Here is a 259,379-nt window from a genome sequence, read left to right on the forward strand (position 1 = left end):
GAGGAGCTGTCAGGCTGAGGCTGTCCGCTGCTGGGGCAATCGCAGAGGGCCAGGTGAAAGCTGGCAAAAACAGGCCTAGGAGGTCGCTCGGTACAATCACAGCCCAGAGAGAGCTCAGGGCAGCAGCACATTCGAAACTACACCCTCACCTGAGACACTCGTGATGGCCTGGCCAGGCTTACAGAGCCAGTTAGGAGTGCCCTGAGAGCCAAAGGCCAAGCCTCTCCCTTGTCAGGGGGAGCACTGGAGCAGGGCCAGAAAGGAAGCCCACTGTTGTTTTGTAATCCCCCTCACACAGTTCCCACACACCAAGGCAGCAGTGGAGGAACGAGAGCTAGAATGGGCTTCCACAAAAGCTGTCTGTCTTTCGTCTCTCGCTGGCAGGGCTGGACGCATGTTATCACGGCCACCACCCTTGTAGGCAGCGTGCAAATCTCCCACCCCCCACCCCCCAGCACTCTGTCGCAGACAGCTCAAAGCAACCTACTAAAAGGTGACCCCCACCCACAGAGGATGGCTCCACGCCATGACTTGTAGGGGTCTCCTGCTTTGCTTCCCCTCAGGTCCTTCATATATCTGAGGTCTCTGCTCCCACTAGGTGAGTCCCCTTGGCCTTGCCCGCGATGCAGAGTCTGAAGGTGTTGTGAACCCACAGCCGGCCTTAGTGGAGTCAGCTCTCCCTGGTCCCTCTGCACACCACCAAGCAAGGGGCCCCCAGCGGGGGCGGGAGCTGTTGCCAGTCCACGCCTCCTCCCCGCCCGCCCGCCCCGCCCCGCACCTCGGCCAGCTCTGGGGGTGCTCCGAGGCTGACTTCTCTGGCCAGCAATTCCAGAGCTGCTGGTAAGGCTGGGGGCCAGCCCACACATTCCCTGCGGGGGTGTCTGCATACGCCAGGTGCTCAAACCTGGGGCCGAGGAGGCAGGAGAACTTCTCAGGTCCAGGTCGGCTGCGGGAAGACTGTGAGGACCGCACTGGACGCTGGATCCAGCCTCAGCCTCGAGTGGGCTCACAGCCAGGACGGGCCCGCTGGAGTCCCCTGGGGGCTCCAGCCCCACCTCGATGGATCGTCTCCAGCTGCCAAGGCAACACTGCCTGTTGCTGCTGCTGCTGCTGCTGCTGCGGGCGGTGCCTGGTGCGGGAGGATCCTGGCAGTGCCCGCGCACCCCCTACGCCTCTACCCGCGACTTTGACGTGGAGTACAGGCTGCTCAGCTTCTCCGCCGGTGGTGTGGTACAGGCCGTGGCGGCCTTCGAGGACAAGGACTGGGGCGCCAGCGCCGTGTTCGTGGCCATTCGCAACCGCCTGCACATGCTTGGGCCTGACCTGCAGCTGGTGGAGAGCCTGGCCACCGGCCCGGCCGGGGACCCTGACTGCCAGACCTGTGCCGCCTGTGGCCAGGAACTCCAGGGCCCGCCGAGCAACACAGACGCACAGGTGCTGGTCCTGGAGCCCGGGCTGCCCGCGCTGGTCAGCTGTGGCTCCAGCCTGCACGGCCGCTGCTTCCTGCACGAGCTTCAGGTCAGTGGGTCGACCCTGCACCTAGCACCGCCAGCCTGCCTCTTCTCGGCAGATCGCAACCGTCCGGAGGACTGCCCTGACTGTGTGGTCAGCCCTCTGGGCACTGTCATCACGGTGGTGGAGCAGGGTCAGGCCTCCTACTTCTATGTGGCATCCTCCCTGGACCCCACGGTGGCCGCCAGTTTCAGCCCCCGCTCCGTGTCCATCAGACGCCTCAAGGCTGATGCCTCAGGGTTTGAAGGCGGCTTTGCAGGGCTGTCGGTGCTGCCTGCCTACCTCGCTTCCTACCGAATCCAGTACGTATACACATTCCAAGCCGGACCTTTTGTCTATTTCCTGACGGTGCAGCCCACCAGCGAGGCCGCGGCACCTGGCGCTGTGCACACGCGTGTGGCCCGGCTCGGCGCCACCGAGGCGGACCTGGGTGATTACCGGGAGATGGTCCTTTATTGTCAGTTTGCTCCTAAGCGCCGGCGACGGGGGGTTCCTGAGAGCGGGCAGACCTACCCGGTGCTGCGGGCGGCCCACACTGCACCCGTGGGCGCCGGACTGGCCAGTGAGCTGAGTGTCGCCGAGGGCCAGGAAGTGCTCTTCGGAGCCTTTGAGGCTTATACAGGCAGCCCGGGCGTGGGCCCCAGCTCTGTGGTCTGTGCCTTCCCCATCAAGATGATGAACGAACTCATCGAGACCGGCGTGGAGTACTGTTGTGGGCCTGCCGTCTCCCAGCGTTTTGAGCGAGGACTGAACTTCTTCCAGCCACCCAGTTTGTGTCCCAACCCGGTGAGCAAAAAGAAAAGACTCTTCAGTTGTGAATAGTGTGCGTAGGGTAGAGTCCAGGCGGCTTTCCTTCCACCTGCCGAGAATTTGGGAAGGGGAGGGTGGGTGTGGAGAACTTTTCCCTTCCTTCCAACCGTTTTTGTTTTGCTTTGTTTGGCCCCCAGGGTTTTCGCTGGGGCTCTGTGCCAGCACTAGGAATCCACTGCTACTGGAGGCCATTTTTCCCCCCATTTTTGTTGTCCTTATTGTGGTTATTATTGTTATTGTTGACATCATTTGTTGTTGGATAGAACAGAGAGAAATGGAGAGAGGAGGGGAAGACAGAGAGGGGGAGAGAAAGATAGACACCTGCAGACCTGCTTCACCGCCTACAGGTGGGGAGCCAGGGCATAAAGGTTCCTGTCCTTGTACTTTCCGCCACGTGTGTTTAACTCGCTGCCCGAGTTAAACACCGCCCGCCCACCCTTCCAAGTCCTTAGTGTTGGGGCTGGTGTTTGCAGTCAGCCAGACAAGTAAGTACCACCCGGGGAGCTCCTCTCCCAGCCAGAGGCTGCGCCACTCTGCTCTTTCACCTTCTCACCTAATATGGGCTCTGGTTACGTGAGAACTGAGGGCCGTCATCTCCCTCCTCTCTGCCGGAGGGAGGCCAAACTCTGAGCAAACTCTGAAGGCTGGGTGTTGCCTCCTCTCCCGCTTTCTCACCACACATTCTCCAGGACACACACAGAGGACCCCCCCCCCTTCCCCCCAGATGGATAGAGATTCACACAGACACACAGCTAGCTGCTCATAGTTTTGATTTCCCTATTGTAACACTTGTTTGCTTTGCTTTCCAAAGAGGGTGGAGGGAGAGTTATCAGAAGAGGAGCCCCATCCTCATTCCAGGGGACGTCCTGGGACTGGGAAGTTTAGGGGCTCCTTGGAGAGCCTACAGGACTTGGGCTTCCCTGACCCTTGTCCCCTTCCCCATTGTCTTCTATGAGGTGTTTTGGGAAGAGGACCTGGGGTAGGGCAGGAAAGTGACTTCAGGGCTGTAAATTCCCAGAGGCTCACCCAGTTTTGTGCAAGCAGCTATAAATATCTGGGAACGAGGAAAGGACTAGGAGGGGCTGGTAGGGATTGGGAGTCCGCACAGGAGTCCCAGACCTTCCTCCACCGTGCTTGAAGCCCTACCTTAGTTATATTTTTTCCTTTTTTATGCCTCCAGGGTTATCTCTGGGGCTTGGTGCCTGCACTACCGTGGAGGTCATTTTTTCCATTTAGTTGCCATTGTTGTTGTTATTGCTGTTGTTGTTGGATAGGACAGAGAGAAATGGAGAGAGGAGGGGAAGACAGAGAGGGGGAGAGAAAGACAGACACCTGCAGACCTGCTTCACCGCCTGTGAAGCGACTCCCCTGCAGGTGGGGAGCCGGGGGCTCGAACCGGGATCCTTACGCGGGTCCTTGTGTGTCTCACTATGTGCATTTAAACAGGTACACCACCACCCCGCCCCCAGATGGGAGAATTTACACACAGTGAGGACTAGGGAATCTTCAGCTCCCTCCCTCAACTGAGTCTGTCTAGAGTGAAGAGTGCTTAGGGATAAGGGCCTCTCAACAGTCTGTGAGCAGCCCCTTCTGCCTTTCCTTCCCTCTGGGGAGCCAGAACCCCTCTCGGACTTGGCCAGCGCTCACGTTCAGTAAATACCCAGCAGAGACTGGCAATGCCAACTTCTAGGAGAGCTAATCTCAAACTTTGCCCACAGGCTGGCCAAGCCTCTGGCAGGTTTGTAGCCAGCCTGTACAGGTTTGTCCAGTGACTGGGCCTGCAGTCTGCTGGCCCTGTCTTGCACCACAGCAAACCTTGTCCCTTCATTGGGCTTCGGTTTTTCACCCACATCTGATACTGAGCTCTGAGATTTATTGGCCACCTCTCAGTTGTTAACATGGTCCTTTTCTCTGAGACTCCAAAGGTCTTCCTGCTGCCCTCTGTCCTTCCTTCAGAGAACAAAAGGACAAACCAAGTCCTGAAGGCCCCATATGCCATTTGTGTGTTCACTGTGGCTGGCCTTAGGAAGCCTAGGAGACTCAGAACCAGAACCTGCCCTCTGTTTGAGTCTGGGGTAGTCACTGAGTCCTAGAGCCCTGTGGCAATAGGCAAGGGTGTGGCCTGATTGGGGCAGGGCCCTTTTCCTACCCCGTGCCCCACCTGTCCCTGAGTCATGCTGAGTACACCTGGCTGGCTTCCTGTGAGGACCAGGCCTCTGTCCTTCCTCAAGGGAAGTGTCCCAGTCTCTACCGACACAGATTGCAGATTGCAGACCCCGAGTGCATATGCTTTTTCTCAGCTCTGCACTTGCTCTTACTCTCAGGGCTCCTGGTAAACACTGAGGACTCAGGACTGGTCCAGGCACACTTGGTCTGACGGAGAACTTAGGGGCTCCAGCCTAGAAGAATGTGTCAGGGAGCTAGAGAGCTTTGGGCCCAGCTCTTCACGAGAATTGTGGTACCATGGGGAGAGCTCTGGTGCTGTAGTCTCTGTCTCTAGCTGAATGAAATAGTGACACAGAGCAGTGAAATCAAACATAAGTGAGACCCCCAACTCAGCCCCCTCCTGCCCCCAAAGAATGCCCTCAGAGCTGTGAGAAAGCCTCCTAAGCAACTGGAATTAATAAAATCTGCCTGCATGTCTCACCAATTCCAATACATCACATTCACTTTCGGGTTTAGTTGCTTCTGGTGTTTATTTATTTATTATTTTAATGAGAGAAATACAGAGAATGACAGAGAGAGAGGGGGAGGGAGAGCGAGAGCAAGAGAGGGAGGGGAAGGGAGGGAAAAAAGGGAGAGAGAGAGAGAGAGAGAGACCCCAGAGGCTCTGGCTTATGGTGGTGCTGGGGATTAAACCTGGGACCTTGGAGCCTCAGGCAAGAATGTCTTTTACAGAACCATTATGCTGTCTCCCTAGTCCTTCTAGAAGTTTCTGTACTCCCCCCCCCCAAAAAAAATCTTCCTATTAAGGGCAGAGGAAGGTTTACTGCCTCCTAGGGCTTAGTCTGGCACTCAGGCATTCAGGCCTGGTTACCCCTTTTGTGCCCTGAGGGAAGTACAGGTAGCAGCCACTGAAAAACATCTGGAGGGGGTTGGGCGGTAGCGCAGCAGGTTAAGCGCAAGGACCTTCGTAAGGATCCTGGTTTGAGCCCCCGGCTCCCCACCTGCAGGGGAGTCGCTTCACAGGTGGTGAAGCAGGTCTGCAGGTGTCTATCTTTCTCTCTCTCTCTCTGTCTTTCCCTCCTCTCTCCATTTCTCTCTTTCCTACCCAACAATGAACGACATCAACAATAACAATAATAACCACAACAAGGGTACAACAACAAGAGCAACAAAGGGGGGGGAGAAATGGCCTCCAGGAGCAGTGGATTCATGGTGCAGGCACTGAGCCCAGCAATAACCCTGGAGGCAAAAACAACAACAACAACAAAGATCTGGAGTCCCAGGGAGAAGGCTGAATGTTATCAAAGTAGTGCTGGCTAGTTGCACTTCAGAGTTTGGTACTGTGCGCAGGTAAAGAAACAAAAAGGACTTGTTAAGTGCAGGGAGGAACCGGTAGGGGGCAGGAGAGGATTTCAATCTCACTGTCCTCAGGGCCTGCAAGGCCTTATCATGTAACCAGATCAGAGCTCTGAGATGGAGGTGGTGAGAGTACACACTCTAAATGTTTGTTTGTTTATTATTGGATTGAGACAAAAATTGAGAGGGGTCGGGGAGATAGAGAAGGCAAGAGAGAGAGAGAGAGACCTGCAGACCTGCTTCACTGCTTGTGAAGCACCCCCTTCCCCCACGGCAGGTGGGGACAAGGGACTTGAACCTGAGTCCTTGCACACTCCCCTGGGAGCCCTATTGAGTCGAGTGGCTGGTAGGTCTGGGACCTTCTCCAGCCAGGCCAGTTGAGGGATGGGTGTTTGAGCTGCTGTGGTCACTCATACCCCAAGAGGGTCAATGTATGAGGATGAGGTTTTGGCTTTTTTGTTTCGTTTTACCAGAGCACAGCTCAGCTCTGGCAGGTGGGGCTACTGGGGATTGAGCCTGGGACCTTTGGAGCCTTAGGCATGAAAGCTTCTTTGCATAACCATTATGCTATCTCCCTAGCCTTGGGGATGAGACTTGACTCCTTCCTTGACCCTCCCCAGCCTGGCTTGACAGCTCCCAACCCAAACACCAGCTGCCACCACTTCCCTCTGTTGGTCAGCAGTGGCTTCACACGTGTGGACTTGTTCAACGGACTGTTAGGATCAGTGCAGGTCACTGCACTGCACGTGACACGTCTTGGCAACGTCACAGTGGCCCACATGGGCACGAATGACGGACGCATCCTGCAGGTAAGTCCTTCATGTCTACAGCCCCTTGTCCCTGAGTCCCCACTCCTGTTTTTTCCTCACAATTGACCTGTCCCAGGTGGAGCTGGCCAGGTCTCTCGACTACCTGCTGTATGTGTCTAACTTCTCACTGGGCAGCAATGGGCAGCCCGTGCACCGGGGTGTCACTCGCCTTGGAGACCACCTGCTCTTTGCTTCTGGGAACCAGGTAAGGTGGGCAGGGCAGTGGGCACATAACCCCACTGAACACAGGGAGGCAGTGGCGAACAGGTCCCACTCCTGTGATCTCCACTGGCACCCGGTGGTGGTGGTAGGTCTGTGAGGTCTATTCCCCCCTCTCCAGACAACCCTGAGTCATCTGTCTCCACACCAAGGTCTTCCAGGTGCCTATCCGGGGCCCTGGTTGTCGCCACTTCCTCACCTGTTGGCGTTGCCTGCGGGCACAGCGTTTCATGGGTTGTGGCTGGTGCGGGGGCACGTGCGGCTGGCAGGAGGAATGCCCTGACTCCTGGCAACAGGACTATTGCCCACCAGAGCTTACTGAGGTATGGATGGGGCAAGCTGAGCCTGGAGTGGGAGGTCATCAGAACTCGACCATGATCTTCCTCAGGCCTAGACTGTCCTGGCTAACTTCAAGGTGGGCATTCTTGGCACAGGGCATGGCACATACAAAGACTGGTGCAGAAACTTGTTGATGAGGAGTAGATCTAGAAAGACTGAAGTGTGGGACATCCAGAGAGTGTGGCAAAAAGTTTGGGGGGGGGGCAAAGAAAGGGCCAAGAGCCATGACTCACAAAGGAACTCGGGCTATCTACCCCCACCCTCAGTTCTATCCCCACAGCGGACCCCTGAGAGGCAGCACGAGGTTGACTCTGTGTGGCTCCAACTTCTACCTCGATGGTGCTGATGTGACAGCCGAGGGTACTCATCATGTCACAGTGGGCCAGAGTCCCTGCCGACTGTTACCCAAGGACAGCTCAAGCCTCAGGTACAACCAGGTCCCGTTGCGCCGTGTCCTTCAAGGGAGCAGCCTAGCATCCTTTCCTGTGAGACCCTGTCCTCTGCTTGGCAGGAATAAGGAAGCATGGGACAAGCTTCACTGTCTTAGCTGTTTTGTCTCTGGGGAGAGAGCTCAGTTTCCTTTAAAAAAATTCCTGGGACCCAGGTGGTGGCACACGTGGCTGAGTGCACATGTTACAATACACAAGGACCCAGGTTCAAGCCCCCTGTCCCCACCTGCAGGGGGAAAACTTTGCATGTGGTAAAGCAGGGCTGCAGGTGTCACTGTCTTTCCCTTTCCCTTTCTCTCTCTCTCTCTCCCTCTCCATCTCTCTCTCTCTCTCTCTCTCTCTCTCTCTCTCTCTCTCTATATATATATATATATATATATATATATATTCTATTTCCCTCTCAATTTCTGTGTGTCTCTCTTCAATAAATAAATGTAACAGCAACAACAATGACAAACAATTCCTGGGCTGACTTGACAGCATACTGCTGTGCCACGCATGAATGCGGTCTGAGCCTAGTCCCCTTACACCGAAGGGCGATTTGGTGCTCTGGCTTCCTGCTTTCTCTTTGCTTCTCGAAAAATAGAAAGGAAGGGGACAAACAAAACAAAAATATTTATTAAAAAAATACATTTTGGGGGCTGGGCGATAGCCAGTGGTTTAAGCACACATGGTGTGAAGCGCAAGGACTGGCATAAGGATGCTGGTTCGAGGGGGTCGGGTGGTGGCAACAAGGTTAAACACACAGCGCAAAGCACAAGGACCACTCAAGGATTTCGCTTCGAGTCCCCGGCTCCCTGCCTGCAGGGGGGGTCACTTCACAAGTGATGAAGCAGGTCTGCAGGTGTCTGTCTTTCTCTCCCTCTCTCTGTCGTCCCCTCCTCTCTCCATTTCTCTTTGTCCTATCCAACAATGACAATAATAATAGCTAGAACAATAAAAAAACAAGAACAACAAGAATAAATAAATAAATAAATAAATAAATAAATATTTTTTTAAAAGATGGGAGCAGTGGAATCATGCAGGCACATTTTATTTATTAATTTTGCCTCCAAGATTATATCTGGGGCTCGGTGCCTGCACTTTGAATCCACTGCTCCTGGTGGCCATCTTTTCCAGCCATCTTTTCCATTTTTATTGGATAGGACAGAGAGAAGTTGGGGGAGACAAAGAGGGGAGAGTAAAAGAAACTTGCAGACCTGCTTCACTGCTTGTGAGGCAACCCCACCACACACACACACACACACACACACACACACAGGTGGGGATCCTTGTGCTTTGTACTATGTGCACTTAACCAGGTGAGTCACTACCTGGCCCCCCCAAATACTTTTTAAAAATTTTGTTAAACTTTATTCGTTTAATTTTGTAGGACAGAGAGAAATTGAGAGGGATGAGTGTATAGAGAAGAGAGAGACAGAGAGATGCCTGCAGACCTGCTTCACCACTTGTGAAGCTTTCCCCCTGCAGGTGGGGGCCGGGGGCTCGAACCTTGCACACTGCAGTGTGTATGCTTAACCAGTTGTGCCACCACCCAGCCCCTCTAAAATAATTTTTTATGCCTCCAGGGTTATTGCTGGGGCTCGGTGACTGCACCACAAATCCACTGCTCCTGGAGGCTATTTTTTCCCCTTTTGTTGCCCTAGTTGTTTTATCATTGTGGTTATTATTATTGTTGTTGTTATTGATTTTGTTGTTGGATAGGACAGAGAGAAATGGAGAGAGGAGGGGAAGACAGTGAGGAGAAAGACACCTGTGGACCTGCTTTACCGCCTGTGAAGCGACCCCCCTGTAAGTGAGGAGCTGGGGACTTGAACCAGAATCCTTACACTGGTCCTTACGCTTTGCACCATGTGCGTTTAACCCACTGCCCTACCGCCGAACACCCCCAAAATAAAATTTCAGGTGGCTGTTTATCTGTTGGTGAGAAAGAGAGAACTGGGTGGGGGGCGGGTAAATGCATAAAGTACGAAGTATAAGAACTCATTCAAGGATCCCGGTTCAAACCCCACCGCTCCCCACCTGGTTACTTTATAAGCAAGTCTGCAGGTGTCTATCTTTCTCTCTCCTGGTTGCTCCCTCATCTCTCAGTTTCTTTCTTTCTTTATTATTTTTTGTATTTATTTATTTATTTTCCCTTTTTTTTGTTGCCCTTATTGTTTTTCATTGTTGTTGTAGTTATTATTGTTGTTGTTATTGATGTTGTCTATTGATGATAGGACAGAGAGAAATGGAGATATGAGGGGGAGACAGAGAGGGGGAGAGAAAGACAGACATCTGCAGACCTGCTTCACCACCTGTGAAGCGACTCCCTGCAGGTGGGGAGCCGGGGGCTCGAACCGGGATCCTTACGCCGGTCCCTGTGCTTTGCGCCACCTGCGCTTAACCCGCTGTGCTACAACCCGACTCCATTTTCCTTCCTTCCTTCCTTCCTTCCTTCCTTCCTTCCTTCCTTCCTTCCTTCCTTTCTTTCTTTCTTCCTCCCTCCCTCCCTCCCTTCATTCCTTCCTTTCTTGCTTTGATATTTTATTTATTTATTCATGAGAAAGATAGGAGGAGAGAAAGAGCCAGACATCACTCTGGTACATGTGCTGCTGGAGACTGAACTCAGGACCTCATGCTTGAGGGTCCAATGCTTTATCCTCTCACTATGCCACCTCCCGGACCACCTCTCTCAGTCTCTCCCTGTCCTAGCCAATAAAATGGAAAAAATGGCCGCCAGAAGCAGTGGATTCGTAATACCGGCACCGAGCCCCAGCGATTACCCTGGAGGAAAGAGAGAGAGAGAACGAGAACCCTAGCACATAGCATGCAAACTCAGGACCTCATCTTGAAAGTCCAACACTTTACCCAATGAATCCTCTTGGGCTGCAAAAAGTATTCTTTTAAGGTTTGTTTTTTATTTGATACATAGGAGTTTCACATGAGTCAGAGAGAAGGAGAGAGACAAGCCAGAGTCAGAGCACCTCTGTAGTGTGTGCAGCACTGAGGATTGAACCAGGAGCCTCAGGTATGTGCTGGTGCCAGCTGGGAAATTTCCCCAGCCACGATTTTTTAAAGATATTTATTATTGATGAAAAAGACAGGGATAGAGATTCAGAGCATCACTCTGGTACACATGAAGCCAGGGATTGAACTCAGGACCTCATACTTGAGAGTCTAACACTTTATCCACTGAGCCACCACGTTAAGCAAAACAAAAGCCGCTGGAGCACTGCTCAGCTCTGTGGCGGTGGAACAGGGGATTGAACCTTGGACCTTGGAGCCTCAGGCATGAAAATATTTTCGCATAACTACTGTGATATCTCTTCTGTCCCAGAACATCTCTTTTTTTTTTTAATTTTTAAATATATTTATTTATTTACTCCCTTTTGTTGCCATATTGTTTTTATTGTTGTAGTTATTATTGTTGTTGTGATTTGGATAGGACAGAGAGAAAATGGAGAGAGGAGGGGAGGTAGAGAGGGGGAGAGAAAGACAGACACCCCCTGAGAGCTTTCCTGTTCTTGAACCCTCTGGGAGTATGGACCCAAGGTTATTATGGGGAGCAGAAGGTGTAAGCTCTGGTTTCTTTAATTGCTTCCCCACTGAACATGGGCCCTGGCTGGTTAATCCATACCCTCTCTTTCCTTAGTGGGGTGGGGTTTGGGGGAATCAGAGCTCCAGGACACATTGGTGGGGTTGTCTGTAAAAAAAAAAAAAAAAAAGAAAGATAAACACCTGCAGACCTGCTTTACTGCTTGTGAAGCAACTCCCCTGCAGGTGGAGAGCCAGGGGCTTGAACCGAGACCCTTATACCGGTCCTTGAGCTTTGCGCCACATGCGCTTAACACACTGTGCTACTGCCCGACTCCCAGAACATTTCTTTGTAGGATTACTTTATTTATGTGAGTGAGAGAGACCAGACCCGGCATGTGGTGATGCTGGGGAGCAACTCCAGGACCTGTGGAGGCTCAGGCATACAAGTCCTAGGCTCTGACATTGAGCAGTGTCTCTAGCCCTCTGTCCCTTGCTGAGCCTGTCTGTACTTATCCTAGCAATCTGTTAAATCATAGACCTAGCAGGAAGGTTACTGCTCGCCCCATCACTTCTATCTACTCTGGGGAAAGACTTGGGTGGAGTGATCCCATTCTTGGGTTCAAAAGAGACCTGTGATTTGTGGCAGGTTTGCAACTAGGCTGACCTTGGCTTCCCCTTGAATCACAGTCCAGTGCCCCAAAAGGACTTTGGAGAGGAGCTTCAGTGCGATATCGAGCCCTTGGGTGCACAGGCAGTCGGATCCGCCAACATCAGCCTCACCATAGCCAACATGCCAGCAGGCCAGCACTTCCACGTAAATGGCACCTCTACCCTGCAGGGCTTCTCTTTCGTGGTGAGCACTCTCTGCTTTGTCTGTGCCTATGGCCAGGGGAGGGCTTGGGTGCAGGGCCTGCTCCTCCAAGCTAAGGCAGCTTCATGCCCTCTTAGGAGCCTATGCTAACGGCAATACAACCCCTCTATGGGCCACGAGCAGGGGGCACCTGCCTCACCCTTGAAGGCCAGGGTTTGTCTGTCGGTACCAGCCGGGCTGTGCTGATCAATGGAACTGAGTGCCCTCTGGAGTGGTAAGTGCCAGCAGGCAAGGGAATAGGCCACAGGTGAGTCTTGGGTCCCTCCCAGCACGGAGGAAGGAGAATTCAGTGCCTTGGTCAGTGTAAGGAACAGACTCAGTCTGTTGCCCCTTCCAGCCCAGAGGTGACTTGACAATTGGCAAGAGGCCCATCGCAGGGCCCACTGAGCACAGCCAAAGCTAAGGAAATGGGTTCCTTCTCTGCGCTCCTAGAGAACCCCGCCCCCTTCAGACAGACGCATGGAGTATGGGCAGGTGAGGGCGATGGCCTGCTGGGAGACATCGCAGACTTCCTCAGGAGTTGGGCCTGGACATGCAAGGGGGGTGTCCCTGAGCCCAGTCCCCCTATTCTTCAGGGTCAGCGGGGAGCAGCTTCTGTGTACCACACCCCCAGGGACTGCGACGGCCAGCGTTCCCATTCACCTGCAGGTGGGAGGTGCTAAGGTGCCTGGTTCTTGGACCTTCACCTACTCGGAAGACCCCATTGTGCTGAACATCAGCTCCACCTGTGGATACACGTAAGCGCTACCTCCTTGCCCACTTCTGAGGAATGGGGGTGCCAGCCTAGAAGAGTACACTAAGGCCACCACCTTGCTCTCGTTCACAGTGGCTCCCATATTACCATTTACGGCCAGAATTTGACTTCAGCTTCGTATCTAGTGCTGTCATTCCACGATGGGCTTCAGCAAGTGGAGAGCAGGGTAAGTGGGTGGCCAGGAGGGGGAAGGCTGGACCCGATCCCGAGTCCAAGCTCCACCCCATGCTGGATTGCGAAGACCTGCCCTGGACATTGCCTGTGACTCTTACCTGGACCCCACAGTGCGAGAGGCAGCTTCCAGAGCAGCAGCGGTGCCGTCTGCCTGAAGTCATGGTCCGAGGAGCCCAGGGGTGGGTGGCAGGGAACCTGAGTGTCCGGGCAGATGGAGCTGCTGGCTTCACAATGTCCAGCTTCCGCTTCCTGCCAGCACCTCACCCACCCAGCATTGAGCTGGTCCCACTGAAGCCTGAGGAGCATGCTGTTAAGTTTGAGGTAGGTGGGGGACAGAGGAAGGAAGATTGGGGCGGGGGTAGAGCTGGAAACCATTCAGAGGCCACGTGGACGTTGTGACTGTTTCTGCAGTATATAGGTCTGGGTGCCGTGGCTGACTGTGTGGATGTGAACGTGACCGTGGGTGGTAAGAGGTGCCGGCATGAACTCCGGGGGGATGTGGTCATCTGCCCCCTGCCCGCTTCCCTGCAGCTCGGCAAGGAAGGCACCCCACTGCAGGTAAGTAGCCCAGCTGGCCTTCTACAGGGAACATGAGTCAAGGGCCTGCAAACTGGACCTGAGCTGCCTGCCACCTGCCTCCCCAGGTCTGTGTGGATGGTGAATGTGACATCTTGGCCAAGGTGGTTCGGCCAAACCCAGCGGGGGCCCCACAAAGGTTGCTCCTTGGTCTCTTGCTGGCCCTGATTCTGCTTCTGGTTATTCTGGTCACCTTGCTAATCTTCAAGCACAGACGGAGGAAGCAGCGAGGTAAACTCTCCACTCCCACCTGAACTCAGCGCCTAACCCCCAAAGCAGTGTATCTCCAAGAATCTACACCCTCTCTTTGCTCAGACTTGGGTAGAGATTAGCCTCCTGGGGCCTGGAGAAGCTACCCTCCAGCTTCCATTTCCCCACAGTTCTTTCTCTGAACCTGGATGCTCAGTCATCTCTGGACCAGACCACTGGAGCCATATCTCTGTCTCTGGTCCGCTCAGGCTCTATCTGCGAAAATAGCCCTGGTGAGTGATGGGAAATGGGGCTCAGGAAATGGGGGTGGTAGGTACACACTGCTCCCCAGCCCACTTAATCCTTCTCCTCCAGTGTCCTCTGCCATGGATGGTCTGGATTCCACCACCCAGTTCCACAAAGCCTCCTTCTCAGACATCCAGGATAAGTCACATATCCCACTGCTGTGGACGGAGTCCAACCAACTTGGGAGCTTGGACTCTGCACTTTTGGCTGAGGTCAAAGATGTGCTGATTCCTTATGAAAGGGTGGTCACCCACAGTGACCAAATTATCGGCAAAGGTATGAAGCCAGATAAGATGGGACTGGGTCAGAGATGAGGGCCTGACTGAGGTGGCCTGGACTCAGGGGACAGCGGGATAGGACTTTGCTGCTGGTCTTCATTCACAGCAGTTCCTGTGCCCTTGGGCATCCCCCTTCACTTTCTGAGTCCCCATGTGCTCATCTGCGAAGCAGAAATCGATTCTGTGGGAGACGTGCGGTAGCACAGCAGGTTAAGCGCACATTGTGAAGCGCAAGGACCGGTGTAAGGATCTCAGTTTGAGCCCCCAGCTCCCCACCTGCAGGGGAGTCGCTTCACAGGTGGTGAAGCAGATCTGCAGGTGTCTGTCTTTCTCCCCCCCTCTGTCTTCCCCTCCTCTCTCCATTTCTCTCTGTTGTATCTAACAATGATGACATCATCATCAACAACAATAATAACTACAACAACAAGGGCAACAAAAGGGAAAAAAAATCGATTCTGTCTCCAGTGGGTTCTGGTGCAGAACAAGAGGACAAGGGAGGACTGCAGACTCTGCTATCATGTGGCTGTAATTCTTTCTTTCTTTCTTTCTTTCTTTCTTTCTTTCTTTCTTTCTTGCCAAGGTTATCACTGGGGCTTGGTGCCTACACAGTGGCTCCACTGCTCCCACTGGCTACTTTCCCTTTCTTTCTTTCTTTCTTTCTTTCTTTCTTTCTTTCTTTCTTTCTTTCTCTCTTTGTTTTTTTTTTTTTTTTCCCTTCCAGGGTTAGACTGGGGCCCAGTGCCTGCACTATGAATCCACTGCTTCTGGAGGCCATTTTTTCCCCTTTTGTTGCCCTTGTTGTTGTTGTTGTTATTGATGTCATCGTTGTTGGATAGGACAGAGAGAAATGGAGAGAGGAGGGAAGACAGAGAAGGGGAGAGAAAGACAGACACCTGCAGACCTGCTTCACCGCCCATGAAGCGACCCCCCTGCAGGTGGGGAGCCGGGGGCTTAAACCAGTTTCTTTCTTTTTTGATAGAGACAGAGAGAAACAGTGTGGAGGAGAGGGAAAGAGAAATAGAGACACCTGCAGCACTGCTCCGCCACTAGTGAAGCTCCCCACCCCCCTTACCCCCGCAGGTGGGGATGTGGGTCTGACCCTGGGTTCTCACGCATGGTGACGTGTTCTCTGCCAGGCACACCATCTCCCAGATCCAGCTGCTGCTCGTTTTTAATGTCTGATTGGCCAAGTGGTACTGGGAGGTCTGGTTGCCGATGAGAGGGTATGGTATGAGCCATAGGCACTGGAGTCTCTCTCCTCTTCTCACCTCCCCTTCACCAGGCCACTTTGGAATTGTCTACCATGGAGAATATACAGATGAGGCCCAGAATCACATTCACTGTGCTGTCAAGTCACTGAGTCGTAAGTCAGTAGAGACGGGAAGAACCCTCATCCCTGCTATACCTATACCTGGCTGAGTGACCCTGGGAGGGAGTCTCTGCTTCTCTCTGCCCCCACATGACCCTCCTAAAGGCCCCCTTCCTTGGACCTGACTCCTGTTCTCTACAGGCATCACAGAGATGCAGGAGGTGGAGGCCTTCTTGCGTGAGGGCCTGCTCATGCGAGGCCTGCACCACCCCCACGTGCTGACTCTCATTGGCATTGTGCTACCACCGGAAGGGCTGCCCCGCGTGCTGCTGCCCTACATGAAGCACGGGGACCTGCTCCAGTTCATCCGCTCACCCCAGCGGGTCAGTGCTGGGGCAGGAACAGCGACTGTGGATGGGGCTGCTCTGCCCTGGCTTACCGACCTCCCTGTGTCCCCAGAACCCGACAGTGAAGGACCTCATTAGCTTTGGCCTGCAGGTGGCCTATGGCATGGAGTACCTGGCAGAGCAGAAGTTTGTGCACAGGGACCTGGCTGCCCGGAACTGCATGTAAGAGGCTAGACTACAGCAGGGGTGAGAGGCAGGGCTGGAGGGTGTGCAGCTCCCTGAAGATGACTCTGGAACGAGCTCTGCTCTGCCCTAGCTGTGTGCCCCGGGGCGTGTCTCTGGACCTCAGTTTTCTTTGTCCAGCGCAGACTGCACACCAGCTGTGAGGCCTGGGTCAAGGGGCTCCGGGCCTAGTAAGGGCCAGTCTTGAGCGTGAGTCTTCCTCCAGGCTGGATGAGTCCTTCACGGTCAAGGTGGCTGACTTTGGTCTGGCCCGCTACATCCTGGACAAGGAGTACTACAGTGTGGAGCGGCACCGCCACGCTCGCCTGCCTGTCAAATGGATGGCACTGGAGAGCCTGCAGACCTACAGGTTCACCACCAAGTCTGACGTGGTGAGGCCCTCGCTGCCCTAGAGTCCCCATGGCTTCAGCGTCCCAGGAGCACACGGCCTTGTCTGCCAGCTCTGAACGATGCTCTGAATTCAGGGGGTGCCTAGTTGGCTGCCCCTTAGGGCTCCTTTGTCTTGGGCAGGAGCTTACTAACTCCTCACATGCAATCTAGGTCCTGCCCAGTCCCAGTTCTGGGCAGGTCCAGGTGGTGAGAGGTGTTGAGAAAAATGACTCCGCACAGGGGACCCCTGTCTCCCAGTGGGAGGGTGCTGGGAGGTAGAGGACTGGGGAGCTCACGTGACCCATTTGGGATGAGAATTGAGTCTTCTCTCTCTTTTTCCACAGTGGTCATTTGGTGTCTTGCTATGGGAGCTGCTGACACGGGGTGCCCCTCCGTACCCACACATTGACACTTTTGACCTCACTCACTTTCTGGCCTGTGGCCGGCGCCTACCCCAGCCTGAGTATTGCCCCAATTCTCTGTGAGTATGTGCAGGGGTGATGGGGAGCGGGGTGGACCCCACAGGCAAGGAGGAGGAGGAGGGGACAGAGCTCTTGTCCGACTCTCTGCGTTATTCTCTGGTGGCCTGGAAAGGAACCCTCTCTGGGACTCAGTCTCCTCATCTGTGCACGGGTTGCATCCCTGTTCTGAGCTGGATGCTGGAAGGATGTCACGGTTGCCATGGTAACAGCATTCCCCACTCAGAGTCTGGGTTGAGGCCAGTGATTTGGTTTCCTAGCACTCCTCTCCCCTCACCCCTATCCAGGGGAGATGTTTCCCGTCTCCTCTGCTCTCTGAACCCCAAGGGTGGGTTCTGTTAGTTCCAACAATGACCCCTTCCTGTCTCTAGATCAGCCCCCACCCACCATACACACTGGAAACAGTTTCAGATCCTGGTCTCTGGAGGCACAGCGTCAGCTGTGTTGTCATCAGTGCCGGTGGGGTGGGTTTGCTGCTGGGGCTCAGCTTCAGACGCTTCACGCATACCCCAGCTGTGCCAGGGTCTTTGTGGTTAGAACAGGAAGAACCAGGGCACAGGTAATGGTGGCTGCTGATTTTGTCTCTGACTGCGCCAGGAGGGTATGAGTAACACTTCCTTACAGCCTTGCCTGACTTGGCTTTAATCTTTCTTATTCACAAATGCTCTGGTATGAAGTAAAGAAAATGAACTTTGGGGAGTCAGGTGGTAGCGCAGCGGGTTAAGCGCAGGTGGCGCGAAGCACAAGGACCGGCGTAAAGATCCCAGTTCGAGCCCCCGGCTCCCCATCTGCAGGGGAGTCACTTCACAAGTGGTGAAGCAGGTCAGCAGGTGTCTGTCTTTCTCTCCCCCTCTCTGTCTTCCCCTCCTCTCTCCATTTCTCTCTGTCCTATCCAACAATGACATCAATAACAACAACAATAATAACTACAACAACAATGAAAAAACAAGGGCAACAAAAGGGAAAATAAATATAAAAAAAGAAAGAAAGAAAATGAACTTTGGGAAGTCGGGCGGTAGCTCAGTGGGTTAAGTGCAGGTGGCGCTAAGCGCAAGGACTGGCATAAAGATCCCAGTTCGAGCTCCCGGCTCCCCACCTGCAGGGGAGTCGCTTCACAGGCAGTGAAGCAGGTCTGCAGGTGTCTGTCTTTCTTTCTCCTTCTCTGTTTTCCCCTCCTCTCTCCATTTCTGTCTGTCCTATCCAACAATGACATCAATAACAACAACAATAATAACTACAACAATAAAACAACAAGAGCAACAAAAAGGAATAAATATTAAAAAAAAAAAAAAGAAAGAAAACAAATTTTACAGCCTATCAGCCCCCTGGTCAGGCTCCCTGAAGCAGACTGAGCTGGAGTTTTCTGTTGTGTTGGTCACTGTCATGCGGGGAGCAGTGGAGCAGGACCAGGAAGGAGAGAAGCTGGGCTCCAATCATGGATGCAGCGACCCTGCAGTGGGACTGGTTCCTTAAAGTTTTCCAGAATTAAGATCAAGAAGTCAAGGTTGTTTTGGCTTGTTTTTGTTGTTTTGGGTTTGGTTTGGTTTATGTGACTTCTTTTTACAATTTTTTTAAAATTTATTTTTGAGAGAGATTCAAATAGAAACACACAGAGAAACACCAGAACACTGCTCAGCTCTGGCTTATGCTGGTGTGGAGGACTGAACCTGGGATTTTGGAGCCTCAGGTCTGAGAGTCTGCTTGCATAACTATTATGCTATTCCCCCCACCTCTGGCCTCTTACATTCACTGCTCCAGGCTGCTTTAAGAATTTTTTTTTTTAATTCAGCTGGAGACAGTAAAAGAAAAACAGAGGGACAGCAAAGCACTGGCACTTGGCCCAATGCTGTCGCACTTCCTATGTGGAGCTGGGGCTCAGGCCGGGGCCACGTGTGCTCTATAGGGTGAATGCTCTCTCTAGCCCCAAGGACCAGGTCCTTGGATCAGACATTAACCAGCCACTGGTCATAGCCATTCCCGGACTGAGCGTGAGCTTGGAGGAGCAGAACAACTCCTAGAGAGGACCTGAATCAAACAGTCCCTGGGAAAAAGGAGAATCTGTGAGGCACTCCATAGTGCCCAGCTTCCCAGGGTAAGTCCCTCCTCCTCCCTGTATCTCTGTTTCCTTGTCTGTAAATTTGGGGCAACAATAGCCCTGCCCTCAGGAAGCCTGAGAATTACATGAGATTTAAAAAAATTTTTTTTTTTATTTTTTGAGACCAGAACACTGCTCAGTTCTGGCTTATGGTGGGGCTGGGGATTGAACCTGAGACCTCAGAGCCTCAGTCTTGAAAGGCTTTTGCATAACCATTATGCTGTCTCCCCAGCCCTACATGAGATTTTTAAAAAAAAATTTGGGGGGGATTAATGGTTTACAGTCGACAGTAAAATACAATAGCTTGTATATGCATAACATTTCTCATTTTTCCACATAACACAACCCCCACTAGGCCCTCCTCTGCCATCATGTTCCAGGACCTGAACCCTCCCCCCACCCCAGAGTCTTTTACTTTGGTGCAATACACCAACTCCAGTCCAAGTTCTGCTTAATGTTTTCCCTTCTGATCTTGATTTTCAGCTTCTATGAGTGAGATCACCCCATATTCATATTCATATTCATCTTTTTTTTTTTTTTGCTTCCAGGGTTGTAACTGGGTCTTGATGCCTGTGCTACAAATCCACTGCTCCTGGAGGCCACATTTCCCATTTTTGTTGCCCTTGTTGCTCTTGTTGTTATTGCTGTTGTTGTTGGATAAGACAGAGAAATCGAGAGGGGGGGCGACAAAGAGAGGGAGAGAAAGGACACCTGCAGGCCTGCTTCATTGCTTGTGAAACGAGCCCTCTGTAGGTGGGGAACCAAGGGCAAGAACCAGGATCCTTACACAGGTCCTTGTGCTTTGTGTCATGTACGCTTAACCCGCCGTGCTACCACCGGTCCCCATCCTTTTGTTTCTGACTTATCTCACTTAACATGGGTTTACTTTACATGATATCTTCAAGATCCATCCAAGGTGGGGTAAGGAAGGTGAACTAACCATTAAAAACATTTTAAAAAATATTTATTTATTTTTATTTATTTATTTTCCCTTTTGTTGCGCTGGTTTTTTTATTATTGTAGTTATTATTGTCGTTATTGTTGGATAGGACAGAGAGAAATGGAGAGAGGAGGGGAAGACAGAGGGGGAGAGAAAGATAGACACCTGCAGACCTGCTTCACCACCTGTTAAGTGACTCCCCTGCAGCTGGGGAGCCGGGGGCTCTAACAGGGATCCTTACACCGGTCCTTGTGCTTTGTGCCATTTGTGCTTAACCCGTTGTGCTACCACCTGACTCCCGAATTCACCATTTTTAATAGCTGAGTAGTATTCCACTGTGTATATGTACACCACGACTTACTCAGCTACTCATCTGTTGTTGGACACCTGGCTTGCTTCCAGGTTTTGGCTATTACAAATTGTGCTGCCAAGAACATATGTGTACACAGATCTTTTTGGATGGGTATGTTGGGTTCCTTAGGATATATCCCCAGGAGAGGAATAGCAGGGTCATAGGGTAGGTCCATTTCTAGCCTTCTGAGAGTTCTCCAGACCGTTCTCCAAAGGGGTTGGACCCATTGGCATTCCCACCAGCAGTGCAGGAGGGTTCCTTTGTCCCCACACCCTCTCTGGCATTTGTTCTGCTTGCAGGAGAGTATTGTGTGGAGCCCATTTAGAGTGTAGCTTATGGCAGGAATGACATTTCTGAGATAAAGGGGAATGTATCGGGACGCACTAAGGAAATGCAGAGAAATTGCCTCTGGGAGTCATGGCGCTGCTGGTGCTGCCCCCATATGTCCTTTTCTAAAAAGGAGATTTATTTATTTATGGGGAAGAGAGAGAAAGAGAGAAAAGGAGAGAGGATGAGAGCCAGGGATCAAACTCGGGCCTTCATACTTGAGGGCCTAATACTTTACACATGACACCACCTCCCAGGTCACCACTTACTGCCACCCAGGATTTGCTGCGACTTCATCTGTGCATGGCTCTACTTCTCTGGTGAATTATTTATTCCAGTTAGAGAGTGAAAGACAGAGGAGAGAGAGAGGCAGAGGCAGAGGCAGAGGCAGAGGGAGAGGGAGAGAGAGAGAGCTCCACAGCACTACTCTGCCACTTGTGAAGCTTGCCTTGTGACGATGCTCCCATGTGTGACGGGGCTCACGCCTAGGCGCTCGCTATGGCGAAGCCTGTGCTCCACCCAGTGAGCCATGTCCTCGGCCCTTGTCTCAGGACTTTCAATTCTCATTTCTCTGGATCTAGGTTTCTTTGTTTTCTTCCTTTTTTAAACAAATATTTATTTTTTAATTATCTTTATTTATTTATTTGATACAGCCAGAAATTGAGAGGGAAGAGGAGGATAGAGAGGGAGAGAGACAGAGCCACCTGCCACCCTGCTTCACCACTCGCAAAGCTTTCCCCCTTCAGGTGGGGACTGGGGGCTCAAACCTGCGTCCTTGAGCATTATAGCATGTGCGCTCAACCAGGTGGCCATTACCTGGCCCCAATCTAGATTTCTTTTTCTTTTTTTTTTTTTTCCCTGCAGGGTTATTGCTGGCCTCAGTGCCTGTACCATGAATCCACCACTCCTGGAGGCCATTTTTTCCCCCTTTTGTTGCCCTTGTTGTTGTAGCCTCGTTGTGGTTATTATTATAGCCATTGTTGATGTTGTTCGTTGTTGGATAGGACAGAGAGAAATGGAGAGAGTAGGGGAAGACAGAGAGGGGGAGAGAAAGATAGACACCTGCAGACCTGCTTCACCGCCTGTGAAGCGACTCCCCTGCAGGTGGGGAGCCAGGGGCTTGAACCGGGATCCTTATGCCGGTCCTTGCACTTTGCGCCACATGCGCTTAACCCACTGCGCCACCGCCCGACCCCCTCTAGGTTTCTTTTCTAGAAGACATGTGATAGCCATGAAAGACATGTGACCTGAGCACTAGAATAAGCATTTTTTAATATTTATTTATTCCCTTTTGTTGCCCTTGTTTTATTGTTGTAGTTATTATTGATGTTGTTGTTGGATAGGACAGAGAGAAATGGAGAGAGGAGGGGAAGACAGAGAGGGGGAGAGAAAGATAGACACCTGCAGACCTGCTTCACTGCTTGTAAAGCGACTCCCCTGCAAGTGGGGAGCCGGGGGCTCGAACTGGGATCCTTATCCTGGTCCTTGCGCTTTGTGCCACCTGCACTTAACCCCCTGTGCTACCGCCCGACTCCCTAGACTAAGCATTTTTACCTATGCTTCAACAACTGACTAGAGGATCCAGAGGCACAGAGAAATTAGTTTGTCCAAGATCACATAGCTCAGATGATAGGCACAGGAGTCCAAGCTCTTAACCCCCAAGGCAACTCAGCCTCTCCTAGGAGTTGAGAAGAGCCGCTCCTGGTTAGGCGGTGCTTGCCCCAGGGCCCTGCCACAGGGGGTCCTCATCCCTGCTGGAGGGGGCTAACCGGAGATGGGTGGCTGTGACTCTGGGTGGGGGCTGTGTGGCCTGCCCCTGACGTGGCCCTCTCTCTTCAGGTACACAGTGATGCAGCGCTGCTGGGCTGCGGACCCCACAGCACGACCCACCTTTCGGGAGCTCACGGGGGAAGTGGAATGGGTGGTGGCCGCACTGAGTGGAGACCACTATGTCCAGCTGCCTGCAACCTACGTGAACCTGGGCCCTGGTGCTTCAGATGAGGCAAATGTGCCCCCCAAACAGCTGCTGTCCTCTTCTGTGAACAGGACTGCAGGGCTGTCCCGGCCCCTCTCAGAGCCGCCTCTGCCCACGTGACCTCAGCCCTGATCAGACCCTGGAGGCCATACCTGTACCCCTAACAGTGTCTGGACCATGCCAGGTTAGGGAGGTGACTCAAGCTGCCTAACCTTCTGGGGCAACAGGAAGGGAGCAGGGCACATTGTACCCCACCTCCTTTCCATGGAACACCAACGAGTGTAATGATCCCCCCACCCCCAGAGCACTGATCAGCTCTGGCTTGTGGTGGTGTGGGGAATTGAGCCTGGGACTTTGGAGCATCAGGCATGAAGTCTCTTTGCATAACAATTATGCTATCTATCCCCAGTCTATTTTTTTACTATTTTGTTTTTTGACCAGAACACTGCTCAGCTCTGACATATGGTGGCACCGAGTATTGAATCTGGAACCTCTTGCATGCAAGCCCCCCACACTGCCTCTGTGTTGTTTTCCCAGCCCTGCAACGAGTATTTATGGAGCACCTGCTGTGTGCCTGGGCTGCTGGGCATAGGGAACTCGATGGATAGATACACCAGTTCAAACTAATACATGAAGAAATGAATTCAAATATAAATTGTGGTAAATGCTAGGAACGAAAGAGACAGGCTGCTCTGAGGGAATGGAGGACAGCTTTAGATAGATGCACAGAGAGGTAAGGGAAAATTCCCCAGAAGGTGACATTTTCCTGAGACCCAAACAGGTGGGAACTGTGCTAGAAGCAGTTTCAAGAATAGAGAGGGTTTTTTTTTTTTTTTTTTTTTTGGCAGATCAAGCAACATATGCCGAGACCCCAGGCGAGAAAGAGGTTGGATCAACATGAAGGCACCGGAGGGCAGAAGGGCTAGGCAGGGCTCAGATCCAGAGTAAAGGGGCTCAGAGACTTCAATGATTTATTTATTACATATGAGAGAATTCCCCCTGGGCTAGAGAGAAAGAGAGGCAAGTCTGAGCACCACTCTAGGACATGTGATGCCAGGATCAGATTGGGAATCTCAGGTGTGTGAGGCTGATGTTCTGGTCATTCAGCTATTTCCCCAGGAGCACCAGAGACTTTTATTCTTATTATTAGTTAATGAGAGAAAGATAGACGAGAGCATTCCTCAGTTCTAGTTTATGGTGGTGCTGGGGACTGAACTTTAGAGCCTCAGACATGAAAGTCTTTTGCATAACCATTATGCTGTCTTCCTAGTCTGAAACTTAAAAAAAAGAAATTAAGTGCTACTAGGGTTTTCTCTGGGGCTTAGTGCCAGACAATGAATTTACTGCTCCTAGTGGCCATCCCCCCCCATGCTTTTCCTTTTATTTGATAGGGCTGGAGAAACGAGGTGGGATAGGGAAAGAGGGAACGAGAAAGAGAGAGACACCTGCAGCACTGCTTCACTACTTGTGAAGCTGCCTTTTTTTTTTTTTAATTTATTTTTATTTTTTATTTATTTATTCCCTTTTGTTGCCCTTGTTGTTTTATTGTTGTAGTTATTATTGATGTCGTTGTTGTTGGATAGGACAGAGAGAAATGGAGATAGGAGGGGAAGACAGAGAGGGGGAGAGAAAGACAGACACCTGCAGACCTGCTTCACCGCCTGTGAAGGGACCTGCCTGCAGGTGGGGAGCCGGGGGCTCGAACCGGGATCCTGACGCCAGTCCTTGAGCTTAGCGCCACCTGCGCTTAACCCGCTGAGCTACAGCCCGACTCCCGTGAAGCTGCCTTTTGATGCAGCTGAGAACCAGGGGCTTAAGCCCTGGTTTCTGTGCATGGTTATGTTTGCACTCAGTGGGGTGATCACCCCCCAGTCCTCTGAAGACTTTTGTTTTTAATTATGTTTATTTGTGAGGGTGAAACAACACCACTTTGGCATATGCGGTGTTAGGGATTGAACTCAGGACCTTATGCTTGTCCTTAAAGTCAGGCATTCTACTCACTGTTCCCCCTCTCAGGGATCAGAGTTTTTTTTATTTAAAAATGTTTTTATATTTATTTATTTTCCCTTTTATTGCCCTTGTTGTTTAACATTGTTGTGGTTATTGATGTCGTTGTTGGATAGGACAGAGAGAAATGGAGAGAGGAGGGGAAGACAGAGAGGGGAAGAGAAAGAGAGACACCTGCAGACCTGCTTCACTGCTTGTGAAGCGACTCCCCTGCAGGTGGGAAGCCAGGGGTTCAAACCGGGATCCTTACACCAGTCCTTGTGCTTTGCGCCACTTGCACTTAACCCGCTGCACCACCACCCAACTCCCTTTTTTTTTAAAAAATGATTTGGGGGCGGGGAGGAAGCTATCAGCACCACTCCGGCATATGCAGTGCCAGGATCTCACAGTGCAAGCCCTATGCTCTACTACTTAAGTCACATTCTCAGCCACCTCAGATACTGCTGGGTAGAACCAGAGAGATGGGTTGAGTACCCAGGGAGGTAGCAGTCAGGACACTGTCCCACTGTCCTGTCATCTGTCCTTTTCTCCGAGGCCTAGCCCCAGCAGGTCTCCTTGCAGCCTGCAGCTTCCTCCCACACATACACACTTTGCCAGGAAGGGAGACACTCCCCCCCACTCACCACCCCCAACCCTGTCAGCATTGAGATGAGCCAGCAGCAAGGCCTTAGTTCTCTGTTTCAAGGCACTAACTTTAAGGCTCCGAGTGCCTGGGTTATTTATACTCATCAAGGCCAGTGTTCAATAGCCACTAGAAGGGCAGGCTCCACTGAAGAGGGAGAACAGCTTCTGGGAGAACAGTGTCTTCCTCCTACTACCCCTTTCCTGCTCCCTTCATGCTGAGGAGGGCAGGGGCGCCAGCTGTATGGACAGCTGGCTGTCAGGGAGACTGGGCCTGGGGCATGAGTCACCGCGGCTCCTCTCCTTTGCTTGAGACCCCTGGAGCCTTTATCCTGCTATTAGGAGACCCAAGCTCCTCTCCCTGTGAGTTTTGAGCTGTTTTCACTGGACCCCTTGGCTTGGGCAAGAGTCCCCTGGTAAACAGAGTGGTGGTGGTGGGGTCTCCTTGGAGCTGCTCAGTTATTCTCTCCACACCCTGCTGCTCACCCTGTCACCCAAGTCAGCACCCAGCCAGGGAGACGCTAAGGATCCTGAGGCTAGGTGGGTACCAGTTTCAAAGGGGCTCTTGTGCTCAAGTACAAGGGTGTGAATACCAAAGGTCTTGGAGCTGGTGGCAGAGCAGAGATAGACTACTGGTTTACCACACTACCACTGATGTCTATTCAGTGCAAGGTTCAGTGGATGTTGTGGTCTCTGCTAGATACTGCGTATGTGTGCATGTGTGTACAAGCAGTTGTTTCCACTCTTTCTAGTTGCAATCCTTGGGCCCTAACTTGATCCTGGAATCTAAGAGTTACCTGGATCTGAGAATCCACCAAGCTTCAGGGTGGGGCATGTGGAAAAGGCCCCTGTGCTTCTCTGAAGCTAAACTGAGCCTCTTTCGGTCACCACTGGTTCACATGTCCATAAGGAGTGAGTCTCTGTATGGGAGGGGGCTTAGTGAGGACCTCAGAGAATGGAGGTGGAAGAGAGTTCTGGGCCTATCAGGTTTTCTGTGCATACATTATGTAGGGGTTTAGGCCTATCTCTGAGCCAAGAGCCAGGATTCTCCACAAGGGACTCCTCACAGGCACAGCGGCGCCCCTCCCCCAATACTGCAGGCCCAATGCTCTGAGCTCCATTCTCAGTGCCACCTAATGGTCACGGGTCCATCGGAAGGGTCCGGAGCTGGAACTGTTGCTAACTTTTTCACTTTTCTAATTCCTGAGTGGGCCACTCAGATTAGTTCTAGCCCCTCCCCCCCCCCCCCCCCGCTTCCCCCAGAGGACTGGTGGGAAATCAGGAGGTTTCAGAGTGTCTTCAAGAGTGAATAAAGGTTGGCTGCCTTTTCCCGGGGGCTGCCTGCGTAGTATTTCAGGTGTGTGGGGTTGTTAGATGCAAAGGCAGAACCTCTGGGCCTGTCATGGGGGTGGCATGGGGCCAGCAGAGGCTTCGCCCAGGGCCCGGGTAGCCCAGCCTCCCCCACCTTGAGCTCTCCTCTGCCCCAGTGGGGCTGGGGGCAAGCAGGTGCCAGTACGGGCTGACGGGAGGCAGGGCGGGGGCTGGGGCCCAGGCAGCCGCAGATGACTCACACCCTCCTGACTGCCCACTGGTGTCACTGTTGTCTGGCACCTGAAGATTGACCTGTTTTGATAGAGGACCATGAGTCTCGTCTGCAATTCCCTTTATAACTCAGCCACAGCATTTCAGAGAATTTTTCTCAGGAATTCAAAGATTCTCTGGGGACCCGAGGGTTCCAAGATAACCCCCATTCCAAGCCCTGGGGATTTCCTGGGTCAGTGGCCTCAGTGCAGCCCTTAAGATCCCAGTCCTCCTCTGGTGCTATTTCCAAACCTAACTCCCTTCTGGAGGAAAGAGCAGGACCCCAAGTGAACACCAGCAGGTGGGGATGCAGCAGCTGTGGGGAGTGTCTGAGGCTCCTACTTTCCCCTCTGCCTGGGGAGCAGCAGCCTTGAGTATCCTGAGCATGGAGGTTCCCTCCAGCAAATGATGGTGGAAAAAATCCTTCCAGTCGTGCTAGGTTGGAGCAGTGAAGACCCCAGAAACAGAACCTCTCTTCACCCAGAACCTTGGTAGGGCCCATGTTAGGAGAAACCAACCAGCCCAGCGGTAGGACTGCACCAACCTGGGGGAGTGAAGCATCTGCTGTAGTCCCCATCCCACAGTGGGGCCAGCTGAGCCTCAGTCTCAGACTTTCATGCTTGAGGCTCTGAGGCCCCCGGTTCAATCCCCAGCACCACCATAAGCCAGAGCTGAACAGTGCTCTGGTCTCTCTGTGTATCTCTCATTAAAATATTTATTCATTTATTTTTAATATTTCATTTATTTATACCCTTTTGTTGCCCTTGTTTTATTGTTGTAGTTATTGTTGTTGTATTTATTGTTGTCGTTGTTGGATAGGACAGAGAGAAATGGAGAGAGGAGGGGAAGACGGGGAAGAGAAAGACAGACACCTGCAGACCTGCTTCACCGCCTGTGAAGCAGTTCTCCTGCAGGTGGGGAGCCAGGGACTCGAACCGGGATCCTTATGCTGGTCCTTGCGTTTTGCGCCACCTGCGCTTAACCTGCTGCACTACAGCCCGACTCCCAAAATAAAGTATTTTTAATAATATTAGTGATAGGAAAGACAGACAGAGAGAGAGAGAGAGAGGACATCACTCTATTATATGTGTTGCCAGGGATCAAACTCAGGACCTTTGGACATACAAGTCCTATACTCTACCCACTACACCACCCTCCTGGATCATTCTCCCTTACTCTTTTTGGGTTTGTCCCAGCCAGGAATTTTAATGCCGTGAGCAAGATGCCAGGAGACACTGAGCACCTCTTGTAGTGGCCTCTAGGCCAGAAGGTTTCAAGTCTAAGATGATGACCTGGAATTTGCCCTTCACCCTTGTTCCCCCTTTGATTGGCATCCTTGGTCCAAAGCTAATGTCTGGGGGTGGGAGGGAGTAGGCAGAACCTTCTTGACTCATCTCAGCCCAGAGGTGTGGCATCTAAATCCCAGCCACCTCACAGTGACACCCTAGAAACACTTGTTTTTCCTGAAATGATGATTGGAGACGTTTGGAGGCCTTAATAACACTATTCCCACCAGTCCAAGCAGACAGGAGCTGACAGCCCCAGCTTCTGTTGGGTGGTTCTGCTCCTGAACCTCCCCCCTGGTTTCTTTTTGTCTCTCCCTCCAGTGCCCCAAGCATCCTCTGTCCCTGGCCCCAGGGCATCTTGCCTGGCTTCATAGAGCCCTGCAGAAGGGAGGCAATGAGGCTAGCTCTCACCCCTCTCCGTAGATAAGGAGCCTGGGCTCAGCTTCTGCTCCTCCGTACCCATGCACCCTCCACCCTCCACCTAATCTGCTCACCTGGCAGCCCTGATCTTGGAAGGGAAATCAAGGTCTGGTCCTGACAACCTGCCTTATGCTGAGCAACAGGAGGGCACGCGTGTTGGACCCTCACCAGTTTCACCCCCTGTGCTTCCTGGTTTGAAATCAGGTGGTGGGAGCTGGAGAAGGTGCTGATTCCTCGGGGCCGAGCATGGGCGGAGGCAGGAGCTCCTGATGTCGGGGCCATCCTTACCATCTCTTCTGCTCTGAGTTGATTACCTGTGCACTTGAGGCCAGTCTGGGACTGGGTATTTGACTTCTGTGACTGTTTCAGAAAGGGCTGGGGACTTGGAGCAGCTGGTGGTCAAAAGTGTTCGATTCAGTCCGCTTTGAAGCCAGCACTCCCTCCCTCACACCCTGAATCCCACCTGGTAAGCTATAGCTTGAATCATGGAGACTTAGAGGCCCCGGAGGAGATAGCCCCACTCCTGGGCCCCACAGTAGCTGTAGCTTCAGCCAGGCAGCATCCTAATGGCATGTTCCTCCAAGCTGGGGCGCCCCTTGCCCAAAGGTGGGGGAGACTCCCGTCAGCCCTATCTCTCTGCCCACATGGCTTCCTGCCCTGCTTCCTCTGAATCTGCTGCCCCCTTGCTGCAGCCATACTACCTCCTACCCCCACCCCCCACACAGAACCTTCCTCAGTGACCCCAAGGGGATCTCTCCTCACATCCCTTCTGCAAATGTGGTCATGAATTCATCTGTGCTCCTCATGGCCCTTCCTCTGCCTTCACCCGTGCCAGCTCCCAGACCAGGGGCCAGTCCCGGGGAGACGAATTTACCCCAGCCTGTGAGCTGTGGCTGCAGCCAGGGAAGCTGTGCTGAGGCCCTCCCGCCAGGCTGATGCGATGCGGCTGGCTATCTTTCACGCAGAGTTACGTAAGCTTGAGTCAATTGGAGCTCAGAGCAGTTCATTGTGGGCTATTTTTAAGCTATAACATATCACAGCAGAGGGGTCACTGCACTGAGGCTTGCAGGGAAGGTTGTTTAAACATCCGTTATTTAAATTTCCCTGCGTCTTTAAGCTCAAAAGCTGCATCTTTGGCTGCTCCTGGATTGTGGTCTCCACACTGCACACCCCAGGTTATCTTCCCCACCCCACCCCCATGGGTCCTCCCAGGACTGAGTTCTCTGTACCTCAGGTGCTCTCCTTTGCAGCTAGGTATCCAGAGGTGTCCATTTCTTTAAAACACAGTGCTGCCTCCATAAAATAGGGGCACCTTGGCCAGGAGAGGGAGGCTTCAGAGAAGCAAGAGAGATGACTTCGCTAGGAAGGTCACCAGAGAAATACAGCTGCCTAGTACAGGGTGTAGTTGGACTGAGAATGCATCCTTCCTCCTCCACAAGGCCTGTTTCCCATTAATACCTAGGGGTTTGGGTCAGAAGACCCTTTGGGATTTTTTTTTTTTGCCTCCAGGGTTATTGCTGGGGCTCGGTGCCTGCACTACAAAGCCACTGCTCCTGGAGGCCATTTTTTCTTTTCTTTCTTTCTTTCTTTCTTTCCTTTCTCTCTTTCTTTCTTTTTTTTTATAATAGGATAGAGAGAAATCGAGAGGGGAGGGTAAGATAAGAGAGGGAGAGTAATACAGACACCTGCAGACCTGCTTCGCCACTTGTGAAGCAACTCCCCTGCAGGTGGGGAGCCGGGGGCTCGAACCGGGATCCTTAGCTGGTCCTTGAGCTTCATATTGTGCATGTTTAACCTAACGCACCACCACCTGGCCCCTGTGATTTTTTTCTTTTCTTTTAAAATATACTTATTTACTTTTTTAAAATTTATTTTGCCTCCAGGGTTATTGCTGGAGCCCGGTGCCTGCACTCCGAACCCACTGCTCCTGGAGGCCATTTCCCCCATTTTGTTGCCCTTGTTGTCTTTGTTGCTGTTGTTGTTGTTGGCTAGGACAAAGAGAAATCGAAAGAGGAAGGGAGGGCAAAGAGGGGGAGAGAAAGTTAAGACACCTGCAGACCTGCTTCGATGCTTGTGAAGCGACTCCCCTGCAGGTGGGGAGCCGGGGGCTCGAACTGGGATCCTTACACGAGTCTAAATTCTATCAGAGTGAAGCACAGAAAAATAAGTCTTGTTCTTTGTTTCATTAACAAGGTTGGCTTTCCTAGTGGGGGTTGTATTGTTGTGTGGAAAACTGAGAAATGTTATGCATGTACAAACTATTATATTCACTGTCAAGTGTAAAACATTAATCCCCAATAAAAGAAATAAATAAATACAAATAAAATAAAAACAAGTGGTTAGCTTTAAGGTTCCTCCTTCTCTTTTGTGTTTTTTTATATTATATTTTATTTTAATGAGAGAGAGCTTAGGGTGGTACTGGGGATTGAAACTGGGACCTCAGAGTCTAAAGCATGAATGTCTTCTGCTAAAAAAAAAAAAAAATCATGCTATCTCCCTAGCCCTCCTTTAAAAAATATTTATTAAAAGAGGGAAATGGTCTTTTATTTATTAAAGAGAGAGAAGCAGAACATCACTTGGTACATAGGATGCTGGGGGTGGAATTCAGTACTTCATGCTTAAGAGCCCAGTGCTATATCCACTGTGCCACCTCCCAGGCTGCTCTGAGGCTCCTTTTGACTCACAGTTGCTCAGATAGTTTCCAGAGCATAGTGAGGGCAAAGTATGAAGACTGAAGGTATGCAGGGCTAGGACAAGACAGAGCTGCCTCCTGAGAACACAATGAAATAGAAAATAGATCTGTGTTGGTGAATGGAGCCTTCTCCCTTGATGTCTTGTCTGCCATCACCACACTCCCCTCCTGTCTCGCCCCCATCCACCCCACCCTCAAGATTTTCTAAGTGGAAAATTCCAGGTTGACTCTCAGGGCAAAAGAGATTTTTTTTTTTTTTTGGTTGTTATTGTTTTTTTCCCCTTCTTTCTTTCAGTCTTTCTCTCTTACCTTTTATTTTATTTTAATGAGAGGGAAGTACAGGGGGAAAGATACAGACAAAGTACTGTCTAGCTCTAGCTTGTGGTGGGCTGAGGCCTGAACCTGGGATCTCAGAGTCTCAGGCATGATAGTCTTTGGTAAAACCATTATGCTATCTCTCCAGCCCTCTCTCTTCCTTTAAAAATATTTACTTATTGGGACCAGGCGGTGGTGCACTAGTTGAGTGCACAAATTAAAGTTACCTAAGGATCCAGCTTCAAGCCTCCTGGTCTCCGCCTGCAGGGAGGAAGCTTCACAAGTGGTGAAACAGTGCTGAAAGTGTCTTTCTCCCATTCTTTTAATTTTATTTTTACTTATTTAATGGATAGAGACAGAGAAAAATCAACAGGGGAGAGGGAGATAGAGAGATAGACACCTACAACACTGCTTCACAGCTCATGAAGCTTTCCTCCTGCAGATGGGAGCCAGGGGCTTGAACCCGACCTTTGTACATGATAATGTGTTCCCTCCACCAGTGCTCCACCACCTGGCCACTGGTATCTCTATTCCTCTCTGTCTCTCATCTTCCTTTTCAATTTCTTTGTCTCCATGAAAAATAAAAATAAAGTATATTTTTAGAAAGATTGTTTATTAACAGAGAGAGAAGAGAGGAGAGAGAAAAAGGAGGAGGAGGAGTAAAGAATCAGAATATCATTCTGACATATGTGATGTTGGAAGTCAAACTCACGACCTCATGCTTTTAAATCCAAAGCTCGAGCCACTGTGCTACTCTTTGGGTCTCAGAGTGGAAGGCTTAGAGTGGTGTTACACTTCCCGGCTTAGCTTCTCCAAGGGGGTTGGAGGCTTCCTCCCAGTGAAACATGAGGGGAGGCAGAGCCTGAGCCTGCACTGGAGAGGTGAGATGAATTTGCCCTCATAGAAGCTCCTTCAAGTTGCCTCTTGGCCTTACACAGCCCTCAGCCTGAGGAATGGGCTCAGCCAGGGGGAGGGGCTTTTCAGGTTGCCACAGCAACACGTTGGCCCTCCTCTCTTTTTAGAATCTGAAATAGAATTGGATGCCCTTCTCCCTTGGTGAGAGAATATTTAAAAACATGTGGGGGGGGGGGGTGGAGAGGGTACAGGGACAATATCCATGCTTGATCCCTGGGAGCTGGAAGAAAGGATCTGGGATCCCTCCCCTCAGCTAGATGAAGTGAAGTTGGCTTTAGCCAGCCAAGAATGCTGAGTACAAACGACTCAGCCTGCTCCCACAGGGTGTGAAGCTGGCCCATACTCAGTGCCACTAGGGATAGCATTGTCCATAGATTCCAACAAAGAAAATACCCTCACCCAAGCCACCTGCTAAGTTATTGGGAGGAGAAGCAGGTCTATGGGAGTGGGGGACTTAGACTCCAGTACTCCAAAGGGAGATGTGTTGGCTCCTGCCCAGCAAAGTCTATACCCACAAGGCCCTGGGCATGGTGCCCAGTGGTAGCACCACATGTTCCTGAAGCCCTTAGGCTGGTAACATGGCTTCAGATTCTGGCTGTTTTTCATAGATGAGACCTCTGTGAATTCTCTCTCCTCTCTGTATCTTGATTCCCTCAATTTGTAGAATAAATGTCTATCACTAAATGTGTGCTCAGTCTGGCATGGGAAAGTTCCAGTTAATACAAATCACTGCATTCACTCTTATTTTACCAGAGCACTGCTCGGCTCAGGCTTTTGGTGGTACAGGGGATTGAATTTAGGGCTTTTGGAGACATGGACATGAAAGTCTTTTTGCATAACCATCATGCTATCTCCCCTACCCTCCAGTCACTGTTTTTATTGCTGTACAGGCTGTTTGCTTTGCAGGTAGACAAAACAGCCTTTTTAGGAGTTGGGCAGCGGGTAGTGCAGCAGGTTAAGTGCACGTGGTGCAAAGCGCAAGGACCAACGTAAGGATCCCAGTTTGAGCCCCCGGCTCCCCACCTGCAGGGGAGTCTCTTCACAGGTGGTGAAGCAGGTCTGCAGGTGTCTATCTTTCTCTCCCCCTCTCTGTCTCCTCTCCTCTCTCTCTGTCCTATCCAACAATGACATCAATAACTACAACAACAACAAAAGCAACAAGGGCAACAAAAGAGAAAATAAATAAATAAATATAAAAATATTTTTTAAAAGGAGCCTTCTCTCTCTGGATTGCCTTCTTTGAGTCTTCCTCTTTTGGACCATATCCTCCGGCTGGCTCTCTTCCTTCCCCCAGGATACTGCAAAGATGCTATTCACAAAGGACCTCACACTGGAAAGGATTATTATTAAAGGAGGTGGGGAATGGCTCAGCAGTCAGACAGGCAGGGGGCTCTCAGGCCGTCCCCCCACACCTCCCCTCCCAGATCAGGCCAGAGCAAGTACTGCACAGGCATCAGAGGCTGCAACTAACAGCTCTGCTAAGTCTGTGTTGGTGAGAACAAAGCCCAGTTTGCTCAGGGCCGTGTGTGTGTGTGTGTGTGTGTGTGTGTGTGTGTGTGTGTGTGTAAGCAGACCTCATACCCTGGCTGTCCAGAGATATGTCCCCATTCTTAACTGAGGGCAGCATCTGGGGGACAGTCCCAGGGGGCCAGAGGCGTGGCTGAGTCAGGCTTTGCTCACTGCCAACTCAGGAAGGTGCAGATGCAGCATAGTGCCAGCCTTAGTCCCTGGTCACATCACTTCTCACCCTCCAGCCAGCTGTAAGCACTATTTTTAACCTCTGTGAAAACACTGCTTCCAAAGTCAAGCCCGCAGCTGTGTTCTCCACACACCTGTTACCTGGGTAGAAAGACTGAGGCCTGGAAGCACACAGTGTAGGAAGGCACAGGAAGGTGGAGGGAGGAGGTCCAGAGCTGAGAAGAGGAATCGGGGCTGATTCCACTCCAGGTCATACACCTGAGGCCGTGAGTACGTCCCCAGACTGCTGCTTCGGGCAGTCCCTGTGGCTGTGGTGCATGTCTGTGCTTGAGCTGACAGCCCAGGGAGGTCCTGCTCTTTGCTGCCCTCTATCCACCTGGGAAATGGAGGGAGAAACCAGCCACCTGGTCTACTAGGCTCCAATCCTGTGTTCCTACCACATTCAGCTCCTTATCCAGTTTGTCCTCATTGTAGACCCAGCTGCACCCACTGTGAATCCCATCTTGTACCCATCACACCACCAGTATATCCGGCTCTGTGTCCACACTGTGAGCACTGTGTCCCTACTGTGTGCCACTTGACTGACCCTGAGGCCCCTTGACTCAGATCTCTACCCCTCCCTTCTGGCCTAGGTGAAGGTGACACAATGTGACAAGGGCAGAACATTCTGACTTGTGGATTCTGAGGCCCCCACCCCCACCCTTGTTGCCCCCCAGCCCCCACCTCTGTAGAATACTGGTCCTGGGCTTCAGGGACATGTGGCTCTGAGGAGGGGGCTCTGTGAGGCGCAGGCAGAGAAGAACCATCTGGAGCAGCAAAGGCTGCCAAGAAGTTGCTGTCCCTAGAGTGGGAGCTGGGGAACTTGGGGGAGGGGAATTTGGGATTGAGCCTGGGTCCCTCACTCCCTTCTTCCTCCCAGAACTGAGTGACAAAGGGGCCTCCTGTCACATATTTGAAACCAGAACTCTGGGTCAGGGATTGAGTCTCGAGTTGCCACATGGGAAATGAGAAAGAGCCAAGTCTGGCATATGAGGTACACTGGGAGCCCAGGCATTTTCCACAGTGTCTCTCCAACCTACCTGTCTCCCTTGGCCTTCAACTGCCTCCCCTTCTGGGGCTTCTGCTTTTACTCCATGGGTAGCCTAGGCTAAGTGGCTGACTGGCAATTAAGGCAAGAGGAGGCTGGCTTAGAGGTGACAGATTTCACCCTGCACCCTGGGCCTTTCTGGCTCCCAAGGCTCCTAGGCAGGCCACTATTCCTCAGGGAGGGTGGGGAGGGGGGGGCCCCTGGCTGGGGGCTGTGATGTGTGGGGTTGCTATGGCAACAAAGTGGGGGCAGGGCACCTAGGGCATGGAGCAGGACTATGGAAGCCACCAAGAAGGTGGGGGGCCCTGATCCATCAGGCCCCCAGGGCCATTCCTCAGTCAGCAGCCAGGAGCTGGGGACTGACCCTAGAGGGCCCCAGGGATCATGGATAAACACAGGACCCATATACTTCAGGCAGGGGTTATCACTCTCCTCTGAGGCCATCATCAATGGGGCTTGTGGCCCAGTCTCCAAGGCCCATGCACCTGGCTCCATTCACCAGCTACTCCAGGACCCTGCCACGGTTAGCGCCCAGTATGGCAGTGAGAAAGCCTCCCAGGATGCCCTGAGACTCTCTTCTACCAACCTGTTTCCAAGCCCCATCCTGGGAGCCCATTCGCATCTTGTCATGGAGAGGGAGACCCTGGCCCTACCTGTGTGCACACACAGTGACAACACCAGCACCACAGCACAGTACGGACCCTACCGCTCCCAGCTCCAGGTGCTTATTGAGGGGCAGAGCAAAACTCCAGCGAAAGTCTTGGTAGGCTGGGGCAGAGGGCCCTGCAGCCCTGAACAGACATCCCCCTTGGCTATCCAGAAGAACCGATGGCTACCCTGTTTCCTTTCAGGGGCGGATGACTCAGCTGCAACCCAAGGCCCTTTGCTGGCTCCAGGTGAAGATAAAGGAGAGGGCAAATGCCCATGTCCAGTGGCGGCTCCTTCAGATTCAACTCAGGCCAATACTCCAGCACTGGACACAACCCCCAACTCGGGGGTAATTGAATCTTACACCTGTAACCTTAACCATGTGGCTAAGAACATTACCATCACCAAGACACCGGAGTCTCAAGATCTCCTGCTCAGAAGATGTGGCAACCACTGGTCCATCCTCATGGAGTCTCCCCACCTGGTCAGCTCCTGCCAGGACAAAGAACATTCCCATTCTCAAGAGGAGTCTCCTACCCAAGCACAAACTCCACAAGAGTGTTCCAACCCTTCCCAGGAGCTTAATACTATTAAAAGTAAGGAGCTGGAGAGCCCGGTGGAGAAGGTCTTGGCTTGTACCTCAGTGCCAGGTAGCCCAATGTCATGTGAAAAATCCCTGGACACCCCCAAGAAGAGTTGCCCAGTGACCTGCCGCTCTCAGCCAGACCAGCAGCCTCTAGAAGTCTGCAACAACACCAGCTCCAGTGAGCGGCCGTCTGCCTACCAAGCACCCTGCCAGAAGCAGCTTCCTGTCCCAGCTCCTGAGGAACCCACCCAAGTACCCTCCTCCTTTGCCCCTGCCTACCAGCTCCAGAATGCTGTGGAAGACCACGTGCTGGTGTTTGATATGGCCACGGGAAACACCAGAGTGGGGTTATTGTGCCATGACCCTATGGGCTCCCGGGCAGTGCTGGTGGGCCTCATGCCGTCTATTTATGTAGCTGAAAATGTGCTGTCCACCCAGCCAGTGACTATGCCCATCCTTTCTCCTGACAACAGTCATTCCAACTATTGGTCCACCTCACCCATGATTTCCAGCCCCGTGCCCTCCAGCATCTCATCTGGTAGCTACCGAGAAGTGACCCTGATGCCCAAAGCGGGCCGACTCCATCTGGAGCCGCAGAACTTCCCTGGCTCCGAGACACCCATCAGAGCTGGGATGCTCCCTGGGCCTGTCCCACTGGGGATGCCCCTCCAATTTGGTGAGAGGATACTGAGTCACGCCCATAATTCTGGATGGTCTGAACCTGATGCTGAAAAAAATGAATCTCCTCGCACCATCTGGACACAGCAAGGTTCCAGGATGCAGGACACCTCTGCAGTCCGGGAGAAGAAACTACAGTGGGCTAGCTCAGAGCTGACCCTGGATCCTGCTACGCTGGCCAAATCCCAGGAGGTGCCCAAAGCTCAGCTCCAAGAGGATTCAGGCAGCTGCAAGCAGAAAGAGGATGTTACTATTCACTCTGACAGCACTCGGGCCAGAGCTGAGCAGCCCTCGCCAGGTGAGAAGCTTGCCCCTGCCAGGGAGATGCCCCTTGCCAGCCTGACTCCTCCAAATGGCCAGTGTCCCTCTGCTGAGCAGCCCCCTCCTACCCAGCAGAGCCTGCTTCCTAACTGGCCCTGTCTCCCTGGGCCCCATCTTGCCAAGCAGCTCTCTTTCACTGCGGAGTCTCCCTGTCCTGAATCTCCCTTCATCAGAGAGTCCGTTCTCTCAAGCGGGGTCCCCACCACCACCGAGCCTGGCCAGCCCTCCACTCTGTGCCCGGAAGGGAAGCCTTTGGACCTGCCAACCCACGTGGGGATACTTCGGACGCCCCTTGTTCCTGAGGAGGCCTGTGTCTATGTGAGCAGAGACAAGGCCAGCCTCGGCGATGCTCGAAGTTCCAGCACACCTAGGGTGTCATGGCAGCCTGACATCTGCCCCAGCGTCCAGCAAGACCAGCTTTCCCTGATCACACTCACCACACCTGATGCTGGCTGCAAGGTCTTGCCCTTGGCTGTGGTGGGCCCCGAGACCCAGGGCCCCCAGTTCAAGCTGACAGCCAAGGACATTACACACTCTTCAGTGGTTGCACATCTTGGCCTGCTCCGTGGGGCCTGCTACGAGCTGGTGTCTCCCGTGGATGTCCTGCCGATGCAGTCCTCCGTGATCTGTCGCCGTCACACGCTGGGCCCCTACCAGGGCATGGCAGCTGTGGTGATTGACACAGGGACAGGCTTCACCAAATGTGGACTGGCTGGAGGGGAACACGTCCTCAGTGTTCTTCCCTCCCGAGTCCAGCTGCTGCAGCACCAGGGCCAAGGCCAGCCCCGGTATACGGTGCCTGCGAACCAGGAGGGCTCCTACTCAGTGCTGAATCGAGGCGTGGTCTCGGACTGGGATGCCCTGGAGGTACTGTGGCAGCACCTCTTCTACTGCAGGCTGGGCATGCAGCCCGAGAAACTGGCCGTGCTTGTGGCTGACTCGCCCATCTCCCCACGCACCAATAGGGAAAAAGTGGCTGAAATACTCTTTGAACGCTTCCACGTGCCAGCCATGCAGACGGTGCATCAGGCCCTGCTGGCACTCTATGCTTATGGGCGCACTAGTGGACTGGTGGTGGGCAGCGGCCAGGGCACCTCCTACGTGGCACCCATCCTCACCGGGCACCTGGCCCCACTTGACACTTACCGTCTGGATGTGGCTGGTTGTGACCTCACTGAGTCCCTGGCTCAGCTGTTGCTGGCAGGCGGCCACTCACCTCTCAAAACAGAGCTAGTCAACCAGATTAAAGAGACCTGCTGTTATGTGGCCATGGATATGGCAGCTGAGATGGCCCGCACCCAGTCCTGTGCCCGTGTGGATTTCGTGCTCCCCGACAAGCAGGTCATCACGCTTGGCTCTGAGCGCTTCTGTTGCCCGGAAGCCCTTTTCCAGCCCAGTTTGCTGGGTGTCAACCAGCCTGGCCTCCCACAACTGGCCCTTTTAAGCATTAGCCGGCTGGAGGCCAAACAGCAGGAGCAGCTGCTGGCCAACGTCGTGCTGGATGGTGGCAGCACTCTGGTGAATGGCTTTCCTGGGCGCCTGAGACGGGAGCTGGGCCCCCACGCTACTGTGCTGGGTGCTCCTCACCGAGCTGTTGCTGCTTGTCTTGGAGGCTCCATCATGGCGTCACGGGACTCTTTCCAGAGCCTGTGGCTCAGCCGCCGTGAGTATGAGGAGGAGGGCCCGTGGGCCATCTACAAGTACCGGCTCTGAGCACATAAAATTCTGGGTCTGCTTACCTGGTGCACTAGATGTTTTAGGCACAGTGCCACACAGCACAGGGGAGAGCAGGGGTGTGGGCACAGGTGAGGTCAGGGATGGGGACCCTGGCACTCCCGAGGCACACGGGGCCTCTGTGCGCACTGGAGCTCCACGGGTTCTGGCGGTCCCCTCCTTTCCAGGGACCCCCAAAGTCTCTTGGCTGGCATTGGCTCTGGTCTGGCTTGACCTTTACTGCACCCCAAGGGCAACCACAGAGCGTGGCTGCTGTGGGTTTTGCCCTGTTGCCCTGGTGACAAGCGCAATTACCCTTGATTGCCAGCTGGTTGCCATGGTGATTTCAAACATAATGTAATAACCCACACAGCCTGAAGTGAGTCATGAAGTGGGGAGCAGCCCCCTCCCCTAGCTCAAAGGGAAAAGCTTGCGAGCCCTCTGCAGGGGGGCTGAGGTCAAGAACAGAACAGAAGAGCCATTCTAAAGATGTATACAAATAGTTTGTATACAAACAGCTTTGTGTTGCCCCCGAAGGAGAGTCCCTACCAGAGTCCGGTTTTCTTGGGGCAGCTGACCTGATTAGGTGGTGCCACTTGAGTCTGCAGCAACTTTTGCTGTGCACTCTCAGAACGTCAGAACGTCAGGGTGTAGATGTGTCGGCCTTTGGTGCCTTGGGCCAAGGATCGGTGTGTGTGTGGGGGGGGTGAGAGGGAAGATAAGTTTGGGGTACTTGACGGGAGGTTTCTGAGTAGGGATATCAAATTTGTCCTGATTTGTAGGCTCTGTAGATATGGAGGCTTACACATTATCCTGCCTCAACAACCATCTCACTCTGGTAGGAGTCAGAAGGATTAACTCTGGACTCTCTCCTCCTCCTGAGCCTCGAAACCTAGACAATCTCTAGCCATAGGGTGCTCAGAGTCCAGGCCCCTCAGGGGGTCCTCACAGAGGCTACTGGGCAATGCTAATGCCACTTGCCCCTGCTTCCTGACCCCTAACCAACCCCCCATGACCAGTTGGGAGGTTAGAAGCCACGACACTTGACCCCATCTAGTTCTGAATAGTATGTGGACTCATATTGGAGCAACACATGACCTGGAAGAACTGATAGGTTGCATTCCACTGGTGGCCTGCTTTCTGCCCAGAGGCTTGCTGGAGGTTAGAATCAAAGCACTGTCATTGGCCCCACTCTGTGGTTCTCTGGCTGGGGTCTGAGAGTTAAACTATCCGCAGTCCAACCCTGGCTATTTCCCCTGCTCACCCCCCCCCCACACACACACACACGAGAGTGAGGTGCTGCCCTGGGTGGAGAGCCTAGACTATAGGTGATGTAGAGCCATCCAAGCCCTTGCCAGCCTCCTTGCACACCTGATCCCATGTCTTGCCCTTGTGCCCTGGTCCAGCCTCCACAGTTCTGAGGTCAGTGTTGGGCAGGAAGGGGAGCAGTAGCTCCAGGGAACCAGCTATAATGAGGGCACAAGCAAGCACGCCTGGGTGCACACAGAACGCAGGCACACGTGCCCTGGGCACCACTGCACAGACTGTGCTGCTGCCATCTCCTCTGGCATAAGCACACAGACACACACTCACACGTGTGCACACATACCCTGCCACGTGCTCTCACCCACAGGCACATGGCATGCATGCAAGACCAGGAAGAGGTGGGGCACTGCCAGCAGCAGGCAGGGCTTCTGGGGAGCCGCTCCTGTCCATATCTCTAAATCCTCGACTACAGCTTCTCCTGTAACCCAGACCTGAACAGGCATGATCTTCAGGAAAGACATAATATACATATGTGACCAGTGTGAGGTCTGTGTTTCACAACTGGGTGGCACCAAACAACTCAGAGAACTGCTGTTGCAGGGGCCACAGGCAGACAGCCGGAAGGACTGAGAGCCAGGCCATTTGTTCTCTCTGTGGCCATAGACTGAGGTGAGACTCGGATTCTGCCCTGCTGATGCCTAGGCTGCCAGGAGATTCCTACTCTGAGAGGGTTAGTGCCGTGACCAAGAGCCCATGGAGCCTGGAGCTGGCTCTAAAGTCAGGGCAGGAATGTGAAGAGTCCCTCAGCACCTCATTGGGAGGAGCATGTTGAGGGGTATTGTTTAAGAGGTCACTCCTAGCGCCAGCCCCAGATTCCTCATTTGGGCAGTTACCTCTGTCTGCAGCCACGGGGAGCCATGCAGGGAGTATCCACTCGGCACGATGCCACCCAGAATGTCAGGGTGGTGGGGGTGAGGGTGGTCAGAAGGTTTACTGGGAGGGCTGAAGTGAGGGAGTGCCCAGCTCTAGGAACTGAGAAGCTGAAGTCTGGTCTTCAGGGAGCCAAAGAGATAGCTCACCAGGTAAGGTGCCTGCATCGAAGCCTGGCACCACAGAGGAGGTGCTGTGCCAATGGAGGATGTATCGCTACCATGTCTCTCCCTACACCCTGTCTCTCTGAGTAAAATAAGTGGGTCAGTGTGGTGAGATTGTGCATATGAAAGACCCTGGTTGCAACAAGGAAAAAGAGGAAGAGAGGGAGAGGGAGAGGGAGAGGGTGGAAGAGAGGGAGAGGGAGAGGGGAAAAGGAGCTACCTTCAGGATGGTTCTCAGAATTTATGAGAGGTGAGGCAAGCACCGAGTCCATGGGCCTCTGCAGCAGAGGGGATCAGAATGGCTAAGAGTAAGTTCCAATGGGGGAATTTTCAGCCGCCTCCAGTGGGATGGGGAGTGGGGGGCTGCAGGGGTTCTGCTGCTCTAGTTCCCCTGCAGCTCCGTATCCCAGCCCAGGTCACCAAAGAGACGCTGCCCATGACACACGTGTGGGTGGTAGACTGGGAAGAAAGCAGAATCCACGCTGAACACACAGGCGGCTAGTGATGAGACACACAGAGAAGAGGAGCATCACTATGACATACGTGTCGGCAGAGACTGCACTCAGGAACCTGAGCTGAAGGGCGCCTTAGCCACTGGGCCACCTGTGGGGCTCACTGCTGGTGACTTTACAGCTTGGGAAATTCAGTGCCACACAGGAGAGCAGACTGAGTCAGCCATGGGGGCTGGGACTTGGGGATGGGCAGGACTTCAGCCTTGCAGGGTGGCTGAAGGGTGGGCTGGGCTGGGAGGCTGTGCTACCATGGGCCCTGGCTCCACCAGCTACACACACACACACACACACACACACACACACACACACCCCTTGTGTGCTTACTGCCCCTGCCTCGGCGCTGCCAGCTTGCCCTGGCATCTGCCCGCTGGACTCTTCTAAAGGGGTTCCTTCCACCCTTTGGGTCTAGTTGCCCAGGCCCCAGCGCTGCTCCCCGACTGCAGCTTCGCCCACCCCTGCAATGGACGTCCCAAGCCCCACGGTTGACCCGCGACCCTCGGGGAGGGTTTGCGAGCCTGGTAGGATCCAAGCACAACGACTCCTCGGTCAGCCCGCCTTCGAATAGGAATGGTGCCTCAGATTCCTCCAGGGTTGGGGCGGGCAGGTTGATGGAGGCCCCGCCCCCAGCCCGCCCCCGGCCCGGGGTGCGAATCCGGTGCGGGCGAGCGGCGGGAGATGCTGGAGGTTCGCGAGCCCAGGCGGCTGCAGCTGGCGCCGCGTCTGCCCCGCGTGCCCGGAGCGGATCCTGCCGGCCGCCCCCGGAGCCCTCGGCACCCCGCTCAACCCGCGGTCGCTTCCTCGCAGTAACAGGCCGACGCTGCAGGTGCGGGGCGGGCGGGGCGCGGGGTGACCCCAAAACGCACGTTGTGAGGGTTCTGAGGGACTGGGTCTCTGGCTCCTCGAGGGTTTGGGGATCCCCCACCCCCGCGGGGGCTGAGTACGAAGACTGCAGGTCCCCCTGTCGGCGTGCGGGGTTGGGCAAAGTTCCCGGGGTCCGGGGGTCCCGGGGGCAGCCTCCGAGCCTCCAGTGCAGACCCGTTTCCCTCCCTGCACGACCCCTGTATTTTCCTCTGGGCTTCTAATTGTGAAAATATCGACCCTCGAACATCCGTGGTACCTGCCAGGTGTGGGGGCCTGGGATCGAGGGTCCCTCTGGCTCCCCAGCCGCCTCCAGCCCCCCCCCCCCCACGGGCCCCGGGCCCCCTCCCTCCCCTAAGCAGTCACTCATTTCCATGACAACGAAGAGTTCTTCTGGGCGACAACCTGAAGGGGGCTGGGCGGGGCTGCTGCGTGGTGGGGGGAGGAGGTTCCTAGCCCCCCCACCCCCACCCCGGGGGACACCAGAAGCCCTCATCCGAGACCCAGGCTTCAACCTAAAACCGCGCGGTGGGGTGGGGGTGGGGGTGCACATGTCTGCAGGGAGGTGCAGGGCTGGGTGCTCACACGTGTGCCTTCCGCATGTGTGTCGCTGTGCCCGCGGGGGCGAGTCAGCAGCACTGGGGAAGGGGTCAGGGTGGCAGCACCGGGGGGGAAGAGGGTCTGTGGCTGGGGCAGTGGGTGGTCAGGAGGGAGTTTCCACTTCTTTAGTCCTTAGTGACCGACACAGACCCCACGCTCTACCCCTATCATACTGCCTAGCTGCTTTTGTGGGCTCCATCCCCTCCCCCACACACACCCCAGGCAGAGCCTTCTGCACAAGATTCTCCCAGAGAGCAGGGTTCTCTAGCCCTCACTGAAAGCTCAGTCCAGACAATTGAGCCTCTGCCTGCCCAGCCTCTGCCTGCCCCAGGCTCAGTCTGTGAGCCCCCAGGAGCACCTGCAGAGACTTCGTACACACACACACACACACACACACACACACACACACCTCCTAGATTCCTGCCAGCTTTAGCCACCTGCTGGGTCCTTTCCCCCCAAGTGGTAGATCGATGTCTGCCCTCAGTTCCAGACTGGGCCCTGGATAGGTGGGTAGGGGCACCATTTGGTATGGACCCTCAGGTACCACTGACTGATTCCCCATTCTTCTGCCACTTCTCTCCAGGCCATGTCTGGCGGCCACTCACTAGCAGGTGGGCAGTCCTTGTTCTGGGAGAAAACCATAGGGTCCACACTCTCTCTCTGGGGAAACTGAGGCATGGGGGACTATGCGCAGCTGTTTTCCTATGTCTGGGCTGCTTGAGGTGCTGTTCTGGCAGGATCTACTGTCAGGGAGGGGGACAGTGGTGATAGGTGACTGAGCCGTAAAAAAAGCGCTCTGGGGGCCCAGACATGGAAAAGACAGCAGGTGAGGTGGAAGTATAAGTGAGAGTCTCGGCAGAGTTAGGCTGGCTGAGAGCAGGGGCTGAAAGGGCCGCGTCTGGGTCTCCACGCTCCCTCTCTGTCCCCACACTTTTGCCTTATCTTCTTACTTCAGCTCCACAGTGACAGGGGTGGGGGAGGGGGGAAACTGTTTTGAGGGGACTGTACAGTTGGCCTCCCACCCAAGTCTAGTGCATGTGTGAGGGGCATAAGAGAGCTCAGTCTCGGGAGTCGGGCGGTAGCACAGCGGGTTAAGCGCAGGTGACGCGAAGCGCAGGGACCAGTGTAAGGATCCCGGTTCAAGCCCCTGGATCCCCACCTGCAGGGGAGTCGCTTCACAGGCAGTGAAGCAGGTCTGCAGGCGTCTATCTTTCTCTCCCCCTCTCTGTCTTCTCCTCCTCTTTCCATTTCTCCCTGTCCTATCCTACAACGACGACATTAACAATAACTACAACAACAAGACAACAAGGGCAAAAAGGGGAAAATAAATAATAAATTTAAAAAGTTAAGAGAGAGAGAGAGAGAGAGAGAGCTCAGTCTCTATGGTCCAGGCAGCAGGTATCCGGAAAACATGGCCTTGGAAGCCGAGGGCTCTCCTGGTGCCACATTAGAAGCCCATGTGCACCTTCAGTGACGGTGCGCCTGCAGCGTCTTTGCTCCCCTTCCATTCAGGCTCTCTTGTCTCCTTTCTCTGTCTCTCTCTCTCTTCCGTCTCTCTCTCTTTCATTTTTTAAATTTATGACATATGAGAGAAAGCAAGAAGGCTTCACATGAGGCAAATGGGAGAAAGACAAACCAGAATACTGTTCTGCTAGATGCAGTGCTGGGTGTCAGACAGGAATCTCCGGCATGCAAGTCTGATGCTCTGCCAGCTGAGCTATCTCCCCAGCCACATTCATCTTTTCTAAAGTTGCTCAGTTCTTTGATCATGGCCGGGATCCCCATATCCGAGCCAGAGGCTGAGAGATTCTTGGGTAAGGGGTTTGGCCTCTACCTGTCCCTTCCCCCTCCTGTTGTCTGCTATCTCCATAGCAACCCTTTACTCTAAAGCCTTTACCCTCCTCCATCCACAGGGGAGCAGTGGATTTTCCTTCAGGGGTCCAAACTTGGTACCCCAGGTGCCTGGGAAGAGCCATTTGGGTCTGCCTGCAAGTTCTGGAGACAGAACTGATCTGGACTCCCTTCCCTGTGCTGCAGACACACCTACCACCCCAGGCCCCAGTGTAGACCAGACCATCCACGGCAGGAGCAGTTAGTTCCTGCAGCTGTTGGGTTTATGGCTAGAACCTCTGCCTTCTGCTCAGACCCTTAGATTGAGGTTTCTGTCACTCTGCCTACCCTGCCACCCCCACTCATCCCTCCAGTGAGACTTTAGCTAAGGACCAGGCAGTCTGTGGTCTAAGCATGCCTGTTGTAGAAAGAAACCTAGCCCCAGTCCCTGAGTGAGAACCAGGGAAGGGGAGGAGTGCCACAGGCTGGTGTTCACAGCTGCCACTAAATTGGGAGGTGTTGCCCACAGTTGTTGGGAGGCAGCTGGAAGCCTCCTGGGCTCCTCCAGGCAGGCCTCCCTATATTCACTGCAAATTTGCAGAGGCCCAGGGCAGTAAAACTCCTGTATATGGGAGCTACAAAAGCTGTGGCCTAAAGCAGGCTGATGCCAGTGGAAGATACGTCAGGACTCTAATGTGGGGCCTCTGGACTGTGTCCCACTGTAGCTTGCCCTGAATCACATCTGGCCAAGGCTGCAGCAGAGCCCCCTGGGGGCCTTCTATTACCAGGTGCCAACGGGCAGAGCCTCCCTCGGGTTGTCTGCAGCTCCGTTGCCCAAGCCCAGGGGTTCAGACCTGAGAAATAGACAGTAACTGTGAAGCTTGACTGGCCTCAGGCTCCCTTCCAGTCTCCTGGAGGGCAGTGGGAATGGCAAGCTTAGCATTTCTCCCAGAGCCCTTCAGACAGCCCCCATGTGCATACCAGTTTCTTGCAGTGATTAGGAATTTTTTTTTCTTACCCAGAGCTCTGTTCAGCTGTGGTTTATGGTGGTGCAGGGGATTGAACCTGGGACTTTGGAGCTTCAGGGATGAGAGTCTGTTGCATAACCGTTATGCTACCTACCCTCCGCCCAGAGGGTTTGTTTCTCCAGAGATTAGGAATCCTGTCTCTGGAGAAACGAACCACGGTGGGGCACCTGTGTCCGCCCATGTCCCAGTGTGGACTGTAGGCCTGAGTGGACTTGTTTGGGGCTTGTTTGAGAATGAGAAGTGCCCACCCTTTCCTGCCTGGCCTCCCACATCCTTGAGTCTGCCCCTCAGCTATGGCGCTAGGGCCCCCTTGTTACGCAGCAGGCTCCAGGGACGTGGTGCACATACTGTACAGAATCCGAGGCAGCAGATGGTACAAGGGGTGAGGGTGGAGGAGCCAGAGGCACTACGGAAGCACAGCCTCCCTCCCCTCCTGTCTCTGCCCTGGGACCATGGCAGTGAGTGAGGGCGCTAGTTAGACTGGTGAGGAGAAGCAGTGCCTGGCTGAGATCATGGCAGCCAGGGTAGGGCAAGGATGACCCGCCTGTCCCAGCTGTCGCTCTGAGGGGTCAGGACGTGGCTCTAGGCTTGGTGGGACTATGAGCAGAGGCCCAGACCCCACCAGCAGCCTGCGTGCCTGGGGGCAGGGGCGCGAGTGCATGCGTGTGAGTGTGTGTGCATGGCTGTGGCTGGAAGCTGGGCTGATATCAGGGACAGGCATATACAAGGCCACCCACGCCACACAGCCAAGCAGAGAGCTGTCAGACGGGGTGGGGGAGGTGGAGAGCTGAGCTCGGGGAAGGGCCATTTTGAGTCTGGCCTTGGTGCATCGGTATTGTTTTAGTCAGTCCGTGACACAACCTTAAAATGTCAGAAATCACAATAAGAGAGGAGATGCAGCCTGGCACTGGGTGCCTGGCTCGTGTAGCCACTGCCCCACAGGGAGGCCAGGCTGGGCAGCTCCCTCACCAGTGCCCACACTTCCTGCCACTGAGTGGACAGAGTGGAGCTGGCGAGTCACCTGTTGTTGGGTGTTTAGGTAGTTGCGGATTTTTTTCTTTAATGTTATAAATAACTCTGCTGTGACAAATAGGATGCTGATGGCAGGCTTTCGGGGGAGGGTATTTCTGCCAGAGGGAACAATGCAGGAAAGCAACAGAGTGGGGGACACAGGATCCTCACAGCCCTCTTTGGGGACCTGAGGGCTGAGCTACCGCCCCCTCCACCCGGTCCACAGCCCTTAGATTGTGCCCTGGACAGGAAATCGCTGCACGTTAGTGCCAGGCTGGCGTCGCCCCCTCCCCCCTATTGTTAGGGGATAGAGATGGGTGACCAGCAGTGGTGGGTGGCTGTGCCTCTGCTGTCAGCTGTGAGAGTGGGATTCCAGCCACATGCTGCTCCCCGGCAGACGCCGGAACAGGGCTGTGACCATGGTGGCAAAAAAACAGCCAGTCAGGGAGGATCTTCAAAGCTTCTGTTTGCCTCTGCAGTGCCTTGAAACAAGATGGCTTAAGCCCTGGCTTAAATCATGCGGACAAAATGCATTTGCATTCCCTGAGCCCAAATAACCTAGATGACAGAATGATGGCAGTTGTTCCCTAATGCTGAGGGAGAATTCCAGGACTGTGGCCCCTGGGAAGTATGTGGCTTCTGCTGGGGTGGAATCCAGCTGGTCTTGGGAGTTGGTGGGCTCTGGCCCTGACCATGGCCTGGAAGAGTCCCTAGGACTCAGCTGCCTGCGCTGGAGCGCCTTCCTTCTCCTCTGCCCTGCCACTAGCAGAGACTCCAGGTACAGAGTGTCTAGGTAGCCAGGCTGCAGCATAGTGAGTCCTCAGCGCTAGCAGAGGCAGAGTAGCATGGCTGCAGTCTCAGGGCCGAAGTCCTAGCCACATGTCGGTGAGACGACTCACGAGGATGGTGCGTGACCCCGGCTGGAGTCCGGCCCCCGCCGCATTCATGGAAGGCAGCTTTGGCGCTCTCTCTCACTTATTTTCTCTGCCTCTCTGCCTTCTCTGTCTTTCTTTTAAAGAAGAACAAAGAAAGGAAAGAAAAGAACTGACCAGGCAGGACGGAGGCAGACTTCGGGTTAAGTCCACAGCGGTCCAGACACTATCAAACTCCTTTCCCACAGTTTACCCCTGGAGACGGGATGTGGGTGCCCTTTTCTTTGGGGATTAGATCCACTGCCACAGGTGAGAACTAGGCTTGCAGGGTTACAGACCAGTGGGACACTGTGCCCCGGGTGCCACCGTGACTGGGGGCACTGCAGTCAGCTGCGTGTGGTCACCGTTGTGCCTGGAATACTCCCTCCTGGCCAGGGTCCTTCCCCGGGACCTGAGTGCCCAGATCTCTTACAGTCCCCTGGCATGAGGCACTAGGCGGACTTGTCTGGCTTTTATTTCTGGACCATTATTCCTGCCTGTTTCTTGGCAAATCCTTCCCTTCTAAAACCAACCCTAATGCCAATTCTTTCTCAAAGATTTTCCTTGCTGATTAACCCCGTGAGTGGAGATTTCTCACTCTGAAAAGTTTCCCAAGCACTGTACCTAGCAGTAGCTTAGTGAAAATTCTACCAGAAAGTAAACAAAAACTAGAAGTCTGCCCTTCCAATACTGATTTCTTTGCCCCAGAGAGAACTCTTATTTTCTTTCCTTTAAAAAAAAATTTTATTATTGACATGGGGGGGTGGGGATTGAGAGAACCAGAGTATTACTCTGGCATATGTGTTGTCAAGGACCCATCTAGGGACCTTGTTCTTTGTTTTATTTTACTTTTTACTTTTTATTATTTGTCTTGTTTTGTTTTTTTCCAGAGCACTGCTTGGCTTTGGCTTATGATAGTACTGGGGGTTGAACCAGGCAACTCAGAGCCTCAGGAGTGAAAATCATTTGCATAACCATTATACTGCTGCCCCAGCCCTGGGTCCTCACTTTTGAGAGTCTAATGTTTTATCCACAGCATCACCTCCTGTGCAGTAAGAACTCTTTTCTTATTTCAGAAATGAGTTTGTGGACCAAATAAGGTAGCTCACCTGCTGAGGTGCCTGCTTTATCATGAATATGACCTGGGTTTGAGCCCAGCCCCTCTGCTCTGGGGGGACAGTCAGTGCTGTGGTCTTTCCTCTCTCCCTCCATCTCTTTCTGTCTGAAAAAGTCGGTTTAGAGTGTTGAAGCCTCAGGAGTGACAAAATGCAAACAGAAATAACAAAAACAAACAAACAAAACCAAACCAGAAATAGCAGTCTGCCTCAGGAGGTTGCATGGCTGGTGAGCATGATCTCAACTTTGGTCCCTGGCCACCACGTACGCCAGAGTGATGCTCTGGTTCTCTCATTAATTAAAAGCAAAAACAAACGCAGAGGGTTGGGAAATGGTTCACCCAGGGGGGCCGGGCAGTGTTCCATGTACATAGTACACATGAAGCACAAGAATCCGGGTTCGAGCCCCCGACTCCGCACCTGTAGGGGGAATGCTCCACCGCAGGGAAGCAGGTCTGCAGGTGTCCATCTTGCTCTCTCCCTCTCTATCTCCTCCTCCTCTCCTCTCTCAATTTCTCTCTGTCCTATCTAATAAAATGGAAAAAAATGTCCACCAGGAGCAGTGGATTCATACTGTAGGCACCAAGCCCCAGCAATAACAATAACCCTAGAGGCAAAAAAAAAAAATGAAATGGTTCACCCAGTAGAGGACACTCTTCACCTTGCCTGATAAAAGGAGACAGATGGTGTATTACACCAAAGCAAAGGACTCTAGGGAAGGGGCAGGTAGAGAGGGCTTTGACGTCCTAGTGCATAATGATGGAAAAGGACCGAGGCTGGGGTGAGAGTGTTCTGCAAACAGCTACCCTAGGGGGGTGAGAAACTGTGCCCATGTGCTGACAGCTGCTATAGACCATTAGCCCCCCACCATGAGATGATTTAAAAAATAGATAAAGGCAGTGGAAGGGTAAATAAAAGGCAGGGAAACAGAGCTAGAGCTAGAGCTAGCTAGAAAGATAGATAGATAGATAGATAGATAGATAGATAGATAGATAGATAGAAAGAGCCACCATGGTATCTCCATGTGGCATCTTTGGATTCAAACCTGGATCTCAAGCATGACAAAGCAGACATCCTTTGAAGTAAGTTATCTCGCCAGCTTTATTTATTTATTTATTGCCTCCAGGGTGATCGCTGGGGCCTGGTGCCTGCACTACAAATCCACTGCTCCTGGAAGCTATTTTTCCCATTTTGTTGTCCTTGTTGTTGGGCTTATTGTAGTTGTTATTGTTGTCATAGCTGTTGTTGTTGTTGGATAGGACAGAGAGAAATGGAGAGAGGAAGGGAAGACAGGGAAGAGAAAGACACCTGCAGACCTGCTTCGCTGCTTGCGAGGGCGCGCAGATAGGGAACTGGGGCTCGAATTGGGATCCTTAGGCCTATCCTTGCGCTTTCTGCCATGTGCGCTTAACCCGCTGGGCTACGGCCCAGCTCCCTATTTATTTTTATGAGAGACAGAGGATGAGAAAGAGACCAGAGCATTTCTCATTTCTGGCTTATGGAATGCCAGGAATTGAACCTGAGGCCTCAGGCACGTAAGTCTTGTGCTCTAATGTTGTTCTATTGCCCTGTCCTTTATTTTTTAAGATTTATTTATTTACAAGGAAGAGTAGGAGATAGAATCAGAACATTACTCTGGCATGTGTGGTGCTGGGATCTAACTTGGGACCTCATGCTTCAGAGTTCTGACACTTGATCCACCATGCCACCTCCCAGGCTGCACTATTGTGTATTATTTTTTTTCTATCATTTCTTTTTTTTTTTAATTTTTAAAAACATTTTTATATATTTTCCCTTTTGTTGCTTTTGTTGTTTTTTATTGTTGTTGTTATTGATGTCATCATTGTTAGGACAGAGAGAAATGGAGAGAGGAGGGGAAGACAGAGGGGGAGAGAAAGACAGACACCTGCAGACCTGCTTCACCACCTGTGAAGTGACCCCCCCCTGCATGTTCGAGCTGGGGGCTCGAACCGGGATCCTTACCCAGGTCGTTGTGCTTTGTGCCACCTGCGCTTAACCCACTGCGCTACCGCCCAATCCCCCATTTCTTTTTTAAGGTAATGCCTGAGATAACACCAGTCATGGGCCAACTTCTTTGCTGTTTTTATTCTGGATATAGAGAAAGAGAAAAGAGACTGGGGAGACACTGTAGTGCCACTCCGTCATTCATGGAGCCTCTGTCCTCTGTTTCACTGGTGCTCCAAGTATTGCTGGTTCTCAAACCCAGGGTCTCACACTCTTCTGGGTGAAATATCTCCTTGCTCTTAGTTATTTATTTTTACATTTCATTTGTTTATTTATTTACTCGTACTGTCACAAGGGTTATGGCTGGGGCTCGGTTCTGTACTACAAACCTATCCAGCAGTCATCTTTTCCCTTTAATATTTTGCTAAAGATAGAGGGAAATTGAGAGAGAAAAGAAGACAAGGAGAGAAAGAAAAAGACACACCTACAGTCCTGCACCATGCTCGTAAAGCTTCCTGCCTTGCTGGTGAGGACCAGGGGGTCCTTGTGCATGGTAATGTGTGTGTCTACCAAGTATGCCACTGCCCAGCCTATTCTTCTTTATTTATTTTTCCTTTTCTTTCTTTATCTCTCTCTTTCTTTCTTTCTTTCTTTTTAAATTTTTTTAAAACCAAAGCACTGTTCAACTCTGACTGATGGTGGTGTGGGGAATTGAGCCTGGAACTTTGGAGCCTCAGACATGAGAATCTCTTTGCATAACCATTATGCTGTCTACCCTCTTCCCACTCTTATTTATTTTAAAAAGAGTTTTCTTTATTGAGGAGGGGGCTGAGAGATAGCTTACCTGATAGAGTGCACACTTTACTGTGCACAAGGACCAGGAATCAAGCAACTGGTTACCTACCCCATGGGAACCCCTGAAGGGGGGAGCTTCACAAAGAGTGGAGCAGTGCCGGGGTAGTCTTATCTCTGCATGTTTCTTCTTCTCTAGCTCTATCTCCCTCTCTTTTTAAAAAAAGGGGGGGGGCAAGAGGAGGGGGATAAAGTGTTGAATCCTCAAATTTGAGGTCTTGAATTTGATCCCTGGCAATGCATGTGCCAGAGTGATGGTCTTCTGTTCCTTCTCTCTCTCTCTCTCTCAAGTGATGGTCTTTTGTTTTCTGTCTCTCTCTCTCATTAAATAGAAACGAGTCTGACAGGAATGGAGGAATTGTGCAGTTGTAATGAATATGAAAAAAAGGTTTATGAACTTAGGAAATAGCATAATGATTCTGCAAAAGACTTTCATGCCTAATGCTACAGGGTACCAGGTTCAATTCCCAGCACCACTATAAACCAAAAACTGAGTAGTGTTCTGGTTTCTTTTTGTATCTTTTTCTTTCTTTCTTTCTTTCTTTTTTTTCTTTCTTTCCTTCTTTCTTTCTTTCTTTCTTTTTTCCAGAGCACTGGCTCAGCTCTGGCTTATGGTGATGCAGGGGATTGAACCTGGGACTTTTTGAGCCTCAGGTATGGGAATCTGTCTGCATAACGATTATGCTATCTCCACTGACCAATCTCTCACTTTCTTTAAAAAATAAATAAATAGCCTATGTTCAGCGGGGAAGCAATTACAGAAGCCAGGCCTTCCACCTTCTGCACCCCACAATGACCCTGGGTCCATACTCCCAGAGGGATAAAGAATAGGAAAGCTATCAGGGGAGGGGATGAGATATGGAGTTCTGGTGGTGGGAATTGTGTGGAGTTGTACCCCCTTATCTTATGTTTTTTGTCAGTGTTTCCTTTATTTATTTATTTTTATTTTTATTTTTATTTTTTTGCCTCCAGGGTTATTGCTGGGGCTCAATGCCTGCACCATGAATCCACTGCTCCTGGAGGCCATTTTTTTCCACTTTTGTTGCCCTTGTTGTTGTAGCCTTGTTGTGGTTATTATTGTTGTTGTTAATGTCATTAGTTGTTGGATAGGACAGAGAGAAATGGAGAGAGGAGGGGAAGACAGAGAGGGGGAGAGAAAAAGACACCTACAGACCTGCTTCACCACCTGTGAAGCGACTCCCCTGCAGGTGGGGAGCCGGGGGCTCGAACCGGGATCCTTCCACTGGTCCTTGCACTTTGCACCACGTGCGCTTAACCTGCTGCGCTACCGCCTGATCCCCCAGTGTTTCCTTTTTATAAATAAAACTTAAAAAAGAAACATAATTGTTGTTTTCGACGGGTTATGTTGTTTTCGCCAGGTTAGCTTCACCGGCGGGTAACAGACGACCAGGGACTCATAGTTGAGCTGTAGGCAGTATCTCTTTATTCATGCAGGACGCAGCACAATCTAAGACGAGCTAAGCTAAACTCAAGGTAAAGTACAGTACTCTAAAACTCACAATGCTGTCTTTATATATACTTCCCAAGTAGGGTAGAAACAGGGTGTGACATAGAGAGGGTGGAGAGAAAAGTGACTGGTGACAATCAGAGTGTGACAAGGAGAGGATCAGGGTGTGACAAGGAGGGGGGTGGAGCAAAAACATATCATGAAACAGTGGGGATTGAACCAATGCCCTGGAGGGAGGTGCTTGTTAACAGCGGTTATATAAATAGAATGAAGTGGTTATGTAAATAGAATAGGGTTAAGCAGGGGGGATTTAAACCAAATGAAACAGAAGGGGTCTCATGCATACCAACACATAATCAGCATTTGCAAAAAAAATTACCTAAATCAAATAAATATTAAAAAATTATATTATAAAAAAGAAAAAAATAGGGAGTCAGGCTGTAGCGCAGCGGGTTAAGCGCAGGTGGCGCAAAGCACAAGGACAGGCATAAGGATCCTGGTTCAAACCCCGGCTCCCCACCTGCAGGGGAGTCGCTTCACAATCGGTGAAGCAGGTCTGCAGGTGTGTATCTTCTCTTCCCCTCCCTGTCTTCCCCTCCTCTCTCCATTTCTCTCTGTCCTATCCAACAACGATTCCAACAATAAAAAAACTAGGGCAACAAAAGGGAATGAATAAATAAATAAATAAAAATTAAAAAAAAAAAGAAGGGAGGTGGGCGGTAGCACAGCAGGTTAAGTGCACATGGTGTCAAGCGCAAGAACAGGGTAAGGATACTGGTTGGATCCCCCGGCTCCCCACCTGCAGGAGGGGTGTCGCTTCACAGGCGGTGAAGCAGGTCTGCAGGTGTCTTTCTCTCCCCCCTCTATCTTCCCCTCCTTTCCCCATTTCTCTCTGTCTTATCCAACAACAATCAACAACAGCAATAACAACAATAACAATAACTAGGGCAACAAAATGGAAAAAATGGCTTCCAGGAGCAGTGGATTCGCGGTGCAGGCACTGAGCTCCAGTGATAATCCTGAAGGCAAAGAAAAAGATTTAGTAGCCTAGGAAACGGTGCAGCAGATAAAGTATTGGACTCTTTTTTTTTTTTTCCTCCAGGGTTATCATTGGGGCTCAGTGCCTGCACTATGAATCCACTGCTCCTGGAGGCTATTTTTTTCTCTTTTGTTGCCCTTGTTGCTTATCGTTGTTGTTACCTTTATTGCTGACGTTGTTGTTGGATAGGACAGAGAGAAATCAAGAGAGGGTGGGAAGACAGAGAGGGGGAGAGAAAGATAGACACCTGCAGACCTGCTTCACCGCTTGTGAAGTGACTCCTCTGCAGGTGGGGAGCCAGGGTGCTCGAACAGGTATCCTTACACTGGTCCTTGTGCTTTGCACCACGTGCACTTAACCCGCTGCACTACCGCCCGGCCCCAAGTATTGGACTCTTAAGCATGAGGTCCTGAGTTCAATAACCAGCACTGCATGTGCCAGAGTGATGCTCTGGTTCTCTCTCTCTCTCTCCCTCTCATGTTAATAAAAAAAAATTGTTTATTTGATGAGATGATCATCTTTATTTTGATAACCATCAAAGATTCTTCGGTATGGATGGTCATAATTATTATTAGTACTTTTTAAATTCACCTTGTTCTTATTCTTTTTTTAAAATTTATTTATTTTCTATTTCGTTGCCCTTGTCATAGTTATTATTGTTGTTATTGATTTCATCATTGTTAGATAGGACAGAGAGAAATGGAGAGAAGATGGGAAGACAGAGAGGGAGAGAGAAAGATAGACACCTACAGACCTGCTTCACTGCCTGTGAAGGGACGCCAGGTGGGGAGCCAGGGCCTCTAACCGGGATCCTTACGCGGGTCCTTGCGATTAGCGCTACGTGCGCTTAACTCTGCGCTACCGCTGGACTCCTGGTTATAATTATTATTAACATTTTCATCATAAATTATAATAAAAATCTAACAATGTGTTCAAAACTTGTATGTTAAAAATTATGAGAAAATAAACACTTGTGAAACTACCTCATGAATTCAGAAACAGGATCCCCAGAGAGTCCCATTTGTCCTGACTCGATCACAACCCCTTTCTTTCTGTTGGAAGGACTCATGGTGCTTATTGCATTGCTATTCTTTATAGTTTTACCAGTGTTTGTAGCTTCAAACAGTACAGCTTAGTTCTGTCTGTTTTGAACTCTGTATCAATGGGCTCATAGTACATGTATTCTTTTGTGTCTCTGTCACTCGGCACTGTTTGGGAGAGTTGTCATGCGGTTGGGTATAGTCGTAGCTGCTTCATTCCCACTGCTGTGTCATGTTTCATTACATGACTACACTACAGTCAAGGCAATTGTTGTTAAGATATTTGGGGTGTTCTTAACTTTTGGTGATTATGAATATAGTCACTATAAGTATTCTTTTTTTTTTTTTTCCTCCTCCAGGGTTATTGCTGGGCTCGGTGCCTGCACCATGAATCCACTGCTCCTGGAGGCCATTTTCCCCCCCTTTTTGTTGCCCTTGTTGTAGCTTCGTTGTGGTTATTATTATTGCCCTTGTTGACGCAATTCGTTGTTGGATAGGACAGAGAGAAATGGAGAGAGGAGGGGAAGACAGAGAAGGGGAGAGAAAGACAGACACCTGCAGACCTGCTTCACCGCCAGTGAAGCGACTCCCCTGCAGGTGGGGAGCCGAGGGCTCGAACCGGGATCCTTAGGCCGGTCCCTGCGCTTTGCGCCACCTGCGCTTAACCCACTGCGCCACCACCCGACCCCCCACTATAAGTATTCTTATACGAATGTCCTGTTGCACAAATGTAACATATTTCTGGACTGGGGAGACCATGATGATTCTGCAAAAGACTTTGTGCCTGAGACTCCAACATCCCAGGTTCAATCCCTAGCACTGCCATAAACCAGAGGTGAGCAGCGGTCTAGTTGAAACAAAAACAAAATGTATGTACTTCTGTAGGGCGTATATTTGACAGTGCAATGACTGCTTCATAGGGGATGTTTGACTTTAGAAGTCTTAGCAATCTATTTCCAAAGAAGACACTCGTGGATTGGGGAGATAGCATTATAGTAGCTCTCCAGACTTACATGCCTGAGGCCCTAGAGGTTCAGGTTTCATCCCTGACATCACCATATGCCAGAGCTGAACAATGTTGTTCTCTCTCTCTCTCTCTCTCAAATAAGTAAATAAATCTTTAAAAATAAGAAGAGAATTGCTGGGGCCTGGGAGGTGTCGTAGTGGGTTAAGCGCACATGGTGTGAAGCACAAGGATCTGCATAAGAATCTCGGTTCAAGCCCCGGCTTCCCACCTGCAGGGGGGTCACTTCACAGGCGGTGAAGCAGGTCTGCAGGTGTCTATCTTTCTCTTCCCCTCTCTGTCTTCCCCTCCTCTCTCCATGTCTCTCTGTCCTATCCAACAATAACAACAGCAATAACAAAACAATGATAAACAAGGGCAACAAAAGGAAAAAAATAGCCTCTAGGAGCAGTGGATTTGTAGTGCAAGCACCAAGTCCCAGCGATAACCCTTGAGGCAAAAAAAAAAAAAAAGGGAGTCGGGCGGTAGCGCAAGGACCAGCATAAGGATCCCGGTTCAATCCCCCGGCTCCCCACCTGCAGGGGAGTCGCTTCACAGGTGGTGAAGCAGATCTGCAGGTGTCTGTCTTTCTCTCCCCCTCTCTGTCTTCCCCTCCTCTCTCCATTTCTCTCTGTCCTATCCAACGACAGCATCAATAACAACAACAAAATAACCACAACAATAAAAAACAACAGGGGCAACAAAAGGGAATGAATAAATAAATACTAAAAAGAAAAAAAAGAACAAAAAGAGAATTGCTGTCACCACTTCCTAAATCCTTCATGTTTTTCCCGTGCTTGGCATCCTCAGACTCTTAAGAGGTGTTGATCTGATGGATGGGTAGTTACAGCCCCTTTCATCTGTGAAGTAGTTGAAGTGTGAAGAAATCCTTTGATTTCTTCTTTCCTTCCAGTGCATATAGTGCAAGATTTTCCCCTGATATGTCAGCTGAATACATTTCTCATGAACAGGGACACTTCTAGTTCAGGCAGCTGAATCATTGACGGTCACACAGGGTGTGGTGCTGACCACTCGAGCTCTTCCAGTGCAGCCTCTGCACCTAGTTTGGCCTCTTTTGTGGAGAGAAGTATAGCTAAGTCTGACCCCATCCTGCTCACAGCTCAGACAGAGCCTGGCAATGCCGTTTGGGTGTGTGACGCTGGGTGACAAGAAGAACTATAACCAGCCATCGGAGGTGACTGACAGATATGATTTGGGACAGGTCATCAAGACGTGAGTAGCGGGTCTGCCAGGTCATGAGGGGCGGGCGAGGGCTGGGGGGGAGGAGAACTGTGCGGCCCCCGCCGAGGCTGAGGCTGAGCAGAGCGCCTGTTGGCTGCAGTGAGGAATTCTGTGAGATCTTCCGGGCCAAAGATAAGACAACCGGCAAGCTGCACACCTGTAAGAAGTTTCAGAAGCGGGACGGCCGCAAAGTGCGGAAGGCAGCCAAGAACGAGATAGGCATCCTCAAGATGTGAGTGTAAGGCCTGAGGGTGGAGTGGGGTTGGAGGCAGAGGGAAAGGGGCCTCGAGGGCAGGTGGTCTCAAGCTGGAGAGGCTACTGGTCATTTTGCTCTGGCCCACGATGGTAGCCAGAGCCTCTTCTAAGAGCCTTTGCTATTGGTTCTTCTCTCTGCTGCCAGGGTGAAGCATCCCAACATCCTGCAGCTGGTGGATGTGTTTGTGACCCGCAAGGAGTATTTCATCTTCCTGGAGCTGTGAGTGTGGGCCTGGGCTCCAGGACTCCCCAGGGCTTTTACCTGATGTGCCACCTGCAGTCAGGGAAGGCCTTCTTTCTGGGCCCTTAGGGTCCCAGGTCCCTGTGCCTTGCCCTACCAGCTGCCTGGTGCTCCTGCCCCACCCCCAATCCTGCCCACCCCGGGCTCAGGGGCTGGTGTCCCTCAGGGCCACGGGGAGGGAGGTGTTTGACTGGATCCTGGACCAGGGCTACTACTCGGAGCGCGACACGAGCAACGTGGTGCGGCAGGTCCTAGAGGCCGTGGCCTACCTGCACTCACTCAAGATTGTACACAGGAATCTCAAGGTGAGGTCAGGAATCAGCTCAAAGGGTCAGCCAGCAGCCAGCCTGGGCCTGGCATGGGCAGTACCATGGGGAGGGGCAGGAGGCTTAGTATATGAAGTCTTCATGTAGCTCTTTCTCTGCCATTCCTGGCTGGAGTAGCTGGAGAACCTGGTTTATTATAACCGGCTGAAGAACTCAAAGATTGTCATCAGTGACTTCCACCTGGCCAAGCTAGAGAATGGCCTCATTAAGGAGCCCTGTGGAACCCCAGAGTACCTAGGCAAGCATGGGGTGTGTCAGGGCTAGGGTGGGTGGGGGGGTCAAGCCTTAAGGAGTGGCTCTGGGTAGTGGGAAAGGAAGTTCCCATTCCAGGAGGTGGGTGTGAGTGGGACTAGGACTGGCCAGATCTGAACCTGATGAGCGGCGACACTGTCTGCAGCCCCAGAGGTGGTAGGCCGGCAGCGGTACGGACGTCCTGTGGACTGCTGGGCCATCGGAGTCATCATGTACATTCTGTGAGTGGCTGTGCAAACAAGCTTATGGTCAAGTGGGGTGGGGACCTGTGTCCTTGGCTGTCCTCGGTGACCCTGTCTTTTGACTCCTATGCAGGCTCTCAGGGAACCCTCCTTTCTATGAGGAAGTGGAAGAAGATGACTATGAGAACCATGATAAGAATCTCTTCCGTAAGATCCTAGCTGGCGACTATGAGTTTGACTCTCCATACTGGGATGACATTTCTCAGGCGGGTGAGGAGGTGCCCGGAATGTGGACAGAGCAAAGGGTTGGAGTGGGAGGTCTGCTCAGAACCTGCTTGATGGGACACTGCTCCCACCCCTCAGCATATTAACCCCCTAGACCCTGAGATGGGGGGCACCCATGTCTAGCCTCTCCCTGACATTGTCTCCAGCCAAAGATCTGGTCACCAGACTGATGGAGGTGGAGCAAGACCAGCGGATCACTGCAGAAGAGGCTATTTCCCATGAGTGGTGAGCAGGGCCTGGGGAAGAGGGATCCCATGGCCCCTATCTCCTTCATATCTACCAGCCCCCATCTTTGAGGTCTGGAGGAGATTAGGGGACATCCAGAGTGCATGCCATCCCAGAACAGCTACCTGTCAATCTCTGGATCTTACAAGGGAAGGGTTGGGCAGTCTCCACGAAGGCCCAGACCCCCTCAGGTCCAGACACACTTGCACCCTTTCCAGGATTTCTGGCAATGCTGCTTCTGATAAGAACATCAAGGATGGTGTCTGTGCCCAGATTGAAAAGAACTTTGCCAGGGCTAAGTGGAAGGTAAGCACCCACAGAGGCTGTCTTTCCTGGACCGATCCCGAGTCCTGATCCTTGTGGTGCCACCTTTTTTATTTTGTTTTGTTTTGTTTTGCTTTGCTTGTCTGTTTTTTTCCTGCATCACACCCCTGCTGCCACACAGAGACTTTTTCTCTGGCCTTTAAGTATGGCCATAGCCATGTTGCTATGTAAACAGGTGTGCTGTGCTGCTAGGTTCATGGGCCTGGGTTGGTCAGAGGTAGCCAGGGGCACCATGGAATGGATCCAGCTTCTGCAGATCTTACTCTGAGCCTCTCCTTACTATCCTCCTTTCAGAAAGCTGTCCGAGTGACCACTCTGATGAAACGGCTCCGGGCGCCGGAGCAGGCTAATGCAGCCGCGGCCCAGCCTGCCCCAGCCACAGACACTGCCACCCCTGGGGCTGCAGGTGGGGCCACAGCTGCGAGTGCCACCCCGTCCACGGCAGGTGATGCTGCAAAGAATGATAATGTAGCCCCCGCAGACCGTAGTGCCACCCCAGCCACAGATGGCAGTACCACTCCAGCCACAGATGGGAGCGTCACCCCTGCCACAGATGGGAGCATCACTCCGGCCACTGATGGGAGTGTCACTCCAGCCACTGATAGGAGTGCTACTCCAGCCACCGATGGGAGAGCCACACCAGCTACAGAAGAGGGCACCATACCGGCTGCCAAGGCAGTTGCCACTCCTGAGCCGGCTTTGGCCCAGCCGGACAGCACAGCCCCAGGGAGTGTGACAGGCCAGGCTCCACCCGCTAGTAAAGGGGAAGAGGCTGCTGGCTATGTCCAGGAGTCTCAGAGGGAGGAGGCCAGCTGAGTGGCCAGGCTGATGGGGGGATGGGGAACAGGCAGGAGGTGGAAGAGTGGATGAGGGGATTGATGCCCTCGCTCCACCCACCCTTGCCTCCCAGCTTGGGGCATGCCTGGGGGCCACAGGAGAATGGGCTCATCTCCTGTGTGTATGTACGTGAGTGGTGGGCAGGCCAGAGGCAGGGCCGGCCCCAGCCCCTGCATGGATTCCTCGTGGCTTTTCTGTCTTTTGCTAGCTTCATCAGTTACTGTTCCTTGTGGGATGCTGCTCTAGGGATACTCAGGAGGTCCCTGCTCCCCTTTCCTTTCCCCCTTTTGCCTCATAACCCCCACCCCAGGCAGGCCCTGCAGGTCTCATCCTCCCCCAGGCCCTAAATTTGGGTGGCCTTGCCCTGAGAGCTGGTCCTCCAGCGAGGCCCTGTCAGCGGTCTTAGGCTCCTGCACATGAGGGCATGTGCCTGTGGTGTACCGGTTGCTCTGGGAGGAGGCACAGGCTGCTGTAGACAGTGCAAACATCTGGAGCACTGTGCTTCAAGACAAGACTGGCTACATGACCAGGGGACCCTTCTTGGTAGCTGTGGGAGTCCTCAAAAGTGAAGGAAAAAAGTAGGAGGGTAGAAACTTTCATTTTTGTCCCTGGAAGCCCTTCCCCAGACCCTTGTACTATTTCTTGCCCTCCTGGGTCCTGCAGTGGGTTGTTCTGTGCCCTGAGCTTTATGAGCTCATAAGGGAAAGAAGGAGCGATTAGGTGGCCGTGAGAACTGGGAGAGTGTAGGCCCAGCATTCAGTGCACCAGCTTCGCCAGGTCCTTGCCATGGGCCAGACAGGAGGGCTGATAATCTCCTTGCTCTTCCCAGATGGCCCCCCTCAGGCTTAGTCCACAGGCCTCTCCATCCCAGGGACTCACCACATGGCACTGTCCTATAGTCTGAAACTACAGGGGCAGATTTTCTCCTCTCACGGTTCAACAACTAAAGAGAGAGGAACCCCTTCTATATCTGTGGTCCACTTTCCATTCTGTCAGGGCTTAGAGAGGCTCAGGTGCTTCTGAGCCAGGGCAAGTTGCGTTTGTTGGGATGAAGAAGTGGAATAAGGCTCCTGTTTCCTGATGGAGGTTCCTGGGAAGGTGCCCTTTGTCAGAGCCCACCACAGCCTGGGCAGGCAGCCACACTGGTCCCTTACTCGGCACTCTGGTGGCAATTACTGCCCTTCCTCCTGCATGCCTGTGGGTCTGCTCTGGTGTATGAAGGTCAGTGGGCTGTTTGCCTACTGAACCTGGCAAATAAATGTCACCCTGCCAAAGCCTCTGGCCACTCTCTCTCCTGTGCTTCCTCTTTCTTACTGGGGAGGGGGCCCTGGAAGGCAGTGGGGTGGGGAGTGACTGTGCGCGACGCTATGTGAGTTCCCTGGACTGAGGGTGCAGACCATGTGAAACATAGTGGTTCTCTGATGGTGGTGGAAGGGTCTTCGAGGCTCCAGACATCCATGTGGGTAGTGGGCCTTGTCCTGGGATTGTGCCAAGGAAAAACTTCTTGGCTGCTGTCTTGACATGGTCTGTTGAACAAGGAGCCCTTGTCTTGAGTTTGGCATCGAACTGGAATCCAGCCAGGGTCTTGCCCATGGCTAAAGTGGCCTTCCTTGGGCTAGGAAGAAGGTGCAGAGTGGGCTTCGATAGAGGTTCTAGGTTATCCTAGTGTTGAGCCCTTCCTATGAACAATACCTATGCTTTCCACGGTACCCCCAAAGACTTTCCTCTGATATACTTCAGCTCAAACAGACCTTTATATTATGGTGCTCTGCCTAAGCTTTCCTTTGGAGAGGCAGGAACAATGATAAAAAAAAAGGTAAGTTTGAAAACTGAGGAATATTTCTAGTCCTAATTACACAGGTGAATTCACAAGTGATGCTATTTCTCAGGGAAGACTCCCAAAGTAACTTCTCTGATGTGATTATATATATATATATATATATATATATATATATATATTTAAGGAACAAAGCTGAAAAGTTCCTTAATAATATTTTGTACCCATCTGATTAAGATCATTGGTGCTCAGTGGTGATCAATATCATCTTTTTTCCCTCATGGAATAAATCTAGAACTAGGAAAATGATATATTTTAAGTTTTTCAGAAAGAGGTTTTATTATACTAGGATCCATGTGTGCCTGTTTAGAAAGAAAGGCTTTGTTGGTGATAATCTATGAAACATTTAGGCTTCCCAAATTCTAACCCCACTCCAGTCATGAGACATTGCATTATCCTGGGGGTGGGTGGGGTGGGGGATGGTAAGGACCAAATGTTAAAAACAGGGTACTGGCCCAGTTATCTTCCAACTCAGGATGTGGCATGCCTCGCTCAGAAAAGTCAGGGTAAGCTTAGGGGGTGTCCTGGGTAGTGACCTGTCTCCATCTTTCGAACACTCTTGTTCTATGGGAACTAAGGGCGACCAGTGTGCAAGCGACTTGCTGCGTCCACTGGGACAGCAGTCCCATTCCCCTAAGGGCTTCTAGTGGCAGAGAAAGCTGCCCCCCGACAACCAGTTCGGCCTGCTTCAAGCCAGCTATGGTCCTGTGACTATAACACCTCGTCTGGCCCCAGACAGTGGCCTGGCAGCACAGAGGCTCCCGGCCCCAACTAGAGGCTGGACCGCGGCTCGGCTCGGGCAATGTCTTAAGTCCCGGGCGCGCTCGGCCCCAGAGCTCTCCCAGCCCCACTCCCGCCCAGAGCCCAGGGGTAGGCCCCGCCCCCGAGGCTGCGCCCAATCCAGACCCACCCAGAGGGCCACACCTCCTACTCCGTCACTTCCGGCTCGCTCCAGGAAGTCGCATATGGAGGCAAATTTGAAGGCAACTGTGACTCGGTGCTGCGGCCAGCAGGTTGGACGCGGCGCGGCTTTCCTGCTCACCTGAGCTCCTGGAGCCCGGGTCACCATGCCTATCCGTGCGCTGTGCACCATATGCTCCGACTTCTTCGACCACTCCCGCGACGTGGCCGCCATCCACTGCGGCCACACTTTCCACCTTCAGTGGTGAGTGATCGCCGTTCAGGGGCCGGGCCGTTGTGACTGGCGGCCCTCCCCGCGGCCGGTGCTCAGGGCCCAGGTGGGGGGCGAGGTTCCTGCCAGGCTTCCTGAAGGACGTGACAGCTGCACTGATTCCGCGCTGCTTGCTTAGCTCACTGACAGTGCGGTAGGAAGGGTTCACCTGGGGGAGTGCACGCATCAGCTTGTGCAAGGACCCGGGTTCAAGCCTCTGGTCCCCACCTGCAGTCGGGGCGGGGGCTTCAGGAGCGGTGGAGCAGTGCTGCAGGTATGTCTCCACTTCTCCTTGTCTCTCACCCTGTGTTGTGAAAAAGAAAGAGAGAAAAAAAAAATCAAGGCGTAAGTGTTGCGCCGCCCTCCTTGACTTAAAGTCCTTTTTCTCATCTTCCAAACCGATACAGTTTCATCTTCAGTTCTATCGCGACTCTGGCTCTCCAGCTTCATTTGTAAGGACCATTGTAATTACAAGGGGACACACCTGGATCTTTGTTTTTTTTGTTGTTTGTTTTTTGCCTCCAGGGTTATTGCTGGGCTTGGTGCCTGCCTGCACCATGAATCCACCGCTCCTGGAGGCCATTTTTCCCCCTTTTGTTGCCCTTGTTGTTGTAGCCTTGTTGTGGCTATTATTGTTGTTGATGTTGTTCGTTGTTGGATAGGACAGAGAGACATGGAGAGAGGAGGGAAGACAGAGAGAGGGAGAGAAAGACAGACACCTGCAGACCTGCTTCACCGCCTGTGAAGCGACGCCTCTGCAGGTGGGGAGCCGGGGACTCGAACCGGGGTCCTTAAGCCGGTCCTTGCGCTTTGCACCACGTGCGCTTAACCCGCTGCGCTACTGCCTGATCCCCGGATCTTTGCTTTTTCAAGTCCACATTTGGCAACCAGGGCGATGGTGGTGGTGTGATAGGGCACAGGCCTTGCAAGCATGGACCAGAGTGATGCTCTGGTTTTACTCTCTGTCTCCCGCATATATCGATTATCCATTTACGGAATAGCTGAGGGGCTTGTACATGTATAGTTTCACTACGGTGGGGCTGATCTTTTTCATTCCAATACAGAAAGACACCACAGTACCAAAGCTTTTCCCAGCGCCGTGGTATCTTGTATGGTTCCATGACGTGAACCTGGGCGGTATGCTCTACATAGTGAACTACCCAGCTGTATCCAGGCTGATGAATCGTTTAAAATATTTTCTTTCTGGGGATTGGGCGGTAGCGCAGCGAGTTAAGCCCAGGTGGCGCAAAGCATAAGGGCCAGCATAAGGATCTGGGTTCGAGCCCCAAGCTCCGCACCTGCAGGGGAGTCGCTTTACAAGCGGTGAAGCAGGTCTGCAGGTGTCTGTCTTTCTCTCCCTCTCTCTGTCTTTCCCTCCTCTCTCCATTTCTCTCTGTAATATCCAAGAACGACATCAATAACAGCAATAATAACTACAACAATAAAAAACAAGGCCAACAAAAGGGAAAAATAAATAAATATAAAAAATATTTTCTTTATTTTGGATAGAGACTGTGAAATTGAGAGGTAGGGGGAGATAGAGATAAGAGAAAGAGAGATATCTGCAGCACGGCTTCATTGCGCCTGAAACTCCCCCTCACTCCCACAGGTGGTAACTGGGGGCTTTAACCTGGATCCTTTGGACTGTAATGTGTGTGTTGAATCAGGTGCACCACCACTGGGCCCCCAGTGAATCTTTTTTTTTTTTTTTATTGGATAGAGACAGCCAAAAATCTAGAGGGAAGGGGGTGATAGGGATAGAGAGAGACACCTGCAGCCCTGCTTCACCACTTGCAAAGCTCTCCCCCTGCAGGTTGGTTCCGGGGGGCTCAGAACCCAGGTCCTTGTGCACTTTAACATGTGCGCTCAACCAGGTGTGCCAGCAACCCCCCCCACCCCACCCCCAGTGAATCTTTTAATATCCCCATTATGGGGCCTGGAGATGGCTCACCTGGTAGAGGGTACCTTTGGCCATGTGTGAGGAGGACTCAATTTGAGCACCATGCAAAGGGGAAGTTTCACAAGTGGGCGTTTCACAAGTGGGGTGTGTGTGTGTGGCACCCTCTGTCTAATGAAAATAATAATAAAATTAAAAATTCTTATTTAGTTAAATCAGCAAAATGGCTTTTTGATATGAAGTAACATTCAGAAGTTTCAGATATTGGGAAATGAGTTTCCTTTGGGAGAGGACATTAGTATTTATGTTTACTATTGTTTAATACTTTTCTTTTTTTAAGATTTTTAAAAAATAAATATATTTTTCCTTTTTTAATTTTATTTATTTATTTTCCCTTTTGTTGCCCTTGTTGTAGTTATTATTGTTGTTGTTATTGATGTCGTTATTGTTAGATAGGACAGAGAGAAATGGAGAGAGGAGGGGAAGACAGAGTGGGGGAGAGAAAGACAGACACCTGCAGACCTGCTTCACCGCCTGTGAAGCGACTCCCCTGCAGGTGGGGAGCCGGGGCCTCAAACCAGGATTCTTATATCAGTCCTTGCACTTCACTCCACGTGTGCTTAATGTTTAAGATCTTTTATTAAAATTTATAATTAATGCTAGAGGCTAGAGGAGGAAAGAGAATCAGAGCACCCCTCTGGCACACATGATACTGGTGACTGAACTCAGGGCCTCGTGCTTGATGGTCTAGTACTTTATCCACTATGCCACCAGCCAGGCTGCCTACTTACTGCTTTCTTTCTGCAATTCCTAACACCTAAGGATAACCACTCTCTTGACTTTCAGCAACATGAATGAGTTTTGCTTTTATTATTATTATTATTTTTTTAAATATTTATTATTTTATTTAGCCCCTTTTGTTGCCCTTGTTGTTTTATTGTTGTAGTTATTATTGTTGTTGTTCTTGATGTTGTCATTGTTGGATAGGACAGAGAGAAATGGTAAGAAGAAGGAAAGACAGAGAAGGGGAGAGAAAGACAGACACCTGCAGACCTGCTTCACCGCCTGTGAAGCGACTCCCCTGCATGTGGGGAGCCGGGGTTCGAACCGGGATCCTTATGCCGGTCCTTGTGCTTTGCACCACATGCGCTTAACCCGCTGTGCTACCGCCCGACTCCCGCTTTTATTATTTTTAATTTCATATAAAGGAGGTCACTGTTTTGCTTTGCCATGGGGGCTTTTTGCCCTCTAAAGAATTCCGCTACTCCTGTGCTTGTTTATATATTTTATAGTACAACAATAAAACAAGGGCAACAAAAGGGAATAAATAAATAAATAAATTATACTTAAAAAAAAGGAAATCTTTAAAAAAAAAAAAAAGAAGAGCATAAAAGTTTAGCCTGGGGCTGGGGAGATAGTATAATAGTTACACTTAAGACTTTCATACCTAGTCCCAGGCTCAATCCTCAGTACCACCATGAACCAGAGCTGAGCTCTGGTGTCTATCAGCTGTCTGTAGGTCTGTCTGTCTGTCAGTCTTTCTCTTTGTATCACTGTCATTAAAATAAATATTTTTTCAAAAAAGTTTAGTTGTTTGGGTGTTGTTGAGTTCTCATCTCAGAGTGTTGCTCCCCCATTCACAGTCTAAGAGGCTGGCAAAAGAGCAGCTTAGGGAGGGCCAGGCCAACAGGGTTGAAAAAAGGGCCAGCGGGTCAAAGTGCTGTCCTCAGGCAGGTCCTGTGGTGCAGGCAGGCACTGTCAGAGAGAAGCAGGAGAGTCCTGTTGTGGTCAGGGTAGCCCTCTGCTCTGTGTGTCCTCACTAAAACAGGCTCACTACTGTTTCTCTGCTTCTCCTTTGCAGCTTAATTCAGTGGTTCGAGACAGCACCAAGTCGGACTTGCCCACAATGCCGAATCCAGGTGAGGATGGCCTTAGGGGAGATTATCTCAGCGGAGATACCGTCTTGCGGGGAGGTAGTCATGAAGAAGGATTTCTGGACCTGACCTACATCTTTGACTTTTTTTTTGTTCATTTAGTCTCTTTCCAAATTTTCTAAGTCTGTTTATTTATACATACTTCATTTATTTTTAACCAGAGCACTGCTCAGCTCTGGCTTACGGTCTGGGGGCATTGAACCCAGGACCTCTGGTGCCTCAGGCATGAGACTATTTTGCATAACCATTATGCTGTCTCACTCATCCCTATCTTTGACTTTTTAAAATCCTTGTGGTTTGATGTTGGTTGAGCTTCCTGTGTATCTTTGGCTGATTCTGGAGGTCTACTTAGGCCCAAGTATAGCTAGCTGGGAAGCGGACTTGTTGCTTGGGTTACTCTAACCATTTTTCCTGTCTTCTCTCATCCCCTCAATGTCCAGAACCTAGAGTCGAAGTACAGTCACCATGTGGATATGCAGTGATAGGGCTTCAGTAACCACTAAATCTGTGCCCTAGCTTGGGGTCCTTGGAGCATGGCAGAGGCCGTCTCACTCCAGGACTCCAGGGGATGGTCTATGAAAGGTTAGGTCTAAAGGAGGGGGTACAGCACAATGGTGATACAAAGAGACTTTCATGCCTGAGGATCTCAAGTCCCAGGTTCAATCCCCCACACCACCATAAGCCAGAGCTGAGCAGTGCTCTGGTAAAAAAAGAAAGATTAGGCCTGAGGACAGAGGTGGCTGCATGCTAACCTGCACACACACGCACGCACGCACACGCACACACTTCTCTTGCCACGACCCACCTGTACAGGAGTCACGTTCTGTCTTGTTCTCCCATCCAGGTTGGCAGGAAAACCATCATCAATAAACTCTTCTTTGACCTTGCCCAGGAGGAGGAGACTGTCTTAGATGCAGAATACTTAAAGGTATGCGGAATTTATCTCACTCTGCCAAACCTTGTTGTTCTAGTTGGTTTTGCTCCCACCCAGGGAGGGTACCCAACGCATGCTGATAGGATTCTAGAGGGCCAGTAAAGATGTCTGTGTGGGCTAGGAGAGCAGAAGACAGGTGATGGTGAGACATAGTCATGGCAGGAAGTTCTTTTTGTTGTGTTTGCTTGCTTACCAGAGCACTGCTCAGCTCTGGCGTATGCTGGCTCTAGGCATTGAATTTGTGTCCTCTGAAGCCTTGGGCATGAAAGTCTGATTCTCTACTTTTGAACTCTCTTGGAGCGTTTATCTATCTTGTGGTGCTTAGTAGTGAACTTAGGAACTTGTGCATGCAATACCACTGAGCCATGTCCCACCCCTCCGCTGCTTTTTAATTCTCTTTTCTTTTCCTTCGTTTTTATGTGTTTATTTATTTATTTTATCAAGAATACTGCTCACCTCTGACGTATGGTAATGAAGGAGATTGAACCTGGACCCTCAGATTCTCAGGCATGAAAGTCTTTTGTATAACCATTATGCTATTCCAGCCCCCATCCTTTCCTTTCTTTTCTTTTCTTTTCTTTTCTTTTCTTTCTTTCTTTCTTTCTTTATTTATTTTAGAATATTTATTTATTTATTCCCTTTTGTTGCCCTTGTTGTTTTTGTTGTTGTAGTTATGATTGTTGTCATCGTTGCAGGATAGGACAGAGAGAAATGGAGAGAGGAGGGGAAGACAGAGAGGGGCAGAGAAAGACAGACACCTGCAGACCTGCTTCACTGCTTGTGAAGCGACTCCCCTGCAGGTGGGGAGCCAGGGGCTTGAACAGGGATCCTTACACTGAACCTTGTGCTTTGCACCACGTACGCTTAACCCGCTGTGCTACCGCCTGGCTCCCTCCCTATCCTTTCTTTAGAGGTAGACAGGAAAATATAAAGAGGTACTGAAGCAGTGTCCCCACATTCATGGAGTTGCTTTGGTACTGTCTTTGGGACTCCAGTGTAGTGCCAAAGACTCAAACTAGGCTCAAGGCATGACAAGACATGTACTATACCCGCTGAGTCGCCTCCCAGGCTGCTGCCACTTTAGAGAACCAGGAACTAACTCTCCTATCAGTTTTCTACTTAGGATCTCAAGGTGATTTAGAGCCAAGGGCAGAGTGCCTTGTGTGAGGTCCCCTCCTCTTACAAAAGTGCTACGACTATTCTTCCTGGCTCATTTTTCTGCTGGGACAGTTTGAGACAGGCTTGAAAACTTTTCTATGGTTGAGGAGGTGGCACTGAACTTGGATGAAATCCTAAGTTTGATCCATGGTCACATATGCCAGAGTTATGCTCTGATTTGCTCCCTCTCCCTCCTACACCCCCCACTCCGTGTTTCCTCCAAGGTTATTGCTGGGGCTCAGTGTTGCCACTACGAATCTACTGCTCCTGGAGGCCTTTTTATTTTTCCCTTTTTGTTGCCCTTGTTGTTTATCATTGTTATTATTGTTGTTGTTGTTGTCATTGCTGTCATTGTTGTTGGATAGGACAGAGAGAAATGGAGAGAGGAGGGGAAGACAGAGAGGGGGAGAGAAAGACAGACACCTGCAGACCTGCTTCACCACCTGTGAAGCAACCCCCCTGCAGGTGGAGAGCCGGGGGCTCGAACCAGAATACCGAACCAGGATCCCTACACGGGTCCTTGCGCTTTGCACCATGTGCGCTTAACCCGCTGTGCTACCACCTGGCCCCCCATGTTTCCCCTCTTATGTTAATATAAAACAAAGCTTAAAAAAAAAGAAAGAGAATTCTTTGACTCCTCAGTCGGGAAATGTAAGGGCCTGAATATACGTAAGAACTTTCTGGGAAACTTGAAATAGCCAGGAGCCTGGTTTTCCTAGACTAAGGATAGAGGGTAGAGCTTCCTGAAACCAAGATTTGCAGCTGGAGCAGCTGGGGAAGTGATTCGGTGCATGGAGCTCAGGACATTCATGACATTGAGTCTTAGGCACCACATATACTGAAGTGGTCTATCTCATTCTCTCATAAAATACGTATTTCAAGAAATTGTATGTGGGGGTGGAAACCCACACTGCAGGAAGGGATGGCTGGATTCCTTCCTGCACTTCTACTGCTTCCTTTCCCGGACTAAGGTTTGACTTTCTTTTGTACACAAGGGACCAGGTTGGCTGAGGCATTGAGGAAGGTGTCGGGGTGACAGTGAGCCTGGACTCTGAGGGATGACATGCTGGGCAACTGTCAGATCAGGGCTCATTCATCCATGACCCCAGGGCGTTATGATGTCCCTAAAACCACACTGCTTCAAGAATGCGAAGCTTTTGTCCTCGGCGCTAACGTGTACATTGTCATGGCAACTATTCCCAGTGTTAAGCTGTATCTTTTCTGTGATAAAGGCAACAAAGGCAGCTTCAGTTCTTTCATGATTTCAAAGCCAGTTCTGAGACAAGGAGGCAACATCTTGAGTGGTTTGGAACACAGACTTGGTATGCACCCTTCTTCAATCTAGGAGCCAGGGGACTTAGGGTCACCTTGGGCTGGTGTTCCCACTGGGCCCCTGGGTGCCTTTTTCCACTCCGTCCTTCCTCTTGGAAATGTTCTGTCTATTTGGACTAACCTAGTCACCAGAAGCTCCACCCCCCCCCCCCCATCTTGAGGTGACAGCAGGTTTATGTGCCCACTGGGGCAGTTGGGTTACAATTTGGTTTCTGAGTCTTGTGTTGACTTGGGAAGGTGATCTAGAGGGTGGTTGCCTGGATTCCATCCAGCTACCACAGTGGACCCAGGCCAAGCCCTTCAGGTTTGCGGAGCCTGGCTTTCCTGTGTATGAAGCAGGCACCTCTTGCCCACTGGAATACTGAAGACTCTGGGCTCAGTTCTGTCCATCCTCTTGACAGCTGTGCGGCAGTGCTCTAGAAAATCCACAGTGGCTTTAGGAAGCTTGTTTGCTCTGTACAACCGTGTGGTTAGAGCCTAGCACACATGAGGCTTCATCTAGGGTACAAAGTGGTGCTGGAAGGGCAGGAGTAGAGAGTATAATGATTATGCAGAGACTCTCATGCCTGAGACTCCAAAAGCCCAGGTTCAAACCACTGCACCACCATAAGCCAGTGCTGAGCAATGCTCTGGTGAAAACAATTTAAAAAAAAAAAAAACGTTGTCCATGGTTATGCAAACAGACTGTCATGTCTGAGGCTCCGAAGTCCTCTAGGTTTAATCCCTCGCACCACCATAAGCCAGAGCTAATCAGTGCTCTGGTAAAAAAAGGAAAAAAGGGAGTCGGGCGGTAGCGCAGCGGTTAAGTGCATAAGGATCCCGGTTCGAGCCCCCGGCTCCCCACCTACAGGGGATTTGCTTTACAAGCGGTGAAGCAGGTCTACAGGTGTCTATCTTTCTCTCCCCCTCTCTGTCTTCCTTTCCTCTTTCCATTTCTCTCTGTCCTGTCCAACAACAATGACATCAGTAACAACAACAATAAAACAACAAGGGCAACAAAAAGGGAAAATGAATAAATAAATATTAAAAATAAATAAATAAATAAATAAATAATAAAAAAGGTTGTCCTAGATCACCTATCTTATTAGATACTGAGGCTGTAGGACTAGAGGTATATAGAACTGGCGTAAAGCTCGGAGAGATAGGGCTGGGTGGTAGCACATGTGATTGGGTGTACACATTACAGTATGCAAGGTCTTGGGTTCAAGCCCCCATTCCCTACCTGTATAGGGAGGAAAGCTTCACAAGCAGTGAAACAGTGATGCAGGCTTCTCTCTCTTTCTTTCTCTCTCTCTTCCCATCTACTTTCCCCTTCTCAATTTCTCTGTATGTCTATCCAAAATAAACAAATAATATTTTTTAAAAATAGCGTGGGGGGAGCTGGGTGGTAGCACACCGGGTTAAGCACACAGTGCAAAGTGCAAGGACCAGCACAGGGATTCCGGTTTGAGCCCCCAGCTTCCCACCTGCAAGGGGGTCAACTTCACAAGTGATGAAGCAGATCTGCAGGTATCTATCTTTTTCTCCCCCCCATCTTCCCCTCCTCTCTCTATATCTTTTTACTATTATTTTTATTTTATTTATTGGATAGAGATAGCCAGAAATCTAGAGGGAAGGGGTGATAGAGAGGGAGAGACAGAGAGATACCTGCAGCATTGCTTCACCACTTGCAAAGCTTTCCCCCTGCAGATGGGGACTGGGGGCTCAAACCTGGGTTCCCCATCTCTCTCAATTTCTCTCTGTCCTATTCAGCAACGACAACAATGGAAAGAAAAAAAAAATGACTGCCAGGAACAGTGGGTTCATAGTGCAGGCACTGAGCCCCAGCAATAACACTGGCGGCAAAAAAAAAAAAAAAAAAGCGAGTAGAGAGGTGAACTGTGAAGCAAGCAGGATTCGGGACAGAGAGAATGAGTGGTGACTTGAGTACTGGACTATGCCAACACTGTCTCTAGTGAATGTGACGCCCAGGCAGGTTGAGAGAAAGCACAGGACCAAGGAAGCATGGAAGCCTGTTATGTGAAACTGACCACAGAAACCCAAATTTACCCCGATCTGCCTCTCTCCCCACCCTACAGTATTATTCCTGAGATTATTTTCTCCCATCTTAAAAATGGCATACAGAGGGAGTCGGGCGGTAGCACAGCGGGTTAAAGCACATGGCACGAAGCACAAGGACCGGCGTAAGGATCCTGGTTTGAGACCCCAGCTCCCCACCTGCAGGGGAGTCGCTTCACAGGCGGTGAAGCAGGTCTGCAGGTGTCTGTCTCTCCCCCTCTCTGTCTTCCCCTCCTCTCTCCATTTCTCTCTGTCCTATCTAACAACAACAAAAATAACTACAGCAACAATTTAAAAAAAAGGGGCAACAAAAGGGAAAATAAATAAATTTAAAAAATTAAAGATGGCATATAGAGGTAAAGCAGGACTTGTTTCTTCATTGACAATTAGTCTGCCCTTGAGTTATAGCAGGGTCCATGCCGCTCCAGACACACACACACACACACACACACACACACACACACACACACTTATTGTCCCCCATGGAGCTCTCCAGCAGCTCTGTGAAGTTGTGTAGAAGCCTGTTGATGGCTCACTGCTGCTTCTTGTAAATATTGCCTTACAGAATGAACTGGATAATATCAAAGCTCAACTTTCCCAAAAAGGTAAGTTAGCAATAGGTAAGGATCCCTGGGGAGCCCCTGGCCTGGGTGTTAGGGAGATTCCCTGGAAAAGAAGGGGTCCAACCTTTGGACCAAACTAAGGACTCTCCCTGCTTTGTGTGTCCAAGAGTCTTGCCAACTCTTGTGGTTGGCAGAAAAAAGAGAAGAAAAATAACTGAAAATGTTTCTCTCTACCTGATGAACCTTGAACCTTTTTTTTTTTTCTTTAGTCTGAGATGACTTTCCAGGACATAGATTAGAATTAGAAGGGAGCTAGCTGATGGGACAGAAAGGTGGCATGAAAGGGTTTAGCCTCTGAATTTGGCAGGAACTCCTTGAGTTCTGAGATGATGAACCAACTAGATCAGTGGATATAGAAAGCAACTAAGCCTTTACTTCTTCTTCTAGCGTTTGCCCTTCTTCCGTAGCCAGTCAACAGCGTCAGGTTGAAAGCTGTCAGGAGCTGCTTGTTGCTGGCTTTGAAAGTGACTGGGATCCATGTGGATCCTTTACTCAAGAGCTTCCAAGCAGCAGAAAGAGGGTTTCACTCCAGGAGTGAATGATGACTCTGCTTCCCTGGCTTGGTGCATCCCAGGGAGAAGGCAACCCAGTTTCTGGCCTAGAACTTGTTTCTCACCTGGCTTAGGGGTAGGGTGCTTTAGCCCAGGGATCCAGGTTCTTGTGCTGATTGACAGATAGACCTCTCCCTCCCTTCCACCTTCCATTTCTGCTCCAGAGAAGGAGAAAAAAGACAGCCAAGCCATCATTGACACTCTGCGGGACACGTTGGAAGAGCGCAATGCCACTGTGGAATCTCTGCAGAATGCCTTGGACAAAGCTGAAATGCTGTGCTCCACCCTCAAGGTGAGTCCCCAGGGCTTGTGGGTACAGTAGGTGGAGGAGGTGCAATGCTCTAGGCTTATCTTCTCCTTCTGTCTTGGTCGGCTCTTTGTCTTGCACAGTTAGTTGTCAATGAAGGTAGACCCCCCTCCTTCCCAACCCTCTGTACTGTTCTGTACTGCATTGGACCCACACAGCCCATAAGGAGATACACCTATGGATTGGACTAGGCCTTTTCGAGAGGGAAAACATTCCCAACACTCCGTGGAGGGGCTGCTCAGTCAAGACCTTAGTGAAGCAAGGCTGTGTTTCCAAAAGTGGTTTGTGCACCACTGATGAAATCAGCCTGAAGAAACTTCCATTAGCACTCTACTCCTTGTCTGGGCTGCTCTCTGGAGCCAGATCAAACAGCATCCTGGGGAGGAGCAAGGGGCCTTTGAAGTCGGCTGTACTGAGCTGACCAGGCAGATCAAAGCCTACAGAACAAGCAGCTTGAGACCCAGATGAATTTTGTATCAGTCTGAGTTGGTGAGCCTCCTGCTTTCCAAGGGGTATGAAGCCATTGATCTGAATCCACAACTGATTTCCTGTCCTCGTAGGAAGGAGCAGTCCTTGCTGGGTGGCATTTGTGAAGGAAGGGGTCATCCTTGACCTTGGGGTGTTGATCGTCTCTGTGTCTGCTTGGTGGCCTGCCGATTGGGCAGGTGGGAGTGAACTAGGAGCTGCTGCAGACCAGGAGTCTGTTGGCATTCACAGGCCGGAGACTGAGTGCTCCCCTGCTCAGAACAGCCTGGCCAGCTGCCTCAAGGCTTGTCCTTCCTGGCACCTGTCCATGGATAGTGAGACCTGGATTTGAGCTTCAGAATTCTGGAAGGTCCTGCGTAATGCACACAAGCCCAGGCTGCAGGACCATGGCAGCCCACGGTGGTCCTGTAGACCTGGACTGTATACACGGCAAGACACAGTTCAGGAAGAAGCAGGCAGAGAGGTAAGGGAGCAATTGGCTTAGGTCTTCCTAGCAGAAAATTACAACCCAGAGTGGAACCCAGCGGCCTTGCCTCCTAGGAAGCAGACACGTGGTTATCAACATTTTCAAAAGCCAAGTAGAGTTCTCCCAGCGACTTCGGCTGTGACACATGGGAGCCTGCAGACAAAAGGTAATGGGTGTGTTTGCTCTACAGAAGCAGATGAAGTATTTAGAGCGGCAGCAGGATGAGACCAAACAAGCAAGGGAGGAGGCCCGCCGACTCAGGGGCAAGATGAAGACTATGGAGCGGTGAGCGTGGAGCTGGAGCCTCGACCCATGTGCCCAGGGCTCCCAGATGGCAGACTCCTCTGGGCTGCAGCAGGAGCTGGCTTCCATCTGTGCCTGTGTCTCTGTGGGCCATGCTACTGGGCGTGGGCACAGGCCTTGCTCTTCTACTTTCCGTGAGGATCCTTGTCACACTCCTTCCTGCCCCTGTTGCCTCTGGCCAGGTCTTTTACTCCAAGGACCTCTCTCCTCTGGGACCCCTGACCTCTCTCCTCTGGGGCCCCCCATCAACACCCTTCCATCCCCAACAGCATCCCACCCCTGCAGCTGTGCACAGCTTTGCTATGAGCCTTTCCTGGGGCAGGCTTGCATCTTAGCATCTCAGGCTGTCACCATAGCAACAGCATCAAAGAGAAGCAGCACTGCACTGAGTACCTTACCCAACTGCCTCCAGATTTGAAATGCTGTGGGCTGGGTGTTTTTCAGGATTGAGTTCCTGCTCCAGAGCCAGCGGCCTGAAGTGGAGGAGATGATCCGAGACGTGGGTGTCGGGCAGTCTTCGGTGGAGCAGCTGGCTGTGTACTGCGTGTCCCTCAAGAAGTGTGTATTCTAGCCTCTCTCCATGCCTAGGAACTAAGTCATGGCACTCCAGCCAGGCTTCTCAGTCTGCTACCGGCTCCTCTTGAGCGGCACGGGGAGCCTAAAGGGGCAGGCTCGAGCTGTGCTGCTTCAGTGTGAACCTTGACCCCCACCTCTCACTCTGAGGCCAGAAGCCAGTTTCTTAGCTTCTCTGACTCTCAGCTTCCTAAATGGAAATGGTAATAACATGCCTAGTAGGGTTATTGAAAGACAGTGTGTGAGTTTACAGTGTTATTTCTTTTTTTTTTTTTTTTAAGAATTTATTTATTCATGAGAAAGATAGGAGGAGAGAAAGAACCAGCCATCACTCTGGTACATGTGCTGCCGGGGATCGAACTCAGGACCTCATGCTTGAGAGTCTAGTGCCTTAGCCACTGCGCCACCTCCTGGACCACTACAGTGTTATTTCTAAAGAGGTTGATCCAGTTCTTTGAGCTCTTAAGTCCTGACATGCTGTCTGGAGACTGCTTCCCATGAGGACTGCTCCCTCCACACCTCTCTGACTTGCATCAGAAACTTGCTCCGATTCTTCACTACCGTAGGGGTGTGGTCTGGGAAAGGGGCTATTGGCTGACAGATTGTGAGGATCCCAGAGGCTTCCTCGAGGGCCAGTGGGTGTAGAGCCTCTCTCTATACCAACTAGTGGGACCAGGGCTTCCTGTATTCCCCCTCACATACCGGTGCTCCCCAGTTCTCTTTGCACTGGGTACAGAGCCTGTCACTACTGGGCTCAGGTGTCAAAGTTGGAATGAGAATAGGCAGGAGGTTGTGCTGGGCTGTTGTCTTGGTGTTATGACTCAGTCTGACCAGCAGGGAGTCCCTGACTTCTCTTTCTGTTGCCACTTCACAGAGAGTACGAGAACCTTAAAGAGGCCCGAAAGACTTCTGGGGAGCTAGCTGATAAGCTAAGAAAGGACTTGTTTTCTTCCAGGAGCAAGGTAATGTGGGGCGCGAGTGGAAGGCAAAGGCAGAAGGGACTGTCTTGAGGTCGTGCGGGGCCTGATGGTGCAGCTGAGTCCATGGGGTCACGGTGCTGCATGTACCTCGTGAAGCGTGTGCTCTCGCCCCTCTCTCCACACCCGGGGGCTAAGTCATGGCGCGCCAGCCTTGCTTCGAGTGCTGCTGCCTTCTCTCATGAAGTGGTGCTGGGAGTCTGAAGGGACAAGAGAAACTAGTTGTCAGTCCTCACTGGGCATTTATTCTGACTCAGTGGCTTGTCCTCTTAGAGTGGTATATCGTGGTGACATACCATCTCACCTACCCCACCCCCACAAATGCAAGCTTATTCTCCCCTCTGCTTTTCCTGGCTTCTAGGCACCTCATTTCTCTAGAGAGTACGGGTCGCTAATGTGACAGCTTCAGAGGCTGCCACCTCCGGGGCTCTTGGTACCTGACTCATTCAGTACAACTTTTTTATTTCTCGGCATGTACATATACTTCTAGAGCTCCAGAAAGACATTACTAGACTAATGCCAGTTACAGAGAACTAGGATTTCTTCCTCATGTGCCCAGGCTTTTCTGGATCCTGTGCTGTCCTGGCCATGCAGTGAGCAGTAGTGGGTGGGACCAGGGCACATGGCAGCTCCATGGTTCGTCCATGACTCCCTACTCTTTCCTAAAGTTGCAGACAGTCTGCTCTGAACTGGACCAGACCAAGTTAGAGCTGAAATCCGCCCAGAAGGACTTACAGAGCGCTGACAAGGAAATCTCGGTAAAAAGTATCCCTGTTGGGGGTCAGGCGGTAGTGTAGCGGATTAAGCACATGTGGCACGAAGTGCAGAGACCGGAACAAGGATCCTGGTTTGAGCCCCTGGCTCCCCACCTGCAGAGGGGTCGCTTCTCAAGCGGTGAAACAGGTCTGCAGATGTCTTTCTCTCCCCTTCTCTTCCCCTCCTCTCTCCATTTCTCTCTGTCCTATCCAACAACAATGACAGCAATAACAACAACAGTAGTAGTAAACAACAAGGGCAACAAAAGGGGGGAATAGCCTCAGGAGCAGTGGATTTGTAGTGCGGGCACCGAGCCCCAGCGATAACCCGGGAGGCAAAAGAAGAAAAAGTATCTCTTATCTAGATGGGAAATGTAGCTGGTGAGCCTTTCGAGTGCAGGCCAGGTCAGCTTCTTCACAGGCACCTGTGACCCAGACAGCCGTGTAGTTCTGGGCTCCCTGCTTTTTCCTGCGTCAGAAAGGTCAGTATGTGCTCCCTGGCCTGGAGCACAAGCCTCCTGGGGGCAGGCGGGCAGCCGGCATCGTGGGTCTCCCTCACAGTCTGTCCTGTGCCTGAATCTCAGAAGAGGACTCCCCCAGAGAGAGGTTCTGAGACTGGTTAGTCCGTGTCCCCTTAATCTGATGGAGTTTCAGATCTTGCTTTGTTTCCAAAACCTTGCCTTTCATGTCATTCACATCCTTGGCTTACTCTCTAGACTTTAGGCACCAACTTTTTCTTTCTTTTAAAGATTATCTTTATTTAATGGATAGAGACAGCTCGTAATTGAGAGAGTAGATGGTGCTAGAGAGACACCTGCAGCCCTGCTTCACCACTTGCAAAGCTTTCCCCCCTGCAGGTGGGGACCGGGTGCTTGAACCCTGGTCCTTGCACATTATAGCAGGTGCGCCACCACCCTGCCCTGTGCCAACTGTTCTTTCACTCTCTTCTTCCTTCCCCAAGAGCCTGAAGAAAAAACTAGCAGTGCTGCAGGAAACCTTGAGCTTGCCACCAGTGGACAGCGAGACTGTCAACCGCCTGGTTTTAGAGAGGTTTGTTACTTTCTGGGACTGAACAGGGGTCCAGAGGGAGGGGCTCTGGTAAGGGAGCACGTGTCTGGGCCTGAGAGGGTGTGAGTGACCCATGTGGCTCTGAAGGCTGTGAACCTAGGGGATAGAAAATGTTTAACTGGCAACTCTGAGGCGAGTTCTGGCCTTTGACAAGGGGGCCTAGCACCTTAGCACGGTCTGAGAAGGGCTAGGAGTACCGACTGTCTCCAGCTGATGAAACAGCTCACCAAGTGCATCTGTCAGTCAGTCTCCAATTCTTTTTTTTTCTTTTTTTCACTTTTTTTTTAATTGGGGAATTAATGTTTTACATTTAACAGTAAGTACAATAGTTTGTACATGCATAATATTCCCCAGTTTCCCATATAACAATACAACCCCCACTAGGTCCTCTGAATCCTTCTTGGACCTGTATTCTCCCCACCCACCCAACCCAGAGTCTTTTACTTTGGTGCGATACGCCAATTCCAGTTCAGGTCAGTCTCCAATTCTGAGACCAACATGAAACCATAATAATTCATCTCTGGATGCATGCCTTAAAGCTGCCAGCAGAGGGAGTGTGTCCCTTCCAATGGTACCCACCTTTCCTCCTTAGTGCTTTACGGAACCCAGCTGGGTTGAGGACATCTTCAGGGCTGCCTCTTGCTCAGTTGCCCAACTGGTGGCCAAGGCACACAGCACACAGTGTGGTGACCCAGCCTTTTACATCAGCAACTTTTCAAAGTCCTTTGGAAATTCATGTTCTCCCTCTTCCCCGCGTTCAAACGGTTGCCGGAGCCTGCTCGCTCCACCTCTGTGGTGCCTCCTGACCCTTGCCCTTGCCCTTGCCCTTGCCCTCACCTCCGTGGTGAAGCTTGTGACCCTTTCCCCTGCTCCTCCTCCTATCTGCCTGGCATGTCAGTCCCTGGGCGTTATGATGGGGGTCCCAGTGCCAGCCCCATTCCCTGTAACACACCTGACAGACCCCTTAGCACTCTGCCTAGAGGCTCCTAGAACCATCTTTGTGACCTCCACTGGATCCTTAATTCACAGCCAGACAAAAAGAATGGAATTTTCTTTTTTTCCCTCCAGGGTTATTGCTGGGGCTTGGTTTCTGCACCACAAAATCACTGCTCCTGGAGGCTATTTTTTCCCTTTTGTTGCCCTTGTTGTTTTGATCGTTGTAGTTATTATTGTTGTTTTGATGTCGTTGCTGGATAGGACAGAGAGAAATGGAGAGAAGAGGGGGAGAGGGGTAGATACCTGCTCACCGCCTGTGAAGCGACCCCCTACAGGTGGGGAGCCGGGGCCTCCAACCGAGATCCTTCTGCTGGTCCTTGCACTTTGCACCATGTGCGCTTAACCCGCTGCGCTACCACCCGCCTCCCCCCTTTTTAAAAAAATTTTTAAAATTTATTTTTCCCTTTTGTTGCCCTTGTTTTTTTGTTTTTGTTTTGTTTTGCCTCTAGGGTTATTGCTGGGGCTCAGTGCCTGTACCATGAATCCCTGCTCCTGGAGACCATTTTTTCCCCTTGTTATTGTAGCCTTGTTGTGGTTATTATTGTTGTTGTTGATATCATTCTTTGTTGAATAGGACAGAGAGAAATGGAGAGAGGAGGGGAAGACGGGGGGGGGGAGAGAAAGACACCTGCAGACCTGCTTCACCATCTGTGAAGCGACTCCCCTGCAGGTGGGGAGCCGGGGACTTGAACTAGGGTCCTTACGCTTTGTCACGTGCACTTAACCTGTTGCGCTACCGCCTGACCCCCCACCCCACCCTTGTTATTTTATATTGTTGTTGTTATTGATGTCATTGTTGGGTAGGATAGAGAAAAATGGAGAGAGGAGGGGAAGACAGAGGGGGAGAGAAAGACACCTGCAGACCTGCTTCACCGCCTGTGAGGTGACTCCTGGGCAGGTGGGGAGCCGGGGGCTCGAACCAGGATCCTTATGCCGGTCCTTGCGCTTTGCGCCACGTGCGCTTAAGCCAGTGTGCTACCACCCAACTCCCCCCACCTTTTTTTTTTAACCAGAGCGTTATGGTGGTGCTGGAGATTGAGCCTGGGACCTTGGAGCCTCAGGCATGAAGATCATCTTGCATAATCGTGCTGTCTCCCTAGGCCCTAAAGATTTATTTACTGTTGGAGGTTAGAGCCAGAGCACCGCTCCATCACATGTAGTAGCAGGACTCAGACCCTCAGCACCATGAGCACCAGTCTTGTGCTTTACCCACTGAGCTGTCTCAGACCTGATAGCCTTTTGTTTGCTTGTCTTTTAATTAATTAATTTATTATTGGCTACAGAATTTAAGAAGGGATAAGGGATAGAGAGGGAGAGAGACAGAGAGACACCTGTAGCCCTGCTTTACCACTCACAAAGCTCTCCCCATACAGGTGGGAACCAGGGACTTGAACCTGGTCCTTGAGCACAGTGGTGTGTGCGCTTAACCAGGGCACCACCGCCTGGCTTCAGACCCGATACTTTTTTTTTCTTTTCTTTTTTCTTTTTTTTTTTTTTTTTGGTGTGTGTGTGTGTGTAATAGACCATCACACCTCCACAATACCACTTTCCCCAGCAGACATTTTCTTCCTTTTAATTTCAGATGGAGAAGGAGCAAAAGGGAGAAACAGCACAGCACTGCTCCGCCGCTGACGGGGCTTCTGTGCACGGTGCTCGCTCCATGCGGTGCTAGGGTTCGAACCTGAGATCTCTGCCAAGCAAAGAGGCTTTCTTTCCACTGAACTTTCTCCCTGTTTCTGAATTTTCTCTGCAAGTTTTTGCCTGCTTCCTTGCATGTCTTTCAGACTCCCACTGGCCATATAAATGTATGAAACCAAGTGATTTTTACCAGAGAGATTTGTGTATGCTTATGGGATGAGCTTAAGCCAGGCCTGGGCCCCAGTCTCCTGGAGCTGAGCCATCTCTAGTGTGTCAGGAGCTGTTGTCTGAGTACCCAGCCCCTCTCTGCCGACAGTCCCGCCCCTGTGGAGATGCAGAACCTGAAGCTTCGCCGACCAGCCTTCAGTGATGAAATTGACCTCAATGCTACCTTTGATGTGGACACCCCGCCAGCTCGACCATCCGGCACCCAGCATGACCACACCAAGAAGCTCTTACCAGAAAAGTCCTAGTAAGTGGAAGCCCCTGGTCCTGTCCACATCCTGGAAGGAAGCTAGCAGAGATCTCTGTAGGCCCTGTTCTAAGAGCTCTGGGTGGCTGACGCTGAGGGCCACCGGGGCTTGATGATGATGGGGCTAGAGAGTAGATATGCTCCTGATAGCTCTGAACTTCCGGTTGCATTGATACCTCTCAGGCTCATGCTTGAGAAGGACCATCTCCAACCTTGTAGCCCAGAGCCCCACTCCAGCCTGCAACCAGGGGGTTAGCCCACTGGTACAGGCATGAGAAGCTGTGTGGTGAGTTAGTGGGTGGGAAGAACCTGCCCTAGGGGGGCACAGGACTGAGAATGAGTAGGCTGTCTCCTTGGCCAAGCAGGCCCAGTGTGTTCATCATGGAAAGAACCCCTCCCATGTCCACGTGTGTGTGTGCTCAGGTGAGGGGGCTCAGTCACTGGGAAGGCCTCTTAACCACAGACTTCGGACATGAGAGACGGAAATGGAGGGTTAGGTCCAGGGATGGGTTGAGGTGGGCACCTAGGGTCCGTCAGACCTTTTAGAGACAGTTATAGCAACTTCAGAGGAAGTTGATAAGAGTGCTTGCTGTGCATGTAGGAGACCCTGAGTTCAAACACTAGTGTATATGCACAAGGAAGGGAGGGAGGGAGGGGAGAAGAATTGAGAGCTTGCCATCTTGTACAGTATAGTTGGAAGAGGCTCAGGAGGGCAAAAGGGAGAGTCCCCTGGGCTGGCCACTCCTGGTCCTGTGCAGCGTAAGGCCCGGGGGCAGTGACAACACCTGGAGCACACGGGCTGCCAGCAGGGACCTTTGACTCTCTGGGTCCACACAGAGCCTAGGAGGGGGTGACACGCTTGACGGCTTGGCACACCCTGGGAGTGGCCTGACCCTGAGTAGAAGTCACAAGATTGGAATTGGGTCCAACCTCTCCTGCCTTGACCACTTCGACAGCTGTTCACAGACCTGCCTTTGGGGTAGGGAGCCACGGAGGTACTGGCCAACACACGACAGATAGTCACGTCACTTGGTGGATCCCCAGTGGGTCAGTGTGGAGTCTGATTTGCCTCGCCTTGTTTCTCACCATTTCTTGCCGTCATGCCTCCCTCTTGCAGCTCTCCCATTCAGGGTGTTCCCAAGAAGATGCCCAAAGACTCCAAGCAGGTAAGGCTTCTTAGAAGAAACCCAGCAGTCACTATTCAGCCCCTGTCAGGACTGAGTGTGAAACTGGGCTCTGGAGAGGATCTGGCCAGTGTCCTCTCCTGGCACAGGCCTGAGGCACTTTGGAACTCCACTCATTAGCCCCCTTGCCGCCTGGTCCTGTTGCACCACCACTACCCACCCCACAGCAGCTCATCAAGTGTGGCTCTGGGGTGTCTCCTGCAGGAGTCTCAGCTCTCACTGGGTGGCCAGCGCTGTATGGGAGAGCCCGATGAGGAGCTGGCTGGTGCCTTCCCTGTCTTCATCCGGAATGCTATCTTGGGTCACAAGCAGCCCAAGAGGACCAGGGTCGAGCCGTGTCACAGCACAAATGCGGTGAGTGTGACTTGGCACAGATGGCAAAGGGTAGCGCTCTCTGTGGGGACTGGGGGACCAGTCCCTAAACCACTAGGCTAGGCCTCTCACCTCTCCCTTCTGCTTTAGGTGAGGACAGGCTTCGATGGACTTGGCGGCCGGACAAAATTCATCCAGCCTGTATCCTTGTTCTGTGCCAGTGTGCTGAGCTGAGCTGCAGAGTCCACACCCCCTTCTCCTGTGCCCCACACTCCAGTTTGCCAGCTGCTGCAGCTTCAGGTGCCAGAGCCAGACCTACCAGAACAACAGGGCTGCCTTCCCCCAGTCTCTTTCTTGCTCTGTTTCAGTACCATCTGTCAGCCTCTTCCTTGACACTTCCTGCAGAGTAACACAACTATAATCCGTCCACTGCCTGTTAAGACCAAGGCCAAGGCTAAGCAGAAAGCGAGACCCAAGACAGTGCCCCCCTCGTCCCAGGCCAAACTGGACACTTTCCTGTGGTAGTAACTGTGAGTCTGGTCAGTGACCAGATACATGCCTTCAAAGTGGATGATTAGGAGGGGCTCAGTGAGGAGTGTAGGGGCATGACCCCCCCCTTCAGGACCAGCCGCAAGGGCGAGGAAGATGAGGATGGAGGTGAAGATAGGCTTTTCTCGCACTTAATCGGCCCCAGCCTGTGGGAACTGATGTGACCAGCTCCCTGCTCCTGCCAGCAGGTCAGGTTCTTATTCTGGACTCTTATTTATAGCCACGATCGGGTGTGGTTGGGTGCCTTCTGGTCCTCCAGGCCAGGGTCTTTGTTGACTGTGTGAACCAAAATGTTAGACTTCTCAGTGACGTCCGCTTGCCCAAACAGCGGCCTCCTCCTGACTCCTTGCGGCCTGGACTGAGCAGGGGGGTGGAGGTCAGTGGGGGACAAGAGGATCTGTGGAAGGTTTCTCTGTAAAATAAAGATAAAAATCTCTTCTTTCTGACTCTGGGAGTTTAAATTTGTACTAACACTTTGGGAAAATGTTTGGCATATATACATATATTGTCTCCAAGGTTATTGCTGGGGCTCGGTGCCTGCACTACGAATCCATTACTCCTGGAGGCTATTTTTTCCCTTTTGTTGCCCTTGTTGTTTATTGTTGTTGTTGTTGTTGTTATTGCTGTCGTTGTTGTTGGATAGGACAGAGGAGGGGAAGACGGGGGAGAGATAGACACCTGCAGATCTGCTTCACTGCTTGTGAAGCAACCCCCCTGCAGGTGGAGAGCCGGGGGCTTGAACCAGGATCCTTATGCCATTCCTTGTGCTTTGTACCATGTGCGCTTAACTACCACCCGGCCCCCATCTTTTTTTTTATTTATTATTATTTTTTATTTTTTACCAGAGCACTTCTCAGCTCTGGCTAATGGTGGTGTGGGGGATTGATCCAGAGACCTTGGAGCCTCAGGCAGGAAAGTCTGTTTGTATAATCATCATGCTATCTCCCCTACCCTGGCATAACGTATCCTTTAAAGAAATTATTATTATCTTTAGTTATTGGATAGAGACAGCCGGAAATTTAGAGGGAAAGAGGTGATAGAGAGGAAGAGAGACCTACACCCCTGCTTCACCACTTGCAAGACTTTCCCCCTGCAGGTGGGGACCAGGGGCTCGAACACACGTCCCTGTGCATTGTAACAGGTGCGCTCAGCCGCCACCCGGCCCCTGGTGTAGTATCCTTTTAAACAAGAAAATTTTGGGGTCAGGCAGTGATGCACCTAGTTGAGCACACACATTACAGTCCACAAGGACCACAGGTCAGCCACCAGTTCTTATCTGCAGGACGGACACTTCACAAGCCGAGACACAGTACTGCAGGCGTGTCTCCCTTTCTCCCTATCTCTCCCCCCCCCCCATTTCTCTCTGTCTCTATCCAAAATAATAACTTTGAAATCACTGTCAGGGCTTCACTGTCAGGCCTACCTTTTCAGATAGAAAGGAGAGAAAGGAGGGAAAGACACCATTGCACTGAAGCTTCCCCCCAGTGTGTGGGTGGCTGGGCTTGAACCCCAGTCCCCCACATGGTAAACAGGCACCCTCCCTCCCATTGTGCTGGCCCTGCTTGGCATGTCCTTTTTTTTTGTTTTTAACATTTTCATTTATTGATTACTAGATAGAGACAGAGAAATTGAGACGGAAGGGGGAGATAGAGGAGAGAGACAAAGGCCAATAGGCCTGCTTCAACACTGATGAAGCTTTCCCCCTACAGTTGGGGATTAAAGGCTTGAACCTGCATCCTTTTACACAGTAGTGGATCTGCTTAACCAGGTGTGCCACTGCCTGGCCCCTTTTGGCATGTCTTTCTAAAGTGGAATCCATACCTGTACTCAACCTGTAGTTCAACTGTAGGCATGTGTGTTTTCATGGGGCAGAGAGAAATTAGGAAGGAGAGTATACTGACTGCGATCTTTACCTTGGGCTGACCCTAAAGGCCATAAGAAAAGTAAAAGGGGGCAGAGGGTAGATAGCATGATGTTTAAGCAAACAGACTCTCATGCCTGAGGCTCCAAAGTCCCAGGTTCAATCCCCCGTACCACCATAAGCCAGAGCTGAACAGTGCTCTGGTTAAAAAATTAAAAATAAAAAAAGAAAGAAAAGTAAAAAGGAGCGTCCGGATGGTGGCGCAACTAGTTGAGTGTACCCATCACAGTGCACAAGGACCCAGGTTCAAGCCCCCCGTCCCCACCTGCAGGGGTGAAGCTTCAGGATTGGTGAAGCAGGGCTGTGTCTCTCTGTCTCTCTCTCTATCTCCCCCTCTTCTCTCAATTTCTCTCTGTCTCTACCCAATAACCCTGGAGACAAAGAAAGAAAAGAAAAGAAAAGAAAAGAAAAGAAAAGAAAAGAAAAGAAAAGAAAAGAAAACAACAATGGCAACAAAAGGGAATAAAAAAATAATTAGGGAGTCGGGCGGTTGCGAAGCGGGTTAAGCGCATATGGCACAAAGCGCAAGGACAGAAGAATCTGCAGGGGAGTCGCTTCCCAGGCGGTGAAGCAGGTCTGCAGGTGTCTATCTTTCTCTCCCCCTCTCTGTCTTCCCCTCCTCTCTCCATTTCTCTCTGTGCTATCCAACAACAGCAACAACAATGATAACTACAATAGTAAAACAACAAGGGCAACTAAAGGGAATAAATAAATAAATAATAATAAATTTTTTTTTAAAACTTTCAAGCATGAGGCCTGACATCATGTACCAGAGTGATGCTTGTTCTCTGTGACTCATTAGTGAATATCTGTTTTTAATTGAATATGGAATTTTTTTTTTTTGCCTCCAGGCTTGTCGATGGGGCTCAGTGGCTGCACTGTGAATCCACTGCTCCTGGAGGCTTTTTTGTTTTTTCCCCTTTTGTTGCCCTTGTTTATCATGGTTGTTGTTATTGTTGTTATTGCGGTCTTTGTTGTTGGATAGGACAGAGAGAAGTCAAGATGAGGGAGACGGGGAGAGAAAGACAGACATCTGCAGACCTGCTTCACTGCTTGTGAAGCAACCCCCCTGAAGGTGGGGAGCCCAGGGCTTGAACTAGGATCCTTACACCAGTCCTTATACTTTGCGCCATGTGCACTTAACCCACTGTGCTATTGCCCAGCCCCCTGAATACGGAAGGAAAGGAGAGAGGGAGAGAGGGACTTGCTCAAGGATCCCAGTTCAAGCCCCCGGCTCCCGATCTGCTGGGGGGTCACTTCACAAGCAGTGAAGCAGGTCTGCAGGTGTCTCTCCCTCTCTATCTCCTCTCTCTCCTCTCCCCTCTCAATTTCTTTCTGTCCTATCCGATACAATGGGGAAAAAAATGGCTGCCTGGAGCAGTGAATTCCTAGTACCTGCACCAAGCCTCATCGATAACCCTGGAGGCAAGAAATAAATTTAAAAATAAAATAAAATAATAAAAGACTCTGAGGTTGGGTGGGGGGGGTGTTCAGGTCCTGGAACATGATGGCAGAGGACCTAGGTGGGGGGTTAGATTGTCATGTGGAAAACTGAGAAATATTACACATGTACCAACTTCTGTATTTTACTGTTGACTATATAAACCATTAATCCACCCATTAAAGAAAAAGAAAATAAAGATATCCAGAATAAGCAAATTCCTAAGACAAAGCATATAACAGTTTGTGTCCCGCCCCGTGGGACCTTCAACGTGGGTTAACCTAGGAGAGGGAGTGAGGACAAGGACAGGAGGGAGAGGGAAGGGGACAAGACACGCGAGAGAAATGAGACAAGTCAAGATTCTGACCAAAGGTGCTGTTTTTAAGGCCAGGGCAAGGGGGGAGTTAGCAGCTGGGGGCTGTTGATTGAAGTGGTGTGTTGTCATGGTGATCAGCTGTTATCTGGAAGGTCCTGGGTGATTCATAGGGAAGTGGAATTGGGAGACAGGAACTCATCTTGTCTGTGAACAAAGACTCTGTGGTCATGCCCATAGCAACCTTGAGGGTACATGTGGCTCCCCACAAGTTTGCCGAGGGAGTCGGGCGGTAGCATAGCGGGTTAAGCGCACATGGTGCAAAGCGCAAGGACCGGCGTAAGGATCCTGGTTCAAGCCCCCGGCTCCCCACCTGCAGGGGAGTCGCTTCACAGGTGTGAAACAGGTCTGCAGGTGTCTTATCTTTCCCCCTCTCTGTCTTTCCCTCCTCTCTCCATTTCTCTCTGTCCTATCCAACAATAACGACATCAATAACAACAACTACTACATCAATAAAACAAGGGCAACAAAAGGGAATAAGTAAATATAAGAAAAATAATAGTTTGCCGAGGGATTAGAGTAGAGGGTGCAATGACCATCCAGTGCGATCACCTTGTTCTTTAGTGCGTGACAGAAAAGCTTTGACAGAGAGAGAAATGGTGGCTGCACAATATTCTAAACACACGGAATTGCAGGGCGCCGGGTGGTGGTGCACCAATTAAGCACACATAGTATGAGGCAGAAGGATCCTGGTTCAAGCCCCCGGCTCCCCACCTGCAGGTGGCTCACTTCACAAGCAGTGAAGCAGGTCTGCAGATGTCTGTCTGCCTTTTACTCTCCCTCTCTATCTTTCCCACCTCTCTGAATTTCTCTCTGTCCTACCTAATAATATGGAAAAATTGCTACAGGAGTAGTGGATTCATAGTGCCGGCACTGAGCCCCAGAGTAACCCTAGAGGCAAACTAAATAAATAAACAAATGCTCTGAGTTGCATATTGGTAAAGAGTTATTTGGGGGCTGGGAGATAGCTAATAGAGTGACATACCTTCCCATGCCCAAGGCCCTGAGTTCAGACCCAAGGCAGAATATGGGAGCACCAAAGCACTAGGGGAAGCTCCACGCACGGTGAAGTGGTATTGTGGTTCCTCTTTCTTTCACTCTTTCATTGACTGTTTGTTTGTTTGTTTGTTTTTTACCAGAGCACTGCTCAGCTCTGGTTTATGATGGGGGGGACGGGTTTGAACCTAGGACTTTGGAGCCTCAGGCATGAGAATCTCTTTGCATAACCATTATGCTACCTACCCTTGCCCTATTTATTTTATTTTAATAAAAGAGAGAAAAAGAGACCAGAGCACTGCTCAGCTCTGGCTTAAATTAGTGCTGGGGATTGAACCTGGGACCTTTATCTCACTTTCTTCATCTCTATTTGAAAATTAAAGAGTGACAATGTCAGTCAGCAGTGGTGGAATCATATATGTACAAGGTCACCATGCTACATACAAAAATAAAAATAAAATTTGCAGGGGGAGGGTGGTGGTGCACCAGGTTAAGCGCACGTGTTACAATGCACAAGAACCCAGATTTAAGCCCCCAGTCCCCACCTGCAGGGGGAAAGCGTCACAAGTAGTGAAGCAGGGCTGCATGTGTCTCTCTACCTCCCCTTCCCCTCTTGATTTCTTGGTCTCTACTAAAAAGGCATCAAAGTTCAAATTTAAATGATTATTATATATAAACTATACCCTAGTTTAATGAAAATAACATCTGGCTGTACCTGGTTTTGCTGTTATGCAATTCTGTATGGGTTGTGGGCCATGGTTTGGAGAACAGACCTCAGTTTTCTTTTATATTTTATTTAATTATTCTTTTGCCAACAGGGTTATCTCTGGGGCTCGGTGCCTGCACTACGAATCCACTGCTCCTGGAGGCCATTTTTTTCCCTTTTGTTGCCCTTGTTGTTTATCGTTGTTATTATTATTATTACTGTTATTGCTATCATTGTTGTTGGATAGGACAGAGAGAAATGGAGAGAGGAGGGGAAGACAGAGGGGGAGAGAAAGACAGACGCCTGCAGACCTGCTTCACTGCCTGTGAAGCGACTCCCCTGCAGGTGGGGAGCCGGGGGCTCGAACCGGGATCCTTAAGCCGGTCCTTGTGCTTCACACCATGTGTACTTAACCCGCTGTGCTATTGCCCAGTCCCAGACCTCAGGCTTCTAAGAAGTCAAGAGGCCACTGTGAGAGAAGTACATAGGGTCTCTCTGTGTTATTCTTGCAACTTCTTTTGAATTTATCTTAAAATGAAAATTTCAATGAGAAATACAGATAGATGTAAGTGATCATGGGGGCCCCATACTTTCCATTCTCAGGCCTGACATTTAAAAACTGCCCACCAGGGAGCCGGGCGGGCGGTAGCACGGCAGGATAGGCGAACATGGCACCAAGCGCAAGGACCTGTGCAAGAATCCTGTTTTGAGCCCTGGCTCCTCACCTGGGGGGCTGGGTGGTGAAGCAGGTCTGCAGGTGTCTGTCTTTCTCTCCCCCTCTCTGCCCCTCTTTCCATTTCTCTCTGTCCATCCAACAACGACGACATCAATAACAACAACAGTAACTACAACAACGACAGCAATAAAAACTATAACAATAACAAGGACAACAAAATGGAAAAAAATAGCCTCCAGGAGCAGTAGATTCATAGTGCAGGCAGTGGGCCCCAGCAATAACACAGGAGGAAAAAAATAATAAATTGCCACCATCTTTGAGTCCAGGAACACACCCCAACCAGGTGAGAGGCCCTAGTGCCGCCATCTGTCCCTGTCTCACATTCACAGCTGGAGGCAAAGGTGCATCCTTGTCCTCTTGAGAATATGGCTCAGTGGCAGGCAGACACTCCCAGCAGTGTCTGTCTCCACCCCACACCTGTGACTTGGACCTTGGAGGTGAGATAGGAGAACCCCATCAGCTCTCATAGCCCCTGGGGCGGGGCTGGTGCCACCCTCTTGCCTGTAAGTAGATGCCTGAGTGGTGGAGAGATGATCAGACCAGTAGCCCAGGTACAGTGGCTACAGCATGAATGTACATTACTGAATTTTCTCCAGGGATTTATGGGAAGGTTTTCATTTTTCACTTTCTTTTTATTAGTATCTTTATTTATTGGCTAGAGACAGTCAGAAATCAAGAGGGAAGGGGGTGGTAGGGAGGGAGAGACACCTGCAGCCCTGCTTCCCCACTTGTGAAGCTTTCCCCCTACAGGTGGGGACTGGGGGCTTGAACCCGGGTCCTTGCGCACTGTAAGATATGTGTTCAACCAGGTGCGCCACCACCCGGCCCTGGGTAAGGTTTTCTATTATCTTTATTTTTATTGGGTAGAGACAACCATAAATTGAAAGGAATGGGGAGATAGAGAGGGAGCCAGACACCCGCAGCCCTGCCTCAGCACTAGTGAAGCTTTCCCTCTACAGATGGGGGCTCGAACCCAGGTCCTTGTGCGCTGTAACGTGTGCTCAACCAGGTGCGCCACCACCCGGCCCAGCACTGAATCTACAATAATGAGCTGCTGTGTTCAATCTGGCATCTCATAAGCTAAAGTGGTGGTGCACTGGTTCTCTCTCACTCTCTTCTCTTAAAAAAAAAAGGGGCTGGAGGGAGTCGGGCGGTAGAAGAGGGTTAAATGCAGGTGGCGCAAAATGCAAGGACCGGCATAAGGATCCCGGTTCGAGCCCCCGGCTCCCCACCTGCAGGAGAGTCGCCTCACAGGCGGTGAAGCAGGTCTGCAGGTGTCTGTCTTTCTCTCCCCCTCTCTGTCTTCCCCTCCTCTCTCCGTTTCTCTCTGTCCTATCCAACAATGACATCAATAACAACAATAATAACTACAATAAAAAACAAGAGCAACAAAAGGGGATAAATAAATATTATTAAAAGAAAAAAGGGCTGGAGTAGATAGCATAATGGTTATGCAAAGAGACTCTCATGCCTGAGGTGCCAGAGTCCCAGGTTCAATCCCCTGCACCAACCATAAGCCAGAGCTGAGCAGTGCTCTGGTAAAAAAAAAAAGAGAGAGGAAATGAAATGAAAAGAAAAGAGAGGAAAGAGAAAGGAAAAAGAGAAGAAAAGGAAAAGAAAAAGGCAGCCTGGGAAAAGGAGTAGTGGGAGGGATGTTGGACTTGCATGTATGAGGCCCCAAATTTGATCCCCACCATCACATGCCAGAATGATGCTCTGGTTCTCTTACACACACACACACACACACACCTTTTGGGGGGAGGGCGGGTGGTGGCACACCTGGTTGAGCGCACATGTCACAATGCACGAGGACCCAGGTTCAAGCCCCCAGTCCCCAACTGCAAGGGGGAAAGCTTCACAAGTGGGGAAGCAAGGCTGCAAGTGTCTCTCTGTCTCTCTATCATCTTCTTCCCTCTTGATTTCTGGCTGTCTCTATCAAATAAATCAATATAACTTTAAAAAAATTTAAAAAATAAAAAGCTTTACTTTTTTGCCACCAGAGTTATTGCTAGGGCTCAGTGTGTACACGATGAATCCACAACCCACTGTAACCTTTTTTTCCTTTTTTTTTTTACATTTTTTAATATTTATTTATTCCCTTTTGTTGCTTGTTTTATTGTTGTAGTTATTGTTGTTGTCGTCGTTGTTGGATAGGACAGAGAGAAATGGAGAGAAGAGGGGAGGCTAGAGAGGGGGAGAGAAAGACAGACACCTGCAGACCTGTTTCAACCGCCTGTGAAGCGACTCCCCTGCAGGTGGGGAGCCGGGGGCTCAACTTGGATCCTTACGCCAGTCCTTGCGCTTTGCGCCATGTGCGCTTAACCCGCTGTGCTACCGCCCGACTCCCTTTTTTTCCTTTTATTTTTTTTTCTTTTCCTTTTACTTGATAGGACAGAGAGGAAGAAAAAGACACCAGGGGTCTGGGTGGTAGCGCACCTGGTTGAGTGCACAGGTTACAATGCTGAAAGCCTGAGGTTCGTGCCCCTGGTCCCCACCAGCAGAAAGCTGGGAAAGCTCTGTGACTGGTAAAGCAGTGTTGCAGGTGTGTCTCTGTCTCTCTCCCTCTCTATCACCCCCTTCCCTCTGGAGTTTTGGCTGTCTCTATCTAATAATTAAAGATAATTAAAAAGAAAGAGAAAAAAGAGACAGCTGCAGTACTGCTTCACCACTTGTGAAACTCCCCCCCTGCAGGCGGGGACCAGGGGTTTGAACACAGGTCCTTGCACATGATAACATGTTTCCTCAACCAGCTGTACCACTGCCGGGTCGCTACATACCTTTTAGAAATAAAGAAGATGGAACTAGTTCTTAAGGCAATAAAGTTGCTAGCAACAGCACTCTGTAGCCAGCAAGCCCATCAGACCCGACAGGATTGCTCGGAAAGCTGCCTGAGGTTTGAGAGCTCGGGAAGGCAGCCCACATGGGCTCTGCCCCCTTCTTCACGGGGCTGTCCCGCCTTGCCTGTCCTCTAAGTTTGCCAGAACAGATCTTTGTGCAGGAGGGTGGGGGCAGGACCGGAGCCGGCTGGTCTAGTTTTGCTTTCACTTTTGTTTTCCCCAAAGAGGCAGGAACCGGGGAAAGAATCCTGACCAATAGGGCTCTCCGTTCCCGGAGCCCCAGTGGGCCAGCTGGGCACAGACCTCTGCCGGCCCCACCTCTACGGTTAGAACACTGCTGCCCAGACTTCAGCATGGACGCCCCCGAGACCTCCAAGCCGCTGAATGAGGAGCGATACTCCCGGCAGCTGTGAGGCTCCTAGGGGGAAGGGCCGGCGGCCTCCTGCCCCTCCTGCCCGGTTCCTCTCCCATTGCCCCGCTCTCTTATTTCCTGTTCTGTTCACAGGTATGTGCTGGACTTGCAGGCTATGAAGAGGATTCGGAGAGCCAAGGTCCTTCTCTCAGGCCTTCGGGGTCTGGGGGCTGAGGTGGCCAAGAACCTGGTCCTGATGGGGGTGGGCAGCCTCACCCTGCATGACTCCCAGCCTGCCTGCTGGTCTGACCTGGCGGCCCAGGTGAGCGTCCTGGGTGGGTGGGTGGGCAGTTCTGGATTCCTTGGCCAATGGGAAGGGGGCCCAGAGGAATCTTACCCAAATCAGCTTGGGTCTCTCCCTAGTTCTTCCTCTCAGAGAAGGACTTGGGGAGAAGCAGGGCTGAAGCATCTCGAGAAGCCGTGGCTGAGCTCAGCGAAGACACCCAAGTCTGCGTCCACCAGGGTGACCTCACCGAGGACCTGCTGCTGCGAGAAGGCTTCCAGGTGCCTCCCTGCCCCCCACCCGCCCTCAGCAGCCGGGGACCTGGCAGTGGTCTTGGCCTGCTGACCCCTGTGCACCCAGGTGGTGGTGCTCACAGCTTCCAGGCTGGAGGAGCAGCTGAAGGTGGGCAGGTTCTGTCACAAGCACGGGATCTACTTTCTGGTGGCTGACACCTGGGGCCTTGTGGGGTAAGTGATACCGTCTGCCTACCCACCACGTCACCGACCGCAAGTCGCCCTGGGGTGCCACCGGCTTCAGGTTTTTTCCAGACCCCGTCGTGTGGACCGGGCTCATCCCAACAGCCAGTCCTGACGCCACTCTCAGCCCCACCCCGCTGCTGCCCCAATCATCCCTCCAGCTCCACTGCCAAGCCCCCGTCGGCGCCCCTTTTTCTACCCTGCCCCTCCCCTTTGCTGCAAGTGTGTAGGCTAACTGCTGAGCTGTCTTGATGACCCCTGATGCCCTCACCCCAGGCAGCTGTTCTGTGACTTTGGGGACCACTTCACTGTCCAGGACCCCACAGAGACAGAGCCCTCTTCAGCTGTTGTCCACCACATCTCCCAGGTGGGTGCTCAGGTGTGGACACTCGCCTGTCGACCAAGGAGGGACTCCCCCCACCTGTGGAGGGCACCACCGAGTCAAACTCCCCCCTACCCAGGGTTCCCCTGGCATTCTCACTCTGAGGGCTGACACCCATGACTTCCGCGACGGGGACCTGGTGACTTTCTCTGGTGTTGAGGGCATGGTTGAGCTCAATGGCTGTGATCCTCGGACTGTCCGGATCCGAAGTAAGGCAGCCCCACTGTGACGGCAGACCCAGCATTCCTCTTCTGCAAGGTAGAGGGAGGAGGACACAGTGATGAGGAAAGCAGCTTAGCGAGCTTGGCCCTGAACTTGGAAGCCCGAGGTCCTGAGTTCAATCCCCGGCTTCCCGTGTACTAGCGTGATGCTGTTGCTCTCTCTCCCCCTCTTTCCTGCATTAATAAACAAATAAAAAGTGTCAGTAGTGCTGTACCTGGTTAAGCGCACACATTACCATGTGCAGAGGCCCAGGTTCAAGCCTCTGATCTCCATCTACAGGGAGGAAGTTTCCCAAGGAGTGAAGCGGGTCTGACTCTCGCCCCTCTATCTCCCTTTTCCCCTCTCGATTTCTCTGTCTCTATCCAATAAAATAAAAATAAGTAAAATATTTTTAAAATAAAATCTAAAGTGGTCCAGGAGGTGGCACATGGATAGAACGTTGGATTCTCAAGCATGAGGTCCCGAGTTCAATTCCCAGCAGCACACATACCAGAGTGCTGTCTGGTTCTTTCTCTCTCTCTCTCTCTCTCTCTCTCTTATCATTTCTCACGAATAAATAAATAAAATCTTTTTTAAAAATATTTATTTTTCCTTTTGTTTCCCTCGTTGTTTTATTGTTGTAGTTATTATTGTTATTGATGTCATCGTTGTTGGATGGGACAGAGAGAAATGGAGAGAGGAGGGGAAGACAGAGGCGGAGAGAAAGACAGACACCTGCAGACCTGCTTCACCGCCTGTGAAGCGACTCCCCTGCAGGTGGGGAGTCGGGGGCTTAAACTGGGATCCTTGAGCCAGTCCTTGCCACTTTGCGCCATGTGCGCTTAACCCACTGTGCTAACGCCCGACTCCCAGTAAATAAAATATTTTTTAAAAATAAAATCTGAAAAAAAAATCTTTTTTTTTTTTTGAGAACACAGATACCAGCAAGACAGGATGGAGTATAGGTAGGGACCTGCTGAACTTTAGAGGCCAAACTAACTAAGCTGACTCTCTCCCAGAGGACAGAACCTTGGAGATTGGGAACACAACAGCCTTCTCCTGTTACTTGCGTGGTGGCCTTGTCACTGAAGTCAAGAAACCCGAGACTGTGAGCCATGTGAGGAAGAGTGTATCTGACATGGGGAGCTGGAGCACCTGGAGGTACCCACGGTGTTCTTGACCTCACCCTGAAATTCATGCCCCCTGCAGAAGCCCCTAGACGCAGCCCTGCTCCAGCCTCGCATGGTGGCCCACCCACAGGACGTTGGCCGTGCCCTCTGCCTGCACCAGGCCGTGCGAGCACTGCATGAGTTCCAGCACCAGAAAGGCCGCCTGCCTCAGCCCTGGGATCCTGTGAGTGGTCCCTTACCTCTCCTAGTCTGTCACCTGCTCTGGGAGGCAACCATGACCATCTAGCTCACAGAGGTTCAAGTTTAATCTCAAAGGTAGTTTCCCCACTCATAAATGCTATCTCCAGGCCAGAGGCTGGGCCTAAGAGAGGGCTAGGCACAAAACCCCTGCTTCCTCCCAACTGTCAGACACTCAGATCTTGCTAGAAGCAGCATCCAAGTCGGAGCCGGAGCTATTTCTGGTGCCAGGCGCCCTCCAGTGGCGCTGCCCAGCATAGCAGCAGTGCCAGGCCTTGCCACTCCCTTGGTGGGTCAGTGTGGGTGACTTCCTGAAGGGTGAGATTCAGGGGTGACGCTCAGGCTGGGGCTGCTGTGCTCACAGCATTCTACCCCCGACAGTCTGATGCAGAGGTGGTGGTGAACCTAGCCCAGACTCTGGAACCACTGAAGGGGACAAAAGGAGAGTCACTGGCAGAACCGCTGGACGAGGGCCTCGTGCGGATGGTTGCCCTGAGCAGTGCCGGAAGCTTGAGCCCCCTGGCAGCCATTTTGGGTGCATTGGCTGCCCAGGAAGTGCTGAAGGTGGGCACAGACACAGGCAGGGGGAGGCTGGAAAAGGTCTGAGGCCAGTGGGTACCAAAGAGTGCCCAGTTCCAGGCAGCAGAGGCTTCGCCAACATGGGTGCAGCCCCCAACAAGGTCTGAAGGGGCTTGGGAGGTGGCAGGAGTCCCCATACTAGCATGCTGACTTCTAGGCAATCTCCAAGAAGTTCATGCCCCTGGATCAGTGGCTGTACTTTGATGCCCTGGAATGCCTTCCAGCAGACCAGAAGCTATTTCCCCGTCCAGAGGACTGCGCACCGGTGAGAACCTACAGTAGGAAGGCTACCCCTAGCCAAGGTCAGGGCTAGAGGACGACTGGCAAAATGGTCCCCAAAGCCCAAGCTGGAAAGCTCAGTGATCTAAGAGCGACATGCAGCACCAGCCAGTGGCCATCCCTGACCCCTGTCCATGTCCCCCAGAGAGGCTGCCGCTATGATGGGCAGATCGCGGTGTTCGGGGCTGGTCTGCAGGAGGAGTTGGGCCACAAGCACTACCTCCTGGTGAGCTGCGGTGGGAGGCGGTGGGAGGCGGGGAGCGCGGTGGGAGGGCCAGGCTGGGCCTTGCGGCTGAGGCTGCTCTGCTGGCAGGTGGGCGCAGGAGCGATTGGCTGTGAGCTGCTCAAGGGCTTCGCCCTCATGGGCCTGGGAGCCGGGGGCCGTGGCGGCGTGACTGTTGCCGACATGGACCTCGTGGAACACTCCAACCTCAGCCGCCAGTTCCTCTTCAGGCCCCAGGACATTCATGTGAGTGCCCGTCCCTCCTTACCTTCATCCCTGGACGGCCCTCCCGTGGCCGCCTCCCCCACCTGCATCTTTCTACTTTCTCCCCAGAGGAACAAGGCAGAGGCAGCTGCCGAGGCCACTCACCGCCTGAACCCTGACTTGAAGGTGACCCCTTCCACCCAGCCACTGGGTCCCACGACAGAGCGCACCTATGGGGATGACTTCTTCTCAAGTGTGGATGGGGTGGCTGCTGCCCTGGACAGCTTCGAGGCCCGTGAGTGTCCGGCCTGGGGGGGTTGGCCCCTGGTCCCACACCGAGCCCATCTCGCAGCTGCCGCTCTGCCCCTTCATCAGGGCACTATGTGGCAGCTCGCTGTGCCTACTATCTGAAGCCTCTGCTGCAGGCGGGCACACAGGGCATGTTGGGCAGCGCTTCAGTGTTTGTGCCTGAAGTGACTGCGGGCTACGAAGGGCCCTCCTCAGACGCACCTGAAGATGCCCCGTACCCTGCCTGCACCATTCGACACTTCCCCAGCAGAGTCGAGCACACCTTGCAGGTGGGAAGCACCCCAAGAACCCCTCTCCCGCCTGGAATAGCCTTCAGCCACAACCCCCCACACACATCTCACTGTTCCTCCCCTACAGTGGGCACGGAATGAGTTTGAGGGGCTTTTCTGCCTGTCGGCCAAGACCATCAACCACATCCAACAGTAAGGCCCCAAAAAGAATGGACGAGTGTCCACAGCCCCAAGCGCCAGCACCTTCAGGCCTCAGACTTCCTTCTCTCTCATCAGGACACTCACTTCTCCGGTGGACGTGGCGGGGGCACGGGCACCGAGCCTGCAGCAGGTGGTTCTCGGTGAACTGTCAGAGCGTCCGCAGACCTGGCGAGACTGCGTGGTGTGGGCTTACGGCCACTGGCAACTCTGTTTTCATCACGGCGTCAAGCAGCTGCTGAGGCACTTCCCTCCCGACAAAGTGGGTGGCTAGGGGACGGGAGGCAGAGGGCTCGGGTGGGCAGGGGGAGCCAGATGAACCCAACAGCCTCCATCTCCCTAGGTGCTTGAGGATGGAACTCCCTTCTGGTCAGGTGCCAGGTGGTGCCCGAGGCCCTTGGACTTTGATGTCAGTCAAGTGAGTGGGGTCCCCCGGGAGTCCCTCCCTGGATGGTAAAGTGGCCCCTCTGTATGCTGCAGAGATGCACGGATCAGAGAGCCACGTTTGTACACGTGTGGACGTCCACATGTGAGGGGAAGGCTGGCGGTCACACAGATTCAGAGGGCAGTGACTCCCAACCCAGGCACCCACATGCTCGTTTGCACCCCTGAGTCTGCCCTCACTTCGGTCCAACCGCAGGACTCCCACGTCCTCTATGTGCTTGCGGCCGCGAACCTGTATGCGCAGATGCACGGGCTGTGCGGCTCACAGGACCAGGATGCACTGAGGGGACTGCTGGAGTCACCGCTGCGGCCGGCTCCCCAGCGCCAGGCCTCCGGTGAGTTTGGTGAGGTTCCTGGCCTCCACCCTCACCCCAAAGGTCGGTGCTGTCTGACCTCTGCTGTAGGAGGGAAGTGGTGCTCGGAGGCTCTGCGGCTGGCTTGCTGCCTCTCCGGTAGCCTTGCTTCTCTCTGGCCCCTCAGCAGATCCGCTCCCTGCCTCCTTGCTTGTCCCCTTACCCTCTTTCCCTTGGCAGGTTGGGCCCGGGGGGAGAAGAAAGGCAAAAAAAAGAAGTGGCATAGTGGATGAAGCACACTGAATTCTTTTTTAAAAAAATTTTTAAATCTATTTATTTATTCCCTTTTGTTGCCCTTGTTGTCTTGTTGTAGTTATTATTGTTGTTATTGATGTCGTCATTGTTGGATAGGACAGAGAGAAATGGAGAGAGGAGGGGAAGACAGAGAGGAGAGAGAAAGACAGACACCTGCAGACCTGCTTCACCGCCTGTGAAGTGACTCCCCTGCAGGTGGGGAGCCGGGGGCTCGAACCCGGATCCTTACGCCGGTCCTTGCGCTTCACGCCACCTGCATTTAACCCGCTGCGCCACCGCCTGACTCCCGTACATTGAATTCTCAAGTTCAGTCCTTGGTATTATATGTGTCGGAGTGGTGCTCTGGCTCACTATTAAATAAATCAATCAATCAATCTTTTAACACACACTAGCACCAGCACTTCAACCACCCCTCTTTGGTGCTGGGAGCACCTCCCCATGGCCCCAGGCGTGGACAGTCACAACCGCACCCACATACACACAGACACTTAAGCATGCAAGGCTGAGGGCGAGGCTGCTGGGGAGGAGTCTGCAGCCTCACAGTCTCCCTAGAAATGGGAGGTGGTGATCTTGGCAGAGACCTAAGCACCTGACAGCACCAGGCTCCAGGAAGAGTCTAGGAGACGGGGACTAAAGGCTGTGCAAAAGACTTTTTATTAAAGACTTTTAAAATATTATCACTATTAAGACTAAGGCTATCTAACACCATTAGTTTTTCCTTAGTTTTTTTAAATTTGATTTATTTTATTTTCCCTTTCGTTGCCCTTGTTGTTTTTCACGGTTGTTGTAGTTATTATTGTTGTTGTTATTGATGTCGTCGTTGTTAGATAGGACAGAGAGAAATGGAGAGAGGAGGGGAAGACAGAGAGAGGGAGAGAAAGACAGACACCTGCAGACCTGCTTCACCACCTGTGAAGCGACTCCCCTGCAGGTGGGGAGCCGGGGCCTCGAACCCGGATCCTTACGCCGGTCCTTGCGCTTTGCGCCACCTGCACTTAACCTGCTACACTACCGCCCGACTCTCCCCTTAGTTACTTTTTAAAATATACAAGCACATATATATAATTTAATCTTAATGAGAAAGAGACATACAGAGAGAGAGATCAGAGTACTGCTCAGCTCAGGCTTATGGTAGTGCTGGGAAGTGAACCTGAGACTTCAGAGCCCCAGGCACAGGAGTCTTTTTTTACGACCACTATACTGTCTCCTAAACCCTTCCTTAGTTACTTTCCTTAATTAATTAATTATTTGCTTCCAAGGTTATTGTTGGGACTCAGTGCCAACACTATGAATCCTGATGGCTTTTTTTTTTTTTTTTTAACCAGAGCTCTGTTCAGCTCTGGCTTATGGTGGTGCAGGGGGCTGAACCTGGGACTCTGGAGCCTCATGCATGGGAGTCTATTTGTATAACCATTATGCTATATACTTTCTGCCCTTTTTTTTTTTCATTTTATTGGATAGGACAGAGAGAAACTGATAGGGGAGGGAAAGATAGAGAGGGAAAAAGAAAGATACACACCTGCAGACCTGCTTCACTGCTTCTGAAGCAACCTCGCTGCAGGAGGGGAGCCAGGGGGGCTGGAACCGGGATCCTTGCACGAGTCCTTCTGCTTCATACCATGTGTGCCTCACCTGGTGCACTACTGCCCGGGTCCTTCTGCTTCATACCATGTGTGCCTCACCTGGTGCACTACTGCCCGGGTCCTTCTGCTTCATACCATGTGTGCCTCACCTGGTGCACTACTGCCCGGGTCCTTCTGCTTCATACCATGTGTGCCTCACCTGGTGCACTACTGCCCGGGTCCTTCTGCTTCATACCATGTGTGCCTCACCTGGTGCACTACTGCCCGGGTCCTTCTGCTTCATACCATGTGTGCTTAACCTGGTGCACTACTGCCCGGGTCCTTCTGCTTCATACCATGTGTGCCTAACCTGGTGCACTACTGCCCGGGTCCTTCTGCTTCATACCATGTGTGCCTAACCTGGTGCACTACTGCCCGGGTCCTTCTGCTTCATACCATGTGTGCCTCACCTGGTGCACTACTGCCCGGGTCCTTCTGCTTCATACCATGTGTGCCTCACCTGGTGCACTACTGCCCGGGTCCTTCTGCTTCATACCATGTGTGCCTAACCTGGTGCACTACTGCCCGGGTCCTTCTGCTTCATACCATGTGTGCCTAACCTGGTGCACTACTGCCCGGGTCCTTCTGCTTCATACCATGTGTGCCTAACCTGGTGCACTACTGCCCGGGTCCTTCTGCTTCATACCATGTGTGCCTAACCTGGTGCACTACTGCCCGGGTCCTTCTGCTTCATACCATGTGTGCTTAACCTGGTGCACTACTGCCTGGGTCCTTCTGCTTCATACCATGTGTGCCTCACCTGGTGCACTACTGCCCGGGTCCTTCTGCTTCATACCATGTGTGCCTCACCTGGTGCACTACTGCCCGGGTCCTTCTGCTTCATACCATGTGTGCCTAACCTGGTGCACTACTGCCCGGGTCCTTCTGCTTCATACCATGTGTGCTTAACCTGGTGCACTACTGCCCGGGTCCTTCTGCTTCATACCATGTGTGCCTCACCTGGTGCACTACTGCCCGGGTCCTTCTGCTTCATACCATGTGTGCCTCACCTGGTGCACTACTGCCCGGGTCCTTCTGCTTCATACCATGTGTGCCTCACCTGGTGCACTACTGCCCGGGTCCTTCTGCTTCATACCATGTGTGCCTCACCTGGTGCACTACTGCCCGGGTCCTTCTGCTTCATACCATGTGTGCTTAACCTGGTGCACTACTGCCCGGGTCCTTCTGCTTCATACCATGTGTGCCTCACCTGGTGCACTACTGCCCGGGTCCTTCTGCTTCATACCATGTGTGCCTCACCTGGTGCACTACTGCCCGGGTCCTTCTGCTTCATACCATGTGTGCCTAACCTGGTGCACTACTGCCCGGGTCCTTCTGCTTCATACCATGTGTGCTTAACCTGGTGCACTACTGCCCGGGTCCTTCTGCTTCATACCATGTGTGCCTCACCTGGTGCACTACTGCCCGGGTCCTTCTGCTTCATACCATGTGTGCCTCACCTGGTGCACTACTGCCCGGGTCCTTCTGCTTCATACCATGTGTGCTTAACCTGGTGCACTACTGCCCGGGTCCTTCTGCTTCATACCATGTGTGCCTAACCTGGTGCACTACTGCCCGGGTCCTTCTGCTTCATACCATGTGTGCCTAACCTGGTGCACTACTGCCCGGGTCCTTCTGCTTCATACCATGTGTGCTTAACCTGGTGCACTACTGCCCGGGTCCTTCTGCTTCATACCATGTGTGCCTCACCTGGTGCACTACTGCCCGGGTCCTTCTGCTTCATACCATGTGTGCCTCACCTGGTGCACTACTGCCCGGGTCCTTCTGCTTCATACCATGTGTGCTTCACCTGGTGCACTACTGCCCGGGTCCTTCTGCTTCATACCATGTGTGCTTAACCTGGTGCACTACTGCCTGGGTCCTTCTGCTTCATACCATGTGTGCCTAACCTGGTGCACTACTGCCCGGGTCCTTCTGCTTCATACCATGTGTGCTTCACCTGGTGCACTACTGCCCGGGTCCTTCTGCTTCATACCATGTGTGCTTAACCTGGTGCACTACTGCCCGGGTCCTTCTGCTTCATACCATGTGTGCCTAACCTGGTGCACTACTGCCCGGGTCCTTCTGCTTCATACCATGTGTGCTTAACCTGGTGCACTACTGCCCGGGTCCTTCTGCTTCATACCATGTGTGCCTCACCTGGTGCACTACTGCCCGGGTCCTTCTGCTTCATACCATGTGTGCTTAACCTGGTGCACTACTGCCCGGGTCCTTCTGCTTCATACCATGTGTGCCTAACCTGGTGCACTACTGCCCGGGTCCTTCTGCTTCATACCATGTGTGCCTCACCTGGTGCACTACTGCCCGGGTCCTTCTGCTTCATACCATGTGTGCTTCACCTGGTGCACTACTGCCCGGGTCCTTCTGCTTCATACCATGTGTGCTTAACCTGGTGCACTACTGCCCGGGTCCTTCTGCTTCATACCATGTGTGCCTCACCTGGTGCACTACTGCCCGGGTCCTTCTGCTTCATACCATGTGTGCCTAACCTGGTGCACTACTGCCCGGGTCCTTCTGCTTCATACCATGTGTGCCTCACCTGGTGCACTACTGCCCGGGTCCTTCTGCTTCATACCATGTGTGCCTCACCTGGTGCACTACTGCCCGGGTCCTTCTGCTTCATACCATGTGTGCCTAACCTGGTGCACTACTGCCCGGGTCCTTTTGCTTCATACCATGTGTGCTTAACCTGGTGCACTACTGCCCGGGTCCTTCTGCTTCATACCATGTGTGCCTCACCTGGTGCACTACTGCCCGGGTCCTTCTGCTTCATACCATGTGTGCTTAACCTGGTGCACTACTGCCCGGGTCCTTCTGCTTCATACCATGTGTGCCTAACCTGGTGCACTACTGCCCGGGTCCTTCTGCTTCATACCATGTGTGCTTAACCTGGTGCACTACTGCCCGGGTCCTTCTGCTTCATACCATGTGTGCCTAACCTGGTGCACTACTGCCCGGGTCCTTCTGCTTCATACCATGTGTGCTTAACCTGGTGCACTACTGCCCGGGTCCTTCTGCTTCATACCATGTGTGCCTCACCTGGTGCACTACTGCCCGGGTCCTTCTGCTTCATACCATGTGTGCCTCACCTGGTGCACTACTGCCCGGGTCCTTCTGCTTCATACCATGTGTGCCTAACCTGGTGCACTACTGCCCGGGTCCTTCTGCTTCATACCATGTGTGCCTAACCTGGTGCACTACTGCCCGGGTCCTTCTGCTTCATACCATGTGTGCTTAACCTGGTGCACTACTGCCCGGGTCCTTCTGCTTCATACCATGTGTGCCTCACCTGGTGCACTACTGCCCGGGTCCTTCTGCTTCATACCATGTGTGCCTCACCTGGTGCACTACTGCCCGGGTCCTTCTGCTTCATACCATGTGTGCTTAACCTGGTGCACTACTGCCCGGGTCCTTCTGCTTCATACCATGTATGCCTAACCTGGTGCACTACTGCCCGGGTCCTTCTGCTTCATACCATGTGTGCCTAACCTGGTGCACTACTGCCCGGGTCCTTCTGCTTCATACCATGTGTGCCTCACCTGGTGCACTACTGCCCAGCCCCATAATTTAATTTGTCTATTATTGAATAAAGACGGGGGGAGATGGAGAGGGAAAGAAACAGAGAGACATCTGCAACTCCACTTCACCACTCGTGAAGCTTTCCCCCTTCAAGGGGGTCCAGGGGCTTGAACCTGGGTCCTTGAGCACTGTAGTGTGTTTGCTTAACCTTAGTTACTTTATTTAAAAAGATATTTACAGAGAGAGAGAGAGAGAGCAGAAGAAAGGAAAAGAAAGAAGGAAAGGAAAGGAAGGAAGAGAGAAAGAAGGAGAGAGAGAGAAACCAGAGCACTGCTCAGCTCTGGGTTATAATAAAACTGGGCCTCAGAGCATCGGTCAGGAAAATCTTTATCATAACCATTATGCTATTTCCCCAGCCCAGCAAAAGACTTCCCTGACTGAGGTTCCAAAATCCCAGGTTCAATCTTCAGTGCCATCATAAACCAAGACTGATTCAGTGCTCTGGTCTTTCCCTCTCTCTCTCTCTCTCTCTCTCTCTCTCTCTCTCAATAAGAGCACTAATCAGCTCTGGCTTATAGTGATGTGGGGGATTGAACATGTAACTTCAGAGCCTCAGGCATGACAGTCTGTTTGCATAACCTTTATGCTATCTACCCCCGCCCTCTCTCTCAATCTCTATCTCTCATTAAAATAAAATAAAAATAAATAACAATAACAAAAAGGAGATAGGGACTAAGGACTTAGTACCCCCTTTTCCTGATAGGTCCTGAGTCATCGAAGAAATTAAATGAAGCCCTCAAAATCTGGAGCAAGGGTCCTCCCCTGAAGCCCCAGACATTTGAGAAGGTAGGTGCCCACATTGCGATGAAGGACTGGACTGGAGAGGCAGAGGGGAAAGGTCAAGACAAAATGGCAACTATGGCCTTAGACCCAATCACCACCTGCCCTAAGACCCATTCAAAACACTTACTTTTGTGTCACTAAGAAATCTCCTCCCCGGCCCTCGACAAACGGAGATTCGTAAGTACATAGTGCAAAAGAAAGAAAGATAGAAAAGAAAAAGAAGATGTGGGAACTTTGATGTTCCTAGGCTTGAGTTCTCCCAGCTGGAAGCAGCTCCCCCCCCACCCGGAGCCTGAGCCTCAGTCTTTGTGTCTGCTTGGGGGTGGGGGATGTCCACCCTAAACAGCTGTGAGAAGTCTGTTCTGTGGCATGTGGGCCTGGTGAGGGGCACTTAACATTACTGTGACTTGGACCTCACAGGACAATGACAGCAACTTCCACATGGACTTTGTGGTAGCGGCAGCTAATTTAAAAGCTCAGAACTACGGGATCCCACCGGCCAACCATGCCCAGGTAACCCTGCCCTTTGGGGCTCAGGTCTGGAGGTAGAGGGGTTTGACCCAGCCCTCAGAACCAGAATGCCCTGTCCTTGGCAGAGCAAGCGGATCCTGGGCCTGATTATCCCAGCCATTGCCACCACTACAGCGGCTGTGGCAGGCCTGGTGAGCCTGGAGCTGTACAAACTGGAGGGCATGACACGGTCCCTCGATGCCTTTCGTCACAGCTACCTACGGCTGGCTGAAAATCAACTCAACCGCTGGAAACCTGATGCCCCAGCCACCCATACGGTGAGTTCTTTGGCACCCCAGCCGCTAGACCGGGGTTTCCCTACAGCTTCCTACACAGGCTGGGCTTCTGCTGGAACACAGGCTCCAGAGGCGTCCTCAGGACTCTGTCCAGCCCCTTTCTGTTGTGATGTCAAGCTGGGAGCTGTCAGACACAGGAAGCAGCCGTCAGCCACCCCCAGCCCCCAGCCCTCTGCTGCCCCTTGTCTGAGGAGCTGTAGCTTTAACTCATTAGTGGAACCAGACATTCCCCCACACCCCGTTCTCCCCAGAAGAGGGTCCTAAGGTGGTGGAGAGGGAAAACTAGGTCCTTCCAATACCTGGACCACTTTGTCCAAGAAGAGTTAGAAGGCATGGAGTTGGTCACCGGGAGTGTGGAAATGTGTGTTGGCATCACACGGGCTGAGTGCAGCAGGGCCTGGACATCCACTCCCCTGTGGTGAGGAGCGGGGAAGGAGTGTGCTCACACATCTGGGTGCCAGATGGCCGTGCAAGGCACGTCTCCGTCTCCGTCTCCGTCTCTGTCTCCGTCTCCGGTGTGGGCTTGCGTGGACGTGCTTGTGAGGACACTTGAGTGTGCCCCTGGCTTTGTGTGCTGATGTGTGCCTTCAAGTGCAGGACTGAGTGCCTTTGGCTGTGTGCCCCAGCTCTGCAGTAGCCGGCATCTCCTTAGAGCTCAGGAGAGGAGGCAGAGAGAATGTCCTCCCCAGAGTGAAGGGCAGAGGTCATGGGCCAGCACTGGGCTTTTGGGCAGCAGCCCTGGGGTGCCTTAAAGCACAGCACACAGAGACCTTTTGTGAGGGTCCCAGCGCTAGCCAGCACACAAGCTGCCTTTGTCCATGGTGGAAGGGGAGGGTCCCCTCATCTCACCTCTCTGTTCATTTGTTTGACCTCCCTGTTTTCTGAGGGGCTGGCAGGACCCCTCTGTCTTGGCCCCAGGCTTCCTGCCATTCTTTTGCTCTCAGCTCAGGGCACCAAAGATTCCTGAAACAGGGAAGGAGGGAGAGAAAAAGGAAGCCTTTGTGCAGTGTTCCTGCTGGGGTCTCTGGGCCAGCGGGGCTCTGGAAGTCACTATGTGTCCTGCCCCTGTGTGCCCACGAACAGTCCAGGCTCCACAGCCCTAGCGGTACAGGATGACAAGGACAGGGTTCCACCCCTGCCCCCATCCTAGCCTTGCACTGGGGAACAAGCAACTTTATCAGAGACTGACTGCTACAGCCCCGTTCTAGCTTCCTCAGGAAGCGCCGCCTCCCCCCCACACACACACACACTCTCTCTCACACATTCACACACACACTGTATCCTGTTCCCCAGTGCAGGGGGCCCCAGAGCCCCCATTTCCTGTCTTGGCCCCAACACAGGAGGGGAGGGTACTGAGACTCTGGGCCCAGAGCCCACCTTCCATCCCCCCACTTCTACTTCCTGCCTCGAGTCCAGCCCAGAAGGAGCCATCAGCTGCTGTTAACTGGGAGAAGGGTCGGGAGGGGGCTGTGTATGAGAAGTCTCTCACTCTTTCCCGTGACCACCCTCCAGTTCCAGACGCTGCAGTGGACCTGTTGGACCCGTCTGAAGGTGACTGCTGGGCAGCCGGAGATGACCCTGAAGTCCCTGCTGACCTATGTCCAGGTGTGCCTCACTCCCGCCCCCCCCCAGGCCTGGACCAGCCTAACCCAGCTGGCCTCTGCCCACCTCTGCCCACCTTCCTCTAGGAGCAGCATAAGCTGACAGTGAACTTGCTGCTGTCTGGCTCCGCCCTGCTCTACTCCACACAGCTGCCGGCCGAAGAGCAGGCCCAGTGCCAGGCGCTCAGGTGAGCCCACACCTGACTGCAGCCAGGCCCTGCTCCCTCCATGGAGGGCGCAGGTCAGGGCCATGTGGACTCTGCTCTTCCTCAGCCCATTTGGGCCCTCACACCATTCACACCATCCTGGCGGTTTCCTTCTCACACCAAATGGAGCTAATAGCAAGTGGGCTGGAAGTGGGGGAAGGGCCGAGAGCCTGCACAGAGGCCTCTAGATCTGCTGCTTGGCCAGCCCCCCTTCACAGCCTGCTCTCAGGGGACTCTGGGCTTCCTGCCTCCTGCCCTCCCCACCGGCCGCTCCTAAAATAGTTTCAGATGTTTCCTGTCTTGAGCTGCTCGGGCTCCAGGCTTGAGCGTCTTATGGCCCCTCAGCATCCTGGTCCATGCTCCTCCTGATTTCTCTACCCCCCACCCCCACCCCATGCCAACAGAGTGACAGAACTGGTACAGCAGGTGACAGGCCAGGTCCTTGATCCGGAGCAGCGGGTGCTGGTGCTGGAGTTGGGCTGTGAGGGTGACGAAGAGGACACTAACTTCCCCCCCCTGCACTATGTACTGTGACAAGGCAGCAGCCCGCCACTCTGCTCCACCTAGGGCTGCCTCCGGGCCACAGCAGGCTCTGAATAAATGCTGACTGACGGGAAGTGTTCACAGAGAGGATGGGTAGTGGGGCTCGGCGGTCATGCTCATGCGTGTAATGTGACAAGGGCATAAAGGGGGCCCTGAAAGGAGAAAAGACTCTTTAGATTCCCTGCCTGCACTGTGCCGGGCGGGGCCGGGGCTGCCTCCTGGACCCTCAGGGATATGGAGCCAGGACCGTCCAGAGAAAGACCTTTATTGTCCCGGCTGGAGGGCAGGGTCAGAGGTAGCTGACAACCTCGCTGCAGATGATGGGCTGACGGCTACGGCAGCTCATGAGAGCTGCAAAGCGTGAAGCGTCCGAGGGCAGTTCTGGTTCTGGGCGAGGTGGGCATGACAGCCGCTTTCCCGCCATGGCTGCCCGCCGTGCCCTGGCCAGCTGGCGCCGCAGCTGCTCAGAGAGACCGAGCAGGAACTGAGGGGGCCGGGCACGGGCACGGGGCCCAGCCCCACTGTCCCCTTCACCCGCCGCCTCGGGCAGCTCCATCCAGTTGTGCACCAAGTCCGCAAAGCAGTTGTCTCCCAGCACCAGGGGCTGGCGACTGCGGCCTCTGCTCAGCAGGGCTGCCGTCCAGTCCTCCGCGTCTAGCCCCCGCCAGTGCTCCAGGCAGGCATCAGGGGTGGACTTGGGCCGAGGCCGGTGAGCTGGGGACACGCTGGCCTCAGGGGCCTTCTTACGCAGGGGGATGCCACTGGCCGAGAGATGTTGTCTCTGGGGGGGCTGTGCTGGGTGCTGGGGGACTGCTGGTTCTTCCTCTTTCCACGTGCTACCGGACACCTCGGAGAAGCCAGAGTCCCAGTCCAGGGCATGCTCCCTGGGGCCCCCCAAGACTACGGTCTTGTCTCCTGTCACCACAGCCTCCTCCTCTTCCTCCACACAGCAGACAGACTCCTCTTCCGTGACGTCTGAAACCTGGAGCCAGCGGTTGAGCTGTATTCCTGCACTGGGTTTGGGAGGTGGTGGAAGGGGACCGGGCATGGGCGGTGAGCCTGTGTCCCGGCCACACAGCTGCCGAGGAAGAAAGAGTAGAAGTTGGAAGGGCACTTCCCCTACTCCTGCCTCCCCAGCCAAGCCGGACCCAGACAGAAGGCTAAAAGGGCTGCGTAGGCCTGCAGGCCTAGGCTCAAGGCCCCAGTGGGGCATAGGGCCTGCTCTGGGTGCTGGCACAGGAAGCCCAAGCTCTCGCAGCTACCATCAGCCGACCTGGTGGCAGTCTGGCAGGCTGCAGCACGCAGTGCTGGGCAAGTCAGCACCCGCCATGGGGCGGGAGGCAGGGTTGCGGGCCTGCATAGGGAAGTAGGTCCTGTTCAGGGTTGGGGAGGCATCCTGAGCTTCTCTGGAGATTGTCTCCCCAAAGCCCAGGGTGCCTCTGGGAGGACACAGTCTTTCTGAGTGAGGGCAGGAGGAAGGGCTTGCCCGTCAGCCTGGGGTAAGGAGCCTCCAACACAACACCTCTTAGTCCCTCACTGCCCCTGTTCCACCCCAGAAGTCTCTCTCCTCCCACCACCACCACCCCCCAACTCGCCACCCCCCAACAGCAGGGCCAGCTGGACGCCTGTTACTTGATGCCCAGCTTAGCTCCCAACCGTCCGAAACCTGAGGAGGGCCATCTGTGCCGCCCAGCCCCCCACCCATGGATGGGCACCGCAGACGGCCGGCCGGCCACCCGGCCACCCGAGCTTAGCTCGGGACATCCTGACGGCAGCTTAGCTCGGACGGCAGCCGAGCACCCCACGCCGGTCCCGCTGCGAGCCACACCCGCGCCCGGGCCTCACCAGTTCCAGGCGCAGCTGGCCCAAGAAGCTGTCAAGCCGAGTGCTGTGCATGCCTGAGCTGGGCCGCCCGCCCGGGGGCCTCAAGCTGCACGACCGCCGCAGCCCCCAGCCCCGCTCCCACCGCGCGGCTCCCGGCTCCCAGCTCCCGCCGCCCCAACATCTGGCAGATGCGCCCCGCCCCTGGGCTGGCAGCCAATGGAGCCCGCGCTGCACTGGGGTGACCCCACCCCTGGGGCCGGGCGGGGTGGGTGGGTGTGCCGCACACCCACTCCCCACTAGCGGGGAGGGGGGCATTGGAGCAGGAAGCCAAGTGGGGTCCAACTCCGGATTCCCCAACTCCAGGACAAGTCTCTCCCCCAACCCAGCCCCCAACTTCCTTGGCTGTAGAAATGTCTCCGGGGGCCGGGCGGTGGCGCACCGGGGGAAGCACACACGTCACCATGCGCAAGGACTCGGTTCGCGCCCCTGCTCCCCACCTACAGGTGTCTTTCTTTCTGTCTTATCAAATAAAAATATCAAGGAAAAAAAAGGGGTGGGATGCTTGCCGGGAGCTGTGGGTTCCTAGTGCAGGCACCAAGCCCCAGCGTTAACCCTGGTGACGACGTGACAGCATGGAGTCGTCACATGTGGGCAGAGCGCCCCCGATCGCTGGGCCCCGAAGTGTTGCAGCCCACTCGGGACTGGATCCACTAGACGCGGCCCTGGGGTCCGACTCCACAATCCCTGCAAGTGCCGGGAGGGCCCGGCGGGTCTGGGGGCTGCGGGAGCTCGAGACACCCCGGCAGCACCCTCTAGTGGGCAGCGCGGGGGTGGCCTCTCACTCTCCTTCCCTCTGCCAAGGCTCCACCGTTCTTCTAGCGTTTGCCCTTCTTCCGTAGCCAGTCAGGTTGAGCCTGATGTAAAGTTTCGAGACCTCCTTTCAATCTGGAGAGGTGGCAGTCGTTGACTCTGTGGGTCATAGTCTGTCTGGAGCCGCAGGGGAAGATCGGGTCCTCTCTGGCTCCCCAGCGATGGAACATAGCGGCGCACCGGCCATGGCCTGTTCGATAGCGATTGAGGAGGGCCCAATCATAACACGGCTCCACCGTGTCAAGTGGCACTTTTCGGGCAGCACTGACCTGGAGGCTGCTCCACCATCAAGGATGCAGGCAACCCGACAGTCCAGCCAAGGGCAAAGTGGACACATGGGGAAATCAATGTTCTGGAAGTGAAGACAATGGGCCAGTTTGAGGCGGCAGGGCTCTGGAGGAGGTGAAATCGGGGTGATGTGACCAGGAACTAGTTTGCCCGGTAAAGTCAGAGCCTTACCATGGACTAGTCAAAGCCTTGGCGTCCAGCCCCAGCACCCCATGCATGGTCGAGAAGGACTGGAGGTTCTCACCTGACAGCCTCCACCTTCTCCCTCTCTCTAGTATATGGACTGGAAAACTTGACCTGGGAGCCTGCTGAATGGTGCACAGAGGCGCGCGCACACAAACACACACACACACACACCACCCTGAATTCATCCCCAAGTGAAAGAAGAAAGGGAAAAGAGGAAGGAAGGAAGGGAGGAAACCTGAATGAGCCAGCCTAGAACCATCTGGAAGGGGAAAGTTCTAGGAAGAGGAGGAAATGGCTAGTTAAAGGTCTCCAGGGGATGGGAGCTGAACCAGGCTTAACATCAAGGAAATTCAGGTGTCGATAATGATGGTGGCTAGACAAGTGAAAAGGTCAGCAAAACCAGACTTTTTTTAAAAAAATATTTTTAATGTTTATTTATTCCCTTTTGTTGCCCTTGCTATTTTTTATTGTTGTTGTAGTTATTGTTGTGATTGATGTCATTGTTGTTGGACAGGACAGAGAGAAATGGAGAGAGGAGGGGAAGACAGAGAGGGGGAGAGAAAGACAGACACCTGCAGACCTGCCTCACCCCCTGTGAAGCGACTCCCCTGCAGGTGGGGAGCCGGGGGCTCGAACCGGGATCCTTACAGTGGTCCTTGGACTTTGCGCCACCTGCACTTTACCCGCTGCGCTACCGCCTGACTCCAAAATCAGATTTCTAAAAGACTTAGGAAGGAACATGGTGGGGGTGGGCAGACAGTGGCACACCTGATTTAGTACACGTGTTACAATGTACAAGAACCTAGGTTCAAGCCCCCCTTCCCTATCTGCAAGGAGAAAGCTACATGAGCGGCCATGTTGCAGGTGTCTGTCTGTCTGTCTCTGTCTTTTTTTGTTTTATTTATTAATTTATTGTCTCCAGAGCTGTCACTTGGACTTGGTGCCTGCACTACGAATCCACTGCTCCTGGAGGCTGTTCTTTCCCTTTTGTTGCCCTTGTTGTTTATCATTGTTGTTGTTGTTATTATTACTGTTGTTGTTGTTGGATAGGGCAGAGAAATCGAGAGAGGAGGATAAGAGAAAGATAGACACCTGCAGACCAGCTTCACCGCCTGTGAAGCAAACCCCCTGCAGGTGGGGAACTGGGGGCTGGAACCGGGATCCTTACGCTGGTCCGTGTGCTTTCCGCCACATTGCACCACCCGTTGTACCACCGCTCAGCTCCCTGTTGTATTTATTTTTATCTTATTGAACAGAGACAGAGAAATTGAGAGGGGAAGGGAGGTAGAAAGAGGGAGAAACAGAGACACCTGGGGGGGAACAGTAGTGTACCTAGTATGAAGCACAAGGATCCCCGGCTCCCCACCTGCAGGGGAGTCGCTTCACAGGCGGTGAAGCAGGTCTGCGGGTGTCTGTCTTTCTCTCCCCTCTCTGTCTCCCCCTCTTCTCTCCATTTCTCTCTGTTGTATTCAGTGGGAAAAAAATAATAACCTCCAGGAGCAGTGAATTCATAGGAGAGCCCCAGCAGTAACCCTGGAGGCAAAAACAGAGAGACACTGAGGAGACCTAGGACAGGGTTAAATAACTAATGGCGATGCAAAGAGATGCTCCTGCCTGAGCCTCCAAAGTCCCAGGTTCAATCCCCCACACCACCATCAGCCAGAGTTGAACAGTGCTCTAGCTAAAAAAAGAAAGAAAAAATGGAGGGGTGTCAGGCAGTGATGCACCTGGTTAAATGCATACATTACAGTGCGCAAGGACCTAGGTTCAAGCCCCTGGTCCCCACCTGCAGAGGGAAAGCTACACAAGTGGTGAAGCAGGGCTGCAGGTGCCTCTCTGTCTCTCTCCCTCTCTATCTCCCCCTCTCCTCTCAATTTCTCTCTATCCAATAATAAATAAAAATTTTTAAATAAAATGAAAATGAAAAGAAAAATATCATGGAGTTCCCTTGGAAAGCAATATATATATATATTAAAGAGAGAGAGAAACCTTCAGCACTGTTTCACCACTCATGAAGCTTCCACCCTGCAGGGCTTGAACCTGGGTCCTTTCACATGGTAACGTGTGTACTCAACCAGGTACACCACCACCCAGCCTCTTCTCTATGCCTCCCTGTCTCCTTCTTCCCCTTGACTTCTCTCTGTTTCTATCCAACAAATAATAAACAAAATACTTAAAAAGGAAAGAAAGAGAAAGGGATGTGGGAGGTTGTTCTTGGTGATAGGGTGCATTGTGTTAGCTGACTGACGTGGCTGGCTCCTGCTGAGATCATAGCAGCTGCTGCGTTAGGAGAACCAGTCCAGTCCCGCCTTCATCTGGCAAGGGGGCAGGGTGTGTACTGGCTGGGGCTGATGCAATGGGAGTCACATCAGAGTCGGCTTTGGAACTAAACTCAAGCCTTTCAAATGCATGAATGTGGGTAGGGAAATAGGAGCCTCAAGTATGAGTCTCATATCTCTGACCTGAACAGATGGTCAGACGGAATTGCCACAAGTCAGTCCAGGAAAGTCCGGGGAAGACTGAATTTGGGGAAGAAAATAAAATGATCACCTTAGACATGGGATCCTTGTGATCACATCCAAAAGAAGGTAGGGTCTGTGGCTGGGGGTATAGCTCAAATCAATAACATTGGATTTTCACACCTGAAGTCACCAGTTCAGTCCCTGGTACAAGCTGTGTCAGAGAGGTGCTTGTCTCTCTCCTTCTCTCTGTTTCATGTGAACCCCCCCCTTATATGTAATAATTTAATCTAAAAGAAAAGAAGAGAGTCGGGCGGTAGCGCAGCGGGTTAAGCGCAGGTGGCGCCAAGTGCAAGGACCAGAAGAAGGATCCCGGTTCGAGCCCCCGGCTCCCCACCTGCAGGGGAGTCACTTCACAGGCGGTGAAACAGGTCTGCAGGTGTCTATCTTTCTCTCCTCCTCTCTGTCTTCCCCTCCTCTCTCCATTTCTCTCTGTCCTATTCAGCAACAATGACAGCAATAACAGTAATAACAACAACAAAGATAAACAACAAGGGTAACAAAAGGTAAAAAAAAAAGCCTCCAGGAGCAGTAGATTCTTTTTTTCTTTTTAATTTATTTCTTTACTGGGGAATTAATGTCTTACATTCAACAGTAAATACAATAGTTTGTACATGCATAACATTCCCCAGTTTCCCATTTAAGAATACAACCCCCACTATGTCATTTATCATCCTTCAAGGACCTGTATTCTCCCCACCCACCCACCCCAGAGTCTTTTACTTGGGTGCAATATGCCAATTCCATTTCAGGTTCTACTTGTGTTTTCTCTTCTGATCTTGTTTTTCAACTTCGGCCTGAGAGTGAGATCATCCCATATTCATCCTTCTGTTTCTGACTTATTTCACTCAACATGATTTTTTCAAGGTCCATCCAAGATCGGCTGAAAACGGTGAAGTCACCATTTTTTATAGCTGAGTAGTATTCCATTGTGTATATAGACCACAACTTGCTCAGCCACTCATCTGTTGTTGGACACCTGGGTTGCTTCCAGGTTTTGGCTATTACAAATTGTGCTGCCAAGAACATATGTGTACACAGATCTTTTTGGATGGATGTGTTGAGTTCCTTAGGATATATCCCCAGGAGAGGGATTGCAAGGTCATAGGGTAGGTCCATTTCTAGCCTTCTGAGAGTTCTCCAGACTGTTCTCCACAGAGGCTGGACCAATTGACATTCCCACCAGCAGTTGCAGGAAGGTTCCTTTGACCCCACACCCTCTCCAGCATTTGCTGCTGTTACCTTTTCTGATGTATGACATTCTCACAGGAGTGAAGTGATATCTCATTGTTGTCTTGATTTGCATTTCTCTGACAGTCAGAGACTTGGAGCATTTTTTCATGTGTTTCTCAGCCTTTTGGATCTCTTCTGTGGTGAATATTCTGTCCAAGTCCTCCCCCCATTTTTGGATGGGGTTATTTGTTGTCTTGTTGTTGAGTCTGGCAAGCTCTTTATGTATGTTGGTTATTAAACTCTTATCTGATGTATGACATGTAAAGATCTTCTCCCATTCTGTGAGGGGTCTCTTGGTTTGGGTAGTGGTTTCTTTTGCTGGGAAGAAGCTTTTTAATTTGATGTAGTCCCATAGGTTTATACTTGCCTTAGACTTCTTTGTAATTGAATTCGTTTCATTGAAAATGTCTTTAAAATTTATACAGAAAAGAGTTCTGCCAATATTTTCCTCTAAGTATTTGATAGTTTCTGGTCTAACATCCAAGTCCTTGATCCACTTGGAATTTACTTTTGTATTTGGTGAAATACAGTGATTCAGTTTCATTCTTCTGCATGTTTCAACCCATTGTTTCCAACACCATTTGTTGAAGAGACTCTGCTTTCCCCATGTAATAGTCTGGGCCCCTTTGTCAAAGATTAGATGTCCATAGGTGTGGGGCCTCATTTCTGGGCTCTCAATTCTTTTTTTTTTTCTTTTTTTTTTTTTTCCTCCTCCAGGGTTATTGCTGGGCTCGGTGCCTGCACCATGAATCCACCGCTCCTGGAGGCCATTTTTTTTCCCCCTTTTGTTGCCCTTGTTGTAGCTTCGTTGTGGTTATTATTATTGCCCTTGTTGACGCAATTCGTTGTTGGATAGGACAGAGAGAAATGGAGAGAGGAGGGTAAGACAGAGAAGAGGAGAGAAAGATAGACACCTGCAGACCTGCTTCACCGCCTGTGAAGCGACTCCCCTGCAGGTGGGGAGCCGAGGGCTTGAACCGGGATCCTTACGCCGGTCCCTGCACTTTGCGCCACATGCGCTTAACCCACTGCGCCACCGCCCGACCCCCAGGGCTCTCAATTCTATTCCACTGGTCAGTGTGTCTATTCATGTTCCAGTACCAAGCAGTTTTGATGACAATGGCCCTATAATACAGTTTGAGATCTGGGAGTGTGATGCCTCCTATTCTGTTCTTTTTTCTCAAGATTGTTTTGGCAATTCTAGGTCTTTTCTGGTTCCAGATAAACATTTGTAGCATTTGTTCTATTCTCCTAAAAAATGTGCTTGGGATCTTGATGGGGATAGCATTAAATTTGTAGATGGCTCTGGGTAATATATTCATTTTGATGATGTTAATTCTTCCAGCCCATGAACATGGAATATCTTCCCACTTCTTTGTGTCTTTTTCAATTTCTTTGAGTAGTGACTCATAATTTTCAGTATACAAGTCTTTCACTTCTTTGGTTAGGTTTACTCCTAGATATTTTATTGTTTTTGTTGCTGTAGTAAAAGGAATTGTTTTCTGGATTTCAATTTCTTCTAACTTAGTTTTTGTATAGAGGAATGCCACTGACTTTTGAATGTTAATTTTGTAGCCTGACACCTTACTGTATTTCCTGATGATTTCCAAAAGCTTCTTGCTGGATTCCTTAGGTTTTTCCATGTATACTATCATGTCATCTGCAAATAAGGAGAGTTTGACTTCTTCTCTTCCAATCTATATCCCTTTAATTTATTGCTCCTGCCTGATTGCTATGGCAAGAACTTCCAACACTATGTTGAATAGTAATGGTGATAGTGGGCAGCCCTGTCTAGTACCTGATCTGAGGGGAAATGCTTCCAGTTTTTCACCATTAAGTATGATGTTGGCTGTAGGTTTGCTATATATAGACTCCACTATCTTCAGGAATTTTCCATCTATTCTCATTTTTTGTAGTGTTTTGATCATAAAGGGATGTTGTATTTTGTCAAAGGCTTTCTCTGCATCTATTGATATGACCATGTGGTTTTTGGTCTTGCTTTTGTTGATGTGGTGAATCACATTGATTGATTTACGTATATTAAACCAACCTTGCATGCCTGGGATAAACCCCACTTGGTCATGATGGACAATCTTTTTGATATACTGCTGTATCCGGTTGGCTAGAATTTTGTTCAATATTTTCGCATCTATGTTCATCAGAGATATTGGTCTGTAGTTTTCTTTTTTGGTTGTGTCCCTGTCTGCTTTTGGTATCAGGGTGATGTTGGCTTCATAGAACCTGGCAGGGAGTATTCCAGTGTCTTCAGTCTTCTGGAAGACTTAAAAGTAGAGGTATTAGTTCTTCTTTGAAGGTTTGGTAGAATTCATTTGTAAAACCATCTGGTCCAGGACTTTTATTTTTGGGGAGATTTTTGATAACTGTTTCAATTTCATTAGCTGTGATGGGCCTGTTCATGTTATCCACTTCCTCTTTACTTAGTTTTGGAAGTTGGTAGGTATCTAGGAAATCGTCCATTTCTTCCAGGTTCTCTAGCTTGGTGGCATATAGTTGTTCATAGAAGCCTCACATGATAAGTTGAATTTCTGTGGTGTCTGTTGTGATATCTCCTCTTTCATTTACTATCCGATTTATTTGGGTCTTCTTCCTTTTTTGTTTTGTGAGTCTGGCTAGAGGTTTGTCGATTTTGTTTACTCTTTCGAAGAACCAACATTTACTTTCGTTGATCTTTTGTATGGTTTTCCTATTCTCAATGTTATTTATTTCTGCCCTAACTTTAGTGATTTCTGTCCTTCTGGTTGCTTTAGGGTTCCTTTGTTGTTGTTCTTCTAGGTCTTTAAGATGTGCAATCAGGCTGTTTATTTGTGCTTTTTCTTGTTTCCTAATGTGTGCTTGTATAGCTATGAACTTCCCTCTTAGGACTGCTTTAGCTGTTTCCCAAATATTTTGATAGCTTGTGTCTTCATTTTCATTGAACTCTCAAAACATTTTTATTTCTTCCTTGATTTCCTCCTTGACCCAGAAGTTTTTAAGAAGTGTACTGTTGAGCTTCCACATTTTGGCACTGTTACTAATTCTTTCTTGAATGTTAAGTGTTAGTTTAATTCCACTGTGGTCTGAGAAGATGCTTGGGATGATTTCAATGCTCTTGAATTGGCTGATGCTGTCATCTTTGTGGCCTAATATATGGTCTATCCTTGAGAATGACCCATGTGGATTTGAGTAAAATGTGTATTCCAGTTTCTTGGGATGAATGACTCTGAAAATGTCCAGTAGTTCTAGTTTATCTCTCTCTTCATTTAACTCCCTTATGTCTTTATTGATTTTCTGCCTGGATGATCTGTCAAGTTGAGAGAGTGGGCTGTTGAAGTCCCCTACTATGATTGTGTTACTGTTAATATATTGCTGTAGCTCTTTCAGTAGAAGTTTGATGTATTTAGATGGCTTCTCATTGGGTGCATAGATGTTAATAATTGTTAAGTCCTCTTGATTGACTGATCCTCTGAGCATTAAGTAGTGTCCATTCCTATCTTTTTTAATCTTATCTATTTTAAAGTCTATCATGTCAGATATGAGAATAGCTGCTCCTGCCCTTATTTGTGGGCCATTGGCTTGTATGATAGTTTTCCATCCTTTCACTTCAAGTCTGTGTTTGTCTTGTTGAGTTAGGTGGGTTTCCTGTAGATAGCATATTGTTGGGTTGTGTTTTCTGATCCATATTCCTAGTCTCTGTCTTTTCATAGGTGAATTCAGGCCATTGACATTTATTGTTATCAAAGATTGAAGATATTTTAACGCCATTCTTGTAGAGTTTTAGAGTGTTTTGATATATGTCCTATTTGTGGTGGTCTGACTGTTTATAGGAGACCTTTCAGAATTTCTTTCAGGGCAGGCTTGGTGATGGTTGATTCCTTCAGCTGTTGCTTGTCTGAGAAGGTTTTAATGCCTCCATCTAGTCTGAATGACAGTCTAGCAGGATATAGTATTCTTGGCTGAAAGCCTTTCTCATTGAGCACTCGATAGATATCTTGCCATTCTCTTCTGGCCTGTAGTGTTTGTGTGGAGAAGTCTGCTGCTAATCTTATGGGTTTTCCTCTGTAGGTGACTCTTTGTTTTTCTCTTGCAGCCTTCAGGATCCTTTCTTTATCCTTGTTCCTTTCCATTCTTAGTATGATATGTCTTGGTGTCTTTAGGTCTGGGTTAATTCTGTTTGGGATCCTCTGGGCTTCTTGAATCTTTATGTCTTTGATGTTGTCTAGACTAGAGAAGTTTTCAGCTACTATGGCCTGGAAAATTCTTTCTTCCTCTCCTTCTCTTTCTCCCTCTGGTATGCCAATAATGCGTATATTGTTTCTTTTGAAGTCATCCGATAGGACTCTGTTGTTGTTTTCAGCATCTATTAATCTCTTTTTGAGATCTCTTACTTCTTTTTTAGTTGTTTCTAATTCATCCTCAATCTTGCTTATTCTGTCTTCAGCCTCATTGATTCTATTCTCTCTGCCCTCTACTGTTTTCTGGAGTTCATCTATTTTGTTGCCCTGCTCTGATACTATTTTAGCTTGTTCAGCTAGTTGCCTTCTTAGCTCAGTGATTTCGGCTTTCAGCTCTCTAATAACCATGAGATAATTAGTATTTTCTTCCATATTCTCATTTGTTGTTCCTGCATTTCTGGTTACAATTTTTTCAAATTCTTTACTCACTCCTGTTACTATTTCCTTAGCTAATGTTTGGATATTGAACTCAGTATTTTGTGCTTCACCCTCTGGAGGACTTTTAGCTGGACTCTTGTCCTGGTTCGATTCTCCAATATTTTTTCTTGTTGTTTTAACCATTTTATATATTATGTTATGAGTTCCCTTTATCAGTACTTTTCAAATTATTGATCACTATTGCCTGGATTGACTTGTGTCTAAGTAAGTTAATTAAAGGGTTCACAGTGGTGGAAGTTAACAGTTATTTCAATCCCTGAGTTGGAGCTCAGTGGTTTAAAAGCCTCTTTCTTTTTTTTTTTTCCTTCCCTGTAGGCTATGGGAGCCTGAGGGCTTTTAAACTATCAATAGGCTTCTTAGCTTAATCACTGACTCCTGACCAAGAGATAAAGCAGGATGTGGCAGAGATAACCCAGTGGTTATGCAAAGAGACTTTCACAGCCCCTCAGCTATGCCACCGAGGTATAGGTCTTCTGAGTTTCCTGGTTAGATCTCTGTCCCCTGGTGTCCCTCCCTGTTGCTGCTCCAGATTCTGAGGGTAGTAGCAATGGAGACTCAGAGTTGCACTTGGTGAGTCTCTGGGGAGTCCTCTCCTCCCTTCAGCTGTCCCCTTGTTGGTGGAGCAGACTGGAGGTGGTGTCTCCACTGATAGACTGCTGAACTGTTAGCAGTCACTTAATCTCTCCTTAGGCCCCTCTCTCCTCTCTGTCACCAGCCACACGTGTTTGTACTCACGGGTGATTTACTGGGTTCCTGTGGCCATTCTAGTCCTGTCTTGTTTCGGTCCCAGGTGGTCTCCTTTGGTATTCCTAGTTGATCCAGGAGAGGAGAGGAGAGGAGAGGAGAGGAGAGGAGAGGAGAGGAGAGGAGAGGAGAGGAGAGGAGAGGAGAGAAAGCGATCTGCTGCTCGTAGTTCCGCCTCTGGATGTCCGCAGTGGATTCATAGTGCAGGCACAGAGCCCCAGCAATAACCCTGGAGACAAAAAAGAAAGAAAGAAAGAAAACAACAATGGCAACAAAAGGGAATAAAAAAATAATTAGGGAGTCGGGCGGTAGCGCAGTGAGTTAAGCTCACGTGGCACAAAGCACAAGGACCAGCGTAAGGATCCCAGTTCAAGCCCCCCGGCTCCCCACCTGCAGGGGAGTCGCTTCACAGGCGGTGAAGCAGGTCTGCAGGTGTCTGTCTTTCTCTCCCCCTTTGTCTTCCCCTCCTCTCTCCATGTCTCTCTGTCCTATCCAACAATGACGACAACAAAAATAACTACAACAATTTTTTTAAAAAAAAGGGCAACAAAAGGGAATAAATAAATGACTATTTTTGAAAAAGTAAAAAAAAATACTTAAAAAAAGAAAGAAAACAAATGTGGCATTAGCTTCTGAGTGTGTGACTGGAGTCTAGAGCTTCTGGGTGTGTGACTCTGCATCTGGGAGAAATTGTAACAGGAAAGGGTTGCATCTGGGAAGCAAAGTGAGTTACAGTATTTAAGACCATGGGCTGGGGTATAATGGGGCTGATGAGCTTACAAAGAGAAGAGCATTCAGGGCTGAATTCTGGAGTAGTCCACTGGGCGGAGGCAGAGAAGATGAAGCAAATCAGCACAGGAACTAAGAAGGAGCAGCTGGGGAGGTGGGAGGAGCCTGACAGAGTGCAGATACTGAGCACCCAAGAGGAGTGGGCAAGAAATGTTGCCAAGGAGGTGAGAGTGGAGAATGAACTGCTAGATCTGGCAGTGACAGTTTCTGAGTGACTGACAAGAGCAGTGTAATGGAGTTAAGAAGGACAAGCTTGACTGTAGTGGGTGGAAGAGAGAGTGAGAGGAGACTAGCTGGGGAGAGTAAGTTTGGGAAACTTTAAAAAATTGACACGCAGGGGGCCAGGCAGTAGTGCAGGGGTTAAGCGCACATGGCACAAAGCACAAGAACAGGTGCAAAGATCCGGGTTCGAGCCCCTGGCTCCCTATCTGCAGGGGGGGTGTCACTTCAAGAGCGGTGAAGCAGGTCTGCAGGTGTCTGTCTTTCTCTGTCTTCCCCTCCTCTCCCGATTTCTCTCTGTCCTATCCAACAACAACAGTAATAGCAATGGCAACAACAGCAATAACAACAAGGGCAACAAAAATAATGGGGGGAATGGCTCCCAGGGGCAGTGGATTTGTAGTGCTGGCACCAAGCTACAGCAGCAACCCTGGAGGCAAAATAAATAAACTGACATATAGACGAGGGAGGTGACTCAGCAGTAGGGCAGCACCCTTGCATTCGTGAATTTCCAAGTTCAAGACCCTTGTACCACCTGAGAGCAACAAGGGAAACTTCCTGTATTATTGTTTTCTCTCTCTGTCTGCCTCTGTCTCACTCTAAAAATAAAAAATTGGGCAAGAGGGGCCTAGGCAGCATACCTGGTAAAGTGCACAAATTGTAGTGTGCAAGGACCAGAGTTCGAGCTCCAGATCCCCACCGGCGGGAAGGGAGGGGGGGGTTTCATAAGCACTGAGATAGTGCTGCTGCGGGTCTTTCTCTCTCCCTCTCTTTTTTCCTCTCTCACCCTCCCTCTGCCCTCCCAAATTTCTATCTCTATAAAATAAATCAAATATATTTTTAAAATTGGGTAAGAGATGTGACTAAGCTGCAAAGCACATGCATGAAACCCTGAGTTGGCTCTCTGGTACTGAATTTAAAAAAATGGGATGTTACATATTGGGAGTCAGGCAGTAGCGCAGCGGGTTAAGCGCAGGTGGCTCAAAGTGCAAGGACCAGCTTAAGGATCCCGGTTCAAGCCCCTGGCTCCCCACCTGCAGGGGAGTCACTTCACAAGCAGTGAAGCAGGTCTGCAGGTGTCTGTCTTTCTCTCCCCCTCTCTGTCTTCCCCTCCTCTCTCCATTTCTCTCTGTCCTATCCAACAACAACAACATCAACAATAATAACTACAACAATAAAATAACAAGGGGCAACAAAAGGGAATAAATATTAATTTTTTTTTTAATTGGGGAGTCAGGCGGTAGCGCAGAGGGTTAAGCGCAGGTGGCTCGAAGCACAGGGACTGGCTTAAGGATCCCGGTTCGAGCCTCCAGCTCCCCACCTGCAGGGGAGTCACTTCACAGGCGGTGAAGCAAGTCTGCAGGTGTCTATCTTTCTCTCCCCCTCTCTGTCTTCCCCTCCTCTCTCTATTTCTCTGTCCTGTCCGGTAGCAATAACATCAATGGCAACAACAATAATAACTAAAATAATAAAAAAAAATTGGCTTAGGGACCAGGTGGTGGTACACCTAGTTGAGCGCATATTACAGTACGCAAGGATCCAGGTTTGAGCCCCCAGTTCCCACCTACAAGGGGAAAGCTTCATGAGTGGTAAAGCAGGGCTGCAGGTGTCTCTCTCTCTCTCTCTCTCTCTCTCTATCTCCCCTTTCTCTCTCAGTTTCTGGTTCAATATGGTACTGTGTTGGTATGCTTTAAAAACCCCTTCTGTTTCATTTGGTTTAATCCCCCCTACATCTATTTACATAACACTGTATTCTATTTACATAACCTCTGTTAACAAGCACCACCTTCCCTCCAGGGCATTGGTGGCTTAGTGGTAGAATTCTCACCTGCTCCGCCCCCTCTCCTTGTCATACCGATTTTCACCAGTCACTTTTCTCTCCACCTTCTCTGCGTAGCATCCTGTTCCCACCCTACTGGGCTAGTATATTTATAAGGACAAGATTGTTTGTGGTAGTTTAGTTTAGCTTAGCTTGGTATAGATTGTGCTGCGTCCTGCATGAATAAAGAGATACTGCGTACAACCCAGCCATGAGTCCCTGGTCGTCTGTTACCCGCCCATGAAGCCAGCTCAGCGAAAACAACAGTACTGGGCTGGAACCATATGCATGGCAAGGCATGCATCCTACTCAGGGAGGAATTTCTCCAGCCCTGTAAATAATCTTTAAGAGTTTATTAATGTGGACTCAGATTTTGCATGCAGATAATGTCCTGTTGAGGGGCAGGCAAGTTCTGATCCCAGTTTTCCTAGGTGTTACACTTCTGACCCCAGCGACTGCTTATTCAGCCTTCCCTGACTCTGTTTCCTCCATCTAATCTTCCTAGGCTTGTGAAGAGGAACAGGAGTTTGGGGAGTTGGGGAGGTGGTATAATGGTTATACACAAAAACATACAAGTTGGAGGCTCCAAAGTCACAGGTTCAATCCCATGCACCACCATAAGCAAGGACTAAGAAGTGCTTTGGCAGGGGCTGGGCAGGAGCTGGCAATGGTGCAACTGGTTAAATTTACACTATGGGACACAAGTACCTGGGTTCAAGGCCCCGGTCCCCACCTGCAGGGCGAAAAGCTTCACAAGTGGTGAAGCAGGGCTGCAGGTGTCTGTCTTTCACTCTCTATACCCCTCCCCTCTCAATTTCTCTCTGTCCTATCAAATGAAATAAATAAAAAAATTTAAAATGCTTTGGCTAAAAGAAGAAGGAAGAGAAGGAGGAAGAAGTAAAGAGAGAGAAAGAGGTATTCGTTAGGAGCAGTGAAAGTGACATTTTGTTTTGCTTTCTAGGCTTCCTGTTGCCCTTCTCAAGTCTAGAGCTGAGTTAACAGGAATGGGTGGAGCCCAAATCTGGGAGACCCAGAAGTCCTACCTACCTGCTTGTGTTTGAGCAACGGACCTGGCAACGGGGTTGAGTGTGACAAACGCCTGACCAGCCTGGTCTGGAGCTTCTGGAGCTTCCACTGCTCGTGTCATCACGCCATCATGGTGCTGCTCAGGTCCCCGGCACTCCTGCTTGTGCTGGCTGTCTTTGGTGAGGATCTAGTGGTGAGAAACCTCATTTCTCACTCCCCCCCATAATCGAGTCCTGACCCTTCTCAGATAAACTACCATGGAGGACAGGGGCTGTGGGAGAGCCTAGGAAGGACAGAGATCTGAACTCCTGACCCTCATCCCTTACCTTGGAGTAATTTTCACTTGAGCAAACTATCCTGGTTTTGAGGAAAGCTGATCTGTGGTTGGGTGTGATGGCCAAGGAAGTTTGGCCTCAAGAACCAGGCCTCATGACAGAAGGGCAGGACAGTGCCCCCCCCCTTTTAATATTTATTTATTCTCCATTTTTGTTGCTCTTGTTGTTTTATTGCTGTTGTTATTGGTGTTGTCGTTGTTGGATAGGACAGAGAGAAATGGAGAGAGGAGGGGAAGACAGAGAGGGGGAGAGAAAGATAGACACCTGCAGACTTGCTTCACTACCTATGAAGCGACTCCCCTGCAGTTGGGGAGCCAAGGTCTCGAACCTGGATCCGTACACAGGTCCTTGCGCTTTGCATTGCCTGCGCTTAACCCACTGTGCTACTGCCCAACTCCCAGAATAGTGCTCTTATGAGAGGTTCCATGAGCATGTGGCTAAGGGCTGAACTGTTTCTTTTTCTTTTCTTTTTTTAGTTAATTAAAAAAAAAGTAAGTATCTATTTATTTGATAGAGACAGCCAGAAATTGAGAGGAAGGGGGAGATAGGGAGGAGGAGAGACAGACACCTGCAGCCCTGCTTCACCACTCGCAAAGCTTTCCTCTTGCAGGTGGGGAGCTGGGGGATTGAACCTGGGTCCTTGTGCATTGTAACATGTGCGCTCAACCATGTCTCCACCACTGGCCCCTGGCTTCTTCCTTACAGAGTTCCACTGTCTGCCCTGGAGCATACATATCTCCGAGAGCCAGCAACCCGGCACCGTCTTCCAGTCTTTCTCCTTCAACTGCTCCTTCTATATCCCTACCCTGAAGTTGCTCTCTGTGATGCCTCCTACCACCTTTTTCAACCCACCCAGCTTGACAAGGTGGAAAGGGGTCTATAGGGCCGAGGTAAGGTCACAGGCTCACAGGCACACCTGGGAACTGGGGCAGGAACAAGGGAGGGTATTAACTTCACACACACACACACACACACACACACACTCCAGATGTGGTGCTGGGGGAAGGAGAACTTGCACAACAGGGCACTGCCCCCTTGCCACAGATGACCTTGAGCAGCTCGTCCCAGCTGGATGCCCTGGTAGTGAACCACTACACACTGCAGCTGCAGTACACGTGTGGCAACTATGTGTTGGCGGAGCCTCTCTTTGTGAATGTGCATCGGGATCTTAGCCACATCCGGTGTGCCAGTCGATTTGCAAGCCCAGGTGAGCCAGGGGCAGCGGGCGGGCAGGGGGTGGGGAAGCATCGCCTGAACACCGCCTCCTTGACCTTCCCCCTGACAGCTGGGGGAGTCATCCAGGTGCAAGAGACAGTCACACCTGGGGCCCAGCTGCACATTCTCCTGCTCCCAGGCCTGGAACCCCAGGGAGCCCAGGTGGGTCCAGCACTTTGGCAGGAGGGAAGCAGTCTGAGTGGGGGAATCATGGGGAGACCAAGCCCAGTCCCTATACTGAGGAGCGCCCCTTCAGCGTGCAGTTGGGTCTCTATATCGTGAGTTTTGGGGAGAGACTTTAAGGGCTCCTTATTCTCCAGTGATCATGGATCTCCCTATAGGAGCATCTTAGGGGCTAAGATCTCTCAAGTTTCCCTGTGTGTTCTGAATATCCTATGAAAATTCTGTCTGAAATAATAAAGAAAAAATGTAGTTAAAAAAAGAAAAAAACAAAAGTGGTCTGGGAGGTAGCACAGTAGATAAAGCACTGAACTCTCAAGCAGGAGGTCCTGAGTTCGATCCCCGGCAGCACATGTACCAGAGTGATGTCTGGTTCTTTCTCTCTCCTCCTGTCTTTCTCATGAATAAATAAAATATTAAAAAAATAACTTCAAAGCAGAAAAGAGGGGGCCAGGTGGTAGCGCCTCGGGTGAAGCACACATGGCATGAAGCACAAGGACCCGCGTGAGGATCCCAGTTTGAGCCCCGGCTCCCCACCTGCAGGGGGGGAGGTCACTTCACAAGTGGTGAAGCAGGTCTGCAGGTGTCTGTCTTTCTCTCACCCTCTCTATCTTTCCCTCCTCTCAATTTCTCTCTGTCCTAATCAAAAAAAAAAAAAAAAAATCGAAAAATGGCCACAGGAACAGTGCAGGCACCAAGCCCCGGTGATAAGCTTGAAGGCAAAAAAAAAAAAAAAAAAAAGCAGAAAAGATTGTGGGTCAATGTCATGGGTCCGGTAGTGTTGTTTGGAGGCCCAGCTGCAGGATATAGGAGAGCTGAGTAGGGCAAATGCAGGGCTGTGACAGGGATGCTTAGCACACTGGAGCTGACTGACGACAGGGCTGTGACAGGGATGCTTAGCACACTGGAACCGACTGACGACAGTGCTTCTGGAATCTCTGTCCTGTCAGATGAGAATCACCAGTGCCCAGGACCCTCCATACTTCCCCGGACCTTTCTCCATTGACAGGCTGGGTTGGCTGTGCGCACCCTCCCAGGGCTTGAGAGGCCAGGCTAAAAAGGTGAGTGTGACCTGGAAGCTGGTGGTTACTGGAGACGGGGCATGTGGCGACCACCTCCTGGTAAAGCCAGCATCTCCTGGAGCCTTGCTCATTCTTCATTTCCTCCACCTCCTCCCAGGAGTCACCTGCACCTTCCATCTGCTGACTGCTCCTTCATTTTGGTCTCATTATGTGCTGGGCTCTAGAATACCAGAAAGAGGTGGAAACCCGGGAGTCAGGCGGTAGCGCAGCCGGTTAAGTGCAGGTGGCACAAAGTGCAAGGACCAGCATAGGGATCCCAGTTCGAGCCCCTGGCTCCCCACCTGCAGGGGAGTCGCCTCACAGGCGGTGAAGCAGATCTGCAGGTGTCTGTCTTTCTCTCCCCTTCTCTGTCTTCCCCTCCTCTCTCCATTTCTCTCTGTCCTATCCAACAACAATGATATCAACAACAACAATAACTACAACAATAAAACAACAAGGGCAACAAAAAAAGGAATAAATAAGTATAAAAAGAAGTAGAATCCCTGGCTTTGGAAATTCATGGTGCCCGTAATAGCAAGAATGGTATTAGGGCAGTGCTAAGGAAGAGAAAGTTCTGGGTGAAGTAAGTAGCCAGTGCAGTCTGGAGGAAATCAAATACGCTCCTTCCTCTAAACTTCTCTACCTTGAGACCCAGGTAGTGGCACAGTGGCTAGCACACAACATGGAAAGTCCCCACGCCCATCCCAGTATTGCGTCTGCCAGATGATGTCTTGGTGTTCTCTCTCTTGCCAAAAACAAAAACGAACAAACCATATATACTTCCTTGTCTTTGTGACTTGTTCTTAGCAGTGCTAAGGTGGTAGTTCACTTCATGAGTAATTTACCTATCGCTCTTCCTGGAGGTCGTTTGTGTCCTAATAGAGAAATTTGTTGGGAGGTAGATAGCATAATGGTTATGCAAAGAGACTCTTATGCCTGAGGCTACAAAGCCTCAGGTTCAACACCCTGCACCACCATAAACCAGAGCTGAGCAGTGCTCTGGTAAAAATGCAAAAGAGACATGGCGCAAAGCGCAAGTACCGAGTGAAGATCCCGGTTCGAGCCCCCGGCTCCCCACGTGCAGGGGGGGGGGGAGTCACTTCACAGGCAGTGAAGCAGGTCTGCAGGTGTCTGTCTTTCTCTCCCCCTCTCTGTCTTCCCCTCCTCTCTCCATTTCCCTCTGTCCTAGCCAACAATGATGACATCAATAACAACAACAATAATAACTACAACAACAATAAAAACAACCAGGGCAACAAAAGGGAAATAAATAAATAAATAAATGAATATTAAAAAATGGAGAAGAGAGAGGGAGAGTGGGGAGACAGAGAAAGAAACTTGGTCAAAAGAATAATGTTGATCTGGGGAGACAACATGATGGCTGTGCAAAAAAAACTGATGCTTGAGGCTCCCAGGTCCCAGCTTCAATCCCCAGCACCACCATAAGCCAGAGCTGAGCAGTCTACTAGTAATAAATAAATAAATAAATACCTGTTGGCAGGGAGACAGGTCACCAGGAGGAGTGATTGTTGGAGCTCCTTGTGGTGGTCCAAGGCAGGCTGCTTACCTGAAGGAAAGGCTGGGCACAGAGATACAGGTAGACTCCACACGCCGTCTCCCTGCACGACAGGTGTTCCAGCTTCAGGTCTTACTGAACTTCGGAGTGAATGGGAGCTGTCATGGGATGCTGGTGGTCAAAGTTCTGCCTGTTCCCTCCCGCCAAGTCTCTTTCCCGTAAGCATCCCTACTCTAGGAACAACAGGAAAGACGGATGGGGCCTAGCCCTAGGGAACTAAGAGTAAGGCTAACGGGGTGGTGGGTTTTTCAAGCTTCTATATGAGGGACCCTTCTGGGGTGGGACCTGCTGACCAGCTCGAAGGTGGGTGGGAGTGGGAGCCAGTTCCTTTCTTTTGGTCCAGGAAGCAGTACCAGAATAGAACCATCCTAGAGGACACGGTCCCTGGGAGTAAGGTGACTGAGGTCAAGGCCAAGGGCTTCGATGTTCGATACGAGATTCTCTCGCCAGTACCCTGCCTGTTCTTTTCTATTGGTCGCGGTAAGCAGCGCGGATGGGCAGTGGTGGTGGTGCCTCTTGTGTTCCTCCAGAGGCAACCTGCACTACCTTCTTGCCCTCCTGAGACTGAAGCAGCAGGTGAGGCCTCCTTTGGAAGCGGGTGGTGTTAGAGGCCTGCCTGGGAGGAGTTGGATGGTGCTGACCTGCCCCACCAGTAAATCCAGTGGAATGAGAGGGGACAGGCAGAGCTGGGGTCTGGACATAATCTACAAGTCCACCCTTCCAACCCACCCAGTCGATGGCATAGTCCGGACCACTGCCCCACTGGAGTTGACTCTGACCCCAGGCGTGGCGGTCACTAGGCTGAGGGTGAGAGCCTTCGAGCGGCTCTGGCCATGGGTGAGCGACGAACTCGAGCTCACGGTGGAGGTGGGGAAGGTGAACCGCTGGCCCCCTCGCTGTTACCCAGCGATGCTGCTGTGAGTACGTGGAGCCTTACCCAAGCTTCTGGGGTCAGAGCTGCCCTTGAAGCCCAGCACCAGATCCTGCCCTGCCTCCCACTCTCTGCTCTAGGACTCAAGTTCCCGAGGACGTGCCTGTGGGCACCGTGCTGAACGCCTTCACTTGCACTGACCCAGACTCTGCGGGCTCCCCCCTCGACTACCAGCTGCTGTTCCAAACCCCCCCTGATTCAGGCAGCCTCTGCCTTCAGAACAGGGTCCTGGAGGTGCCCAAACCCTGTTCCCAGGGGGCTTCGGTGGGAGGGGTGCAGGCAGTAAGAGTGAGGTCACACGACTGAAGGCGAAGGGAGGGGGTGTCAATCCAGCATGCTCTGCAGTCTGGGGGTGGTGGAGGTTCCCTGTGGATGTCCTAGTCTGAGCCAGCCGTGTGTCACCAGGCTTTTCCAGGGCTAGGCCGGGCCTCACGCTCTGACTTCCCTGGCCAGGTGAATGACACCCTGGACTGTGACACTCCCGGGGCCTGCTCTCAGCATGCTGCCTCCATCCTGGTGCTTGATGACGGCCATCCCCGTATGAGCAGTGAGTGACCTGCCACCCTGGGCGTTCAGGACGGGGCTGCTCTGCCTCCCCATCCCCAACCTCAGGATGGAAGCATTACTCCCTCAGAAACCAGAACAGGGCTGCCCCCACTTGCCCCTGGGGTAGGGCCAGTTTCTCCTCTCCAGCCCGGATGCCAGCAAGGGAGGGCTATCACTCTCCCAACAGACCCCATCCCTCCTCCGACCCCAGGGGCAGGGCTGGGCACCCCAAGCCACCTTTCTGACTGCCAAATGGCTTCTAGCTGAGGTGCCAGTACTGGTGGTGGTGACGCCTGTCAACGAGTTCTCCCCAGCCTGCAAACCCACCACATTCCGGGTTCTAGAAGATGCAAAGCCCCACACTCCGCTGGGCTCTGTGGTGGGCACCGACAGGGACTACCCGCACGACAGCGTTGAGTACTACCTCTCAGGCAGCCCCACCACCTTCGCAGTGGACCGTGTCAGCGGTACTCCCACTCCAGGGCAGGGTGGAGGGTGGGGCCAGAGCTGACTTGAAGGCTGAGGTTGTGGTCACTCCTCCCAGGGGAGGTGTTCCTCCTGGGGCCTCTGGACTATGAGCTACGGAGGCTGTACAGGCTCACTGTCCTGCTGATCGACCAGGGCCAAGACCAGGACCCCAACCACCACCTCACAGGCTCCTGCACCATCACCATCGAAGTGGAGGTGACTGTGCCTTGGGATGAGTTGGGAGGAACCTGCACCTCTCTCTCTGGCATCTGCCTCCCCACTCTGTGCCCATGGCCTCCACTGGCACCTGCCTCCCCACCCTGTGCCCGTGGCCTCCACTGGCACCTGCCTCCCCACCCTGTGCCCGTGGCCTCCACTGGCATCTGCCTCCCCACTCTGTGCCCGTGGCCTCCACTGGTTAGCTTGAGGGGGCAGGAGCTCAGAGTGGGAAGTCTGGACACCTGGGCCCTGACTGTGGTGGGAAGGGGCTCGGGGCTGGCCTAGTGGTGAGTGGGGTGGGTGACATGGCTACCTTCCTACAGGATGTGAATGAACACACCCCCATGTGTGAGCCCCCATTTCAAGAGCTCACCATCCATACTCTTCTGGGTCGTAGTGTAGAAGTGGCCAAGATGTCGTGCCGAATTCCCCAAGAGCCGCTGCGTCAGGCCTTCTCGTACAGCATTATTGGAGGTGAGGGTCACGGGGCTAGGGGGTGGGGGACGGGGGGTGGGGAGGAGGCAGGCCAAGGCCAGTCTCTTCTGCCACTTTGCTTTCAGGGAACAGTCAGAGCCGGTTCAGCTTGCAGGGTGCTGTCCTGATACACAACGACCTCATGTTGAGGCCCTTCTGGCTGGAGAAGCCCCAGACTTATGAGCTCTTGATCCGTGTGGCCGATGCAGGGCCCATCACCCCCCACCTCAGCACCACAGCTACTGTCATTGCCCATCTAGTCCCCTGGAGGACCACCACAGTGGCCATGAGTACTCACCAAGCCACAGTGAGGGGGGTTCTTCGGGGGTGGGAAGACTCAGATTTCTAGAGGCATTCCAAAAAATCCTTTGAAGATTTGGAAAACAAATCTGGGGTACAAGGTGGTCGCAGTGCTTGGAGGGGTTTGAGTGCTCGGATGTTAAGATGTTTTGACTGTGCAGCACTGGGGCCATGACTCCTTCTTCAGGTCCCTTCCTCAGTGACACCCTTGCTTGTGATGAACACTGAGACTTTCTGGGAGCCAGAGCCCTGGTTTGTGGTGGTACTGACAGTGACCAGTGTCCTCTCCCTCTTGGCTATGGGCTGGCTCCTCCGGAGGTAAGACTTCTGTTCCTTTTTTGTCTTTGCATCCAGGGTTCGGTTCTTGCTGAGGCTCAGTGCCTAGACTACAAATCCTCTGCCTCTGGTGGCCATCTTCCTTCCATTGTTGTTGTTGTTGCCATTGTTATTGTCGGATAGGACAGAGAGAAATTAAGAGAGGAGGGGAAGACAGAGATGAGGAGAGAAAGATAGACACATGCAGACCTGCTTCACTGTTTGTGAAGTGACACACCTGCAGGTGGGGATCTGGGGGCTTGAACCAGGATCCTTGCGCCGGTCCTTGTGCTTTGCACTAAGTGCGCTTAATGTGGTATGCTACTGGCTGGGACCCAGGACTCCTATTTCTGTGCTCCCCAATTCCCCTCCCCTATCCCCCTGCTCAGGCCAATCAGCAAATGCTGTCTGCCTGTGATAGTTTCATCCAAGATTTGATGATAGTGCTAAAATTGATGAACAAGTTGATTTTTTTCTTTTTTGTGACCAGGGTTATTTCTGGGACTTGAAGTCTGCACAATGAGTCCATTGCTCTTGACAGCCATTTTTTCCCCCTATAGGACAGATAGAAATTGTGAGAGGAGGGAAGCTAGAGACAAAGAGACACCTGCAGATCTGCTTCACTGCTCATGAAGCTTCCCTCCTGAAGGTGGGAAGTAGGGGCTTTTACAATTTTTTTCTTTTTTTTTTTTTTTGTTTAATTAATGAGAAAGATAGGTGAGAGAAATAACCAGACGTCACTCTGGTACATGCACATGAACTCCAGACCTCCTGCATGAGAGTCCACTGCCCTACCTCCTGAACCACCTTAATTTTTTGTTCTAGTCTTTATTTATTAGATAGGGACAGTCAGAAATTGAGAGGGAAGGAGAAGATAGAGGAGAGAGACCGAGAGACACCAGCAGACCTGCTTCACCACTTGCAAAGCTTTCCCCTGCAGGTGGGGGGCCGGGGGCTTGAACCTGGGTCCTTATGTACTGTAATGTATGTGCCTAATCAGGTGCGCCACCACCTGTCCTCCGGAAGTAGGGACTTTAACCTAGATCCTTACACATGGTAATGTGTGCGTTCAACCTGGTGTGCTACTGCTGGCCCTGGACAGACTGACATTGAGAAGGGCCCCTCTCCCAGGGGTCATCATATCAGAGATACAGAGCCACTGGGAGGCTATCTCCACCGTTACAGCGTGGCTATCCCTCATATGAAGGGCCAGTTTCATGGAGTCCTCAGTCTGTCGCGCTCACCACTCGGCTCCTCTTTTAGGTGGACCCAAGCACCAAGCAAACCAGCCCTGGCTCTGCTGTCAAACAGGTCAGCCTCTTCTGAACAGCTCTGTGTTTGGGAGTTCACCTCTCAAAATTCAGGTCAGGGGCTTAAAAGCCATACTACTCCTCTGCTTCTGCTTTGCCCTAGTATCCAGGGAACTGAACCATCCATGAAGGTACCACGGAGGGAGATGCCCCAGGTACCCAGCAACCTCACGAGCCTGGTATGTGAACACACTATCCTATACAGTGGCCACAGCGGGGTGCCCAGGGGTATCCCCTACTCCCCTCACCAAGCCTACCCACTTCTTGATGGGTCCCTGGCTACCTCCGTGGGCTAAAGGGTGGAACAGGCTGAGCACTCTTGACCCCTGCAAAGCAGGTCTCCACCTGCCCACTGCAGATGGGGTTCAGCTCACTGCACCCTCTCACTCTCCCCCCACAGCACTTTGACGGCAGAGCACAGGACTCCCGTGAGTTTTCCTGTTTCTTTCTTATTTATTTATTTAATATTTATTTATTTCCTTTTTGCTGCCCTTGTTTCCATTGTTGTTGTGGTTATTATTGATGTTGATGTCGTCATTGTTGGATAGGACAGAGAGAAATGGAGAGAGGAGGGGAAGGCAGAGAGGGGGAAAGACAGACACCTGCAGACCTGCTTCACCGCCTGTGAAGTGATTCCCCTACAGGTGGGGAGCCGGGGGCTTGAAGCCTGTCCTTGCACTTTGCGCCACGTGCGCTTAACCCGCTGCGCTACTGCCGGACTCCCGAGTTTTCCTGTTTCTAAACCATTCTCCCTCTAGGCCCACTTCCTCTCCTTACCTCATCTCGAAGGTGTGGGGGGGACTGTAAGGATATTCCGTTCCTTAGATATTCACTTGTCACCAGTGAATTATGACTGAGCGACACTGCACTGACCATGGGGAGCTCGTGTCCAGTTTTGGGGGGGGGTCAAGGATGCTTCCTACACAGTTGGGTTGAACTTCAGAGGATTTGCTGAGAGAGGAGGAAGGGAACAACTTGGATCAAAGAGAGAGGGAGGTCACGCCAAGGCTTTTCTACTACCCTTGGGGGAGAGGCGGCTCTGCTGGGGCTACCACTACCCTCCCTCTCTCTTAGGCACCGGCAGAGAGTACCTGTTCAATACAGACACGGGAGCCCGGCGCTGGCTCTGAGCCACGCAGCAGCTTCCTTATGTTTGAATTCCTTCTTCACGTGATCTTGGGCTGTGTTTTCAAGTTGATTCAATAATAAACAAAGTTACAAACAGAATAGTCCTGGCTTTGTGACCTACATGTGGGAGAAGCTATGAGATGTATGCTTCCTTGTTCTCACTGGGAGGATGCCCTGCTCCTTGTTTCGTGGGGACTGGGGACATGGTCTAGGGAGTAGTAAGGTTACATTTCTATTTTGTTTTTTGTTTTCTTCCATGGATGACTTTATTGGGGAAATGTTGATTTATAAGAAAGTTTTCACAGGCATAAGAATTTTATTTATTTTTGCCAGGTCTCACCACTCTAGGCTGAATTTTCCAGATAGATAAGAGGCAGAGTGAGAGAGACAAAGACACCACAGCACTAAATCTGCCCCTCGTGTTTGTGTGCAAGAAATGATCTTGAACCCGGGTCACATGCACGGAAAGGCCGGAACTCTCCAACGTGAACTGTCTCACCACTCTGGGTTTTTAAAACATATCAAAGAAAGAGAGAGAGAGAGGAGGCTAGAGAGAGTGTTTATGTTACTCTGGCACACATGATGTCTTTTTTCTTTCTGTATTTATTTATTTTCCCTTTTGTTGCCCTTGTTGTTTAACATTGTTGTGGTTATTATTGTTGTTACTGATGTCCTTGTTGTTGGATAGGACACAGAGAAATGGAGAGAGGAGGGGAAGACAGAGAGGGGGAGAGAAAGACAGACACCTGCAGCCCTGTTTCACCGCCTGTGAAGCTACTCCCCTGCAGGTGGGGAGCTGGGGGCTCAAACCGGGATCCTTATTCTGGTCCTTGCGCTTTGTGCCACCTACACTTAACCCGCTGCGCCACCGCCCAACTCCCCCTGCAGTTTTCTTTTTTAAAAAGATAATTAAGGGGAGTCAAGCTGTAGCTCAGGGGGTTAAGTGCACAGGGCACGAAGTGCAAGGACCAGTGTTAAGGATCCCGGTTTGAGCCCCCAGCTCCCCACCTACAGGGGAGTGGAGCAGGTCTGCAGGTGTCTTTTTTTTTTTTTTTGCCTCTAGGGTTATTGCTGGGGCTCGGTGCCTGCACCATGAATCCACTGCTCCTGGAGGCCATTTTTTCCCCCTTTTGTTGCCCTTGTTGTAGCCTTGTTGTGGTTATTATTGTTATTGTTGATGTCGTTCATTGTTGGATAGGACAGAGAGAAATGGAGAGAGGAGGGGAAGACAGAGAGGGGGAGAGAAAGACAGACACCTGCAGACCTGCTTCACTGCCTGTGAAAAGACTCCCCTGCAGGTGGGGAGCCGGGGGCTCGAACCGGGATCCTTACACCCGTCCTTGTGCTTTGTTTGCGCTTTGCTCCACATGCGCTTAACCCACTGCGCTACCGCCCAACCCCCAGGTGTCTATTTCTCTCTCCCTCTCTGTCTTCTCCTCCTCTCTCCATTTCTCTCTGTCCTATCCAACAACAACGACATCATCAACAACAACAATAACTACAACAATAAAACAAGGGCGACAAAAGGGAATAAATATTAAAAAAGGTAATTAATTTTTTTTATCTTTATTAGATAGAGGCAGCCAGAAATCAAGAGGATGGAGAGATAGAGAGGGAGAGAGACAACTGCAGCCCTGCTTCGCCACTCACAAAGCTTTCCCCCTGCAAGTGGGGGCCAGGGGCTCGAACCCGGGTCCTTGTGCACTGTAACATGTGCGCTCAACCAGGTGTGCCAGCATCCAGCCCCCAGCTTTAAGATGGCATTGTACAGGGGGGCAGGTAGTAGTACACCTGCAGAGTGCATATGTTATCATGCCTGAGGACCCAGGTACACGTCCCTGGTCCCTACCTGCAGGAAGGGGAGGGGAGTACTTCATGAATGGTTCAGTGCTACAGGTGCCTCTCTCCCTCCCTATCTGTTTCTGTCAAAGAAATAATAATAATAATAATAATAATGATGATGATGATGGCTTCTAGGAGTGGTAGATTCATTGTGCAGGCACTGAGCCCCATTGATGACATACTCTCTCCCAGGTTTGAATCTGGCCCCTACAACATGGAAGGAAACTTTGATGCTCTGGTCAGCGCCAGTCAGTCAGTCAGTCAGTCAGTCTCTCTCTCTCTCTCTCTCCCAATGTTTCTGTCTTTCAAAAAGAGGAAAACGAAAAGAAGGCGCTGTGTACTGCTGTCTGGACACGGCTCATGCTGTGCAGAGGCCTGCTCTTCGTTCTCCTTGTCAGTGACTGAGGGACCTGCAGTCAGGCTCTCCCCTTAGAGGCTACCTGCCCATTGGGTAGGGAGATCCCAGGAGGTTTCTCTTCCCAACCAGAGGAGAATGATGCTATTTGAGAGCTCCACCAACCTTGCGGGCAGGCTGCTGAGTGTCCAGATTTCCTTGAGTGGGACCAGGAGCTGTTGCACTGAGGTGACAGTCAGTGTTCACTTGAGAACCCTGGGACATGAATAAGCCAGTGAGGGATTGACAGTCGTCCCCTTCTGGAGGATTGATTCAATTTCTTTTTTCTTCACTTAAAAAAAAAAAAATTGCCACCACCAGGGTTATTGCTTGGGCTCCGTGACCACATTAAGAATCTACTGTTTGCAGCAGCCTCTACTGGTTCCTTTTCTTTCCACTCACTCACTCATTCATTCATTTTTTTTCTTTTTCTACTTTGATAGTATCAATGAGAAACTGAAGGGGGGGGGAGAGACATTTGCAGACCTGCTTCACCAGCAGGTGGGGAGTTAGGGGATCGAACCTGAACCCTTGCTTATTAACGTGTGTACTCAACCTGGCGTGCCATGGCCCAGTCCCCTGCATTTCTAATGTGTTTCTCTGGTCCTCCTTGTGCCGAGCTGAGCTGTGCAGGTAGCCAATGGGCCCAGCAGATGCCCAAGTTCTCTCCTATGCGCGCCCACCCCTCTCCCCATACCCAGCCGGGCTTTGGGTCCCGGGTCCCAGGTCCCTGCGGGCTCTAAGAGCACCTGCTGGCTAGGGGTGGGCGCTACATGGACTGTGATGTCCCCAAGTTCTCTCGATCTTTTTTCTTTCTTCCAAGTAAAACTGAACCTGCTCGGGGCACTGGGAGGACTTCTGTTCTTGTGTTAGCTATGGTATGGGGGCGGGGGGAGAAGAAACTGAATGCTTCTGTGGGACGAGCAGGTGCATCACCGCGCTGCCAATACACGGAGGGCTGAGAGCAGGCTGCTTCTGCGGTGGCTTCGGGCAGACATCTCCTAGGCACTTAGCCTTCTCTCAGGACTCACTCGCCATCCTCCAGGAGTCTGACTGCTGTCCTTTAACGGACGGACAACCATCACAAGAGACAGGGCTCATCGGGCCAAGCACTTGAGGTGGGTCCAGGGAAAACCGTATCCCCAGGACGGGTGGGTGGCCATGACTGTGCAGGACAAAAGGTGTTGTCACAGGAACTCAAGAAGTCAAGGGCGGGGGCCGGGCGGGGGCACACAGAGCGCGAAGCGCAAGGACCCGGGTTCGAGCCCCCCGGCTCCCCACCTGCAGGGGAGTCGCTTCCCAGGCGGTGAAGCAGGTCTGCAGGTGTCTGTCTTTCTCTCCCCCTCTCTGTCTTCCCCTCCTCTCTCCATTTCTCTCTGTCCTAGCCAACAACCCCTCCCCCCCCAAAAAAAAGGGAAAAAATGGCCGCCAGGAGCAGGCACTGAGCCCCAGCGGTAACCCTGGAGGGGGGAAAAAAAAAAGACAAAAAGAAAAGTTCTAGGACAAGAAGAAAGATTCCAGAATGTGCCGGCACGGGCGCCGGGGCCCGAACTTCAGGCGTGAGCAGCGGCGCACGTCGCGCGCGAGGAGCCCGTCGGGCTGCAGAGGCCCGCGGGGCGCGGCCGGGAAGGCGGATTATCCGCGGGGGCCGCGAGCAGCTCCGAGGCTGCCCGGCGTCGTGTGCCCTTGGTCCCCGGCTGCCCCTCGGTGCCTCGGGTTGTTCCTCATCAGCCCCTTTTCCCCAGGATGCGTGACAAACGCAGACATTTCCGAAACGGGCCGAGGAGGAGCGGCAGCGCGGGAAGACGACGCGGCCGAGTCGCCAGGGGTCCCCACTCGCACAGGCCAAGGACGCCGCGCCTCGGGCCGCCCGCCGCTCCGGGAACGGCGCATGCGCCGACCGTGCCGTCACAGTCACGTGCCCAGGCGATCGGCCGCGGCCGTGCGAGGCTGCTTCTGAGTGTCGGGCCGGCCGACCTGTTGGCGGGAAGCACCCCTGCGGGCGTCGGGCACACGGACGGTTGATTGGGGACGAGCTCGGTCGGGGGCGGGTTCTTTGCCGCCCGGTTACTATGACGCCCGGTCCCCGCCCCCTCGGCCGGCCGCCATCTTGTTGTTGATCCATACCCAGTGGGCAGCGCCGGGAGCTGGACCGAGCGGCCACTGAGGGGCCGCCGCTGCGGGGCTCGGCCACCTGCGCTGCCTGCCGGGGGGCGCGCCGAAGCCTGGAGGCCCGGGGGCCCCGCTCCCGTGGGGAGCTGGGGGCGCCCGCTGCGGGGGCCCGGCCGGTGAGTGACAGCAGCCGGCCCGCAGGAGCGGCCTGACGGAGCGGCGGGCGGGCGGGCGGGCGCGGGACGGAGCGGGACGGAGCCCCGGCTGGCGGCCGCGGGGCGCGGGTGCGAGGGCGGAGCGCGCTGCGGGGGATGCCCGCTCCTCCCGGGCGGCACGTCTGCCGGCGACTCCGCAGGAAAAGGCCAGAGCCCCGCGGGCGAGGCAGGCGGCCGGCCGGGTCCTGGGGCGCCGCGGCCCCCGCCCCGCCCCCACCCGGCTCCTCGGAATCTTCCCCGGACGCGGTCCCGGAGCGCCCGGCTTCTGTCTCGCTGCGTGCGTGCGTGCGTGCGCGTGCGTGCGTGTACGTGCGTGTGCGTGCGTGCGTGCTGCGTGCGTAAGCTTAAGCTGCTCGCTTAACCGCGTTTGGGATTTACCGCGAGGCCCTCCTCGTCTCGGCCCCCCGGGTGGACGGCTGTTGAGGTGGATTCGCGGGTGTGTGTCGCCCGTGAGAGAGCGGGCGGGTTGGATCCGGGGACAGCGGACATGGAGGCGAGTGTTGGGGTCGGGAGGACGGACAGCTGTTTCTGGCCCTGCGGCTAGCGCGAAGCTGCCCGAGGAGCTTGTGACTGTGACGCCGCCAGGTGTTTCTTACCTCGTGGGAAAAAGGGAGAAATAACCGGCGGGCGGCCGCCCCGAAGGCTTCAGAGCCTCTTGCTCTGCCCACGCGGGCCTGTGCGTGACACCGTGGAGAAGCGACCTTCAGTTCGCTTGTGTCAGTGTCGGGATTTAAAAATATATATATATATATATATATGTATTTGTTTCCTTTTTTTGTTGCTCTTTTTTTTATTGTTGTTGTTATTATTGTTGATGATGTTGTTGGACAGGACAGAGAGACATGGAGAGAGGAGGGGAAGACAGAGAGGGGGAGAGACAGACAGACAGACAGACACCTGCAGACCTGCTGCACCGCCTGTGAAGCGACTCCCCTGCAGGTGGGGAGCCGGGGTTCGAACCGGGATCCTCACGCCGGTCCTTGCGCTTTGCTCCGCTGCGCCACCGCCCGGCTCCCGTGTGTCGGAGGATTATTACCTCAAGAGTGTTTACATTAAAAAAATGGTGTTTTTAAAATTTTACTCTTGATTTTTTTTTTTTTATTACCTTTATTTATTTATTGCATAGACAGCCTGAAATCGAGAGGGAAGGGGTGCTAGCGAGGGAGAGGCACAAGAGAGACACCTGCAGCCCCGCTTCACCACTTGTGAAGCTTTCCCCCTGCAGGTGGGGATCGGGGGCTCGAACCCGAGCCCTTGTGCGCCGTAACATGTGCGCCCAACCAGGTGCGCCACCACCCGGCCTCCAAAATTAGGTGTTTGTTCAGTGGCCGGAGACAGAGGAATCGAGAGGGAAAGGGGAAGTAGGGAGAGAGCAAGACCCCGGCAGCACTGCTGGTCCGTGCGGGGTGTCACCCCCAGCACCTGCTCGCATTTTTAGAGCTGCTTGATGGGCGCGTGGGCCGGCCGGCCGTGCGCTGTGCCCGGGCTTGGCGTGCAGCGCCTCAGGCCTGCCTGCCGCCCGGCTCCCAGCCTCTCGGACGGTGCTTCACTTTGGGGGAAAGCCAGCCGCGGATGTCGGCACCGGCCCGCGCGCCAGGACCCAGAATGCCGGGCTCGGGCTCGGTGTGCGGCGTCGCGTATGCCTGAGGGGCGCCCCGGCTCGCCCTCTCACTATAAGTAAGGAAACGCCTTTGAGAAAGAAGGAAAGAAACCAGAGGAGGCAGCTGGGCCCTTGCTGGAAGCTGCTGCGTGGCTTTTGGTTATGTATGTCATCGCTCTTATCAGACTAGCTTTGGAGCCCTGTAGGGATTTTGACTTTGGTGAGACCAGCCCATTAGGCATTTTACTATTATTATTTTTTTAACTGGAAAGGATGGAGGTACTACTGTATGAGAGGCTCAAAACTGCCCAGCCCCCTTTGACTTAACCCCTTCCTTCCTTCCTCCCTCCCCCTCTCCCTCCTCCTCTCCCTCTCTCTCTCTCCCTCCCCCTCTCTCTCCCTTCCTTCCTCCCTCCCTCCCTCCCTGAGGGAAAGAGAACCGTAACATCGGTTCAACACATTTGTTGCTAGGAACTGAACTCAGAACCTCATGCTTGAGGAGCCACACTGTACCCGCTGCACCACCTTGAGCACTTTCTTTAGAAGTTTTAAGTTTGACCAAAAAAAAAAAAAAAAAAAGAAGAGGAAAAAAAGGAGAGAGAAAGTTTAGGCAGCCACAGGGTTAGACTCTTGCTGATTTCAGACTGGCAGGAGAGCTCCGTTGGATAATATGCTTTGCTTCGTCTTGGGTACAATCCGGGTTTAAGCTTAGCTGCCCCTGCGCTGAGGGAAGTGTTAGTGCTGTGGCGTCTCTCTGTCTCTGTTTTCTTTTTCTTTGCCTTCAGGGTTACCGCTGGTGCCTGCACTATGAATCCACTGCTCCTGCGCCCATTTGAAAATTTTTTTTTTGGACAAGACAGAGAGAAATGGAGAGAGGAGGGGAACACAGAGAGGGAGACAGAAAGATAGACCCCTGCAGACCTGCTTCACCGCCTGTGAAGCGACGACTCCCCTGCAGGTGGGGAGCCCGGGGCTCAAACCCGGATCCTCGAGCAGGTCCTTGAGCTTCATACTATGTGCGCTTAACCCGGGGCGCCACTGCCCCGCCCCCCTCTGTTTTTCTTTAAGTGCGTGAGAGTAAGCATATTGCTGTAGTCATGGAAATCATCCTTAACTTCCTTTTTCTTTTTGTAACTGGTCAGTTCATGGCAGCACTGTTCAGCTATCGTGCGCGGCAGACGCGCCTCCAACTGGGCAGCCTATGCGCTCCATGTCCCCTGTCCCGTGTGGCTGCCCAGCGCCCCAGCGCGCCCCTCCAGGGCTGGCTCCGCAGAACAGCGGGCTTAGCTGAGTACACCGCATTTTCCTGCACCTACAAAGCCCCATGTGGCAGAATCCAGTGACTTTTGCTCTTTGGAAAGCTCCTGAACTTCAGTTGCCTTTTCTCCAGAGTCCAGCTGAGGTCTCCTCTACCTTCTTTGTGAATCGCTCCTTCCTAAAGGGTTCTCCTCAGTGCCATTTTCCTCAAGCAGATCTTTACGACCTGGACCCTTTTCTGTGGAGACTGTGTCCTGTCTCCTCGCTGCTGCGTGTTGTAGGTGAGGACTACATGTTGCCAAGCATGCTCTAAATTCGTCTGAGTTGCAAATACCCTGTTAATTAAGCAAGGGAACGGATGGAGGAGGGGAGTTTAAGTGGGTTTAAGGGCTCCAGATCGCTGCTTCCCCCCCGCGTCTGTGGAGACCCAGCACCAGTGCTACAGAGCAGGTGCAGAACCGAGTTCTGAAAGCAGGGTGACTGTCCTTGGAGAAACTCTGTGGCCTGCCTGCTGCTTGGCCAAGATGCTAGTTTTGACTTCTGGAAAAGGAGTGGGGTGAGCATAGCATTAGTTGTGGTGCTTCTGGGACGCTCGCCTCGGCTGGGTGTTGGGTCCAGTGCCCCCGTGGGCTGTTGTAGACGCGTGGGGCTGTTGGCCGCGTGTCCTTCTCGTGCCGCGCCGCCGGCCAGGGGGAGAGTGGGCAGAGCTGGGGAGGGACTCTGGCTGGGCCCAAAGATTCTGCGTGCTGGAGATCTGTGCGTTTGCCCTGATTTTATTTATTTATTTATTTATTACTATTTTTAAAAAATATTTATTTTCCCTTTTGTTGCCCTTGTTTTTCATTGTTATTGTTGTCGTTTGATAGGACAGAGAGAAATAGAGAGAGGGGAAGACAGGAGGGGAGAGAAAGACAGACACCTGCAGACCTGCTTCACCGCCTCTGAAGCGACGCCCCTGCAGGTGGGGAGCCGGGGGCTTGAACTGGGATCCTTACGCCAGTAATTGCTTTGTGCCACATGCGCTTAACCCACTGCACTACCGCCCAACTCCCTGCCCTGATTTTAAATCAGGTTTCTTTTGTCTTCCCCTACTACAGCAGGGGTTGAGCGATGGAATATGGGTGGGAAAACTTAGCTCTCAAATCCCTACTAAGGAACTTTTGTTGTTGTTGCAAACTTTAAAAACACTCACCTCTTCTATAAATTTTTTAATTCAGTTTCTGCTTTAACGTTTTTGTTTTGTTGAGAGAAAAGCAAGAATACTGTTCTCCCACTTACTTTTCTTTTGCAGCATGGGAGAGTGAACCTTGCACAGGGATGATATTGCTGAGTGGCTTTCCTGACCCAATTTTTAAAAGTTGCAACTTAGAAGTGGGGGTGGGGAGCATCTGTGGGGTGCCCCTGCTGCCTCGGCCTGGCACCGCATATGGTGAGGCCTGAACGCAGCCTGCGAAGCTACCTTCTTACCTTCTTGGTTCCTTTTTTTTTTTTTTTCTTTCTCCATACCTGAGCGCTGGCTGGGATTGAATCTGGGACCTTGGAGCCTCAAGTGTGAAAGTTGTTTTGCATACCAGTTACACGATCTCCCTAGCAGTTCCTTTTTCAAAGAATCATTTTACTTACCAGGGATGGCTGTTGGCGCCCTGTGGAGCTTCACAGTGGTGGAGCGGTGCTGCAGGTGTCTTCCTCCCCCTCTATTTCTATCAGCAATAAATCCGTCTTAAGAAAAAAATTATCGGGGGCCAGGTGGTGGCGCACCTGGTTGAGTGCACATGTTACAGTGCGCAAGGACCTGGGTTCGAGCCCCTGGTCCCCACCTGCAGGGGGAAAGCTTCACAAGTGGTGAAGCAGTGCTGCAGGTGTCTCTCTGTCTCCTCCTTCCTCTCAATTTCTGGCTGTCTCTATCAAATAAAGATTAAAAAAAAAAAAGAAAGAAAAAATTATCAGTATGTCCGGGAGAGAGAACCAGCTCCTATTTATTTTATTTTTTATGAGAGAAGAAAGGGAGGGTGGGATCTGGGTGCATTTGGTTAAGTGCATGCTACCATGTGCAAGGATGGCGGTTCAAGCTCTGAGTACCCACTTTCAGGGGAGAAGCTTCACAAGCAGTGTTACAGCCCCCCCACTGTGTCTGTGTGTCTCTGTGTGTGTGTCCCTCTATCTCTTTCCCTTTCAATTTCTCTATCAAAAATAAACTAAATTGAAGGAAAAAAGAAGGGCTGGGGAGACTTAACCTGAAGCTCTGAGGTCCCAGGTTCAATCCCCAGCACCACCCTAAGCCAGACCTGAGCAGTGCTCTCTCAAATAGAATAAATATAATGTATAAAAAGAGAGAGAGAGAGAGAGAAAGTTGGATCAGAGCCCCAAAGGACAAAAGAGACAAAAGAGAGAGATTAAAACTCAGCTCTGGCATAAGGCAGTGCAGGAGTCCAGATTTTTAAAAAAAGTTAGAGAGACTGGGCGGTAGCGCACCTGGTTGAATTCATGCGTTGCGTAAGGACCCAGGCACACAGTACTTAAGGACCTACGTTCAAGTCCTAGGTCTCCACTTATAGCGGGTAGGGGTGGGGGGACTTCATGAGTGGTGAAGCAGTGCTGTCTATCTGTCTCTCTCTCTCCCTCTTTCCCCTCTCAAATTTCTGTCTCCAAAATAAATAAGAAAATAAAGTAAGAGTGAAAGTGAAACAGACATCACTGTGCTGGCCACTGGGGATGAGACTCGGGCTATCATGCTGGAGGTCCAAGGCGCTCCCAGAATGCGGTGATCTTGTTGCTAAAAATAGCTCCTGAGAGTTGTGCTGAAGTGCATCTGATCTTCTTTTTTTTTTTTTTTTTTAAAGTGTTAAGTTCCTTTTATTTTATTTATTCCCTTTTGTTGCCCTTGTTGTTTTTTATTGTTGTAGTTGTTATTGTTGTCATGGTTGGGTAGGACAGAGAGAAATGGAGAGGAGAGGGGGAAGATAGAGAGAGGGAGAGAAAGACACCTGCATACCTGCTTCACCGCTTGTGAAGCAACCCCCTGCAGGTGGGGAGCCAGGCCTCGAACCAGGGTCCTTACACAGGTCCTTGTGCTTAGCGCCACCTGCACTTAACCCGCTGCGCTACAGCCTGACTCCCGCATCTGATCTTCTTAAGCACAGAAAGACTGCGCGGCCCGGGTGCTGGCACACCTGGTGGAGCGCACACATTATGGTGCACAGCCCCGGGACTCTGGAGCCTCAGGCAGGAGAGTCTCTTTGCATAACCATCATGCTATCTACCCCCATCTGAGTGGTACTCCTGTCAAAGGAAGAAAATGAAATAAAATGAAATGAAGTGAAATGGAAAAGGAAGTGCCTGGGCCTGGTGGTGGAGCACCTGGTTGAGTGCACATGTTACAATGGCAAGGACCTGGGTTCAAGCCCCTGGTGTCCCCCTACTGGGGAAAGCTTCATGAGTGATGATACAGGCCTACAGGTCTCTTTCTCCCTCTCTATCTTTCCCTTCCCTCTTAATTTCTGTGTCTGTCTGTCCAAAATAAATATGCAAAATATATTTTTTAAAAGGAACCACATGGGGGGTCGGGCGGTGGCGCAGCGGGTTAAGCGCATGTGGCGCAAAGCGCAGGGACCGGCGTAAGGATCCCGGTTCGAGCCCCCGGCTCTCCACCTGCAGGGGAGTCGCTTCACAGGCGGTGAAGCAGGTCTGCAGGTGTCTGTCTTTCTCTCCCCTTCTCTGTCTTCCCCTCCTCTCTCCATTTCTCTCTGTCCTATCCAACAACGAATTGCGTCAACAAGGGCAATAATAATAACCACAACGAAGCTACAACAAGGGCAACAAAAGGGGGGAAAAAAATGGCCTCCAGGAGCGGTGGATTCATGGTGCAGGCACCGAGCCCAGCAATAACCCTGGAGGAGGGAAAAAAAAAGAAAAAGGAACCACATGTGCTAGAAGAGCTTTTTGAATAAATTTATCTACTTTTCTTCTTGCTGCTGGGACTTCACTAGTCTACACTTGCCGGTCTAGCTTCGCGGGCGGGAGACGGACGACCAGGGACTCATGGCTGAGCTGGGAATGCAGTTCAGTCTTTATTGTCGAATGCAGTTCAGCAATCTAATCTCTTCTAATCTCTCTTCATTAGAAAGCTCTGTCTCTTATGTCTCCTGAGGCGGAAGTGTCAGGAAGAGGAAGTACGTAGGATAGGGGGTGGGGAGAAGGAAGCTAGCATGCCAACCAGTGGGGATTAAACCAATGAAAACAAGGATTATGTAAATAGACCACAAGCAATGCAACAGAAGGGGGTCTTAGAAGCAGAATTTAGAAGCAGACCAACATACACTGACTTTTTCAGGAAAAAAAGGGAGCACTACAGCTCTGAAGCGCCCTCCAGTGTATGGTAGGCTGGGGCCCTGAACCTGGATCCTGCTTGGTGCAGAGCAGGCCCCTGCCCAGGTGAGCAGTTTTGCTAGCCCTTACCAGCTTTTGTTAAGTCATGAGTTACAGCGCCTTTTACTAAAATTGAGGGTACAGCTTACTGGTTCACAGGAACATAAACGGAAACGTATAAGGGATTGTCATATTAGTGGGATGATGAAAACTGTGACCACAGGCTCACGGGAACTTAATCAGGTCTCTCCCCTAGGAGCAGAGGCTCAGAGCCCGTGGATTTGGTGTTTGCGGTGACTAGAGAGAGTACTGCTGTGAGTAAGAACTGAGGCCTCTCGCTCAGTGTGATGCTCTTGAGATGCAGGCGATTTTTGTTTTTTAATATTTATTTATTATTGGTTAGAGGGAAATTGAGAGGGAAGGGGAGAGGGAGAGAGACAAAGAGACACCTGCAGTACTGCTTCACCACTCGCGAAGCTTTTCCTCTGCAGGTGGGACCGGGGCCTTAAACCTGGATCCCAGTGCACTGTAATGCGAGCGCTTAACCAGGTGCGCCACCACCTGGCCCTGAGATGCAGGCGTTTTGCGTGTTCCTTGTTGCTGAATTGTGCTCTGCTTCATGGCTGTGATATTTCCTAGTGGGCATTGTGGATTATTTCTAGTTCAGGGCTGTTATGAATGAAGGGTCAGTAAATACTTGTTTTTTTAAATTATCTCTGTTTATTTACTGGATAGAGACAGCCAGAAATTGAAAGGGGGTGATAGGGAGAGAGACAAGAGACACCTGCCACACTGCTTCGCCACTCGCAAAGCTTTCCCCGTGCAGGTGGGGACCAGGGGCTCAAACCCGGGTCCTTCCACATTCTAACATGTGCACCCAACTCGGTGTGCCACCATCTGGCCCCAGTACTTAAGTTTTTGTATGTGCATTTCCAGTTCTCTTGGATGAGTATCTAAGGGTAGACGTGTTCTGACTCCCAGACTGCACCAGGGGAACCTGTCTGAAAGGCTGGGCAGCAGCTGTCTAGATATTTGCTCTGGGCCCAGTCTTGCAGTGACTCTTCTCTTGTTGTCCTGAGTCCCAAGCTTCTTTTTGCTTTTTCCCTACCTGCCCTTACTGAACTAAGAACTAATGACCCGTCCATTCAGGTGGACAGTTGGAATAGCCATCAACTGTTACACGTCGACATAAGCTTCTAGTGATGTTTCTGGACTTCCGGTGACTGTTGATTCATGAGTTTAGATGGAGCCTGGCCTTGGTGCTTGGTGCTCGGTGCTCGGTGAGTGTCCAGGGCCAGTTGCACAGTGGGCGGTGCCTCCTTAGGCTGATGGTCATGCGGTGCTTTTTGTTTTTCCTTTTCTTCCCTCCTTCCTTCCTTCCTTCCTTCCTTCCTTCCTTCCTTCCTTCCTTCCTTCCTTCCTTCCTTCCTTCCTTTTGCCTCCAGGGTTATTGCTGAGGCTCGGTGCCTGTACTATGAATCCACTGCTCCTGGAGACCATCCTTTCCCCCTTGTTGTTATTGCTGTTGTTGTCGTCGTTGGATAGGACAGAGAGAAATCTAGAGAGGAGGGGAAGACAGAGGGAGACAGAAAGAGACACCTGCAGACCTGCTTCACTGCTTGTGAAGTGACACCCCCCCCCCCCCGCAGGTGAGGAGCTCGGGGCTCGAACTGGGATCTTTGCATGGGTCCTTGCACTTTGCACTATGTACACCAGTGAGCTACCTCCCAGCCTCTCTTTTATTTATTATTATTATTATTTTGTGTGTGTATTATCTTTATTGGATAGAAACAGTCAGAAATCCAGAGGAAAAGGTGATAGAGGAGAGAGACAGAGACACCTGCAACACTTATTTCACCACTTGCAAAGCTTTTCCCCTGAAGGTGGGGACCTGGGCTTGAACCCAGGTCCTTGCACATTGCAACATGTGCACTCAACCAGGTGCTCCACCACCTGGCCCTTTTCCATTTCACTTCATTTCATTTCATTTCATTTCATTTCATTTCATTTCATTTCATTTCATTTCATTTCATTTCATTTCATTTCATTTCATTTTCTTCCTTTGACAGGAGTGCCACTCAGGTGGGGGTAGATAGCATGATGGTTATGCAAAGAGGCTCTCATGTCTGGCTCATGTCTGGCTCCAAAGATCCAGGTTCAATCTCCAGCACCACCATCAGCCAGAGCTGAGCAGTGCTCTGGTTTAAAAAAAAAAGTGCCACTCAGCTTTTGCTAGATTAGTGATGCCATGGAGTGGGCCTGGTTTGTTTGTTTGTTTGTTTGTTTGTTTATTTTTTGCTTTCAGGGTTATTACTGGGGCCTGCACAGTGAATCCACCACTCCCAATGGCTATTTTTTAAACTTACTTGATAGGACAGAGAGAAGTTGAGAAGAGAAGGGGAAATAGAAAGGGAGAAAGAGATGCCTGTGTGAAGTCTTCATCCTTGACACTCCTCTCTCCATTAAAAGTCAGTCCCTGGGGCCAGGTGGTGGTGCACCTAGTTGAGCGCACGTGTTAAAGTGCACAAGGACCCAGGTTCGAGCCCCCAGGACCCCACCTGCAGAGGGAAAGCTTTGCAAGTGGTGAAGCAGGGCTGCAGGTGTCTCTGTCTCTCTCTCCCTTTCTATCATCCCCTTCCCTCTTGATTTCCGGCTGTCTCTTAAGTAAATAAATAAAGATAGTAAATTAAAAAATAATTAAAAGTCAGTCCCACATTTTGCCTGTTTGCAGCTGTTTGGCCTCTTGCATTGTTTACCTGTGAGTTCTTAGTTTCTTTGTAGCCAAGAACTTGGTTCTCAGAACTCTCTTTTAAAATATTTCAAATCACCCACAACGACCCTGGATCCATACTCCCAGAGAGATAGAGAATGGGAAGGCTATCAGGGGAGGGGATGGGATGTGGAGATCGGGTTATGGGAACTGTGCGGAACTGTACCCCTCTTATTCTATGGTTTTGTTAATGTCTCCTTTCTTAAATAAAAAAAAAAAATGAAAAAAAAATTCAAATCTTCGGAGTTGGGTGGTAGTGCAGCGAGTTAAGTGCATGTGGCGCAAAGCACAAGGGACCGGCATTAAGGATCCCGGTTCCAGCCCCCGGCTCCCCACCTGCAGAGGAGTCGCTTCACAGGCATTGAAGCAGGTCTGCAGGTGTCTATCTTTCTCTCCCCCTCTGTCTTCCCCTCCTCTCTCCATTTCTCTCTGTCCTAACAGTGATGACATCATCAACAACTACCAACAACAATGAAAAACAACAAGGGCAACAAAAAGGAAAAATAAATAAATCTATCTCAAATCTCAGGGAGGCCGGTGGTGGTGCACATGTTAGCATGCGTGTGGACCTGGGTTCAAGCTTCACTTCACACCTGCAGAGGAGACGCTTCACAAGTAGTGAAGCAGGTGTGCAGGTGTCTGTCTTTCTCCTTATCTGTCCCTCCCCCTCTCAGCTCCTCTCGGTGCTGTCCAGTAAAATAGGGAAGAGGAAAATTAAAAGGAAAGAAATAGCTGCCAGGAGCAGTGGATTTGTAGTGCAGGTTCTGAGCCCCAGCAGTACCTTTGGTGACCATTAAAAAACAGAATCTTTTTTTATTATTGATTTATTATTATTGGATAGAGACAGCCAGAAATTGAGAGGGGAAGAGGAGGTAGAGAGGGAGAGAGACAGAGAGGCACCTGCAGCCCTGCTTCACCACTTGTGAAGCCTTCCCCTGCAGGTGAGGGCGGGGGGCTCGAACCCCGGTCCTTGCGCACTGTAATGTGTATGCTTAACCAGGTGCACCACCACCCGGCCCCCCAAAACAAAATCTTAAATCTCTGAGAGCATTATACTGATTCTATTAAAAAACGTATTTTATTTGTAGTTATTTTATTTTATTTTTTTACATTTTTTAAAAAATATTTTATTTTATTTATTTATTCCCTTTTGTTGCCCTTGTTGTTTTATTGTTGTAGTTATTATTGTTGTTGTCGTCGTTGTTGGATAGGACAGAGAGAAATGGAGAGAGGAGGGGAAGACAGAGAGGAGGAGAGAAAGATAGACACCTGCCTCACCGCCTGTGAAGCGACTCCCCTGCAGGTGGGGAGCCGGGGTTCGAACCGGGATCCTTATGCCGGTCCTTGTGCTTTGTGCCACCTGCGCTTACCCCGCTGTGCTACAGCCCGACTCCCTATTTGTAGTTATTTTAATGAGTGACATATAGAGAGAAATACAGGTAAGTAGATGGACCAGAGCACTGATCAGCTCTGGCTTATGGTGGTTCTAGGGATTGAACCTGAGACCCCAGATCCTCAGGAGTGGAAGTCTGTACATTATGTTATGCTAGCTCCCTAGCTCTCCAATTGATTCTTTCCCCCTTTTGTTGCCTCCCTTTTTTTATTGGTGGTGTAGTTACTGTTATTATTGATGGTGTCGTTACTGTTATTATTGATGAGAGAGGAGAGGAAGACAGGGGGAGAGAAAGACAGACCCCTGCAGACCTGCTTCACCGCCTGTGAAGCGACTCCCCTGTAGGTGGGGAGCCGGGGGCTCAAACCTGGGATCCTTATGCTGGTCCTTGCACTTTGCGCCACATGTGCTTAACCCACTGCGCCACCGCCCGACCCCCAAATTGATTCTTATAAGACTGCTCATATGATATTTTCTGAATGGAAGGTAATTTGAGGATTTAGAGTGAATGAAACTCAGAGCTGACATCAGAAGTTCTTTAAATACTGATTTGAAGGCGTTAAAATTTAAAAAGTATGGGGGCGAGAAAGCAGCACTGTTCTGTTATACACAGTGGAGGGGTTCGCACATGCAGGGCATGCTCTCTACCTGCTGAACCAACCAGCTGCCCCCTAGAAAGCATTTTATGAAAGAAAATCTAAGTGTGTCTATTTTATTTATAGTTTGCTACTTTTTTATAGTTGTAGGAAAGAGAACTGATAGATGATATTCCTCTCACTTGGGCGGAATCGTATTTCCTCCTCTGTTTTCTCCTTTGAATAGTTAAGTAGATGAAAGGAACTTGGTTTTAGCAGCCCTTTGGGAGTAAGTGGCAGTACATTCCTTTTGCATTTGAGGAATCTGAGAATGTGATGTTTAGGCTCCAAGGAATCTCACTGTTCGCACAGCAATGCCCATGCCTTGTCCAGATAGGCTCACGTACCCCCCCCCTCGTTGATTAGTTTGCCATGCTACATTTTTGTTTTCTCCTTTAAGTTTTATTATATTTGTCACTTTTCCAAAGATACATATTTTGCCACCAGGGTTATCACTGCGGCTCAGTGCCTGCACTATGAATTTTCCACTGGAGACCATTTTTTCTATTTCATTGTCATTGTTGTTTTTGTTTTTTTATTGCTGCTGTTGTTGGATAGGACAGAGAAATAGAGAGAGGAGGGGAAGACTGAGGTGGAGAGAAAGACAGACACCTGCAGACCTGCTTCACCACTTGTGAAGCGACTCCCCTGCAGGTGGGGAGCCGGGGGCTGGAACTGGGATCCTTATGCCGGTCTTTGCATTTTGTGCTGTGTGTGCTTAACCTGCTGTGCTACCGCCCACCCCCGATTTATATCTTTTTATGAGCGAGAGAGATAAGAATGCTGCTCAGGGAGTCGGGTGGTTATGTAGCAGGTTAAGCACAGGTGGCATGAAGTTCAAGTACTGGCATAAGGATCCTGGTTCGAGCCCCCGGCTCTCCACCTGCAGGGAGGTCGCTTCACAGGCGGTGAAGCAGGTCTGCAGGTGTCTGTCTTTCTCTCCCCCTCTGTGTCTTCCCCTCTCTTAATTTTTCTCTGTCCTATCCAACAACAGCGACATAAATAATAACAACAGTAACTATAACAATAAAACAAAAAGAGCAACAAAAGGGAACAAATAAATAAATATAAAAATATATTTAAAAAAAAGAGAGGGAGGTCGGGCGGTAGCCCAGCAGGTTAAGCGCACGTGGCGCAAAGCTCAGGGACCCGCGGAAGGATCCCTGTTCCAGCCCAGGCTCCCCACCTGCAGGGGAGTCGCTTCACAGGCGGTGAAGCAGGTCTGCTGGTGTCTGTGTTTCTCTCCCCCTCCTGTCTCCATTTCTCTGTGTCCTATCCAACAACGATGACATCAATAACAACAATAAAACAAGTGCAACAAAAGGGAAAATAAATATTTTTTTTAAAAAAGAGTGCTGCTCAGCTCTAGCATATGGCAGTGCTGAGGATCAGACCTGTGTTTGCTGGTTTGCAAGTCCTGTGCTGTAATGTGCTGAGCTTTCTCCTGGTCTATTGAAGGAATTTTTTTTTTTTTTTTTTGGTTATCTTTATTTACTTATTGGATAGTGACAACCAGAAATCAAGAGGGGAGGGCTTGATAGAGCGGGAGAGAGACAGAGACACCTGCAACACTGCTTCACACTCACAAAGCTTTCTCCCTGCAGGGACTGGGGGCTGGGGGCTCAAGCCTGGGTCCTTGGTCATTGTAACGTGCATTCAACTAGGTGTGCCGCCATCCGGCCCCTATTTAAATAATTTTTAACGAAGAATAGAAAATACACTTCAAATTTCACAAAATCTGATGATTTTTACACACACATTAATCTCTAACAACCACACATAGAAGATGGGAATATAGAGTGATCTGGGAGGTGGCCCAGTGGCTGAAAGTGCTGTACTTGACTCCCCTCACTAAATGTGCCAGCGTGATACTCTGGTTCTCTATCAGCATAAATAGACAAATTGTTTAACAATTAGAACCTCTTAGCCATTTGGCTTTTTACAAATAGAGTTGGTATTTTAGGATTTAGCAAAATTAAATGAACAGTAGGTACAGAGAGGATGGCCAGACCCAACTCCTAGCTATGAACCCACTTTTTCCTTTTCCCTTAGTAATGTGCATCTGAAAGATTATCCTAGTCTTTCCTTCCTTGCCTGATTGCTGTTTTTTTCTGAATTATATTGGATTGTTGTAAAGTCATGCATTTTTTTTTTTGTTTTTCTGTGCAAAAACATGTCATGACTTTTCCAACAACCCAATAATATCCCACTGTCTTTTTTCCCATATAATGTCAAGGATTAAACCTTGGGTCTTGTAATGCACTTTTTTGTGAAGCCACCTCCCTAGAGAAGTTTTTAATATTTATATTTCTTTTTTTTAGCAGTTATTATTTTTTTTAATTATCTTTATTTATTGGATAGAGACAGCCAGAAATCAAGAGGGAAGGGGCGATAGGGAGATAGACACCTGCAGCCCTGCTTCACCATTTGTAAAGCTTCCCCCTTGCAGGTGGGGACTAGGGGCTCGACTTGTAATGTGCACTCAACCAGGTGCGCCACCACCTGGCCCCTAATACTAAGACGAAAAGTCAGAGTGGCATTAAAGTACCACTCTGTTATCCATGGAGTCCCACTTGTGTCTCCTTGATGCTTCATGTACCAAGGGTCAACATTTGCTCTACCAAGCCACTTTTTTTAATTAAAGAAGTGTTTTATTTTAATTTATTTTATTTTATTATTATTTTTTTCCTCAAGGGTTATTGCTGGGGCTCGGTGCCTGCACCATGAATCCACTGCTCCTGGAGGCCATTTTTTTCCCCTTTTGTTTTGTTGCCCTTGTTGTTATAGCCTTGTTGTGGTTATTGTTGTTGTTGATGTTGTTCATTGTTGGATGGGACAGAGAGAAATGGAGAGAGGAGGGGAAGACAGAGGGGGAGAGAAGGACAGACACCTGCAGACCTGCTTCACCCCCTGTGAAGCGACTCCCCTGCAGGTGGGGAGCTGGGGCCTTGAACTGGAATCCTTAAGCTGGTCCTTGCGCTTTGCGCCACGTGCGCTTAACCTGCTGCACTACTGCCCGACCCCCTTTATTTATATATTTTTTAATTTTATTAATGGGGCTGAGTGGTGGCGTACCTGGTTGAGTGCACATGTTATGCAAAAGGACCCAGGTTTGAGCCCCCAGTCCCCACCTGCAGGGGGAAAGCTTTGCGAGTGGTAAAGCAGGGCTGCAGATGTCTCTCTCCCTCTCTCTCTCCCCTCTTGATTTCTGACTGTCTCTATTCAATAAAACATTTTTTTATTTATTTCAGTGAGTGACACAGAAAGAGAGCAGGGTACTGTTTAAATCTGGATTATAGTGGTCCTGGACATTGAACCTAGGGCTTTGGAACCTTAGGCATGAGTCTTGTACATAACCATAATGCTATTTCTCCAGCCCATTTTTTAATTTTTTAAGTTTATTTTAAATCAGAGGACTGCTGAGCCTGGGTCTTGAACAATGCACTAGGACCCTGAATGCCTCAGGCATGAAAATGTTTTAATAAACTGATACGTTGTTTCTCTAGTCCGTAAAATGAATTGATAGTAACACTATTTACCAAGAATCTTACAGTGAAAGAGAAAATATTTGTAAAGTATTATGAGTTACTTTTAGGTAAAAGCACTTCTAGGTGAAAAAAACAAATCCAGCTTTCCTTTAAGGACTTACTGTTTGAAATAGAAGTTATATTTAGGGGGCAGGGGTAGATAGCATAATGATTATACAAAGAGACTTTCATGCCTGAGGCTCCAAAGTCCCAGGTTCAATCCCCTGCACCACCATAAACCAGAGCTGAGCAGTTCTCTGGTTTTAAATATATATATGTATATATGTATGAAGGATAATGCCCATGGAACAGAGAAGACCACTGTCACTTTTCTAGTGATTTTAAAAATAATTATTGGATTATTGGTTGGGAAATGGCTTAGCTGGTGGAGCTTCAAACTTGCATGTATAAGGTTACCAAGTTTGACCCTTGGCACCTCAGGTACCAGAGTGATGCTCTGTCCCCTGCCCCCTTATGTGAAACTCTGTCACCTATATAATAAAATAAATCTTTTTTTAAATTTGTATTACCTTTATTTACTTATTGGATAGAGACGAGAAATTGAGAGGGAAGGGGAGATAGGGAGAGAGAGAGAGAGAGAGACCTGCAGCACTGCTTCACCACTCACAAAGCTTTCCCCCTGTAGGTGGGGACCAGGGGCTCGAATCTGGGTCCTTGTGCATTGTAACATATGCGCTCAACCAGGTGCGCCACTACCTGGCCCCGATAAAATCAATCTTTTAAAGTTTATTATTTGTGTTGCACAGGGACTAATCTTGAGCTTGCACATACGAGTGGTACCCAGTTCTTTCTGGACCCAGTTCCTTTTTGATTAGAAGAGGGGAGGCCTCATAGCACCAGCACAGCCATTGAGCTCCCTTGGTGGCGGGGCTCAAAAAACCATTTGGCACATTGTGTCTAGTCTGCGCTAACAGACTCCTGACAAGCAGGAGCACAGAGTGCATTTGTGCTTCTGCCCTCCCTCAGTTCTGGCTTTTACTTTGTAGTTGTAATGTTCTCATTTTGGTTTATTTCATTGACATAATTTTCTTATAAAGATTTTAAAAATTATTTATTTATTTATCCCATTTTGTTGCCCTTGTTGTTTTATTGCTGTCTTTGTTGTTGGATAGGAGAGAGAGAAATGGAGAGAGGAGGGGAAGACAGGGGGAGAGAAAGACAGACACCTGCAGACCTGCTTCACCGCCTGAACCGGGATCCTTACACCGGTCCTTGCGCTTTGTGCGCTTAACCCGCTGCGCTACCGCCCGACTCCCACCCTGTCATCATTTTTTAAACAAATCCTTTGGGTCTAATTCTGTGAGCCTGCCTGTAGCCTGGGATTAACACACACTCTGAGGTGGCATTGAGCCTTCCTCCCCTCCCGCTGCCTTTGAACCATTGCTATAGTAGTCAGCTCAGTTCTATGCACAAGGCATTATTCCTTCCAGCTTGGCTTTTCCCTGACTTTGCTGCTAGTGTGGCCATCCCTCCCCTCCCCCTCTCCTCCTCTCCTCCTCTCCCCCCCTCTCCCCTCCTCCTTTTTCTGTTCCCCTTCCACTTCTCTCCCCTCTTGCCCTCCATTCCCTTCCCCCTTACCCTTCACTCCTCCCCACTCCCCTCTCCCTCTAGTTTTGGGGGAAACTAGGGATTGAACATAGGATGTCAGAGCCCAGCACTGAAGTCTTTTTTGCATAACCATTATGCTGTCTCCCTAGTCTGAATGACTTTGCTTCTTAAACCTCACAGATGAGTGAGATCACACACACACACACACACACACACACACACACACACACACACACACACACACACCATCCGTGCATATTATAGCAAAAGACAAGCTCTCATCTTTTAATTTTTTTAAATGGTTATAGATGAATATTTGAGTTATTTTTTAAAATTTCGTTATTATTTATTTTCCCTTTTGTTGCCCTTGTTTTTTACTGTTGTTGTAGTTATTATTGTTGTTGTTGATGTTGTCATTGTTAGCTAGGACAGAGAGAAATGGAGAGAGGAGGGGAAGACAGAGGGGGAGAGAAAGAGAGACACCTGCAGACCTGCTTCACCACCTGTGAAGAGACTCCCCTGCAGGTGGGGAGTCGGGGGCTTGAACCGGGATCCTTACACTGGTCCTTGCGTTTCATGCCATGTGTGCTTAACCCGCTGTGCTACCGCCCGATCCCCATTTCTTTTTTTCTTTTTTTTTTTTGTTTAGATTTTATTTATTTATTAATGAGAAAGATAGGAGAGAAAAAAAGAACCAGACATCACTATGGTACATGTGGTGCTGGGGATTGAACTCAGGACCTCATGCTGGAGAGTCCAGTGCCTTAGACCACATTTTTAAAATTTCTAATATTATTGCCACCAGGGTTATTGCTGGGCTTGGTGCCAACACTATGAATCTACTGCTCTCATTGGCCTTTTTTTTTTTTTTTTTTAACTATTCTACTTGATAGAATAGAGAGAAATTAAGGGGACAGAGAGAAATGGAGAGAGGAGGGGAAGACGGGGAGAGAAAGACACCAGCAGACCTGCTTCACCGCTTGTGAAGCGACTCCCCTGCAGGTGGGGAGCCGGGGGCTCGAACTGGGATTGTTATGCCGGTCCTTGTGCGCTTAACCCACTGCGCTACCACCCGGCCCCCTTTGCTTTTTATTTTTAATAGGACAGAGAGAAATTGAGGTGGGGGAGGGGCCCGAGGAAGAGAGACACCTGCAGCACAGCTTCATGGCTGTCCCCTGTAGGCTTGAACCCAGGTCCTTGTTCATGTTAACATGTGTATTCAACCGGTAAGCCAGACCCCTGTTAGCCTTCTACTGCAGGTTAGTTGTTGTTGATGAACTTAAGGGTATTTCTGTATGGTACTGTCAAAGTCCATGTGAACTTAGTTTGTTTCCAGGATTAACGGTAGGTTAATCCAGAGGTATGCCATCCGCACGCGTCCACGCTCAGTGTGTCGATTTTTCCTGGTAGAGCGTTTATCAGGCCGCATTCTCTTCACAAATCTTGTGTGTGATTTTGCTCCTCCCCCCCTAATTTTGCCAAGGGTTAATGGTTTATTTGTTTGTACATGTTGGCACATGGGTGCAGTTTCTCACCTGTAATTTTGTTCTTTCCTTTTGTCAGGTAGTAAAAAAAAAACTGAAGATCCGTAACACTGAAAAAATTGGGGGGCCGGGTGGTGGCGCAGCTGGTTGAGCGCACGTGTTACAGTGCATAAGGACTCAGGTTCAAGCCCCTGGACCCCACCTGCAGGGGGAAAGCTTTGTGAGTGGTGAAGCAGGGCTGTAGGTGTCTCTCTGTCTCTCTCCCTCTTTATCTCCCCTTCCTTCTTGATTTCTGGCTGTCTCTGTCCAATAAATAAAGCTAATAAAAAATTTTAAAAATTTGCTTAGCATTACTGACTTAACCAATCTTAAGTTTAATTCTTTAAAAGGTTTTTTTTTCTCTTGCCTCCAGAGTTATGTTGGGTTCAGTGCCTGCACAGTGACTCTACTGGGCTCCTAGTGGTCATTCTTTCCTCCTCCTCTGTCTTTGTTGTCATCGTCTCCTCCTCCTCCTTTGTTATGAGACAGACAAAGAAATGGGGGGGAGACATCTGAAGGGGGTCGGGCGGTGGCGCAGTGGGTTGTGCGCATGTGGCGCAAAGCGCAAGGACTGGCGTGAGGATCCCAGTTTGAGCCCCCGGCTCTCCACTTGCAGGGGAGTTGCTTCACAGGCGGTGAAGCAGGTGCAGGTGTCTGTCTTTCTCTCCCCCTCTCTGTCTTCCCCTCCTCTCTCCATTTCTCTCTGTGCTATCCATCCAACAATGAATGACATCAACAATAACAATAATAACTACAACAAGGCTACAACAACAAGGGCAACAAAAGGGGGAAAAATGGCCTCCAGGAGCAGTGGATTCATGGTGCAGGCACTGAACCCCAGCAGTAACCCTGGAGGCAAAAAATAAAAAATAAAATAAATAGAAAGACACCTGAAATGAGGATTGGAGGTTTGAACACGGCTCCTTGGACGTGGTGACTTACGTGTGCCACTCACAGTGACTCTTTAAATTTATTTATATTTTTCATTGTTGCTAGAACTCACAGTGGCTATTTTTTTCTATTTTATTTGATAAGGCAGAGAGAAATTGGGAGGGGTATGAAAGGATGCATTGAAAGACACCTTCTACAGGTGGGGAACCGGCTCGGGCCTGGGTGCCTGAGCATAGTAGTGTGTGTGCTCAGGTGGGTGTACCACCACCCTCCACACCCCATTAAATTTAACTCTTAGAAAACGAAATCAATTTCATGTTCTCTTTAAGGACAAGATACTTGGTCATGGTACTTCTAGTGCTTAATTGGATATATTTCTAGGAGACATATAGAAGACATAGTGGAAATACTACTTATATAAACCAATTTTTATGGAAAATTGAGAAAAATTTCATATAAACCTGTTGGGCTAGCTTCGTGGGCAGGAGAGAGAGACGACCAGGGACTCATGGCTGAGTGGTGTCTCATGAAGAAGGAGTAGAGGCTTTGGGAAACCTCTTCATAAGTAGAAAGGCAGCCCATGGCGGGTGGGTAGCCAAGTTTACTTATCTGTGGGCCAGGCGGGTTAGGTCCCACGTTGGTGCCGGTCCCTGTTCAGGCGCCATTATGTCGGGCTAGCTTCGCGGGAGAGAGAGACAAGAGACGACCAGGGACTCATGGCTGAGTGGTACGCAGTTCAGTCTTTATTCATGTGGAAGGCAGCGCAATCTAAGCTCTCTCTAATCACAATCTTGTCCTTATATATCCTGAGGCGGAAGAGTCAGGTCTGAAGAGGATGCACGTAGGATAGGGGATGGGGAGAAGGAAAAAGCTCGGGAACCAGTGAGGATTAAACCAGTGCCCTGGAGGCAGGGCGGTGCTTAGTTAACAGGTTATTCTTCTTCTAGCGTTTGCCCTTCTTCCGTAGCCAGTCAACAGGTCAGGTTGAAAGCTGTCAGGAGCTGCTTGTTGCTGGCTTTGAAAGTGACTGGGATCCATGTGGATTCAGTCGGCTAGGAAGGATCGTCAGTTTCCCCAATGAATGGGTACTCACGGGATGCACCACGGGAAGGTCGGTCCAATGCATCCCAACAGGTTATGTAAATAGAATACAGTGTTAAGCAGGAGGGATTAAACCAATGAAACAGAAGGAGTCTTAGAAGCAGAATTTAGAAGCATACCAACAAAACCAGTGCCAGGAATGCCTTTTTTTTTTTTTTTAAAGTTTACAGAAAAATTACATATCAAATTCAAGTGCTATTTGAAATGTGAACCACAGATTTTGGAATTTGAATTAAGTCTCTTTTGGTGTATGCATATATGTTGACCTCAGTTTGTAGTTACACACACTCTCATTGACCACAAGTCTTCCTGGTTGATCTGCATTTGAATGTATGTGTCTGTGCCCGCAGAGCTTGGTGACAAGGCATTGTCTTACTTTTGCTATGGAGAAGTGCCTGCCTACTTCTTAAAATAGTTTGACCTTGTTCACCATCGTATCTGGTTGCAGTTTCTCTTTCTCTGTCAGGCTTTTTATTTATTACCACTTTCTAGGTTTACTGTCTTGTTGAGTTAGGGCAAATGACTTTCTAAAAATTCCCTTTTGTTGCCCTTGTTGTTTTATTGTTGTAATTGCTATTAATGTCATTGCTGGATAGATAGGACAGAGAGAAATGGAGAGAGGAGGGGGAGAGAAAGACACCTGCACACCTGCTTCACCGCCTGTGAAGCGACTCCCCTGCAGGTGGGAGGAGCCAGGGGCTCGAACCCTGGGATCCTTACTCCTGTCCTTGAGCTTTGCGCCACCTGCGCTCAACCCACTGCGCTACCGTCCGACTCCCCAAAACAAGTGACTTATACCGAATCAACTAGATTTAGAGTTCTATAATGTGACTCATCCTTTATGATTTAGATTACAGTACGTCTGTCTGATTCACCCCTTTCTCCTTTGTGTCATAAATAATAAAAGGAGTGAAGCCCTGCCCCTCTTGGGTTATCTTTTCATTCTACATTTTGCTTAGTTTCAGTTGTTGCTGTTCTTGTCTGTGTACTGATGTTCTTTCACATAGCAAGTCTTCTTATAGTCAAAACAGATTTTTAAAGAATTGCTTATTTTTCTTTATTGGGGGATTAATGGTTTATAGTCAGCATCAAAGTACAATAGTTTGTCCATGTGTAACATTCCCCAGTTTTCCACACAATTCAACCCCCTCTAGGTCCTCCTCTGCCATCCTGTTCCAGGACCTGAACCTCCCCCCCATACACACACCCCAGAGTCTTTGACTTTGGTCCAATACACCAACTCCAGTCTAAGTTCTGCTCAAAACAGATTTTCCTGTTACTTCTGTGTCTTGGAAGTCCTTTGTTAGGAGGCCATAAACTAATAATTTTAAAAAACGAAAGAACTCTGTAAACATTTTCATATTGTGTACAGTCCTGTTACACACAAAGATCATATACTGGTAGTGCTGCAGGGTGGTGGTGTAGTGGATACAGCACTGGACTCTCAAGCTCGGGGTCCTGGGTTCTGTCCCTGTTGCTTCATATGCCAGAGCGATGTCCCAGTTCCCTCTCCTTAGTGAAATAAACAAGCGTTGACTTATTCATGAGAAAGAACCAGAAGATCACTGTGACACATGTGACGACACCAGGGACCAACTCATGACCTTGTGTTGGGGAATCTGATATTTAATCCGCTGCACCATCCTTCCTGGCCTCATCCATCCGTCCGTCCGTCCGTCCGTCCATCCATCCATCCATCCACCCATCCGTCCATCCATCCACTTATTCTTTTTATTGTGTGACCACCATAAGCCAGACACTCTATCAGGTATTTAGAACAGAGACAAAAAGAGACTTTCCTTCATGGATCTTACATAACAACAATAATAGACAGTAGACACAATAAATAAGTAAAATGAAGAAGGGCCCAAGTGGTGGCACACCTGGTAGGCCACACGCCAGTTTGCAGTATGACCTTGGCTCAAGCTCTCGGTCCTCACCTGCAAGGGGAAGCCGCCCGAAAGGTGAAGCAGCACTGCAGGTGTCTGCCGCCCCCTTCCCTCTTGATTTCTCTGCCTCTGTCCTATAAGTTTTGTTTGTTTGTTTGTTTTTTTAATTAAAAATAAAGCAGCCTGGGACATGGCATAGAAGTAGAGAGAAGAATTCACAAGAGTGAGGTCTGAATTTGATTTCTGGCACAGTGTGTACCAGAGTGTTGCTCTGGTTTTCTCATTCACAGATAAGTATTTTATTTATTTATTTTTAAATATTTCATTTATGTATTTGATAGAATCAGAGACAACTTGAGAGGGAAGGGAGAGAAGGGGCGGGCACAGGGTATGAAGCACAAGGACCGGCGTAAGGATCCTGGTTCGAGCCCTGGCTCCCCACCTGCAGGGGAGTCGCTTCACAAGAGGTGAAGCAGGTCTGCAGGTGTCTGTCTTTCTCCCCCCTCTCTGTCTTCCCCTCTTCTCAATTTTTCTCTGTCCTATCCAACAACAATGGAAAAAGTGGCCACCAGGAGCAGTGGATTGATAGTGTAGGCACTGAGCCCCAGCAGTAACCCTGGAGGGGAGAGGGAGAGAGACCCCTGCAGCACTGCTTCACCACTCTTGAAACTTCCCCCCCTACAGCTGGGGACTGGAAAGTTGAACCCAGGTTCTTACGCAGTCGAATATGTATGATCCTAGTGTGCTACCACCCAGCTCTTTAGCAGATAAATATTTTTAAAGGTAAAGGTTACTAAAAAGGACAACCAGAGCAAATTAAAGGAGTTGGAGAGTGCACATAGCGTTGCAGTTTAAACTGTGCAGGAATGTGTGTGTGTGTGTGTGTGTGTGTGTGTGTGTGTGTGTGTGTGTGTGTGCCTTTGATTGAATTGAACTAAAATAATCTCAAAACAGTTTTATTTGTTCTGCTTATGAGAGAATAAATTTTCAGCTTGTCAAATCATTTTTTAGTATTTTGATATTGGCCAAGTAGATCAAACATAATTGACTCTCTTTTTTCAGGAACTTTTGTTTATTGGATTGAAACAGAAATCTAGTGGGAAGGAGGAGAGGAAAGAGAGAGAGAGAGAGAAAGACAGACAGACAGACACAGCAGTAGCACGCCTGTGAAGCTTCACTGTGTAGGTGGGGACTGGGAGCTTGAACCCAGGTCCTTACACATTGTAACGCTTGCTCTCAGCTAGTGCCACCTGCCCAGCCCCTCTTCAGGGACATAGTGAGCTCCATGTTTTCACTTTAGAGCTTGTGGAGAATGTGCCCATTGTCATCATTGAAGGGTTTATCTTGTCTTTTGAAAGTTTCTCATCATCAGAAAACATTTATTTACTTCTTTATGTACAATGCAGACTACTGGAGGTCTGGGGATTCTGATGCAGCTATTTCTCCTTTTTCCTGCCTTTTAATTTAGGATGGTTTTGACCTAAAGCTCAAAGAAAAACTCACAGCTGTTTAATGACAGATCCAGCACTTTTTTTTTTTTTTTTTGGTCACTAGAGCTTCACTGCTCCAGGCCAGCTTTTCAGATAGGAGGACACCACAGCACTGAAGCTTCACTCAGTTTTCAGCAGTGGAGGCCAGGCTCGCTCCCGGATTGTGCCCATGACAAGAGTCCTCTCTCTTGATGTATTCTGCATGCTCAGCAAGTTGGCTTTCTTTTGAAACTAGCAGTGTTATGAGTCAGTGGGAGGTTGCAGTAGTCAACAGAGGAGGTTCTTTAGCAGCAAGCTAAAAGCTGTTGAAGAGAAGTCCTGTCTGACCTCTCCTTATAGCTCACCAAGCAGTAGAGGGCCTTGTGCTTGTTCCCTTGAGAGCTGGTTACCTGGCCAAGATCGGGCATCTTTTAGTAAGAAAATGGTGGCGAAACATGATCCAGCTAGTGTAGCCCACACCCTCACGTCTCGGTGTGCCTTGGTGGACAGTAAGACTTCAGGAACAATCTGCAGGTTGGTCTTATTAAGTCAGTAATAATAAAAAGGAGTTGGAACTGTAATTCTTCCCTCACTGCGCAGTGGACAAGGCAAGCCACCCAGCAAATGGCACAGGGTTAGCTATGGCCGTGGCTTCATTTTGACAGGCGTGGAAACTTTAAGTGATTTTTCCCAAGGCTTGACACCTTATAAGCAGGTTTTCATAGAGATTGAAAGAATTCTGGTTACTTTTTTTTTTTTCCAGGAACACCATGATAGAGTTATATAAATACAGCACTTTTCACATGGTGGAAAACGCATGGACCGACATCAGGATCCTGGTTTGAGCCCCTGGCTCCCCACCTGCAGGGGGTTCCGTTCACAGGCAGTGAAGCAGGTGTGCTGGTGTGTCTTATCTTTCTCTCCCCCTCTGTCTTCCCCTCCTCTCTCCATTTCTCTCTGTCCTATCCAACAACAAAGACAGCAATAACAACAACAGTGATAAACAACAACAACAACAGCAACAAAAGGGAAAAATTTTTTTTTAATTAAAAAAAAAAAGAAATGCAGCACTTTTACAGATTTCTTCTTTGGCACTGAGGAGTAGAAAACCAGGCCTCCTGCTACATGCACAGTGACCACTGCTGAGTGGCCTGCTTTTCCCACTGTTTTAAAGTGAGAAAGAGAAGAGAGGAAGGAAAGAGAGGAGACACCCCAGCTCTGCTCTGCCATCCAGGGAGGCTCTCCTGCTACAGCGCACGGTGCTCCCGCGTGATGTTGCGGCTTAGGCTGGGGGCTTTGTATGTGGTGAGGGATGAGCTGTCGCCAGGCCTCTATCCCTCCCTCCCTCCCTCCCTCCCTCCCTCCCTCCCTTCCTTCCTTCCTTCCTTCCTTCCTTGCCTCCAGGGTTATTGCTGGGGCTCTGTGGGAATCCACTGCTCCTGGAGGCCACCCCTCCCCCCCCTTTTGTTGCCCTTGTTGCTTTATCGTTGTGGTTATTATTCTTGTCACTGATGTCATTGTTGTTGGGTAGTACAGAAAGAAATGGAGAGAGGAGGGGAAGACAGAGGGGGAGAGAAAGATAGACACCTGCAGACCTGCTTCACCACCTGTGAAGCGGCCCCCCTGCAGGTGGGGAGCTGGTGGCTTGAACTGGGATCCTTATGACGGTCCTTGTGCTTGGTGCTGTGTGTGCTTAACCCGCTCCACCCCCACCTGTTTATTCCTAAGGAAATACCTGGCACACACAAGCAGTATCATCACTTAATGAAGACATGACACAAAATATCAGAAGTCTGGATATTACTAGAGGTTGTACTTCTGTCTGTCATTCGGAGATTTCAGAGCTTATGTGGATCTTTCAGAGTTCAGAGAATAGATCCCTTATTTTTTTATTGTTGTTGTATTTACTGTTGTTATAGATGTTGTTGTTGTTAGATAGGACAGGGAGAAATGGAGAGAAGAGGGGAAGACAGAGGGGGAGAGAAAGACACCTGCAGACCTGCTTCACTGCTTGTGAAGCCACCTGCACTTAACTCACTGTGCTACCGCCCAACTCCCTAAAATATTTATATTTTTAGTCCTTTTGTTTCTGATGCTGTCTTGTGTCTTCACATTTTTAAGTTAAAATATATGCTTGGTGAAGAAATAGCTCAGGACCTAAGAGCGCAGGACTTGCATGTGTGAGACCTCAGTTCATTCCCTGGTAGTACCATATGCCAGAGCTGCAAAGTGCCTTGCTTCTCTCCTTTCTCTCCTCATAATAAGTGTCTGTGTGTGTGTGTGTGTGTGTGTGTGTGTGTGTGTGTGTGTGCGCGCGCACACATATCCACATAGATGCATACATGTATACACAGTAAGAATTGAGGAAGTTGCCAGCAACATTAAGTTTCATGAGAGAAATTGCTATTACAAGGAAGGTATGTACTAAGAACTTTTCCTTGTTCCACAAATGGGTCTGGAGTTAGACAAGGACTGTGTGCTCGACTGGTCACATATTGGTGGCTACAGAATCCATTTACAGTAGAAGAAATCTTTGGGAAGGGGCCGGGTGGTGGCGCACCTGCTGAGCGCATGCTGCAGCGCACAAGGACCCAGTTGGAGCCCTTGGTCCCCACCTGCAGAGGGAAAGCTTTGTGAGTGGTGATGCAGGGCTGCAGCTCTGTCTCTTTCTCTCTCTCTCTCTGTCTCCCCCATACTCTCTTCATTCATATAAACAAATATAAAATAATTGTTTGGGAAAAGTAACGTCCACAGTAATAGTTGCCTTCCTCCTGATTGTAACATACCGTAGACTCTAAAGATCAAATTGAAGGTGGATGCAGCGCTCCAGCAGGTAGAGCGCACGCCCTGCTATGCGTGAAGTCCTGGATGGCAGCTCCCTGGCTAGTGGAGCGGTGTGTGGTTATCTGTCCTGTCCTCCCCTCCCCCTCCCCATACCTTTCTCTTTTGTCCCCCTCTCTCTCTCTCTCTCTCTTACCTGCCCCCTCCAGAAAAATTATGATGAAAAGGACTTGGGGGGGCTAGACAGCATGATGGTTGTGCAAAGAGACTGTCATGCCTGAGGCTCCAAAGTCCCAGGTTTAATCCCCCCGCACCACCATCAGCCAGAGCTGAGCAGTGCTCTGGTTAAAGAAAAAAGGACAGGACAGAACAGGACAGGACTTTGGAAAATGCTCAGTAGCATCACACATGCACAAGACCCTGGGTTCATTCTCTCCTATCACATAAAAAACAAACTCTCAGGGCAGGGAAGATGGCATAAAAACAACTTTCCTGTCTGAGGCTCCAAAATCCTAGGTTAGATCCCCCGCACCACACAAACCAGAGCTGAGCTGTACTTGGGTCTTTCTTTCTGTGGGTCTCTCATTAAAATATAAAGTAAATTTAAAGTAAAATAAGACCTTATAGGCAACTTAGAAGGCATCTGAGAACCAGGAATGAAAACGAATGTGGTGAGCTCCTGTGACTTTTTGAGAAAGACAGGTGAGGGAGAGCAGAATCGCACCGCTCAGCAGCAACCTTCCGGCAGCAGTAGGCGCATGTGCCCGGGGCACACAGAGCGGGGGACAGCGGGAGCCCCGTTACTCGCGGGGCGGATGTGCTGGGAACCCCAGGGAAGCTGGCTTGCCAGGTGTTTTGATTCCTTCTTCTCTTTGTTTCTGTTAGGAAAGAAGAATAAACTGAACAGACTCCTCTGAGTGTTGACTTTCAGTTTGCAAGGACCTTCTACCTAGTTCTCCTCTTGTGGCCCATGTGCTGCACCGTCTGCCCTCAGTGTGCGACCGGCCCCCAACGCAATGTGTGTTTGTCAAACCATGGAAGTGGGGCAGTATGGCAAGAACGCGAGTCGGGCCGGAGAGCGGGGAGTCCTCCTGGAGCCCTTCATCCACCAGGTGGGCGGACACAGCAGCATGATGCGCTACGACGACCACACTGTGTGCAAACCCCTCATTTCCCGGGAGCAGCGCTTCTACGAGTCCCTCCCTCCAGAAATGAAGGAGTTCACCCCTGAGTACAAAGGTCAGTCACTGGCCAGTTTGCAGAGAGCAGCAGCCTTGCGTCTGTAGTCTGTCAGCCGGTCTGCCTTGTGTTGTGGTCACGTGGTGCGACTAGGTTTTCGTTGTCTCAAAGAAGCCAAGTCATTCTGTTAAACACACCTGGAATGGGAAGCATCGTGGAGGCTTTCAGACCTTTCACACTTGAATCACTGTTATGTAACTCTGAGAAGAGCCCAGTGCGTGATGATGTCTCACCGGGGAGAGGAGCGGATTTCTGTCAGGGAGGTGTTTTTCCTCGTTTGCTCGGACTCTGGTCCCAGAGGAGGAAGAGTCAGATACTTTCACAAGACACAGCTCTGTGTCTGCATGTGCTAGAGGAGTGCATTGATAGAATTTGACGGAACGACCGGAGTTAGGAGGTCCTAAATTTTTGAGGAAGAAAAAAGTTCCCTTTTAAAATATAAATTAACCTTCTGGGATAGAATAAACCCATGGATATTATGCCAAAAATGTCAGTTTATGTAGATTTTTCACTTTTTCACTGTGCTAATTGCTCATCACATAGAAGTTTGTTTTTTTTTTTTTTTGAGAGAGATGCAGAGAGAGAGAGAGGGAGGGAGAGGGAGAGAGATAGAGTTTTTTTTTTTTTTTTAAGAGATTGATTTATTGCCTATGAAAGAGATGCAGTGAGCGCATGTTAGTGCTATGGTGCTCCAAAGACCTGGGTTCAAGCCTCTGGTCCCCGTCTGCAGAGGGAACGCTTTGCAGGCAGTGAAGCAGTGTTGCAGCTGACTCTCTGTCTCTCTCTGTTTCTCCCTTGACTTTTGATTTCTCTTTGTCCTATCAAATCAATAAAGAGAGAGCAATACCAGAGCACTGCGCTGGCATGCTTGGAGCTGGGGATCAGACAGGAATTTAGAGTTTCAGCTGTGCGAGTGTACCACCTGAGCTGTTTACCCAGCTACCATATATAAACTTTCTAAACGTGTTTTCTGCTTTTTGACTTTTCTCAAACCTGAATTCAGTCACACTTACCCCATTCTTTACTTAGGGATTTAGAAAAACAAGCGCAGGCACTAGGAGGCAGCTCAACCTCTGTCCTAATGTGTGAGACCCTGGTCTGATCCCAGATGCCTAGTGAAGGGGCTGGGCGGCACACGCACTTGAGTGCTGGGGTTGCAGCGACCACGTGAGAGCAATAAAGGCAGGCGAGGCAGAACTCCATCCAGGCGGAGTGCTGCCTTGTACTCACTCTCTCTCTTAGGAAAAGGCAAACAAGGGTTGGGGAAATAACAGCTATGTAAGAAGCCTCTCCTGTGTGAGACTCTGGTGTCCCAGGGCTGATCTCCAGCACCAGTGTACGCCAGAGCTGAGCAGTGTGCTCTAGTGAAGAAGGGGGAGAGGGAGGCAGGGGAGTGTCTGGCCAGGTTATTGATAGACTAGTAGCATTTGTTTGCTGTTGACATCACCACCACAGCAAAAGCTCCAGCATACATGGGAAAACTGTCACAGAAAGGAGCTACAGTTTAGATGAACTAACAACAGAAGAAAACGACCCAAGAGTCCAGGAGAGAAGGGTGGGGAGACGCAGAGCTAAGGTAGTTTTACTCCCTGCCTGACTTAACGCCACTAGGCTGGATCCTGCATCCACAGGCTTCAGCGCAACTGGGCTCTTCCCACTGCTGGCTCCTGCTGCCTGCACCAGCCTGGCTGCTTCTGCTCGGTGTGACACCTGCTGTGGGCTGCTTGTTTCTGTGGTGACTGCTACCCAGGCCAACCTCAGCCCACCTGGTTCCAGCTAGGCCCTGTCCTGCATCTCATTAAGCCTGCTTGGTTCAGCCAATTCTTCCTACAACTCTCTCCACCCCCAGTTCCAGCTAGGCCTCCTGCCTCTGTAGCTGCAATCAACTTCTGGTTAGGGTCCTGCTACCCACTGGCTGCATAATTTACCTACAATATTGGACCGAGACAGCAGCTTGAAGAGAAACCCAAATTCAGCAGTGCAATAGCAACTTGCTAATGAAGGTCTCAAAAATGTGCTTCTAGGTACGTTCACTGAGTTGTGATGAACTGTGGAGAAGGACTACAACAAATGTAGAGAAATAGGACATCTAGAGATAAATTTGGAATGAAGAGAGCAGTGAGAGCTAAAAAAACCTTCAGAGGGGAACACCAACAAGAAGACAAATACTGGGAGGCAGGTCATACCACAACAGGTTAAGTGCACACTGTGGGGCGCAAGGACCCTGGTTCAAGCCCCGGCTCCCCACCTGCAGGGGGGTTGTTTCACAGGCGGTGAAGCAGGTCTGCAGGTGTCTGTCTTTCTCTCCCCCCCTCTGTCTTCCCCATCTCTCTCCATTTCTCTCCGTCCTATCCAACAACAACCATAGCAACAACAATAATAACAAAAATGGGGGGGAGGCCACTAGGAGCAGAGGATTTGTAGTGCAGAAAAAAGAAAAGAAGAAAAATACTAAGGCTCAAAGTGGAGAACATGAAGCCATGGCAGAAGGGGCATCCCCCCCCAAAGTAAATAAATAAATAAGCCCACTAGAACAAATGAAGATAATATAAGAGAGATGATAGGACTGTATGAAGAGAAGCAGCGTTTTGTCTGTCATCAGGTACAAGAGAGAGGAGAAAGGGACAGAATTCACACTTGAAGAAATTTTAGCTGAGCATCTCCCCAGATTAAAAGGGACTAGACACCTAGATCCGGAGACGTAACGGGCTCCAAGAATAGGAACCTAAACCAAGTTCACCAGGGCACAGAATAGTACATTAACATGGCGAAGATCCAAGTCCACGAGAGTTCTGAGACTTGTAGAGAAAAGCAGAGTCACCTGCAAAGGAAACCAGATGGGGCCTGGCGGTGGTGCGTCTCATTGAGCGCACACATTACAGTGCGCAAGGATGCAGGTCTGAGCCTCTAGTCCCTGCCTGCAGGAGGGGAGCTTCATGAATGGTGAAGCACAGCTGCAGGTGTCTCTCCCTCTGTTTTTCCTCCTTCCCTCCCGATTCCTCTGTCTCTATTCAAAATAAATAAATACTTTAAAAATCTAAAAATAAGACAATCGTATGAGACTGTCAACTGACTTCTCAACTGAAACTAAAGGCTGGAACTGAGACTGGCAGGATGCAGTCAGAGTTCCAAGAGAAAGGTCTCCACCTAAGAAGACTTGCTCCTGCGGACTTAGACAGGTTTGAAGGAGACAAGAACTTTTCAACGACTGAAGGAATTCATCACCAAACCTGACCTACAAGAAATACTGAAGGGACTCATAAAATGAAAATACAGGGGGCCGGGCGGTAGTGCAGCAGGTTAAGTGCAAGTGGCACAAAGGGCAAGACTGGCGTAAGGATCCCGGTTCGAGCCCCGGGCTCCCCACCTGCAGGGGAGTCGCTTCACAGGCAGTGAAGCAGGTCTGCAAGTGTCTTTCTCTCCCCCTCTCTGTCTTCCCCTCCTCTCTCCATTTCTCTCTGTCCTATCCAACAACAACGGCATCAGTAATAACAATAACAACAACAAGGGCAATAAAAATGGGGGAAATAATAGTCTCCAGGAGCAGTGGATTCACAGTAACGGCACCGAGTCCTAGCAATAACCCTGGAGGCAAAAAAAAAAAAAATGAAAATACAAAATTACTTCCTCCATAGGGGAGGGAAGACAAGCAAAACCCAGTGAGAACTAAGGGCTTAGATTGCAGAGCTGAGGTTGACTAAAGGGGGGGGGGGGCTTGTGGATTTTGGAGGTGGGTCATTTGGTGGGTGGGTGAGGGGAGGTGATGTATTTTGAGGAGGTGACAATCATACTTTTTTCCTTGTTATTTTTATTATTGTTGTTATTGATGTCATTGGATAGGACAGAGAGAAATGGAGAGAGATGGGGAAGACTGAGAAGGGGAGAGAAAGACACCTGCAGACCTGCTTCACTGCCCATGAAGCAAACCCTTGCAGGTGGGAAGACGGGGCCTCAAACCAGGATCCTTATGCCGGCCCTGGCACTTCACGCCAAGTGCATTTAACCCGCTGCACTACTGCCTGACAACCAAATCCTACTTCGTAAACACTTAGAAGCTTGTTAAACCAGTGTTACCTCAGGACAAATAATAATTACCATTAACTTTAAGAATAAAGTCCTATATTTTATATGCATTTAGAATAAGAAATGAGGACTGTCTAATAAAAAAAATCTTAAGTCTTAAAAAAGTAATAAAAAATAAAAAAGAATAAAGTCCTATTAATGTTGATTTTTTTTTCCTTCCAACACATTTTATTTTATTTTTTGTTACCACCTGTGTTATCACTGGGGTTCCCAGGGGCCACTTTTTCCTTGTTTTTAATTTTTTTTCTTTTTATTTAATAGGGCAGAGGGAAATTAAAAGGGGAGGGAGAGGGAGAGAGAGACATAGAGACATCTGCAGCTCTACTTCACCACTTGTGAAGTAGGTGGAGCCTGGAGCCTTGAACCTGGGGCTTTGTGCATGGTAATATTTGTGCTCAACCAGAAAAAACCCTAAAACCTCTTTAACAGAAACACCTATAGTGAATTGTCTTTGCATGAACATAGCATGGAAAATAGTTGGGATTTAGGAATGCCCGTGGTTTGGAGAGGTGGGAGTTTTCTCTGGTGAGACTAGGATAGCCTGATTCTTAGGGTAGGCAGAGAATGTATTTCGGGGACTCTCAGAGAGAGAATCGTTGATGTCTGTCTACATCGTGTTCCCAGGCAGGAAATGACAGCATCATGACACAATCAAATAGACAGAAGGTTCCATCACATCAGGTGTCACTGTCATCTAGAGAACACAGTTCTTGGGAATGTTTCAGATGTCAATAATTGAAAATGAAAGGGCTGGAGGCACGGAAAGCTAGTAAAGACGTGCCTGAGACGAGCGGTACTAGATGCTGAGGGGAGACTAGTCGCCAGTCTCTGGAGGATGGCATGTGATGGTCCTTGTTGGCACGCTGTCTGCCGCTGGCTTGGGACAGTTTGTCGCTGCGTCCTGCTGCTGAGCAGCTGCAGACAGGCTGCTGCACGGACCCGCTTGCGCTAACATTCGTTGACCGGTTGCCTTTCCCCCCAACAGGTGTGGTGTCTGTCTGTTTCGAGGGGGACAGTGATGGCTACATCAATTTGGTTGCTTACCCATATGTGGAAAGTGAGACCGTGGAGCAAGAGGATGCATCAGAGAGAGAGCAGCCTCGCCGCAAACACTCACGTCGGAGCCTGCACCGGTCGGGCAGCGGCAGTGAGCACAAGGAAGAGAAAGCCAGCCTGCCAGTAGAGGCCTCGGAGAGGTAAGGGGTGGCGAGCAGGGTTGAAGGTACTTGTCTGTCCCTGTCAGCCCGGCCAGCCATCTCTGGAGTTCTGAAGCATCATGGGGAACAGGGAAGGTTGTGGGAAGAAGTCTGGTGTCTGTAGGCTCCCGCATTGGCATGGCCGTCCACTGTGTGACGCCACCTCAGCGATGCCTCCTCCTGCGTCTAGCCGCACCTGCCGGAGGAAGCAGGGAGTCCCAGGGTTGTGTGTTTTTCAGCTTCTTTGTGTCTTACACCCAGACTGAAGATGAGAAGGCTTTCTCCATACACACGGAGGCTCCAACTGCTTTGTCGTCTGCAGCATGACAAGAGGCCGCCCAAACTAGTGTTCTTCTAGGGCCTTGCTTATCAGACCACTGAGATTTAGATAAAAGCTACTAGCCTCTCACCACACCTAAAATTTTAGTGTATTGTATCAGAAATAGGTTTCTCTTTTTCTTTTTTTAAGTTTTTTTATATTTATTTTCCCTTTTATTGTTTTTTATTGTTGTTGTTATTGATGTCGTTGTTAGGACAGAGATAAATGGAGAGAGGAGGGGAAGACGGGGGGGGGGGAAGACAGACACCTGCAGACTTACTTCACCGCTTGTGAAGCGACTCCCCTGCAGGTGGGGAGCCGGGGGCTGGAACTAGGATCCTTATGCCGGTCCTTGCACTTTGTGCCACATGCGCTTAACCCGCTGCGCTATTGCCCGACTCCTGGAAACAGATTTTTCTTATAGACTGAGAAAACAAAGAATCTACAAAGAATCACATTTCTTGATTTTCATGCAAAGATGTGAAATGAAAGAACAGGTAATGTGCTGGAGAGGATATAGAAAGATGGAAACTTTGTACATTGCTTTTGGGAATGCAAAGTTATGTGGCTAGCTCCTTTGGAAAATAATTGGGTGCTCCTCAAAAAGGTTAAATCTAGCAGATCCACCAAGTGAATCAAAATACATCTCTACACACTTGTACACTAATGTTTGTAACAGCATTATCCCTACAAGCCCCAAAGTGTACATCATTGCATTGTGGATAAATTAGATGCAGCATATCCTTACAGTAGAGTACTATTCAGCCGTGGAAAGGAATGACAGACTACAGTGCCGATAAACCTTGAAAACACGCTAACTGAAGAGGCCGGTTGCAAGAAAAGAAACCGACTGTATTGTATATGATATTGTTTCTATAAAATATGCAGAATAAACAAATCCATAGACAGAGCAGGCTAGTAAATACCAGGAGTTGAGGGGCAGGGGAGGAGAGAAAAATGACAGCTAACGGTGATGGGATTTGCTTTGGGGTTGATGAAAATAGAAGAACCATTGGATTGTATAAGTAATAAAAGTAACGTGAACTAAAAAGTGAGCTTCCTCACCAATAAAAAAAAAAAAAGCAAAAGCAAGTTGTATTGCTGTTTCATATTTAGTGTCTTTCAGAAAATAAGTTTTAGTGAATAGGTGCTCTGTGACGAGTTAGAAGTTGAAATTGGGGGGGGTCGGGCGGTAGCGCAGCGGGTTAAGCGCAGGTGGCGCAAAGCATAACGACCAGCGGCTCCCCACCTGCAGGGATGTCACTTCACAGGCGGTGAAGCAGGTCTGCGGGTGTCTGTCTTTCTCTCCCCCTCTCTGTCTTCCCCTCCTCTCTCCATTTCTCTCTGTCCTATCCAACAACGACGACATCAGTAACAACAACAATAACAAAACAAGGGCAACAAAAGGGAAAATAAATAAATATAATTTTAAAAATTAAAAAAAAAAGAACGAAAAAAATTTACCTAGGGTGGTCCGGGAGGTGGTGCAGTTGATAGGGCATCGGACTCTCGAGCATGAGGTCCTGAGTTCAATCCCCAGCAGCACATGTACCAGGGTGATGCCTGGTTCTTTCTCCTCCTATGTTTCTCATTAATAAATAAATATAATCTTTAAAAAAAAAAACTTACCTAGGAGTACTGCATTAAAAAAAAAGTTGAGTTTGGAGATTCTCATGCCTGAGGCTCCAAAGTCCCAGGTTCAATCCCCTGTGCCACCATAAGCCAGAGCTGAGCAGTGCTCTGGTAAAAAAAAAGCTAAAATTGGGAGGTTTCTTTAAGAGGTGGCAGCATGTAGTTTAACTCCAGCTTCAAGTCAGTTTAACGGTACACGTTTGCACACCCAGATCCCAAAACTCGGCTTGGACCCAGGATGTTCCAGGTAGCCTCGCTGACATTTGTGACAGATACTGGAGAGTCCAGAAGCCCCCAAGATGCTAAGGCTGAGTCTGTGCTGTGTCATTGCCCGAGTCACAGTCCTCTCCAGCTGCATCCGCACCTCTGGTGCAAGGTTTGCTTCTTAGCAAGCAGGGTTTCCAGATGGTGGACATTTCTGAGAGATGGACGCCGGCCTGCAGAAGCACCTCTCGCAGGCCTGGTCTCCACTTGCCATGGGGCTTATTCTCGAACGCTGATTGTGGACCCACTTGGTTATTCAAGTCCTTGAATCTGTTATTGGAAGGAGATGTCTCTCAACAGCAGTTCTTTAGAGCAGCGTTTCTCTTGTCCTAAAGTATAGAAGTTGCATCTAGGGAAAAAAGAAAGCCAGTGAGCACTGACTGGGGGTGGAGCAGAGGAGGCAGCTCAGCCGGGGAAGGTGCGCTTTGCATGTCGGTCCCCGAGTCAGTCCGAGCACTGCATATGACTGCACAGAGCTCTGGGTCTGTCTCATAATAAAGGGAGCCAGCAGGAAACGACATCATGGCACACCTGTGTCCAGGCCCAAGACCCTGTCTTGAAGGCGATTATATGCAGCAGTGAGACCTCTCTGACTTGCATCTCCAGGTCACTTTGTGTAGTTTGTTGACAAGGGTCAGGGTTGTAAAACCCAGGTGACATCAGATGCTGTGGACACCTTGTCTAGGCACAGAGATGCTTTGGGTTTACTTCAGTTTACTTGCCATTGAGTGAGATCATGGAGAGTCATCCATGAATGACCTCATTGCTGTCCTTGGCAGAAGGAAATGACTTTTTTTTTTTTGCCTCCAGGGTTATTGCTGGGCTTGGTGCCTACACTATGAATCCACTGCTCCTGGAGGCCATTTTTTCCCTTTTTTGTTGCCCTTGTTTATCGATGTTGTTGTTTCTGTTATTATTGTCAGTTATTGGATAGGATGGAGAGAAATCGAGAGGAGGTGAAGACAGGTGGGGGAGAGACAGACACCTGCAGACCTGCTTCACCACCTGTGAAGCGACTCCCCTGCAGTTGGGGAGCCGGGGGTTCGAACCGGGATCCTTATGCTGGTCCTTGTGCTTTGCGCCGCGTGCGCTTAACCCGCTGCGCTACCTCCCAACTCCCCAGTTTTTGTATTTTTTTAGCAGTAAAATATAACTTTCATCGTGTGCTTTCCTTTTCTCTCTCTCTCTTTTTTTTGTGATCACTGAAGTGTCACCACTCCAGGCCAGCTTGTTCAGAGAGAAAGATAACATAACGCCAAAGCTTCCTTCAGCGCAGTGGAGACCAGGCTCAGACCTGGGTTGTGTCTTGACAGCCAGTCCACTCCCCGAGTGAGTGAGTCACCCTGCTGGCCCTTTCTCACTTTCACCTTTTTCCAGGATCCAGTTTAGTGACATTAAGTCTGTTCATGTCAGTATAGACATTACCACTGTGCATTCCCAGAATTACTTCATCATCCCTAACCTGGGGGCCAGGCAATGGCGCACCTGCTTAAACACTCACATACAGTGCACATGGGCCCAGGTTCAAGCCCCTGGCCCCCACCTGCAGGGGGAAAGCTTCACCAGTGAAGCAGGACTGCAGATGTCTCTGTCTCTCTCCCTCTCTGTCTCCCTTTTCCCTCTCAATTTCTCTCTGTCCCTATCCAAAAATGAAGGGAAAAGAAATGCTAAACCCACTCAACAGTCGATCTTCATTCCTCCTTCCCTCCACCCCTGGTAATCACATTCTCCTTTTTGGAAATTCACAGTTATCTCAGATGGGTGGAATCATTATAGTATTTGTCCTTTTGTGGGGTTCATTTCACTTAGCAGAATGTCTAGGGTTTACCCAGGCTGTGCTGTTTGTCAGGATTTCATTCTTTTTTATAGGTGAGTAATACTCCCCTTTCTGTACATACCACATTTTCTTTACCCATTCAGCCACTGACAAGCACTTGGTTGTTTCTTCCTCTGGTTTCTTGTAATTGTGCTGTGAAGACTGGTGTAAAGTATGCGAGTCCTTGCCTTCATTTCCAAGTTTTACCTAGGAGTAGGCAGGTTGAACCTTAGGATGATTTTGTCTTGACTTGTTTTGAGTAACTGCCAAACACCTGTATAACAGCCGCGCCATCCATCTCACGTTCCTGCCGGCAGTGTATGAAGGCTCCAGTTTCCTCCGTGTCTTCATTTGTTTTGTTATTCACCCCTGAACCTGACTGGCTAATCGGCCTCATTCAGGAAACCTTTGGGCCTGCCCACCTGGAACCTGGCTACAGACTGATTTCCCTGAGGCATGTCCGCTTCGAGCCCCTCCCGCCCTGGAAGCTGCCTAGGCTAATCATCTTGATTGAGGCTCCTGTGGCCCAGCCCACCACAGCCCGACTCCCGGGTCTTCCACAATACTCACTCCAGTTTCTTTCCATAGTGGACATACTAATAACGTGGAATCTTTAGTTTGATGCACAGAATTTTTAAAAATTTATTTGTTCCCTTTTGTTGTCCTTGTTTTATTGTTGTAGTTATTATTGTTGTTATTCATGTTGTCTTTGTTGGATAGGACAGAGAGAAATGGAGAGAGATGGGGAAGACAGAGAGGGAGGGAGAAAGACACCTGTAGGGAGTCGGGCTGTAGTGCAGCGGGTTAAGCACAGGTGGCGCAAAGCACAAGTACCGGCATAAGGATCCCGGTTCGAACCCCGGCTCCCCACCTGCAGGGGAGTCGCTTCACAGGCGGTGAAGCAGGTCTGCAGGTGTCTGTCTTTCTCTCCCCTTCTGTCTTCCCCTCCTCTCTCCATTTCTCTCTGTCCTATCCAACAACGATGACAACAACAATAATAACTACAACAATAAAACAAGGGCAACAAAAGGGAATAAATAAAATAAAATATTAAAAAAACATTTAAAAGAAAGACACCTGCAGACCTGCTTCACTGCTTTTGAAGTGACTCCCCTGCAGGTGGGGAGCCGGGGGCTCAAACTGGGATCCTTATGCCGGTCCTTGTGTGTTGGTATGCATGAGACCCCTTCTGTTTCATTTGGTTTAAATCCCCCCTGCTTAACACTATTCTATTTACATAACCACTTCATTCTTTTTACATAACCACTGTTAACAAGTTCCACTCTCCCTCCAGGGCATTTGTGGTTCAGTGATAGGATTCTCTCCTGCTCTGCCCCCTCTTTGTCACACTCTGATTTTCACCAGTCACTTTTCTCTCCACCCTCTCTATGTCACATCCTGTTTCCACCTTACTTGGCAAGTATATATAAAGACAGCATTGTGAGTTTTAGAGTACCTTGAGTTTAGCTTAGCTCGTCTTAGATTGTGCTGCGTCCTGCATGAATAAAGAGATACTGCCTACAGCTCAACCATGAGTCCCTGGTCGTCTGTTACCCGCCCGTGAAACCAGCCCGGCAAAAACAACATAACCTGTCGAAAACAACACTTGTGCTTTGTGCCACCTGCGCTTAACCCGCTGCGCTACTGCCGATGCACAGAATTTTTTTATGTGGTACTGAACTGAGGATCTTGGACGTGCATGATTTTGCTAAGTGGACTTTCTGGCATGATTTTTCTGTTCTGTAACCTTGGTGAGGAGTGAGGGAGAGACACAGCAGAGCCACCGCAGCACTGCTCCCTCTAGGTGCTCCCCTGAGGCCGCAGGAATTGTCCCGCGTGGTGTGGAGCGTTGAGCCAGGGTCTCGGGCGAGCTGTTGGCCCAGCAGAGTCCTTTTTTCAGATAGTTCTCAGAGACACAGGAGGAACATTACTTATTACTGGCCATGCTTTCATGTGCACACAGGAACCTGTGCCATCTACCAGGAGGGTCTGTGGACAGAGATGGTGTCTCCCAGATCTCGTGTGATGAGACCCCAGAGGACAGCTTGTCTGTGCTCCTTAGTGAAAAGCGTGTTCTTTCTTAGCTCCCAGGAAACAAAGAGTCCAAAGGTGGAGCTCCACAGCCACTCGGACGTCCCTTTCCAGATGCTGGACGGCAACAGTGGTTTGAGTTCTGAGAAGATCAGCCACAACCCCTGGAGCCTGCGCTGTCACAAGCAGCAGCTGAGCCGCATGCGCTCTGAGTCCAAGGACCGAAAGCTTTACAGTATCCTTGTGATCAGCCTGCAGCGTGCCTGCTGCGAGGCACGAGTGCTGTGCAGGGCCCCTTGAGCCCATGGCATGGACCCTCTCTGTTTAGAGAAACTCCTCTTTTGCTCTCTACTCCTTTTTTCATAGGGTTTTCTTCTCCCTTCTTAATCTTACCAACTTGTCTCTTTCTGTCTTTTGGGACTGGTGAGACCGAACCTTTAACCTTGGCTGTCCAGACCATGGTTGTCGAAGAAAACTTTCAGTGACAATGCGGGGATTCTGCTTCTGTCCTGTTTGATCTCTGACACTGCATATGCCAGCAGAGTAGCTCTACCTTTCTCTCTTTCTCCCCCATAAAATAAAGAATACATGAAAAATAAAAGGGCATGTGATCTGGGAGGTGGCATAGTGCATAAAAGCATTGAACTCTCAAGCATGAGATTCAGAGTTCAGTCCCTAGCAGCACATGTACCAGAGTGATGTCTGGTTCTTTCTCACTAACAAATAAATGAAATATTAAAAAAGCAAATAAAAGGATGGGGGAGATAGCATATGGTTATGCAAAAGACTTTCTTTCATGCTGAGGCTCTGAGGTCCCAGCTTCAATCTGCTACACCATAGAAAGAATCCAAAGCAGAGTGCTGACCTGGTGTAGTGGCACTGCACTTGGGCTCTGAGGCAGACAGAGTTTCAGGTTCAAACCCCATTCTCACCAGAAGTCAGTGGCTCACCCCTGGGGGAGGGGGGGAGCCAGAGCTAAGCATTGTATCTCCCTGTATCTCTCATAAAAAGGAAAAAAAGAGAGGGCATGGCCCATGTTCAGCGGGGAAGCAATTACAGAAGCCAGATCTTCCACCTTCTGCATCCCACAATGACCCTGGGTCCATGCTCCCAGAGGGATAAAGACTAGGAAAACTGTCAGGAGAAGGGATGGGATACAGAGTTCTGGTGGGAGGAATTGTGTAGAGTTGTACATCTCTTATCCTATGGTTTTTGTCAGTGTTTTTTTTTTTTTTAATTTTAATTTTTTTTTAATTTTAATTTATTCTCTTTTGTTGCCCTTGTTGTTTTATTATTGTAGTTATTATTGATGTTGTCGTTGTTGGATAGGACAGAGAGAAATGGAGAGAGAGAGGAGGGGAAGACAGAGAGGGGAGAGAAAGACAGACACCTGCAGACCTGCTTCACCGCCTGTAAAGCGACTCCCCTGCAGGTGGGGAGCCGGGGTTCGAACCGGGATCCTTATGCCGGTCCTTGCGCTTTGCACCACCTGCGCTTAGCCCGCTGCGCTACAGCCCGACTCCCCTTTTTTAATTTTTTTATCAGTGTTTCATTTTTATAAATAAAATTTTAAAAGAGAGGAGAGAAAACAGCAAGAAGAAAAAAAGAAATGTTCATCAGATCCAGGTGAGTTTTTTTTTTATTGATTTCTTTGTTTTTAAAGAATTCGTTTATTCATGAGAAAGATAGGAGAGAGAGAGAGAACCAGACATCACCCTGGCACATGTGCTGCTGAGGCTTGAACTCAGGACCTCATGCTTGAGAGTCCAGTGCTTTATCCACTGAATCATCTCCCAGACCACTCAAGGTCAGTTTTTTAATTTTATTTCCTCCAGGGTTATCGCTGGTTATCGCTGGAGCTCGGTGCCTGCACTACAAATCCACTGTTTCTGGAGGCCATTTCCCCCCTTTTATTGCCCTTATTTATCGTTGTTATTGTTATTGCTGTTGTTGGATAGGACAGAGAGAAATGGAGAGAGGAGGAGAAGATGGGGAAAGATAAGATAGCTGCATACCAGGGGCCGGGTGGTGGCGCACCTGGTTGAGCACATGTATTACAGTGCGCAAGGACGCAGCTTCGAGCACGGGTAAAGCTTTGCGAGTGGTGAGGCAGTGCTGCAGGTCTCTCTCTGTCTCTCTACCTCTCTATCACCCCCTCCCCTCTTGATTTCTGGCTGTCCTTATCCAATAAATAATGTTTAAGAAATCAAAAAAAAGAAAAAGAAACCTGCATACCTGCTTGTGAATCGACCCCTTGCAAGTGGGGAGCCAGGGGCTCAGACTGGGATCCTTGCTCCAGTCCTTGTGCTTCACACCATGTGCACCTAACCCTCTGTGCTATTGCCCTCACCCCACCCCTTTTTTTTTTTTTATACCAGAGCACTGCTCAGCTCTGGTTTTTGGTGGTGCAAGGGATTGAACCTGACACTTTGGAGCCTCAGGCATGAGAGTCTCTTTGCATAACCATTTTTAAAGTATTTTATTTATATTTTTGAGAGAGATGCACAGAGAGAAAGACACAGAGAGACACCACAGCCCTGCTCAGCTCTGGCTTGTGGTGGTGCGGAGGATTGAACCTGGGACTTCAGAGCCTCAGGCATGAGAGTCTCTTTGTATAACCATTATGCTATCTACCCCCACTTTGCTGGTTTTTTAAAAATTTATTTATTTAAGAAAGGAGACATTAACAAAACCATAGAGTAAGAGGGGTACAATTCCGCACAGTTCCCATGACCCGATCTCCATATCCCATCCCCTCCCGATAGCCTTCCCATTCTCTGTCTCTCTGGGAGGATGGACCCAGGGTCGTTGTGGGTCAATTTGTTGTTTTTATGGGGCCAGGACCTCAGAGAGACTAAAGAACCCACAACACCAGCGCTTCCACCAGGGCTACAGCGTGCTCCTACCCAAGTTTTTATTTTATATATTTATGAGAGATTGAAGGAGAAAGGGAGAGAAATAGAGAGACAGGATGGCATTGTTTCACTACCAGGGAGAAAAAAAATTGGGAGTCGGGCGCTGGTGCAATGGGTTAAGCGCACGTGGCGCAAAGCACAAGGACCGGCAGTAAGGATCCTGGTTCGAGCCCCCGGCTCCCCACCTGCAGGGGAGTCGCTTCACAGGCCGTGAAGCAGGTCTGCAGGTGTCTGTCTTTGTCTCCCCCTCTCTGTCTTCTTCTCTCTCCATTTCTCTCTGTCCTATCCAACAATAGTGACATCAATAACAACTATAATAACTACAACAATAAAACAACAAGGGCAACAAAAGGGAAAATAAATATTTTTTTTTTTTAAAAAAGAAAAAATCAGAGGCCAGGTGGTAGTGCACCCTGTAGTGAGATGCAAGCCCCCATCTGCAAGGGTGCTTCATGAGTCGTGGAGCAGTGCTGCAGGTGTCTCTCCCTCTTTCTGTCTCTCACCCTCTGCCCCCTACTCCAGAAAGGGGGGGAGCCACTGGGAGCAATAGAGTCCTCCTACAGGCACTAAGCCTGAGCCCTGGCAATAAACCTGATGACATAAAAAGAAAAGAGCACGGTGAGCAGTTTCCATTAGCGAGTTTATGGAGGTGGATACAGATCACATCACAGAGCATATCCAAGGAGAGTGCTCCTTTTTTTTTTCCTACCTTTTTAAAAATATTTATTTATTCACTTTTGCTGCCCTTGTTTTTATTGTTGTCGCTGTTGGATAGGACAGAGAGAAATGGAGAGAGGAGTAGAAGACGGGGAGAGAATTCTAGACACCTATAGACCTGCTTCACCGCTTGTGAAGCAACTCCCCTGCAGGTGGGGAGCCGGGGGCTCGAACCAGGATTCTTTTTTTTTTTGAAAATAAAGCAAAATATATATATATATATGTTGTTAGGGCAGAGGATAGATAGCATAATGGTTATGCAGAGACTCATTCCTGAGGCTCCAAGGTCCCAGGTTCAAGCCCCGCCACACTGTAAGCCAGAGCTGAACAGTGCTCTGGTTATAATCTGAGGAGACAAAATCCCTGGTTTCAAAGCCTGTACCAACTCTTTCAGGAAGGTCCACAAGCCAAGATACTGCTTTCACTGGCCTCAGTATAAAGCCTACAGGAAAGGCCTTTCCTCTTTTTTTTTTAATTTTTTTATTTAAGAAAGGATTAATTAACAAAACCATAGGGTAGGAGGGGTACAACTCCACACAATTCCCACCGCCCAATCTCCATATCCCACCCCCTCCCCTGATAGCTTCCCTATTCTCTATCCCTCTGGGAGCATGGACCCAGTCGAACCAGGATTCTTACGCCGGTCCCTGTGCTTTGCGCACTCAACCCGCTGCGCTACTGCCCGGCTCCCAGAGTGCTCCATTTTATGGAGAATGGTCGATGGTGCTTTCCTGGCTGGGGCTGGCCGAATACGGCTGCCATTTTCCTTGATCGTGGCTCAGAGTTCCTCCTGCTGGAGAACGTGGTACACCACTTTAAGTACCCTTGCGTACTGGACCTGAAGATGGGCACCCGGCAGCATGGTGATGACGCGTCAGCTGAGAAAGCGGCCCGGCAGATGATGAAGTGTGAGCAGAGTACGTCAGCTACACTGGGTGTCAGGGTTTGTGGCATGCAGGTGAGTCACCCTGGGGGAGAGCTCCGGTGCTGCAGCTTGCATGTTCGGAGTTGTGCATGTAACTTTCTGCTACCCATACCAGGTACCTCCTGGCCCACACTGGTCCAGAATCTCCTCTAAGTGGTGAGTTAGTGTGCTGAAATGTGCTTATAGGTGTGTTCTTTGAGCCCCCTTGTCTGTTGGTTGATTGATAATAGAGCAGGCCGCTTTTCATTCAGGTATATGTGTATATATATACATGTATATGGAGAGAGAGAGACACACACACACACACAGACCCTGACCCTGACCGCACACCACCCAGGTATCACCCGGTGCCACAGCACCTCCCATGTGGTGCCAGGGCTGAAACCCGGGCCACGCACATGCAAGGCACACGTCCTGTCTGGTGAGCTCTCTCTCTGGCCCTGTCCTTAGCTTTTGACGATGACCTAGACTGTTGACCACAGTGCTGGAGAGGTCCCGTTGTCTGTTGTTAGCAAAATGTTCTTAGTCTGAGTCAGTCTGGGTCCCAGGGCATCTTTGTGAAAGGCTGAAAAACGGATGGCAGAGAACTTACAGGCCTGGTTTCTGCTCTCCTGACTGCTGCAGGAAAGCAGCGTGAACCTGGCCTGCCCGCTGCAGCTATGCGAGGGGAGGGGCTGGGGGGCATTCGGACAGAAAGGCTCAGGTTGGTGAAAAGAACTTGCCAGACGGTGCGGTCGGCAGACCTCCTCGGCACTCACTGTCTGTCTCCGGGGTTTTAGGTGTACCAGCTGGACACAGGGCATTACCTGTGCAGGAACAAGTACTATGGCCGGGGGCTGTCCATTGAAGGCTTCCGCAACGCCCTCTATCAGTATCTGCACAACGGCCTGGACCTGCGGCGTGACCTTTTCGAGCCCATTCTGAGCAAACTCCGGGGCCTCAAAGCTGTGCTGGAGCGACAAGCCTCCTACCGCTTCTACTCCAGTTCCCTGCTTGTCATCTATGATGGCAAGGAGTGCCGAGCGGAGTCTTACCTGGAGCGCCGGTCCGAGATGCGTCTCAAACATCTAGACATAGGGCTCCCGGAGGTGGCCTCCCCCAGTGCTCCCAGCGCCGGCCCCAGCAGCACCACTGCCGAGGCAGGCCCCTCCTCTCCACCCAAGGTGGACGTCCGCATGATCGACTTTGCACACAGCACGTTCAAGGGCTTCCGGGATGACCCCACCGTGCACGACGGGCCGGACAGAGGCTACGTGTTTGGCCTTGAGAACCTCATCAGCATCATGGAACAGATGCGGGACGAGAACCAGTAGGCCGACTCCTGGGGCCTAGAACCCCTTCCTCTACCCGCAGGCAGGGACCACTGCTCTGAACTTGCCGTGAGGACACACAGACTTGCTTTTAAAGGGTTATATTTCTCTTTGGTGTAAACTAAAAGAAATGTTTTTAGCTGTAGCCTGGAATCCATATGTATAAAATGAAGGAGGACAGAGTACACATCCTCTTAGCCAGGCTCCTCAGCTCTACAGCTCTGACTGCTGTGTCCAGGCCGACTGAGCTAAGAGCAGCCCCTGGTGGGCTCGCTAGCAAGGGCAGGGGGGCCCTTGGACTTTGGTTTCTCTTGCCTAAGTCATTCGGGTCTGTGGCTTCAGGCCCTGCTGGTGTGGTATAAAGCTCTGAGCTGGCACAGGGTCCCTCCCTACATGCCCACATTCCCCTTGTTCCTCAGAAGGTGAGGAGATTCGGGTACCCATCTCTTGAGTCTGTCAAGTCTTGTGTGGGGGTGTCCGTCAGCTGTTTGGTTCCCCCAAGGCACACAGCTGGCCCAAACTCAGTTTTGATCTTGGCATGAGACCAGATTCATGAAGTTGGCCTAGCGCCAGTGTACAGCAGCAGAAGGCACGCCCACGTTTCCTGGGCACTCTTTGGCACTTGAACCCCTTCTTCCTCCTGCCTGGACACCCCAGCCAGCCTCTCACCAAAATCCCTTTCCTAAGGAGGCCACCCTTTCTCGTCCCACTGCAGGGGACTGAGGAGAGTCTGCCGGCAGGCCTCGGTGCCTCTGATGGCTCCGGCCCAGACAGTGTTTGCAGTTCCTGTGGAGAGTCTGCCGGCAGGCCTCGGTGCCTCTGATGGCTCCGGCCCAGACAGTGTTTGCAGTTCCTGTGCTGTGGGTAGGAGCTTCTGTTAGCGTGGGCAATGGGCTGCTCCTGCCAGGGCTGAAGGGGTGCAGTCCGCTCAGGGTCTCACCTTCCCCAGGCTAAGCTCACGGCAGCAGCCCGAGTGAGAAGCTCCAAGCTTGTGAGGGAGAACTGTATGGACTTCTCTGCACTAGCGACATTGTCTCTTGGCTGTAGGTGCAGGTGCCTGGATTCTGCTAGTGAGAGTTTTATCTTGTCAGTCTGTCCATCTGCTCATCTACGTGTTCCCCATCTCTTGGGACCCCTCCCCCCCGTATAGCCTTTGCTCCTTAGTAAGCCAGTTTGTCCTTGTTTCCCTCAACAAAATAGTCTCCCATTTCTGAAGTGAGCTTTTGCTCCTCTGCCCCGGCCTCAGCGAGCGCTACCCTGTGCACAGCAGCACAGTGGGTTGTGGACGTGTTTCCCTGCAGACCCTGCACCTTTTCTGGGGGCCTGGAGTGTGGCCCCTCCCAGTCCCCACAGGGGCGGCGGAGGCTCCTAGTTTTAGTGATTCTTGGCGCCAGCGCTTAATGGCACAGAGACCCACGTCTCCAATACATGCGACCAAGAGGTGGCACTGCACGGGCGCAGTGCGTCCACCTCCGACCCCGTGGCCACTGTCGTGTCCGCGGCGGGGCCCTGTTGGGGCCTTAAAGCTCAGCCTGCCAACTGCGTCTGACAGAGGCGGGCCAGCTGTTCAGAGATGCGGACTCGCACACTTGAAGTGGACTCGTGATGGCCCGGACCCCGGTGCCAGCGGTGGGCAGGTTCCCATTCCTGGGGCCGGGAGGGCCGCTGCCTTTTCCTATGAGTGTAGGCGCCACCTCAGCAGAGCCTCGCAAGTCCGGGTCGGAAGGGCCCCAGGCCGAGCCTGCCCATCGCGGGGGTGCGCTGGGCCCCAGCTCTGGAGCCGCTGCTGCCCTGAAAGAAGGGCTGTGTGTCCGTCACATTCAGTGCTCTGAATACAGCAGCTCCTGGTGGGGGCCGCGTCTGCCGCTTCTCTTTGCTCTGCCGGCCCTGCCTTCCCGCCCCAACTTGGGACCAAAACGCAGCGGATCAGGGCTTGGGGCTCAGGCGGCCCTCCCCTCGAGGGCTCCCCTGGGAGGCGGGGCGGTGCTCACAGCCTGGGGAGCAGGGAGCCCGCCCCGCCCCGCCCCGGGCTGGGTCCCGCACACTCGCCGTGCTCGCCCGGCCCGTAGCTAGTTGCTTTGAACTTGAAAGCTACTTGATTCGGTTTTGTTTGTGCGGATTTACAAATTGTTTTGCGGACGAGAAAGCTGGAGAATCCCGGGAAAGGGTTTGGTTCCGTTGCTCCCCGTGGGGGAGCCGTAAGGCCCGCCGCCTGTGCGAAGCCTCGGCCCCTTTCCTGGAAGCCGCCCGAGGCCCCGCGCGGCGCTCCCCCCGGACTCGCGTGAGGGAGGAGGGCGCCGGGCCGGGCCGCCCCTCCCCGCACCCAGCGCTGCCCGCCCGCTTGTGTCTGAGGTCGTGTACGTCAAAATAAAGCCGCTAAAAACTAAGCAGCGTCCGCGTCCTCCTTAGACCCGGCGCCGCCCAGGGGCCAGCCCGCTGACCCGCGCCCCCGCGCGCGCACTTCCGCCTTGCCGTCGGTCCGGGCGCAGCCGGAAACGGCGAGGCGGGGAGGGCCGCAGGGAGAGCCCCGCCCCTGGCGCGTCCCCATGGCAGCGGCGGCCTCGCGCGCTCATTGGCTGCGGCCGTCCGGGGCGGGGCCCCGCGTCTCAGCGCCAGCCGCCGTGCCACGTATGCGGCTGCCGATTGGCCCGCCCGCTGCCGATTGGCGGCCGCGTCACCGCCCGCTCCTCCGACCGAGTTCCTTGGTCCCGCGCCGCGCCCGGTCTTGTGGCGGCCGCGGGTTCGGTGTCAGGGCCCCTAGGCCGGCGGGACAGTGCCGGGTTTGGTCAGGCCGGCCGGCGAGGGGCGGGGGGCGAGGGGCGCCGGGTGGGACGGGGCGGCCGCCGCCGGTCGCAGGCGCGATGAAGGCGCTCATCTTGGTGGGCGGCTACGGGACGCGGCTCCGGCCGCTGACGCTGAGCATCCCGAAGCCGCTGGTGGACTTCTGCAACAAGCCCATCCTGCTGCACCAGGTGGAGGCGCTGGCCGCGGTAAGGCCGGGGGCTGCGGGCCGGGGCCGGGGCCGGGGTCGTGGTCGTCGCTGATTGGCCCAGGCCGAGCCACGACGGGCCCGTTCTGACAGGCGGGCGTGGACCACGTGATCCTGGCCGTGAGCTACATGTCGCAGGTGCTGGAGAGGGAGATGAAGGCCCAGGAGCAGAGGGTGAGGCCCCGCCCCTCCCGGCCGCCCCGCCCCTCCCGGCCGGTGGGCGGGGCTTGACTGGTGACTTCTTTCCAGCTGGGAATCCGCATCTCCATGTCTCACGAAGAGGAGCCTTTGGGGACAGGTCAGGGGGCAGGAAGGGGCCTTGGGAGCACCTTAGGGCCGGGAGGGGGTAAGGCCCAGCCAGGGTGGGTCTTGCTCCCGGGAAGGTAACGGTCTCCCTCCCTCCCCCAGCTGGGCCCCTGGCCCTGGCCCGCGACCTGCTCTCTGACACTGCAGACCCCTTCTTCGTCCTCAACAGCGACGTGATCTGCGACTTCCCCTTCCAAGCCATGGTGCAGTTCCATCGGCACCACGGTCAGGAGGGCTCCATCCTGGTAAGGGGGCCGGTTCTTCCTGCTGACACCCCCTCCCCTCCGCGTTGTGGGTACAGAGCTGTGGAGCACCTGTCCAGCAGCCTAGGTTGAGGTCCCCGTGCACTCAGGTAACCAAGGTGGAGGAGCCCTCTAAGTACGGTGTGGTGGTGTGCGAGGCCGACACAGGCCGCATTCACCGGTTCGTGGAGAAGCCACAAGTGTTTGTGTCCAACAAGATCAACGCAGGCATGTACATCCTGAGCCCCGCAGTGCTGCGGCGCATCCAGGTGCGTGGGGACTGGCAGCTGGGCGGGGGGGGGGGCTGCCAGGGCAGGCCGCGCCACCGGGACCTTGCTCACGGCTGCCCACCCCCACAGCTGCAGCCTACATCCATTGAGAAGGAGATCTTCCCTGTCATGGCCAAGGAGGGCCAGCTATATGCCATGGAGCTGCAGGGTGAGGCAGGAAGGCCAGAGGGCGGGGGTGGTCTGTGGCTGGGCTGAGCCCCTGATGCGTTCCCTCCCTACAGGCTTCTGGATGGACATCGGGCAGCCCAAGGACTTCCTCACTGGCATGTGCCTCTTCCTGCAGTCACTGAGACAGAAGCAGCCTGAGCTGCTGTATTCAGGCCCTGGCGTTGTGGGCAACGTGCTGGTGGTGAGGTTCCCGCCCAGTCCGTCATAAAGCCCCTCAGCGTCTCTGGGGAACACACAGTCCACGTGTATTTTCCCCGCTGTTCTCAGGACCCAAGTGCCCGAATCGGCCAGAACTGCAGCATCGGCCCCAACGTCAGCCTGGGTCCCGGTGTGGTGGTAGAGGACGGCGTGTGTATCCGGCGGTGCACGGTGCTGCGGGATGCTCACATTTGCTCTCACTCCTGGCTCGAGTCCTGCATTGTGGGCTGGCGCTGCCGTGTGGGCCAGTGGGTAAGGCCGGGGGCAGGGCCAGCTGGGGGAAGGGGCAGGGAGAGCAGCGGCCATGATGACAAGACCCGGCCCCCCCCTCAGGTGCGTATGGAGAACGTGACAGTGCTGGGTGAAGACGTCATCGTGAACGACGAGCTCTACCTCAACGGTGCCAGTGTGCTGCCCCACAAGTCTATTGGCGAGTCGGTGCCAGAGCCTCGAATCATCATGTGAAGGGATTCAGGCAAGGGCAGCCTTGACTTGACTCATCAGAAGGCCCTGACTCATTGCCATTTGTCTGGGGAGACTGAAGACACGGCACCTGCCTTCTATGAATAGTCTGGACACCCCCCACAAAGCCCACTCTGTCAAGAAAGGATGGGCCGGGGCTGTCTGGAATAATAATTTAATTCACACTGTGGCCCTGACTGAAAGTCGAGCTCAGGCACAACTAGGGCACAGGGCACGGCAGGGCTCCCGCCAGTGAGATGACACACGGACAAGGAGGTTGCACACGACTGGGGTGGGGGTGGGGGTGGGGACAGGCTACAGAGGCTCAGAGGCCCGGCCTGGGTCTGGGTTCAGGGGTGGAGGCTGCTGCTTCGGAGGCCCGGCCAAGCTAGGTGGCTGAGGAAGTGGCATTTGCACTGCCTGCTTTCTCCCAGTCTTCCACAGAGGCGATGGTAGCTTTGCAGAAGAAGCAGTCCCTGTTGTTCATCAGGTGCTGGTTGATGCAGGCTCTGCGGCGGGAGGGGTGGGGAGGGGAGAGCACAGCCTGTATATCCCCACTGCTCCCCCAGCCCTGCCCAGTGCCCGTGAGACCCACTTACTTGCAGGACTTGTGGCCACAAGGCTGGAACACAGCAGAAATGGGGTGAGCGTAGCAGATGGGGCAGAGGTCCTCTTCGCTGGTGGGCTGCAGAGAGCAGAGTGAGGGGCTGGGTCGGGGCCGGGCTCATGGGCATGCACCCCGCGCCAGGACGCACGGACCCGAGCTGCAGCTCCACTCACCAGGGAGGCAGCGGCCGCTTGGGCAGACGCGGCTGTCAGGTGCTCCAGCATCCGCTCCACCTGAGCCAGCTCCTCAGCGCTGATGTAATCTGTGTCTGGAGGGGGATTTTGGCAGGCGTCAGCCTCGGGGGGGTTTGCTCTGCTGGAGATTCCCATCCCAAATACTGCTCTTCCCTGACCCTGACCGGCTGCCAGCCTACTCACAGCTCTGCAGGGAGAAGCGCTTCCGGTCAGGAGGTGGCAGGGCAGTGCCAGGAGCCCGGGGCTCCGGCTGCCCGAGGAGATAGCAGATAGAGCGGAGCTGGAAGCAAGGGTCAGCCAGGAGCACAGACGTGGCTCGTTCCTTCCTGTGTGAGGGTGGTTGGAGGGTTGGTTGGTTCCGTGGGCCTGGAAAGAAGGGCTGGGGGGAGGGGCTTACACTCCCTCCCATGCTAGCCCACCTCGCCTTCTCACCAACCCGTAGGTCCCAGTAGGGACCATCAGCCCTGATACCGGTTCAAAACCTCATGCAAGCCAACAGAAGAGCGCGGCAATCCCCCTCTGCCGTGGCAGACATTAGCCACTCAAAGAAAACACACGCATCCGCATATACAGATAAGCGAGAGCAGAAGCCTGGATTCTGGCAGCTAAAGGCGTGCTCCCCGCCCCCCGCCCCGCCCCTCCAGCAGGGGCCAATAGGAGCCGCGCGCGGCCCCGCCCCCAGCCGGCGTCCGGGTATTTAGGAGCCGAGTCCGCAGGGCCCGGGCGCGCAGCGAGCTGGGGAAGCCCGGAGCAGACGCCGCCGCCGGGCAGGGCGCACCGCCAGCAGCCTTGGCCACACACGCACATCCCGGAGCAGAAGGGGGCGAATCCCGAGCTGCCTCCGGTCCAGGCCAACCCTCTCTGCCATGGCCTGGCTGGTGCTGGGCACGCTGCTGTGCGTGCTGCACCTGGGGCTAGGGACCGACGGCGCGGGGCACTTTGAGTCCCAGAACTGCCCCTCTGAATGCATCTTCTCGGCCGACCTGGTGAGCTGCGCGGGCCGTGGGCTGCCGGAGGTGCCGGCTGGGATACCCGCCACCACCGCAGACCTTGACCTGAGCCACAACCTGATCCGGCGCCTGCGCCCTGGCTGGCTGACGCCCCTCAGCCGCCTGCACACCCTGCGCCTCGGCCACAACCACCTAGCGGTGCTGGGCCAAGGAGTCTTTGCCAATGCCAGCGGCCTGCGCCTGCTCGACCTCTCATCTAACGCGCTGCGGAGACTCGGCCACCACGACCTGGACGGGCTGGGGGCGCTGGAGACGCTGTTTCTGTTCAACAACAGCTTGGCGCACCTGCACGAGCACGCCTTCCACGGCCTGGCCGCCCTCGGCCGCCTGTACCTGGGCTGCAACCAGCTCCGGGACTTCTCTTTCCACCACCTGCACGGCCTGGGCCTCACCCACCTCCGCCTTCTGGACCTCTCCTCCAACCTCCTGGAACGCCTGCCTGTCTCCGACCTGGCCGCGCTGCCAGCCTTTGTCAAGAACGGCCTTTACTTGCACAGCAACCCGCTGGCCTGCGACTGCCACCTGTACCACCTGCTGCAGCGCTGGCAGCACCGGGGACTAAGTGCCGTCAACAGCTTTGTCCGAGACTACACGTGCCGGGTCTTCAAGGTGCCCGCGTCTGGCGTGCGCTTCCTAGAGCAAGGCCGTGTCTTCGAGAACTGCTCGGCTGCCTCCTCCCGTGACCTCGAAGGGCCCGAGGAGCAGCTGCAGGTGCAGGTGGGCCAGTCTCTGCGGCTGCACTGCCACACCGGCACCCCCGCCCTGCACACTGCCTGGGTCTCCCCGCAGCAGGAGCTGCTCGTGGCACCGGGGTCCCTCGATGGCAGCATCGTGGTGCTGGCCAACGGCAGCCTGCTCATCAGGAGTGTGCAGACCTGGCACGGGGGGGTCTTTGTGTGCATGGCCACGGGCTCGCACCTCTACCGCAGCCAGATACACGAGTACAACGTCAGCGTGTCCTACCCGCACCCCGAGCCCGAGGCCTTCAGCACGAGCTTCACCACGCTGCTGGGCTGTGCCGTGGGGCTGGTGCTGCTGCTGCTTTACCTGTTTGCACCACCCTGTCCGGGCTGCCGCCGCTGCTACCGCCGCACCGGCCGCTGCTGCTGCTACTGCTGCGGCCGCCGCCACCGGCCCCGGACACCCAGCCCACTGCAGGAGCTGAGCGCACAGTCCTCAGTGCTCAGTACCACTCCGCCGGACATGCTCAGCCGCAAGGCCAGTGTCCACAAGCATGTGGTCTTTCTGGAGCCGGGCAGGAGGGGCATCAACGGGCGAGTGCAGCTGGCAGTGGCTGAGGACTTCGACTTGTACAACCCTGTGGGCCTACGCTTCACGGTCGGCTCTGAGTCTGCTAGCTCCACAGGCTCAGAGGCTCCGGTGGTGACCTAGGCTCCCAGGCCCACCTGCCTGCCTGCTGCTTGTGCTGCTCCCTGCCACCGCCCAGAGCATATCACCAGGTATCTATTGGTGGGAAGCACTGAGCTCGTCTTCCGCCTACCTGAGCCACAGCATCCTCCTCACTGACGGGGGAGCCCCTCCGCTACCCCAGCACCGAGCCCAGACGCCAGGCCCTAACAGGGCCTGTCTGCACCTCTCTCCTTCACAATTTCCTGGGACCAAAATCTTCACAGCTTGTATATCCTCCATCGGGTTGAGCCCTTGCATCAGAGCCCAGCTGCACTCCCAGGAGCTCTGAAGCGGGGAAAACTGAAGTAGCACCACTTGCCACCTTACGCGGGAGTGGGAAAGGTGCGGGCCCTCAGGGTGAGTGGTGAGCCCAAGAGGGTGCCAGAGAAGCCCCACCCCGGAAGGTAAACAAGCCCTTTGGGGCCCCCCACCCAGCGGGACTCCGAAGCACCAAGGTTTTACAGCTGCTGCAAACTGAGGCAGCCAAGGTTCCCCACACCCTGGGATCCAGCTCTCTGATGTCATCACGGGCATCTACATGCAACTCTGAGGGCACAGCCTCTCCTGTGGACTCACGGGACTGCAGTTAAGGGCCCCCGTGGCCTGTGTCTCCACGGTCACAGTCAGAAGCCTGGCAAACATGGCCAAGATGGGAGGGCCGAGCTGGAACTAACTCACTGTCTCTCAGGGACAGAAGCCTCTTAAGGGCTGGCACTGGTCTCGGTCTAATAGCTGAGGCGCACTGGCCTGGCATCAGATAAATCTTAGCACTCCCACTGCTAGGAGGCAGGAAGGGGGTCTGGGAGTCCCTTCTGTGTGGGGGCTGATCTGGGACCCCTACCTGCATCGAGCTGTCACGGCATTCCTGAATAAAGGTAAGGCATGAAGCGCGCATGGCTGGAGCCCGTGCAGCTGCAGGTGGCAAGGTGAGTCCCCGGCCGGGATCCCAGCGGCGCGGCCTGCAAACCAGGCTCACACCCCGCCCGCTCCCCGCCCTTGCTGAGGCTCCCGGTTCTCCTGCTCAGCTGCTGAGTTCAGCTGTCACAGCCCGCTGCCGTCCTGCCTCAGCTCGGTCTTGAGGTTTACTTTAGTGCAGGCAGGGAATCGCAGGGAGGCCTGTCCGGTCTCTGCAACTCACCCCGAGTCTGGGCCGTGCACCAGGAGCCGCACCAGGATCCCTGTCACCGCCACCAGAATAGGGTAGTGGTCCACGCTCTCCAGGCCTGAGGGCGAGGGAAGACGAGGTAAGCCGGCGCACGCTCCTTCCTGCCGCGGGGCCACAGAGCGGATGCAGGCACGCTGAGGCTCGGGGCGCCCCGCAGCCCCCACGCAGGGTGGGCAAGTAAGCGCCGCGGCTCCCTGCAGAGGAAGCAGCCATGCAGTGCTGGCTGCGACATGTCCAGGTCCTCACCAGGCAGCCGCAGGGTGACCACACGGTCGAACAGGTTCCGCTCGGCCGTCACCCGGTTCAGCACCTGGTTCAGCAGCTGTGAGGGTGGGTGGGGGGGGGCAGGTGGGCTCACTGCTGGGCCATCCCCAGAGAGAGCGCCACCCACCACCTCTCCGGGATGGACAGACCTGTGCGAGACGCTGCAGCAGCATCTCGGAAGTAGGCTGGGTCCAGTCCAGGAAGATCTCGGGCACCAGCGTGATGGTCATCTCCAAGACTCGCAGCAGGCTGACCGAGAGGTCGAAGCAGGTGGCACACACCTTCAGCTGCCGGCTGTCCACAAAGTTCCGTTCTAGGCGCTCGGCAGCCTGCTGGATCTGAGCCGCCGTGGGCACAGGCAGCGGTCAGAGGCCTGGCTGTGCTCTGGACCACCCCTCACTCTCCGCAACACCCCGGCCCTCAAGGGCTCCCGTACCTACCTCCTGGATCATGCCGATGAACTCGGAAAAAGCCCAGTTGAGCTGGTTGAGGACACTGTTGAGGAAGCTGGGCGCAACGTCAGGGCCCTGGCGCAGCAGGTCAGCCATGTGCTGCTGCAGCAGGGTGGAAGGGCAGGGCTCTGCGGGGGGAGCGGCGTCACTGGGGTGCCAGCGACGGCCCCCACCTGTCTGCCTGTCCTCACCCCTCAGGCACTGGTCTAGCAAGATGCTTCCTCGGACCGCTCAGGGCACGAAGGCAGGGGAAATGGAGCGCGGCCTGGGGACGGATCTGTCTTTACCTCTGCTGAGCAGGCCAAGGCTGTTTCCAGCCCCCTCCCCACCCCACTGCACCCCGTGAAGCCTAGAGCGGCCCCTCCGCCACTGTCCCGTGGGGAGGCTCAAAGCAGGTCCCTCCTCAGGTCAAGGCCAGCTCCCCTCTACTTCCTTGCTATCTTCCGCTGCCCTTGGTCCGGCCTTGGCATGTGGCCGAGGTGGTGGGCACCAAGTCTGGCATGATGGGCGGTAGTAACCAGAGCCCAGAGCCACAGTCGGGCCGGGCAAACCCTCCTCCCATGCAGATCAATAGTTCTGCAGCAGCAGGACAGGGCAGGACAGGACCTGCCCTGCCTCTACTCTGCTCTGCAGCGGGGGCTCAGTTTCACCCTTGAAACAGGACCAAGCCAACCGTGACTCTGCACAGGTGCTCGGCTCTGGAGACGCCCTTTAGGCCGAAACGCTGCCCGTAAGGGCAGGAACATACCAGCAGGTCAGAGGGAGACAGCAAGTGGGGCGAGCACAGCACTGGCAGCCAGCCTCTGCGAGCTACACAGAGAGCCCGGGTGAAGGCCTCCAGGCTCAAGGAGACTGCAGTCTCTGCCTAAATGCCTCTTCCTCCAGGAGGGTGCTCTGCCTTCACCCTCGACTCGGGTGTCCAGGGTTTGGTATATGCAGGTGGCAAGAGGGGGCAGAAGGGCAGTGCTGAGACAAGGCTGGAGTCAGACTGGCACAAGGTCTTCAGCCTGTGTGAGCCCCGGCAGCTGGAAACCTGCCACCTCTCCTCACCAAGAACTAGAGTTCAGATTCAAAAGTTATGGAACTAAAGAGCAAGAGAAGGAGTCCCAGAGAGTCCGTGGGCTGGGAGAAAAGCAAGTGGAAAGCCCAAGGGACGGAAGGGGTCTGGGCTTCAACACAAGCCCAGGAGAGGGGCTGGAGCAGCGGGGGTGTCTGAGGACCCATGAGCCCCACCCACCGGGCCGAGCACTCACTCTGGAGGCTGGGCAGGTTGGCGTCCTCGGGTTTGGTTTTCAGCAGGTGTGGCAGCCGTGTGTAGCGATAGCCGAACCCACAGCCCTGGGGAGGGGGCGGTGGGAAGTCGGTGCTGGGCAGGGCAGCCCTTCCTCCAACAGCCGTGGCCGTCTCCGTGCAGACAGTCTTACCCTCCAGAGTCTCACGAGGATCCAGTTGGTCTGGGCCCAGGGCCGCTGCTCATAGGGAGCCAGGAGGCTCCTCACCATGGCGACGCGCCTGTGCGGGCAGGAGCAGCAGGTGAGGCTGGCATGGCCGTGGTGCTGTGCAGGGCGGGCCGCCGCGAGCCACCCGCCGGACCCCACTCACTGCTCCTCGGGGATCCGCTCCACAGCTCGCAGGGAGTGTGGGTAGCACACATAGCTGGCCAGGGCCTGCATCAACGAGTCGCGGATATCTGCAGGACGGGCCAAACTGCCTCAGCTGGTGCCAGCGGGTGCCTGGGCCTGTAAGCCTCGTGCCACCTGGCCAGCGTGCTGCACAGAAAATCGCCCGTCAGAGGGACCAGCCCACCCCCAGAAGCCCTCTGCAGGGCACCTTACCAGTGCCCACGATGCGGGTGTCAGCAAAATGTTTGGCTAGGATGGCAGCCAGGCGGGTCAGGGTCTCTTCGTAGCCTGTGGGGGGACATAGAAGGAACTGTTGGCTGGTATGAGGGACCCCCAGAGACAGGTAGCTGCCTCTGCAGGGGTGGGCTTGGGCAGTGGTCTTCAGAGCTGGCTGCAAGGGCCAGTCGGGGCTGAGGTTGGCATCTAGGGACTCTGGGCACGGCAAGGCATGGACTCAGGGGCCAGGGCAGATCTGTCAAGATCCTGACTGGGCTCGGATCCAGCCACACACACCTGATGGCAGGGCAGCTCCACTTCTGGGGCTGAAGCCTGCACCTGGCCTGGGGTAGCAGAAGCCTGACAGCCACAGCCCCCTCCAGCCACACACTGCCAAGCCCAGCTTGGAGCCTGGCGCCCGCAAGAAGCCCAGGCTGTGATATGTGCGACCCAACTACTCTGCCCTCTACTGAGCTACCACAGCCGGAGCCAGCGGCAGGGAGAGAAGCCAGCAGGCTCCAGGACCATAGTGACACCGAGCAGGAAGTAAAAGTCACGGGCTCCAGCCCAGCACTTCATTTTGTGTCTCCCTCAGGGCACCTGAAGGCTGCTCCAGTCTGTGGTCGCAGCGCCGGGGCAGGGCCGAGTGTGTGCTGCCTCCCCCGCCCGTGCTGCCAGGACTCTCTGTGAAGGCCTCCCGGGGACACGGCCCCGTCACCTGGAAGCTCCTCCATGCTGTGCACGGGACCAAAATAGTTCTTGAGCGCGCTGTAGCTGTTGATAGCCGCGCTCAGGTAGAACTCGGGCATGAAGGCAAAGAGCGAGCCTGTGCGATCCCCGTGCTCGATGGTCCGCAGGCAGACTCGCAGCAGCCAGTAGATGTCCAGCATCTTCTCCTGCGGGAGGCACACAGAGCTGCCGGCCTGGCCCTTCACGGCAAGGGCCACAGGGGACGTGACTCGGTCTGGGCATTAGGAAGCTCGGAGTAGGGCATCAGAAAGAGCGTCCAGGAAGCGAAAGCAGCAGTAGCTCAGGCAGGGTGACCAAGTGCTCTGTTGACAAGGACACGCACGCACGCACGCACGCACGCACACACGCACGCACGCAAGCACGCACGCTTCAGGAGAGAAGGCAGCACTGAGATCCAGCCCCCACCTACACGCACACGCACACGCACGCACGTGCCGGGCGCAGCAGGGAAATCAAGGCCAGTAGGACAGAGCGACAGTAGCCTCGAGGTGAAGACGGCAGGCACAGGGCTGGGTGCTGAGGAAAGATGACTCACTGGTGGCTTCGGGTCAAGGGGCAGCCCGGAGGTTAGAGCTACTGGAGGAGAAGCGAGGTGGAGGGGAAGCTGGTGGAGGGTTTCTAGAACTTAAAGAGGCAGTGCTGAGGCGGGGAGAACTTGGGCCGACGGTGCTGGGGAGGCAGCATGACTGCTGGCACAGCGGAGGCCACAGAGAGCGGGACTGGATCCCAGAGCTGTCAGGTTCACAAGAAGGGGCCCAGGGAGCGTCACTGATGAAAAAAGGCCACAGGCCCGTGGAGACCCACGGCACCCAGAACTCGGGCTGGAGCTGAAGCGTGCGAACTTTCTCACGGGAAACGTGAGAATCAGGTGGTGCTAGAGGGGCTGGGCCAGACGCGGGAGCGCGCGGGGCGGGGAGTGACAGAAGACCTGCTCGGAGTCTGCTGCCACACACGCACGTCAGAGAAAGAGTCTGGAGAGCATGGCAGGGACGCGGATGCCGCCAAAGAGGCACCAACGAGGGGGAGTTGTGTCCACACACAGAGAGCGGGTGGAACTAAACGGAAAACATGCAACCGAGCTGGGCAGTGGCACAGCCAGCAGAATACTGTAAGATGTTCAAGGGCTCGTTCAAACTCCTGGTCCCTGTGGGGGCGGGTAAAGCAGTGCTGCTCCCTCTCAATTTCCCTCTATCCAATAAATAAATAAAATATTTAAAGGAAAGAAAACTTGCAACACTACTTCAGAGCAGTGCTAGGCTCGGAGCGAAGGAGAACTCAGGGAGCCAAGGCAGAGAAGGAGACAGAGACCCTTCCCCTTACTAACAGCAGACACTCAGATGTAGGGAATGTGTCCGTGGAGGTGGTGCAGTGAGTAGAGCATCAGGCTTCCATGCCTGAGGTCCAATTTGATCCTCAGTCCCCTAGGTGCCGGAGTGGTGTTCTGCTTCTCTCTCTCTCCCTTTCTCATTAATAAATAAATATTCAAGGTGAAAGTCAGAAAGCTTTTTCTCAAATGTCAGGAACAAGACAAGGATGAAAGCTTTTGTCACTTTGCTCAACACAGAACTAAAACTCCAAGCCAGAATACTTACATAAGAAAGAGGGGCAGGGGAGCTGGGAGGTAGGGGAGCTGGGCGGTAGCGCAGCGGGTGAAGCACAAGGACTGGTGTAAGGATCCCAGTTTGAGCCCCAGCTCCCCACCTGCAGGGGAGTCACTTCACAGGCAGTGAAGCAGGTCTGCAGGTGTCTGTCTGTCTCTCCCCCTCTGTCTTCCCCTCCTCTCTCCATTTCTCTCTGTCCTGTCCAACAACAATGACAACAACAACAACTACAACAGCAATAAATAAAAAAAGAAAAACAACAAGGGCAACAAAAGGGAAAATAAATAAATACAAAAAAAAGAAAGAGGTGCAGAGCAAACAGCATATGGTTATGCAAAATGACTCTTGTGCCTGAGGCTCCGAAGTCCCAGGTTCAGCCTCCCACACCACCATAAGCCAGAGCTGAGCAGATATGGTGCTGGTCCTCTCTCTCCCTCTCTCTTTTATAATCTTTATTTGACAGAGACAGCCAGGTATCGAGGGAGAAGGGCGAGATAGATACACGCAGCACTACTTCACTCACAAAGCTTTCCCCCTGCAGGTGGGGACTGGTTCCCCCTCTGTCTTCCCCTCCTCTCTCCTATCCAACAACGATGACATCAGTAACAACAACAATAGTAACTACAACAATAAAAGGGAAAATAAATAAATAAACAATAGTCTTGAATTTACGTTTCTCCAAACAAACACAAAAAAAATTAAGAACATAAAGGGGGTCAGGCGGTAGCACATGGGGTTAAACGTACATAGTGGGAGTTAGACAGTGACGCAGCAGGTTAAGCGCACGTGACGCAAAGCACAGGACCGGCGTGAGGATCCCGGTTCGAGCCCCCGGCTCCCCACCTGCAGGGGAGTCGCTTCACAGGCGGTGAAGCAGGTCTGCAGGTGTCTGTCTTTCTCTCCCCCTCTCTGTCTTCCCCTCCCGTCTCCATTTCTCTCTGTCCTAGCCAACAACGACAGCCATGACAACAACAACAACAACAAAGGCAATGAAATGGGAAAAATGGCCTCCAGGAGCAGTGGATCTGTGGTGCAGGCAAAGGCAGGAAGAAGTTAATAACCCTCGTGTCGTCCTAGTGAGTGTAAAGTGGCACAGAAACCGGAAAGCAGCTCCTCAAAAAGTGCCCCATACCTGCCTCTGCCTGTGGGCATACACCCAAGACTGGGAAACAGAGGGGCGGGAGAGGGCGACACAGATGTGAGATGCTGGTGGAGGGAAGAGGAAGCCCCTAGAAGCGATGGTGCGCATGGGGGCGCAGGCCAGCAGGGCCGCATCAGGATGCGGGAGGAGGGGGGTCACAGGTCGAGGAGACACAGGCTGCGGAGGGGCCACAGGAGAAACAAGGTAGAACTGGGGCTACCAAGGGGTGGGAGACAGAGGCCCTCACGTGGACACCCGGGGAAGAACCCTGGATCCTCCCAGGTACAGGAAAGGCATCAGGAGAGGCAGGGAGAGGACACAGGGCCTAGAGGCCAAAGCACGGCCCCACCATCTGTCCCTGCCCCTGCCGTGAGAGGACACACCATCCTTCTGCTTCACTACTGACTGGAGGGGGCACGTGTGTATCGGGGTCTGGGAGGGCCAGGCGTCCCCAGGCCCAGCGCAAGCCCTGCCCACCTCTGGGCGGTTAGGTAGGGAGAGGCACCCCTGCGGGCCAGCCGCGCCGACTCACTCACCTGAGAGTAGACTGTGGCGTGGACCCAGGCGAGACGGCGACTTAGGTGATCCAGCTTTTCTGAGAATACCTTCTGACTTTTGGTCAGCTCTGTGAGGATGTCCTTCCTCTGCCACGCAAGGCAGAAGGAGGCAGTCAGCACAGTCCCAGGCATGGACCCACCAAGTCTCCCCGGGGCTTACTAGTTACTGCAAGAGGGTAGACGGACCCAGTCCCACCCTTCAAATCCCTCTTCTGATGAGCCTGAGCAAGTTCTGGGACAGAGCCGTGGCCAAAATGTACAAGTGGACTGGGCAGCTCACAGGGTAGGGTGCCTGCCCTGATGTGTACAAGGCCCAGATTCAAGTCCTGGCACCACAAAGGAGAGCCACGGCACCAGGGAGAGCTCTAGTGCTCTGGTGCTTCTCTCTCCATATATGTATCTGCCTGAGAGCCCAATGCTTTATCCCCTGCCCCAACCCAGGGCACACACCCATCTATCTCTCTCTATATATACATGAATGGAGACGCTGAGCAGAGAAGCTGCACGTGTGCGTGGCCCTGGACTCGCACACACCCAACAAACAAGCACACGAACACTGGAGCTGGAGGGGAGCTGTAGCTGAGGGCGTGCGAGCCCCTAGCCAGTCTGGGACGGTGTAGACAGAGGGAGAGGTCTGGCCAGAGAAGCCCAGCTGGCCTGCTCCCTGGGGGTGGGACAGCCGCAGGGAGGGGCCCCGGGGGGAGTGGGGAGCCCGGTCCTGCTTCCTGTTGACTGCGAGTGGCCAAGGAAGCACTCAGGGCTGAATCCATAATAGATGAGAGAGCTGCGTGCGCGTCAGCACTTAGCGGGCGAGGGGTGGGGATGCCTTGGCACAGGCCGAGACCGGCTGATGCAGCTCAAGCCAGGACACAAGCACTGCCCGGACAAGCTCTGCAGTGGGGGCAGGACAGCCCAGCCTCTGCCCTTGTGACCCCAGTGGGCAGCTGCCCTCCCTGAGGCCCGCCTGGTGGCCCAGGTCTTACCTGCTTGGGGCACCGGCGGAGCTTGTCCTCTGTGTCCCTCAGAGCCATCGCGTACTCGTTGACATCGTCAGACACGCCCACCATCTAGGGCATGGGAGAGCACACGCCCTGCGTGACCCTCCAGCACCTCACCAGGCTTCTCTGGACCCAGTCCCAGCACCAGGCGCAGGCCGGCACTACCCACGGACGCCCACTAGGTCAGGCTGCGGCAGCGCCGGCTGGGGCACAGTCCTGACGGCGTCTCTGCGGCCCAGTGTGCACACACGAGCAGACACCCACACGATCAGACACGCAGAGCTGCACGGCACGCACACGGACCAGCGCCAGACCTTGCCCAGTTGCTGGTGAACGCTGAGATTATACATGATGACGGCTCCGTCTAGGACTTCCAGCAGGGAGTTCTCGGTGAGGGGCTGGTCAGGCTCCTCGGGGGGCCGCCCCAGCAGCAGGCCCTCATTCCAGTGGCTGCCCTCAACTAGGGAGTGGGGGAAGGCCAGGGTCAGGGTCCACTCTAGCTGTCTCCCGAGCCTGTGGGGCTGGAGGGGCCTTAGAGCGGGAGGAGGAACCTGCCCCCGTTCCAGGCTCGAGGAGACACCTGCAGGGTGAGCACGGAGGGGGGAGCTGGCTGCGCCCCTGCGGCTCCAGGACCCATCTGTACCATCCATCTGCTGCCCTCTGAGCGCACTTCCCATGCCCCTGAGGTGCTGCCAGGCCGAGACCGGGGCGGGGAGTCTCACAGGACAGAAGGGCCCTGCCTTCACCTACTGTCCTCACGGGTCCTCTGCTCTGCGCTCAGCGTGCGGACCTTCACTCTGTCCGAGGTACTCAGAGGCCGCCGAGGGGTCATCAGGCTCACGGCTGCTGTGCTGAGGAAGCGGTTGGCTCGACCCAGGGTTGGAGAACTGAGCCAGCCGGGCCGGGGCAGGGGCAGCGGCCCCCCTATGGCCAGAGCCTGCACAGGGCGCTGTGGCGGAGAGAGGAGGCCAGACGCCAGTCAGCACGCCAGGCGAGGGCCCGAGCGGGACTCCCTTGTTTGGGGGGCCGGGCAGCGGGCATGTCCATGCGTCCACCTGCAGCAAGGGAGCCTGCCCGGTCAGAAGCCCCTTATCTTCCTGGAGGGGGAGATGGGCCTGCGACACCCCCACCCTCATGCGAGAGCAGCAGCCCGACAAGAAGCACCCCACCCCGCTCGCCCCTACCGCAGCACCTGGGCGGCAGCCGGCGCTGGCTCGTCGTCATCGTCCAGGTCATCCATGGTGGCTGCCTGGAGCTCCAGCGGGTCGATCAGGATGTTGGCCTTGGAGGCAAGGTCGTCTGGGAGGAGAGGCAGGAGGCTCTCAGGGCACGGGGAGAAGCCCCAGGACAGCCGAGGCCCTGGCGGCTGGAGGCCTCACAGGCTCCATCCACCACTGTGTCGGCCTCCACCCCTTCCAACCACCCCGCCCGCCTTCACAGCCCCGGAGCCCTGCCGCACAGGCTCAGCAGCAAGGCGCATTTCCTGTCACCTCTTCCGTCAGCCCCTCTCTGCTCCCCATGACCTCTGGCTCTGCAGGATCCCTCCTCTGACCACCCTGTGTTCTTCCTGTGAACAAAAGGAGACCCCAGGGCTGTCCGGACAGTCCCCTGCTGGCCTCACTGCACACAGCAGGAGTCTGGGCCTCACAGCCCCCTTCAGTCTTTAAGTCACACTGACCACATGAGCTCTGCCACCCGTGAGGCTTTCGTTTCTGGTTTTTGTGGAACAGAGGTCTCACTTGTGTGTCTCTGCTCCCGGGATACTTTTTCTTCTCTCTCTCTCTTTTAAAATTATCTTTATTTATTGGATAGAGACAGCTAGAAATCGAAAGAATGGGGGGAGATAGAGAGGGAGAGAGACAGACAGACACCTGCAGATCTGTTTCACCACTCACAAAGCTTTCCCCCTGCAGGTGGGGACTTAGGGCTTGAACCTGGGTCCTTGCAAATTGTAACCTGTGCACTCAACCAGGTGCGCCATCACCTGGCCCCCGGACACTTTTTTAAAATTTTATTTATTCGTTTTGCTTTTTGTTGCCCTTGTTTTTATTGTTGTTGTAGTTATTATTGTTGTTTCTGATGTCATCGTTGTTGGATAGGACAGAGAGAAATGGAGAGAGGAGGGGAAGACAGAGAGGGGGGAGAGAAAGACAGACACCTGCAGACCTGCTTCACCACCTGAGAGTGACTCCCCTGCAGGTGGGGAGCCGGGGGTTTGAACCTGGATCCTTACGCCCTTGCACTTTGTGCCATGTGCGCTTAACCCGCTGCGCTACCGCTCGACTCGACGACCCCCCCCCCCGACACTTTTTCATTCAGGCAGAGACAGAGAGGAGGGAGACTTGCCGCTTCCCGCCAGTGGTGTGACACTTCCACAAGATGCTGGGTGGGCTGCGTGCGTGGCGAGGTATGCACCCTACTCAGTGAGCAGCCCAGCCCTTGGTCCTGGCTGTGTGCCGCCTCAGCCTCCGCCAGTCCCTCTCTGTGTCAGTGCCGTCCTCAGCCTCTGGCAGACAGGCTGGAATCACCCCAACTCCTGCCCTCCACCGTCCCCTCTGTCCCCTGGACCACTGGTCTCCTGCCTCCGTCCCACCCCGTTCTCTGCAGTGCTCAGCCAGGGGGGCGTCTTACAGTGAGGACCCCGTGACCCTACCCCCGGCCTCAAGAACTTCCACAGCAGCAAGACCCTCCCTCACACTCTGACTGCTTTTTGCCTCTGCGTCAATGCAGAGCTGCTCCTGACGGCCCAGCCTCTGCTCTCTGCGCCCTGCGCTCACCCTGGCAGGCAGCTCACGGCCATGGCCGCACCCCTTCGTCCTCACCAAGACCTCCTCTATCGGCACACTACCCCTACTTCATTGCAGGGCTCCCCAGCCTCTTCTGAGATGGGGTGCATTAGGGAAGTAAGCGAGGTGCAAGACTGGCGGCCGGGCGCCCTCTGGTGGGCGCAGGGTAGCTCAGCACTCGTGCCTGTCCTCCCCAGCACTGTTCAGTGAGGGGCCTGCACATACCTTTGAGGGTCTTCCGAAGGTGCGAGAGGAGGCCTCCAAGACGCTGCAGATCGAAGTAGTCCACCTTGCCGTTGTAGAAGACCTGCGGGGGGATGTAGGCCTCTGCGAGGAGGCGGGAGGGCAAGCCGGCCGTCAGGTCCCAGGAGGAAGGGCTGCCTCACCACGGGGTCCCTGGCCCGGGCAGACTGCCTCCCCAGGCACACACACGGCATGGCCTCTCCTCCCCCTTCGCCCCTCATCACTTCAGGTTGGTGACTGATTTACAGTTTGAGACAATGGCCCTGTTCTCAGCTGAGGGTAACTCGGGGAAGCAGCAGGAGTCCTGAGCCAGTACTATAGGGTCTCGATCCTGGGTGGGTGAGGTTCCTACGGACCCCTGAGGACATGAACACAGCACCTCCCAGCCTCCAGAGCCCACACAAAGCATTCCTCTCTCTCTCTCTCTCTCTGCCAGAGTACCGCTCAGCTCTAGTTTGTGGTAGTGCTAGGGACTGAACCTGGGACCTTTGGTGCCTCAATACGGAGGTCTTTTTGCATACCCATCATGCTATCTCCCCAGCCAATCCTTAGAAAAGATTGCAGAAGTCTAAGTGGTTAGACTCAAGCAAAGGAGCCTCTGGCAGACACGAACCTGTGGGTTCCACAGGCCTGGAGCACGACACGTCTCCTGCCAGGTGGAGGTGGCGCCAGAGTCGAGTGGATTCAGAGGAGCAGGAGGCTGAGGCAGCTCCGACTGCCAGGGGCTGCCTTGAGCCTGGCCCTGTCCAGCCCCTGACTGCACACCAACGCCAGGGGCTGCCCTGAGCCTGGCCCTATCACCCCTATGACTGCAGGCTTTGATCCCACTCACCCTCACTGAAGGAGGCACGAGGGTTCGAAGCCTTGTACTCATCCCAGTAGTAGCGCAGGGCAGAGATCAGCCGGTGGAGGAAACAGACCATGTACTCGGGAGGGCAGAGGACGGGCGCGTTCTGCAGGCAGAGCACAGTCACTGGTGCTGGTAGTCAGCCACCTCTCACCCCACGCCTGGCCCCAGAAGCCTGGGCTGAGCAGGGAGGGGGTTGCCAAGAAGCCCAGGGCGCCAAGCCTGCAGTACAGGCCACGACTGTGGTGGGCGGCCCGTGGGATACCTACCCCCCGGCTACTGGCATTCTCCTGTAGAAACTTCCGGAACTTGGTGAGGAAAATGTATCTCGAAGCTTCATCCTTCAGGGGAGGGAAAGGAGAGATGAGCTGAGGAAGCTGGTCTCGTCCAGAAGAGCTCAGTGCTGTAGCCCAGGCCCCACCGAGGGAAGCCGGGCCAACCCCCTGCCCTGTGGTCTCGGGACCCATCACGGCCCCGCTCCTGCCAGGGACTGTGCGGGGTTTGGGCCGCTCACCTCATTGTCATCTTTATTGTCCAACAGGAGCTTCAGGATCTGGACCTGCAGCTCCTCCACCACTGGAGACGGGGAGGGAAAGATCGCACTGAGCCCCCCTCATGTTCCCGGGGTGGGTAGGGACAGCCGGCTGGGGTCGGGACGCCACCGGCAGGGTTCCCAGTGCCCACCCTAGGCATGGTCGTGGTCGCTAACTGCCCCCAGATACATACGCTCCCCACCGCCCAGTGTCCGGGGCAGGGGGACCGACCCTCAATGCGCTTCTTGAGCCTCTGGCAGCCCCGTTCGTAGGCACGCCGCCGCAGCCGCTCCTCGGCGGTCTCGTCCTTCGTCTCCTGACTCTCTCTGCCCTGGACGGGGCGGAGACTGAAAACAGTAAGACTCACCCCGAGCTTAGCAGGGCCCGCTTCACACGGCAGTCCCCCTACCCCCGCCTAGGGACGGCTGCTGAGGAAGGGCCCTCACACGCTACGTGCCTCACGGCCAGGACACCCTGGGCCGGTCCTCACAAGGCCCACTGCCCAGCCCTCAGCTCTGCCCACCTCCCTGCTGGAGCGGCAAGGCCACCAGGTGGTGGGGATGAGCTCCCGGAGGCCCGCCTCTTCCACACGCAGGGGGCTCTTGATGAAGAAGAAGACGACAGACCGGAGCACGTCAAAGCTGACAGTCGCTAAGGAACAGCCCCACTGAGCCAAGGAGGGCAGCCCACACACCCTCACGAGAACCTGCCCCACGGCTCTCCCAGCCTGAAGGCCGCTGCACTGTTACGGGCCTCCCTTCCCAGCTGTGAATTCAGACAAGACTACAGCCGTCCAGCCCAAGCCCGACTCATAGCAAGTGCGAGGCAAAGGGCGGCCACAGGGGCAGGTGATGCCGGCGCGTGCTGGGAAGGCTTGTGGTCTTAGGTCTCAGCCTTGTTTCTGCCTCCCAGAGGCTGGAGATACTAGATGGAGAAGGCGGCTACAGACGCTCCCCACCCCTCGTTCTGTCGTCTTCGTAGAGAAGCAGAAGAGCTGACTCCTTGGTGATACCGTAAAACACAGATAAACTGAAGTGCTTGCGGCTGGGTTCAAGCCCTGGCCGTCACATGGGAGCACCAGCACAGTGGGAGTTTCAGGAGCAGTGGCGTGTCCCTCCTATTCTCTTTTATATAGGAAAAAAGAGGAGGAGGCCCAGTTCCAGCCCCCGGCTCCCCACCTGCAGGGGGGTCGCGTCACAGGCGGTGAAGCAGGTCTGCAGGTGTCTGTCTTTCTCTCCCCCTCTCTGTCTTCCTTTCCCTCCTCTCTCCATCTCTCTCTTTCCTATCTAACAACAATGGCAGCAGTAACAATAATAATATCAACAATGATAAACAACAAGGGCAACAAAAAGGGAAAAAAAAATAGCCTCCAAGAGCAGTGGATTCATAGTGCAGGCACTGAGCCCCAGTGATAACCCTGGAGGCAAAAAGAAAATAGAAATTTAAAAAAACAAAGGAGGAGGCAGGCTGTGTAGGCACTAAGCCCCAGGGAACACTGGCAGGGAGAACCGTGAAGGGCTTTTGTCAGGGCTTCCAAGCATATCTGACGCTCTGCACTGCACAGAGTGCGGCAGTGTGCTGGTTCTCTCACTGACTAATAAATGAGACTTTACAAAAGGAAGAGAGCATTTGGAAGATGTGCAAACATCTACATACGTAGATATAGTCAGGGACTGAACTCAAGGCCTCAAACATGCACAGCGAGACTCGACCCCTGAGGTAACCCCCTGACTGCAGATGATAGGCAGCGCTCACACCTACCACAAGTCGACAGCTGTCAGGAAGCCCCATCCGATGGCTACTCAGCCGGGGCCTTTGCTCTCCTCTCTGTGCTCCACACAGAAAGCCCCTGGGGAAACTGTCTTAGAATAAGGACTCCGAGGGAGTCGGGCGGTAGCGCAGCGGGTTAAGTGCAAGTGGCGCAAAGCGCAAGGACCAGCGTGAGGATCCCTGTTTGAGCCCCCGGCTCCCACCTGCAGGGGAGTCGCTTCACAGGCGGTGAAGCAGGTCTGCAGGTGTCTGTCTTTCTCGCCCTCTCTGTCTTCCCCATCTCTCTCTGTCCTATCCAACAACGATGACATCAATAACAATAATAGTTAACTACAACAACAATAAAAACAAGGGCAACAAAACGAAAATAAATAAATATTTAAAAAAAAAAGAAGAGGGAGTCGGGAGGTTGTACAGTGGGTTAAATGCAGGTGGCGCAAAGCGCAAGGACCGGTGTAACGATCCCGGTTCGAGCCCCCAGCTCCCCACCTGCAAGTGGGGGGTCCCTTCACAAGCGGTGAAGCACGTCTGCAGGTGTCTCAGGTGTCTGTCTTTCTCTCCCCCTCTGTCTTCCCCTCCTCTCTCCATTTCTCTCTGTCCTATCCAACAACAACGACATCAATAACAACAACAATAATAAATGCAACAATAAAAAACAAGGGCAACAAAAGAGAAAATAAATATTTAAAAAAAAAAAAAAGGAGGAGAAAGAATAAGGACTCTGGATGGTGCTGGTCATCTTGAGCCTCCCTGCGGACCCCTTGAGGACACAAACTCCATGGCGAGAGGGGCCGTGTCCACCCAGAGGCCCCCAGGCTTGGCTTGTCTGGCAGCAAGGGATACAGGACATTGCTAAGCAGAAACTTGCGGGACTTCTCATGCCTCAGGATGGCGATGGTGAGCCTCAGGTAGTGGACCTGTGAGGAAGGGACACTCAGAGTGGGCAGGTGAGGCCCGGGGGCGGGGGCGGGGGCGGGGGCGCCCACCTGCAGGCTCAGGTCTGGGACGATGGGTGAGAAGCGGTAGAGCCTCAGCAGGGACATCATCAGCTGCTTGAGGCAATCCTGTACCTCGTAGTCCTGGGGAGAGGCGGCGGGCTACAGCCTGGTCCCAAAGCCCCACGCCCCATCCTGGCCAGGGCTGGGCCGGGGCCTCACCTCCATGAAGAGCCACAGCAGGTCCAGGATCTGGTGCACCACCGACTGCGCCTGTGCAGGGCTGCTCGCCTCCACGACGCCCAGCAGGAAGCCCACGAGCACAGCCTCCACCAGGTAGACCTTGCGCTGCGCCAAGGGGGGAGGGGGGAAGGGGTGACGCGGCAGCCTCCCGCCTCCGTCTGGACTCCCACTTGGCCGAGGCCACAGGTGTAAATGGGCTCTTGGTCCCCTTGAGCAGGCCGAGGCATAGAGGAGACCTCCCGAGGCCCGACTGCCACACAAGAGCCAGTGCAGCACGGCCTCTCCTCCCTGGGCTCTGCTCAAACGGTCCCCTCGGCCCGTGATGTGACCCACGCTCCTCCGGGGTGACATCTTCCGGGTCTGAGGGCTCCGGTCACACGGGCGCCCCTCCGGGTGAGAGGACAGCACCTCAGCACCTCAGCATCCCTACCACGCCCAGCCGCCCCTTCCTGGATGTCCCCTCACCAGGAGCGGGGCAAAGCGATGGAAGATGTGGGCCAGGGCTAGGAGGACAGTGGGCTGGCCCTGCACCTGCCACTCGGCGCTCTCCTTCTCTACCAGACGTCCTTCCTGGGGAGGGGAGAGAGCAAAGAGCATTGTGGGAGGCAGAGGGATGCAGAAGGCCTCCAGCTCACCTGGCGCCCGCTCTGGCTCACCACAGGGTTCAGCTCTACGCTGAGCACTGCCCGGAAGCAGCCCAGCAACTTCTGTGCCCGCACCAGGTCAGCGTGTGGTGGGTCCTGCAGGGGTCGGTAACCTGTCACTGGGTAGGTGCCACAGAGTTAAGTCAGTGATACCTGATTTGTGACAGACATACCTACGGGGGTCGGGTGGTGGTGCACCTGGTAGAGCACACATGTTGCAGTTCCACAAGCCCCAGTGATGATGGGGAAAAAAAAAAACAAAAAACAGCAGGAAAGAAAAGCTATGGGTGGGAGTGGGTGGTAGAGCAGCGGGTTAAGCGCAGGTGGCACAGAGCACAAGGACCGGCGTAAGGATCCCGGTTTGAACCCCGGCTCCCCACCTGCAGGGGCGTCACTTCACAGGCGGTGAAGCAGGTCTGCAGGTGTCTGTCTTTCTCTCCCCCTCTGTCTCCCCCTCCTCTCTCCATTTCTCTGTCCTATCCAACAACAACAACAACATCAATAACAACAACAATAATAACTACAACAATAAACAAGGGCAACAAAAAGGGAATAAATAAATATTAAACAAAGAAAGAAAAAAAAGCTATGGGCACACCTCGTGACTCTGGAGCCCTGCCCTGCCCAGGCCTTCTGGGGCAGGGGGAGGAAGAGAGGGAAGGAGGAAGGGAGGGAGGGAGGGAGAGAGGGCTGTCCGCACTCCCAGTTAAGCTGTAGCCAGAGCCCGCATCTCCCCCTACAGCGCTCGAAGTAGGAAGCCCCTCCTCTCTGCTATTTAAGGCCTTCCAAGTAAGCCCACAACCACTTTCTCAAAAGGATATCGCAGGGGACGGCTGCCGAAGTTGAAGGCCACAGACTCCTTGAAAGAAAGGCTGATGGCTGGGAAATAGGCCATCCCCAGGCCCCTGGATAAGTTCTCAAAGGCAGTGCCCAGTGACACACCATTCCTGGTGCGGAAGGGAAGGGGTGTGAGGCAGCAATAAGGACATGACCACGATCACACGGGTTAGGAAGCTAGCCCCAGTGGGGTCTGTCCAGCTCAGCACTTAAACTCGGCCTGATCCTTTTACAGGGACGAGGGGAATAGGAGTGGCTCAGGGAGACCCCAGAGCCAGGAGACTCACAGACAGAAGGACAGAGTGCCATCATCCAGGTCGATCAGGCAGCTCACAATGTCCCCCGCTGCCCACGCCTGCCAGGAGAGGAGGGCGTACACACATGCAGATGCCCAGCAGCCTCCCCACGGTGCCCTGCAGCTGTACGGGCACCCCTGGGAGCCTGGCCTCGCAGACAGAGGATCTGAATCCTTGTCCCCTTCCTGGCACCTTACAGCCCTGCGTGGCTGCCTAGCAGCTCCCCCCAAGCTGCAGGGACAGACAAGGGACAAGGTGATGGGGGGCTGGCCTCACCTTGCCATAATTGGTCGTAGTCACATTCCATTTGCGTACCCGGTTGCCGTCGTAGGCGTAGGAGTTGTGGGTATCTCCGACCCCCTCCTATGGGAGAAGCAGCTGTGAGGGTTGGAGACGGTGGATACGGCCAGGGCCAGAGCTGAAAAGCCACCCATCCACCTTCAACCCCCAGGACTCCAGGGAAAGGCGGTGCTCAGAAGGAACGAACAGGAGGTCAGGAGGTAGTGCAGTGGATTAAGCGCACTTGGCACCAAGCTCAACGACCGGCATGAGGATCCTGGTTCAAGGCCCCAGCTCCCCACCTGCAGGGGAGTCGCTTCACAGGTGGTGAAGCAGGTCTGCAGGTGCCTGTCTTTCTCTCCCCATCTTCCCCTCCTCTCTCCATTTCTTTCTGTCCTATCCAACAATGACAACATCAATAACTACAACAATAATAACTACAACAACAATAAAACAACAAGGGCAACAAAAGGGAGAAAAAAAGCAAATAAAAAATTTGAAAAGGGAGTCGGGCGGTAGTACAGCGGCTTAAGCGCACGTGGCACAAAGCGCAAGGACTGGTGGAAAGACCCCAGTTCCAGCCCCCGGCTCCCCACCTGCAGGGGAGTCGCTTCACAGGTGGTGAAGCAGGTCTGCAGGTGTGTCTATCTTTCCCTCCCCCTCTCTGTCTTCCCCTCCTCTCTCCATTTCTCTCTATCTTATCCAACAACGACGACAACAATAATAACTACAACAATAAAGCAACAAGGGCAACAAAAGGGAATTAATTAATTTTAAAAAATGTAAGTTGGCATTTAATAAAAAAAAAGAAGAAGAAGGAGCGAATGAAGGCTGTTTTCTGGGTTGGGTCGTCCTCAGAGGCGGCCAAACACTTTTTCTCCAGAGGGCAGTCTTGGTTTGGGTTCTGAGCAGAGCCTACGTGGTCCAGGGAGCACACACATCCTGGGGCCACCCACACGCCCGCACGCCCTCACACCTCCTGGTTGAAGCGGCAGCTGATGGTGCACCAGCCGATCTGCATGAGGCCCTGCGAGGAGATGAGCACCTCGTAGATCCATTTCCCTGGGAAGAGCCAAGTCAGGCTGAGCAGCTGACAAGGACCGTCTCCTCCCTCAGCAAGGGCCTCACACATCCTCCTGCACCCCTAGGCCAAAGCGCAGCACGGTCTCACCTTTGTATACACAGGTAGTAGAGCGAATAGTCCCGAAGTTGCTATGTCCAATAACCTGGAGGAGAACAGGGGTGAGGAGGCTGCTCCACAGGGCCACACAGCGTGTCCCCAGGGGGAATGGACACATCCCAGCTCGGCTGGTCTTGCTGCAGTGTGCCTGGTGTGGCCAACGCCGTACTGGACCTGAACAGGCTCAGGGAGCCTCGGCCTGCATCAGGAGGGACTCTGGGACAGGAGCATCATGGGAGGGTGGTGACTGTGCTGGGAAGAGCTCAGGACGAGGGCTGCAGCAGGAGCATTTCAGGGCTCTGTTAAGAGGGCTTGAGGCCTGGGTTTGAAGGGCAGCAGCAATATGGATCTGTGGCTATAGCCCAGTCAAGAAAGACAGAGCGACCAGACCGCATCAGGAGGAACTTGGGGCATCTTGACCCTGGGGCCCCACACCTTGCCCTCACTCACCCCCAGGAGGTCATCATCCACCAGAAGCAGCCCCTCGAAGCCACTTGTGTGGTCCAGGACCACAGTGGACGGACCGAGTCGCCCTTCTGCCTCCCCTACAGAGAGAGTAGGCAGAGAGTCAAGCAGAGGGCCTGGCAGAATGCACGAAGCCCACGAGGCTGTCCGGCCTCGACACTGACTCCCCCAGTTCCAGTCCAGAGGTCACCACTTACCCTGGCTCTCCTCACACTCCTTGTCCACTTGTATCAGCTGGTCTAAATGTTCTGGCAGGTTCTGGAAGTTCAGGGGTTTCCTGGGGAGAGTGAGAGGCTGCGAGAGGCCCCAACGGCCTTGAAACCAGTCAGATAAGGCCATGCCCCTCTTCCCTTCTCTTATCACTTAGCTTCAGAGGGTCAATGTCTCAACTCCAGAAGCAGACTTGTGCTTGCCCTACATTCTGGTGTGCTGGGGGTCAGAAGGCTAGATTATTTGCTAAGCTAAAAATAACAACTATCCAATTTGGTTGTGCCTCAGAACTATCAATATTAAAAAAAATTATTTTATTTTATTTTTTTGCCTCCAGGGTTATTGCTGGGGCTCAGTGCCTGCACCATGAATCTACTGCTCCTGGAGGCCATTTTTCCCCCATTTTTGTTGCCCTTGTTGCCTTTTGTTATTATTATTGTTGTTATTAATGCCATTGTTGTTGGATAGGACAGAGAGAAATGGAGAGAGGAGGGGAAGACAGAGGGGGGAGAGAAAGACAGACACCTGTAGACCTGCTTCATTGCCCATGAAGTGACTCCCCTGCAGGTGGGGAGCCAGGGGCTCGGACCAGGATCCTTACGCCAGTCCTTGTGCTTCATGCCACGTGCACTTATCCTGGTGCGCTACTGCCCAGCCCCCAGAACTACCAGTATTTTAAAAACAAAAACAAAACAGACACACACACCTTGGGTCCAAGCCTCTGGTCCCCCAACCTGTGGGGAAGCTTCACGAGCAGTGGAGCGGGGCTGCAGGTGTCTCTCTCTCCCTCTCTATCTCCCCCTTCTCTTTCAATTTCTCTCTGTTTCTACCAAATAATAAACAAAAATATTTTTTAAAAAGACAGGGATAGAGACAGAGAGACACCTGCAGTCCTGCTTCAGCATTCATGAAGTTTTCCTCCTGCAGGTGGGGACCAGGAGCTTGAACCCAGGCCCTTGTGCACTGTAATGTGTGCGCTTAACCAGGTGCACCACCACCTGGCCCCCATAACGTTCTGTTTGCTTGCTTGCTTGCTTGTTTTAAAGGCTTGTTTCACTCATATGTAAAAATGGAATAGAGATGCTAGGAAGATTCCAAAGATAACACATGTTCCCTGCACAGAGCCCCTAATCTGCCCACTCGAAGGGGGGTTGATGGCTCCAGGGAGAGGGAGGCTTGGAGAAATGCCAATCCCAAGCGGTCAGTACCCAGGGCAGCTGGTTTAGCCCTTGACTCCAGGCCTGGGGTGCAGTCAGGGAAGTCCATGTGTTCAGCCACACACATGCTGGCAGTACGAAGGGCTTGGTCTTCTGAGCTGATGGTGGATTCCATCCCACACCCCTCTGCATAGGGCTGTCTACCTGCCACCCGCTTCAGTGAAAGGGGCTGGAGAAACTTTAAGCAACCCCTCAGGCTCAGCACACAGGCCCAGAAGAGAAAAGGCTAAAGAAAGTTGGCCAACTCTGTCCTGAGCCAGTGGCTAAGAATAGCACAGAACGAGTGGTGATAGCCAGCAGGTCACAGGCAGAGCCGACGGCCGTCAGAGACAGACAGATGGCCAGCACCTGCTTTACCAGCTCTACGGACAGCTTCTAGCCATTTCACCTGCCCAGACTGGGCTCTACGGCATGAAGGTGGGGCTGAGCACTGACTCTCTAGACAACCAACGTTGGTCAATAAAGAAAACTTAGGGTGGAAGGTAGAGAGCATGATGGCTATGCAAACAGACTCTCATGCCTGAGGCTCCAAAGTCTCAGGTTCAATCCCCTGCACCACCATCAGCCAGAGCTGCCCATGTGCTGTGGGTAGCTAACTCATGCTCACAGGTCAGCTGTTCCCTACTCCACCATTTCCAGAGCCTCCCCAGAGTTTGTTGTTTTAAATTTCATTTATTTATTCTGATTTATTATTATCTGTCTCACATGAAATTTATAACATAAATCTTGACGGAAAAAGAAAGAAGTGAGTTGGGAAGTAGTACAGTGGAAAAGTTCTGGGCTGAGAGCTGAGTGGTAGCACACCCGGTTAAGCACACATAGTATTATGCACAAGAACCCACACAAGGACCCAGGTTCGAGACCCTGCTCCCCACCTGTGGTGGGGACATTTCAAGAGCCATAAAGCAGGTCTGCAGGTATCTATCTTTTTTCTCCCTCTCTATCACCCCCTCGCCTCTCAACTTCTCTCTGTCCTATTAAATAAAATAGAGAAAACAGAAAATAAAGACTGCTGGCTAGGGCTCACCTGGTGGCAGAAAGAGGAAGGAAGGAAGGAAGGAAGGAAGGAAGGAAGGAAGGAAGGAGAAAGAAAGCTCTAGGCTGGGAGTCGGGCGGTAGCACAGCGGGTTAAGCGCAGGTGGTGCAAAATGCAAAAGAATCCCGGTTCGAGCCCCCGGCTCCCCCCCTGCAGGGGAGTCGCTTCCCAGGCGGTGAAGCAGGTCTGCAGGTGTCTGTCTTTCTCTCCCCCTCTCTGTCTTCCCCTCCTCTCTCCATTTCTCTCTGTCCTATCCAACATCGACGACATCAACAACAATAATAACTACAACAATAAAACAACTAGGGCAACAAAAGGGAATAAATGAATAAATATTAAAAAAAAAAAAAAAGAAAAGAAAAGAAAGCAAGCTCTAGGCTTAGAAGCACGAGGCCCCAAATTTGATCCCTGACATTACATACGCCAGAGTGATGCTCTGGTTCACTCTCCCCTCTCTAATGTCAATGTATAAACAAAATATTTTAAAGAGGGGGGCTGGGAGTGGGTGGTGGTAAATCTAGTTGAGCACTCACATTACCATGTTCAAGGACCCAGGTTCAAGCCCTTGTCCCCACCTGGGGACAGCATCACAAATGGTGAAGTCATGTTGCAGGCGTCTCTCTCTCTTTACCCCTCCCTTATCCTTCTCAATGTCTCTAACAAAATAAATAAAGTTTCAGAAAGAGAGAAAGGGGGGTCGGGCGGTGGCGCAGCCGGTTAAGCGCAGGTGGCGCAAAGCGCAAGGACCGGCATAAGGATCCCGGTTTGAGCCCCCGGCTCCCCACCTGCAGGGGAGTCGCTTCACAGGCGGTGAGGCAGGTCTGCAGGTGTCTGTCTGTCTCTCCCCCTCTCTGTCTTCCCCTCCTCTCTCCATTTCTCTCTGTCCTATCCAACAACGACAACAACAATAATAATAACTACAACAATAAAACAACAAGGGCAACAAAAGGGAATAAATAAATAAAATAAATTTTAAAAAAAAGAGAGAGAGAAAGGAGGTTGGGTGGTAGCACAGTGGGTTAAGCGCACGTGGCGCAAAGTGCCCCCCGGCTCCCCACCTGCAGGGGAGTCGCTTCCCAGGCGGTGAAGCAGGTCTGCAGGTGCCTGTCTTTCTCTCCCCCTCTCTGTCTTCCCCTCCTCTCTCCATTTCTCTCTGTCCTATCCAACATCAATAGCAACAACAATAACAACCACAACAGTAATAAAACAACAAGGGCAACAAAAGGGAAAAAATAGCCCTCAGGAGCAGTGGATTTGTAGTGCAGGCACCAAACCCCGAGCCCCAACAATAAGCCTGGAGACAAAGAAAGAAACAAAAGAGAGAGAGAGAGAGAGAGAGAGAGAGGGAAATCATATACAAATGGCTAGATTCGGACGACAGTGATTTTCTTTCTGGCGTCAGGGTTACTGCTGGGGACCCGTGCCTGTCCAACACTCCACTGCTCCCTGAGGTCTTCCTCCTCTCTCTTTTTCTTTCTTTTCTGATAGTGACAGAGAGAGACAGAAAAGGGGAGAGAGACAGAGAGACTCCTGCAGCACTGCTTCACCACTGACAGAACTTCCCTCCTGAAGGAGGGGCCTGGGAGCTTGAACCCAGTTCTCAGGTGTGGTCATACGTGCACTCTACCTGGCGTGCCACAGCCACTCCTCAATTTCCCTTCTTCTGTCTGCGTTCCGCTGCAGCACACTGACAGGCCTGATGCGGACTGGCCTCAAGTGCACTAAGCTTGCCAGTAAAATGAGCGTGTACTGCACAGCTCCGGGTAGAAGCTACACACAGGACCAGAGTGCGGTAGACGTTTGGGCAGGTGCACATCGAACCAGAAGCTGAGTGTGGAGGAGGTGGAAGGGAGCTGAGTGCTGAGTACGCACCACCTAACCTCCCTTACAAGGAAGCTGCCAGAAAAAGAGAGAGATGCTAAGTCCGGAAGGCAGACTCTCTGGCTAACGGTCTGACAGCTGGGATGGACAGAGACTGGAACTCCAACCAGCCTACCCAGAGGCCAGGCCCCTTCTCCACAACTGCGCGCTCCAACCTCCAGACCTGGCGGGGCCCACAGAGAGGAAGAGCTCTCGACTCGGCATACCTGCTGGCGGCTGCGGTGGTGGCGCGGTCAGGAGCAGAGAAGATACGGTGCAGGTAGTCATCCAGCAGCTTCTCGTGCACGATGCCTGGGCCACCGGTCAGAGGGGAGAGAGAGGTCACATGGTCAGTGCGGCACACAGCCCTTGCTGGCCCCGGAGGCTTCTGGTCCAGAACCAGTTACTGGGTGAGTGAGAGCTCACGTTGGGTTCGTAGCCCCATGGCAGCTGGCGGAGAAGACTTGGCTAACTGGCACGATGCCTAGGGCTCACGAGAACGCAGAGCCTTTGTCGCTTTTCCTTTCCCTCAACACAAGGAGTTTTCCCACCCAAACACACACACACACACACACACACACACACACACACACACACACCCCTCGTCCTACTAGTGCTTACCTGTGACCCTGGACTTCTCGGCATCTGACGTCAGCCGATAGCTCTTTCGGGAGAAAGACACATCAGTGTTCTTGGATGCCATCCTTCATCTCCGGTGGGCAGCCGGGAGTCCTGGAGGCTGGGCCAGAGGCAGAGCCTGTCTGTTCAGAGACAGTAGGGGGTCTCCATCCTGACCTTAGTCCCGGAGCAGGTGTGGCCAGCTGTGTGCACAGCAACACACAAGCCAACTGAGGGCAGAGGGCTCCCAGCTTCCTACTCTGGGAGGGCGGACGGAGTCTGAGCCTAAGTGATAAGGCCGCACCCAGTACCAGCGCTCAGCACGGGCCTGACACAACAGGTGCCTGAGCCGTGCTTGCTGAACCAACTACGACTCCCTTCAGGTAGGCACACGCCTCGACGACTAACCAGCGAGTCGCGTGAATGAGACTCTCACTGAACCCTGCGGAAACCAGACCCAAATGTCCAAAGTGGTGGGGCCTCAGGAAAGAGTCTGTATCTTCGGCCAGAAGCCATTCTGTGCCAGCTCTTCTCTACAAGCCTCGGTGCCACGTACCCCGCCGCCAAGTGCAGTCCCCCACTGCCTGGGGCTCAGGTGACACCTTCAGCTCTAAGTGTGCTCACACCAAACACGAGGACATCTAGTTTCCTGTTTCAGGGGTCTCCCTCCTTGACCACAGTCCTGCTAGATTCCTTTTTCTTTGCCACCAGAGTTACCCCTGGGGATCACTGTCTGCAATCCACAGCTCCTAGTGCCCCCCCTTTTCTTTATCAGAGAGAAATAAAGACACGTGCAGCACCACTCCACTTGGGGCACTGCAGGTGGAAAACCAGGGGCTTGAACCCAGGGCCCTGAGCATGGCAAAGTGTGTGCTCTACCTGGTGCACCAGGCAGCTGCGTGTCCTGCTAGCCCCCCTTTCCCTTTATCTGGCTCTCTCTCTCTCCTTCTCTCTCTCCCTCTCCCTCTCCCTCTCTCTCTCTCTCCTCTTGCTCCCACTGAGCACCAACCTTCCCCGCCTCTGGCATCAGCGTTTGTGCTGCAGCGGCTCCAGAAGTTTCACGAAGTGGCAGGTGGCAGCCGCACGGGTCTGGCTGTGCGACCACCGGCTTCACAAAGCCGACACACTGCGGCCCCATTTCGTGACCGTCCCGCCCGCCTCCCGAACCCGCCGCACCGGAGCCCGCGCACAGGCGAGGCGCGGGCGACCTCCGGGCGGCAGGTGCGCGGGGCCCAGGCGGGGGGCGGCCTCGGACCCCGGCCCGGGCTCGCTGCCGCGTCCGTCCCGCTCAGGCCCCGCCGCCCAAGGACGCGGAGGGCAGCTCGGGAGGCTGCCGGGCGGCTCTGCCCGCAGGCCCGCACCACCGGCCGCGAGACCTCTCGCCCCGGCGCGGCGGAGCCTCCCGCCCGAGAAGCCGCGGCAGCAGCGGCCGGCCGAGCCCCGCACTCGCCCCGCACTCGCCCCGCACTCGCCCCGCACTCGCCCCGCACTCGCCCCGCACTCACCCCGCAGCTCCGGCCTCCGCGCCCCGGCTCACAACATCCGCCCGGCCCTCCGCTACGGCGCCCGAGCGGGGCCAAACCGCGCGCCTCCGCGCACGCGCACGCGCACTAACCGCTCGGCAGCCCGGCTCCGGGCAGAGGCTCCAGCGGGCTCGCTCACCCGGGTGTCTTGCCCGCAGTGCGGGAACGCAAGGTCCCGGGAGTCCCAGGCCAGGCCATCCATCCCGATCCTACCCATGCTTGACGGCCCCGCCCAGAGGCCCCCTAGGACTCTGAAAGGACTCTGCTACCAGGGTCCCCATACTTGTCACCCCCCCCCCCCACCTCTGGGCCAGACAGGTGGATCGCTCCCCTTCCCTGCTTGGTACCTCTGTGGGGGGCAGGGTGGCTGGCACCTCTGACCAGGTGAGAGAAGCCTCACTAGCCTTTGGTGCCAGGGAAAGGGACGACATGCTTTACTTTACCCTGAGACTGTAAGTCATCAAAAAGGGTCAGCCCAGAAAAGGCAGCAAGAGGGAGACGGGCGGGACCGCGCAGCAGATTAAGCGCAGGTGGCGCAAAGCACAAGGACCTGCTTAAGATCGCGGTTCGAGCCCCCGGCTCCCCACCTGCAGGGGAGTCACTTCACAAGCGGTAAAGCAGGTCTGCAGGTGTCTGTCTTTCTCTCCCCCTCTCTGTCTTTCCCTCCTTTTTCCATTTCTCTTTGTCCTTCCTAACAATGACGACATCAATCACGACAACAATAAAACAAGGGCAACAAAAGGGAATAAATAAATAAATATTTAAAAGAAAGAAAGAAAAAGCAGTAAGGGAAAGCTGAGACTCAGAGAAGTCTTGCATCACTGCCCGAGGGCGGCAGTCCAGGACTCTGGCAGCTCCCCAGTGAGCACTGCCCTTCCCTCCACAGCAGTCTAGGCCACCGGCGCCAGCCCCTCCAACCCAACTATCTCCACTTTCCCAACCCTGGCCCTGGCCCTACATATAGAAAAAGCCTTTCAGACACTGGCCGGGCCAGCATGAGGGCCCTTCACCTCACTCAGGGGTCAGAGGCCTGGTCCCACCTCCATTCCTGCCATTGGGTCTCAGACCTGGTCCCAGCAGGCCTGGAATGGGGGGTGTGGAGCCAGAGTCACCCAATCCCCTTGGGACAGGTTTCACAACTTCCCGGATGGTTCTGTAGTGGGTCACAGTGCAGCTTCCAGGCAGGAGGATGGGGTGGCTCCCACTCTTGCTGATGTTGACCCAGTGTTCAGGAGTCCATGGTGAGTGCCCCCCACCCTTGCCTGATCTCCCACTGTCTTCAGAAAAGGGCCCCATTCCCAGAGCCACCCTGCTCTTTAAGACAGTGGGTCTCTCCTCTTCTAAGCAGGGAGCAGTGAGTGACCATGGATCTTGCTCAGAGCTGGGCAGCCTCAGTAACACCTTGCCTACTATCTTCTGTGTGTGTTCTGGGAGGTGGCACAGTGACAAGGCTTTGGACTCTCAAGCATGAGGTCCTGAGTTCACTCCCTGGCAGCACATGTGCCAGAGGGATGTCTGGTTCTTTCTCTCTCCTCCTATCTTTCTCATAAATAAATAAAATCTTTTAAAATAAAAAAAAAAAGAATTTCTTCTGTGGTTTTGAGGCATGCATGCCTTTTTTTAACCAGAGCACAACTCTGGCCTATGGTGATACTGGGGAATGAACCTGGAACCTCTTTTGCTTTAGCCATGAAAGTCTGTTGTGTAAACCACTGTGTTGTTTCCCTGTATATATGTGTGTGTGTGTGTGTGTGTGTGTGTCTGTGTGTGTTTGTGTGTTTCCTAAGCCTAGTATGTTTTCCATAAATCAGACTTTTTTTTTTTATAGGACAGAGAGAAATTGAGAGGAGAGGGGGAGATAGAGAGGGAGAAATATTGACACCTGCAGCCTGCTTCACCGCTTGTGAAGCAACCCCCCCACAAGTGGAGAGCTGGGGGCTTGAACCAGGATCCTCATGCAGGTCCTTGCGCTTTGTACTATGTGCACTTAACTGGATGCTCCACCACCCGGCCCCCAGACCATTGTTGATAGATAACATATCTGGGCCTACTTTTGAAACAATGGCTATTTATTTATTCATGAGAAAAATGGGGGAAAGGAGAGAGAGAACCAGAGCATCATTTCAGTCCATGCAATGTCAGGGATCCAACATAGGCCCTCACGCCTGAGAGTTCAGCACTGCCCCCCCCCCCCCCCGTGCCACCTGGGCCTGCATAGGAACCCAGTTCTCCCAATCTATGCAGCAGTCTGGTCTCTGAGTGTGCTCTAGGACCCCTCCCCAAGATCTTGTGTCCTGAATGAAGTGTGAGCATGTTAATGTACATGCACTGACATGCGTGCCCACCCTGCAGGGCAGCGCTCACCCTTGAATGAGTTCCAGGTGCTCCGGGGTACAGAACTGCAGCATGTTGAAGAGCCCGGACCTTGGCAAGAGAACGTGGAGAATGTGGAGGAGTGTGCGAAACACTGTGTGACCCAAATGTCCTGCAGGTGAGGAGCCACATGACCTAAAGCAGCCGGGGAGCCGGGATGTGGCCACTGGGTGACCCTGCGCCTCCTGCCCCCAGGGCCTTCCACTACAATGTGAGCAGCAAGGGCTGCCAACTACTGCGGTGGACCCAGCACTCACCCCACACCCAGCTACAGCCTTCTGGGGCCTGCGACCTCTTCCAAAAGAAAGGTAAGCCAGTGCATAGAAGGGGGCCCTGGAAAAGGGCTGCCAGGGCCTCAGATTTTAGTAACCAGCTGACTCCCCCCCCCCCCCCTAAAATCGACTTGTATGTCCTATTGGTTGCTTTCACTCTAGACTGCTTTTTAAAAATACTCTGTTTTGGGCAGGGGTAGACAGCATAATGGTTATGCAAAAAGACTCCCATGCCTGAGGCTCCAAAGTCTCAGGTTCAATCCCTTGCACCACCATAATCCAGAGCTGAGTGGTGCTCTGGTGAAAAAAAAAATAATAATAAGGAGTTGGGTGGTAACGCAGAGGGTTAAGCGCATGTGGTGAGAAATGTAAGGACCGGTATAAGGGTCCCGGATCAAGCCCCCCACTCGTCACCTGCAGGGGAGTCGCTTCACAGGCGGTGAGCAGGTCTGCAGGTGTCTATCTTTCTCTTCCCCTCCTCTCTCTATTTCTTTCTGTCCTATCCAACAATGACGACAATAATAATCACAACAATAAAACAACAAGGGCAACAAAAGAATAAATGAATATTTAAATATATGTGTATTATTTTAACGAGAAAGAAGAGTGAGAGAAGAACGATACAGAAAGACCAGAGCCCTGCTCAGCTCTGGCTTATTGTGTTTCTGGGGATTGAACCTGGGACCTCAGAACCTCAAGGCATGAAAGTCTTCTACATAACCATTATGCTGTCTCCCTAGACCTATAACCAGCTGTCTTTTTTTTCCAGCTTATGTGCGAGCATGTATCATGGACATCGGGACCCAATATAGGGGAGCTGTGTCAGTCACCTCAGGGGGCCTAACCTGTCAGCGATGGACTCAGAAGTTTCCCCATGACCACAAGTGAGAAAGAATTCTTCAGCCTGGCGGCCGGGTGGTGGTGCACCTGGCTGAGTGCACAGGTTACAATGTGCAAGGACCCAGGTTCGGTCCCTTGGTCCCCACCTGTAAGGGGAAAGCGTCACAAGTGGTGAAGCAGGGCTGCATGCGTCTCTCTGTTTCTCTTCTTCTCTATCACCCCCTTCCCACTCAATTTCTACCTGTCTCTATCCAATAAATAAATAAAGAATTAAAAAAAAAAAAAAGAGGGAGTCTGGCGGTAGCGCAGTGGGTTAAGTGCACGTGGCGCAAAGCGCAAGGGCCGGAGTAAGGATCCGGGTTCGAACCCCCGGCTCCCCACCTGCAGGAGAGTCGCTTCACAGATGGTGAAGCAGGTCTGCAGGTGTCTATCTTTCTCTCCCCCTCTCTGTCTTCCCTTCCTCTCTCCATTTCTTTCTGTCCTATCCAACAACAACGGCATTAATAACAACAATAATAATAACAAGGGCAACAAAAATGGGGGGGAAATAGCCTCCAGGAGCAGTGGATTCGCAATGCCAGCACCGAGTCCTAGCAATAACCCTGGAGGCCAAAAAAAAAAAAAAAAAGAATTCTTCAGCCTGTACCTGACTGACCCAGAACCGCTCACCCGCCAGCACTGCCTTAGCTCCCTGTCCCCAGGTACAGGCCCACATTCCAGAATGGCTTGGAGGAGAACTTCTGCAGAAACCCTGACAAGGACCCCGGTGGTCCCTGGTGCTACACCACAGACAGTTCCGTGCGCTTCCAGAGCTGCGGCGTCAAGTCCTGCCTGGACGGTAAGCAGCAGCCCAGGGCATCCTGAGCTGGAGGAGCTCGCCCCCAGCCTTGCCCTCACCCCTCCCCGTCCCCAGCCGCCTGCTTTCGGTGCAACGGGGAAGACTACCGCGGGGCAGTGGACCACACGGAGTCCGGACGCGAGTGTCAGCGCTGGGACCTGCAGCACCCGCACCCGCACCCCTTCGAACCCAGCAAGTGCGCGCGGTGCGCCCCGGGCTCCAGGTGGGCTCCGAAGGGGGTCCCTGCTTTGGGCTACACCCAGGCTCCCGGCCTTCCCGCTTCAGGTTCCAGGACAAGCATCTGGACGACAACTATTGTCGGAATCCGGACGGGTCTGAGAGGCCCTGGTGCTATACCACCGACCCGCACGTCAAGCGGGAGTTCTGCGGCCTGCAGCCGTGCGGTAGGCTCCCGGGGGTGTGCGGGAGGCGGGTGCGGGCAGCGACCGCTGCAGCGTCCAGCGGGAGCCCCGGCCAGACCTTAGTCCTGCTCGGGGTGCTTCCAAGGGGCCACGGCACCGCCGCGCCTCGAGGACATGACGTTCAGCTGCTTCCGCGGGAAGGGCGAGGGCTACCGGGGCACAGCCAACACCACGGCGGCGGGCGTGCCCTGCCAGCGCTGGGACGCGCAGAGCCCACACCAGCACCGCTTCGCGCCCGAGAAATACGCGTGCAAGTACGCAGGCGCGTGCCCGGAGCCTAAGGGGCGTGGCCTGTGGCGGCGGGGCGTGCCCGGGGCTCAGTGGGCGTGGTCTACAGGGCTGCGGGGGCGTGGTCGTGGACAGGTTTTGCTTGGGGGCGTGGCCCGTGGCGCGGGGGGGAGGGGTTTGCTTAGGGAGTGGCTGGCTCGGACTGAACGGGGCGTGGCTTGTGGGGGCGGGGGCGTGCCCGGGGCTGAGTGGGCGTGGTCGACGGGGGCGGGGGCGTGGCCGTGGAAAGGTTTTGTTTGGGGGCGTGCCCGGGGCGGAGTGGGCGTGGTCGACGGGGCGGGGGCGTGGCCGTGGAAAGGTTTTGTTTGGGGGCGTGCCCGGGGCGGAGTGGGCGTGGTCGACGGGGCGGGGGCGTGGCCGTGGAAAGGTTTTGTTTGGGGGCGTGGTCTGTGGCGGCAGGGCGTGCCCGGGGCTGAGTGGGCGTGGTCGTGGAAAGGTTTTGTTTGGGGCGTGGCCTGTGGCGGCGGGGGCGTGCCCGGGGCTGAGTGGGCGTGGTCGACGGTGTGCGGGGGCGTGGTCGCGGAATGGTTTTGTTTGGGGGCGTGGCCTGTGGCGGCAGGGCGTGCCCGGGACTGAGTGGGCGTGGTCGTGGAAAGGTTTTGTTTGGGGCGTGGCCTGTGGCGGCGGGGGCGTGCCCGGGACTGAGTGGGCGTGGTCGACGGGGGTTGCGGGGGCGTGGTCGTGGACAGGGTTTTGCTTGGGGGCGTGGCCCGTGGCGGGGTGGGGGGGTTGCTTGGGGAGTGGCTGGGACTGAACGGGGCGTGTCCGTGTCCGTGGCGGCGGGGCCGACTGAGGCGGGCGCCTCCCAGGGACCTTCGGGAGAACTACTGCCGGAATCCCGACGGCTCGGAGGCACCGTGGTGCTTCACGTCGCGGCCCGGCATGCGCGTGGCCTTCTGCTACCAGATCCGACGCTGTGTGGACGATGTGCGGCCGCAGGGTGAGAGGCGAGCCGGGCTGGAGGCCGGGGTTTGGGGGGACGGGGACGGGGACGGGGCGCCCAGGCACCTGACACCCGCCTCCCCGCCCCCGCGCCCAGATTGCTACCGAGGATCGGGCGAGCAGTACCGCGGCTCAGTGAGCAGGACCCGCAAGGGCACCCGGTGCCAGCGCTGGGCGGCGGACACGCCGCATAAGCCGCAGTGAGTCCCAGGCCCAGCCCCGGGCGGCGCCCCAGGCGCGGGGCTTCCTGCGTGAGCGGTGGGCTCGCCTCCCCTCCGTGCAGGTTCACGCCCGCCTCCGCCCCACACGCCCAGCTGGAGGAGAACTTTTGCAGGAACCCCGACGGGGACAGCCACGGGCCCTGGTGCTACACCACAGACCCCGGGACCCCTTTCGACTACTGTGCTCTAAACCGCTGCGGTGAGCGCCAGCAGACCCTCCCCCGCCCCCAGCACCCCAGGCCGGGGCCCTGACCCCGCGAACTTGCGTCTTGCAGATGATGACCGGCCGCCATCCATCCTGGAGCCTTCGGGTGAGCTCCCGGCCCACTGAAGGCTCTGCCCCTGCCCACTGTGTCCACCCCACCGGGGCTTCATCCAGCCCGTGCCACCCCCAGAGCCGGTGTCCTTTGAGAACTGTGGCCAGAGGGTGACTCGCCAGCACCACGTGGGCGCCCGGCTGCGGGTGGTGGGGGGCCAGCCCGGGAACTCTCCCTGGACCGTCAGCCTGCGCAACCGGTGAGGCCTCGCCCTGGCCCAGGGCCCCGGGGGTCTGGCCTCTGGCTTCCGCTGGCACACAGGACCCCCGTTTGCACGTGCGCTCTCCCAGGCAGGGCCAGCATTTCTGTGGCGGATCCTTGGTGAACCAGCAGTGGGTACTGACTGCCCGGCAGTGCTTCTCCTCCTGGTGAGCCTTCTTTGCAACTGGACACCTCCTGTCTCACCTCCTGTCTTCGTCTTGCCCCTAGTCGCCCTCCCCTCCCTGGGAAAGCCAGCAGGTGACCCAAGGGGCAGCAGAGTGAGTCACAGATGACTCAGCAGAGCTTCTCTCCCAGCCACGTGCCCCTCACTGGCTATGAGGTGTGGTTGGGAACCCTGTTCCAGAGCCCACAGCCCGGGGAGCCAGACCTGCAGCAGATCCCCGTGATCAAGATGGTGTGTGGGCCCGCCGGCTCTCAGCTACTCATGCTCAAGCTGGAGAGGTTGGTGACAAATCAAGAGGGGTGAGGCGGGGCTGGGCCTTGTGGCCAAGGCCCTGAGTGTCTTCACTGCTGCTAAAGGCCTGTGACCCTAAACCAGCGTGTGGCCCTGATCTGCCTACCGCCAGAGCGGTATGTGGTGCCGCCAAGGACCAAGTGTGAGATTGCAGGCTGGGGTGAGACCAGAGGTAAGAACAAGGTGCGGGAGTCGAGTCCGGTGGTAGCGCCGCGGGCTAAGCACACGTGGTGTGGCGCAAAGCGCAAGGACCGCGCAAGGCTCCCCACCTGCAGGGGAGTCACTTCACAGGCGGTGAAGCAGGTCTGCGGGTGTCTGTCTTTCTCTCCCCCTCTCTGTCTTCCCCTCCTCTCTCCATTTCTCTCTGTCCTACCCAACAACAATGACATCAATAACAACACCAAAACAACAAGGACAACAAAAGGGAATAAATAAAAAATAAATAAAAAAAAAGAACAAGGTTCAAGGGCTCGGACCAAGCTGGAGCCAGGCTTGATTCCTACTGAATGCCCTCACCTTCCGTGCCCTCCACCGCAGGGACAGGTAACAGCAAAGTCCTAAACGTGGCCTCACTGCGGGTCATCTCCAACCAAGAATGTAACGTCAGGCACAAGGGGCGCGTGCAGGAGACGGAGATGTGTACGGAAGGGCTGCTGGCCTCCGTGGGGGCCTGTGAGGTCAGGAGCCGGGCGCTGGCCAGCCTGGACAGTGTTCTACCCCACCGTCAGGGGGCTGGTCTCTGCCACGGTGCAGCACCCCTCACTGCTTCTCTCACTTACCAGGGTGACTACGGGGGCCCACTTGCCTGCTTTACCCATGACTGCTGGGTCCTGGAGGGAATCATAATTCCCAACCGAGTGTGCGCTCGGTCCCGCTGGCCAGCTGTCTTCATCCGAGTCTCTGTGTTTACTGACTGGATTCACAAGGTCATGAGGCTGGGCTAGGTCAGCCACAATCCAGGGACCTTGGTGAGGACAAAGCCTCCTGTCAGACATAAAGCTACCTTGCCTCTCCATACCTGTGCAGGGTGATTCTTAGCCTTTGCTCCTAGGGGACATGTAGACCACTCCCAGCTAGGGTCTGGGGGGTTTGAGCCCAGTGGACTCTGCTACGGACAGCGAGGGAGGGAGGGAGGAGGGGGACCTCACCAGTCCCCTAGATGCGCTGGTGAGGAAGGGTGGGACCTGGCACTTCCACGGGAGAGAAGAAGCAGAGGGAGCATGGCTGCTAGAGTTCCAGCGACCAAGAAAGCAGCAGATGAGCCTCATGGTCTCCTTCAGCCCCACTCTGCGGCTCCCACCCCGGGGCTAGTCTCTGCACCCCAGTGGTAGGGCTGGGGGAAAGGGATGGCTTGGCACACAACTCCAGCAGAAACCAGACTGTCCTTGTTTATTATGACGCTCTGTTCACAACCCTCGAGTCCCCAGACACACAACCGAGAGCCCGGGAGGCCTCGTGCTGCCCTGCCAGGCCCCGAGGCTCTCCAGAAGCAACGTGTGGCGCAGGCCAAGCAGCTCATGGAGAGAGGCAGGGCTTCAGCTGCCCAGGTGTGTCCGCAGCCAGAGCACGGCATTCATGAAGCTGTCCGACTCCACCTCCACCTCTGACATCGCGTGGGTGCTTTTGGGGTAGAGCAGGAGCCTGAAGGGGTGGGGCAGCAGTGTCAGAGGCGGGAGGGTCCTCCCCTGCTCACGTGCCCTCTGCACCCTGACCCTCTGTACTCACCGAACGGGCACTTTGCGGGCCTTGAGGGCACGATAATACTCCAGGCCCTGCTTGAAAGGCACTCGCCGGTCCTCCTGGCCCAGCATCAGCAGCAGTGGTGTCTTCACCTGGGAGTGTGGGGAGTAGGGATGAAGCGGGCCCCACACCCTGGACGGCTTGGCCACGCACAGGTCGGGGTGGGGCCGCGTACCTGAGGGGTGTACTTAATGGGTGACTTTTCCAGCATCTCAGCCCACACGCTGAGGTCTGGCAGGCAGTCGCTGCTGTAGGGGAAGCCGGCCTCCACAACGCACCTGTAAGAGTTTGTGCGGACTCAGCCCCAGGAGCTGAGGCATGTGGGGGGTCGCGCCTGTGTGGTGTGGAGAGAGCACTGGGGCTCTGCGGCGCACACCCACCAGTCAGGAATATCGGTGGAGCCCATCATGGATGCGATGTTGATGACGGGGTTGCGTGTCACACAAGCACTGTAGGTCTCAGGATACTGACCAATCAGGTGACAGGAGAGGAAGCCACCGTGGGAGCCCCCCATCAGGGCCACCCGGCTTGTGTCAAAGTGTTCCTCCTGGAGCACCTGCTGCACTGCGAACTACAGGGGAAGCAGAGACACTGCAGCCAGCCACCTCTCCCGTGGCTGCGCCCCCCGCTTGTTCTGAAGCCCCGGCCCTGCTACCTGGACATCCTTCACGTCCTGGCGGCCCACGTTGCCCGGGAGGGAGAGGATGCTGTCCTGGCCAAAGCCCGTGGAGCCACGATAGTTCACTGGAGCGGGGGTGCGGGAACAAAGTCAGGTGACACTCCTAGTGTCTAATCCCCTGTCTGTGAAGTAGCCTTAGTGGCAGGCGCAGCACTGACTGTCAAGAAGGGGTCAGGAGACGGGCGCTGCCGCCCAGAGAACACAAGGTGCTCTCCATGGCAGCCTCCAGGTACTTCATGACGGAGTGGGGCCAGAGCGACTCCTGCTGCTGGCTAACAGGTCGCGGATGCCGAGAGGACTGCAGACTAGGATGGAACCCATGGAACTTGCACGAATCGAGTCCACTTTAGGAACCCCCCACCACCCGCCACCCGCCACGTCCCATCCTAACCCCAGCTAGAGCTCTGGGGGCTGCTCACTCACCTAGCAGCACTGCAAACCCCATCTTGCAAAGCATGGCTGGGAACAGCATCCAGGCGGTGACAAAAGATGAGTGGGGGCCCCCTGCAGAAAGGGAGCAGAGGGTGAAAGCCAGCCACAGGGGCGCAGGGAGGGCAGGGGCTCTTGGGCCAGCTGCCTACCATGTGGCATGACCACCATGGGCACCTGGCTCTTATCTGGAGGGTTGCTGGGCTGCAGAAGGATTGCTTCAAAGTCGAGGCCAGCTGTAGGGAGAGGACAGTGGTCAGTCGGGCCAGCGCTGCTGTCGGACGGTTTCCCCAGCCAAGGCCTCAGCTCTAGTTGGGGCTCACCTCTAGAACAGAGGCCTGGACCCCAGTAAGTTCATGATTCCTGCTGTAGCAGGCAGCCCCACCCCTGCAGGGATGGTATTCTGGATAAAGTGTGGTACAGAGACCTAACACAAAGTCTGTCTTCCTAAAGATTCTTGCCCCAACTTTTTTTTAAGAAAATACTTATTGTAATGAGATGTACAGATGAAAGGCCACTGAAAGCACTGCTCAGCTCTGGTTCATGGTGGTATGGGGGATTGAACCCGAGACTTTGGACCTTCAGGCATGAAAGACATTTTGCATAAGCATTCTTTATTTTTCCATTTTGTTGCCCTTGTTTATCGTCGTTGTTGTTATTGATGTCGTTGTTGGATAGGACAGAGAGAAACGGAGAGAGATGGGGAAGACAGAGAGGGGGAGAGAAAGACAGACACCTGCAGACCGGCTTCCACCGCCTGTAAAGCGACTCCCCTGTAGGTGGGGCCGGTCCATGTGTTTTGTGCCACGTGCGCTTAACCCGCTGCGCCACTGCCAGGCTCCCCCTTTCCACAACTTTTAATTTTTCTTGGTGATACTTAGCTCTGATGTGGGGATGCTACTCCCTGTGACAGTCCACAAGAGGGCAGAGGTAACCCCAAGAATCCCCACCAGGTGAGACCAGTCAGATACAATGCTTTGTGCTGCAGAACTGGTCTCTGTCCCGACCAGCTTACCATACTGCGCATTCTCTTGCTCTGGGGGTGGCTGCAGTACCCGGATGGACCAGGAGATGTCAGGAATGGGCTCGGCTTCCTCCAGGGACACCCACAACACCTGCTGCTCCTTTCCCGCAGGCGGCAGGAATCCAACTTTCTGCCAGGGACAGAGTACAGGCTGCTGTCTTTCTGCCCGGCCGGCCTTCTCTACACAGGCCGGGAGATGGGTGGGTCTCACTGTGCCGGCTCTCTACCCACTTCTGGGGGGCACAGCGTGACCTCCTGAGCTGGTCTACACAGAGGTCAGCTTCTTGGAATTGTTGTCTTCCTGTGCCCTGCTCTTCCGGAGGATGGGTACTCTCCCACGTGCTGTGCCTTCCCTTCCCTGGATGGCAGAAGCTCAGGGACTGTGCAGGGATGGACCTACACTTTGGTGTTTTTTTTTTTTTTTTAATTAATTAATTAACTTATTTTCCCTTTTGTTGCCCTTGCTTTTCATTATCATTGTTATTGATGTCATCGTTGTTGGATAGGACAGAAATGGAGAGAGGAGGGGAAGACAGAGAGGGGGAGAGAAAAGCAGACACCTGCAGACCTGCTTCACCGCCTGTGAAGCAACTCCCCTGCAGGTGGGGAGCCGGGGGCTGGAACCGGGATCCTTCCGCTGGTCCTTGCACTTTGCGCCACCTGCGCTTAACCCGCTGCGCTACACCCTACACTCTGGTTTTTCAGTCTGAAGAGGCCCATTCCTTGACCTGGGGAACAGCCTGCACAGAACTCCCACCTCCTGCTCTGGGACCCAGCAACACTCACTAGGCTCGGGGGGAGGCTGGGTGTGGAAAACTGCGCCACCATGAGGTCCCGGTCAACCGTGAGCAGCTTCCAGCTTCCACCTGAGCCCCCTGCGGAGGGCAGAAGTCAGCCAGCACTTGGTAGCGGTCACCACCTTTCCCCCCATCACCTGCTGAGCCAGCATTCCCAACGGAGGCTCTGTAACCAGGTGCCCCCGGGAAGCAAAGGGAGAGTGTCACAAACACCCAACCGCCCACAGACCTGGGTGAGTTTCCCGCTCGGTCTGCGGCAGACTCGAGCTGAGCCCGAAGCCGCCAAGCTGCGAACCAGACCAGCATGGCAGACCCTGCACCTGGTGCCTACAGCCTGCTGGAGTGGTAGCCAGGCGCAGAGGGTTGAGGGCACCGGTCATGGGCAGTGGGGTTCAAGCAGGGCTGTGAGATGAGATGTGGCAGTTTTGGAACTGCTATCTTGGTAGCTTTGGAAGGAACGGGTTAAGCAGGGCAGGTACAGGACTTGAGAGACCTTTAGGGGCAGAATCACTAGGCCTGGGGAAGAGGGACAGTAAGGGCCCACCTGGGGCCCTTCACTCGGGCCTTGGGGTGGCAGAGGTGTCTCCCACCGAGACGGGGCACCCGAGGTTTGGGGAGGGAGATGACTGGCGAGTCTTGGCAAATGGCTTGAGCAGGGTGTCTGGACTGGGTTGAGTTGGGCATGGAGGTAGTCTGTCTGTGAGTGACCAGAGGCCTTGTGAGCCTGTCAGAAAAGGCTGTGGGGCAGTCAATGGTGCCCTGCATGCTTCAGCTCCATCCCCACCCTGGCCTGGCTGGCCTGCTCACCGGCCGTCAGGGAGATCACACTGCCCATCTGGGTGTCCACAGCAAACAGGTCCTGAAGTAAAGGGAGGCCACGTGTGGCAGCAGATCCAAGCGTCCCGTGCCTCCTGCCCCGCCTCCTCGCTACCCTCTGAGGACCCCTAAGCCTGGTCAGGTCAGCAAATACGGCAATGGCTTCTCAGTGCAGCAGAGGGTAGCCTGAGGGCCTGGGTTCAATTCCCAGCCCAGATATAACTTGCTGAGTGACCCTGGACAAGGTAAGGAATGTCCCTCTCAGCTGGCCTCAGAACCAAATGCTACGACACCCCAAAGGAGGAGGGCTCCGTCCCATTTCCAACACGGTGGTAGCCCTCTCCTCACCCAGCTAGAAAGCCGAGGGCAGGGGAAGTGGTTCTGCCTCAGGAGGAAAAGGCACCCAGGAGTTCCTGGGGGCTGGTCACGGGGGCTCCCTCTTAACATGGCCAGGGCCCCTTACCTGTTGGCTACGCTGAGCCGAGTCAAAGACTACCCTCTGGCTGTCAGCTGCCCAACATCCCAGAGGCAGAAGGCTGCAGTAGATACCAGAGAAGTTCTCTGCAAAGGTGAGAGGGCTGAGGTCACACCCAGGGAAGGAGGCGTGGGGTCAAGACTGTGACACAGATGGGTAGATGGGAAATTCACATCTGTACTGAAAGGCTGACCCGCATACGGGCACAGCTGAGGCATGAGGAGCTGCCAGAGGGAGGGGCTGCGGAGAGGGCTGAGGACCGCAGAGCCCTGCCTGCCGCAGGAGCTTCTGATGAAACCGGGCCCTCAGAAGAAACGCACTGGAGTTCCTATGAGTGCTCCCTACTTTCCTCCCTCGCTACCTAGTGAGAGGAAGGGAGACCACAGCTCTGGTCTTCTGCAGCGCCAGGGAATGAACCTGAGGCGACCGGTTTACAACGTGCACTAACCCTGCCGAGACAGCTCCCTGCCCGCTCCGAGCTCCTCTTACTGGGCTCCCGATAGCAGCCAGCACTACCTGACTATCCACGACTCTGCTTAGCAGTGAGTAAATCCTACCCTTTAGTCTATCACCATTTATTTGACCTTCACCGATTTTTTTATTATTATCGTTTTTAACTAGAGCACTGCTCAGCCCTGGCTTATGGCGGTGTAGGGGATTGAACCTGGGACTCTGGAGTCTCATACATGAGTCTGCATAACCATTATGCTATCTACCCTTGCTAAAATTGAATGAAGGTAGCCACCCCTCCACAGATGAAGAAACAGGAGTTCAGACAGGCCAGGACACTGTCCAAGGACAAGGTCCAAGGACCCAGACAAGCTCCCATTAACCCAGAGAGGAGGCGGCCACTAGGGTCCCGGGCTAGGCCGGTAGCAGAGAGAACAAGAGCGTCTCAATCGCAGTGTCTCTAGGGTGGCCCAGCAGCCCCAGCAGAGCTGTCAGCATCTGAGATGGTGACAGGAGCCCACTAGCTGAGACTTCCTTCCAGAGGCCCCAATGTGTCAAGGGCCTGTCTGGACCGAAGTCAGGGAAGGCACTGGAGGAGTGGGAGAATGTGGCTTCCCCGGGCTCGGAGTCTTCCATGGAGGACATGCCGGCCCCATGGACTCTTTTGAGGCCCCTTGAAGGAGCACTGGCTTTAGTCAGTCACTGGGAAAACCAGGACAAGTGCAGTGGCACCGTCTAAATCCTCATCCGACTTGGGAACTTTCATCTCAGCTCTGGGTCCGTCAGGTTTCTCCTGCCAGAACCACCTCCTACGAAGATGGTCCCACTTCCTCCGGAGGCCGGCTGGGGGGCCGGCCTGGCAGCAGAGCTCCAGACTTGCAAGCACGAGGACCCACGTTTGATCCCCAGTTCTGCTTATGTCAGACTGGTGCTGTGGCTCTAGCTACCTTGTATGGTACATATGCAGACAAAGACGGAGCTGGATGCTGGCACACTCGTCGGAGCACGTTACAGTGCACAAGGACTTGGGTTCAAAGCCCCCCACCCCTCCACACACACACTCATGGTGGGGAAGCTCTGTGATCGGTGAAGCAAGTGCTGCAGGCGCCTCTCTCAGTATTTCCCCTTCCACCCTGGTTTCTCTCTTTATCTGTCCAATAAATGAATGGATAAGTAAAACATTTTTAAAAGACCATTTCAACAATAATAACTATAATGAAACTAAAACAAAAATAAAAAATCTGGCCGAATCCTGGGAGAGGTGAGGCAGCTGATGCCGCACCAGGAGGGCGGGTGGCAGGAAGCAGAGCTGCTGGCTCCGTCACTCACCTCCCAGCTGCCTCGGCACGATGTCCACCACCACCGAGGTGACCTTGGTGTACCAGTCATACTACAAGAGAACACAGTGGTCAGGCCACCAGGAGAACAGCAGAACCGCCCGGTACGGGCTCTAGGCCGCTCCTCGTCTTCCTGCATGGTCTCAGACAAGAAATGGGAGGTCCTGCGGGGAGCCTGGCGTCTCTCTTCTCTGGAGACCTGGCCCTCCGCTTTCTACACGGGGTTCCGAATCCTCTGAGTAAGGGCCCGGGCTCTGAAACTGGCCCCCGTATCCCAGCTTCTAATGGCCAAGGGCAGGTGAGAAGCCAAGGGAGGGGCATCCTCGCAGACATGGGTGCAAAGCCCAGCCAAGCCGGACTCTTAACTTCTGGGTCCTGCCTTGAGAGAGGCACCGGCAGAACTCACACCATCACTGCCAGCCAGGCCAAGAGCTTCACTGAGGGCCCGGGGGGAGACAGAGGTGACCCTTCAGTGCTCCCCTGCTCCTCCTCTTGCCGACCCCCCTCCCCAGCCCACAGCTCACCATGCACAGCTGACTGCACTGGTGGTGGGGGACCAGAGATGGGTACCGCAGGTAGACGATGCGACACTGGTCTGGACTCAGTCGGGGAGAAGAGACAGCCAGAGAGTCGTCGGAGAGGAGCTCTGGGACAGAGGGAAACATGAACATCGCGCGATGCAGGCTTGCAGGGCCAGTGTGTCAGCAAAGCACAGGTGGGCTACTTACCACACTGCCCCCTGGTGAGGTCCACGTAGTACAGAGCTGACCTGGAACCACCAGAGACATGCTCAGCTTCAAGACCAGCCTGAGCTGCAAGGGTCCCTGCCCTGCCCTGCCCTGCCTGCTCACCTCCGATTGGAACAGAAACGAATGCCCAGCCGGAAGGGCTCGTGCCACCAGCCAACGAAAACCACCCCCGTGTCTCCGGGCGCCCAGAATGCCTGCAAGCAAGACCCCAGGGGAGGTGTGAACGAACAGGTAAGGGCTCAGGCAAGGTCCCCAGACTCCGGGAGTGAGGCGGGCTGTCGGCGCTCACCTGTCCAGGGGACACCTTCTCTGGAACACCCTCAAGCACAGAGATGTTGCCACTCTCGACATCCAGCACACAGAGCACAGGAGTGCTCTTGGAAACCATCGTTTCTCCCCAATCTTCATAGAATACGAACTGATCCCCCTGAGGACACAAGACACTCGCTGCTGTTTGCCAGACCCTGCCCTGCTTCCCGGAAGCTGATGCCTCCCCAGTTCTGACAGGCACAACGTGTGGGGAGAAGCACACAGCTCCTAAGTCCTGCCCTGTGGGGCCACGATGAACTGGCCGTGGCCTTGAGCACCTTGACAGCTTGGTCTGGCTTCTTCGGTCTGGCCATCTCATCATCACTGCCACTGATATCCAAGGCTTTGGTCTGAAAGAAGGACTCAGTCTTGGGGCGTTTCTTCTCTGCCACATACAACAAATGTGTCTCCGAGTGTGACCAGGACAGGCAGCCAAAGCAGTCTGGGTGTAGGAAGGCCGGTCATCAGGGGGAGCCCTAGGCCTCCGACGCCCCTTCTGTCCACCCTGCCTGCTCACCAGCCAGCCGCCTCACCATCCTCGTACACGGGCCCGTGTTTCTCCAGTGCGGACAGGTTCAAGCTCTTGAGCTTCCGGTTCTTCTCCCACACCTGAGGACACCTGGGCGTCAGGCTGCCTGCCTCCCCAAAGGCCTCATCTGTGGGCCTGAGGCCCTGGCTGCCTGTCAGCGGGTTGCAGGTGGACTCACCTCTAGGAACTGTTTCTCCTCCCCAGGGCTTGTGCCTCCCGCCTTGCGGAGCACGGCTTTCATGGCACCTGAAGGAGAGTCTCTGCTCAGCAGCCTGAGGAAGGGGACAGGAAGGTGAGGATTATGTCCCCCTTGCCCTACAGGCCACAATCTCCTGGCTCCTCAGGCAGCTGGCCTTGCTTCCCCCTGGGCAGAGGCACTGCTCTCCGCAGCCTCCCTGAGACGCATGGGCTCGGTCTGGACCCGAGTCTGCAGCAAGCTCCAGTGTTTATCAAGGGATGTCACCAGAGACAGGTGAGCTTCCCGGCGGGCAGGAACCTGGTTCCTGCCCGCCCCGAGTGCTACCTGCACCCACAGACTTTCATAAAGGTGTCCTGGTGGCCGGGGCCGTGGCCTCGGTCCCGTCCTCAAACTTACTCCCCCCGGGTCTCCACACTGTTGCCCGCAGGCCCTGCAAAAACCACCGAGCCCCCGTCGTGGAACACCAGGTACTGGCGGCAGAATCGGATGTTCTCCATGCGTTCCAGGTCCCTCTGGGTCCATTCTGCAAGCAACAGCGGAAGACCGGTCACCTTGACCCACCTGGGCCACAGCCCCCGCCCTGCCCCAGCTCTCCTGCTCCCCGGGGCTGCCCGCACCGCCTCCCTCATCTGCTCTCTATTCCGGGTGCAGGACGGGCAGCACCCGGTGGCAGAACAAGCCTAGGTCTCCAGAGCCGGGGCGGATGGCCGCTTAGAGCAGCCTCGGCACTCCGGGTCGCCGTGCAGGCGTCAGGGCAGAGCGCGGGGTGAGCCCCCGCACCCACCCTCACCCCGCCGGCCGGCTCCCTTCCAGCTCCTCGCCGGAGCCCGCCGTGCTCCGCACACACGCGCACGGCGAGCAGCGCGCCCCCGGCCCCTCGCCCGCGGCTCCCGCGCAGCCACGCACCGGTGTGCACCGTGCGGTAGCGGCCCCCGTACTGCGTGGTGACCTCGGGGCCCAGGCAGGCGGCGCTCAGCGCGGGCTGGCGGCTGAGGCCCCGGTACAGCGCCGCCGCCTCCTCGGGCTCGCTCAGCAGCACCTGCGCGGGGGACACGGCAGGGTCAGGCCCGGCCCGGGCCGCGGGGGCGGCGGGGGGCGCGGGGGGCGCGGGGGCCGCGGGGGCCGCGGGGGCCGCGGGCCGAGCCCTCACCTGCCGCTCCATGGTGGCTCCGGCCCGGGGCGAGGCGGGGCGCCAGCCCGGAAGTGAGGCTGCGGGGCGGGGCGGTTGGCAGAGGGCGGGGCGGCGGGGCCTGCGAGGGCCGGAGTGCGGGGTGGACGGGCCTGCGGGAGAGGGCGGGAGCCGGACTGTTGGCGAGAGGCGGGGCCTGCGGGAGCGGAGGTGCGGGAGGCGTGCGGGGCGCGGGGCGCCCAGGCGTGGGGCGGGGCTGGCGCCGAGCCCTGTGGGTGCCCCGCAAGGAGGGTGAGCCCCGGGGTGTGCTTATCAGCGCGGGCCTCTGCCCTGCTCTGCTATCTGGGCCCGCTCAGCCGCGCCTTGCAGGGGATCGTGACGCGAGAGCTGCCTGCCTCCCCAGGATTAAGCCCAGGCTCGGGAGTGAGCGGGACACCGAGGATGTAGATTCCACGCAGAGCCAGAGCTTCCCAGGAAGAAGAAGCCGGGCAAGGAGCTTCGCCTGGCTCGGTGGCAGCGGACATCAGTGAAGCCGGGAGCAGTCGGGGCAGCAGGGAAATGAATAATCCAGATCCTGGCAGGTCTTCCACACCCGGGGCACTGACACCCTGTGCCCACCTTGACTTCTACTGATAGCCCATTGCCTAGCTTACGACTTCCCCTTCCCTCTCTCTCTCTCTCTCTCTCTCTTTTAAATTTCTTTCTTTATTGGGGAATTAATGTTTTACATTCAACAGTAAATACAATAGTTTGTACATGCATAACATTCCCCAGTTTCTCATTTAACAATACATCTCTCTTTTTAATGAGAGAGATTCATTTTTTAAATTATCTTTATTTATTGGATAGAGACGGTCAGAAATTAAGAGCGAAGGGGGTGACAGAGAGCGAAACAGAGAGAGACACCTGCAGCCCTGCTTCACCACTCGCAAGGCTCTCCCCCTGCAGGTGGGGATTGGGGGCTCGAACCTGGGTCCTTGTACACTGTAACCTGTGCGCTCAACTAACTGTGCCACCATCATAGGACTTCCCCTTCTTCACCAGCTATCAGATCAGCTGAGTAGAAATGGTCCCCACTGTCTACGTTCACTCAACCCGTGTGGGCAGGACTATCAAAGTCAGAACTGTGACAGGAAAAGGGGCCCCAGCTGCCAGTTTAGGAGGGAAGGTGGGAAGGAGTATAGGAGAACTCAGAATGCATCTGTCGCTGAAGGTGTGTGCACAGACCAGTGTCAGTGCAGCAGCTCTCTGGCGACTGGCTGTTTATTGAAGATCTGTTAGCTGTAATGAACACGGGAGACTAAGCAGAAAGCTAGAAAAGGGAGTACTACACCTTATGGTTTCTTTAAAATAATTAAAAAAAAAATAATAACAGAGGGCCTGGGAGGCTGCACAGTGGATAAAGTATTGGAGTCTCAAGCATGAGGCCCTGAGTTCAGTCTCTGGCATCCCAAGTGCTAGACAGGCGCTGTGGTGCAACACTCCTCCTCTCTCATACACACACAAGCACACAAATCTTAGAGAGAGAGGAGCAAAAACCGGAAGACATACTTCACATAGTGACTCTGGCGGAAAGACCAGAGGTGAGGTTGGTATATCTTAATTTGTGCTTTAATCTTCCTCTGGCAATTCCCAGTTTCTTTAGTAAGGAGTTTCTCTCCTTTGGGGGAAGGGCTAAGGTTCACAAGCCCCAAGTAATTTGAAGGTTGGATGAGGAATAGGGCCAACTAGTGTAGGACCAGTTGGTAGCACTAGGGGGCAGCACTTGTCCACATGTTTGGGGGAAGCTGGCCCCAGAAAAAGGCCTGACATGGAGCTGGTGTGGAGGCCCTGCCCCCTCAGCAGTCTGTGCACTGGACTAGCTGCTCTTTCTTGTTTCATATTGGGGCTTGCTTTGGGGCCCTCAGTGGAGGACCTATCGACCCTTGGAAGGACCCTGTGGACCCGGTCCTGGGCTCCGCCGTGCACCGTGTCCTGCTCTTGAGAGCCCTCTGGCACCTGGCCCAGTCACCCTTTCCCCTTTAACTGTGAATAAACGGGACTGTCATGAATCTGAGGTATGCTCTTACGGCTTAACTTTCCATGTCAGAAACCATCCCAGAGACCACCTGTACGTAGTTTATATCAAGTCCTTTTATTCTGGTACCACAGAATTACTTTGTCACAATACAGGGGGAGGGACACTGAGTTCCACGAGTTCTCACAGAGCACAGGAGGACGGCACACAATTCACAAGGTCATGTGGAGGACTCGGGTCATTGCACTTACAACTGTAAACTTGTTTGGTTGACTGTACAGCACTCTCCCCCCTCAGATAAAGAAGGAGAGAGGGGAAGGAAGGAAGCGAGGGGAAGGAAGGAGGGTAAAGCAAACACAAGATGTGGAAGCTAGCAGAGGAAAGACATTCAGCGGCCACCACTCTCTAAGGCATTGCACTTGGAGAGAAGGAGCGATTTGATCCCAGAGGCTGAATGAGGCAGGCACGCACACGCACACGCACACGCACACGCACACTCACGCACACACACACACACACACACACACACGCACGCACACACACACACACACACAGCACACGCACACCCAGTATCTCCAGACTTCCGTGCTTCTGTAGTGCCACCCCAATGCACGTGACAGCAGAGCTGGTATGCCCAGGGAGACGGAGCTGACATCTGAGGAGTTTCGATTGATTGGGCCTGTTGCTCCGACCCTGTTGGAGTTCACAATGACAAGTATTTACAGAGGGGATGGGCAAGAGGGCAGAGGAAGGGCCAGTTGCAAAGGATGTGCTGGGAAAGCTCCCCCACAGGCTCCAGGAAACAGACCATTCTTGCTGCCACTGCTGCCCTTTTGTGTGGGCCCTGAACTACAGTCTGCCCAGGACCAAGTGGAGAGTGGGGAGGGCAGAGTAGCACTGAGCACACTGGTCCTGGAGCAGGCAGAGGAGGCAGTGCGCTCCAGGCTCCTGACGCCGAGGGTGTGGAGTAGGCCTGCGCCATAACCCAGAGGCCCCTTGACCATCTGGACATGTGCTTGATTCTCTCCACTGCTCAAGGCACCAGACGCAGCTCTCTCATGCTACTGGCCACAGTGTCTCCAGAGCCGCCACTGCATCTACACGAGGACCAGGACACCCGTGGTCCAAGGCCTTGTTCCAGCCACCTCCACAAGGTACAAACATGTCTTGTGGCTATGTTGGGTGGCTTGGGGGTGGGGAGTAGCAGATGGCAGGAACTTCAAACTCAGAGCGTGTGGCCAGAAAGGAAACTCACTGAGAAGTCACCTGTTTAGAACCTGAGACGAGGCCTGCTGGAGGGAGGCTCACCACCTGTCATTTCCATGCCCTGTCCCTGCTCCTGCCCCCCTGCCTGACCTTCAGTGCTGGCGTCCCAAGTCCTTACACAGACCTGGCCCTGGGTGGCTGGGGGTGCTTGGCAGTGGTCTCCCTCAGTCCTTGCTCAGATGGCCTCCTACATCCCAGGCCTGGTTTCTGCGATGAGACAGGTGCCCTGTGGGGTAGGTGAGGGCTAGATCTCGGCTTGGCCAGAATCTCAGGCCCAACACAGAGGACTAGTCTCCTGTCACATGGCTGCGGTGGTCAGGGGCCCTCTCTGAAATGCTATGCAGGTCTGACAGGAGAGCACGGGAAACGTGAACCCCTGAGAAACGCAGCCAGGGCTCTGGAGGGGCTGGGCCTCAAGGGGCTGGGCTGCTGCTGGCTGCACTCAGTCCTAGAGAAGCTGACACAGAGGCCCAGCAACAGGTCGGGCAGGGGGCTGAGGTCCTGGGATAGGTGTGGAGAGTGCCACAATGGGACCTCCTCTGATTCTGCTGTTGAGAAGCTTCCCCAGAAAAGCAGCCGGCAGTGAGCACTTGCTCTGGTTTGAGATGGCATTGCCAGCTATCTGCCAACAGGCCAAAGGCTCTGCCTTTCCTGAGCAGTCGGTGACCCTCCCCAGGCCTAGATCTGAGCACCCTCATCGCAAAGCAGAGGCTTGGGGCAGGTGCGGTCAGGAGCTGGGGGCCCACGAACCAGGTCAGGCTCTGCCCTTGACACTTCTCCCCCCTTTCTCTCTCTCTCTCCCCCCCCTCTCCCTCTCTCTCTCTCTTTCCCTTTCCCTCTCCCTCCCCCTCCCCCTCTCCTCCCTCTCTTTCTCTCTCTGCTGGGAAGGGGTAGCCAGGTACCTCTGGCTCAGGGCTCAGGTAAGAGGGGGAGCGACTTGCAGATGGGACGCCTGCAGCACACCTTCAGGACCCTCACACAACCTGCCATGTGCAGGCTCCCTTCCATCTGCGTGTCTGTCAGAAAAAGCAGCAGGCGTGTGGGGCCTCGCCCTGCCCCCTGCGACCTGACTGACTCACGCAACAGTTCTGGCAGGTCCTCGCTAGCTCTGCAGAAGTCAGCTAGGCTAGATGCGCCCCTGAAGGAGAGGTTCCGAGGCAAAAAGAACTCTGAGCAAGGGGGTCGAGCGTTTCAAATGGATGAAGTCGTGCAAAGAGGCTGCGAGCCGTGCATGCTGCGGGACAGGCGGCGGCTCCCCTGGCAGCAGCGAGTCCTACCACAGGCCGAACATGCCACAGACTGAGGGCGTCACACATGGGGCGGGGGCGGGGCTTTGATATGAGCATATCTATCTGGTTTCTTAATTGCACGTTTGCAATTAACTCCTTATACATAACGTGGAATTTATTAAATATTAACAGCTGTCTTTGAGGGTTTATATTTCATTGCATAGAACATTAGAGATGAGACTTGTGGCTGTGCCCAAGATGGAGGAGGCCCCCACGGGAAGGGCCTTGGCGAGGAATGCTGCCCAGCCCACCACGGAGATGATGGCTGACGCTGGGCCTGGCCGCTCTGCTCTGAGCACACCCCCTGTGATGGCTTAAGAAGGACTGCTAGTGTACAGTAAACAGGTGGGCGGGGGGCCTCCCTAGGCCTCGCCCCGGGGTTGTGCTCTTGGTGGCCTGCCGCCCCCTATTGCTTCTCAGTCAACATCCCCCGTGCTGACCAGGGGCAGAGCAGAGAGGAAACCGAAGCATCAGTCACAAGGGAGGGGGTGGTGGAGGGGAGAGGCGGGGAGGTGAGCAAAGAGGAGGGAGGAGGAGAAACCCAAAGAAGAATGCTCATGAGGTATACATGTAAATCAAACTGAAATGATTAAGGCTGGTATGAAAAGCCAAAGAAATCTCCAGGTGCACACACGAGTAGCTGGCTGGTTGATGATGGCTGGGAGGGGGGATGGCTTCAAGGGGGTGGCAGCTGTGCTGGCAACTGCCACGCATGGGCTGGGAGAAGTCTCAGCCGGTGCCCACGCTGCTATTCGGTGCTATGGCCTCGTTTGAGCGATGAGACAGTGTTAGGTCCTAATGTTTGTCACGGTCCCCAGGCCCAGACTAGCCACGTGGATGTCTGCTCTGCTCTCACCCACAGAAGCCAGGGTGAGGGGGCAGGGCCTGTGGCCACAGAGGGTTCCGGGCCAGCTGGAATGTGAAGGAAATGGAGCCCAGGGCCCCCAGCCCTCAGTCAAAGCCCCTCTCTGAGGCTGTGGAAAAACATCTGGCATTGTGGAGGGAGGGTGGCATCCGTCAGAAACAGGCAGCGTGCACCTCAACTCTGTGTATAACGCATGGGGACCTGGCTGGCCAAGCTGCAGAGGCGGCCGTGGGACGAGCAGCAAGGGCGCTGTAGTCTGGGGAGGCCTCCCCTGGCCAGCAGCTGCGCCTTGATGGTGGTGCCCTGTGGAGAGCAGCGTCTCTGGGAGCAGCCAGAGGTCCCCGAGCCAGTGGTCCCATTTGTCCAGCAGATGCTTCACCCGGGCAGCTGGACCTCCTGTCTTCAAGAAAGCCCATGTCCCACCTGGTGTGAGTCTTTGGGCCAAGGCATTGCCAGATTGTAGATGCTTGGAGGAGAGAAGGAAAAGGAAAGAAAGGGAGAAAGAAAGAAAGAAAGAAAGAAAGAAAGAAAGAAAGAAAGAAAGAAAGGAGTATTTTGTCAAGAATTGTGGACAGTCGTCCTGCTCCCCCACCCCTTGTCTGCTGAATGCCAGAGAACTGGCTTCTCCCTGGCCACGAGACCCCAAGACCCCCCACCCGAGACTTCAGCAGGTCTGGGCTCACAGAGAGGACGGGGACAAAAGAAGAATCAGGTTGGTGGGGCAATGCTGTTTCTTTAAGATGACACAAGTCACTGTGTTTTGTTTACGAGTGAGGGAGACGTCACTTTTAGTAGAAAACGTCTCCAGCCCACTTCTGGTACTGCCGTAAGACACAACAGGAGAGGGCCATTTGCAGGAACACCGACTGCTTGGCCCAGTCACAAGCCAAGTTCCAGAACTTGAGGGAGACTTTTTTTCTTAATACTATTCTCCCCCCCGCTTTTGTTGTCCTTGTTGTAGTTATTATTGATGTTGTTGGATAGGACAGAGAGACATGGAGAGAGGAGGGAAAGACAGAGAGGGGGAGAGAAAGATAGACACCTGCAGACCTGCTTCACCGCCTGTGAAGCGACTCCCCTGCAGGTGGGGAGCCGGGGGCTCAAACCGGGATCCTTATGCCAGTCCCTGCACTTTGTGCCACCTGCGCTTAACCCGATGCGACTACCGCCCGACTCCTTAGGGCGACTCCTTTGATGACAAAGCTAGCTGCCTCGGGAGCTAGTACAGCGGGTTAAGCGCAGGTGGCGTAAAGTGCAAGGACCGGCATGCGGATCCCGGTTCAAGCCTCTGGCTCCCCACCTTGGGGCGGGGGGTCACTTCACAGGTGGTGAAGCAGGTCTGCAGGTGTCTGTCTTTCTCTCCTCCTTTCTGTCTTCCCCTCCTCTCTCCATTTCTCTCTGTCCTATCTAACAACGACGCATCAATAACAACAATAATAACTACAACAATAAAAAACAAGGGCAACAAAAAAGGGGAATAAATAAATAAATATTTTTAAAAAAGCTAGCAGCCTTGTGGCCCAGCCGTGGTCCTGTAACAGCAGTTCAAGTAGCAACACGCCAACCCCAGTGACCACATCCCAGCTCTAAGCTCAAGGTGGGTGTTGCCATGCACCTGACCCACAGGCTGCCTCTCCTTCCTACTCAGTATGACTTTCTATTTCACATCTGTCTGGGGGAAACTCAGAGCAATGTCCAGCTGAGTGGAAAAGTGGCAGGGAGCCTACTGTGTTGGGGTGAAAGCTGGAAGAATTCAGTACGGCCGCTGGAACTGGAACACGTTAGGATTCTCACTACTCCACCCTCGGCGCCCACTCCTCACGTGTCATCCCCGTTGCCTCTCCCCTCACTGTGGTTCTAGGCCCACTGACCTTCGGCCTGTGTCTGACGTTCACCCATCGCATCTTGGCATCAGTCTCCGTGGGTGCTGTGCCGCCCCCTGGGCAGAGCCCGCACTCTGTCCTGATCCCCACCAGCCTGACTCACACTTTCTCTAGACCAGGCTCCTCGGCCCCACGGCACTTGCTAAGGCCAGGCCCCGCCACACACACTCCTGCAGAGGGAGGGATGTATCCCATGCCCTTCCCACCATGGCAGACGAAGCCCCGCCTTCTCCTGACCCCCCCCCCCCCCCCCCCCCCCCGGAGGCGGGCTGTGCGCCTCCAGGAGGAGGCTTCTTATCCTGCCTTGGCCACTGCAGCCAAGACAGAGCCACCCTTGGCCCCCACACACTCTCTGGGTTGAGGTTGCCTGTCTGGATGACACCCTGTCCTCTCTCTCCTCCCATCTTGCAGGCCACTGGCTTGGTGTGTAAAGCTAGTGGTGTCTTGGTTTTGTGCCCAGGGCTGCTAAGCACTGCAGGATTTGGGAACTCTGAATTTCCCAACTGGCTGGAGCAAGGTCATCAGGACTAGGCCTCAGGAAAGGGGCCTAGCCACCACAGGACAGCTTCAAGTCAGTGCCCAGCATGAGGCTCCCAGTGTGGACGGCTGTCTTTGCCAGAGGCTTCCCTGAAGTCACTCTCTGAGTCCTCCAAGCCACCTCCACTGCTTCTGCCTCCAGGGTAGCTGCTGGGCCTGACACAGCTCCGAGAAGCCCACCATGCCTCTCCTAATTCTCGGGGAGGCTCGAGGGGGTGCGGTCAGTCAGGCCTGGCCTTTTAGCACCTCCCCCCCCCCACCTTGACCATGACACTCACTGTTATACGCAGAGTCCAGAGCTGGGCCCAGGCCTCTGACTCCAGAGGTTTTTCCACAGCAATGATATCATCTCCCTTCATGTCTTCAAAGAAGCCTGTGGAGCGTGTACGGAGGAAGTTTGGCTTGAAGCTATTTTCCAGGGGTCCTAGCTGCAAGAGCCCTGGGGGTGGGAGCGGTGACCTGGGCTTCCCTTGAGGGGCCTGCACTGAACTAACTAACTGGTCCAATGCTGGGGCTTCTGTGCACTGGCTCCTTTCTTTTTCTCTTGTCACCCTAAGGAAGGGGACACAGCAACTCCGGTCGTGCCCTTTGCCGCTAGAGGTCAGACTGCTCCCAGAGGACCCGTCAGGACTTGGAGCCTCCTTGCCCCTGGAAGCGGCTCAGGCCTTCCACGGGGGCTCATACTTACCCAGCAGGACATGGTCACCAGAATGAGGAAAATTTTTTGCCAAAAGCGGAGACAGCTGTGAGGTAGAAAAAGGACAGAGGCATCAGGAGTTGGGCCAGACTCCGGCAGAGGGCCACTTTGGCTTAAACTGACAGTTGGCATTATCTAAGAGCCTCCAGCCAGTGCGCCCTGGGTCAGCCTTGACCTAGGTGACCGCACCAGGCCATTCTCCAGACCCGGTCTGCCAGAGCAGGGCTCCGCAGCAGCCGCCCACCACGGACCTGGCTGCAGGCGACACCTACCCTCCGTCAGTTTGCCGGCCTGCTCTGCTGCGCCTCCGGGGAGGATCTTGGAGAACACACTCTCCCCTTCAGCACCTGGCTGGCCGGCAGGAGCCCCCGGGGTCCCTCCAGGCTTGGCTCCGGTCTTCATACCTGGTGGAAAGGAGTCACCACTATGAACTCTACTCAGCTGGGCTTTCAGGGTTGAAGCAGGAAAAAAGGCAAGTGAGGAAAGTAAAGGAAGAGAGGGGAGGGCAAACAAGGAAGAGAAAGCAGGACAGAGGTGGAGGGGAGCAAGGGACGAGTAAGACGGCAAGGCCCTAGCCTGGTGCTCAGTAGACTGCCAGCTTCTCTGTCTGGAGCCAAGGCCCCAGTACTGGAAACCCCAAAGACTCAGTCTAACCCCGAGCTCATTTTCCTCCGGGGAGGTAGGTCTGCATCCCACTGGGCGCCTTCTCAGGGAGCAGTGAGGGCATATGGTTCCGGGCAGCACAGGGTGCCTGTAAGTAGGCGCAGGGAGAGGGAGCCCAGGTACGCTGGGCCACAGCTGAGGGCATCAAAGGGCACACTCACCTGCAGGTCCAGGTCCCGGTGGTGGCTGGGTCTGAGGCCTCCCCTGCTGGGGCGCTTTGGCTGTGCCTTTAGAGCCATTGGCCTGTTCTGCCCGTGGCTGCAACACAGAAACCACAGCTGAGACACTGCCCACTGACTGTCCCAGCCCAGGACAAGGACGGACACCCACACTGCAGCCAAGTGCCCACCCTGGGGAGGGTCCATGCGCTGCGGCACTGCTTACCGGTCCTGCGGGCTGGGGGCCGGTGGCTGCTGTGGGACCTGGCTGAGGCTTTCCCGACGGTTGGCTGGCAGCGGGCGCCGGACCCCGGGCGGCCGGCTGGCCCTGCTGCTGCAGTCGAGCCTGTGAAGGGGGATGCTGGGGGGGTTGTGGGCCAAGACTTTGCTGCTGCTGCTGCTGCTGCTGCTGCAGCTGCGGCTGCATCTGTGGCTGGCGTGACGTTGTCGTCGAGGGCGTCTGCCTGGATGGTGGTGGCTGGGACTGCTGTGGCCCTGGAGCTGCCTGCCGACCTTGCGGCTGTGGCTGGGGTTCTGGCTTTGGCTGCAGAGCAGCAGGCCCTGAGTGGGCCTGCCGGGAGCCCTTCTTGCTGTCAGAGGCATGGTGGTATGCTGAGGGAACCCGGGATGGCTGTGAGTATTCCGCAGAGCTGGGGTACCCAGCCTGACCCTTCTTCTGCATAGCAGGGGCAGGGCTGGACTGAGGGTGAGGCCGGGCCTCATGGCGGCCCACGTCTCGAACATGTGGTTTGGCGACACGCCGGCCTGGCTCCTCACCAGTGTGACGGCTTGAGTGCCGCCCGTGCTCACTGTGGTGCCGGTGCTCCTTAGCCGAAGCGTGGCGGCTCGGACCTCCCTCCTCATGCGGCCACGCGCCCTCCTCGGGCAGCTCATCGTAGTCATGGTAGCTGTGCCTGGCGGGGCTTCGCTTCTGGGAGGAGGAGGAGCCGGCGTGGCCCCCGTGGTGCCTGAGCCGGTCAGAGCGGGCATCCCGGGGCTTATCAAACCAGTCTGTCTCCTCCTGGCCCAGGTGATACGCTTCAGAGACCAAAAACAGAACCGCGTCAGCCTCCAGGCCGGCTTCAGGGGAGGCCAGCTGAAGCCGTGCAAAGAAACTAGAGGGGGGAGCCCCAGCCACAAGCACAGCCCTCGGCCCCCAGCCCCCAGCCCCCCCTCCCACAACGAGGGCCAGGGTGCGGGAGAGCAGGCAGGTGGGCACCCTGCAGCAGAGCCTACTGGGACATCTTGGGGACCAGGGCCCACAGGCAGCCAGGCCCCCCAGGGGCTGAGCCCTGCAGAAGTCACCCCCAGCAGCCATTACCTTCACTGTCAGAAACTACGCAGTGGGGATCATCCAGGATGTAGCCCTCCTCACGCTTATATGCGTGGGTTCGTGGTCCATCCTTGACATGTTCCTGGACATCAGGCATGGAGTGGCTGGAGCAGAACTGTGGACAGGTGTCCCCAGGAGGGATGGTGCCCCCAGCAGGACGAGGACGCCCCAAGGGGCTGACAGGGCTTTCCTCTTCAGAGGCCTGGCTCCGCATGGGGGGTCGGGCCCGGCTGTGGGCCGTTCCCAGGGATGAGGGCTTGGGGCCCCCCTTTGGATGTCGCTCCACGGCCTCCCGCTCCCGCTCATAGCCCTTGCTCCGACCACTGAAGTCATGGCTGGAAAGCTTCTCCCCACTGTAGGCAGCTGCCACCCGGGAGCGGCTGCTCCCATTGTGCGCTCGGTCACCCTCCTCCACGGGGTCCCGGCTGGACACCCCATAGTACCTCTGCTGCTCGCGCACGTTCTTCTTGAGCCCGTATGTGACCTCCTCCTGGAACTTCCTTCCTCGCGAGGACAGGCTGCTGCTGACTGCAGGGGAAGGGTAGGAGGCCAGATCTGACTCCACATCCTTGGCCTCCTCGATGGGTGAGAACTTGGAGACCTTTTGCTCCAGGCCCTGCTTGCGGTGTTTGCTGCGTTTAGAGGGGACGGCAGCTGGAGCCAGGCTCTTGGAGGGCTGCTTGGGTCCCGCGGGGCCCGGACCGTACTTCTCTGCTCGAGCTCCGTGTCTGTAGTCGCTGTCGCCGTAGTAGTGGGTGGTGGGTGGTCGGCCATTGCTCTCCACACCCCGGTGATGGCCGCTCTTCCCTCGGGGGTCGTAGGAGTCCTCCTCGGATTCTTCTTCCCCTCTGGAATAGCAACAGGGCAGTGTAGGCCCCTCGAGGACACCTGATTCTCCAGGCTCTTTCGCTGGACGACCACTGCCACTGGGTCCCATGGGCTCGAGCCGCTGGCTCTCAGAAGCAGCGGAGGCGCTGTCCTTGGTCAACTCACTGATGTCGTCGATCATCACGTAGTTCCGAGGGGTGTTCTGCTCCAGGCTGGTGTAGTGTGAGTCGGGGGTGTAGGAGGGAGCTGGGCCCAGACTCACACCGCTCCGGTCACTGGCCCGGGCCAGGTCGGGGGCTCTGCCTGGTTCGTAACTGCTGCTTACTGCTGGCCCACTGTAGCTGGTTTCAGACGGAGCTGCAGACGTGGCCACGACAGGGCTGGCAATCACCTCATAGTTGGTGGGCACCTTTTGCTCCAAGTCAGCCAGTGTTGTCTGGCTTGGCTTTTGGTGGGGGGCCCGACTGTCAGCTGGGGTTGGGTAAAGGGTGCTTTGTGTGGTTGACACGGGCGTTTGAGCCGCGTAATGGCCGGTGGGACGGAAAGCTTGCTGGCTTGGCATGCTGGGGTCAGCTGGGTAACTGGTGCCGGGAGGAAAGGCGGGTGCTGGGTACGTGCTGGGGCCAGGGTAGGTGGGTGCTTGGTGGGCTGGGAATCCGTTCTGAGTCGGCCCCCCACTGCTCGCGGCGTTCTGCGGGGCTGGAGGTGGGAACTGGGGCTGCAGGAGGGCAGTGGGGACGGAGGCGGTGACGGGGAAGTCTGCATACTGGCCGGCCGGCGTAGCGCAGCTCTGGGGCCGCAGCTGGTTGAGCTCGCTGTCCGACAAGTAGTCACGGTGCTGGCCGAGACCACGCAAGGGTGGGTAGTCACGGCCCGTCCGGTCTTTGGCTAAAGACTCTTTGCGTTGCGTTATGCCCAGCTCCAAGTACTTGAGCTTGGCGTCAATTTCCTTCTCTTCCTCGTCCAGCTCTGCCTGTTTCTTGCGCAGCTTGGTGGACTCATGCTCCACCAGCCGCAGGTCCCGGTCCAGCTCCCGAAGCAGACTGGCCTTGGTGGCAGGGACTGTGGGGGGCCCCGCCAGCCCACGCTGCAGTAGGCCGGCTGCATACAGCTGGTGGGGGGCCTGGCCAGCCAGGGGCAGGTGAGCCTCCTCTGGAGGGGGGCTGGGCAGTGTCCGCTTCACCTTGCGGACCAGGCCGTTGGGTGGCAGCGCCGACACCTGAGACAGAGGGAAGGGTGGCAGCACTGAGACCCAAGGTGTGGGTGACTTGGTGGGGGCACAGGGTGGACAAGCCCTGGTATGGGCTGAGGCAGGGGCTGGGTTCCACACTATACGCGCCCTAGTTTACAATCAGTCTTAAGGCCTAGCCTGCCCACCTGCTGGCTTTCAAGGGAAGGAACAGGATTTCATAGGCCTTCTCCTTCCTTCTTCCTGGAGCTCTGGGAAGTACAAGCTTAGGGCAGAGGCAGAAGCCTCACGTTTTCCCCATGCTGGGCTCTAGGACTGGCCTGGCCTATAGCAGTAGCTCTGAGAGCTCTGCAAATTCCTAAGATGCTGGCCCCCGTCTGCCTCGCAGTGTGTGTGCCAGGTGAGAGTACAGATCTGGCACTAGGTTTGGGCCCTAGCAGCTCATGGACGGAAGTGGAGTGGGCCTTGTCCTGAGGCTTCTTAGAGGATCACGGGAGGGTGCATGTATCTGTAAGTCTACCACTGCACTCTCCCGAGTGAATTCTTTTCTTTTTCACTTCCTGATCTTCTCTCGAAAGTGACATGCAATCCAGAAGCTTGCCCCCTCTCCTGCTGCCAAGCACTACCCTCTGCTGACCCCCCCCAGCTATGTTCTCTCCACGTCCGGTCAGCCCAGTGCTGAGTGGGGGTGCCCACACCACCTAGGTCTCATCAGACCTCCTTCCTGCTGCGTTCCTGACCGAGCTGTCCTAACACTGCCCACTGTGGCAGTCTCCTCACCTTCCCAGGCTCCCCACTGCTCGAAGGTTCACATTGCCCAAAGTTTTGCTACTCCTCCTGTCTCTAGCTCCCATCCTTTCCAGAATGATCTGGGTCACGCAAATCCTCAAAATACACTGGGAAGTGACATCACCTTCTGATTTTTTTTTTTTTTAACCATGCCAGGTAAAATCGTCCCACGTGCTCTTACCATGACATCATGAAGAAAGAGACAGTGTGCTCCCTCCCCATCTCAGTGAGGGGTGGGCCCATTACTCTGACTGCACACAATGGATGCCGGCAGGATCTCTGTGCTCACTGGAGCCTGGATCCAGGACCACCTGTCTCTCCGTCCTGCCTGGCCTCCCCTACTCTGACCCACACAGGCAGGCTCTCCTCTCCCCGAGTCCATCATGTGTAGACCTCCCCCGGGCCCCACCCCTTGGGGCCACCCCTAGAAAATGGGCACGTACAGCTGGCAATGTCTCTGGCTCCCTCTCCGTAGCACCAGGCTGTCTTCAGCCTACCAGCTCACACTTGGCCAGACGTTTCCTCAAATGCCCATCCTGTCTTGTCTCACCTGCCTAAAAATCTCCAGGAGTCTTCAGGAAAAGCCTGCCCCTCAGTCTGACACTCATGTCCTCTGCCACCTCCCCTCCACGTAGATCACTTCTCACTGACCCAGGCCGTCACTGGCCATGAATGCTAGAGCTAACAGTACACTTGTGCGCTGGGAGCCCCTAGCTAGGGATGCAGACAGGTGTGTAAATAGACTTACTGTGGGCCAGTCAGGGCAGGGGACAGGGTGAGGCAGAGAGCACACTGCAGCCCCTCTGGACAGGCCTTGAATGCTGGGCCAGGGGTCACGGGCTTCCTAGAGGGCAACGGAGGCCAGGCAGGGCTGGGAAGTAGCCCTGTCAGCCTTTGGTACTGATTTTCTCAGGAAACATCCACAGTGGAGCTTTGGAGCAGGAGGGCTCAGACTGGAATGGGAAGCTGAGGGGACCTGGAATGGGGGGTAGTGAGGCAGGGGTAGGGGTTGGGGGGGACTCGAGGTATGGCTAAGGAGACAGGCTTCCAGCAGGGTGCGTGGCTGGCTGGCTGGCTGGCTGCAGGGGTCTGTGTATATGTATGCATTTGCCTGGGAGAGTTTTGCCAGGCTGTGGCCTCCACCAGATGCTCAAGGAAGAAGGTCTATTCCTTGACTCCTTCCTCAGGGCCTCTGAATCCGGATGTGACTCCATCCCCACCCCAGGTAAAGCCCCTTCCCCAGGCTAGGTGGAGAAGCCTGTCCCACCCTGGACCAGCCCCTGTGCCCATACCTGGCTACCCAGTCCCCCCTGCTGCTGGTAGAGGGAGACCCTCTCTTTGGCAGACTCCTCGGCGGTGGGGCTGAGGGGCTTAGGGTCAGACAAGGACCGCTGCAGGGTCTTCATGGGGCGAGGCAGCGTCTGCTGGCGGAGAGCACTGTCGGCCGTGAAGTGCTTCTGGGCACTCACGTGAGCCTTGTTCAGTCTCTCGCTGGAAGCAAAGGAGGTGTCCAGGAGCCGGTGTGGGGACAGGGGTGAGACTGGCGAGTAGAGGACCTGGGGGGACTTGGGAGGCTGCCGACTGACCAGCTGTGAGAGGGACTCTGGGGGCAGGTGGGCTTGGTAGCCAATCTCCAAGGGGTCTGGCTTCTTCTTCTCGAATCTGCCCAGGAGCCCTGGGGTGACGATCTGGATGCCAGGCAAGTAGGGGCTGATGGCAGCTGGCCCTGCCAGCTGAGGTCCGACCACTCCCTGGGGCTGTCCGTCTGGCTCCGTCTGACAGGCCAGGCTCTCCCCCCGTCCCGTCTTCTCTGGTGCCGATATGTACCTGATGATCTCCACCTTGGGGTCGGTGGCAGCCGTGATGCGAATGGCCGGAGAGGCCCTGGGCAGCTGGTCGGGCTCCGTCTGCACAGAGCAGTCACTGATGGTCTGGATGCCCACGCTGCTCATGGCCCGCAGAGCGGCCGTGGCTGACGAGGCTTCATGCTTGCTGTCCGAGCCAGAGTCCGAGTGGCGGGAGAGGCGGGACCGGCGGCGCCTCGCCGGCTGTTCCCACTGGCCGCTGTCCTCGTCGTCGGTCTGCACGCTGCAGTCAGTGCTCCGCCGTGTGCGGCGTCTCCGGGTCAGAAGGTAGCGGCCGTCGCCATCCTCATCATCGGTCTGCACGCTGCTGTCTGCGATCCTCTTGACCACACAGGGCTCAGGCCCCGGCTCCTGCTCGCAGGCATCCCGAAGGCGAGGCATAGAGTGCCGCTTCTTGATGGCACTGCGGCCCGCCTCCCACTGCTCCTCCGTCTGCAGTGACATGTCAGAGGCAGAGCTGGGGAGACCGCGGTGCAGCACGGGCTCTCGGGGCTGCCCCGGCCCTTCAGGCCCCGCCACGGCAACGAAGGCCGTGTGGGTCAGGGGTGGCCAGTACTGGCCATTCTGAGCTGGCTCAGCAGCAGCTGCGGGAGGCCCTCGGCCAGGAGCCTCGCCGGCCACGGGGAAGGGGGCCTTCTGCCGCTGCTTCTGTTCCTCCAGCTGCTGCTGCAGCTGCTGCTGCAGCTGCTGGATCTGCTCCAGTTGCAGGCGCTGCTGTGCCAGCTGCTCCCTCTGCAGAGCGAACTGAGCCTGGCGCTCCTCCTGCTGCTGCTGCAGCACGTGGTGCTTGATGGTCTGCAGCTCCTGCAGCTCGCGCTGCACCAGCAGCTGCTCCTCCTCCCGGTGCCTCTGCAGCTCCACGCGCTCCCTCTCCAGCTCCTCCTGCAGCCGCAGCTGCCGCAGCTTCTCCAGCTCCACCCGCTCTCGTTCCAGTTGTAGCAGCTGCTCCTGCTGCTTCCGCTGCCTTTCCTCCTGTGACGCTTCCTCCTTCTCGAGCCCTGGCCGGCTGAGGGCCCCGCTGATGACCCCTGGAGCAGCCTCCCCTGGTGGCTTTGGACCGGTCAGCTGGGCCGGGGCGGGGGCCGGGGCCTCTTTGACGGCCGCAGGGGTGGTTGTGGAAAGAGGTTCTTCCCGTGCAGCCCCAGCTGGCAGCTCTGGCCTTGCTGGGCCCCCGGCCCCTGGGGCCTTGGCAGTGGCAGGTTTCCCCAGGTAGACGGGACCATCAGCAGGTGGCACACTGGGGGCGGCGGGGAATCTGCCTGGCGCAGGGTACCGATACATTCCCGGAGGCCCCAGAGGAACCCGGGGAGCAATCATGGGCATACGTGCCAGGCTCGTAAGGGGCACGGCTGCTACTCCACCAGATGCATACGGCCGGTACATGCCACTGCGAACCATGGGCCGCAGTACTGAGGCAGGCTGGGTGGTGATGGGCAGTGTCGCGGCGATCGGGGTGTTGATAGTCGAGTAGATCATGCCATCGGCAGCACGCACAGTAGCTGTGGACGGCAGCAGCTGTCTGACTGCTGTTGCTTGACCTGCTGTAGGTCTGTACTGGGCCAGGTTCCCAGGACTTGGGTGCCCCTCTGGGAAGGTGGGATTCCCAAGAAGCCCAGGTCTGAGTCCAGGCCCGGGCTGGGCTTGATATTGCATGAGGTCAGGACCACCACTGCTGCCACGCCGCCCTCCGTACTGGTCCATAGAATTAAGGGCAGCACACATGCGACTGATCTCACGGGCGGTGGTGGCGCTGTACTGGGCCAGGCTGGCCTCCTGGAAGCCCGCTGCTTCTCCTCGCGGGCCATATCTGTGGTCCGAGTAGATGTTTGACACTGAGCTGTAGCGCCGCATGGGAAGGGGGTGGGCCAAGAGGTCTGTGGGATGACGCAGGTCTGTGAACGAGCCATACTGAAGGCCCTGCCCCAGGTAGCGGCCGTCGGCAAAACCCAGGCTGTAGGAGTGCTTGAGCGAGCTAAGGTCCATAGCCGAGTCCCGTCCAGGGCCATGGAAGAGCTGTCCAAGTCTTTGCACATGAAAGCTGAGACCAGCCTCAGCCAAATTGGTGTCAGACATGGAAGAATACAGCCTTCCAGGGAGGCCTTGTGGGTAGGGCCTCTGCTCTTCCTGAGTCCCAGGCCCCATTACCCCCTGGGCCCGGTAGGAGGGGGGCTCGGGAGGTTCAGGGTCTCGAGAACTGTAGAAGGGACCACCGCTTTGCCCCGGTGGGCCAACAGCATCTGCCATGCTCTTCTCAGGTGCACTGGGGGTGGGGTGGAAGGTACCTGTGCAGCTGCTGCCGAAAGGGAGCTTGTAGACCATGTCGCAGCAGGCCGGCTGGCTCTCTGGCCTTATGCCAGTGAGGTCCAGGGCACCCGCGGGCTCCTCTGGGAGCAGTGTGGTCACAGTGCCTGCTGCACCCTCTCCCATCTGGACCACTACTGTGTGTGGCTTCCGGGCACCTGGCAGAGCATGTGACCGAAGTTCTGGAGGGGTGGCCCGATGGGGGTCGGTGCCAGACTCTGGCACTGGGCCTGACTTGAGGCCGACATTCTGGGTGGGCCCCATCTGGGTGATCAGAACATCTCCTCTGGCCAGAGGCGCTACTTGGTTAGGCAGGTTGTATCTGGCAAACTTGGTCTCCCGGGGTCTTCCCCGGGGCCCACCTCGGTAGGGGGCAGTCTGAACAGCCTGCTCCACCTGTTTAGCCTGGGCCAGACACACAGGGCTACCTGTACCCTGACCAAAGTCAAGTCGGCTCTGGAAGGGGTCTCCATAGACCACAGGTTGCTTCTGCTGAGCCATGAGCACAGAGGAGGCCATGGTGATGCTCACGGTGGTGGCAGTGCTGAGGAAGGTGTGGGTCTGCTCCTGGGCATTAAGGTTGATGACCAAGGGCTGCACAGCAGTTGACTGACAACCTGGGGCTGGATCCAGGGCAAGGCCATACTTTCTAGCTTCCACAGCAAGAGAGGTCAGGTCCATGCCCTGGTCCGTTAGGATGATGGGTGTCGGCTTGACAGCTGTGCGCAGGTCCACCACAGCTGTGCCGGGAGGCCTGGGGCCTGGCTCCACTCTGGATGTTCCAGGGATGGAGGAGATTCGGCATAAGGAGATGTTCTCAGCGGGGAGGGCACCCCAGCCATACAGCGCCAGGGGCCCGTCTGCACCAGCACTGGGTGCTCGTGGGAAGCCAGGGGGCCCGGGCGGCTCTGGGGGGAGCTGGGACGCACTTGGTGGCGTTGTCTGGCTGTAGCTGTGGGTGGTGGGCTGGCTGTCAGTGGGTGAGCACACTGGGGAGGTGGAGGCACTGGCATGAACCATCCTGGTCTGGCTGGAGGCATCTGACGCCAGCGTGATGACCATAATGGGGGCCTCCTGAGAGGCCTGCTGCCACACCAGGCGATGGGTGCTGGGTCTGTGTGGTGTCTGTGTACCCTGAGCCACCATGGGTGTCTGGATGGGGGTACCCGGGCTCCGTGGCATGTCTGAGGCAGGGGCTGAGCTCGGCGTCTGCGTAGAGAACTCTGCTGTGGCCCTTGGGCCCACCTTGCCAGGGGCAAACTTGGGACTCTCTGAGGGAGAAGACGGGGAGAGCGGTGGGCTGGAGCCCATGAAGTAGGAATATCCCCGGGAGGGCTGGGGCACACCACTCTCACCGTCACTCACACTCAGGGGCTTCTCTCGGGCAGTCCGTGCACCGGGAGCCAGGGGGGGCTCCTCTGTTTGGGACCCGTAATTTGCTGTGGCTGGGCCTTGTCCATAGCCACGGCCCGGGGCAGATGGTGAAGGGCTGCGCTCAGAGCTGGCAGGGGAAGTCATATATCCTCGTGGCAGGCCAGCTGGACAGGGAGCCGTGGCGGTGGTGGCGGGGATCCCGGCCCCCTGGGAGAAGGGTGCGTTTACCTCCTTGGAGGCGGAGCCGGGAGAGGCCGGAGAGCCGTGCAGTTTGACGGGGTCCTGAGGCTCCTTTGCAAAATGCTGAGTAACTCGGACATCAGGGATGACCCGGCCTCCACTGCCGTCTGAGGAGGTGGAAAAGGACACAGGGGCAGTGAGCTGGGTGGGGCTGGTCCCAGGGGTGAGCGGACCACCGTTCTGCTTCATCGGGTCCATGTACGCGCTGTCGGTGTTCAGAAACCGCGTCTCCTTCTTCTTGTCCTCAGCAAAGGCCAGGTCCCGAGAGGAGGCCTGACGCATGCGGGCAATGCTCTGGGACGTCTGCAGGATCTCCCGGTACACCACTGCTCCGAGCCCAGCGCTGCCCTCCAAGGCCGTCTGAGTAGCCCCGCCGTAGTTGTGCTCTGCGGAGTCCTGGTACTGAAAGGAGCCCTGGCCCCGAGGGCCGACGGGCTGCGAGGGGCCATCGTGGGACCCCCGGCCCGATGCCGCCCGGCCCTGCTGCCGCTGGAGCAGCTCGGCCTTCCGCATCATCTCCTCGTAGGCCTCCTCGGCGCTCTTGAGGGGCCGGCCGGAACCGGGGGCGGAGGTGCTGCCCGCAGGAGTCTCGGTAGGCGAGTAGAGGGACATGAAGGTGGGCAGGTTGTACTCGCTGCCTGATTTGTAGAGCCGGGCGGGCCCACCGTCCAGGGCCTCTGCCTCTGAGTCCAGGGACGGGGAGGGGGAGTACTCAGAGCAGGAGGAGCGGTGCAGCTCCTCCATCTCAGCCGCCTGCCTCAGCTCCTCCGTTGGGGAGGCGTCCTCGATGGGCGACAGGTTGCTGGGGGGCGTCTTGGAGCGCTCGCGCCGCCTCTGTGCCCGCAGCTCCTCCTTGTCGCGCCGGGTCTTGCGGGCCGTGCTGCGGATGCGCTGCTGCTCCACCTCCCGCATCTTCTCCTGCTCCCGCAGCAGCTCCTCCTCCTCTCGCAGCTCCTCCTCCTCTGAGGAGTCCTCGATGGTGGGCAGCAGGGGCCCGTGGGGACGGTGCCGGGCCTTGCGCTGCTGCTTTGCCTCCTCTAGCCGCTGCCGCCGGCTGGGGCTGCTGTCACTGTCCTCCTCCAGCGAGGACAGGGAGGTGGGAGAGGTGCCTGACGTGTAGCTGGGCGTGGAGGCTGGCAGCGTAGAGGAGTGCTCCCCGCGGGAACGGTCCTCAGGAGAGCCCGTCAGGCTCTCCATCTCCAGCTCAGGCTCCCGGTCCAGACTGGGGTCAGGGCCCGGGTCCAGGTCTAGCTCGTGGCCGTAACTGCCCGTGCTGTTGAGCTCGATGGTCTTGAAGCGGCGGAGCCCACCCTGCAGCGCCCCACTGCCGTCGGCGGCCTCTGCCGGGCCCACCTCGGAGAGCAGCTCCTCGTACCCCGTGGTGGCATTGTGGGGCAGCCGCCTCTTGGGCAGCACTGTTGGCTCTTGACTGGGCTCAGGCCTGGGCCGGGGGCCACCCTTCTGGGTGCTGTGTTTAGCCAAGCCGTGCCTGGAGGAGGCAGCCTCATCCTCTTCCAGGTCATCTTCCTCGGCGCTCATCTCCAGGATCTGCCGTCGCATGAATTCCTCGTCAGTCAGTTCTGCCCGGGCTGGGGGCTGGGGCGGAAGAGGGGACAGGCCGCCCTCACTGCTGTCCTCCACATAATCGTGCCTCAGCTGGCTGCCAAAGTCATCTGAGGACTCAGCCGTGTCCCGCTGCTCCCTCTGGTGCCCCCATGCCATAGAATCTTCCTCTTCCTCCAGGATGTCTTCCAGCTCCTCATCAGAGTCGAAGGCCTCTGGCATGATGGACAAGGAATGGGGCCTCCGCTTCTGGTCCTCGCCACCACTGCTGCAGGGTGGCTTCTTGCTCTGCTCACCGCCAGGGGCCAGGCCCTCAGCCTCCAGTGAGGGCCTCACGCTGCTCCCCACCTTGTGAAGCTTGGTGGGGCTGGGTGGGTGTGGTCCTGTCCCCCCTGCACTGTCCAGCTGTTCCACCTCCTGCTTCACAATGCCTGTGATCTCGCTCTGAGAACTAGAAACACCGTCGGAGGAATAGCCCGTGTCGCTGAGGCTCTGTGGGCTCCGAGACAGGTCCTGAGAGTAAGGCTTGCCCACCAGCTCCTGTAGCAGGGTGAAAAGCAGACTGTGACTCCACATGACAGACAGCATGGGCGGGGGGGGGGGGGGGTCAGGCTTCTCTGTCAACTCCAGGATCCTGGGGAAGGGTATCTCCACCTCCCACCCAGAGAGCCAGGCTACCACCCACTCCATTTCTCTCAACTACAGTAAGTAAGCTTACTTTCCTGGACTTTGCTTCTACTGAGCCCCCCACCCCAGACCTGCATCCCAGCCCTTCAGGGAAGCAAAACCTTCCTCTTCCCTAGACTATTTGCCTGAGGGCTTGGGTCCCCAAGAAGTCAAAGGGACTGACCTCTGCCTCCCTGCCCTTGGGGGCTTCTGGAGTGGCCTTGGCGACTGGGGTAGCAGGTTCAGTCCTCCGCATCCCTGCCTTTGCTTTAGGAGGCCCAGGGGGTGGAGTAGTCTCTGGAGGTGGTTTTGTTATGGGCTCAGCTTTCGCTGGGACTGTTGTCTTCTTCTCCTGGGAGCTACTTGGGGTCTTGATGGGTTCCGCCGCCCTGAGGGGCTTAGCTTGGGTGCTAGCCTTGGTGGGTGGGGGACTGGCCTTGGCAGGTGCTGGGCCTAACGGCTGGCCCAGCCCCTGTGGCCCTTTTTGTTTCTGAGGGGCCGTTCCAGGTGCACGTTGGGGGCTCCCTCCAGGGGGCTGCTGTGAGGCAAGCGGCAGGGGCGTCGGCTCTCCCAGGCTACCTTCCAGCAGCCGCTTAGTTTGGCAGTTCAGACAGAGCCACTCACTTTTCTGTACGAGAACAGGAGGGGAGGGGCTATGAAAATCGTAGACACTGACACACTCAAAGAATATTTCCATGTCTCTCTGTAAACTTAGGGAGAAGAAAATATAAAGCCCAATACCAGAGGCACAAGAAGAAAGAGTAGATTTATACCCCCCTTGTGGTAGATTGTATATCCTTAAGATTCACATAGACTAGTCAAAGAAGAAGAAAAAGA

General features: G+C 53.4%; 14 protein-coding genes and 2 long non-coding RNA genes across 32 annotated transcripts in view; 10 read left to right on the forward strand and 6 right to left on the reverse strand.

Annotated features, from left to right (window-relative positions):
• Positions 1-773: 773 nt before the first annotated feature.
• Positions 774-26,720, forward strand: MST1R (macrophage stimulating 1 receptor). Of its 2 annotated transcripts, XM_007527322.2 has the most exons (20): positions 774-2,298; positions 6,465-6,653; positions 6,730-6,858; positions 7,025-7,195; positions 7,478-7,638; positions 11,867-12,032; positions 12,128-12,264; positions 12,626-12,787; positions 12,877-12,970; positions 13,090-13,299; positions 13,390-13,536; positions 13,623-13,785; positions 13,935-14,036; positions 14,119-14,325; positions 15,610-15,690; positions 15,838-16,019; positions 16,096-16,205; positions 16,432-16,597; positions 16,940-17,076; positions 22,628-26,720. In XM_007527322.2, exons 1-20 carry the CDS (start codon positions 1,060-1,062, stop codon positions 22,881-22,883), a joined length of 4,209 nt encoding a protein of 1,402 aa, XP_007527384.1. In that variant the 5' UTR covers positions 774-1,059; the 3' UTR covers positions 22,884-26,720. The 2 variants fall into 2 exon arrangements, with proteins under 2 accessions (XP_007527384.1, XP_060060628.1); XM_060204645.1 differs by lacking the exon at positions 13,390-13,536.
• Positions 26,721-31,224: 4,504 nt separating this feature from the next.
• Positions 31,225-35,504, reverse strand: LOC132542096 (uncharacterized). The gene is made up of 3 exons (XR_009553243.1): positions 35,378-35,504; positions 34,433-34,674; positions 31,225-31,448 (listed from the first exon to the last, which is right to left on the reverse strand). It is a non-coding gene; the product is annotated as an uncharacterized LOC132542096 (long non-coding RNA).
• A 144-nt stretch (positions 35,505-35,648) lies between these two features.
• On the forward strand, positions 35,649-39,356 carry LOC103117290 (uncharacterized). The gene has a single exon (XM_007527321.2). It carries the CDS (start codon positions 35,663-35,665, stop codon positions 39,329-39,331), a length of 3,669 nt encoding a protein of 1,222 aa, XP_007527383.2. The 5' UTR covers positions 35,649-35,662; the 3' UTR covers positions 39,332-39,356.
• Positions 39,357-42,868: 3,512 nt separating this feature from the next.
• On the forward strand, positions 42,869-62,374 carry CAMKV (CaM kinase like vesicle associated). Its single transcript, XM_007527262.3, has 11 exons — positions 42,869-43,026; positions 58,044-58,156; positions 58,266-58,397; positions 58,566-58,640; positions 58,828-58,966; positions 59,105-59,225; positions 59,385-59,460; positions 59,555-59,691; positions 59,853-59,931; positions 60,150-60,237; positions 60,550-62,374. Exons 2-11 carry the CDS (start codon positions 58,062-58,064, stop codon positions 61,069-61,071), a joined length of 1,464 nt encoding a protein of 487 aa, XP_007527324.1. The 5' UTR covers positions 42,869-43,026; positions 58,044-58,061; the 3' UTR covers positions 61,072-62,374.
• A 1,512-nt stretch (positions 62,375-63,886) lies between these two features.
• TRAIP (TRAF interacting protein) lies at positions 63,887-85,119 on the forward strand. Its single transcript, XM_007527261.3, has 15 exons — positions 63,887-64,094; positions 67,859-67,916; positions 68,776-68,859; positions 73,979-74,018; positions 74,752-74,879; positions 76,037-76,131; positions 76,594-76,707; positions 77,597-77,684; positions 78,368-78,457; positions 79,416-79,504; positions 82,473-82,628; positions 83,746-83,794; positions 84,017-84,166; positions 84,275-84,325; positions 84,530-85,119. Exons 1-15 carry the CDS (start codon positions 63,997-63,999, stop codon positions 84,647-84,649), a joined length of 1,410 nt encoding a protein of 469 aa, XP_007527323.1. The 5' UTR covers positions 63,887-63,996; the 3' UTR covers positions 84,650-85,119.
• Positions 85,120-93,944: 8,825 nt separating this feature from the next.
• Positions 93,945-109,053, forward strand: UBA7 (ubiquitin like modifier activating enzyme 7). Of its 2 annotated transcripts, XM_016190081.2 has the most exons (24): positions 93,945-94,092; positions 94,189-94,357; positions 94,459-94,599; positions 94,679-94,785; positions 95,071-95,161; positions 95,256-95,385; positions 96,397-96,494; positions 96,587-96,730; positions 97,126-97,308; positions 97,481-97,588; positions 97,748-97,828; positions 97,916-98,071; positions 98,159-98,324; positions 98,405-98,607; positions 98,696-98,760; positions 98,845-99,028; positions 99,110-99,184; positions 99,407-99,545; positions 105,744-105,826; positions 106,244-106,336; positions 106,420-106,611; positions 108,142-108,234; positions 108,318-108,418; positions 108,841-109,053. In XM_016190081.2, exons 1-24 carry the CDS (start codon positions 94,037-94,039, stop codon positions 108,968-108,970), a joined length of 2,988 nt encoding a protein of 995 aa, XP_016045567.1. In that variant the 5' UTR covers positions 93,945-94,036; the 3' UTR covers positions 108,971-109,053. The 2 variants fall into 2 exon arrangements, with proteins under 2 accessions (XP_016045567.1, XP_060060629.1); XM_060204646.1 differs by lacking the exon at positions 97,481-97,588.
• A 175-nt stretch (positions 109,054-109,228) lies between these two features.
• INKA1 (inka box actin regulator 1) lies at positions 109,229-110,998 on the reverse strand. The gene is made up of 2 exons (XM_007527260.3): positions 110,825-110,998; positions 109,229-110,057 (listed from the first exon to the last, which is right to left on the reverse strand). Exons 1-2 carry the CDS (start codon positions 110,873-110,875, stop codon positions 109,269-109,271), a joined length of 840 nt encoding a protein of 279 aa, XP_007527322.1. The 5' UTR covers positions 110,876-110,998; the 3' UTR covers positions 109,229-109,268.
• Positions 110,999-111,146: 148 nt separating this feature from the next.
• On the forward strand, positions 111,147-135,323 carry CDHR4 (cadherin related family member 4). The gene is made up of 20 exons (XM_007527319.2): positions 111,147-111,306; positions 125,102-125,345; positions 126,207-126,391; positions 126,546-126,708; positions 126,787-126,878; positions 127,847-127,957; positions 129,588-129,691; positions 129,877-130,013; positions 130,267-130,450; positions 130,545-130,698; positions 130,918-131,011; positions 131,274-131,477; positions 131,555-131,694; positions 132,021-132,171; positions 132,258-132,478; positions 132,659-132,789; positions 134,050-134,097; positions 134,200-134,275; positions 134,497-134,524; positions 135,171-135,323. Exons 2-20 carry the CDS (start codon positions 125,297-125,299, stop codon positions 135,224-135,226), a joined length of 2,328 nt encoding a protein of 775 aa, XP_007527381.1. The 5' UTR covers positions 111,147-111,306; positions 125,102-125,296; the 3' UTR covers positions 135,227-135,323.
• Positions 134,804-138,061, reverse strand: LOC132542097 (uncharacterized). Its single transcript, XR_009553244.1, has 3 exons — positions 138,017-138,061; positions 137,587-137,676; positions 134,804-135,047 (listed from the first exon to the last, which is right to left on the reverse strand). It is a non-coding gene; the product is annotated as an uncharacterized LOC132542097 (long non-coding RNA).
• A 1,493-nt stretch (positions 138,062-139,554) lies between these two features.
• IP6K1 (inositol hexakisphosphate kinase 1) lies at positions 139,555-185,214 on the forward strand. 3 transcript variants are annotated; one of them, XM_060204743.1, is made up of 6 exons: positions 139,555-139,748; positions 167,443-167,669; positions 172,865-173,075; positions 179,191-179,372; positions 183,552-183,727; positions 184,474-185,214. In XM_060204743.1, the coding sequence occupies exons 2-6, from the start codon at positions 167,528-167,530 to the stop codon at positions 185,005-185,007; spliced, it is 1,245 nt and encodes a 414-aa protein (XP_060060726.1). In that variant the 5' UTR covers positions 139,555-139,748; positions 167,443-167,527; the 3' UTR covers positions 185,008-185,214. The 3 variants fall into 3 exon arrangements, with proteins under 3 accessions (XP_060060726.1, XP_060060727.1, XP_007527321.1); XM_060204744.1 differs by lacking the exon at positions 167,443-167,669; XM_007527259.3 differs by lacking the exon at positions 139,555-139,748 and having other exon boundaries at positions 167,443-167,796.
• A 2,476-nt stretch (positions 185,215-187,690) lies between these two features.
• On the forward strand, positions 187,691-189,849 carry GMPPB (GDP-mannose pyrophosphorylase B). Of its 3 annotated transcripts, XM_007527257.3 has the most exons (9): positions 187,693-187,994; positions 188,087-188,167; positions 188,243-188,291; positions 188,402-188,544; positions 188,652-188,810; positions 188,901-188,979; positions 189,053-189,180; positions 189,267-189,449; positions 189,531-189,849. In XM_007527257.3, exons 1-9 carry the CDS (start codon positions 187,866-187,868, stop codon positions 189,660-189,662), a joined length of 1,083 nt encoding a protein of 360 aa, XP_007527319.1. In that variant the 5' UTR covers positions 187,693-187,865; the 3' UTR covers positions 189,663-189,849. The 3 variants fall into 3 exon arrangements, with proteins under 3 accessions (XP_007527318.1, XP_060060724.1, XP_007527319.1); XM_007527256.3 differs by having other exon boundaries at positions 187,691-187,994; positions 189,267-189,849; XM_060204741.1 differs by lacking the exon at positions 188,087-188,167 and having other exon boundaries at positions 187,692-187,994.
• On the reverse strand, positions 189,819-219,300 carry RNF123 (ring finger protein 123). 7 transcript variants are annotated; one of them, XM_060204711.1, is made up of 39 exons: positions 219,151-219,300; positions 217,649-217,766; positions 217,255-217,339; positions 212,902-213,018; positions 212,690-212,784; positions 212,231-212,285; positions 212,036-212,121; positions 211,057-211,143; positions 210,772-210,839; positions 210,469-210,594; positions 209,660-209,774; positions 209,469-209,573; positions 208,983-209,108; positions 208,812-208,904; positions 208,669-208,742; positions 206,579-206,696; positions 206,287-206,386; positions 206,037-206,098; positions 205,792-205,863; positions 205,508-205,628; positions 204,658-204,759; positions 202,839-202,945; positions 202,397-202,595; positions 201,961-202,106; positions 201,632-201,715; positions 200,628-200,735; positions 197,318-197,495; positions 196,597-196,671; positions 196,364-196,451; positions 196,186-196,273; positions 196,015-196,099; positions 194,750-194,889; positions 194,459-194,647; positions 194,292-194,367; positions 194,019-194,103; positions 190,644-190,786; positions 190,440-190,534; positions 190,259-190,344; positions 189,819-190,168 (listed from the first exon to the last, which is right to left on the reverse strand). In XM_060204711.1, the coding sequence occupies exons 2-39, from the start codon at positions 217,670-217,672 to the stop codon at positions 190,048-190,050; spliced, it is 3,924 nt and encodes a 1,307-aa protein (XP_060060694.1). In that variant the 5' UTR covers positions 217,673-217,766; positions 219,151-219,300; the 3' UTR covers positions 189,819-190,047. The 7 variants fall into 7 exon arrangements, with proteins under 7 accessions (XP_060060694.1, XP_060060690.1, XP_060060693.1 ...); XM_060204707.1 differs by having other exon boundaries at positions 212,902-212,981; positions 217,156-217,339; XM_060204710.1 differs by having other exon boundaries at positions 217,649-217,784.
• AMIGO3 (adhesion molecule with Ig like domain 3) lies at positions 191,153-193,771 on the forward strand. The gene has a single exon (XM_007527255.3). The coding sequence runs from the start codon at positions 191,327-191,329 to the stop codon at positions 192,860-192,862; it is 1,536 nt and encodes a 511-aa protein (XP_007527317.2). The 5' UTR covers positions 191,153-191,326; the 3' UTR covers positions 192,863-193,771.
• A 131-nt stretch (positions 219,301-219,431) lies between the features above and the next one.
• MST1 (macrophage stimulating 1) lies at positions 219,432-227,372 on the forward strand. Of its 3 annotated transcripts, none has more exons than XM_060204729.1 (18): positions 219,432-219,552; positions 221,521-221,659; positions 221,737-221,849; positions 222,583-222,697; positions 223,355-223,491; positions 223,567-223,687; positions 223,777-223,895; positions 223,999-224,167; positions 225,011-225,141; positions 225,241-225,343; positions 225,427-225,563; positions 225,640-225,675; positions 225,760-225,880; positions 225,972-226,049; positions 226,198-226,344; positions 226,423-226,529; positions 226,895-227,034; positions 227,140-227,372. In XM_060204729.1, exons 2-18 carry the CDS (start codon positions 221,649-221,651, stop codon positions 227,299-227,301), a joined length of 1,947 nt encoding a protein of 648 aa, XP_060060712.1. In that variant the 5' UTR covers positions 219,432-219,552; positions 221,521-221,648; the 3' UTR covers positions 227,302-227,372. The 3 variants fall into 3 exon arrangements, with proteins under 3 accessions (XP_060060712.1, XP_060060713.1, XP_007527316.1); XM_060204730.1 differs by lacking the exon at positions 219,432-219,552 and adding an exon at positions 219,599-219,620; XM_007527254.3 differs by lacking the exon at positions 219,432-219,552 and adding an exon at positions 220,052-220,409.
• A 357-nt stretch (positions 227,373-227,729) lies between these two features.
• Positions 227,730-237,134, reverse strand: APEH (acylaminoacyl-peptide hydrolase). Its single transcript, XM_007527253.3, has 22 exons — positions 237,041-237,134; positions 236,797-236,929; positions 236,287-236,413; positions 235,870-235,963; positions 235,696-235,771; positions 235,441-235,604; positions 235,143-235,280; positions 234,956-235,047; positions 234,833-234,873; positions 234,629-234,750; positions 234,097-234,157; positions 232,306-232,403; positions 231,834-231,885; positions 231,016-231,104; positions 230,221-230,359; positions 229,358-229,441; positions 229,200-229,280; positions 228,753-228,841; positions 228,478-228,668; positions 228,273-228,375; positions 228,083-228,189; positions 227,730-227,998 (listed from the first exon to the last, which is right to left on the reverse strand). Exons 1-22 carry the CDS (start codon positions 237,050-237,052, stop codon positions 227,893-227,895), a joined length of 2,199 nt encoding a protein of 732 aa, XP_007527315.1. The 5' UTR covers positions 237,053-237,134; the 3' UTR covers positions 227,730-227,892.
• Positions 237,135-239,134: 2,000 nt separating this feature from the next.
• The window catches only part of BSN (bassoon presynaptic cytomatrix protein), a 117,476-nt gene continuing 97,231 nt past the window's right edge, over positions 239,135-259,379 (reverse strand). For 2 of the 3 annotated variants that reach the window (XM_060204685.1, XM_060204684.1), the window contains 8 exons: positions 251,826-258,416; positions 247,716-249,774; positions 246,621-247,432; positions 246,398-246,494; positions 245,846-245,977; positions 245,565-245,619; positions 245,155-245,249; positions 239,135-242,922 (listed from right to left, as the gene is read on the reverse strand). In XM_060204685.1, the coding sequence (XP_060060668.1) occupies positions 245,579-245,619; positions 245,846-245,977; positions 246,398-246,494; positions 246,621-247,432; positions 247,716-249,774; positions 251,826-258,416 (9,732 nt within the window). In that variant the 3' untranslated portion in view covers positions 239,135-242,922; positions 245,155-245,249; positions 245,565-245,578. Of the gene's footprint in view, positions 242,923-245,154; positions 245,250-245,564; positions 245,620-245,845; positions 245,978-246,397; positions 246,495-246,620; positions 247,433-247,715; positions 249,775-251,825; positions 258,417-258,726; positions 259,171-259,379 lie in introns of all 3 variants that reach the window. The other variant, XM_060204686.1, reaches the window with a different exon arrangement.

The sequence above is a fragment of the Erinaceus europaeus genome, chromosome 12 (assembly GCF_950295315.1).
Source record: "Erinaceus europaeus chromosome 12, mEriEur2.1, whole genome shotgun sequence".
Lineage (NCBI taxonomy): Eukaryota > Metazoa > Chordata > Mammalia > Eulipotyphla > Erinaceidae > Erinaceus > Erinaceus europaeus.

Bases quoted from the DNA above. Each gene is read 5' to 3' on its own strand.
- MST1R (XM_007527322.2), top strand. From the start codon at position 1,060: ATGGATCGTCTCCAGCTGCCAAGGCAACACTGCCTGTTGCTGCTGCTG. The intron at 14,326-15,609 runs GTATGAAGCCAG...CCCCTTCACCAG, and splicing joins TGACCAAATTATCGGCAAAG to GCCACTTTGGAATTGTCTAC. The intron at 16,020-16,095 runs GTCAGTGCTGGG...CTGTGTCCCCAG, and splicing joins TCATCCGCTCACCCCAGCGG to AACCCGACAGTGAAGGACCT.
- LOC103117290 (XM_007527321.2), top strand. From the start codon at position 35,663: ATGGAAGCCACCAAGAAGGTGGGGGGCCCTGATCCATCAGGCCCCCAG.
- CAMKV (XM_007527262.3), top strand. From the start codon at position 58,062: ATGCCGTTTGGGTGTGTGACGCTGGGTGACAAGAAGAACTATAACCAG. The intron at 59,692-59,852 runs GTGAGGAGGTGC...CATTGTCTCCAG, and splicing joins GGATGACATTTCTCAGGCGG to CCAAAGATCTGGTCACCAGA. The intron at 59,932-60,149 runs GTGAGCAGGGCC...CACCCTTTCCAG, and splicing joins GAGGCTATTTCCCATGAGTG to GATTTCTGGCAATGCTGCTT.
- TRAIP (XM_007527261.3), top strand. From the start codon at position 63,997: ATGCCTATCCGTGCGCTGTGCACCATATGCTCCGACTTCTTCGACCAC. The intron at 76,708-77,596 runs GTGTGTATTCTA...GCCACTTCACAG, and splicing joins TACTGCGTGTCCCTCAAGAA to AGAGTACGAGAACCTTAAAG. The intron at 82,629-83,745 runs GTAAGTGGAAGC...TCCCTCTTGCAG, and splicing joins CTCTTACCAGAAAAGTCCTA to CTCTCCCATTCAGGGTGTTC.
- UBA7 (XM_016190081.2), top strand. From the start codon at position 94,037: ATGGACGCCCCCGAGACCTCCAAGCCGCTGAATGAGGAGCGATACTCC. The intron at 94,358-94,458 runs GTGAGCGTCCTG...GTCTCTCCCTAG, and splicing joins GGTCTGACCTGGCGGCCCAG to TTCTTCCTCTCAGAGAAGGA. The intron at 98,761-98,844 runs GTAAGGCCCCAA...CTCTCTCATCAG, and splicing joins ACCATCAACCACATCCAACA to GACACTCACTTCTCCGGTGG.
- INKA1 (XM_007527260.3), bottom strand. From the start codon at position 110,875: ATGCACAGCACTCGGCTTGACAGCTTCTTGGGCCAGCTGCGCCTGGAA. The intron at 110,058-110,824 runs GTGAGGCCCGGG...CTTCCTCGGCAG, and splicing joins GCCAGCTGCGCCTGGAACTG to CTGTGTGGCCGGGACACAGG.
- CDHR4 (XM_007527319.2), top strand. From the start codon at position 125,297: ATGGTGCTGCTCAGGTCCCCGGCACTCCTGCTTGTGCTGGCTGTCTTT. The intron at 129,692-129,876 runs GTAAGCATCCCT...CTTTTGGTCCAG, and splicing joins TCCCGCCAAGTCTCTTTCCC to GAAGCAGTACCAGAATAGAA. The intron at 130,699-130,917 runs GTGCCCAAACCC...TTCCCTGGCCAG, and splicing joins TTCAGAACAGGGTCCTGGAG to GTGAATGACACCCTGGACTG.
- IP6K1 (XM_007527259.3), top strand. From the start codon at position 167,574: ATGTGTGTTTGTCAAACCATGGAAGTGGGGCAGTATGGCAAGAACGCG. The intron at 167,797-172,864 runs GTCAGTCACTGG...TCCCCCCAACAG, and splicing joins GTTCACCCCTGAGTACAAAG to GTGTGGTGTCTGTCTGTTTC. The intron at 173,076-179,190 runs GTAAGGGGTGGC...GTTCTTTCTTAG, and splicing joins CCAGTAGAGGCCTCGGAGAG to CTCCCAGGAAACAAAGAGTC.
- GMPPB (XM_007527256.3), top strand. From the start codon at position 187,866: ATGAAGGCGCTCATCTTGGTGGGCGGCTACGGGACGCGGCTCCGGCCG. The intron at 187,995-188,086 runs GTAAGGCCGGGG...CCGTTCTGACAG, and splicing joins AGGTGGAGGCGCTGGCCGCG to GCGGGCGTGGACCACGTGAT. The intron at 189,181-189,266 runs GTGAGGTTCCCG...CGCTGTTCTCAG, and splicing joins TTGTGGGCAACGTGCTGGTG to GACCCAAGTGCCCGAATCGG.
- AMIGO3 (XM_007527255.3), top strand. From the start codon at position 191,327: ATGGCCTGGCTGGTGCTGGGCACGCTGCTGTGCGTGCTGCACCTGGGG.
- RNF123 (XM_060204707.1), bottom strand. From the start codon at position 217,730: ATGGCATCCAAGAACACTGATGTGTCTTTCTCCCGAAAGAGCTATCGG. The intron at 211,144-212,035 runs GTGTGAGGGCGT...CTTCTCCCATAG, and splicing joins GCTGCCGCTTCAACCAGGAG to GAGGGGGTCGGAGATACCCA. The intron at 196,452-196,596 runs GTAAGGTGCCCT...CCCGTCCTGCAG, and splicing joins CACCCGCATCGTGGGCACTG to ATATCCGCGACTCGTTGATG.
- MST1 (XM_007527254.3), top strand. From the start codon at position 220,358: ATGGGGTGGCTCCCACTCTTGCTGATGTTGACCCAGTGTTCAGGAGTC. The intron at 221,660-221,736 runs GTGAGGAGCCAC...TCCTGCCCCCAG, and splicing joins GTGACCCAAATGTCCTGCAG to GGCCTTCCACTACAATGTGA. The intron at 223,492-223,566 runs GTAAGCAGCAGC...CCCCGTCCCCAG, and splicing joins CGTCAAGTCCTGCCTGGACG to CCGCCTGCTTTCGGTGCAAC.
- APEH (XM_007527253.3), bottom strand. The intron at 229,442-230,220 runs GTAAGCTGGTCG...CTCTCCCTACAG, and splicing joins GCAAGAGAATGCGCAGTATG to CTGGCCTCGACTTTGAAGCA. The intron at 229,281-229,357 runs GTAGGCAGCTGG...CCCTTTCTGCAG, and splicing joins CATGGTGGTCATGCCACATG to GGGGCCCCCACTCATCTTTT.